The sequence below is a fragment of the Typha latifolia genome, chromosome 7 (genome assembly GCF_019914945.1).
Source record: "Typha latifolia isolate L0001 chromosome 7, TyphaL0001v2, whole genome shotgun sequence".
Lineage (NCBI taxonomy): Eukaryota > Viridiplantae > Streptophyta > Magnoliopsida > Poales > Typhaceae > Typha > Typha latifolia.
The window spans coordinates 13,243-232,671 of NC_133092.1; the positions used below are offsets into that span (position 1 = coordinate 13,243).

General features: G+C 39.3%; 34 protein-coding genes and 2 long non-coding RNA genes across 93 annotated transcripts; 11 read left to right on the top strand and 25 right to left on the bottom strand.

The window, feature by feature from the left end:
- Positions 1-783: 783 nt before the first annotated feature.
- On the bottom strand, positions 784-2,673 carry LOC140792606 (protein DUF642 L-GALACTONO-1,4-LACTONE-RESPONSIVE GENE 2-like). The gene is made up of 3 exons (XM_073143695.1): positions 2,428-2,673; positions 1,595-2,092; positions 784-1,481 (listed from the first exon to the last, which is right to left on the bottom strand). Exons 1-3 carry the CDS (start codon positions 2,501-2,503, stop codon positions 946-948), a joined length of 1,110 nt encoding a protein of 369 aa, XP_072999796.1. The 5' UTR covers positions 2,504-2,673; the 3' UTR covers positions 784-945.
- A 1,359-nt stretch (positions 2,674-4,032) lies between these two features.
- LOC140791792 (uncharacterized) lies at positions 4,033-7,012 on the top strand. The gene is made up of 4 exons (XM_073142445.1): positions 4,033-4,220; positions 4,333-4,415; positions 4,521-4,611; positions 6,725-7,012. The coding sequence occupies exons 1-4, from the start codon at positions 4,192-4,194 to the stop codon at positions 6,753-6,755; spliced, it is 234 nt and encodes a 77-aa protein (XP_072998546.1). The 5' UTR covers positions 4,033-4,191; the 3' UTR covers positions 6,756-7,012.
- A 1,998-nt stretch (positions 7,013-9,010) lies between these two features.
- Positions 9,011-9,364, bottom strand: LOC140792092 (uncharacterized). The gene has a single exon (XM_073142922.1). The coding sequence runs from the start codon at positions 9,362-9,364 to the stop codon at positions 9,011-9,013; it is 354 nt and encodes a 117-aa protein (XP_072999023.1).
- Positions 9,365-10,440: 1,076 nt separating this feature from the next.
- Positions 10,441-15,670, bottom strand: LOC140791794 (boron transporter 4-like). Of its 2 annotated transcripts, none has more exons than XM_073142453.1 (14): positions 15,442-15,670; positions 14,567-14,672; positions 14,391-14,473; positions 14,084-14,276; positions 13,850-13,988; positions 13,586-13,751; positions 13,336-13,502; positions 12,620-12,793; positions 12,426-12,521; positions 12,224-12,337; positions 11,712-12,034; positions 11,291-11,567; positions 11,032-11,169; positions 10,441-10,830 (listed from the first exon to the last, which is right to left on the bottom strand). In XM_073142453.1, the coding sequence occupies exons 2-14, from the start codon at positions 14,668-14,670 to the stop codon at positions 10,798-10,800; spliced, it is 2,007 nt and encodes a 668-aa protein (XP_072998554.1). In that variant the 5' UTR covers positions 14,671-14,672; positions 15,442-15,670; the 3' UTR covers positions 10,441-10,797. The 2 variants fall into 2 exon arrangements, with proteins under 2 accessions (XP_072998554.1, XP_072998553.1); XM_073142452.1 differs by having other exon boundaries at positions 15,342-15,670.
- A 5,881-nt stretch (positions 15,671-21,551) lies between these two features.
- On the bottom strand, positions 21,552-28,489 carry LOC140791793 (probable 1-deoxy-D-xylulose-5-phosphate synthase, chloroplastic). 5 transcript variants are annotated; one of them, XM_073142448.1, is made up of 12 exons: positions 28,203-28,489; positions 28,059-28,103; positions 27,114-27,308; positions 26,273-26,392; positions 26,013-26,177; positions 25,761-25,911; positions 24,782-25,050; positions 23,762-24,041; positions 23,370-23,650; positions 22,809-23,087; positions 22,419-22,703; positions 21,552-22,075 (listed from the first exon to the last, which is right to left on the bottom strand). In XM_073142448.1, exons 3-12 carry the CDS (start codon positions 27,279-27,281, stop codon positions 21,926-21,928), a joined length of 2,148 nt encoding a protein of 715 aa, XP_072998549.1. In that variant the 5' UTR covers positions 27,282-27,308; positions 28,059-28,103; positions 28,203-28,489; the 3' UTR covers positions 21,552-21,925. The 5 variants fall into 5 exon arrangements, with proteins under 5 accessions (XP_072998549.1, XP_072998547.1, XP_072998552.1 ...); XM_073142446.1 differs by lacking the exon at positions 28,203-28,489 and having other exon boundaries at positions 28,059-28,198; XM_073142451.1 differs by lacking the exon at positions 28,203-28,489 and having other exon boundaries at positions 26,273-26,433; positions 28,059-28,129.
- A 659-nt stretch (positions 28,490-29,148) lies between these two features.
- LOC140791964 (26S proteasome regulatory subunit 8 homolog A) lies at positions 29,149-33,190 on the bottom strand. Its single transcript, XM_073142700.1, has 9 exons — positions 32,983-33,190; positions 32,064-32,161; positions 31,125-31,349; positions 30,990-31,052; positions 30,723-30,886; positions 30,283-30,439; positions 30,013-30,111; positions 29,817-29,927; positions 29,149-29,431 (listed from the first exon to the last, which is right to left on the bottom strand). Exons 1-9 carry the CDS (start codon positions 33,188-33,190, stop codon positions 29,291-29,293), a joined length of 1,266 nt encoding a protein of 421 aa, XP_072998801.1. The 3' UTR covers positions 29,149-29,290.
- A 68-nt stretch (positions 33,191-33,258) lies between these two features.
- Positions 33,259-37,523, top strand: LOC140791965 (uncharacterized). Its single transcript, XM_073142701.1, has 7 exons — positions 33,259-34,091; positions 34,982-35,117; positions 35,458-35,539; positions 35,747-35,922; positions 36,193-36,330; positions 36,468-36,607; positions 37,083-37,523. The coding sequence occupies exons 1-7, from the start codon at positions 33,974-33,976 to the stop codon at positions 37,325-37,327; spliced, it is 1,035 nt and encodes a 344-aa protein (XP_072998802.1). The 5' UTR covers positions 33,259-33,973; the 3' UTR covers positions 37,328-37,523.
- Positions 37,524-38,919: 1,396 nt separating this feature from the next.
- On the bottom strand, positions 38,920-41,555 carry LOC140793087 (3-ketoacyl-CoA synthase 11-like). 4 transcript variants are annotated; one of them, XM_073144455.1, is made up of 2 exons: positions 41,369-41,555; positions 38,920-40,654 (listed from the first exon to the last, which is right to left on the bottom strand). In XM_073144455.1, exon 2 carries the CDS (start codon positions 40,593-40,595, stop codon positions 39,063-39,065), a length of 1,533 nt encoding a protein of 510 aa, XP_073000556.1. In that variant the 5' UTR covers positions 40,596-40,654; positions 41,369-41,555; the 3' UTR covers positions 38,920-39,062. The 4 variants fall into 4 exon arrangements, with proteins under 4 accessions (XP_073000556.1, XP_073000555.1, XP_073000557.1 ...); XM_073144454.1 differs by having other exon boundaries at positions 41,365-41,555; XM_073144456.1 differs by having other exon boundaries at positions 38,920-40,611; positions 41,369-41,542.
- Positions 41,556-43,703: 2,148 nt separating this feature from the next.
- LOC140792093 (UDP-glycosyltransferase 1-like) lies at positions 43,704-45,359 on the bottom strand. Its single transcript, XM_073142923.1, has 2 exons — positions 44,781-45,359; positions 43,704-44,680 (listed from the first exon to the last, which is right to left on the bottom strand). The coding sequence occupies exons 1-2, from the start codon at positions 45,304-45,306 to the stop codon at positions 43,704-43,706; spliced, it is 1,503 nt and encodes a 500-aa protein (XP_072999024.1). The 5' UTR covers positions 45,307-45,359.
- Positions 45,360-46,276: 917 nt separating this feature from the next.
- Positions 46,277-48,018, bottom strand: LOC140792638 (UDP-glycosyltransferase 73C6-like). The gene has a single exon (XM_073143745.1). It carries the CDS (start codon positions 47,851-47,853, stop codon positions 46,411-46,413), a length of 1,443 nt encoding a protein of 480 aa, XP_072999846.1. The 5' UTR covers positions 47,854-48,018; the 3' UTR covers positions 46,277-46,410.
- A 498-nt stretch (positions 48,019-48,516) lies between these two features.
- On the bottom strand, positions 48,517-51,500 carry LOC140792639 (uncharacterized). Its single transcript, XM_073143746.1, has 8 exons — positions 51,089-51,500; positions 50,848-50,985; positions 50,683-50,751; positions 50,511-50,582; positions 50,110-50,192; positions 49,874-50,005; positions 49,488-49,701; positions 48,517-48,865 (listed from the first exon to the last, which is right to left on the bottom strand). Exons 1-8 carry the CDS (start codon positions 51,491-51,493, stop codon positions 48,821-48,823), a joined length of 1,158 nt encoding a protein of 385 aa, XP_072999847.1. The 5' UTR covers positions 51,494-51,500; the 3' UTR covers positions 48,517-48,820.
- Positions 51,501-55,959: 4,459 nt separating this feature from the next.
- Positions 55,960-57,332, bottom strand: LOC140792291 (caffeoylshikimate esterase). The gene has a single exon (XM_073143184.1). It carries the CDS (start codon positions 57,126-57,128, stop codon positions 56,136-56,138), a length of 993 nt encoding a protein of 330 aa, XP_072999285.1. The 5' UTR covers positions 57,129-57,332; the 3' UTR covers positions 55,960-56,135.
- A 2,627-nt stretch (positions 57,333-59,959) lies between these two features.
- Positions 59,960-61,112, bottom strand: LOC140792292 (uncharacterized). Its single transcript, XR_012109737.1, has 2 exons — positions 60,836-61,112; positions 59,960-60,730 (listed from the first exon to the last, which is right to left on the bottom strand). It is a non-coding gene; the product is annotated as an uncharacterized lncRNA (long non-coding RNA).
- Positions 61,113-65,087: 3,975 nt separating this feature from the next.
- Positions 65,088-67,908, bottom strand: LOC140792059 (V-type proton ATPase subunit c''2). Its single transcript, XM_073142869.1, has 4 exons — positions 67,564-67,908; positions 67,401-67,478; positions 65,650-65,820; positions 65,088-65,551 (listed from the first exon to the last, which is right to left on the bottom strand). The coding sequence occupies exons 1-4, from the start codon at positions 67,671-67,673 to the stop codon at positions 65,380-65,382; spliced, it is 531 nt and encodes a 176-aa protein (XP_072998970.1). The 5' UTR covers positions 67,674-67,908; the 3' UTR covers positions 65,088-65,379.
- Positions 67,909-68,092: 184 nt separating this feature from the next.
- Positions 68,093-70,536, bottom strand: LOC140792058 (putative pentatricopeptide repeat-containing protein At3g15930). 2 transcript variants are annotated; one of them, XM_073142867.1, is made up of 2 exons: positions 69,668-70,536; positions 68,093-69,577 (listed from the first exon to the last, which is right to left on the bottom strand). In XM_073142867.1, exons 1-2 carry the CDS (start codon positions 70,388-70,390, stop codon positions 68,282-68,284), a joined length of 2,019 nt encoding a protein of 672 aa, XP_072998968.1. In that variant the 5' UTR covers positions 70,391-70,536; the 3' UTR covers positions 68,093-68,281. The 2 variants fall into 2 exon arrangements, with proteins under 2 accessions (XP_072998968.1, XP_072998967.1); XM_073142866.1 differs by having other exon boundaries at positions 68,093-70,536.
- On the bottom strand, positions 70,519-74,364 carry LOC140792057 (uncharacterized). The gene is made up of 7 exons (XM_073142865.1): positions 74,112-74,364; positions 73,345-73,460; positions 73,129-73,247; positions 72,878-73,040; positions 72,577-72,794; positions 72,116-72,491; positions 70,519-72,024 (listed from the first exon to the last, which is right to left on the bottom strand). Exons 1-7 carry the CDS (start codon positions 74,271-74,273, stop codon positions 70,704-70,706), a joined length of 2,475 nt encoding a protein of 824 aa, XP_072998966.1. The 5' UTR covers positions 74,274-74,364; the 3' UTR covers positions 70,519-70,703.
- Positions 74,365-74,944: 580 nt separating this feature from the next.
- LOC140792055 (protein argonaute PNH1-like) lies at positions 74,945-84,535 on the bottom strand. 4 transcript variants are annotated; one of them, XM_073142861.1, is made up of 23 exons: positions 84,396-84,535; positions 81,907-82,334; positions 81,612-81,820; positions 81,388-81,534; positions 81,160-81,293; positions 80,947-81,056; positions 80,600-80,706; positions 80,347-80,485; positions 80,129-80,245; positions 79,042-79,149; positions 78,846-78,917; positions 78,611-78,733; positions 78,291-78,450; positions 78,043-78,164; positions 77,796-77,933; positions 77,560-77,702; positions 77,044-77,106; positions 76,828-76,891; positions 76,619-76,754; positions 76,352-76,425; positions 75,638-75,732; positions 75,529-75,560; positions 74,945-75,282 (listed from the first exon to the last, which is right to left on the bottom strand). In XM_073142861.1, exons 2-23 carry the CDS (start codon positions 82,285-82,287, stop codon positions 75,113-75,115), a joined length of 2,844 nt encoding a protein of 947 aa, XP_072998962.1. In that variant the 5' UTR covers positions 82,288-82,334; positions 84,396-84,535; the 3' UTR covers positions 74,945-75,112. The 4 variants fall into 4 exon arrangements, with proteins under 4 accessions (XP_072998962.1, XP_072998964.1, XP_072998965.1 ...); XM_073142863.1 differs by lacking the exon at positions 84,396-84,535 and adding an exon at positions 83,858-83,959; XM_073142864.1 differs by lacking the exon at positions 84,396-84,535 and adding an exon at positions 82,411-82,481.
- Positions 84,536-89,372: 4,837 nt separating this feature from the next.
- Positions 89,373-91,662, top strand: LOC140792918 (myb family transcription factor EFM-like). 4 transcript variants are annotated; one of them, XM_073144154.1, is made up of 4 exons: positions 89,373-90,070; positions 90,182-90,691; positions 90,834-90,913; positions 91,050-91,662. In XM_073144154.1, exons 1-4 carry the CDS (start codon positions 89,881-89,883, stop codon positions 91,428-91,430), a joined length of 1,161 nt encoding a protein of 386 aa, XP_073000255.1. In that variant the 5' UTR covers positions 89,373-89,880; the 3' UTR covers positions 91,431-91,662. The 4 variants fall into 4 exon arrangements, with proteins under 4 accessions (XP_073000255.1, XP_073000256.1, XP_073000253.1 ...); XM_073144155.1 differs by having other exon boundaries at positions 90,837-90,913; XM_073144152.1 differs by having other exon boundaries at positions 90,834-91,662.
- A 2,076-nt stretch (positions 91,663-93,738) lies between these two features.
- On the top strand, positions 93,739-96,720 carry LOC140792958 (ras-related protein RABA5a-like). 4 transcript variants are annotated; one of them, XM_073144221.1, is made up of 4 exons: positions 93,936-94,250; positions 94,475-94,554; positions 95,286-95,682; positions 96,245-96,720. In XM_073144221.1, exons 3-4 carry the CDS (start codon positions 95,343-95,345, stop codon positions 96,577-96,579), a joined length of 675 nt encoding a protein of 224 aa, XP_073000322.1. In that variant the 5' UTR covers positions 93,936-94,250; positions 94,475-94,554; positions 95,286-95,342; the 3' UTR covers positions 96,580-96,720. The 4 variants fall into 4 exon arrangements, with proteins under 4 accessions (XP_073000325.1, XP_073000322.1, XP_073000321.1 ...); XM_073144222.1 differs by having other exon boundaries at positions 94,022-94,305; XM_073144224.1 differs by lacking the exon at positions 94,475-94,554 and having other exon boundaries at positions 93,739-94,250.
- Positions 96,721-98,300: 1,580 nt separating this feature from the next.
- Positions 98,301-101,790, bottom strand: LOC140793097 (probable protein phosphatase 2C 57). The gene is made up of 4 exons (XM_073144467.1): positions 101,262-101,790; positions 100,052-100,258; positions 99,547-99,758; positions 98,301-99,100 (listed from the first exon to the last, which is right to left on the bottom strand). The coding sequence occupies exons 1-4, from the start codon at positions 101,427-101,429 to the stop codon at positions 98,533-98,535; spliced, it is 1,155 nt and encodes a 384-aa protein (XP_073000568.1). The 5' UTR covers positions 101,430-101,790; the 3' UTR covers positions 98,301-98,532.
- A 2,609-nt stretch (positions 101,791-104,399) lies between these two features.
- LOC140792986 (transcriptional corepressor LEUNIG-like) lies at positions 104,400-114,411 on the top strand. 7 transcript variants are annotated; one of them, XM_073144274.1, is made up of 18 exons: positions 104,400-104,707; positions 105,339-105,436; positions 105,553-105,662; positions 106,789-107,130; positions 107,234-107,322; positions 107,882-107,969; positions 108,063-108,141; positions 108,480-108,529; positions 109,362-109,673; positions 110,011-110,181; positions 111,260-111,505; positions 111,660-111,777; positions 111,902-112,011; positions 112,377-112,526; positions 112,789-112,944; positions 113,117-113,233; positions 113,492-113,698; positions 113,947-114,411. In XM_073144274.1, exons 1-18 carry the CDS (start codon positions 104,676-104,678, stop codon positions 114,088-114,090), a joined length of 2,619 nt encoding a protein of 872 aa, XP_073000375.1. In that variant the 5' UTR covers positions 104,400-104,675; the 3' UTR covers positions 114,091-114,411. The 7 variants fall into 7 exon arrangements, with proteins under 7 accessions (XP_073000375.1, XP_073000377.1, XP_073000373.1 ...); XM_073144276.1 differs by having other exon boundaries at positions 110,110-110,181; XM_073144272.1 differs by having other exon boundaries at positions 104,401-104,707; positions 109,999-110,181.
- Positions 114,412-114,836: 425 nt separating this feature from the next.
- LOC140792755 (uncharacterized) lies at positions 114,837-123,521 on the top strand. 20 transcript variants are annotated; one of them, XM_073143930.1, is made up of 13 exons: positions 114,837-115,001; positions 115,564-115,785; positions 115,933-116,044; positions 117,126-117,242; positions 117,374-117,487; positions 118,254-118,430; positions 118,873-118,952; positions 120,204-120,243; positions 120,330-120,437; positions 120,849-120,929; positions 121,914-122,036; positions 122,613-122,671; positions 122,822-123,521. In XM_073143930.1, exons 2-12 carry the CDS (start codon positions 115,733-115,735, stop codon positions 122,658-122,660), a joined length of 1,053 nt encoding a protein of 350 aa, XP_073000031.1. In that variant the 5' UTR covers positions 114,837-115,001; positions 115,564-115,732; the 3' UTR covers positions 122,661-122,671; positions 122,822-123,521. The 20 variants fall into 20 exon arrangements, with proteins under 20 accessions (XP_073000031.1, XP_073000034.1, XP_073000035.1 ...); XM_073143933.1 differs by having other exon boundaries at positions 114,860-115,001; positions 122,912-123,521; XM_073143934.1 differs by having other exon boundaries at positions 114,860-115,001; positions 122,921-123,521.
- Positions 123,522-125,635: 2,114 nt separating this feature from the next.
- On the bottom strand, positions 125,636-127,159 carry LOC140791720 (gibberellin 3-beta-dioxygenase 1-like). Its single transcript, XM_073142355.1, has 2 exons — positions 126,561-127,159; positions 125,636-126,424 (listed from the first exon to the last, which is right to left on the bottom strand). The coding sequence occupies exons 1-2, from the start codon at positions 127,040-127,042 to the stop codon at positions 125,809-125,811; spliced, it is 1,098 nt and encodes a 365-aa protein (XP_072998456.1). The 5' UTR covers positions 127,043-127,159; the 3' UTR covers positions 125,636-125,808.
- A 4,318-nt stretch (positions 127,160-131,477) lies between these two features.
- On the bottom strand, positions 131,478-142,317 carry LOC140792310 (ABC transporter G family member 31). Of its 3 annotated transcripts, XM_073143227.1 has the most exons (24): positions 141,742-142,317; positions 141,218-141,338; positions 140,890-140,978; positions 140,718-140,802; positions 140,112-140,271; positions 139,963-140,039; positions 139,831-139,884; positions 139,230-139,320; positions 138,792-139,093; positions 138,413-138,694; positions 137,668-137,984; positions 137,418-137,578; positions 137,220-137,323; positions 136,184-136,340; positions 135,974-136,090; positions 135,509-135,603; positions 135,093-135,425; positions 134,706-134,996; positions 133,936-134,019; positions 133,722-133,855; positions 133,411-133,638; positions 132,654-132,825; positions 132,321-132,575; positions 131,478-131,932 (listed from the first exon to the last, which is right to left on the bottom strand). In XM_073143227.1, the coding sequence occupies exons 1-24, from the start codon at positions 142,020-142,022 to the stop codon at positions 131,660-131,662; spliced, it is 4,263 nt and encodes a 1,420-aa protein (XP_072999328.1). In that variant the 5' UTR covers positions 142,023-142,317; the 3' UTR covers positions 131,478-131,659. The 3 variants fall into 3 exon arrangements, with proteins under 3 accessions (XP_072999328.1, XP_072999329.1, XP_072999330.1); XM_073143228.1 differs by lacking the exon at positions 141,742-142,317 and having other exon boundaries at positions 140,890-140,991; XM_073143229.1 differs by lacking the exon at positions 141,742-142,317 and having other exon boundaries at positions 140,890-141,013.
- A 3,167-nt stretch (positions 142,318-145,484) lies between these two features.
- LOC140792161 (aromatic aminotransferase ISS1) lies at positions 145,485-151,836 on the bottom strand. Of its 3 annotated transcripts, none has more exons than XM_073143001.1 (10): positions 151,685-151,836; positions 151,482-151,576; positions 151,262-151,309; positions 150,838-150,966; positions 150,540-150,599; positions 149,353-149,509; positions 148,505-148,617; positions 148,359-148,417; positions 147,455-147,563; positions 145,485-146,176 (listed from the first exon to the last, which is right to left on the bottom strand). In XM_073143001.1, exons 1-10 carry the CDS (start codon positions 151,746-151,748, stop codon positions 145,724-145,726), a joined length of 1,287 nt encoding a protein of 428 aa, XP_072999102.1. In that variant the 5' UTR covers positions 151,749-151,836; the 3' UTR covers positions 145,485-145,723. The 3 variants fall into 3 exon arrangements, with proteins under 3 accessions (XP_072999102.1, XP_072999103.1, XP_072999104.1); XM_073143002.1 differs by having other exon boundaries at positions 151,642-151,796; XM_073143003.1 differs by having other exon boundaries at positions 151,482-151,569; positions 151,642-151,771.
- An 886-nt stretch (positions 151,837-152,722) lies between these two features.
- On the bottom strand, positions 152,723-156,692 carry LOC140792384 (protein FAR1-RELATED SEQUENCE 6-like). 8 transcript variants are annotated; one of them, XR_012109746.1, is made up of 7 exons: positions 156,535-156,675; positions 154,048-156,207; positions 153,829-153,939; positions 153,627-153,743; positions 153,442-153,513; positions 153,314-153,367; positions 152,723-153,203 (listed from the first exon to the last, which is right to left on the bottom strand). XR_012109746.1 is itself a non-coding variant. In XM_073143358.1 (6 exons), the coding sequence occupies exons 2-5, from the start codon at positions 156,202-156,204 to the stop codon at positions 153,475-153,477; spliced, it is 2,424 nt and encodes an 807-aa protein (XP_072999459.1). In that variant the 5' UTR covers positions 156,205-156,207; positions 156,535-156,692; the 3' UTR covers positions 152,723-153,203; positions 153,442-153,474. The 8 variants fall into 8 exon arrangements, 6 of the variants coding, with proteins under 6 accessions (XP_072999459.1, XP_072999455.1, XP_072999456.1 ...); XR_012109747.1 differs by having other exon boundaries at positions 153,058-153,197; XM_073143358.1 differs by lacking the exon at positions 153,314-153,367 and having other exon boundaries at positions 156,535-156,692.
- Positions 156,693-157,345: 653 nt separating this feature from the next.
- LOC140792995 (uncharacterized) lies at positions 157,346-158,477 on the bottom strand. Its single transcript, XR_012109857.1, has 2 exons — positions 158,207-158,477; positions 157,346-157,692 (listed from the first exon to the last, which is right to left on the bottom strand). It is a non-coding gene; the product is annotated as an uncharacterized lncRNA (long non-coding RNA).
- A 1,914-nt stretch (positions 158,478-160,391) lies between these two features.
- On the bottom strand, positions 160,392-163,131 carry LOC140792221 (auxin-responsive protein IAA1-like). The gene is made up of 5 exons (XM_073143076.1): positions 162,729-163,131; positions 162,461-162,642; positions 162,257-162,371; positions 160,976-161,037; positions 160,392-160,873 (listed from the first exon to the last, which is right to left on the bottom strand). The coding sequence occupies exons 1-5, from the start codon at positions 163,037-163,039 to the stop codon at positions 160,851-160,853; spliced, it is 693 nt and encodes a 230-aa protein (XP_072999177.1). The 5' UTR covers positions 163,040-163,131; the 3' UTR covers positions 160,392-160,850.
- A 2,132-nt stretch (positions 163,132-165,263) lies between these two features.
- LOC140792094 (subtilisin-like protease) lies at positions 165,264-167,564 on the top strand. The gene has a single exon (XM_073142924.1). The coding sequence runs from the start codon at positions 165,264-165,266 to the stop codon at positions 167,562-167,564; it is 2,301 nt and encodes a 766-aa protein (XP_072999025.1).
- Positions 167,565-168,793: 1,229 nt separating this feature from the next.
- On the bottom strand, positions 168,794-171,100 carry LOC140792095 (subtilisin-like protease 4). Its single transcript, XM_073142925.1, has one exon. It carries the CDS (start codon positions 171,098-171,100, stop codon positions 168,794-168,796), a length of 2,307 nt encoding a protein of 768 aa, XP_072999026.1.
- Positions 171,101-173,777: 2,677 nt separating this feature from the next.
- On the bottom strand, positions 173,778-176,084 carry LOC140792098 (subtilisin-like protease 4). Its single transcript, XM_073142929.1, has one exon. The coding sequence runs from the start codon at positions 176,082-176,084 to the stop codon at positions 173,778-173,780; it is 2,307 nt and encodes a 768-aa protein (XP_072999030.1).
- Positions 176,085-178,951: 2,867 nt separating this feature from the next.
- Positions 178,952-181,234, top strand: LOC140792099 (subtilisin-like protease 4). The gene has a single exon (XM_073142930.1). It carries the CDS (start codon positions 178,952-178,954, stop codon positions 181,232-181,234), a length of 2,283 nt encoding a protein of 760 aa, XP_072999031.1.
- A 7,795-nt stretch (positions 181,235-189,029) lies between these two features.
- On the bottom strand, positions 189,030-191,493 carry LOC140791818 (subtilisin-like protease 4). Its single transcript, XM_073142480.1, has one exon. The coding sequence runs from the start codon at positions 191,459-191,461 to the stop codon at positions 189,140-189,142; it is 2,322 nt and encodes a 773-aa protein (XP_072998581.1). The 5' UTR covers positions 191,462-191,493; the 3' UTR covers positions 189,030-189,139.
- A 2,602-nt stretch (positions 191,494-194,095) lies between these two features.
- LOC140792376 (E3 ubiquitin-protein ligase At1g12760-like) lies at positions 194,096-198,761 on the top strand. 2 transcript variants are annotated; one of them, XM_073143342.1, is made up of 6 exons: positions 194,096-194,236; positions 194,770-194,873; positions 195,246-196,160; positions 197,553-197,678; positions 197,751-198,045; positions 198,340-198,761. In XM_073143342.1, exons 3-6 carry the CDS (start codon positions 195,514-195,516, stop codon positions 198,559-198,561), a joined length of 1,290 nt encoding a protein of 429 aa, XP_072999443.1. In that variant the 5' UTR covers positions 194,096-194,236; positions 194,770-194,873; positions 195,246-195,513; the 3' UTR covers positions 198,562-198,761. The 2 variants fall into 2 exon arrangements, with proteins under 2 accessions (XP_072999443.1, XP_072999444.1); XM_073143343.1 differs by having other exon boundaries at positions 194,222-194,255.
- Positions 198,762-200,074: 1,313 nt separating this feature from the next.
- LOC140792104 (non-specific lipid transfer protein GPI-anchored 14-like) lies at positions 200,075-201,633 on the top strand. The gene is made up of 3 exons (XM_073142940.1): positions 200,075-200,411; positions 200,493-200,698; positions 201,550-201,633. The coding sequence occupies exons 1-3, from the start codon at positions 200,075-200,077 to the stop codon at positions 201,631-201,633; spliced, it is 627 nt and encodes a 208-aa protein (XP_072999041.1).
- Positions 201,293-208,643, top strand: LOC140792956 (uncharacterized). 3 transcript variants are annotated; one of them, XM_073144217.1, is made up of 6 exons: positions 201,293-201,473; positions 201,550-201,756; positions 203,089-205,329; positions 206,279-206,399; positions 207,248-207,307; positions 207,385-208,643. In XM_073144217.1, exons 2-6 carry the CDS (start codon positions 201,695-201,697, stop codon positions 208,429-208,431), a joined length of 3,531 nt encoding a protein of 1,176 aa, XP_073000318.1. In that variant the 5' UTR covers positions 201,293-201,473; positions 201,550-201,694; the 3' UTR covers positions 208,432-208,643. The 3 variants fall into 3 exon arrangements, with proteins under 3 accessions (XP_073000318.1, XP_073000320.1, XP_073000319.1); XM_073144219.1 differs by having other exon boundaries at positions 201,603-201,756; XM_073144218.1 differs by having other exon boundaries at positions 201,378-201,473; positions 201,594-201,756.
- The last annotated feature ends 10,786 nt before the right edge of the window (positions 208,644-219,429 follow it).

The following is a 219,429-nucleotide window of genomic DNA, read 5'->3' on the forward strand; positions in this document are numbered from 1 at the left end:
TTGTCAGATTAATACCCGAGGATAGAATTTCGTATTCCAGAGTTCATTTTTTTCTGTCACAAATCTTGATCGTCAAACACGGGGACGGGGGTAAATAAACCTCTATATAAGATTATAAGGTGATCCTTGCAGAAAAATTAAGCCGCTGGGTTGTCCTCATTTTTTGAGATTTTAGAGAAAATCTGGAATTATTATCCTATATTTTTACTCCTAAAATTATACTAACATTTATTTGTGCAAAAAAAAAAGAATATTGGTATAATTATTATATTAGATGTGATATAAAGTTAAAAATAAATTATAAATGAAAAGTGAAAATTGAGTCAAAGGTTATTGATCTGATTTATAAATTTAAACCAAGTGTTCTTATTTATTATAAGTATCTACTGCATATTTATAGATATGTATTGCCTATTTATAATTGAGTAAGAAAATGGGAGGGATTTTTTTTTAAGGGTGTGGAATGAAATAGGTTGATGGTAGGAGAGTGAGAGATAATTTTTAAAATAACTTTAGTTAAATGTAGAGTAATTGTGATTGAAGTTATTTCTGTAATAATTTGGGTAGTATTTATAATTTAGATTAAAGATAATTCGATGTCTCTTTTCTAATAGAAAATAAAAAATAATCTTAAAACAAATGTGATTAAGTCATTAACATAATTTAGCCCACAACTTACACCACAATACTTTGACCTGGTCCGTGAATTATTAAGGTGGTTGTAAACTTTCCGGCCAATCAACAGAAAAGGGAAAAGGAAAAGATGGCCTAGCTAGAAGCCTAGAAGACTCAATTGATCAACGTTTATTGGGAAAGAATTAGTGGTCGATGTGAAAACAATATATCTAGATACGATGTAAACAAATCATCAAATTGATGGAGCAACGAATACCCACCTCCTCAGCCCTCAGTGAGCTCTCTCTCTCTCTCTCTCTCTCTCTCTCTCTACATTCGCTTCTGGTGGCGAACGCTCACCAACTCGACATCGTCAATCACAGGGCCACACAGCGAGCTGAGGTCATCGCTCCGGGTATTATAAAATGAGCTCCAGAACACCACTCTCGTGCGGGGCCCCGTAGACCGAAACCGGAGCACCGCTCGCTTAAACCCACCAGTTCCTTTAGATTCATAGGCAACCTTGATGGACTCCTTGGCGGCGTAGGCCTCGACCATGAGTGACCCCATGCATGCATTGTTGGCGTCACCAACGGTGAAGGTAAGTACGTAGGAGCGGTGCGGGACGGTGCGGATGACTTGGGAGATTGCGCTTTCCTTTCCGGCAAGGAGCTCTACGGCGCGGCTGCCTTGTGGGACGGAGAAGTGGGTAGAGTCGAGGTACTTCACGGCCTTGAGTGATTCGACCATCCAACCCGGGATGGGGCAGTGGTCATCTATCATTGTGGAAGGGATGAGGACTCCCCAGCTCGTGTTCGGGAGGATGTAGGGCCCCTCCTCGAAGTCTCCATTCTTCAACAAGTTCTCTGGATTTTTCTTTTATAAATTAGTTACACTATATAAAGATTGTAAATTAATTTTTGTGTTTTTGTTTTTTGAAAAAAAAAAAAGGAAAAAAAAAGGGGAGTAATTAACGCACTGTTGGTCCTCTTAGGTGTGTACAGGGCCTTCATGGCGACTGAGTCGATGAGAGGACCACAAGCCGGGTCCTCAGCGACGTTGGGGTTATGGATCACGACCTCGACCTCATCGGATTTAGCGATCCAAGCCCAAGCGTAGGAGTCCCATCCATTGCTGCTGTACATAGTCTGCATGGGGAAGACGCCCGACTGAGACGAGGCCGACACGTTCAGCTTCTCCTCCTGGGCGCACGTGCGGGCGGCGCTAAAGGTAAGGGAATAGCGTATCCCGCGTGTCACCTTCACGCGCTGCTTGATCGAGGCGTCGTTGCCCAATCGGACGGCGTAGGATCCCTCGGGGACGACGAGGAGCATGTCGCCCTGCTTGTGCCCCGACTCCACGTACTCCACGTACCCGGAGATTTGCCAAGATGGGATGGCGCTGCGGCCCATCACCTGTGTTCCCTTCAGCTCAAAGGACGGCGGCCTCTGCTCGAAATTTCCGTTTGGTAACAACCCTGCCAATGCAAATTAACAAATGTAAAAAATAATTAGCTAAATAATATGATAGATATAGATGTATAAAATGAATAGAATCAGTTCTTGAATTTATAATATATATATATATGTGGCACTTCATCTAGGAGATGCTTTTTCTTAATTATTCTGTCATACATAAGACTGTTGTCCGAATACTGAGAGTGGACTCCTATTGGCATTGCAGTTAACAGTTTGGTTTAGATCACCGGAAAGCCCCATGACCGAGGATATGAGAAAATAAGGATGCGTAGCATAGGAACGTAACGAAGATCTAGTCAGATGATTAGTTGAAAGATAAGCCGTGGGATCTTACCATCCACGAAGGCGACGGCCACCTGAGAGGCTGTACTTAATAGCAAGAACAATCCGAAAATGGCTAGATTTCTCATAGTGATAGTGATGGATGGTGAGAGGGATAAGAGACGGAAGTGAAGAGATGATGTGATAGACTGTGGGTTCACGCCAGAAGAAGTGGGGTTATATTGATGACGCTTTACAAAAGTGCCATGAATTTGCACTTATCTTTGAAACTGCCATCGGATTTAAAATGCAGCGTCTTGTCGATGTGCCAATTATCTTGGCGTATTCTTAAACAGAAGGTTACTTATTGTCTACTCGCCCACTTGTCCACTTCACACGGCAGGCGTAAAGACACTGGTAACTTGAATGTGGGTCCCAACAGCTTCGTCCACGTTCCCCTCTTCTTCTTCTTCTTTAAAAAAAAAAAAAAAATTAAACCTTCAATCGAAATATGAGGAGATGGAGGCTTTCTCAGAGGCGATGGATGGGTCATCTAATTCTCATATTTATAATCCAAATTTCAGTCCGGTCATGATACAGAAAATACTTGCAGGATCATGATCATGTGCTCTTCGCAGGGTTGTCATGTGCTGATTAATCAATCAGGGAAACGCATGTGGGCCGGGTTGAGCACATGTGACTGTTATAAACAACTTATGACAGTGAATCAAATCAAATCAAATCAAATGGCATTAATCAATATTTGATTATTATCTAGGCAAGGAGGTATGTCTTCTATCCATGGACAGACATGGTAAACAAGCTGCAGTACATATGTATAAGATCGATGACACTAATATATTAGCAAATTTGTGAAAACTTTAGGCATATTTTATGTCATATGCATGCCTGCCGCATACGATGCGAAGAGACCAGTGTTATTTGAATATAGTGCATGTGGTTTAATACTAAGAGTTAAAATTAAATTAAATTAAATTAAATTAAATTAAAGCAAGCAGATAGGTTAAGACTGACTCTACTGTTTTAGTGAGGAGCGAGGAGACAATTTTGGCGCCATTAATATTTTATTAAGTAATAGTTGGATACTTAGTCGAGCAGACCTAATCCCACATGACATGCCTCGACTAGCCAAATTTCTGAGCACTTTCCCATGTGGGTCTGATATTAATTTGTAGTACCGAGGCCGAGATTAGTGACCTTCCTGCATGCCCCCTTCTTCCTCCCACTTGGTAGACACCACACGACACGACACACCTCAATTAAGGAGATGATGAGTTGACCTATCGTCAACTCGCGCGGTGGGAGGGAGCTTAAACCTTAAGGAGATGATGAGCAGACTACCAATTTATTCCCAATTATTTGCTGCGTCGCTGTGCAATATCTGGCATATGGAGGAGAAGACACCAAATTTGCAACTTGGTGGATCACACACCTTGGAATCTTGTAATCCTAACAGGAAACTATTCATGTACTAATCTTCAATTTCACATTATTTATTTCAACGAGAAGATAAATAAATAATCAGAGACGTGGCATAAAAAAGGACTCACATAAATATTTATTCATTGTCAGTATCAAACCGAGGTATTGGACAAGAAACTATCTACAATCTTTCTAGTTTAACACGTTAGATTAGCATCAAGTAAGACGCAAGCGGGCTCAGACGAGAGATGTATGCGGGTCGGACCCGATAATCTCACTGGGAAAGCAAAACTCTAGTCTCTGGTCCACGAAACCAGCGGGTGTCTTCCAAGCCCACGGGTTTCCTCTCGGCGTCTCAAACTTCTCCACCAGAGATCAGATCGCTAGGGTTTCCATGGCTTCTTCATCCGATTTCACCACTGGGTAATTTTACCTCTCAATCCATCTCATCTGTTGCTAGTAGGAACTAGATTTGGTTTCTATGTACTTATAAGATCTAGATCGCTTCTTGTTCTTATCTGGATGTTCGACGAAGAAATGCCGCCGTGAGGAAGCAACGCAACGGGCCTCCTTTTAAGTTCTTGGTGCCTCTTGTCTACGCTCCCATTCTTCCCCTAAGTACGTTATTTCTTGCTTAATTCGGCTATCGGTGTTTTTGTAATTACGCTAGGGTTATCGATTGCTGATGCTTTTTTCCTTAAAAAAAAAAAAACATATTGACAGTTCGAATAGCGTTGAGGCGTAATCCTGTTATGAGGGACCGGTTGTTCTTCGGGGTGCTAGCAGGAGCTTTTGCTCATGGAACGTACTTGATGTATCCTTTACCTGTCTTAGGTTTTGTATGTACTCATATATCTAACGTAGTTTCCCTCATTAAATTATTCGTGGTTGATAATTTACTCTAATCTGCTACAATCTTTTCTGGAACTCACTCACGGCTGCTGTCTTTGTTCTATGCCGACTCATGTTTCTGATCCTCTTATTTGATCAAACTTATATAAACTGCAATTATCAGTATAGATTAAATTAAGGAAATAGTGGATCCTCAGACTTTGCAGCAGGCATCTGAGTCCTTTAGCACTTAATGTTGAATGAAAACGAGGGCAATTTGTTGTTAATTACTCACATGGGCCAAATATGAGATCAAGGCATCAAACTTAATGTCATTTGAAGAAAGTGTCTTACTTTTCAGATGATCTTTACCTGAGCAACACGATCTATTAATTGTTTTTTTCATTAATTTTGGGGATGCAGTCTGATGAAAGGATTATGTTATATTAAAATTAGGGGCTAAGGCTATATCCTTCAGTATGTGACTAAATATGATCCTCTTTGATATCAAGTTCTGGAAATCTGGACAGAGGGAGAGGGCTCCCTTGTAGATGTGGCTTTGTTATTGAAGGATAAAGGATACAATTGATCACATTTTATTGACACTAGGTTTACATGAAAGTATGGGCAGATCATCATCATGAAATGTGAACATTTAGAGTCGCCTATGTACTTCTCGTAAACCTTTAAGCTATAGGGCTAAGGTTGTTGGCATAATACTCACCTTAACTTTTGTGAGGCAATTTACCTGATTTTCCATTCCACCTATATGTTATATTGTTGGCGCAGCTACCGATTTACGAATCCCTTAAAGTCAGGAAGCCTAGAAGAATATGGTAAAATCTTGATGGTAGAAGTATTATTTTCCCGAATTCTGTTGAACTTAGAGACATTAGAGGCATATTTGGGGGAAACAAAGACTTTATTATTATTATCATTGCTTTTTCTTTGATCCCAAATATGTAGAAGCACTGGTAATAAGATTTAGTGCTTTCCTCAGACAAATAGCTTCCAAATCTGAGGAGCTGATGACAACCAGTGAGGATGTCTATCCGCTTTAGGGGGCGGCGGAAAGGCTTCAACCACAAATCCCGAATACCTCCCTGTTGGTGTGAAGGCTAACTAGAAGTTACTTATATCTAGAGAGGATTTTTCAACAGTATATATAAAGATGCTACAAAGAAAAGTTAAGGGTACCATAGCGGTAAATGATCTGAAATTAGCTGGTTCTTTAGGTGGCATTTGGAATGAGGTCAGGGTTAGTCTCTGAATTTGGTTAGGGTCCCATAGGCATATTCAGTAACTAGACCCTACTATTTAATTAGCCAAGTTCAAGAGGTGAAAGAGGAGAGCGAAAAATATAAATGAATCTAAATATGCATTCTCCTCAAATTATAATTTTACCCCTGAAATGACTTGCAATAATGTTTTACAAATTTAATATTAATAATTTTTTGAGTTGATGATCCCTCCAGGAGGACAGTAGGGATCTTGGTTATATTTTATATTTTATTTATTTGGTGTTTAGGGTATTTTTTGCTTATTATCATTGTAGGAACTATATAAACACCTATTTGTTTCCAATTTGGGTTTAATGAAATAGTTTGGTGTGAAACCATAGTTTAAAGGTGGAGGTGTGAAATCTTATTCATATTTCTCTTGCATCTTCAATCCCCCACCTCCTAAAACCCTATAAATCCTAAGAAATAAGTTTAGTTAGTCTCGTTCAACCAGTAAACTCAATTAAAACAGAGCCTTAGACTATGCAATTGAAATTTTACGCACTAGCTTGTGTGAATTGTTTGTTTTCACTGTTTCTATTTAAGTTGTATAACATCTTGTTATGGGATATACTTAAGTTACCACTGACGAATTTATAATCTTTCAATTGTATTGCTCTCTATTGGTCATGAGCTTCTTCACTTAACTAATTTATTTCCCATATTCATGAAATGTTGATTTCCACTTTATTTTAGTTTGTAGCCCATGCCTTATGATTTTGGCATGGCGTTTTCATATATCTAATTTGTGGAGCTATGTCAGGAACAATTTAATGGATAAATCCTATGACTTGCTTATCCTTGATATTCTTCTAGATCTGATTTATATGATATCGAGAGCAAGTGAATTGCATGGGTGATTCAAATGCCCCTTATTCAAGTTGTATTGATCGCAGATTTTGATCTGACTTGGAATTGCGTCAATATGAACTCAGAACAGTTCCCCATAAGAGCTTCAGTTAGTGTATGTCCATTCCAGTCTTACTTGCTTTCTTCTTGAAATGTTCAGTTGCTTTTATTTGATTTAAATAATTGATGATATACACAAAACTTCTGCCATCTATATCAGTGCTGCAGCAACAATATGATTGCTATCCTTAAAAATATTATTGCATCTACATCTTGTTGTCAGTTTTCTCCTTTGGATTCCTAAGTAGAACAAGTATTTGCTGCCGAATTTATATGAGATTGAGCATGCTCAATCTCTTCCTGTTTTTTTGTGATCTATATTTTCATAAAGTCAGTCGCAACATCAAGGTTCCCGACTCCATACTTTATTAAATGAGAGCTTAGCTTGAGAAAGTTTGTCACTCTCTTGTTAGTTCTGTGCCTGCCTATCAATTAGAGAATTTTTGTTCCATTATCACAAAACTTCATACAGATGTGGCATTATGATGATACTTGCTTTGTTGATAAAGTACGAACTGTTTAATTGATTTCCTCACTAATCAGAAACTTAATTTAGCGAGATTAGCTAGAGTTGGAGGGCTTGTGATTATGATGATGATGATCATTATTATTGTTTGCTGTGGATTATTATGGATTGAAGCTGATATTTTGTGAGAATATGTTGAGCCATATATGGTAATGTAATGAAAGCTAACATGTTTGGATGTGGTTTAAGCATATTCTAAAACCAGTTAAGTTAGATCCAAATAATAGTTTATTTCAAACTAGTTTAGGACAATTAAGTTAAACCCGATTTTCTCTTTTCTCTCTTGTTCCATCCAATATGTTTTATTTATTTAATTACTATTTTGTCTTTGAAAAGACATCACTTTAATTAACTTTTAATTTAATCCTTCACTCTCTCTCGTCTACTCATCCATTATAAAGGATATTTTAATTATTTAATACAATATCATTTAAATTTATCAATTTTTATGTCATATTAAAGTGATTTAGAATTAAACATCATTTTTCTAAATTGGTTTAAGCTTCTCTATTCAAGATTAAGAAACGAGCATAACTAACCAGGTTTAGGAGTTTAGGAGTTATATTACATCCTAGCTCTGTTCATTTGTGGAATAAGCAAAACGTATAGCCTCTTTATAATAGTATAGTAATAAAATAATCAGTTATTTTAATACAAGTTTATTAATATTTTTTCTCTTGTTTTATACCACAGAATTAATAAGAATTTGTTTTTAATATACTTGCCCTCAAGAGGTCAACACTCTAAGTCACTCATGATATTGGATTCTATGTATTCTCTCAAAAGTTATGATATTCTCATTTTCTCACTATCTTTTTCTCCCCTCAAAAGTTATGATATTATACTCCTCTTTATCTCCTTTTTCATTTTTTTGTTCGCATTGCAGGGTTAAAAACAATCTATAATATCTAAATAAGTTCGCATTACATTTAAATACGTGGGAATTATGTCAGTAGTTCGCATAGATATGTATGTAATTATGTCAGCACAAATATATAGAAAAAATTATCTGCAGGGCAAGAAGATATATTCGCATTGAATTGTAAAAATTCCACACTCTATATGTAAGTCAGTGTTGCATTTATATATGCACAGAAATACGTCCGCCATGTAAGGAAGTATGTTTGCATTACACGACAAAAGATCTGCACTGTATGCTAAAATGGTTGCACTTTTTTCATAAAAAAAAATAAAAGGTAATTAAAATATTATTTGTGTATTGCCGTATTGATACTTCTTTCTGTCCATTAAGGGGGTATTTTTGGTCTTTAAGAATAAAAATCTCATCCATTTTTCCATGCAATTTTGCTATTCTCTTTCACTTTAATTTTAACTTTTATATTACATACAATATTAGTTTATAATTAAACATCATAATAGTTTATACTGTTAACTATGCTAGTTGTGAGCGAGATAGCAGACCGAGTCTTTGACAGCTTAACTATGCTAGTTGTGAGCGTTGAATTTGCTAGCGTCGTCCGACCTTAATTAGACGGAGGGGCATTAGAAACAATATTACTCCTTTCTTTTTAAGTCCGAAAATTTGGTAACATTTACAGCATATTATTCGTTGCGTACTCCAAGAATTCGTAAGAATATAATACAGAAGGGGCTGAGAGAAGGATGAATATAGATTTAAGAAGAGACGATTTAAATTTGCAACCCTTTTAGAGTCCCGATCTTCGAGGGTGGTCGGAGGCGAGGCGGGAGGCGATGGCGGAATGATACATGGCATCGTGGAAGGTCTCCGTCTCCATCATTCTCATGCGCAGCTCACGAGCCTTCTCCTCGGTTAACGCCGAGAACCGCCGCGCACGGTGCGTCACCTCGTCGTGCTCCTCCTCCGTCTTTCCCGATCCACCACCGATGTAGTGCGGATCCGACGGCCAGCCGAAGATTGGAGCCCACCACTTACCTCCTCCGCCTCCCCTGTGGGTCCGCACGTGCCCTTCGGATCCCGAGGCCGCCGACGCGCGGACCACGGTCGGGGGATGGAAGGAGAAGACAACGGCAGATGCCATTTTAGGGGGGCAGAAGTCGGCAAGATTCTTTTTCCGTATTTCTTAGTAGTTGTCTGAAGAGAGGGAGGAAGGGAAGGAGCCCTTTTTGTAAAGGAAGACAGACGAGAGGGTGAAGGGAAGGCCGCTTATGTGGCGGTGATCCAGCGGTCAGCTCGGAGGACTTTTCGCTTTTACGCCCACGCCCCCTGCTTTCCTACCAACGTCGTTTATTCTTCATCGCCTCGTGCGCTTTTCTTTCAAAGAACGGTCAAGGATCCCGCGTAATCGTAATGGAGAGGCAGCTACTTCGTTATTTGGGATTTAATGAGTTTATTTCCTGTTAAAATTTTGGACGGCAATTACAGAGGGATATTTTGGTGGTCGAGAGATGAGCGACGTTGGCTGTTCATTTGTTTGTTTCTGACGCCTTCCATCCCCGTGGTAATTTTTTCTCGTTGGCTTCGATACGTTCCTGGAATATTTGGCATGCGGATTTGAATATGCTGCGCAGGAAAAGGATGAGAATAGTGGAATGTCTCAAGGCCACTATAGATTAGAGGCAAATTGCGAGTTTCGACTAGTCTATGAACTCGGATAAGATCTACGTAGATCCGGATCTTTTCATACTACGGAAAAAAAATGTCAATCCATCTTGGAAAATCTCTTAGATTGGGCGGTTTAACTAAGCGCCTGTACCTAGAATTCTTTAATTAGCTCGATGTCTTACTTGAACACGAGTATGACTTGCAAATCTTCACAGCCAGACTAGCTAGCATAAACCGAATGGTTGATGAGAAATGGGGAGAAGAAGTTGGTGAAATTTTATATTAAAGTCAATTATATATTAAATATTCATGACTTATTAGTGCTTGATCAAATAAGTAATCATTGAAATTAATGATATCATAGTGATAAATGCATCTCTTTTTTTTGTTTTAGAATAGAAATTCAAATAAAAGGAATTGAGTAGTTTTAGGAAAGTGAGAAAGTGATTTTGCTCGGCACAAAAGAAAAGAGAAAAGAAAAAAGGATGGGATACTATATGCTGCTTCATCCTCAGGGCAAGTAATAAGCCAAGTAAAATACTAGACGAGTACTGGTCGATTAAAATTCAATAGTTAAAAATCATCCTTATTGTAAGGCATAATAATGGCAGTAAGCATTATGGTACAAAGCTTTATACAATTTTCTTGCTTCCTTTATTATCTTCTTATACGTTGTGATTACAAGAATCCCCTTGCACATCAAAATTCTTGTTATTCCGCCGTTCTAGCAAGTTGCAATTTGTAGCTAGTATGTGATAGCAAACTGAGTAGCGGCATGGGGTTACCCTGCTTCTCTTTTGGCTTTGCTCAGATACTCTATTTTGGTTGCTTTTATTCGGAAAGAGCTTCCACCACTGTCATTTCGGAATCCCATAATCTTTCCTTGATCAGTCTAGTTGTTGTGTTGATTCACTCACCCTGTGGATTTATCTCAGGATAAACCTGCAAAACAAATTTGAAGGGTATGTGAGCAAACAAAAATGCGTAACCAGTTAAATGAATCTAGCAGAATATTATATGTTCATCATTCTGAGAGAATGTGAAAGATGGTTATATGACTAGTTCATCAGCAATAGGAACCAATATATATATATATATATATAATTTTCAAATGCGTGGTGGAAATCATCTTAGGGTTAGTACCTGAAGCGTCCTGTCTTCATTGAAGCTTTTAGTTCTGAGTTTAAGTTCTCCTCTACTGGTTGTGAGCTCATCCAGTATCTCAGCATCACACACCGCGTCTCTGATGCCATCACTGCCTGAATGAGATGCGTCTCCTTCCTGTGATAAGTAAAACACACTGGTAGGATAAAAATGTATTGGCTAGAAACCTGTCTACAGAAACGTGAGGATGTGACAGTAATCCAGAGAACTAAGTACTTCAAGCATTCAGATTTCATACCGTAAATGAGAGGCTCCGAGCATGAGGCACTCCTGCAATTTCTTCATACTCAGCAGCATCCAATTCCCAAAGGTAATATGGATGGAAGAATTTTGGAAGAAAATGCTGTCTGATGGCAATCAGAAAGAAAAATGGCAGGGGAAAAAGAATTCCGGCTATGGGTATCCATGTCACTCCAAAACACAGTAGGAAATATACAATTTGAAAAAGTGTAAAGGCAGCAATTTGCTTGAAGGGAACTGATTCCACAAAGGATGCATGGTCACCTTCAAGAACCCTGCATTTCATTACATGTTAATAAGATAGGACTATTAAGGAAAAATCTTAAGGATGAACATAAGTGATCCTGAAAATATCAAGTTAAGATACATTGCAGACATGGAAGAAACTTAGACTTGAAAATTTGCAGTAAGAGATTTACTTGTAGCGTCGGTGAGGGGTGATGAACAAAAGTAATATCCTTTCCCAGAACTGGTTCCCAGGAAGACTGTCAATGGCCATGTAGGCAAAGTAGCCCCAGAGGACCGAAGTCGGTATTTTCTTGATGATGGGCATAGCTCCAATGCAGGCACCTACTAGGAGGGACTGCAATAAATTGCTTAATCTCTGCTCATTTACCCGAACAGGCAAATGAGCATCTATGTGTTTCTCAGGATCAAATGCTCCTTTTCCCTCCCCTGCACCATTCTCATTACTCATGACAGCATCCTTCAAGTTCTTCAGTTCTTTATCGACTGAAATAGCCTGCATAAGGTATCATGTTAAAATTTTGATCTATGGATCAAGCAAAATTCCACTTTACTACAATAACTTCTTGCATTTTGAGGAGACAGATAACCTGAAGTGAAGCCATTGATTACATTTAACTTGGATAAAGAATGAAGAGTAATGAAGATGACTAAGAGAAAAAAAAAAGATATTCTGAGCACTTACATGTCCTTTGTCCATTTCTATGAAAACTTCTTGCATTTTTCCATAAATTTCTGAGTTGCTAGCCTGTTTTTTAATACTGTCCTTGGCAGTTTGAACCATCTTCTTTCGGAGTAGCTAAAACGTACAAGAGAAACTGAAAACTAAGCATATTTCTGTGGATCAATATAATAGTCAAAAAAATCTTTCAGATTGTTCAACAAACCTGTCGCTTGAGAACAGCTAGACTCTTCGTGTGCATAGGAGACTGTGGAAGAACACCATTTGAAGGGGGTATCCCAATCAAGCCACAAATCAAGACCTGAATATTTTGTTTATATTAGAAAAGGAAAGAATAGATCTTTATAGATCCCGATGTGCAATGGGTGATAAAAATTGATATAAAACAAAAGGCCATACCATGAAGCCAAGGACAAAAATATCATGATGATAGGCAGAGGGATTTTTCAGATTAAATTCCTTTTGCTGTGCCATTTGTGAAGCAACACTGTGGTCAAAAAAGTAAAGCCCTGCAACCATCACTGCAGGCACAAAAGCAGCCAATATGTATACAGGAGGAACAGACAGCAAGTCCTGCAGGTTTAGTTTGCAAAGTATTCAGTATAGAGAAGCTGTAGGCTTGACAGATTAGTAAGTATGGAGACCTTTTGATGGGTTTAAGGAATTCCTTCAACTTACTAGGAGTACGCCTACGTACATTTGATCTCATTCAGTCCTTTGTTTCAGATGCATTGATGACAAACAATCTAATTAGATATTCAGATTACACATCATGTTGTGGGGGTGAATTGAGAATCAATCCTCCTATTTGTACTCTAATAGACAACGTATTATGGCATTTATGTTATGCCTCTAAGTTTTAGCTCCAATTATTCTGGTATTTGCAGCTAAGTTTATCTTTAGAACAACAATAGCAAACAACTTAATACTAAGCAGACCTACTCTTAAGATATGACTCGAATCTACAGTAAGCATGCAGATTGACCTATGTATGCTTCACTCATCTTTTAATTAATTTGCAGCAGAATTTGTGGATTACAGAAACATTTTTGGCATTCTAAATGGGGAATCAAGAAGCCTGAGAAGCAGAAATATTCTGCCACAAGCTCATTTACCTTAGCGACAGTCCAATGGTAAATCGACTTGGACTCCCAGGGAAGCGGGCTAAAAAGCCTCCTGGGAACTCCAGAAGGGACTTTACTTGGAACTGCATATGAGAACGCTGTCCATAGCAGGACCATCAGAGGAACCCCATAATCAGCAATGAAACTTCTAAGCCACCCTGCAGTCATCAATTAGACGACGAATGATCAATTATACAGGCTTTCTGATACGAAGTTTGATACATGAGGATATTTCACGAACCTGTGCCGTATCGCCATGCCCTTGCCCTCCTGCTCTTCAGGGCGGAGTACAGCAGGCCAACAGCAAATATGATTCCCAGTAGCCCATTTGTATACAGCCACTGGAACTGGTAGCGCGGAAGACTTTGGTCCTCACCTTTAGGCACATCAAATTCACTCACTATTCCCTACAGATAAGAGCAATTTTACAATGGAGAAGTATGCTCTTTTATATATTTGGCTATCAGGTGCTACTAAATCAAGAAAACTGAGAGAATATATATACCTTAATAGCTTCTTGAATGAACAGAACTGTGATCAACATCCCAAATAGTTCTCCTGCAACCCTCGTGAATCTACTAATAACAGCAGAAGCATTGAATATTGCAAGGATAAATAGCATACAAGCAGTCCAGATGCAGACCCTATCAGCAGTAAAGAAAAACCAAACTGTTAGAAAGGAAAATGCGAAAAAAGTCAGCAAAGAAAAGAAAGTTGCTCATTGCTTGCTATTAATCACCATCCAGCCCAAGCTAAGAATAGTCGCCCTCCCAGATCAGCCTGCCCTTTGGCGAAATTGTACAAGTACGTGTACATGATAACAGTAGGCTCCGCAACTCCTACTATCAGCATGGGTTGCCCTCCAAGTATTGAATGCATGATGCCACAGATAGCAGTAGAGGCTAATGTTTCAACTGTGCTCAGTGCTCCATCTGAATCACCGCGACAAGTTATTAGCACTAGAGCATAAGAATAAAGAAGATGATGAAACCAAGCAGCTTTGGTTAACCCTGAGATATCTTATCAGGATTAGAAAGAGCACCCACCAGTATCTTTACTCAATTGCTCTCCGAAGGCAATGACAGGAAGTGCTGAGGCAAAAAAGATATACATAGTGGGCGCAAATATTCTGAAATCCACAAATGAGAGATGTTAGCAACATAGAAGAAGAAAACTATGATCCGTTTGGCATAGTTCGTGAGAGGAGTATGAATGATCGAACCTGAAGCCAGAATGAAACCCACCAACCCAGTCTTGCCTGTAGCAGAGTGCTCTTCCTTTGACATCCTTGACAATCCCCCGGAATGGGGTTCTCAAAAGATCCATATCTGAACGAAATATTCCAAGAAAAATGAGATACGAGGAATTTACTATAAATAAAAAGCCATAGAATTCAACATTAAAAGGTACAAGAGAAACCGAGCCTACTCATATTAAACAGCAAACAAACGATTGTCTTACATGATGACCAACTGAGAAAAAGAAAAGTTTGCCAAACATGCGAAATAGAAAGTAGAAAGAGTTACGCAGGGCCCGAAGAAAATAAGAACATGCATGCAAAGAGAGAGCTGTAACATCTACAACTAAAAAAGAAAAAGAAAAAGAAAATTTGACTAAGAACACGCTCAGAGGAAGAATCCTAGCATTCAGAGCAACTAGGAAAATAGAATGATCTAAGTAATCGAACTTGTGAGACAATATTATAGCACAGAATAATCCAAGAGGAAAGAAGATAGTCAGATTCAGGACATCAAGGAGTTCTCCATGCTTGTCCTACCAAAGAGAAAACAGATGCAGGACATGAAGAACCAAAAGACCGCTGTCAATTCTCAAATCACTATAAATCACATGCCGTAACAAAGAAGGAATAATCTCAAGGAATCTCCAATCTAATCTCCAATCTATATCTTTCTTTTTATAGCCTTCAAATCTAAACCTCATAGTTGGAGACAACGAAAACCAGACACCAGAAAAGGAAACGAAAACTACATTTATACCGTTCTCGAACACCATGAAAATATCGATCACAATAAGGAAAATCAAATAGTAATCGGAAGCAAATAAGCAACCGATGGTGGAAACGAGGAATCCACATACGAACTCAACCAGTCAATGGTGCTCCGCTCCACCCGTGGGAGCTCAAGCGAATGACCAGACGAAACCCTAGGCAGACGATGGAGAAGGAGGATGAGTGTTTGTATTCGGCCAGACCGTAGAGAGGCCGGAGTAGATTACGAAAAAAAAAAACACTAGAGGGAGAAGGAAGAGGAAGAGGAAGAGGAAGAGGAAGAGGAAGAGGCTCGTCTTTCTCCTGAGCCTCTCTCTTCCTCAGCCTTCCTATCGCTTTTTAGACCCCGCGATATGCGGTGGGCCCACCTACGTGCTCTGGCCCTATGCAAGGTGAAGGTTCGCGGAATAGGCTGGTGGTTCCCAGCTCGGGTGTGTTGGCGCTGGCGTGGGCTTCGGTGTACGCAGGTATCTCGCCAAAGTAGGGGGCCGCGTGTGGCTCTGTAGCACATCGACTCCCGTGTGGTCATATCCCCCAAGCGCACCGATCGATGGATCATCACCGTCCATCCGCGCATGAATCGTACGGACCCACGATATTACATCTTATATATATATATAGTTAGATCAACCGCCGTACATTCCGGGATCAGTCTCCCTTTTGCTGTATACAGGAGAGTCTTAGAAGGCGGTCAACCTTAGTTAGGGCAACAGTCGAAATATATAGTCTGGTGTTATATGTTTTCCTTCCTCTATATATATATATATATATATATATATGAGTTGGCAATGTGGAATAAAAGTACATCCCCCTGTTTGTGTTCGATGGGCAATGTAAATATCTTGCAATTAATGAAGGTTTTTATTGCGATCTTTCTCTGGACTGAGAATAGTTTGTTGACATCTTGTAGCTGGTGGAGTGATATTTTTTTTAAAATGTTTGATTAATTTAGGTGGTCTTTAGGTGTAGTGTCCTGATGATTTAGGCCTACAGCATCTTTAAGTTTCTAATGAAACAACGTCTGTAACCATATTTCCAAGAGGGATGGATCTGAAGACCAGCTGGCAAAGTTGTACTTTTGAGAAAAAGTAACCAACTACTCAACTGTGAAGCATGGAGCCAAAACTGAGGCTTCCGGTGCTGCACCCAAGTCGGGAGGGATCGGCTGAAATGCATGAAACACAAAACAGCCTCAAGAATAAAAAAACAGGCACCCTACTGATGTGATACGTACGTATAGCATGGTATTTCTTTCGTAAGTGGAAGTGAGACAAATCATATAGCCTAAGTTTTCTGGTGATTGATTGATGGATGCAAAATTAATGTCCCATCTTGATGTATAATTAGTAAAAGTCTTTGACTTCCTTCCAACAGGAGGCAAGGAAATACCTGCACGAGTTTCTAAGAGTCGTATGGAAAGGATGCATAGAGTTGCTCACTTGCTCACGCGGAGTTCCCCTTGTTTCCAAGGTAAGTCTTATCTAGAAAAGTGTCAGTAATGTTGTAAAGGCTGGAGTTCTTTTTTCATGTGAGTTGATCAGAGAAAAGCTCAGCCACGAAGTAAACTTAAAAGAGAACCACTAGCGAACTTCAGCCAAGAAAAATTTAAAAAAAAAGCTGAGTATTTGACCAAACTATCCCTCTTTGAAATTTTTCTAAAGTTACAAAATACAAATGCCAAGAGGTTAAGCTTTTCTATAAATTGAAACGTTGACCTAGATAGCGGTTTACCCATTTTAACTTAAACAGTTAAATCACCTAACTCAATTTTTGACCAATAATTTATGTTGGACGTATAATATTTTATTATAAAGATTAAAGAAATGAACGCAAAATTTTTGAAACTTATTTAGACCTTAAATGAGAAAAATATATTTAGAAATTTAATATATATATATGTATAGCGTTGCTACTTAATTTGTCTTCGATTATCTATTTTAGTTATAATATATATATTATCGTGAAGATATAAAAAATATTTATGCTTGCCAGACATTCTCCTCGGCTAACTACGCTTAGAATTATTAAAAAAAATATATATAGCTCCTCTAAATTTTACTTTAATTTTTTTAAACTTTTTTTTAATAACATGTTGAATTATTTTAGCATTTTTTTACGTAAGACAATGCATTTTATGTAAGGCTACTGATTTATTTTAGTAATAAGTTTGAGGTGAATTATATTTGGGTTAAACATATGGCTAGATTGGTCAACAACTCAAAAAAGGGAACAACTTGGGAGCTAGTGGGTGGCCAGAATCTTCCAATAGGTTTAAGTCTATGGTGAGGTACTGAGTCGGACGCAGTAGTGATGTTCCATGGTGTTTGCGTCGTGGAAGAGAGATTATTCCAAGGGGCATTAATTTCCTCAGTAGCGTGTTCCACAAAGCTTCAAACGTCGATCAAACGGTTTGTTTCTCGTAACTGGAAATGTGTGTGTGGGAGAGAGAGAGAGAGAGAGAGAGAGAGATAAGCAAGCATGACTTGCGGCTCTGAGCTGCGGAACAAACGTGTGATGCAGTTGTTTGTGTGTTTGGATGGATGTTGGTGGATGTGTGAAGGAGAGTAGAAGAAAGATAAATGGAACGAGAAACCATGAAATTGACGTGGCTAGTCATTAGATCTGCTCCAATCTTTGGTAACAAGGATACGTACGTCGTTTTCGACGACTTTGGACTTCCGAATCTCGATCACTAGGAATTCTGACTACTATTATTTAAGTCATCACTCAGTAACATTTTTTTTTTAAAGAATGAGCTGTTAGCACTGCTAAAAAATTAAATCTGTTTGCTTAAGCCACACCGTTAAATCTGTGCTTAATTTAAGTCATTTAAAGCACAACCAATTTCTTGCCTTCTATATCATCCATATACCAGTAACTATGATAACTTTAAGTTTATCAGCATCGCCCTCAATATGGGACCAATCATACTCTAATCAATGAATATAAAATTTAAAGGATACAACGAAGACCTAGATTTAGAAGAATATCACAGCATCAATGACCATTTAGTATATTAATCGAGGTCCCAGACCACGTCAAATGTTTAAGCCCCAGCATTAATTGCATGGCTGCAGCCCACATAGCCCTCCAAGCCCTATGAGGAGATCTTTTGAGGATCCTTCAAACAAAGGGTTTAGAGTACCATATTTCTGACTCATAATGACAACGCACAATCTTCGGCTTAGTAATAGTATCCCAATTAACCATGTGGAGACCGTTCTTGCCATTTTCTTTAGCCCAAAAGAAACTCTATGCAATCTTAGTAATTTGGTAAGAGTAGAGTTAGGCACCCAAGTTGAACCAGGTCAGAAATTAGGGATAGAGATCATAGTGGAATTGATGAGAACTTGTTGACCGACAAAAGAGAGAGAATATCTCTTCCACCCAACTAGCTTGCTAGCCACTCCCTCACAAGATCCTTATAATTTGCCACACTAATGAGCTTAGGAGAAATCCCTAACCTAATGCACAAGGCATTACTCATAGAGATACGTGTGGAGCGAGGCGTATGATTTGCAAAATAGACACTGAATTTGCTTTTATTCACCTTCTAGTTGGTCAAAGAGCAATACCTACACAGAGCCCAATTCATAGCACTAAGCAACTCGAAGGATGCATCAATGATAAGATAATTAAGACATTATCATCATAAAGAAGGTGAGAAAGAGTCTAGTTACCAAAGGGAAACCAGCCAAACGACCAGCAACAGATTGATTGTTCAACAGGGAGGAAAAAAAATTTTAGCCCAAAAAGATGAAAAGATACGACAAAAGAGGGTCACCTTGGCGAATCCCACACGTAGGGGTAATCCAACCGAAATAACTATCATTTAAATGAATGGAAAAAAAAAACTAGAGGACTCGAACACACCTTAATCCAATCACACTAGATTTTGGAGAACCTCATGGCTTGAAGGGTGTGTAGAATAGCTCTCCAACTCAGCTTATCATAGGCTTTCTCTATTTCATCTCTTACTGTTTGCTTGCATAAGTTATTTTCCATAAAAAATAATAATTTTATCTTGTTGGCATCTCTTGGTTTTCTTCTAAGATAGTTAGTAAAATGATTTGGCAAGCAATCATATAAATTTTGATCAAGCTACCCTTATTCGAAACATTATTTACCGACATAGATCGCCCTTCAAACTTATTATCAAAAGCGGTATATTTTACTATAGCTTTAGATGCATTTTAATTATATAAAAGTAAAATATAAGTTAAGCATTTTTATATAAAAATAAAATTTTAATAAATAAATATTTTTAATAATAAGTTTGAGAAATATATTCTATTTTGGTGAAAAAAAGAAAACTTGGGAACTTAGCTAGTTTGAATAATCACTCAGCAATCATAGGTTGTCAACTCCTCAACAAGTTTAAGAAAGATGAAATGTTGTTGCTGTTGGAAAATAAGGTACTGGAGCATTCAACAAGGAACAAGTGACAATATATTTCTAAATATTATAATCACCAACATTTATTATTTGAGGGTTTCTTCCGTGCAATCGAATTAATTCTTTATCAATCAATTTGATGAAGATTTAACGGTTAAGATCTTTAAGGGTATAATAGGAATGAAAGATATTATCGGTTTAGCAGGTAAATTTTTTTAGATATATAATCTTGCACATTATTTTTTAACAATTATATTATCTTAATATTTTATTAAGTAAAAGACATATATATCATTAACTGAGAGTAATGTATATATATTAAAATAAGGGTATTGATGTCTTTTATAATTAACTTGATGAAATTTTAATTACATTTTATCTTTTTAATTATTTTTTATTATTTACATATATCTCCCATTAGTTTAAGATTGATTTAAATTAAATTTTAATAGATAGAGATAGAGAATTATATTTAAATTAAAGTTTATCTCCAAACAATCAAATTTAAATTATTTAATATTAAATGATATCTCCTATAATTAAGATATAATTATATTTAAGAGAGAAATCTTAACGGAAAAAACGTGTAGAGCGCTTCTTCCATACTTATCAATCACTTTGATGAAGATCTAATGGTTAAGATCTTCAAGGGTATAACAAGAAAATTGGAAAGTTAGGCACACGTAATTAATTTTCTTAACTGATATACTCTTTTTCTTACGTAATGTGGTTTTGGAACCGGTACCGGGTATGAAAACTGGCTATTATAGCCGTTGGATTAAGATTATAATTTTTAAAGATGCATTGAAGTATTTGCCTTATTGTTTAGTGTGTTGATATCTTGTAGCTGCTGGTTGTTTGATTCATTTTGGTTGACCTTGTTTGCTGTTCAGCAGTATTTGTTTTCTGCTCTGCTCTGCTCTTCTCTGTCCTTCCAATTTAGGTCTACAGCATCTTTTACGTTTCTAAGGAAAATAAAAAAAGTATCCTGCGAGAATGAGATATCCGGAAGCGCAAAGTTGACTTTTGACCAACTACTCAGCCACTTAGGTGGAAAAGCGTCCCAGCTGACGCTTCCGAGGAAGTCGGGAGGGATCGACTGCAATGCATGAAACACAAAACAGCCTCAAGAAAATCTGGATAGCGTCTAGCACGCACCTAAGTTTTGGAATTTTAGCTGGTGATGGAAGGAAGCAAAATGCGTTTAAAATGTCCCATCTTTGACTTTCTTCCAATCGACCAGAAAAATAAAGCTCAGCCATGACGCGTTAAAGTTAAAGAGTAGGTTAATTGAATAGCATTAGACAGATAAGCTCTGGGCTACGGAATAAACGTGTGATGTGGTCGTGTTTGGATGTGTGAAGGAGACTAGACCAGATACATGGAACGACAGAGAAACCATGAAGGGGACGTGGGTAGTACTCGTCATCACATCTGCTCCGATCTTTGCTAACAAGGATACGTACGTTGTTTTCTGACGACTTCGGAACTCGAAATATATTATGAATCTCGATTCGGACCTAACACTGGGAATATTATACTGACTTACCATTAATTAAGTCAAACCACTAAGTTGATATCTTTATTTTTATTAATCTCCTACTGTTTGGCTCCATCAGTTATTTTCTTTAATATATATATATATATATATATATATATATATATATATATATAACTTGTTGCTATCTCTTGGTTTTCTTTTAAATTTCTTAGTAAAATGATTTGGCAATCATACATTGCCAACTACTCGCAACAAGTTTAAGAAAGATGAAATGGTGTTGCTGTTGGAAAAGGTTCTGAAGCATTCAACAATGAACATGTGACCATATATTTTTAAATATTATAATCATCACCATTTACTGCTATTTTTAATTACAAAATTTCTTCCGCTCACCTCTGCACATACAAATACACATACATCTACACGGGAGTGGTGTCATAAAACACGAGAACAAAAGAATTACTTTCTCGCATAATTTCTCCCACTCAGGCAATCAGTAGGAGAAGACCATTTCCAGATTGTCTGATAAAATCTTCAGCAGCTTAGGAAATCCTGATTAAATTTGCAGCACAAATGAATAAGCATGCAATTGCATGGCTTCTGCTCCTCTATCTGTTCCCATTGGTCCATCGGTAAAAATGTTACTCTTGCAGCATGAAAGTTATTACTTCACAATCTTACTTCATCAACAGAAGTGCATCACGAGTTCGTCCAAGCAGGCTCAACGCTGTGGCTGCAATATGATGACCAGTCAGGCCGGCTATGTCAAGCTGCTGTCTTGGGGACGCGTGCTCGATGTATCTGTCAGGTAATACGATGGGCCGCCACTGGAAGTTCAACAACAATGCCATTAAATTTCGTGTTTTTGTTTATCAAGAATAGAAAATACATCAAGATCTGGACTATTAAAAGCACAGAGATCTACTTATAACATAGGCAAAGGGCACAAAAGGATTCTCTTAGATGTATACATACATACATATATAAATGCAATGCAACCAATAATTTCTTGGTAAACAGATGGTGTACCTAAACATACATGAAAATCTTAGGTTCACAGAAGGCAGGAGAATACACTGGCTATGATGTGCCAAATCATATGCTAAGTAGACAAATGTACCTACTCTCTTTCCTAAATGGATGATTGACAAAGGTGAGAGAAATAGTTACCTTGACTGTTCCATCAAGTAAACCGTCGAGTGAGATGAACTGTGAGACATGGGAACCAAAGCCTCCAATGGTTCCTTCCTCAACAGTAATAAGAAACTCATGTTCTCGGCATAGTTCTCGGACAAGCTCAATGTCAAATGGCTTGCAGAACCTTGCATTAGCAACAGTTGCTTGAATACCAAGGGAGGCAAGAAGAGATTGAGCCTTCAAGCAATTTTGAACCATCACGCCGTACCCCAGTAAAGCTACATCTTTTCCCTCAACAAGAATTTCCCCCTTCCCGATCTGACAAGTAAGAAGAGTGGGAATTTGGAACAAACATGTAGGAATATTAACGAAAACCAAAGTTGTGAAGGATAAGAATAAGAAACAAGCAAATAGGAAGCTTACCTGAAGGGGAGTCCCACAATTTAAAGAACCATTTATCCCCACAATGGTACCCCTTGGATAACGGAAGCAAACAGGTCTGTCATCAATACATGCAGCAGTGGCCACCATATCAATGAGTTCATCCTCATCTGATGGTGCCATCACAATCATGTTTGGTAAACATGACATGAACGTTATATCAAAAGCCCCACACTGGGTTGGGCCATCAGATCCCACCAGCCCTGCGCTTGAGATTGCAAATCGCACTGGTAGCCTTTGCAAATCAACATCTTGGATGATCTGCCAAAAAAGAAAAAAGAAAAAAAAAAAGCTTGCGATCAAATGTCATGTAAAATTTGCAGGGCCTTCTGCTGACATCTCTCTCCAAAAGGCAAAGATCTTAAACTAAGCTTGTAATAAGCCTATGACTACTGATTTATGAAGCAAGTACCTGAATGATAAAAGCCATACCAAGATAAGAAAGATAGATAGATAGATTGATAGATAATCAGCAAGATTCCAAGTGAAAGCAACTTTCTGTTGTTATTACTGAATACTGATAAAGAAAGATGGACAAAATACCTGATCATATGCTCTCTGAAGATATGTAGATGGAATTATGCAGAATGGCTTTAAATCCCCACAGGACAAACCAGCGGAAAAAGTAACAGCATGTTGTTCTGCCATACCCACATCAAAAAATCTGTCTGGAAATCTGGACTGAAACAGCCGAAGTGATGGATCCACTCCCATGCCTGCATGGACCACCACAATTTTCTTGTCTCTCTCTGCTTCTGCTACTAAAGCTTCAACTAGGCAGTCATTGTATGTCCTAGAGAGGCTTCTGCCCATGATTTTGGGATCTGGTATTAGCAAACTCGATGAGTATAAAGCATAACTTCCATGACTATGTGACTAACCCCTCATTGTGCAATTCTGCAAAATATTATTTCAAGTATAACAATAATCCATACCACAGTTTTTGGGACTTGTCTCAGCTTTAGAATTATCTTCTGATTCCTTTTCATCCTTTGTTATTACGTGAATCAATACTGGCCCGGTAGAATCCATTGTTGCAACTTCATGAAGTACACAAATTAGATCATCGATGTTGTGTCCATCAACCGGCCCAATGTAATACAATCCAAGTTCTTCAAAGAGGGTTGATCCAAGAGGACCTACCATACCACGGGCATATTCGTCAACTTTGGCTGCAATTTCATGCATTCCCTTACCAATCCTCTTGGTAACACCCTGACAAAACAATTTATCAGCACAATCAAATGAAAAATAAATAGTAAATCAAGCCTCATATACAAGTTGTAGAGCAGTATACTTGATGAAATCCAAATAGATGCATATGATCATAAAATGCCAGTAATTACAAAGCTACTCGCTTTTAAAATATTAAGGAGCCATGTATTTGCCGGATCAGTGATGGATTCCTGGTCTCATGACAGAAAATGAACAGTTCAACCCACAGAATGTACAAGCTAATATAGGAAATTGACCAGACCATATGTTGTTGAGGAAATAGAGTATCTATCAAAAAGAAGAAGAAAAAAAGCTGCTGACAAATTTGCAGGCCACAATTTTGACAGGAAAGTTGGATCCATATGTACACTGAGGCTTTCTTTATCATTCAAAAGTACATTACTGTCATAAAAGGTTACAGAATTGCAAAAGCTTTCTAGTCCATTGAGATTGAGATGCTGATGAAATCATTCTGTTAGCTGATGGCAAGGTAACAAATAAATGCTGCTATTTTCCTTCCCATCTAAGAGGAAAAGTAGCCGATAAATTTGCAGTCTCTCTGAACCTGTGAAATGATTTACTGAATTGAAAGTAGAGACCGTTCTTAAAATCATAAGATAGACATCTACAGAGTTCAGTTAGTCTGGTGTGCTGGTGAACTAAGTTTGCTTGCTGATGGGCAAGTAAGCAAAACAAAGGATGTCATTCTCTTCACACATAAAGGGAAAACTAGTTGATACCTTTGCGGCTTCTCGGAATTTCCGGAATGATTTACTCGACTGAAGCTTGCTTAAAGTACTAGAGAGGGCATTGATAGTCATTTTTTGTCCTTCATCAGGTTTAGGAAGTAATGAGTGCCGGCTGTCATTTAAAATTACTACCATATTCGAATCTAGATAGCCAGCATTTCCCATTGCCTCATAAACCTGACCAGCCATTGTTGTCCAATTACTTATAACTGTCACAACACGGCTCTTCTGTCCATTTATATCCCTTGCAACTGCCATGCCTGGGGAACAGAGTAATTTAATTTTGTGTAACTTGCATTTTCAGAAGGAAGAACAACAGATACTTGGAAAGGAAAAATTCATCAAAATAAAGTATAACGAAGCCAGACACATATTAGTGACATGACATCAAACAAATACATATAGCTTGTTACCTTGTTGTTCTTTTGTTAGAAGATGAGCATAGAATCCTGACAAACTATTGCGGTTCAACAGCTTTTATGTAAAACTACCACTACTTTTAAGGAGTCAATCATAGAATCCTGACAAGAGAAAATTACAAAAAAAGAGCAAATCATACAAGTTATTCTTACACATGAAAGGTGGATCTAATTTCTTAATGCTAAGGCTTATAGATTAAAATACTGATCCAACCACAAGTTATGGTAGTAGACAGAGGAAGTCCCCAGTGAAATGGATAAATAGTAGCTTAAAGCCTTAAATTTCATGTATAACCTTTCTAACATCTAGATATTGTCAACTAAAAGTTTAATGCTGCGTGCCTCAAATTGTCAAAATATACAATGAACGGTCAGAAGCAAGCAATGGTAAGAGTAAGAATAAACCAAGGGCATAGATTTTAGAATCCACAGTCAATGACAGTATCGTGATTTGATAACACAACCAACTTGTATATTAATTTAATGTACTCCAAGACATAAATCATTATCAAGTTCAGATTTAAACAACAAGCAATGACTCAAGATAGTACCAAGCCCCGCAGAAACGCTATTGCATCCATGCCCAGCACCAAATGCATCATACTCGCTCTCAATTCGAGATGTAAAACCTGAAAGGCCATCTTTCTGCTTAAGTGTATGAAAGAGAGGACGTCTTCCTGTGAGAATCTTATGTGCATATGTCTGTTAAAGAAACAAATAAGCTTAAGATCAAAGTCCCAACAAGACTAAATTTACAATATAATAACATGTCATTAGTAGGAAGACAAAGAAGTTGCTTATACCTGATCACCAACATCCCACAATATCTTATCCACTGGGGCATTAAAAACATGATGTATAGCAATTGTCAGCTCCACAACTGAAAGACTGGCTTTGAACTGTCTACGTGTCTTTGACATGATGAAAGAAATCTCTGCTCGAACTTCATTAGCTAACTGCTTTAGTTCCTGCAATTTGTCACATGGTAATTATCACCTTATTCTGAATCATAAAAATGTTCAGGACAAAATCTGAGTGATATCAATTGCCTTGCACCAAGGACCTTATGAGAGAGATCTTTCAAATGATCTGGAGTATCAATCATGTCCAGTATGGGTGTTGGTGCTTTCTCCCAGAAAAAATCGCCAACAACTGGTAACGCTCTCACTTTCTTAAACAACCCCTAGAACAAAAGTAGTCCAGCTAAGATTGATGAAACTGCAGCTGTAAAAGAGGAGGATGCAATATAAAAAGCACAAATGTCTTATTTTAATCATTCAAGGAAAAGGAACCATCGGACATCTTCCATAACTGGAAAAAAGCGAAAGAATAGAATCAAGCTTGACCACAAAAATTGCATACTAGTAACATTCAGAATTACCACAGTGCCATAGATCAAACTTCAAAAGTTTGCCTCAAAATTTTCCTTCTTCAACTGATTATTTCTAGATCTAAGGTCTCCCATATTGCCTATTCCTAAGTAACATAAGCTTCAAGGCACAATCAGTAAAGTATTTGTTCTCCTTCTCTAACTTACATATAGATTAAGGGTGACAGGTAAGGATTAAAGAGTTCTTCACTAAAGTATAAAACTAATAGCCCGACAGTTTAGGAATGATAGAGGTTGCTCAGTTAAGACAATTCTAGCTTGTTTTTCTTTATGGTTTTATATAATGTAGATATTTATTTTTTTATATTGTCGCTTTTCTTTCATCATGGACTGCATCTTCTTGCTTCTCTGTGAGATTTGCATTATATACACCAATCCTTTATATATATCTGTGCATAAACTAAAATTTTCGGCTATAGAACATATTTAAAAAACACAAGCCAACTCTTGCTTTGGGGATCAAAAACTTAGTAGTGCACCTTTGCATTAATAAGTAAGAAACAGATATCCTTACCTTTGAAGGCGAAATAGGTGAGGAACATGGGTATAAAACCAGTTTCAAGGAATCCTTTTTCAAGTAATGAGGAACCTCAGAGAAGCCAAATCTGAAGCAATGGAACCTCGATTCCTCAGGAAAAAGGCCCCTGCTACCAAGTGGACAGTGAGCAGACGCAGCTGCCATCACGAAGGCCGAGAAAAACCCAACAGCCTATGCCCTCTCAATGCATAAAAAACCACAGTTAGGAAATGAAAAAGAGAGCCTTTGCAAATACTTGACATTATAATTTCTCAAAAATAGTACCTCAAGACCACAAGAACCACAGTCTTGAGAACCACAGACATATCGCACAAGAACAAAGGATACAGATAATTATTAGGATATGACAATTCAAAATGTCACATTAGTTAACTATCCTACAAGTGTGGTAGCTAAATATATATGGAACAAATGGAACTCTAAAATGAAGGAGAACTTAAAGAACTCGATAATTCGGTCGGCATATTGAACATTAAACAACACAATGGAAACAAAGAGCCTTCTCCAATACGAAAAGACGGGAAAGAAATCCAAAACTTGAGTAGTACCGCATCGAACAACTCCGAGTAATCGATAAGTATCATTTCTTAAACCAGAAAGAATTTAATTCGGACTGAAATATTGATGAAGTAATTCCAACAGATGGTCATTCTGCAAAATTTGATTTTGCCGACAATTGGCTACCAAGGGGAACTCCCAAAAATATATCAACGAATTACCTAAAATCACAAAATCGGACTAAAAACCCCAAAAGTATACCACAAAAATCTCGAAACAATAATAAACCACAGGATTGGGACACCAAGGAACGCGAACAGGAGATTAACCAGTTAAATCGCAGAGAAGACGGTTGCAGATCGGGCCAAATTTAGTCTAACAAACTGAAGAAAAAAAAATGTTTGCATATAAATTTTTCCTTACCGAGCTAATCACGGGATCAAGGAGCGAAATCGGAGGAGAAGCACGCTGAATGAGAGAGAGAACGTGAAAGAGAGATGAGAAGCGCAAGAGTACACGTGGCTACAATATGTTGGATACTTCAATTTTCTGTACGAATCGTCTTACCTCTCAAACAAGAGAGATCACGAGATGAACGGCCCCGATCCTTCCATTGCACGAGACAGTAAGCAGGTCGAAGCCGCCTGCCTCTGCCTGGATTCCATGGGCGGCTTTGTCTCCCTCCACATCTACTGATCTACCAGACTACCACTATGGAATGGAGTAAGCATACGGATAGGAATCCTAAGCCTTGCTGGCCTCTGTTAGTTCTCTTTCTTTCTTTCTTTCTTTCTTCAATTGATCAGAATCCTACCCTGACCTTGAAGGATGCAGTTGTAATAACCGATCCATCAATGTGATCATCTTCATGGATGAGGCCTGGACCAAATCAATTGCCGACTTGTAATATTGTCGGATAGCTAGATCCGTTGTTTTTCGTGAATAACTATACAAATTTTCCCCGTCCCGGATCAAGGTTTTTTAGCTGTTAGATTTTGCCTTCTTGTGTGCAGGGTTTGACCATCTGAGAATGACGCTAATAGACCATTTTTACGGTGGTTCTGTTCTTTTAATATGCTCTAGATGCTCCGTAAATTTCGGTCATTGTCGGTCATAGTTCCATTGCCAGTTCCATTGCCAGCCTTGGGTTAAACCAATATACATTGTCGGTCATTACCTTCCTCACTTTCCGTATTAAATTTTCGATCATTCATCCTATGTGAAGTTCATCAACCGGCTTTTCACATATATTATAAATATTAAAAAAAATATAGAAAAAGAACTAATATACAATTCTATTATATCGTTGAACTTGAGAACTGTTAAAACAAATAAGGCTTGCATCATGGAAGGAGTTTAATCAGCCTGCTGATCAGTAAGTATGTTGAATACAGTGCAAATGGTTAACAAGGTTAACGTGGAAGGCATTAAAATCATCAGCAGTCTTGGCCAATCTTAATTCGAGCCACTGTAGTGCTAAAAAACCGAAGCATTGTTTAAATACTCGAGTTAATTGAATAAAACACCACACAACATTGGTCGATTGGATATTAGTAATTTGTCCCATGAGCTAATAACAGCTTGTGCTGCTGGAGAAATAGTCGCCCTTCCAAAGAACATCCAAAATGAATGCAAAAGGGTAAACAAGAATATTTTTACTTCCACAGCTTCCGAAGGGACATATTTTTCTCTGTCTCTTTCTTCATTACCTTTCCCACTGCCATCTCGAAATCCTCTTGGGTTACATGCACTCTTCTCTCCCTAAGCGCAAACATCCCTGCTTCTGTGCACACCGCCTGCAAACAAATTCCATGAGAATCAATACAGTAAGCAAACCTCAGATCAACTGATATACAACTATGTAATGAAATGATCGGCTGGCGTTGGGTTTTCAACCTGTCATAGATTAATGACAAAGTACAACAGGTAGACACTTAAAGCTGGTTCTTCCACATTAGCACTGACAAACAAGTTCACCCTGAATTGATGAGATGGTAATATGCCCTTAAAAGTTTTTTATGCATAAAATACTAAGATGAAGGGTATCATGCAGCACTTACTAAGTTTAAGTAAAGAGGCTGGTTTCAGACTATAATGTACTTGACATTTAAGAATAGTTATATTGGCAACAGCCAAGTAGGGATACATGATGAGGAACAATTTATACACACAAAAACAAACCTTGAGTTCTGCTCCAGATGCTCCATTCATCTTCTCTGCTATCTTTTTAAGATCAATCCCCCGCATCAAATTCATCTTCCTAGAGTGTATCTTTAAGATATCGAAACGAGACTGAAAAAAATGCAGAGGTTAAGTACATCATGTAATGCAAAATTAACAAAATCTCAACACTCGGCAGTTGAATGGAGCATGCAACCTCTTCATTGGGGTTAGGGAACTCAATTTTTCTATCAATCCGACCAGGCCTGAGGAGTGCTTGATCCAAGATATCTATTCGATTTGTAGCCATCAAAACCTGTAAAAAAGTAATCCCAAATTTAGGATATTTATATTGAAAGAGGATTAGCTGAACCCGAAATAGTCAGGAGTAAAGGTTTGGTCATCGTGTTTATATTGCTTTTTAGCATGTCCTCTTAGGAGTAAAGACAAGAACTCAATGTATCAAGAAAAGCAACAAACTACTTACTTTAATCTTATTTGATGCCTCAAACCCATCAAGCTGATTGAGAAGCTCAAGCATTGTCCGTTGCACTTCACTATCACCATTACCAGTGCCTGATTCCATCCTAGCAGATCCAATGCTGTCGATCTCATCCATGAAGATAATTGATGGGGCATGTTCCCTGGAACAACATTAGACCAATAACAATAACAGTCAGACTAAGATGATGCAATAAAATATGTCACATCAGGGCCTCAAGTCTCTGACACATCCTCCAGTAGCTAGAGCATAAATGTATATACAGGAGGCGAAAAGAGGAAATACTTAGATCTGCATAACCTTGACGCACAAAGGAACAAGCTATCGAGAATACATGCAACTTTCTACAAGATCATTATGCTTTTCTGCACTAACAGACCAACTAACTAATGATTGGAAATGTTTGAATTAAAGTTCAAGCATACCTAGCCATTACAAAAAGTTCACGAACCATTCTGGAGCCCTCTCCAATGTACTTCTGAACCAACTCAGAACCAGAAACTCTAATAAACGTGCAATCAGTGTGATGAGCTACTGCTCTGGCCAGCAGAGTTTTCCCTGTACCAGGAGGCCCATAAAGCAAGACTCCCTGTAGGTAACAAATCCAAGTTAATAAATTTCCACTGTTTGTCATCATTTAAAAATAATATCAAACAAGCATGTAGGGAGAAATGAGATGACTCTCCCTATACCTTTGGTTGAGCAATTCCAAGGCTTTCAAATAATTCAGGATGTTTGATTGGAAGCTCAATAACCTGCAAAAGATACAGGGGATAAGCTAATATATTATGTCATTGTAGCTAAGATGGATTTGCTGCTTTGCAAACCTCTTTTATCTCTTTAATTTGCTGATCAAGGCCACCAATCATGTCGTAAGTAGAATCAGGAACCTTTTCAACCTTCATAAGATTAACTAAAGGATCAACTTTGCTGGGCAAAATCAAGTGAAGAACATAACTATCATTCCGAAGAGCAACTCTTGTTGATGGCGTAAGCTTAGTCATGTCAATGTTCTTGTCAATATCAACAACATATTTTCCTTCTGGATGGACCTGAAAGGAAATAAAAGGCATAAAACTTTGCATGGTTGTCTGCCAGCAACCAAAGATAAAAGTGCAAGCATACATTTCACAAGAAGGTTTTTCAAAGGAAGATCATGCAGATAATAAAATTGTATGTTGGAAAATTTGCAAATTAATGCCATTACAGCACTCAAATCGCATGTAATAGATCACATGATGCAAAAATTATAATTATCTTCTACTTCCTGTATAAGATCAGAAGTTACTGATTTCACTATCTTTGCAACACAGTATGTAGATATAAGCCTGTATAAGGGTCGTGATGATAGGGTTATGTCATTCAAAGAGCAATGCTGCTAAATGTTGTTAATGCTGCCAGACCAGATATATGTCCTAAATATTGTTTGCCATCTACACGTTCTCACAATATTAACCAAATATAACTTTCCTTTTCCTGGAAACCATCAATTTAAATGATCTCAGCTAACACCTCTGAAAAAGACAATTGGACATCCTAAAAGTGACTTTAGCCCAAAAATCTATTTGTATGGCATGTTCTCCAGAAAATTTTATAAATGTGACCATAAAATAAAATGATATTCATAGTTGAGATCATCTGAATAACTATAAAGAGAAGATGATGGAATAATATCAAGAACAAAATACAAATGCCTCAACTACAGGTAAACAACTAAAACGCAAAAAGATTATGAGGAATAAAATTAGATGACAAACATGATTTACCTTGACTAAGACCTTTGACTTCCCCATAACCTTCACCACCTCACCAACATATGATCCAGGTTCTTGAAGTAGCTGAAGCTCCTCCCGAAGCATCCTTACTATGGTTTCATAACCAAAGAATAGAATATTAAAAGAACCTCTTGCAAAAAGAGGCATACCAAGTAACTATCAGACAAATGAAAACAAGTTTTGAATAATTCCACCGTTCCATCATATATAAATTAAAAGGCAATTGGCAGCTTAACAGTCAATTTGTTCCTCTTGAAGAATTGTGCTAAAAGTTTAGTTGTTTTTCTTGTACATACAATTGCCAATAGAAATAGAATGACCCACAACTTAACAAAATCAAGAACACCATATGAGAGTTAATGGTGACCAGATACATATTTTCAATGCAAGAAGAAACGATGGCTATGAAGGACACTTCAAAGAAGATGAACATATGCATATGAGAACTACTTTATCCTCTCAATTCATATAAGCCACCTGCTGTAGAACACAACGCGAGACAGAGGGAGAAACCCCAGACGGCCAGCAAGAAAACAAGGATAAGGAACCAGATTTCACATTTCTTTTCCTCAACATAAACAACCAAAGCATCACCATAGCACAGTAATTACATCAGATCAATCTTATATGCCCAATTATTAGAACATCTACTTCCATTATTTTCCCATCACGTCACCAATCTCATATCACGACAGGATTCGTGTAAGCGTTGGAATAAGGAATACAGTTTTTTCATTTCTGCTCCTCTATAGAAAGTAGAAACCAACCACAATTCCAGACCGCATCCTTCCCATATCTAATAAATCAAATCAAGGAACTCCACAATCACAACCAAGATTGATTCTTATCTAGAAACTGAGATCATCGTGGGAGCTAGAGTTAGGGTTATGAGAGATTTGTGGGAGCTGACCTCGGGAGTTGAGATCGTTGCGTTGGGCCTCGAGTCGGTTAAGGTTGTGGGTCTTCTGTCGAAGCTGGAGTTGGAGGTCATGGATGTGCTGCAGATAGTACTGTCTCAACCCCTCGCCTCCCACTCCCCTCGCCCTTACCGGTGACCATACTTCGCCCTCCGCCGCCGCCGGCGGCTGGTTTGCTTGTTCTACCGCCACTGAAGCCATCGCGATCTAACACGGCCGGAAGAATTCGCCCTCTCTCTCTCTGCCTTTTAACGCAAGCAACTGTGTTACCATTTACCACCGCCCTGGGCCGCGGGGTGGGGGGGGGGGGTTCACGGATCGGGTAAATAATAGGATCCGATATCAAGAATCCGATAACTACAGCTCCAGCCTCCAAGTCCAAGGCCTGTTCCATATTTTATTTGGGCCATTTTCCCAAGGCCCAAGAACCCCCCTCAACCATCGAGCCTCGATCAGACGGCCAAAACCCCCCAAACTCTCACAATGCGCATCTCACACACAAGAAACCTCTACTAGAAACTAGCATGCGAAGGAGTAACACAAACAATATAATCTCACGTTTGTTTCCAAATGTCGTCACTCGTTGGTTTCTAACAACTGGTCCTTTTCCGCCGCTTCTCTTCCACCTCCTCCCTCTCCATTGGTCACTTCTTCCATCCTTACTTCTTCTTCGTCTCTCATTTCGCATTTACCCCGATTTTCTTGTGTAATTATTATTTCTCTCTCGACAACGTATCATACTAAACTTCCCAATATTCAATTCTGAGCCTTTTTAAGCGCTTCCTCTTCTTTGATTCCGTTACAGGCCCCTGTCTCCACCTTTTTCCTCGAGTAGGAGTTCTGTGCTTCTTGTTCTCCGTCTAGGATTAGGGTTTTGACATTTTTCTTCGTCCTGATTTTTTGCGATAGGGTTAGGCTTTTGGCATTTCTGCTGTTGTGCTCGATAGTTTGTCTAACTGATTTCTTCGATTGTGGTGGGATCCTATGGAGAAGAAGAAGGCGGCAGTTCCGCTTGTGTGCCATGGACACTCACGGCCGGTGGTCGATTTGTTCTACAGCCCTGTAACACCTGATGGATTCTTCCTCATGAGTGCGAGCAAGGGTGAGACTTTAAAGTTTATTCCTGAAATTAGGGTTAGATAAGCACAGCCTTTTTTCGTTAGAATAAAGGAATGGATAAATTTTGAATTCTTTGTTGATATAAATACTTCTTTATTTTAAATCTTGTGCGCTTGGCTGGATATTCCATGAGAGAAAATGGGTTTTGCTAACATCTGTTTCTCTAAAGTTGTTTCTTTGTTGATGGTTCATCTCATTTGGAACATCTGCATCAATATATTTAGGAAGACATTGCATTTAGTACCTGTCGAAGTGATTCTTCTTTGTGGATGGCTCTTAGTTATTTGTTTCTTATCTAGAGTGACTTATAGGGAGCAGATGAAATGAGAATAGTGCATTGATTTCACATGAACTGGTAGAATTCTTTGTTAAGAAAGATTTCATTTTCCTCTTTCATGATTATCTGATTAATTAAGCTAGTTCATTTGAAACTGGACCACTTGATATTGTTAGAACTTTAGAAGTATTGGGTAAAAGAAGGACATTAGAAATATTCAATATTGACCAATTAAATTCACCATTATGAGCTTTTTTTTTAAATTAGTGTCACTCACCTTCTTTATATCAAAACAAAATCATTGAGTAGGGATAGGATCCTAATATTTTGCCTGTTTACCTATACGTCTGAATGATTAGTTTTTTTTATGGCTAAAATTGAAGGTGTCCAGGCAATCTTTGTAGCACAGATTGTCATTTTGGCCAGGATTGCAACTACAAGAGCTTCTTGACCCTCTTCTTGTCCCTTAAGTCATTTAGCTGCTCTTTTCTGAGGGATCCAGAATTCAATCGTCTCTCCTTTGTGCATTCAGAGCATAAAGTATCATCTTAGATTGCTTACCTATTGACTTGTTGTTATGTTTACCAATTATTCAGATGCCAACCCCATGCTTAGAAATGGTGAGACAGGGGACTGGATTGGAACTTTTGGAGGGCATAAGGGTGCAGTTTGGAGTTGCTGCTTGGACACCAATGCCTTACGTGCTGCCACTGGATCAGCTGATTTCACTGCGTACGTTATCTACTTATCTTGCTTTCTATAGAAGCCCTACTAGTATTGCCTGAACTGATAAACCATATGTGTTATTTTAACCCTATCTCGTATTCTATATTATTTCTGGAAATCAACAGTCTGCATGCAGCTGTACCCTTTGCTTTCTCACCTTGTTGTTTAAGGTTCTATGATACCTGATATTTTATACGAACGAGAACATGGAGAATGCTTGTTTTATAATAATTATTGTCAAGGTTTTCTTTCTTGAAGAACAAAGAAAGTTGGTACCTTTGGTGTTTTCAATTATGTGATGTTGGAATCAGTGATAACATTGTGGCTGCACTTCAATCATTTGCAGTAAAATATGGGATGCATTAACTGGTGACGTGCTGCACTCTTTTGAACATAAGCACATCGTCCGTGCATGTGCCTTTTCTGAGGTAATGAGTTTCTTACTTTCTTTAAGTTTTAACATATTCATCATTAAGATTTGTCAGTTATTCAATGGCAATATCCCCTATTATAGCCTTCTCTTGCTTCATCTTTTGGCAAATCTGAGTGTGTAAGATTGTACTACCAATTGCCAATGATTGCATATTGGGTCATCTCATGTCTCAGCGCTCTGGTAAAATTTTCAATTTCTGCAGAACACACACCTATTGCTAACTGGAGGAATTGAGAAAATTTTACGTATATATGATCTGAACTGCCCAGATGCATCTCCAAGGGAAATTGATAAGTCACCTGGTTCTGTCAGAACTGCTGCTTGGCTTCACAGTGATCAAACAATATTGAGTTCTTGCACAGAAATTGGGGGTGTTAGGTGTGCATCTACTTACCCTGTCAGCTTCCTCAGATTCTGCTGACTCTTTACTATTTTCCATATCAATTAGGTTCTGATATTCTAACATTGTACTTAGTAATGTGCATTGGTTAGATATTTATAAATATGACAAGAGAATAATGTTCCTCGATATTTCCTTGATATGAAAGTTACAAGCATCAGAAGAATATGTCATGTGAAAGTTGATATTTTCTTGTTAAGTTGTTAGTTTGTTATTAGTATGAGATGTGTTAATATATTACTCTGCAGGTTGTGGGATGTGAGAAGTGGAAAAATTGTTCAGACTCTTGAAACCAGCTCACCTGTCACAAGTGCAGAAGTTAGTCAAGATGGTCGGTACATCACTACTGCTGATGGCACTTCTGTCAAATTTTGGGATGCAAATCAGTAAGCTTTCTGTTTCCTTTTCTTGACATATTTTATTGGAAACGTGATTTTCTCAATAGCCATCCACAATAACAAGCCATTAGTCTGAACTATCGGGTGTCTTCTTAATGTAACCATGCCTTAAAATTGTTATGCAGTTTTGGACTCATAAAAAGCTATAACATGCCATGCACAGTTGAATCAGCTTCACTTGAACCAAAGTTGGGCGACAGATTCATTGCCGGAGGAGAAGACATGTGGGTTCATGTCTTTGATTTCCATACAGGCGAAGAAATCAGTGAGTTTTGGTTTCTCATTTTGGACTGCTCTTGCATGTTGATTGCTGTGAATGCTGATCCAGAGTGTTTTCAATGTACTAAAAAAAGGGATATTACATTCCACCCTCTATTAGATGTATAATATGGTTTTCTACTGTTGGTCACTAGGTTATTAGCTGGTGATAACTCACAAATCTATAGGATCACGAACTTCTAATTTTTATGTCAAACAGTTTTATCATATCGTTCATAAATTTGTGCTCTCTAGTTTTACTATAGTGTCTTCTTTATTCCTTCGCCTCCTTATGTTTCTTCTTTCTAAGAACTAAACTGTAAAATTTCCAAATACAGCACTAACATATACGGTTCATAAGAAGAGATGTCATTTTCATGTTAAAAAATTTCACATGAGGTAGCAAATAGGTTTATTCCTTGCGCTTTTTAAAAAAGAAGAAGTAAATGTTATGAGGATGATCATGTTTACCCTGGATGCAGCATGTAACAAAGGTCATCATGGGCCTATCCATTGTGTCCGCTTCTCCCCTGGTGGTGAATCATATGCCTCGGGATCGGAGGATGGCACCATCAGAATATGGCAGATGGGACCAACCACAACGGACGTGAATGAGTCTGTCAATGCAGATAATGGACCTGTAGGAAAACTGAAGGTTGGGGTGAATGAGGTGTCCCGCAAGATTGAAGGGTTCCACATCTCTGAGGATGGACAGAGTGAGGAATAGAATGTTGCATCAGCTGATACTTGTTGCTGTTCTTAATTGTTGTAGTCAATTGTCGTTTTGAGTTTGTTTATACTTTGCCTTGCATGTGATTGTAACTATCTGGTTATCCTCATCCTTATTCCAGCTTTTATTTTGGAATTAAACCAGCCATGGATACGAATTTTTTGAGAAGAGTTCCTTTTTGTGGCTATAAAAATGTTTGGGAAATCTTTCAAAGCGCACCTTGGAAATAACGGGACGGTGCTGTATAAGAATTACATTGTCGCCCATGCAGGTACTTATGCGACTGTTATAATCGAATTCTTCTATACTGACACTCAAGGTAATCGATTGAAGAGGCACATGGAGTTTTGATCAACCCTCTGGTGATTGATCTCATACATTTTGTCGACTAGTAATGTTGGTTGGAAACTGCGCTTAATCTTACAGATAGATTTATTTTATGTAGGGTACCTACCAAGAGCATCTCCAAGGGAGGGAGGCTCCAAATATAGCATCTCCGAGGGAGGGAGGCTCCAAATATAGGCATTGGTTATCTCCAATCCGGGCTCTATATTTATTATTAATTAATATATATATATTATATATTTTAAATTATTTAATAAGATCTCTTAATATTATTATTTTTTAATAAAAAATATGGTTAGAAAACTTTTTTTAAAAATTTAAAATTATTATTTTTTTATTAAATGTAAAAGACTGGTACCACTGCTCTCTGTGACTAGTGGGATATTTAACTTGCAGGAGTACCGCTTTTTCTATTTAGATTATGTAAAAGCTTTCATATGTTGGGGGCCCTGCTAGCGTCCTTTGACATGGCGAGTGCTTATTCATCCACGGAAGTTCGGGCGGATAATCCCTTATATTATACGAAGTAAACATCGAAATAAGTACTACGTGTCATTACTAAAAATATTAAAATTACATTACACAAAATAAACAATAAAAATAATATTTAATAATAAAAATAAGAAGTATTTAATAGTCTAGTAAGTATCTCCGTAGTTACTGATTTCATAGTCACCTCATCCTTAATTGTACCAACCTTCTCTATGTTATCTTTGGGTAAGCCTCCCATTTGAAAATAACTATTCCCTCTTCTAATAATTTCATATCTTTTTCTTTGAAAGAAAAATATATTCATCAGATCTTCAATCTTATTTAAATCAACATACAAAAAAAATATTGATTATATAATTTAAAATTTTAAAATAACTTAATATTAGACTCGTTTTAAAAGTTTCAACGAGATCTTTCCAAATTAATATTTTTGTTAAAAATTAATTAATAATACTAATTATATACTTATTTTAATTAACTAGATTATTTAATAAAAAATATAAATAAAATTAAAATTTTTAGATTAAATTTTTAGATTTAAAAAGTAGAATATTTATTTAGAGTCGAGCTCTAAATTCTTAAGATAAGACTCCAAATATGGAGTCCACTGTAGTTGACTTCATATTTGAAGTCCATTCAAATTTTGACTGCTCATATATATCGTGGAAATAAAAGAACCAGGGGCGAAAGCTCTGCCCAAGTCTTTTTGGTCGTTCGTAAATGGAAACGATAGTTATAAATATCATCTTAAATGACTAACTAACAACCCCTTATTAGGGCATTGAGCTTCTTTTATTGCGTTACCGTAGAAATGCAGGACAACTAGGATTAATCTGGATAACTGCAATGACGCAACCAGCACAAGGGCGTGCGTCTTAAATAAACAAGACTGGAATCAAATTTTGGACACCTCCGGAACTGCAACTGGGAAGTTGTTAATCTCATCCATCCAGGGGTTCCTCTCCTCTGCAGGATCCACCGCCTTCAGAGCTCTCCAGACGGCACTATTACACTTGAACCCAGACCCAAATGCTATCTGCCAAACCCTATCCTTCTTCCTAATCCTTCCTTTCCCCTCGGTGTATGCCAGTTCGTACCAGAGAGAGCTGCTTGAAGTGTTACCAAATCTGTAGAGCGTCATCCTCGACGGTTCCATTTGCCAGTCAGAAAGCTGCAAGTTCTTCTCCAGTTCATCTAGGACGGCCCTCCCCCCAGCATGGATGCAGAAATGCTCGAAGGCCAACTTGAAGTCAGGGATGTAAGGCTTAATCTTCATCTTAAAGAACTTCTTTGCGACCACCGTTGTCAAGAAGAGTAGCTGCTCAGAGATGGGCAGCACAAGAGGGCCCAGTGTAGTAATGTTGGTCTTCAAGGCATCAGCAGCCACCACCATCAGATCCTTGGAAAGGGAAACGCCGATCTTCTTGGTATCATCCTCCTCCTGCATCACACAATTGTAGGACTTGTCGTCGGCGCCTTTGTGGGTCCGAACCGTATGGACCAACTCATACTTGGAACGTCGGCGATCTGATCTCTTGTTGGATAGGAGGATCGCGGCCCCACCCATCCGAAACAAGCAGTTCGTGATAAGCATCGACTTGTTGTTGCCAAAGTACCAGTTCAAGGTCATGTTCTCCATGCTGACAACCAAGGCATAGGAATTGGCGTGGACTTGGAGAAGATCCTTCGCGAGGTCTATCGAGATTAGCCCCGCGCTGCAACCCATGCCACCAAGATTATAGCTAAGGATGTTTCCCCTGAGCTTGTAATGGTTCACGACCATGGCCGAAAGAGACGGAGTCGGATTGAACAAGCTACAGTTCACAATCAAGATCCCGATGTCCTTTGGTTTCACGTTCGTCTTCGCAAAAAGCTCATCAATGGCTCCGAAGATGACGGTCCTAGCTTCCTTCCTTGCTTCGTTTATCGATGGAAGTGGTGGAATACTAAGAAAAGCCTCAGGGAAGTAAGTGGAGTCGCCAAGGCCGGATCTTTCGACGATCTTACGCTGGAATTCGACGCTCTCTGCTGTAAACAAGCCCGTCGAAATGGAGCGCTCCACAGAGAATTTTTTAGTGCACTTACGGGCCTCGTCTGGCTTGTAGCAGGAGAAGTTGACGAGGTAGACCGGCCTCGGCCTGGTAAGGAAGTAGATGGTCGAGAGGAAGACGAGGAGGGAGGAGCAGAGGACGATGGAGATGAGGTCGAAGCGGAGATGGTCCGCGAGGTCATGGAGGTCTTCAAGGGATAAGGTGGACAGCTGGGTGGCTATGACGACAATGACGGGGAAGAGGAAGAGGTACATTCCATGGGTGATGAGGTAGTGGTACCCAAGCTTGACGTACTTAAGTTTCACAGATTGCTGGAAGTCAGGGAGTCTCCTCGAGGAAGAGCTGGCAAGTGGGGCATTTATGCTTTGTTCCGCCATGTTAGCTCTCCCAGATCTTCACCACCAAAGGAATCGAAAAAAAATATTTAAAAATCACCCTACAAATAAGTAAGATTACAACACCTTAATCACTCTATCTCACCTGTATAATGTGATAAATAACACAAAGATGGACCAACTGAGGAGAACAAGGAAACAAATAGTAATAATAATCATATTGTTCTACAAGAACCCAGCAGAGGAGAAGGAAAATTGCAGCTCACCACGATGCAGTATCAGAAAATTAACGGTCTCAAAGTAAAATCTGTACTCTATCTCACTTGTTGTATGGTGAAGTCGCTTTTGCCTTTGGAATTTTTGTTTCTATTTTACACAGACTGGGATCAAGGATTCCGGAATAACTAGAATTTTGGATCATTTAAATAGAAAATCTGGGTCCTTCTCACGTTCTTTTTCTTCACATGAGGAGGGTTTTGTATAATAATGAGGTAAAAAAACATGTGTTGTGCTGGAAAGTTTATATAAAAAAGAGATTGAATAAAGATTGTCGAACATTATCCAACTCACTCAGCTTCAAACTGGAAAAAAGTGTAATGATCAAAGTAAAATATTTCCTCTATCTCACTTGTATATTGCGATAAAGAGCACTCATATGGATCATATTGTTCTACAAAAATCCAGCAATACAGAGAAGTGCAAACAACCATATGGTTTATTTGTACTTTTGAGAAGGAAAGGTGCCGGGGATACAAACTACCATAGCGACATGGATTTCTTCCTATATTCGAAAAGGAGGGGTGATACAGACCTACCTCCAACCGGAATAGATTGGCAAAGAAAACCTCGATGTATTGCCGCTCCTCTCACCCTTCTCTCTTGTAGATGAATACAAGCGTGAAGGAAAGAGAGGTACTATATAATAAGAAAAACTCTCTCTCTCTCTCCCCCCTCTTTCAGGAGAGGGAGTGAAAGTGTGCAACACGATGCTGCATGGAGGTCGGCTTGTGCTTCCCCACCTGTCGTAATTTACAGGATGATTTTTTGTACCATCTGAGATAGAGCATCTTATCACGTAAGATTTTATATGATACCGAGGTAGCGAATATATGGTCATTTGTCTCCTGGTTTGGTGGGTACCTAGTGAGTGACTACACATGAGTAGGACCGCCAAAAAAGCCTGTGAGCTCGTGAGACTCACTGGTCTGACTTGTTTCAAATTTGACTCAGAACTCGGTCCAAGCTCTAAGTGAGTCAAATTAAATTGATATATTAGGCTCGAATGTATTATCGAGCTGAGCCGAGTTGAAGCTAGCTTGCTCGACCTCGGCTCTATTAGGCTCAGACATTGTAGCTATATATATTAGCATATAAATTCTCGTGACTCTCGTGACCCCATCCTCTCCTTCAATTCTTCTCTATATCGGTGACACTCAGTCACCGTCTCCATCCACCTCTATAACTCTGCTCTCTTCGTCCTCCCACTCCTCTAGATCTGCCAAGCCTTATCGGCGAGATGTTCATCATCGTCCTCACCCCCAACAGTCGGTTTCTTGGTGAGATCTCCCTTTCCCTCCTTGCTTCCTTTTAGGATTAATGCTCGAAATGATGAATTAGAGCCCGAGTGAGCCATACGGATGAGTTGCCGACGAGTGAGTCTCTTAACCTTCTTTCGACCTCATCTCTGCCCTAGTTCATCGACATCACCTTTGTCGCCACATGGGGCGTCGCTAACACCACTGCCGAGGCCCTCTCCCTCTAGCTTTTTGCTCAATTCTTCCAATGAGGTGAAACGAAGATGGGGACGATGCCGAGGCCCTCCTTCAATTTGCTTTCCGGCAAGCTCCCTCGCCACTGGCCTACTCAAATCTAGGGGTACGTGGCGACATCTGCCTTATCGGGAACATAGGATTCGGAAGTTGTTCCAACAAAGGAGTTTCTCTCCTACGATGGGATATTGCATTGTACTCATGGTGGTGGGACTTGAGGAAAACCAACAACAACAAAATTAGTTGACCTAAGCTTGGCTTTTCCAGCTCAAGCTGAGCGGAACTTTTTCATCTTTTGAGCTGAGCCAAGCAAAAATCATAGCTTGTTTACATCCCTAAACATGAGTGATATCAAGCACTTGAAATATAAATTTCTCTTTGGTAAGTGTGTGACTCGACTAAATGTGAACAGGCTTATGCTCCCCTAGGTCCGTTTGAAATTAATTTTGATTCTTAATAAATTGTTGAGGCTCAGCTACGAATAGCGGGTGGGAGAATAAGGAGAGAAGATAAATAGAGTAAGAAGTCGAGATAAGAGAAGGATGTAGAGATAATGATTGAATATAAATGATGATAGGATTTAAGAATCAGTTGGGGAATGACAAAATTCAAACGTAAGTGGTGAAGATGTTTAAGGCAAAGCTAGGGAAAAAAGTGAGCCATCGTGTTATATATATATATATATATATAATTTTTAGTTTTTTTGAGCTAAGCGAGCCAACTCATGGTGAGATTCGATTCAGCTATATTTGAGCCGAACTATAACCGAGGTGATTATTTAATTCGATAACCCTCCGAGAACGAGAGGCAGCAAGTGTAAAATGCCAAATTTGAATCTATTCGGCTTAATGGTGAACCAAGGCCTGAAACTGTAGGATTTTGGACTACTCACATGACCGCTCACGTGAGTCCTGTCTCTAGCTCCGGATACAAAAGACGACGGAATAAAGGTATCGTGACCGGCTACTAAGAAAAACAGAACAAAAGTCAAAAATCCATGATCCCTCCCTATCTACCCATCTATCCATCTCTAGGTAGCCGTTGATACTATTTTGTTCTATTTCAAGCTTCATTAAAGAAGAAAAGTATAAAATGCCCAGTAAATTCTTCTCTAAGTATCGTGCCCAAAATCCTGTTGGGCTACGTCTATTGGCCTTAAGCCACAACGTTGTAACACTCGGATGGCCCGTGGCCTATGGATTAGTACTTTCTTTCGATCCGAATTCCATCCAATAGATATATATAGACACAAACTCTTCTGGGTTCAATCATTATTTTATATTATCTTCGAAGATTGCTAAGATTTATTTAGCCCGCACAAATCCAATCCATCATGCCGTATGAGAAACTAACCCCCTTTCTTTTTTCTCTCAATTTTCTTTCACTTGCATTTATTGCTCTTCTTATCGTTCACAGAAAAGGAATTAATCATATGCGTCAGGTTGACATGAGATGATCCACCTTCTCTCATAGCCTCTCTAGCCATCTCTCCTAACGCCTCTGCTCTTTTTCTCCTCTCCTCCCCTTCCTTTCCTTCATCCATCAAATTCCTCACAGCCTTCTCCACGTCATCCCTTCCTACAAACTTTAGTACCTCCGGGTTCACGTACATGGTCGGCTCCGTCACCCCGATTGGCACTCCAATCTCAAGAACATCCACAACCATCCTCTCGTTAAGGAACTGGTCAGCAAAATGAGGCCACGTCACCATGGGCACGCCTGCGGTGACTCCTTCCAACGTCGAGTTCCACCCACAGTGTGTCACAAATCCTCCGATCGCCGGGTGTGATAAAATCATCACCTGCGGGGCCCATCCCTTAATTATACAACCTTTTGAACCCACCCTTTCCTCGAATCCATCTGCGAGCCACTCGTCAACAGCATCAGATCTCTCCCTGTCCTTGATCACCCATACAAAGGGGCGGTTTGAGGCTTCCAATCCTAACCCCAATTCCACAATTTGCGAAGGCAGGACGTGCGTTAGACTCCCGAAACTGACGTAAATAACTGATCTGGGCATCATCATATCGAGCCAAGCCATGCATCTGTTTGCATCAATGGATGTATCTTTGTTTCCTCTCACTGCCATCCCACTAACATCTTTGTTGTAGAGAGAAAGTGGCCCAACAGTCCACACCTTCTTGTTCATGGCCTTTTGGTAGCTCTGGATGTATGAATGTTCCAAATCCTCGAAGCTGTTCACGACTATACCGTCTGCGACGAGCTCGGCTTGACGCACCTCTTCGTCCAACTTCTCCCACCCAGGTGCCGAAAAGAACCCTGGCGCTTGAGCTTTGCTCACCTCGATTATTTGCGTTAAGCCCGGCACTACGATAAGCTCGTTTTCATCCGTTATCCCTGTCATATAAATATAGGATAAGATTTCTCCCGTTACAGAGCTAGCCTGTAACTAATAAGAAATGTTCATACTACACATATATAGGGAAGCCAGACGTACCATCATAGGCTTTGTAATGTGATATATTATGATTGCACAAGAGGGAGAAGCAGCAAATACTAAAGAAGGTAAGCCGTGGAACGTTGAGATTGCTTGCAACCTTCTTAGTCCAAGGATGGCAAAGGTCTGATATGATGCAATTCGGATAGGGCTCATGTTTTCGGAGATAAATCTCCATTGGTTTTTGAAGAAGGGAAGTTGCTTCGAAGAAATTGAGCATGAGATCCATCGATGGAACGACGTCGAGGTTTTCGCATCCGTCTGGTAGGCCGACTTCGGCACAAGGGAAAGGGAGCTCCACAAAACGAATCGGTAGGCCGGAAACATTAGCTTGGTCGATGGTGGTTTTGAAACGGGACGCATTGAAAGGCGTGGTGATGACGGTGACCCGCACGCCACGCTCGGCGAGAAGCAATGCAAGGTCGATCATGGGGATCATGTGGCCTTGGGCCATCAGAGGTACTAGAACAAAGTGAGGCTTAATACGATCACTAGAACTATTCATGACTACTACTTGCCTCGTCATCTTCAGATGGCAATGGATTGATGGTAGTATGTACTGTTGTTTGCGAAGATGATATTAATGTTTTACTTCTTTCTGAATTTGCGTGGTTAGCTCGTTATTATAGCTGATTCAGAGTGTGCAATATGGCGGTCGTTTCCATGTACTTTGTCCTCCAGTTTCCTTCGGTTTATTCGATCAGACGAGGTACTTTGTTGCGTTCTGTAGTGTTATCAACAAGAAGTGGGCATTGGAGCTGCACAGTAAGTCCGGCCTTCTGCGATTTCTCAGACAAGAAAGGTACATGTCCTATCTTGACTATTTCTTCTTCACGTAGTTTTAATTTTTTTTTTTTAAATTCCAGCTGGAGTTTGATGATCATTGCTCTTAAGTCTTAACGTAAGAGTGAAAGGGAAAGGGAAGCAGACTGGAATAAGCATATCAACTATTTGTGTCTGTAGTTATTGACTAAGTCATACGCCCCGCTGTTAAATCGTAAGGCAGCCGTACTGACTGTCCTATTTTGTTGTTGTTGTTGTTGTTTCAAGTTTTATTCTTGGATTCATAGTTATGCTAAATTGGGTGTTTGTTGCTTATATTTACTGGACTTTGTCATTAGCCTGTCTATATTTTCTTACAGGCTTGCTTCTTTATTGAGTGTTTAATCTTTTAAGACTGATATCGTTATAACTATAGTGACTAAACAGGATTACAATGTCTGCTTTATTTTTTATTTCTTTTTATTGTGTTTGTTCTTGATGCAGCAAAATAAAAAGCTAGCTCTCAAGGCTCTTTCTTATTCCTCCTCATCAAATTATATATATAATATGCATATATAGTGCTTCGAGAGCCACGTGCGTGTTCTTCAACTATTGAGTTACAGTGAAGACTTATTTTTGGAGTCGTTACTCTATATATCGACTAAGTGAATATTCCGAAGAAATTATTCGGAAGTCAAAAGAATAATTTGTCGAATCAGTGGTTTTCAATCGTATAAAGAAAAGGTACTATTTGATGAAGAATATTATTCAGAAAAAAAGGAAACCAAAAATATAGGTTTCAAATGGTGATTCCCAGACTAACAATGATAGGTTTCAAATGAAATCAAACTAAATAAACACTCTCTGTTTATGAGAAATACTGTAGCAAGTGTTTCATGTTCATATAAGAAGATCCTCCTTCATCCATCGCCCTCCTTGCTTTCTCTCCCAAATCCTTAGCCCTCTTCCTCCTCTCTTCCCCTTCCTCTCCTCCGTCCATCAAATTCCACACTGCCTTCTCTATATCATCCCTCTTAACAACCACATCACTATCCTCTGCTAGATACGAACTCGGAACCTTCAACCCTGCCGATACTCCAATCCTCAGCACTTGCACTACCAACTTCTCGTTAAGGAATTGATCAGCAACACGAGGCCACGTCACCATCGGCACTCCTGCGGCGGCCACAGCCTCCAACGTAGAATTCCAACCGCAATGCGTCAAGAATCCTCCGACAGCCGGATGCGATAAGATCACCATTTGCGGCGCCCAGCCTCTAATGATGATTCCTCTTGAGCTTGTTCTCTCTTCAAACTCACATAACCATTTCTCTACCTCTGGGATCGACCTCTCTACCCCTTTGACCACCCAAATGAAGGGTTTATTAGATGCTTCAAGGCCGGATCCTATCTCGATGAGCTGCGAAGGTCCCACAAGCGCATAGCTACCAAAGCTAATGTAGATTACTGACATTTCCTCCTTTGAGTCGAGCCATGTTAGGATTTTACGGTTATCAATAGATGAATTGTTGCCTCGTGTGACTTTGTTGTCTACGTCTTTGTTGTAAAGACATAATGGCCCGATCGTCCAAACCTTCTTCCCCAACATCTTTTCATACTGCTGGATGTACGATGGCTCTAACTCGTCGAAGCTATTGATCACCAGTCCCTCTGCTGTCGCCTCTGCCTTCAGTGCTGACTCGAGAAGGTCTTCCGATGCGAGCCCGCCGAAGAAACCAGGTGCTTGCACTTTGTTCACCTCAATTGCCTCTCCTGGGAAGTCGGGAACGAGGAAAGTCTCGTACTCGTCGATGATTCGATCGAAAATCTTGTGACGATATATGAGGTGTGCACATAAAGGAAAGAAGCACGACGTAGTGTGGAATATGACACGTGGTATACGGAGCTCACGAGCGGCGTCTGTGGTCTCTGGAGGATTGCAGAAATCGGTGATGATACACGCCGGCGGAGAGTGTTGCGCTCGAAGATAAAGCTCGAGGGGTTCGCGGAGCATGCCGATGGCTAACATCATAGACTTGAAGAAGTCTATGGAAGGGAGAAGGTCAAAGTTTTCGCAACCTTCGGGTAACCCAGCTTTTGCGCAAGGGAGCTGGAATTCGACGAAATGGATTGGGAGACCGGATTCCTTTATGCGGTCGATGGTGGTCTTGATTCTCCCCGCGTTGACAGCGGTGGTGATGTAGCTGACGCGCGCCCCGCGCTCGGCCAGGAGATGAGCCATATCGAGCATAGGGATCATGTGGCCTTGAGCCAGTAGAGGAACCAAGACAAAGTGAGGTTTTGATTCCATTGCTAGCTGAGCTACTTCGATCGAAGAAGAAGCGTTGCAGTTTTAATAATGACAATCAAAAAGTGGATATATGCGCTGGTCAAAGGTGGATGGCTGTAGACTTTTCCTTGAAATTGTTTAATAAATCACGTGAGTGGATTGATTATTTTAATGCTCATTTCCATTTCATGACGCAGCTTTCTACATCATCTATATTGTCTTTCTAATGTTCTATTCTAAGGAGATCTCTTAGCGGATCTCGGACTAATCCAGTCCTGACATTTTTTTTGTAATAAAGAATATGTAGGAATTAATTCACGCTCATCACTTGCTACAATTTTCCATAAATTAAGATGACTGTATGCTCAGTAGCCTCTCAACTCAAATAATATATATATATATATATATTTTCATGTCCAATTTTAAAATCAGGATAGTTGAGGGTAGGGGGGCTCGGCTCGTACTTTCGAGCCTCATAATGTTGCTCAGGCTCGGCTCAGCTCAATTCAAGTCGAGTTCGAGCTGAGCCTAATCGAGCCCGAGCCGAGCTCGGGCTTGATTAGAGGATGAGACGGTGGCGACGTGGGCGGTGAAGCCACTTCCCCTCCGTCGAAGTTGGCCTTCCTGAGGGATGCGAAAACATCGACGCACTTCCATAAGATGGGCTGCAGACGAACTGATCACTTTGTAAACATAATTCCCTTTTGATATTCAAGCAGAATTCAATGTATAATAGAAAATAAAATAAACAACGTCAACTGATATGTTATTTTACATTTTGATTACAAGAAATGGCACAAGAATATCGTTTCTAATTGTGCACATACTCAAACAGATGATAGACTAGTTTGCGAGAGGCACCTGTATAGCTCTTGAGGTATAAAACAGTGATTCTGATCAGAATGATGGTGAAACTGCCATCTTTTTTACTCAATGGTAGCCTTGAGGCTACAATAAGAAGTGATATCTTTGATCCAGAAATTTTAGACTACTCTAATTTGAAGTCGTCAAGCCATATGAGCACTTCATTTCTCTGTTGAACCAAGAGAACAAATGGAATAACAATTCCAACAATGAAAAGATTAGAAACAGATTGACAATTGACTAGCTAAAAATATAAGTAACTGTAACATTTAGTGAAAATGGCAATTTCTAATTTTTGGTTGTAGCAACGAATGAAAAGGGAATTGAAACATGGAACTTTATCAGGGATGGGAATGAGCTTTAACAATCTGAAATAGAAGATACACTACAAAGTTTTCTGGCAATGACAGATACAAAAGCAAATGACTGGAGTAGAAGAGTAATTGGAGAATTACACTAAGAATGTAGTCTGATTTAATCTTCCTTAAAAGATGCATGCATCAAAGTGCTTTCTTCAGAAAAGAAAAGCATCATAAACTTGCCAGACCACTTTGACTATTAATAATACACATCAGGCACGTAGATAGATATATGAAAAACAAAAGACATAGACATCTAAACTTAGTATATTTTATGGCAGATGCTAAAACAAGAAGGTAGCAGAGAGCTAATTGCTGTACTAGAATAAAATGCAATCTTGATTCATATCTATTTAATAAGAAAAAAGATTTGTATCACTACGCTGAACCTGCTACACATTTTATCTCGACACTAGAGAGGGTGAATCATACCATTATAAAGCTCCATGTCCGTCCAGGATCATTGTAACGTGCAAGAAAACATCCTTGCTGAGGCTTGAGACCATCTTTAAGTAGCTTAGAACGCAGTTCTTTCTCTTTATTGCAAACAAGCTCCTCTGTGGGCCTTCCACTAAACTTTGTTACAGCAGCAATGCCGCCTCCAATTTCTCTTAAGTTAACTGCTTCCACAGTAGGGGCAGGTAAGCTGTTTAAACAAAGATGGTTATATGATAATGCAAACATATCAAAAAGAACAGCTTCCAGAAATTATCCTTATCAATGTTCTTCTTTTCTGACAACAACTTCATTCTCGACCAAAAAGGATTTTCTTAATGCCTTAAAGTGAGTGACATAGCTTTGCAATGTTTAGCACTTACCTGCCCAGTTCTTTGTCCATTGGCAGAACAATCTGGATTGAAACTTCTGAAAACTTTTCATCAGAAGCCTGGGTAAAGACAGGGGTGGTCATAGGGATCTTCTCTGTTGAAGAATTCTTGCCAAATATATACCTATGATATACTAATACTTCAATGTTTGTACTGACTGTTAACGGAGAAAAGATGACAAAACATAATACCTGTTTTGACAAAACTTAATAAGGAGAATCACTCACCCAGCAACATCATTGAAGCCAGAAGAGCCTGACAGTTTATCTCCTCTTGTTTCAGCAACCACAAAAGATGCATACTTCCTCACCTGGAGGAACAAAATCTCACTGAAAATACTGAAGAAATATGACAAAAGATGCACCTTTAACGAAACATCCCAAATAGCGAATAAGCAGTTAATTAAATATGTATTAAAGAACAAGGAGTGAATTACATTACTCCCTTTTAGTATTTTAAAAGTAGTTTGGTATTGCTTAGACGTATCTACTCAAAGAAACTCCTAAATAAGTGAAATCAGCGGACACATCAGTAGACTGGAAATATCAACTACCGAAGTAATAAAGTTCACACCACATGAGGTAGTGCGATCTATGAATCGTTTACAGTTTAGAGCTGAAAGCCGTACCTCATAAGTTGCAGTTCTTTTCAATATCTGGTACTTTGGTGTTTCCAAGTCTGGAGTCTTATAAATTCTCAACTATAACCAATTGAAAAGCATTGAATAAGGCTGGGAGAATTATGTATCGCACCATGTAAAAGGATCCGTATAGCAAATATAAACCACCAATAAGCGATACCTGCTTTACAAAATCCCACAGACCTTCCATCGAAAAGTAATCATTCTGCTCTATCGAATCCCAAACATCCTACGAAGATAGAGAATCCAAGAAACTGAAAACTTAGCTAAGTAAAATAGCCGCTGAGTGCAATAAATTCTGCTGTCAGAATATGAGAAAGCTAACCAGATGACTGCAGAACTTGTGAGTTTGGGGGTTGACACCCATGATTGAGAGGCCTGTGAAGACCAACTCCGGTTTCCATGGTAGAAGAACAAATTTCATCGCCATGGTCCACCTTGTCGTGATCTCATAAGGTCCTGTCTAAACCAATTCAATGAGTTAAATAAGTTTCAAATGCAAGATTAAATACCAACGCAACGAAGAGAAATATTGACTAAAGAAAGAAATCCAAAACACCTCACACCTGCGTCACGCGATGCAATTGGAAGTGTGGCTTAAAGAGCACCTTGAGGAGCCCAATATTGAAGAGGTAGCCATCAATGGTGTCGTGCTTGGTTATCGGATCCCGAAACCGGACCTGGTCATCGTACATGGAGCGGTCTATCCCTTGCTCGTCAAAGAGATGGGGGAGGTCGTCGTACAAGAAGTCGATGAGCCCATCGGCGTCGATGCCTGGTTGTGTAGGTGGGCTCTGCCTCTTCTCCACTAGGCTACACCTGCTGGGTAGACGCCTGTTTCGTTTACCGGGAGGTGACGAGATGAGGAATACGGTGGGTTTGGGAATGGCTCCCCTTGGTCGAGAAACGGCAGAGGAGATGATGGGGCTGGGAGTTGGACGGCCGAGTTGGTGGGAGAAAGCTGTGGCCATTTTGTTTTGGTTCTCTTCACGCACGGCATATTATCTAGTTATTTATTTTATCCAAAGAACAAGGGATGATCAATGGGCCGGGCCACTTCCTCTAGCCCGGTTATGCTTTTTTGTGATCACATAATGCAACATATTACTCAAGATGTAGTTTTAACTTCCATTTTGGCTCTATGATAACTTGTCTAACTATTGTGAGATGTTATTATTTGTATTAGAGTGAAATTACTGTTGATTTAGGATTGAGGTATAAGTGATTATTGTCTGTCTCCTTCCCCAATATATAGACTATAATTCGAACCACGTAAATTCTCTTGCATTTAGTTTGCTTGTGGTCCATACAAATTATTCGTGTTAAAAACTCCATCTACTGATCCTCCATTTAGACCCATTTCTCTGTATAAAAATCACAACGATTTTCTCATAATTAAGAAAAAGAAAACTCCTCTTTTGATCAATGGTACGTTCCGTCGGTTACCGTGTTGTGCGTTTTGTTTGTAGCAGCTTGCAAGATGGGTACCGTACTATATGAGCAGGATGAGTCCGGACGTGTGCTCCTACTCTGACATGATTATTAAGGCCCTGTCGCATGAGCCAGTGTGTCTTTTTATTGCAATGTGAAAAGGCTAAAGGTGCTCAAATAGAGGTCGTGGACCGATCTGCCGTTAGATTTCGACTATTTCTCTTAGTATTATTATTATTATTCTTCATTCAACATGTTGACCAAATCCACTAGAGTTTGGTACATTTGCTTTCAGTAACTCCAATAGAATTACTCTTCATTCCTTGAAAATTGAAATGCTTCCCTTTTTTCCTTTTTTTTTGCTTCACTCGTTGTTGACTTTTGTCGTCCGTTGAATGATGTCCGATGAGGTCGACCTCTATACTGCTCACCGCTGCTTTCGATAGGAAACGAACACGTGGCATGCCTCTAGAGATGTTAATTTATCTAGAGAACAATATTTTTTTTATATTTTATATTCTAATATATTTTACCATCTAAACTTTAAAAAATTAAATATACATTAGTCATTTATATTTATTAACTTTAATATATTTTTTTAAAATATTATGTTAAATAATAATAATAATTTGAAAATATCACAATAATTTTGATAGAAAGTCTGATATTTTAAAAAATATAGTAGAAATTATGATATTTTAAAAGTTTTCAATAGCAAAGAGGAGTTTATGTATTTTTATCTATTAAATATCTTTATTGTTAATTTTAATAAATAAAATTTCTTATTTTTGTGGCATGTTAGTTGGGTCTTTTTATATTTGTTTTTCAATTTATATATAATATTCTATCTTTTAATAAAATTATAATTTACACTTTATATTTTTACTATTTATAAATCGAGCACTATAATTTAGCGCATATGTATAGAAAATACTATGTTGTTAGATCTCTTACAAATTTAACTAAATATCTAAGTTAAGTTAACTATCTTAAAAGATTATAAAAATACTTTCAACCAAAACACACTAAGGACATTTTTTAGTTATTTTAGAGATAAGATATTTCTAGTTAACGAAATATTTTTATAGTGTTAGATTAAATCTAACTCATGATATTTTTTGCATATATTCACTGAACGTAGGGCTCGACATGTAAATAATAAAATTATACAATAAACTACAATTTTGATTAAAAAAAAGAGTATTATATATAAATTTTCTTTTTCTTTTATATATTAGTGTTCGTTATCTTCATCTTAGTTAGTAAACTTATGACTAATATTAAGTCCGCCAATTTTTTGTTATAATATGTCTAATTCACGTCAGAATTTGAATACAAAACGAGTGGAGTTGAAAAATCAGTCTAGAACAGTAAGTTTAAATAAGTAATTGATTGGATTAATAACTTATATGAAAATTTAAAAATATGCTAAGTGTTTGTCATTTGGGTTGCAATGCTTAATTCATGTGCGTTGGCCATAGGTGCTAAACAGCAAACTTATTGAGGGCATCTTTTTCAAAACAGCAAGCAGAAGCGACACCATGTCGATTGAAACAAATAATATATAATAAATTAGATATATTATTTTTCGAACTAGAACAGCCATTACAGAGTTTCTAATTGCGATATTAATTTAGTTTTTTTAATAATAGTATTGAAACACTTGCATTCACTAGTACAACCATTTTTACAATCAGCATAACGAATAAATTAAGACATTTACTCCGTTTTCGCTTTCCTTTGTGGAATATTAATATAATATTCCCAACGATATATTTTTTGATTTGAACGAGCTGAAAACTCAACTAAGGTTTACATCACGGGCCTTTTCATAGCTCATTCTATCATAATACAAAATAGTCTCTACCTCCGAAGAGATCAAATCTGCCTTACTCCAAACTCTCCATAAAGCTGATTGCCTACCTAATTTGGCAAGTCAATTGACTGGCCTATTTCCTTCTCCATACGTGTGAAGAAACTTGATCCTTTTGAAGGATGACAACATTCTGATGCAGTTATGAATTGCCCCCCTTAGGTGCCATACTCACCATTAGAAATTTTGACTACTAATAGTGCGTCGGTTTCTACCATCACTTGCTCCCATTTCCCATTAACTTCTCTCAAACCTGCCTGGAGCACCTAGACTTCACAGTAGCCGGCTGAAACTGCTATGGTTGGTTCCGGTGCCGCATGCAGAAGGGTAGCATTCTCAGCTCGAATGATAAACCTAGCTCACTGATACTCTCATGTCTTCTAAGATCCATCGACATTGATTTTCACCCAACCCTCTGGAGGGTGCTCCCACCGAACACTAATAAGGACATTCTTCGATCTCACCAAAATTTCGTTATCCTTAAGATATTCCTGTGCTAGCATAGTAGCCTTGATAGGCACTGCCCGCGCCGTTGAGCTCTTTCCTTGAAAAATTCTTTGGTTGCATTCCTTCCATATACCTCAAATTGTTGTCACCATAATTGACTTAACCCTTATGTCCAACTTCTGATCCGGCTTGCACCTCTTATCCAACCAGTCTGGTTCCACCGATAGACTTTGCCCATTATCAACCTTAACCAAGTCCGCACAGCAAACCCGCACTTCCAATGCGAACAGACAAGTATAGAATAGGTTTGTGGTCGATTCTAGAAAGGGCCCACACATTGTACATAGGTCATTAGACCCATAGTTTAGCCCATAGAGGTAGGCTCTCATTGGGACCCGGTTCCACACGAGCTTTCACACGAAAGCCTGAGCGAGGTGCCATGGCCAGTTTCCAAAGCTTGGCCCACGCCTGGCTCTCATTCCTTCACAAGAACTTGTAGATGGTTTTTGTTGCCGCCTCCCAATTGGCAGCTGAGGCCCACACCCACATATCTTCAACTTGAGCACCCCCTACTTCCAACGTGGCCACGTCGAAGGCAATGCCTCTATTGAAGGCAGAATGCAACTTATCCATGTCCCACGTCTCACTCATCATAAGAGTATCGACTCGGGGGCGGCTCAAAAAACAATTCACATTCACCAGACAAGGTTGTCGTCCAGACAGGACTGACGACGCCCAAGCCTCCTCTAACACTGTTGTGCCGTGATTGTTGTCGATGCTCTTTGGGAACCCTTCCTTTAGCTCGGCCACTGTCTGACACAAAGCCCTCCAAATCCACGACGACTTAGGTGCAGTTTTGACTTCCTACAGGTTGAGAGCACCGTATTAGCTCCTGAGAATACTGATCCACGGTGTCGCTCGGCTGCGCAAAACACTGACGACGTGAATTCCAAGGAGAGACCTCTTGGCCACCGCAGATCCATCACCCCCTTCCGCCTTTATTCCCAACGATAATGAAGACAGTCCTAATTATTTAGGACAGTTCACATAATAGCTCGGTAGAGTTTACTCTCCTTTCTTGAAATGTTCTCCTCTTCGCTTTTGACTTTTTACGGTGTGCTTCTGATTTCGATGGCGCAAACGATGCGCGGCATGTCCCGCTAACTTTCTCTCCCCTCCCCTTCGTCGTTCTTCGCAAATAGAACGCCACCTGTTTACATGTACCAATCGCGATCGGCTGCGGAGTAGGTGGGCAGTAGATTCATTCTCTCATACACTACAAGACATAAATGCGGTTCCGCAGGATCGGATCAGCGAAGCCATTTCGTTCTCGCCACGCCCGTCTGATGTCACCGATTGATAGTATGGTTGTAGGTAATTTCTTAATGCCGGTGATTTCAATTTGTCATGGGAAACTTTGTTAATTGCCTTTATTTTTATTTTTACTTTTATTTTTTGTTTGTTTCTCCGATAGGGTTGGTGGAAGCCATTTATCTAAACATATTTAAGAGAATATATATATATATATATATATATATATATATATATAATAAGTCTGAGTGGGGACTCTTTGGATTAAAAAATCCAACAAACTGCAAGGCCAGTGGAGCCGTGTCGACTTCATTCTCGCGACATGGCCAGCTCACCAACTCCACCAAGATCCAAACTAAATAAGCTCTCAGCATCTAAATAAGAAAATAATTATTATTAATATAATTATTTTTCATACCAATTACAGAACCACCACCAAGCTCTGAAAACATATCTCACCATCAAACATTAACGTATACAGATTAACATTGTCTTTCTTTTTAATTGATCGATTGATAAAGTAATCGAACCGGCAGTGAGCGAACTCCGGTTCAGCAGACCGCCTTCGCGTCGTTAGCCCGAACGTGGCGCACCCGCTGGTCGATCCAATCGCGCATATCGGCTAGCACTCGTTTACAGTTCTCCTCGGGTTCCCCTTGGATTAGCGAGTGGTACATTCCCTCGTATAGGATTAGGCTCTTATCCTTGCTCGCCGCCTTCTCGTACAGCATCTTGGACCCCTCGGGCGCCGTTACCCCGTCCTCCGTCCCGTGGACGGTGAGGAACGGAGCCGTTACCTTCGGGAAGTTCTCCTGCAGGTAACCGCACAACCGCGCAAGCTCCCGCATCGTGCCGACACGTGGAGGCCCTGTGTACCTCCTCGGGTTCGAGGCGATCACGCGGAGGCGATCCGGGTCTTTGATCGCCTTCCCAACCATCTTGTTATCAGGCATCGCCTGCCACGTGTCGGCCAGCCCGAATAGGAGGCCGAAGAGGAACAGCCGGAGGCGGGAGGGCTTCATGTCTTCGGGGATCACGAAGAGGGGCGCGGAAAAGATCAGGCCCGTCCACGCGTCCGGCGGAGAGCGGAGGTACATGAGGAGCGTGGCGGCGCCGCCCATGGATTCGCCGAATAGGAAGGCGGGGAGATCGGAATAGGACTTATCGGATCGGACGGATAGGAAGAAGGATAAGGATGCACCGGCGACGGCCTCCATATTGCCGAGGTAGCATCGGAGGCCGTCGGACCGGCCGTGGCCAAGGAGATCGGCGCAGTAGACGGCGTAGCCCCATGTGGCGTAGTTGATGGCGATCTTCTGGAAGAGCCAGCCCGTGTCGGAGCCGTAGCCGTGGCTCATGAAGACGACGCCCTTAACGGCCGTTTCCTGACCAGTTGTGGCATCGATGGGGTGGAAGGATTGGGTGAAGAGGCGACCGTGTGGGGTGGAGAAGTAGGATTGACGATTTTTGACGCCCTGGGAGGCGTAGTACTCGTCCTCCTCGGGGAAATCGCCCCAGAAGAATCGCGGGGCTTCGGATCCCATCACCTCCGATACGACTACACTAGTAACTCCTCCCCGCACGCACGCTTTCCTCCTTGCTCGTCGAGTCTCCTCAAAGTTAGAATTAGAATTCCAACCTGAGGGAATGGTTCATGGAAGCCGGGTTATATATAATACAAGTGCCGATAAATAGCGGTTTTCACCAACTCCGGTTTCCCGGAACCCTTTCTTTTTTCACCAACTATTTGTGTACTTTTATCAATTGATTATCTCCACTTTGTTAATTTTAATTATATATTATATATATTTTTTTTTTAACTTTTTTGTAGGGAGGCAGTTGGTGAGGAGTAGGTCGATCGAAATGGACCAATAGTGGTCGGGCCCACGAAGAAAGAAGCTAGACCGAGAGGGAAGGAATGACTTCTTTTTCTTCCGCAAATGGCAATTGTTAGTTTGTTGGATACGAGAGCTCTTTCATCTAATTTTAACTATTAGGATCAGTATTATTTGGTACTTTTTTTTTCAAGTAAAGTAAATTGAACGACACGCCAATTAAAATAAAATAAAAAAAGCAAAGCAAATCTAGCATTTTGATTGAAGCGATAAGATGTCCCGTCCCTAGCCCTCTGCTAGGTTTGCTCATTTCCCTCTCTTGTAGATGATCGTTTTTGGTCGCCGTCACTGATGGCCTTTCTCCTCGGCCACTCGGATTTTTTTTTTTCCCTTTTTTCTTCCTCTCTTTCCCTCTTCTCTCTTCCTCGATCGTTCTCCCTTTTCTCTCCTCCTTCCCTCCTTTGCTCACCCTATCACTCCACTGCTCTCGGCCGCCAGCCTTGAGCTTATTGCCGTGGCATGACACCGGGTAGTGAGGGTGTGTTCGAATATGGTTTGGCTTTGAGTTGTGAGATTGTGTTAATGATTTTTGTTGTCTTTGTAACTCTAAGACGAGTTGTCTTTTGTCTGTTAAAAAAATCTGATCAGCTCGCGAGACTTATGAACTCAACTAGACTAGAGCTCTAAACTAGCCAAACTAAGCTTAGTTTTTTAGCTCGAAATACTAGTCCACCTAAGCCAAGCTAGACACAACTTGCTTGAACTTGCCTCAAATTAGATCTCTCTCTCTCTCTATCTATCTATCTATCTATCTATCTATCTATCTATATATATAATTTATTTAAATATTTATGACAATATGTTATAGCAAATTGGTAATGCACCTAAATTTTACATATAAAAGATTAATTTTTTTTAACTGGTTGGATGACTAGAAATTATCTTTATATATACCCAACCCTTATAAATTTATATTATTATAGCTAAAAGGTAAAATATATGATAATAAAAAAATAAAAATTGAGCCAGCTCAATATTTAAACGAAGAAGAGGAGATAGAATAAAATCATGTAACAAGCCCTACTCTTAGTTGAAAAATAGACTAACCAACATTTAATCCCATGTTATCTTCTTGTAACAAACAAGTACTCAAACAGATAAGAATTACAAAAGGGATAGGGTATCGACTCTAGAAGAAACATCTCTCTTATATAACCGAAGAAGCCAGCTAGCTCTTCGACACGGAGGCAGAGGCTACAATGGAGTGGGACGTCGAATAAAATGACTGAAAAGACCTAAGGACTACCATTAGGAAGGGGATCGATAGGGATGGAGGCTGCGCAATTGAGAGGAAGTGGGATTCCGATGGCACCACCACCCACTCACCTAGAAAACCCCTAAACCCAACGAGAAGGGAGAGGAGAAAAAAAGAGGAGAGAAAGAATACTTTAGAGGAGAAAGCCTCTCCCCTCTTTTAGCATCGGCTAGAGGAGGGGAGAGTAGGGAGGATTAGTGAGAAAGCTCCTCGTATGAGGGGGCGAAAATAGCGGCTAAATCCTGTCACAGTGCTAGAGCTAGCGCCAAAGATAATTAAGCTATGTAGCTATGATCTTACCTAACTAAGAAAGCTCAATGTCGACCAAAATTGGCGACCTAATATTAATAGTAAAAAGAAAATTACTTTCTTGTTAGGTTAAAAGAGAAAGAATTCATTTGGACAAACCTTTGTCACTCACTAGCACTAAAAATCTATCAATATGTTGTTAACTTCCAACTAGGGGGACATATTTTTTGGATCACGCATTAAAGCATTAAAGAGAGAAGACGAAAGATGACCGATATTTTAAATATGTAAAATTACATGTGCTGTGCTTATAGAGAAGTCAGTTATGATATTTGATTGGACATCTATAGCTATATAGACAACTAGAATTTGGATGTACTCGAGAAGGATCCTTCACCGAGGACCTTTTGAAGTTTTTGATCTTCAATACTAACGGATCATTATGTTTAATTTTAATTTTTGACCGAGTTTTTTTAAAAAAAACTAGAATGGTTAGTTTATAAAATTTATCCTGAAAAAAAAATCCAAAATTTAGGAATGACAGCCAAGTGCTTATTGGATCTTTAAGTACGGGGGTATTATATGTCTATATATATGTGTGTGTGTGTGTGTGTGTAACACCTTTATCGTAAATGAAAGGCTAAATCAAACTTAGCTAAGCTGAATTTGATTTGCCCATGCATTTGTGGAACTTGAGTTCACACAAGAAAGTGCGATGGCAACCTCAAGAATGGCATGGGGAAGCTTTGCAAATAATAATATTATTATTAAATTTTATTTAAATATATCATCTTGCATCACTCGCACTCTTGGATGAGCTAGCAATGGCACAGAAGATGTCCACTAACAGTGTCCATCTAGCTCATTGCTCACAAACACTTCATCATATTCACAAAGTTACTCATTTGATAAATGAGTAATCAAGATCTGAACCCAAAATATATATGAGCTAAACATAAGTAAGACAACGTGTTCATATTCGAGTCAATATAGCCGAAATATTTAATGTAATATAAATATTATCCGTACATTACCCGGTAGATAATGCTAAGTGTTTCCCATTTGGGAAGCAATACTTAATTGATGCGTCTTGGTTTCTGGTGCTAATTTACAAAATAATTAGGAGCATCTTTTTGAAAGCACCAAGCGCATGCGAACTTACATGTCGATTTGAAACAGACAAATATATAATAGATTAGATACATTAATTTTCGTCCTAAAACAGCTGTTAATTTATTTTCTTAATAATATATAGTACTGAAAGACTGCCAAATTATATAAAAAAGGACCGCATAGCTTTATTCTAATTGTGAGCCACTTGCATAGTTGCACCGCATTCTTCTTGAATCGAGCTGTAATAGGGGTGTAAATGAGCCGAGCCTGAGCGAGCCGGCTCTAGCTCAGGCTCGACTCGAAATTAATTTTCGAGCTTTAGAATTGGGCTTAGGCTTAGGTTAGCTCAACTCGAGCTGAATCCGAGCCAGGCTAGACGAAGCTTAAGCCTAAAATGAGCTTATCATCAAGCTTCATTCAAGCCGAGCCAGATCGAGCATGACTAAGCCAAATCGAGCCCAAACTGAGCTAAAGAAGAAAAAGGAGGAGGAGGAGGTTGATGGCCGCTGCCGAAGGAGGAGGAGGAGGCGAGGAGAGTAGAGTCTTGGCTATTGATTCAATCGTCGTGTGCGATGGATGATTTCTTGAGCTTTTGCTCTGCTTGCAAGAAGAATCTTGGGCGGGGGAAAGATATCTACATGTACAGGTTTGTTGCTACGATTATGTCAGCTGACAAAATTAATTCCATATGATTTTGCTGCTTGAATTATTAATTTCCCTTTTCCAGGGGGATACTCACCATATGAAGTTTGAGACCCAAAGGAGACCACCTTGTCCCCGAGCTTCTAGTTGACTGGGGTGGCCACGTTGTACTTGGCAGTCTTTTGGAGAGAGTCAACGACCCTGAGTACCTCGTCCATGTTCCTCTTGGTGGTGGCTGGGTAAAGGATGCTTAACTTGATCCTCTTGTCTGGGCCAACCACGTGGAGGGCTTGAGATGAGAGCTACACACCGGAGTAGAAGAAGAAGGGGGAGGAGGAGGACGAGGCGGCACTGGCGGTGGACGAGGCAGTACTCTTCTATATCGAGCCTATTAAGCCGAGTTAGGCTCAGCTCGATATTAATTTCGAATCGGTTTTAGCGGCTCGGGCTCAGCTCAGCTCTGACCAAGCCGAGCTCGAGCCAAGCTCGAATCTCTCCTCAAGCTTGACAGCTCTAGCTGTCTATATATTATAGAGCTGTCAATATATTGACAGACAAACCACCTCATACCACTTATTCTTTTTCTTTTCCTCTGTGAAATATTCATGTTATATTTTTCAACCATAAAACAAAGATGTAGTCCTAATTATTTAGGTCAATAGAGCTTCTCTCCTCCGTATAAATATATAATATCCTTCTGGGACCGACAAAGAATTAAAGGACCTAAAAATCTCAGTTCTCACCTAGCATCTGTCACTTTATACGCCAGTGTCATATGTTTACAACTTTTGTCTTTATTATTACATTTTCTTATCCATCTAACTTTTGTTGGCAACTTGGTCTACAAAGATTAGAGAGAAATAAGATCTTTTTCTTGGTAGATGATCGACGGCCACTCACTCTCCTTTTTGATATGGCATCACATATCAACAAATATGACATCAATATTATGATAAATAATTTAATAAAAAATTATTTTAATTTTTCACTCCTAACCGAATGATTGAAACTACTAAATGATATTAAATAAAATTAATCAAAAATACTGGTTATATGAACCAGAAGTACATGCTACTTTTCTAATAAATAGGTAAAAGTTGACATTTTTCTAAATTGTATGGATAAATTAGTTTTATTTTATTTTTTTCTTAACCATCTATTTTTTTATAAAAATTAAAATAATAATAAATTGGTAGAAGTTGATGCTCCTATTATTAAGAAAACAGTTATAAAAATAAACAGTAAAAAAATACTTACAATTTTAGTTTATTAATAAATAAAAATTATTTTTAATAACTAATTAGTTAGTATTGCTCCCATTACACCACTCTTTTCTCACGGCAATCTTTTTTTTTTACCCTTATTTAATTTGTACCTTGAAATAACGAAAATATGATCAAGTAATTTATCAGCGAAGAGGTTCAATTAGCACTATTAGCATCGTTAATATTCTACAATTAATATATGCATTGGATTCGAAGAGTATAACATTTTATATTGTTTATATAGTAATTAGCTTTGGATTAATATTTATTCGTAGAAGAAATTAAGACAGATTGTGTTTATGATTAACATAAATTTTTTTATCAATAAAAAATGAATTTGATATTGTTATGAGAAACTTGTCTATTTCAAGTCTGAATATAGGAAAAGGAATAGTGTTCATAGATCCATCTATATTTTCATCAAATATTCTAATGAAAGAAGAGAGCTACCCACTAATCATAGTTGACTAATATTTATAGATCTCTTGTGACTTCGCTTTAAGGAGTATTTTATTCTAAACATTGATAAAATGTCAGGGAAGTTGAAATCACCTTTTTAATGTGGCATGAGCCAGAATATAAATATTTGTTTTTAAATATCTTATTAGAGTAGTAGGTGAGTTATTAATATATCATCGAGCTCAATCGGCCAATTATTATTATTATGGTAAGAAAGTTTGCATAGATAAGCAATTGTCAAACTCGGACAATAGCTATCGAGATGGTTTTGATCCCAAAAATAGTAGAAAACGAAAGAGAATTAATATTAGAAAAAGTGAGCTAATTTTTATTGAACAGTAATTTAAGAAATAATAATTATATTTGATGCGATATAAATTTGATTAATATATAATAATAAATTTATATTATAAATTTGTGACATTTTAAATCAGACAAAAATATCTTTGATTTGACGTAAAATAGTAGTAGTAATTATGTGTCACTTAATCTAAAGACAAGAGGAGAGGAAATGATAAATTAGTATACCGAAGAAGCTAAATTGTTATTTAATTAATATATCAAAATAAAAAAGATTTATTCTATAAGAAATCAAATTTTATTTCATAAGTGAACGTGGGTTTTATAATATGAGCATGCCCTACTCAATTGGAACATGATATGTGCTTAGGATTCTTAGTTGTTCTATATCTTAGCTTTAGTTTGCTTATTTAACAAGTCGTCCAATCTTGTACACTAAATCGCATTCAATTTAACCATGAAGCAGATGGATGCTGATGAGCTAATCAGATACTGCTCAAATGTTTAAAAGGGTTCATTTTAAATGAGTGTATTTAGGTTCAAATATTAATAACATTAATTTAATTAAAATATTATCAAATTTTTACTTTTCTAAAAGACATTATGAAGCAGATGGGCAACTACTTATATGGAAAGATCTTATCTTTCCTCATAGAGGAAAATCCATGTATATTTACCTTGGACTCTGGGAGTATCCCTACAAACCTATAAATGCCAAAGTCTTAACTTTGTTTAAAAAAAGTGGTCTTCTAACAGTTGGTGGTTGGGTAGAAAAGGGCATATAAACGTGAACAAAGTAGTCTACAACATGGATTGCAGAAGTTTCCTGCAGTGTTTGTCTGCCAGACGATCTGCTCCCCTGAGAAATTAGAGTTTGAATCATCCAAAAGAAGTATACATATATATTCTACTTCACACTATTTGGTTGGTTATCAGTCACATCAAATAAGTTGTCTTTTGGCACAGCTATGGAGGTGGTGCTCGACTAACTGAGCAAGAACTTTGAAACCTTGCATTTTGATGAAGCTCCACGTGATCTCTGGAAAAATCAAGGACTACAATAGGGGCACAGCCTATGTGTGGAGTTAGTATCAATGTAGGATTTGTTCAGATGAGGGTTGCCATCTTATATTAACTAAGTTAACTTGATAAAAGTTACCTCGAAATTTTGTCCTCCCTAACATATGCAATACTAGAAAGAAGCAGAGGTTTTCCGTTGCACTTCAAGCCACAAAAGGGATGTCTCAAATGAGTAGTGCATTGCTTTGTGTAATCAGAATCTACAGAGAAGCATTCAATCACAGTAATTTGATTTAAGAAGATGAAGTTTGGCTCCATTGGATGCATGCAATCTTTAAGTGCAGGCTGTCTGCTGCTACTAATACGTTTTGTTGCTCTTTGAATCAGAATCAAGTAGATAAAGGAATATGTTCAAAGAAAGGCAAGTTTTTGTGTTGAAGTGCTTGAAGCTCCTCAGAACCAGCTGTCTTTGGATCTAAAAATCTTGTCATCCTCTAGAAATAACCCTTGTTTGAGGCGCGGCCCATCCGTCACGAGTGAAGAACTTGCTCTGGTGCCACCCTACTTTGAATCGACTGATATTGTTGCAGAGCGATTCTTAGATTATCTGGTCACCACTTCTGAAGGCAGAGTCCTAGAATCTCAGCGTCCAAAATCGACAAGTTGATGCACCTAGACCCATGAGGAATTGTTGGATGAGCTGCATCTCCTACTGACGCCACATTACCCCCAGAAAGCTGTGGCACAGGATCACTGTCATATATGACATTGACGAAGGGTTCCTTTGTTTCTTTTATCAGCAGAGATAATTCATGTTTCCAAACTCTTTCGGCCTCTTCTTTCATCTTATCTATAGGATGATGCCAGGGGGAAGAGCTTTATGCAAAATTGAGTGGATATCAGTTCAATGAACACATCTGTAGTTAAAATGGTCATCTCTTACTAGAGTCCATCTTGTCTTTTTGTCACTATCGATTGCTTGGTGCGGCAAAACAGAGAGCTATAAAGTTGTGCAGCTAATTGGAAGACAGGAGAGTATCTGAGTATTAAAGTATTCACATATCAATTCAAATGAGAGCGGGAAAGTTGCATCTGACAGTATCTATGTTCAACTAATATGAATGAAATTAGATTCCGGGCCGGCTGCCTTCTAGTCTACTTATTTCCTCCTGCCTCTCTTTACCACACAAAGATGCAATAGTAGCGGTTTTGTGCAAGAAGACAATCCAAAGCGCCAACCAACGACAAAAACCAGGTAAAAGACAATTAGAAAGGAATCAATGCCCAACTTCTACACGATCCGAGTGATGCCACTAATTAAACAGTGACAATATTTATTATTTGAAGCAAGAATACTTTTACAAGCAACAGCAGATGTCCTTATACCAAGGCATAGTCTGTATCCAGAGTAGTAGAGGAGACAAAAAAAAATAATTCTCCAAATGTAACTTCATGAGGTAACTACTAAAATTTTACAAAGGCAGATAGATCATAGACAATGCAGACTTTGTTTCAGACAAGAGAAACAAAGCTGGACAAACTTTCATACTTACTTCCGCAAAAATGAGAAACTGGGTTTTGTTCAGATGACAACAACTTATGCTGCCTTTGCTGGCCATGTTGCTTGAGCTGACATTATTATACCAACGATCACACCAAATAACCCAAGAGCACTGCCAAAGATCTCGATCACCAGGATCTTCACAAAGAGGGAGGAGTTCTGAGCATCAGATAAGGCACAGCTGCTTCCGATTATTCCAACACAAAGCCTGTTCACGGACAGCACAGTAAACTAAGTCAAGTAATCTAAATTCATTACTACAGGACTTGTTCATAACACTTATTTATGAATGAGCAGAAAGCATACCCACAGACGAGATTAGCAAACCCCACAATGATCCCAGAGGCGAAAATTGCATATCCAGCCCTTAGAGATTCTGGGTGGTATATAAGAGATGCTGGGACACTTTCCAACTTTGTTTGCAGAATGATTGCAACAATAACACCATAAATAGCAACAGCCTCGCAGAAGATGACACTGCAAAGTTCAATTAGAATAATTTCATCAAAGGGAACAGACATAAAGGCATATTCATGTCGCAATATATAGTGACGAATGGAGAAATTGGCTGCATCTTGTGCTTTATGCCCCTAGATTTTAGAAATAATTTTTGGATAGCCACGGGGCCATGGAGACTCATCAATATACATAGCAACAGACCACATCCAACTAAAACTTAAACTAGTCTAGTGTCATTCAAAAGTAATTTAGGTCGGGAAGTACTCTTAAGTCATTGTTCTTATGAAGGTATAACAAAGGAAGCGTATAAAGGATTAGCAAAATCCACCAAACTTCAAATCACAGATTTATAATCTCCATCATGGCTTGAAGTACAAGCAGTGCCAACTTCGCCGCAGAAACCCTGAAAGTATACTAAAGTTAAACTAAGCTAGATAGTTATCCTTATCCAACTCACTGAGGGAGACAAAATTTGATGAATTATCCAATGAAGAGAACTCCTCTTGTAATTAAGAATTAGTAGTTTTATTGGATTATGTGCAACAAGATACAGCTTCTTGATCGATGCTAGTGAATGTGGCTCTACCAAACCAAACTATGTGATTTGTTCATCAATTCACAATCCACAATGAAGCAAGCCAACAAATGTGCTCCATTAAGCTAATAAAATATGTGGCAAGTCTCCAGTATGTCTTCACACACAGATGACAAGAAAATAAATAAGGAATGCAGCTTGACAATTAGTAAACTACATGATAGCAGCCATCACACCAAATCTCTCCCTCCTAAAGCTAGCTGTGGTGGCCATTATGACCTGAGCTACAGTATCTTTTCTTGTGTCAAAATTGATTGAAATCAACAAAATCAGCAATAAAGTAAAAGTATGCTAGAAGAGAGAAAAACAGGTGAAAATGTACTTAGATACCAAAAAGGAGTGGAAAAGGGCTTGCCGACCCTCATAAATTTCTCAAGCAACTTTAAAAGGATAAACTTAAGGGATCTCAAGCACTTTAATTTTGCATCTTACTTTAGATTTTTTTTGGTGCACTTAGAATCATAATTTGAAGCTTTGTCCGAGAGATCACGGTTATGTCTGAAATTTTATTCAAGACTAAGGCCGAAACTCATTGCTCAAGGCTGAAACCAACAAGACTGTTGGTTTTGAGTTTGGTTTCAGATTATTATAAGCCAAAACCAATCTGTTTTGCTCTATAAACCAGGAACCAACCAAAACCAACACCTCAATTCCAAAGCATACCTAGAAGCACTGAAGTCAACCGAAACTTCACGCCACCATTTAGCAAATTGAATGTCAACATCATTAAAAAAATATGGTTTTTCTCGTATAGCCTCATATTTGTCGAATACGATGATAAAAGGTGTGTCACTAATCAAGAAAAGCTTCAAATTTCATAATATGAAACTTTAATAACAAATAATACGCAAATAACATTTTGAAATCTATACATGTTTGAGCTATCAATCGAATGCACATTTCCAGTGGCCGTGCATGTACATTAAAATGTCAAAATTATTTAAAAGAACAAAAATAACTACCAGTTGCATAGCATAGGATCTGGAAAACGAATCATTTATACCTGATGAGGTTCTTGGAAGTAATTCTCGGAGCTTTGATCGCGGCACCAATCAAGCTACTCCCTGTTATATAAATCCCCCTGAGAAATTTCAGATAAAAAGGTCAAAGATCCAAAACGGACAGAAAGGAAGCGAGAGGGAAGGAGAAAAGAGTTAAAAAATTACCATGCGGCTCCAAGCACGGAAACGCCGATCGAGATCGCGATCCCCACGGAGGCATAGGTATAGGGCGAGATCTGCGTCAAAGCATGCGACCAAGAGCTCGACCCAGGCATCTTCAGGAGGAGGAAGGCGGTGAGATTTGGGGTTTCTTCGAATGATGCGGATGGACAAAAGGTAGGGTTTGGGCGAAGGAGAAGATAGGAGGGCAGACCTCTCGAGGACAAGATTGGAGAAGAAAGCTGCGAATTAGAGTCGCACGGGGTACCAGATATGCTCTCGACGATGTGAATAGGACTTTCTTATTTTTACCTAAAATAAATTATACAAATAGTTAGATATTCATCAGACGGTTGTTATCTGCCAATCAAAGTCTCTTATTTAGGAGGATTGGTGGTTTGCATATTTGCCGATAGGTCCCTGAAAACTCCATTATTCCTAAAAACTAATTTTCATTAACAGTAACCATCTGCAGAGAATCAACCTTTTGTTTATGTTCATGCCTTGTGCATAAGATATTTGATGACAAGGATAGTAGACAATATCTCAAAAATTGTTATTCGATATTAATATGGACTACCAATAATCCTTACAAGAACACAATCCATTTCTGAAGTGATGGAATCGCGTTCGATCCCTCACAACAATTTCTCTCCTGTATATTTTAGAGATCAGCTTTATTGCTTTGTGACAATCCTGGCATATTCTCAAGTTCTTTACTATTCTAATTGTGACATTTGACTCTGACCTGATGAGCCACTGCCAGCTTCTCACTATGCCAATAGATAGCATTCTCCTTCTCATCCTCTATCATCTCAAGGAAGACCTCTGATGTATCAGGCACATACCCAGCAGTCCTTAGCTCCATTGCCATCTCTTCTAGCTTGGAGTAAATCTTATCTCTTTGTGGGTGAGATTCATCTCCAGCTACAAATTCATGAACCTCTCCATTCATTTCTATGAGACTGCAACCAGGTTCTTTCTTGATTCCCTTCTCCATTATAATTCTTCGCAATCTGCGCACATCTACCCATCTATTACACTTTGCATACGTATTGGACAAGAGGACATAAGCTGCACTATTCTCAGGGTCCAACTCAAGAAGTTTCTTGGAAGCCAATTCAGCCATTTCCACATTCTTATATGCCCTGCAAGCTCCGAGAAGAGTTCCCCATATGGTAGCATTTGGTCTCATGGGCATGTTGGTTATGGTCTCTAATGCTTCTTTCAGATGCCCTGCTCGGCTAAGTAGATCAATCATACAGCCATAATGTGTAATTGTGGGCTTGATTCCATGCATCGTAATCATGCTCAAGAAGAACCGTCTTCCCTCGTCGACCAAGCTAGCATGAGTGCAAGCTGTAAGAACACCAATGAAGGTTACCTCATCTGGTGTTTCAGAAGCTCTAAGCATTTTATAGAACAAATTGAGAGCCTCTTTGCCATGTCCATTCACTGCAAGGCCAGTGATTATGGCAGTCCAAGTAAACTTGTCTTTCCGGTGCATCTTGTGAAAGATCTCAAGCGCACTTTTGACTCTACCACACTTCGAGTACATATCTATAAGAGCATTCCCCACGAATATGTCCATATTAATCTTGTTACGATCCATATAAACCCTCACCCATTCTCCCATCTCAAGAGCTCCTAACTGTGCACATGCTGTAAGCACACTGACCATGGTAAACTCGTCCGGCCTGGCCTCTGCAACTTGCATCTCGCGAAACATCTCCAAAGCCTCCTTAAAATGGTTCAACCGCACGTACCCATCAATCATAGCAGTCCATGAAACTGCATCTCTTTCCGGCATCTGATTGAATAGCACTCTAGCTCGATCGACCCGCCCTATTTTTGCAAACCCAACAACCACCGGTGTCCAAGATATTATATTTCTTACTTCCATCTTGTGGAGCAAACTCCATGCAGCATCCACATCACCACATTCAGCATACATATTGATCAGCGCATTCTCTAGTTTTGGATCTGGTAACATTCCGCTGTCCTCAATGAGCTTATGTACCTGCATTCCAAAGTCCAAGTCTTTTAGCTCCTTACAAGCCGATAGCACTGAAAGATAACTGGCCACAGTTGGCACCACACTGTCCCTAACCATATCCCTGAAAAGTTTACATGAAACCACAAATTTCTTGCTCCTGTTATGACCGGAAATCATAGCATTCCACATGACCGCATCTCTCCTTGAACTCCTCTCGAACAGCTCGTGTGCAGTATCAACTTCACCGCTAACAGCATACATATGGATCAACGCATTTCTCACATGGGGATTATGGCTGAGACCAAACTTAAGCGCATGGGCGTGGAGTTCGTCGCCCCATGCAATCGCAGCGTCTCGCGTGAATGCCTTGAGCAAAAAAGGCAAGGTGTAGTTGTTGGGTCCGAAGCCTTTCGCCAACATATCAATGTACACGAGAACCGCTGCTTCGGGGGAGTTACGATTGGAATAGCCCCTAATGAAGGAGTTCCAAAGAGAGAGGTCTGGGTTCAGCATTTCGTCGAACAGGAGGCGTGCGTAGTGCATGTCGCAGGATTCATGGGCGCAGCACAAGGAGAGAAGTCGGCGTTGAGTATTGGATGAGTTGGCGAGTCCTCTGCGGATTAGTTGGGAATGGATTTGCTTGAATTCTCTCATGGAATTGCAATAGGAAAGCAGAGAGGTTAATGGCGATGGGTATTGGATTTGGGCTGAGGGGAGGGGGTCTTGGGAAGGAAGCGGATGAGAAGAAGCCATCATGCTCGCCATTAACTGGATTTTGAGGCTGGAGATGGTGAGGTGTAGAGTTTGAGGGTTGTTGGAAGGGATCGGAGGTAGCATAAACTCGCATCAACTCCGGCATTGGACATCGTAAAACTGAAGACAGCAAGAAGTTAAACTTAAAGTCTGCAGCTGTAGACCTTTCGGCGCCGAATAAGTCTTCTTCCCACCATTAATCTCACTGGTCATTATTATTAGCTTGCTAAGATAATAATAGACTTGACTTCTTACTAAGATACAAAGAGTCATACATATACCAAGTTGATCCAGCCTCAAGTTGGACACAAAGTAATTGTTGTACAAGTATCTAGGTAAAACAAATGACAACCACTCCAATGCAATGCCTATTTATTGAGAAAGGATGGACGATTGATTATTTCTTCACTGCTTTCTTGATTGCTTTGCCGCAGGTCTTGACGAAATTGCTATTGGCTGTGGACACAGAATACTCATAGACATATTCATCATCATCATCATCATCTCCAATCACCTTTGGCTTTCTTCCCATGCATTCAACACCCCTTCTCATTCCAGTGATCATAGAAGGTGATGAAGGGAGGGATCGAAACCCTCTAGCACTCTCCGACCTCAGAATTGCCGGTTTCTTTTCTTCTCTATACTTGAGCTCAAAGCTCTTCCTGCCGCCTTCAGCACCTTGACCTTTCATGGCAGTACTACCACTTCCGACGCTGATAGCGTCATTGCACTTAGTCTCATTCATAGAATTTGCTCTACAGCGTATCTTTCTAACTTGCTGAGTTTGCTGCGTGTCTGACTTCACATGAAATCTCTCTCTTTCTTGCAATGGTTTGAGCTGCAGGAGTTTGATTCCTTTCTGTGGATTGGTAGAATTCACTGTACATGCTGCTGCTGCTGCGGCGGCGGCGGCGGCTTCATCAGTGTTGCTCTCCAGGATTTTGTGATCATTGGAAGGCCCTTCCGTCGAGTTCTCCATGAGCACCTGAAGCCACTTCTCTACGTTCCCTTTTCCTACCTGGTTCATGTATTCTTCATCATCTCTTTGATGGCTTTGTGGAAGCAAATAATTCTTCTGCGGCATTCTAGTGCTGCCACAGTATGCTGAATTTTTATCCTTGGCATCTCCAAACTTTCCATGTGCAATATTCCGTTCACTGTCTTCCGATAGGGTTTGAGGCAACGAGTTTGTTACCTTCTTTGTTTCTCTAACTGCTAATTGCTCGAGTTTCCCTCTGACTGATATGTCACTGGTCTGTTCTTCAGCTTCTTCCTCTTGGCTTTGAAGAATTGACTTCCCCTTTCCTATCACAGTGTTAATCCTATTGTTATGCGTCTCGTTGCTCTGAGTATCTCCTGATGTGAAAGTTTTCTCCAACTTCTCTTGACCTTCATCACCAAGAGATGTGCCTGCCTCAGATGCCTTCTGCTCTTCTTCTAGAAATACTCTCAACTCTTTCTTGATAGAGTTTGGTGTCCTTACAGACAGATATTTCCTGCTTTCATCACACATTTCCTTGAGCAGAGTGTCATCGACACGCGACCTTTTTCGTCCCCCAAAAGGCATAATTTGTTTCTCAATGTCATCTCTTTGTCTATATTTCCGGCGGAGTTCGTTCTCTGAAGAATCACAGATTGCTCTCTGAGTCTCTAATCTTGCCATAAGAGTACTAGTTGCAGCCTGGTTCAGCCTAACCTGCTCCTTGTACACAACACTCCTGCATGGTGAAAGTGAACAAATAAAAGGTGTTATAATTTTGATGCAGAATTTTATGCATAGGCTTTGATATATAGAGAGGAGATTATTACTGGTGCATGGCATCTCGGATCATCTTCTCCAGTAAAGTCTTGTAAGAAGACTGTGCCTCTGCTAAGCGCCGACATTTCTCCACTCTCCGCTTTCGTTTGATTAGAAGAGCCTCCAAGTCTTGAATGGCTAGTCGTTCAGTCTCGTTCTTTTGCTGTAGTTCAGACAGTTCATTCTCCAATTCATTCATCTCCGCTTGCTTCTTTTTAGCCTCTTCTCTCTGCCTGAGTGAATCTCTGGCCATCGCGATGGATAGATAAGGGTTACAATTAGTATCATCACCAGGGTCAGTATTTTCTTTCGACATGTTTGGCCTACTATAGTTCTGAACTGCCATGCTAAGACTATCACCCTTGTCACCAGAGAATTTCCTTGCAGCTATGACATAATAAACAAAGGGCACTTAGAATTTTGTAAGAAAAATTGAGCGTAGAGACACACAAAGAAGCATTGTTTTGCTCACCAATCACAGGATAGTTAGGCCTAAGAGATCTGTTTATATCAAGAGGTTTCAGCACTGATGCATCAGAGCTTCCTGCCGTAACAATGGCAGCCGGAGCAAGTCCTACTTGCTTCTTCATCTTAAAAAAATGTTGGGGAAAAGCGTGAGCCTCGACGGCCTGCAGAGTGCTTAGCTCCTCGTACGCTCCATCGGCAAATAAGAATGAAAATGCTCTATGCCTGTCAACATTATTAAAATGGTAAGCTGCTGTGTTTTCTAAAGTTTAGCGTCTCAGTGGCATAATGAGCTGAAACCAACCCACCTGAAGTCTGAGTTTCTAGATGCAAATACGGACAGGAACTGATTCACAGAGATGCCTAACTGAAGATCCCACCATGGAATGAGGAACTCCAATTTGTTCTTCTTCCTTTTGCAAACTTGAAACTGCAGTATCCTCAGATTGCTAGGGACTGTTCTTCCTCCTCCTAAGGTTCATCACAAGATTTTAATAGGCAGATTAATATTGATTCTTATAATGCTCAAGGAGTTCAGTATGGTAGATAAGAGATTTACTTGCACAAGGAAACCAGTGATCAATATCCCATGCGAGAGGAGAAGCTGAATCAGCATGCAGGTAAAGAACGTTGCCATATATGTCTACTCGAAAAAGCGCAGGATCAAATCCAGCATTCCTGGAAAATACGAAGTTAAATGAAACAACTATTTGATCTTGACCAGGACAATTGTCTACATTCTGAAGAAGTTAAGATTTGGACCAAAGGAGCTTACCCAAGATGGTCCAGTTGCTTCCACAAGAGGTTGACATAACCTCGGGGGTTAACAGAAGGAATTGCCTCTGGATCGATGACTGGGAACACCTGGTTCAAGTCCTTTATTCTCAGAGCCTGTAGGATGGAATATCAATATCATCTTATTTCCAATTTAGAACTTCAGATTTAAATTTAAGGTTAATTATAAACTCCAGTACCATATAATTGTATTACACTAGGTTGGATGCTCAAATCTCTTTCTCGGACAACATTGCACAAAACTTATAGCAAAAAGGACAGATGTTGACCATGAGAATGAGTGAAAAAAATCAAGAGGAACTATTCTTTTCTTGATTCTTTATTCTTTTTTTTTGACAAAAAGGACAAGATGAACTCTTCTTGGTGCTTCGAAAGTTCTCTATAATTTCCACTCTCTTATACCATCATCAAACCTAACCTACATCACCAATGTGGGCTCTAAATAAGTTGGGCCTTCTTCCTAGTTCTTATTCTAGATAAGATCACCTAATTTGCAATTGACTGAGATAAGACAAAAGCTGGAGATAAATCGTGCTAACTTCATAACCATATATTCAAAGTTTCAAACAGAAAAGGAGCATGAACTGAAAAGAGGTAAAAGACTTTAGCTGAATAGCTCGAGATTTCTCAAAACCTGAAAGTGTTTACTACTATGAACCAGAACATCTATGCCAACCAAACCCAAATGACAGAAGAAATTGCTTCCGAAAAGAAGAGAGGAGAAGTCTAAGGAGTCAAAGTACTTACCTCTTGGGGCTGCAGCACATAAGGAACAAAGGCAAAAGGGGGACCCTGACTATAAGGACTTAGAACACTTAAGCTCTTGCAAAGCTTGGCGTAGGCTTTCGGGTAGCCGAGGTTTTCATCTACGACCATCTCTTCTTCTGTAAAGGCTAGCTTGCTAGCCATGGCCTTAAGCTTCTCCTGAGCTCTCTCTTCTACTCTCTTGGACCAAGCTTACTAGTTGCTATACATCTGTTTGGCAGAATGGAGCGTCTATATGGAATTGGTAATATGATGCAACGGTCGACTGGTTTGGAAGAGAGAGAGAGAGAGAGAGAGAGAGAGAGAGAGAGAGAGAGAGAGAGAGAGAGAGCCGTTGGGTTTTCAAATTTTGGGTGCCACGTAAGCGGCGTTAAAGAAATGAAATCCCGAATCGATTCAGCGGACAGAGGAGTCGCCACATGGCAAATGCCCATAGGCGGGGTTTGCTGTTTGAAATTTTGAATAGGATGAGTACCACTACCTTATCATGATCCTTTAAATGGTTGGATAGCCAAAAATAATTTATAGCGTTCACAAGACTTGACACGTAGCTTTAATAAAAAATATCGAGGCACTACCTATTGTCGATTATGAATCCAGTAAATAAAATGGAAAGAATACATATGCTTTCCATTCCAAACAATAAAGATGAGTAACCCCAAGCTTAAAGGACAACCAACAACGGGATAACTTAACCCACCTATTCGTATAACAAATTCCATGAATCTCCGAGCTCAAATTTCAACAGATGCATGATATAGCGTGCCTTACGAGGCAGATGGTTATTAGATACTCCTCCAACAAGAGCCCATATATGGATGAAAGGAGTTCATTTCTGATCTAACTAGTGTACATTCCTCTGAATCCCTCGGCAAGCTTTCTGGCTTGGTTTTGGGGCTCAGTTCCCAGAGAAAAAACTCTACAACTATAGATACAACAACCGTGATGTACAGCATGCCAAAATGTTCTCTAACTTCTCCCCATCAACAGTAGAACATAACCCTCTTCACCTTCTCTTTCAACGCTGGCAAAGGCTTCACGGAGGATCCATTTGTTGTGCGAGTGCTCTTGGATTTTGGGTTGTCGGATATCTCCGGTTCCATGTAGAAACGGGCCCGGAAAGCTGCTAGATGAGCGTAGTATGCAGGTGGCACTGTTAACATTTCAAGAACAGAAGCAGGTTAACATTTCAAATTTATAGTGCCAATAAATTTTTTAGTACTAATCATGGAATATCAATTATCTGTTCAAGTAGAACAATGCACCAAATCTGTTCAAGCCTCATGGTAGAACAATGCACCAAATCTACCAGGCTTTCACAGAGGACATGAGCTGGCACAAAACTATTACGAAAAGCAGCAACAGAGGAGGGAGGAGGGAGGAGGAAGTAGGAATGTACCAACAGAAACAGAGCGTGTGCACCGAGCATACCTGCAACCATGTGTCCTACTAAGAGTTTGCCAACTTTCTCGGTAAATCATATGAACAAGTTTTAGAGAAGATCTTACGTGTAGCAAAGATTATTGGTCAGTGTCTGCATTTCATCTGCAGTAAACTTATTCTCATCCCATAAAACATGGTAATGAGCTGGCCGACTAGTTCCCTGGCAAACCCAAATTCAACATTAGTAGAGTGAAGCAGTTGAATACTTGAATTAATGCAATGTGCCAGTCCAAAAACAACTTAAATCTATAAGAAACTTACCGGAATAGCCGATGTTCTATAAATAAATTGTTTTCCATTTTAACATTTTTCTTGTCCGACTTTGCTATGGTCAATATTTTGGCACCATTGCCAATAGAGTTACCATTATGCTGATATCTGATTATAAGTTTTTGTTAATTCTCTTCGGCGTTTTCTTAACCTAAAATCAACCAAGAACTCGTCCAAAGCATATGTATCTGCTACCCTTTCTCACAAGTATATCACCCACCTTTGCAGAACAAGCACCTTTGCAGAACAAGCTACAATTTATAACCGCATGGAAATAATTAGGTGTCAACCGGGAATGATTTCCCATCTAATGTCAGTCCTGATGCTAAAAGAACACCAGTTTCACCATATTTCTCATGTGGAAATTTATCAGAAGGGAGATCTTAGTTCAGGAGGTGTCTGCATTAGCATTTTCTTTATTTATTAACCTCCATATTGGGGGCCAAACTATGTAGTTCACATTTGTTCATGCAAAACACTATAAAAGATTCAAAGAAACGTGACTATACCTGGATCCCAGCATGGCTGCAAAGGTAGAAGTCGAACTCAGTAGGATGACATATCTTGGAATCGACGATGGTGCCTGCCATATGAAGGTACTCAGTAAAGTAGGTAAAGGACACCTGATTTTAGCAAGATGTAACTTTAGAAAAAAGACCAAACTCTATATGAGCAACCAAATCCTGGTGGATCCAACTACTAGAATTGAGAGAATCAGAATTCACAACTTTACCATCTATGAGAAGATTATGAAAAGAAAAGGACAACATAATCACCAGGCAGGATATTGCCACTCCTGTCCGTGCTACTTCTGTCCTTGTGATTGTTTGCAAATAGTCTGGTATGGTGTCGCTTCTGAACAACCACAAATGTCACAGGAGGCTGGTAGTTTGGTTCTAAGGACGCACAGGCCTATAAGACTGAGTTCATGAGCTCACTTGTAAGAGATGTAAGAATAAGACAAGAACAGCAGAACTACACCAACCTTACGGATTGCATCTAATTCATATAGCAGGACTTGATAGAATTGTCCTTCACTAACACCATCCCTGAATTTGAAATTGAAGCTAATGAGGAAACTAGTCTTTACAACTTTATCAATAGTCAAATTATGACCAACAGAATATCCCATGAAAGAAGAAATTTGACCTCCCTATCTAGAGAGAAACATCCATCGTACTTGCGTATGACACTTTATTACCTATAAAATATTATCCTCAATGGCTTCTGTCCAGTTGCTTTCCTGAAGGAAATCAAAAGCTCCCTGCAAGGCGAGGTAACAAAATCTCAGTACATCCAGAAGTGTGCCCATAATGGCAAAGCTTGACTCTCATTATGCTACAAGTGTTCTATCATTTATTACTACTCAAAAGTAAGACTTGAGTCATTTATTACAGAAAAGTATAATCCAACTGTCTGACACCATGCAGTACTTCAATGAATTACAGACATAATCAACCAACAAGTGAGTTAGTCCATTCACAACAGCTTTCAGAGCAACTACGTCAGTGGCTCATAACTGGTCTGGTTATTTGATGTTGGAAGATCAAATGCGTTGCAATAGTGTTATGACAATGCCACTAGACCTATAAAATTTTGATCTAATAATCATCAACCTCTAGAATCCAGTTTAACAAATCCACACTAAACATGATCTACTTTCAGTATGTGAACTACAAGTTTGTTCGTTTGTTCTGTCAAAGATATGGAAGGAAACCTGATCATGCCTCCTGTAACTGTACCCTTTTGAGGATCATGCCATGTCTTGAACAAATCCTGAATGAGTTCCTGACGATGAGGCTGGGCACATACAAGTCCAGCATATTTTGTAACCTCAGGCCAATCTTGTGAGGCAACAACCTACAAGCACAAGCCATTAAGAATTAAAATCAGAATGGTTGTCAGTAGCATCATTCATGTGAAAGTAAAGGACTGTTGGAATTTTATCATTACTGCAGCAATAGACGGACTAGAATCCTCCCCAGTTTCAGGATGAGTTACGTCAGCACCAAATATTATGGTCGGTATGTCACTGACCAAGGGAATTCTCCAACTTATAGCATCTAAAAGTACAGTATTTCTTCCACCCATCTGCATAGATTGTAAACAGATGTAATTTATTGAATGTTGGCTCTAAACTATTCCTTGCACAAGTTCTTCGATGGGGAGAACAGAAAAATAAGACAAACCGATAAATTACCTTCACATTTATCTTAAGAGAGACATTTGCCAAGTATTGTTTGCTGATCTTAAAAACATGCTTGGTCAAGCAACACTGGGAAATCAATCCCAAATCAGTCTCACATATTCTTTTAAGATCACCTGCAAACAAATTAACAGCAAGATCAGGAAATCTATCAGTGCAATTCTCCATGCATAAGAAGGTGCTAGAAAAGAATCAATACAGAGGAATGAATCCACTGATAAGTACAACAACTGAATATTTACCGTATAAAGAACCATTGTTATCTGGTAGGATGGCCAAAAGAAGCTCTAGCTCTTTTCCCCTGAGTTTATTTATTGCTGCATTGTACACGTGTTTAAGAGCCTTCTCTACTTGCTCCGGCTGGGAAGAGTAAATTGGGATTACAGGCTCCCGGTTGAATTCCTGCAGCACGTGAACACAACGTAACTAAAGAGGTTTTTAATGTTCACCTCAATGTTATAAATTTGACTGCCTAATGAAAAAGTTGTGCAAAATACAAAAGATAAGACAAGGAAAAAAAAACAGGTAGTTCATGAAGAGCACTTGAAATTAAAAAGTTTACCATGCCAGAAATTTGGCACATCTGTGCTAATTCTTGGCAAAATCCACGGACAATGCTTTCTTGAACACTTCTCGAGAAGTTAATACAGGCCCAGTAATTCACTCTACATCCATTTATGACTTTCTGCATTAAGAAAGATATTTTACTGCATAAAGCTCAGGAGTTCTATGGAGAAAATCTCAGGAGCACTTGAAATAAGTGAGACTACTTGATTGAAATCTCAACGGACAAGTACCTTATTCATCATATTCCATTGACCAACCTGAGGTAAACACTCCTTTTCTTTTCCAGTGTCATGATATTTTAGCTTCAAAAAAGTATGTCATGTAGAAAAGTATATATCAACACACTACAGTTCAGTAACTACAAAAGGAGAACAAAATACTGTAGGTCTGCTAATTAATCTATTGTAAGACAAGAACTGCACATACCCATGGTGCAGGAAGAACCCGTGCTTCAACTGAAGTAAGTTTATCACTGATGTTGATCCCAAATTCCTTTGCATAGGGATCTTGCCCGTACTCGTTCTGATGAACTGTCTGTAAATAAATAAGACAATAAGACAAGTATATTTTTCATAAGAGAAAAAAAATATACATAAGTTGATTAAATAGTAGATACTGACAGTTATTTTCTTTTTCAGAAGTGAATGCAAGCATATCTCCAACAGCTAAGCCCCCGTGTAATTGGAGTTGTTACATTAGCCCTACCAAACAGATAAGAGGACAGAATCCTCTGACTTTGACTGAGTCATTGGCAGATGCCGGTGACAAAGGGAGCCCACCAACCTAAGAGGATTACTGAAGCTAGGTCAACCCTTAGCTGGAACAACCCTATACAGATACCATATTACCAAGTCTCAAACAGGGCCAACCCTAATGTTCAACCTCCCCCGACAAATTTATTAAATAAATACAACAATGCCTCAATATATTGACCAAGGAATAAGTTCAGATTTTTTTGGATGTATATCCTTAAAAATTCTCTTATTTGTTTGTATGCCCCTCTAATCGCATGTACACCCTCAAGACATGTTATTTGCATAGATACTTTTACTTTTAAATTAAGTCTCAATAATTTAATACAAATAAAATACCCTTAAATAAGAGAAATATATGAAACTATAATGAGGACATTTTTATCTTTCTATATTTAAATTGTTCAAATTTTAACTGTTAGTTAATTTCAAAGAGTATCCATACAAAAAATAAGGGTTTTAAAGAGTATACATATAAAAAATACTTGTTTCGAGAGGTATACATATAAATATCAACTTTAGAGAGGCACACAAGCAAATAAGAAAATTTTAAGAGTATATATGCACACAAAAAGAAACCAAAAGTCCATGATGTGCCTCCCTTGTACATGTATATTTCAGACCAGTTTATAATAATATCTTGTATGCACTGTACCAGGTATCCTTTCCTCAACTCGACCAAACCACACAAAGACCTCATTCCACATGTCATAAAAATGCAGCTACATTCAAGGAAAGGAAACAAAGTAAAAATTCTTAACCTGTAAAACATCCATCTCCTGCTCTCTGGGCCTTTGGCATGTGACTTTTAGCAGGGAAGTAATCTGCTTCTCATTCAATCTCTTTGTGTATCTCTGCCCCTCAACAATTTTGCAGGCCTGCAAGATGCATATTAAATCAGACTAAAATCTACAGTCTACCATTTATATTTATACAGTGCAAGGCAGGTTAAGAGAAGACTTCAAGTTATCAAAGTCACCTCCATTGGCAGATAATTTGGTTTCTTCTGATTTCCCACTTGGAGACAAGGAAGATGAGAATGCCGAATTGTGAAGCCATACATTTCTTTGAAGTACTCAACCACAGATTTCATGTTCATTTGATCATCAACGGGGAAGCTGTCAAAATAAGAGAATTCAAGTTCTAGAAGTTAGTATTAGGAGGGCTCCTATTTTAGACAATATCTTAATTATGTTAGCATATTAGAATAAGTAAAAAGATTCTATTCACACATAAGTTCACGGGTAGGTTGCGATGTCAGCCCAGAAATTCGATATTTCCGCCTCACATTTCCTCTATGTGTGACTTCAACTTTCACACCTCGAAGAGATTTCTTAATCTGTTATGATGATTAAAAGAAAGAATAATTAATTAGCTATCACATATTACAGACAAGAAGAACGATATTTAGATTGTCAATACATGTAATAAATATTTGGTCTAATTTCTTCATTTAGACATATAGCTTGGTCAAACTTCAAAGTTTATTGATGTATTATTCAGCATTTTGTTGTGACTTTTTGAAATGATTTTCTCTACATGATCTGAGGAAGTTAGGTATTTTCTATAGTAGCTATACCTTGATCCGATCAGCATCAGACAATGGCCTCAGGATGACATCTTTCCCTAAGATTTGAGCCACAAACTCAATCACGGGGAGTGGTTCGATGAAGGCAGCGGAGGACATATCTGAGATTATGATAAAAAGAAAGGGACCTTCAGCGAAAAGGAAAGAAGAAACCATAGTTCTTTTTTTATATCAAAAGAAAAGAACAACAGAAAAGTCTCTTACCAATATTGAGAGAGAGACCCATTTGAGTTGGTCTGACGCTCTGATAGAACCCACACCATGACTGCAATCCATCACCCAGCCTCTGTGGTTTTCTGATCTCCGGAGAATAGAAGGATCTCCCAATAGAGACATATCTACAGCCAGTTCGCATAGAAGATGCATGCTTAGGGCCTCATAAAGCACAGGTAGCCAGAAAGTAAGCATCCAAGGAAGAAAAAAAAATGCCACCTTTGATTTGATAACTCTCTCAATACTATATCAAGAACCTGCAGCGTTTCTTGCGGTGCATCAGCTTGCTTCCCAGCAATAAATTGGCGTAGATGGTGAAGGTCGGCACGAGCTACAAACTTGATAGCCACTCTATACTCCTTTTGTCTTCAAGAGTACAAGATGGTAATCAACAAGACCTTCTACTTAATGACATGATCGGAGAAAGGCGTCAAAATGAGTACCTAGTAATCCCCATTCCTTCATCTTCCTCGGCGAGCTTTACAACGAACTCCTTTGAATGGAAAGGAAGGAACCCAGCTGTATATAGGTTCTTCCGTCCATCATACGCGGGAAGCCTCATACCCAACTCCGTCTCCCTGTACAATCTCACCAACTCCGCTATGATAGTCCTGTTCATACTCCGAGACCTCACTTCTGGCGTAATCGTGACCTGTGTACGTAATCCAAGAGAGAATTGAATACATTCCTCAAACGTGTTTGTTAACTTTGTTCAAATGCTACTCTGATAGAACTTACATCATACTGGTTCAAATCTTTGTCGGGCAACTCGGCGAGGAAATGATTGGCCTTCACAATGCACCTGGTGCCCACCTTGCCGAACCCAGGACGTCGATGGAAGCCAAGACCTTTACTTGAGACGGGAGGGCCGTTGTCGAGACCAGTCTCCACCTCTTGCCTAACTGGTCTCTCCACCGCCGTCCCTCTCCCTCCTTTCCGTCTCCTGCCCGCGTTCTTCTTGGCCTCCTGCAGGGAGCACTCGCTCTCGAGCTTCTGCTGGTTCATCGAGTTCTGCAGTGGCTTCTTCTTGGGTTCTTTGGTCATCTGCCGCAATGGCATTTCGGTAGCATAAGGGGAAGGATGGAAGCAAGTTGGTTCTCTCTCTACCACCGCAAGCATGGCGCCACCTCTATGCCTGCCCACCTACGCATTTATCTCCAGAACAACTGTAGAAGGCAAAGATGAGCAGGGAAGTGGAAGGGTTTAAAGAGATAGCAGAGAGCAGGGTTTATGAACCAAAACCAGCAGAGGTGTAAAGCCTGCATTCATATCCATCACAGAGGTACGGACATTGACTTCGTAGGCAGAATTAACCGACCAAGTGATGCTCGACGGTAATATTTCACAGACAAGAGGGCTTATCAGGTAAATACGCGCAAAAGATCTCGACTTTGGAGCGGAAGAACTCAGAAGAAGGGTATATTAAAATAATTTGGCCACAATGGGATCCCGACAATAAGGAAGCGTGATAATACCATGGAGGTGTCGTTATGCGCGAGCAGGAGGGGTGGGGGCCAAATCAGTGCAAGGATAGGGAAGTTCGGATAACGAGTACAAGGACACTCTTTCCTAAAAAGCCCAAGGGACAAAGCGGAGCATTCAGAGAGCGTGAGCAGAGAAGATGGACCAGTGGACTTTGGAGAATAGTATAGAAAAAAGAAGAAGAAAAAAAAAAGTAATGATAAGGGGGTGGACGAGAGGCTCGCCTATGTTGGGTTTATTCGCGGCTGGGACGCCGCCCGTGAACGAGACACGAGAAGGAAGGGTTGGCACTGCCCGATATGTGTACTGTAGCACTGGAGAAGGGACAGGGCCCCAATTAATAATGCTTCCTGACTTCCTGTTCCACTCCAGAGCTACCCACAGGTTACACCCACACATACACACACACACACAGAGACGTATGGACCGTATGGTGAGGGAGGGTGCATAATGAGTTAATGACGCTTCTGGAAAGGGTCTTCGATCACGTTGGCAAATTGGTATACGTGTGTGTCGTAACGTTGGCATAGTAAAAATGGGATTTTTTGATACAACTCGAGGGCCCAAGTGAAGTGTTGGCCCGTTACGGCTAGTATGTGGGCTAGAAGGTGATAGAGTGCAGCAAAAGAAGGGAAGGGGCTTCTAAATGGATACATAAGTAATTTTGGCGCGGCGTGCACTAATAAATATAAAGAGTTTGCTCCACTTTAACTCCGCAAAACAGCTGCCATCGCTGTCAAGCCTGAGATCGCACCAAAAAGAGTGAAAAATCGACTCGTAACGGCTGGCTCATCTCTAAAGAAAGAAAAGTCAACTGCCAAAATGCAACTGGAATACTAGCTACTAAGGTAGACGGAGAGGAAAAGAGGATAAAAGGTGAAATAAATATGAACATGACGACCCACCGGGATCTCACCGCGCACCCAAGCGTGCGTATCTGGCGTAGATCCTTATCGCGCACGCGCACCAACTGACGGTCACGTGAGCCGGTCAATAAGGATGGCGTTACGCTCGCCGTCAAGTGAGTTTTTTCAACAAATCTACGTTCTACGACGATGGGAGTGAGACCCCCGTACGCACGACTTTCAACGGTCAAGAAACTTTCGTAGGGATCCATCAATCAATCGACCGGAAGGAGAGATGGATAGATGGATCCAGGTCGAGTGTGGTGAAGAATAATAATAATAATAAGAGGAGGAGAGCTTACCGCAGCTAGATCGTGGAGCTTTGTTTGTTTGTTCCACGACGAGAGCCAACGAATGGGAGGGGCAATGCTGAGATGGTCGTGAGGATTTTGAACGCAATAGGGGTGTGGGGGGGTTCAGTGAAGAATCCGGGAAGGCACTTAAAAGAGAAAAAGCCTAATCTCTTGCTCTTGCCGTTGAGAATACCGAGAAAGTGAGGGGGGTTAAAGAGAAGCAAAAAAGAGAGAAAGTGAGAGAAAAAGGAAGGAAAGGCTTAGCCTTTAATGCTGCTTGACTACCATTTAACTCACTAAAAATCTGTACCTTTGTTTTCTAGCTCTTACTTACTGTTGAACAAAATAACTCCCAGGCCACATTTTTCTTATGACAAAATCTGATGTAATGCTTGCAAAACTAAGAGAAGGAAATAAAACGCGAACGACAATTCAGAGTCCGACGTTGCACGGACTATCCAGAACACTGAAACCTTGTACGTAGAAAAAAGCGATTAAAAGGAACAACAATTAGAAAGAAGAAGAAGAAGAAGAAGGCACTGAACACCTGATCCGATCCCTGGATAGCCCGGAGAGAAAGATAGCTCGATCGCTTCTAAACTACAACTCGTTGTCTTCTCTATTCTTATAGAAAGAGAAAGGGAGGGGGTGGTGGTGGTGGTAGTAACGGTGATAGCGATGGTGATGGCGATGGTGATGGTGGGGTTTCGAGTCCTTCCTTTCGTTGGGGGAGGGATTCCCAAGACCGGTTTTTATGATGCGACCTTGAAGCTTAGCAGTACGCCGTTGATCAGGTGCTACGAGCCTACGAGGCGTCCAATAAGAGTGACGCACACGATCGGACGGCTCGTAGAGCGTTCTAGGTTCGTCGTAACTTCGGCCGATTTGTTGGTTTTGGGCCGTGATTTCGATAAAAAGGACAATTGGCATAGAGTGATTTATCCCTCTTTACTTAACATGTATCATGTGTCAGAGGGTGGGATTTTTCTTTTTCACTTTAATACGTGCGAGACACAAGGAGGACACTATGCTCTTTCGTATGAAGTAGCACTCTTTATGTGATTTCCGAGGAAAAAAGTTTAAACATTTTTTTCTTTCCATCAAGAAGAAAATTAATATAAAGTTATCAACGCCGTGCTGCATTGCACCCTTTGATCCCTTGTATAATTGGGAGTGAGGAGCACTGTCTCCTTCAGACACTACCAACTTCCACAGATCGAGTGGGCAATGATAAGATCTTTGTGATCTGTACATATGATACGACCTATGATGTGGAGCCCTCCTTCATCTATCACTTACAATCATGACCATAATGTTGTACTTTAGGTGTTGCCAGAATTGATGCCGGGATTTGAATCTTGTGCGAATAATGACGACCTAATCAAGTAGAATAGAAGTAGTACATGTGGTTGGTCTTGGGTCTGAGGCAAAAATTTTAGATTTAAAAAACGAGGCCCTTCAATTCCCAGTGTGACATTTGAGATGATACCTCGTGCCTATCACCTTCTTTCTAATAAATATCACCACAAAAACAACTGCACCTTAATGTGCACAAGTGGCGTTAGAAATGTGAAGCAGTAGAGCCCTTCTCTCACTCATTCTGGGGACAAGAATGGGAGTTCTTCGACTGTCCGTAGGTAGCACTAGTAGTAGCCAGTAGGACCATTTCTTTCGGCATATATAAATAGGTTCCCCCCTTTTCTTTGTTTCCCTTTGATAAAAGCCGAGCAAAACTATAGGCGTACTGCTAATCTTATAAGAGCATATCTAAAAAAGAAATACTAGAGTCCTATGGCATGGGTGTCATGTCACACTCATCTCTAACAAAGCCCCCCACCAAGCAAGCATGCATGCCTTAGTCGCCTCCACGTGAAATCCTGCTTCATCTCCACTAACTGATACCAAGAGAATGCTGTCTCCCTTTGCCCACTACTTTGGGCGACCCAATTAAAGGGAGGGCAAACATCCTGGTGGCCTTGGAGTTCCATCTTTTATTCTCCCTTGGGTTCTGGGAATTGTGGAAGAATAAATTGATTAGACTACTCTGCTAATCAAATGAGCTCCCCTGTTTGGTCCATTAGACTGCTTCCGAGCATCAGAGATCAATGCATAGGGTGACTTCCACTAGAATATCCTGAATTAACATGACGGTAGATGATGTTTCTGGAGTAGTGCACCAATTCAGAATGGCCTGCCAAAGTGGTAGACCATGGTGGCATGGCATAACTATCACATTCAAGAGCATCCAAAGTGCAACAGCTTTAAGCAGATAGAGATCAGAATAGTTTTCACTGTTCATCTCTAGCTAATATACCATGATAGTTACATTGTCCTATTGATATATGAAAGTTCTTTTGGATATCTCTTCCCCTCATTGCATCTTTAAAAGGATATAGTCGAGTATGTTTACTATTCGTGGAAATAGCAATGCAGCAGGACAGGAAGATTACTGCACAAAGTTAGATCAATAAGAGGGCTAGCTGGACCATTAATCACGATCACACCAATAGATATCAAGGCCCAAATGTGATAATTTGGGCTGGGTAGTGATATGGGCCATTTAGAGGCCCATAAATGGAACATTTTGGGCAGGAGTGGCCCATTATTTGTATGATCCACTATTTCTATCACCGACTCCAAAACCCTATTAATTGTGTTACGGTCAAATGGCTCAACATCTAAGTTCTCAAAGTCAGAAGATAGAAGTTCTAAAATTGTTTGAAGAAAGAGCATTTTTTTCGTACCATAGAGTTAATTCTTTATCAATCAATTTGATGAAAATCTAACGGTTAAGATCTTTAAAGGTATAATAGAAATAAAAGATATTACCGGTTAAGTAGGTAATTTTTTTAGATATATAATCTTGCACATTATTTTTTAACAATTATATTATCTTAATATTTTATCAAGTAAAAGACATATATATCATTAACTGAGAGTAATATATATATATATATATATATATATATATATATATATATATATATATATATATATATATATATATATATATATAAGGGTATTGATTGATGTCTTTTATAATTAACTTAATAAAAATTTACTTACATTTTATCTTTTTAATTATTTTTTATTATTTACATATATCTTCTATTAGTTTAAGATTGATTTAAATTAAATTTTAATAGATAGAGATAGAAAATTATATTTAAATTGAAGTTTATCTCCAAATAATCAAATTTAAATGATTTAATATTAAATAATATCTCCTATAATTAAGGCGAAAGAAAAAAAAATATAGTGCTTCTTCCGTACCATAAAGTTAATTGCTTATCAATTAGTTTGATGAAGATCTAATGGTTAAGATGTTCAAGGATATAATAAGAAAATTGAGAAGTTAGGCATACGTAATTAAACCTTCTTAACTAATATACTCTCTCTTTTTATGTAATGTGGTTTTGGAACCGGTACCGAGTATAAAAACTAGCTATTATAGCCGTTGGATTAAGATTAGAATTTTTAAATGTGCATTGACGTATTTGCCTCGAAGAAAAAGAGCTATTTTTGAGGTTTTACTCGGGAGTTGGGCAATTTTGAGAGTCACTCTGTTTTGCCCTGCAACTACTTCATTTGGCTACTAAAGGTCCTTAAAAAGGGAAGTCTCTCAACCTTTTTAAGATGACTACTGTAAGCACTTTGCTTATCCTTAAACTTAGAAAGGTCCCCTCTTAATACTGCTTGTAAACGCTACAGCTTTGCTTGTCTTGCATGTAGTCTGCCACTAAAATCATCACTGCTTTGATAGTGATGACTGCCTGTTCCTAGTTGGAAACACCCTCTTGGCTTGTACTCCTAGTAAAGGAAAATCTAATAGATGCCTTCTAAAGTACTTCTACATTAAACTAGATTTTGCCTAATGTTTTATCTTGTTATGATGTAAAATTAGTGGATCATTTACAGCTCTATGTAGTGCTTAGGGATCTATTCAGGAAGTAAATGTCCTTGGGACTCTAACTTCAATCACCTATCTCTCCTACGTATCAAAAAGACAGTAGGAATGCAGCACCCAATTCCAGCTTCCGGATAGAAGAATAATGGCACTTGAAATTGTTCACAATTCTGTCATATGAAACATGACAGCATGATTTAAAAACTCACTTCAAAGAAGAAGAAAAAAAAGGAAGCCACTTGAGACCTCTATTCTGATGCTAAAATCATTTGAAGGATTTTTATTCAGTCGGTGTGGACTCTAAGCTCTGCTTCTACTAGAGATTCAGACGTTTTGTGCTGTAGAAAGGAGAATGCTTATCTCCTCCAGAATTATTCAAAGGCTTGCTGGCCACTGGAATCTCTATTAAGTGATAATCCTATCACTAAATTGACATTATTCGTTATCCAAAAACAAGTTCATTTACCGCTCCACTAAACAAGAAGTTAACCTGCATCTCTCTTCTGGTAGTTCTCATCAAACAGCATGACTTTTAGCTAGGAATGAACAAATTTAAAAGGGTATATACTCAAAATGAGAAACTTTACGTTACAGGTATATACAGGTATAAAAACTCAAGTGGGAATTAGAAGAGAAGAGTAAACAACTACTAAATGGAAACTTTATCAACCCCTATGGCCAGAGGGGAATATTCTTTCCTCTCGCACCAGACAAAAGGGATATTCAACAGGACGATTTGGGAGAATACAACTGAGACTTGTCACGAGGCGAATCCCTTAAAAGCTAAAGAGAGGTGTTAGAGAGAGCGAGAGAGAACGAGAGAGAGGAAGAAGGAATCCTCACAAAAGGCATGGGTTGGAGGCTTGTACCTGAAGACTGATATAGAAAGCGACCAACAATAATTATTGCACAGGGAATTTGATGCAGTCCTCTCTACCTTTTTCTCTCTCTCTCCCTCTCTCTGATCTCTAATATTAAATGTTTAGAGGAATCTTCTTAGCTTCCTGCCCACTTCCTCTAAAAGTTAGCAGCAGTAGCAGGATGGGAGATTCCCACAACTCTTCTATTCCCCCCCTCCCTTATATTCTTTTGCGCTAGGAGTGGGGATGGGGACTGGGTCTTCCTCTTTCTAAAGCACAATTTTGTGTGTTAGTTACCATTAAGATATTCCTTACTTATTAGAAGCATTAGATATCCTATCCTATCTTGCCTTCCTTGTGAATGCAAGGGTTTAGTGTGTGTGTGAAGGGTTGCAGTGTGCAACTTTTGAAAACAAAGAAAGAGCCTCCCTTTCCTTTCAAGATGGACTCTTTGTGTGGGAGGAGAGAATCTCTGCATATCTTGTTTGAATTGTGTGGTATATGCTTTTATGGCATTATGATCATTTGCTTCATTGATTAATCAAGTTAGAATCATGGTCCTCACAACATTACTACTTTGCCAGATGCAAGGCATCTTTTATAGAGTAATTTATTTCCCAACCACCTTTTCACAAAACAGAATCAAGTAATTTAGCACCCCATGAAGTAAAACAGAAAACAACACAAGGAATAAGTTTAGAAAGTTGTAATCTTATTCATTTGGTTATATATATATATATATAGTAGTACATCTACTGCATGAGTAATTAAAATTGGCTTCATGGATAAGAGTAGGGGAGCTAGCTAGCTATCAATTGATGTTGGTGCTTCAATGGCCAACACATAAAAGGACTAGGAAAGGAAGTAAATGGTGGAGAGAGAGAGAGAGAGAGAGAGAGAGAGAGAGAGAGAGAGAGAGAGAGAGAGAATCTTTTGGGTCTGGTGATTTGAATTGGTACAAGGAGTCCAAAGGTACCAAAACCCAGGGGTCCTAAGCACATGCCCTTCTGCCCACCGTGATTCCCTGCAAGCTTTTGCCTTTGATCCTTGCAAGAAGTTACCATGCCTTTACTTTATCTCCTGCTTTTCCTTTTCCTCACCTCAAATCCCACTTTATTCTCCCCCCCTCAAACTCACAATAAAATAGAAGCCGATCCACCCCTGCTTGATCCATCCTATGTTTCACTACAAACATCCACACCCCTCCTCCCTCTATATCTATTCTGCTGAAGACTAAGAATATTAGTAATAATATTGCCCTTCAAATGGCTTCACCATCTGATCTGAATTTAGAATACAAGCCCGACATCAACCAAATGATCCAAAAGCCAGTCGGAGAACATCCTGACTCGCAGAAGAGGATTAAGGAGTTCCTCGCCCGCCTCGAGGAAGAACGTCTTAAGATCGAGGCGTTCAAGCGCGAGCTGCCTCTCTGCATGCAACTCCTCAATAATGGTAAATATCTTCTTTGATTTTTTCGATCTACATATGTACGTACTCACAGGGAAATATATAATTTACATACTGTTGCTAATCAAATCCAACCTACCTGTTGCATCAATTCAGCTATGGAGACGTATGCGCAACAACTTGAAGAATATCAAAGCAGCCAAGGGCCGAAACCAGTCCTCGAAGAATTCATACCTCTTAGGCAAACAAGCATTGAGGGCTCATCCGATGCAGCTGCCTCTGAGAAAGCAAGTTGGATGGTCTCTGCGCAACTTGCTTTATGGAGCCAAACGCCAAAGGATTGCGAACCTAAGCTTGCGCTTGACTCCAAGCAAAGAAATGGCGGCGCCTTCCTCCCCTTCTCGAAAGAGAAGAACCAATGCGCAGCTTCGACTGCTTCAGGGGGTTTACCGGAGTTGGCTCTCGCTTCGTCCGAGAAAGACAGCAGGGAGAAGAGTAATATTGAGAGCGGCAGCAAAGGCGGAGAGGTAGGAGGAGGGAAAGGAGGAGGTAGTAAGAGCGAGGGGCAGGCGGCCAACCAAACGCAGAGGAAGGCGCGGAGATGCTGGTCGCCGGACTTGCACCGCCGCTTTGTTGATGCTCTTCAGATGCTGGGTGGCTCTCAAGGTATTTATTTACCTACTAGTTTTATTGTTAGTAGCTACATTTCCATGCATATACTGTTGTCTTTTTTTTTCACGAAAAATATTTAGTCTGTCTTTCTAAATTTAGTAAAATGGTTTAATTTTTATGGGGAAAAAAATTGAAGCAGTGGCCACACCAAAGCAGATAAGGGAGCTCATGAAGGTTGATGGATTGACCAATGATGAGGTGAAAAGCCATCTACAGGTACTTAGCTCTCTCTCTCTCTCTCTCTCTCTCTCTCTCTCTCGTATAACTAAAATAGCCAAAATGGTTTACAACTCCCAGATGTATACCAAGTTACCACTTTGCTCTTCTTTTCTTCTTTTTTTCTGTTGGCCAGAAATATCGGCTCCACACGAGGCGTCCAATCTCGGGACCGCAGCCGACGGCCATGGCGGCAGGCCCGCCACATCTTGTGGTGCTCGGCGGCATCTGGGTACCACCGGAGTACGCCACGTCAGCGTCCGCCGGCGCCGCTCCGGCCATCTACGGGGCTCACCCTTATGGCCCCCACCACCACTTCTACCCGGCCCTCCATCGGAACGGGTCACACAAGGGCAGGATTGGGTCGCCGGAGTCAGAGATGAGGAGCGGAGGGGAGCGGTCGGAGATCGTCGAGGAGGAGGAGGAAGAAGAGAGAGAGGAAGAGGACGAGGAGAAAGCGGAAGAGAAGGCAAAGGCGGAGATGGGTAATGGCGGTGAGGTGTCGATCAACTTGTAAGATACGGTTGTGTCCTCTTTGTGGAGGCGCTTCACGTCCTTTTGCGGAATACCGAAACCGAGAGAGATAGAGAGAGGGAGGGAGTACGTGTTCGGTTGTCTAATTCTCTCATTAGTTGATGTAACGAAACAGTTCAGATCAGCTGCAGGACCCCTGCAGGAAATTGCTACAGTCGGGCCTGACATGTAATTGTCCACAGATATAATATATTAAAAAATATTAGCAGCTAAAATTTTATTTATTTATTTATTCATTTAATTTCGCACAACTGCATTCGCCAAAGTCCGCTGTCAATTGAGTCAATCGTAGGAGCCATTTGGGTTTATGGTTTAAAAAATTTCTCTTATACATATAAACTGTAATATAAAAACAGTTTTTAGTATATGAATTTTATAAAAATAATTTATTCGATGGGCTCCATCCACTTAAATTTAAGTTGACGTCAAAATATTTTCTTTCATTTTTTAATGAGAAAACAAAATGTAAAAAACTTTTATTTATATTAATTTCTCATTTAACTATATCGATGCAGCATGGAACATGTTAGGTGATCTGAGACCCAGCATTGCATTGCATTGCCAAAATAATTCCAACGCTATACACATGCATCGATCTGAAATCCAGTATCGCCTAACAATAGGCCGAGACCAAATTTGAATTGCACCTCAATTGAGGCCCGTAGAAACTTTTGAAGTCCAACAACTAAATTGAAGGTCATGTGGCTGGTCTGGCCCATTAAATAATATACTACTAGGGTCGATCCAAGCCGAATTGATGTTATGGTAACATGCTTCTATTCATATTACTTCTGTTTTCGTAATAAACGTATGCTATACTACGTTTCTTAAAAGAAATAATAGAAGATCGAGTTGCCACTTAATAATAATTAGAAATAGAAGATAGAGTTGTGGGGACTAGTCATATCCTTAGTTGAATGGTCGAGAGAAAACAAAAATAATATCGTGCAGTAGTACCCAAGTATAATAATCGACAATTTACTCGCAGCAATTTTCTTGTTTACATGTATTTAAAAGAAAGAGTCAAATTCAGTGATAGGTCATCTCCTCCTGTTTCTTGTCCTAAATATTCAGATGGTAAACGGTTGCAATTCTGATGAGTAGAGTCCATATCTTCATTACTTGGCGCCACTGCAAATCTCTGCTAACAACGACGTTAGAATTCTATCATGCAGTGAAGACATCTAAATCTCAGCAAAATAACCTTAATTTCTCTGATATGTGAGTGTATATGTGTGTGTGTGTGTCAATGCAAACTTACCTTGCGGTAGACGGTGCCGTCATCGTCGACGTGCCACCCGGCCTCGTGGCAAAGCGCCTTGAGGACGTCGTTTTGGTCGGCATGCTTCGGAAGGCAATAGTTGCCATTTGCTCGTAAGCCGGCGAAGATCCTAGCCGCCACCATCCTCCGCTTTCGCTCGCGTTCCCGGTTGTTCGCCCTTTCCCTCTCCGTCGGCCTTCTCAACGACGTCGTCATCGCCCCTCCCCTTCCCCTCCTCCTTACAATCCATGGCCCTCTTGTCTCCTTAATGCATCCTCTCCTCTTCATCACCACCTCCATCCCCCGGCTCTCTCTTTCTCTCTGCTTTCTCTTCCTCTGGAGAATTAGCATAAGGCCTGGTAAAGAATATATATATATATATATATATATATATATATATATATATATATATATATATTTGTTAAGTACAGAGAAACACATTTGCGTGCATGGAAATCATGTAGTTTTGAAGGCTAAGACAGGAGCTTTCGGTCTACATAGGAAGAGTCATGAGAACCGAACTGTTTCTAAGGACGAGGAAATAGAGAACTCGTACGAGCCCATCTAAAAAATAAATAAATAAATAAATAAATAATAAACTGGCAGTTTGATTCTTCTCCCAAATGACAACTATACCCTCGTTTCATTTACCATGACGGCGCGGGTGGGGCCACGGAGTTCTTCTGTTACTGTAGGAGAAATTTCTGCCTATCCGACAAGTTCCCTAGTTCATCCAAGAATTTAAGTAAGAAAATCAAATGACAAGAATAAATCCTAAGCCTTCGGTGGTCACAAATTAAGATATGTGAGACAAATCCCAAATCTGAGTGATAAACGCAATTTACATTAGTTATAGAAAGTTGGACATAGTTAGAAAAAGTAACTACTATTCCGGCTATATACTTGGAAACCTAAACATGTCGTGTTTCTGGAGCGACACACTGATCAACTAAAATTTCAAGGTGTAATCCAATCCAGAGAACAAAGTATATTTTGTAAATATAATTAAGGTCACACAAGAGAGACAAAAGGAGCACGAAAGCTTTATCTATAATCTCTATCGGTCCTCGATGGAGAATAAATTGGGGCAATCCGTTTCCCACCGACGGCGGAGGTGCCACCGTTGTTGGTGGAAAAGAGGGAAGGAACAAAGTAGGTGCAACGAACGGCGAAGATCCGGACATCGTTATTTCCATCATGATCAACCGCATTCGAGAATTTTATCCTAGCGGAAAGGAATAAAGAAACTTATTCACCCCGATATCTTTTTTCTTTTTAAAATCTTATCCTCCCACCAGAGCGGTAACTGCACCACTCCCCAGAATCTTCTGCAACGCCAGCCTTGCGCTCGCTCTCTCTCTCCTCCCCCCCTCCCCCCCCCCCCCCTTCTGCTTCTCTTCTCACCGCCCCTTCTTGCTTTCCCTCAAAGGAAAGAACCCAATTCTCGCAAATAAGACGCTTCCCCTCTCTTCTCTTCTCTCCTGTGAACGCCTTCGAGCGATTCAGATCTCGACTGCTGCTCTTCTCTCCACTTCCAACTGGGTAAATATCTCGATTTTTTCGGTTCGTTCTCAGTGGAATTATTCGTTCTCTTTTGGTGAGTTTCATGTTTTCACTTTGTTAGAGCACTTCTGTTTAGATTCACTGCAAGATTTACTGATCGGGGAAAAGGATTCGGTTTTACCTAATTCCCGTTTGCTTTACGGATTGCTGTTGCTAGGTTAGATAAAGTTTGCATTTTGTTGCCGATTTGTTATGCTTGGCAGGTTTCCTGGAGGTAAGGAGGATGACTTCATGCAGACTCGTCCGATATTACTCGAGAAGTGTCTGAGAAAACCTTAAAAGTGTAGGTTTTTTTTTTGGGCCCGCTTGGTTTGTGGAGGGGTTATGTATTGTATTTTTACTTAGGGTATAATGCTGTTTCTGCAATGAGTTTTCTGGTACAACGGCTGCAAGCTTTTGAGTTTGAAAATTGATGATGATTTCTAAGTATGTTGCCCTGCAGTGCATTTGGGCATCTTGTACAACTTTAGATGCTCTACTTGTGTCTGAACTAAGTAGATTTAGGAGTGATTTTAGCGTGGAATATTTCTTGGTGGAGTTTTATCTCAAACCTTAATTCCATGAAAGCAGGGTTACTTTTGTCTGAAAAGTTGGTAAAATAGGACGCGTTGATGTTTGGGAAGGAAGGCTATGTATTTGATGGCTATCAGTTCAAAAATCAACGAATTATATTAGCCGTCGCAATGCTTCAGTTGAAAGATATAAATAATGAATACTTTGGATGCTACGGCAAAGTAAATTTTTAAGCCAATTAATCTGATGAATTTTGAAGAGTACAGGATAATTATTTCAAATTTTCAAAAGCAATTGTATGAACCATATGAAAGAGAAAGATAAAGAGATAAAGCAACTCAATTTACCATCTCATAAGAGCTTTGCCCTTTTCTTTTAGCTTCCATGTATAATCTCACATTACTTACTTCCCTGTTCCCCAAATATTTCCATTATTAATATCATCGTCTTGCATCTACTGGTTGTCACATTAATTTTGATAATACTTGTTTCCTCTGGTAGGTTGATTATGATTTTCCAGTGAGGTCCACAAGTTTGTGCCTCTCTGAGCTCTTGACAATGTCTTACGATAGAGATGAAGAGCAGAGTCAGGACTATTTGTTTAAAATTGTTCTTATCGGTGACTCTGCAGTCGGAAAATCAAATCTTCTTGCAAGATATGCACGAAATGAGTTCCACCCAAATTCCAAATCTACTATAGGAGTTGAGTTCCAAACACAGAAATTGGACATTGATGGGAAGGAAATCAAAGCTCAGATATGGGACACCGCAGGTCAAGAGCGGTTCAGAGCTGTGACATCTGCATATTATCGAGGAGCTGTTGGGGCTGTTCTTGTGTATGATATAAGCAGGCGACAGACATTTGATAGCGTTGGGCGATGGCTTAATGAACTCCAGAGTATGGGCTGAAATTTCCACAAGCTTTCTGTTTGTTTCATTAAATGTTTTACATGGCAAGTACGTCTAAATTTTGATGAACAGGTAGATGAACATAGTAATTATGTTAAGCAGGGTCTCCTAGGCAACTTATTTGCTTTTAAATGGTTGACTAATGACTATTTTGTTGTTAGTTACAGTTGTCCCAAGTGCAAATTTTATTGGACAATTCCTTTGCATGCCCTAGAAAGCTACTTATTTGCAAAAGATTTCCTAGTAATGTCAGCTCACTTGTGAACATTTAGTCCACCTCTTTTTTTTCCATTTTGTGAAATGGGTTTATCAGTTTATGTCATGACTGATGAATTTTCTTTGCTTTGCTTATCTGTCACAGAGTGTCACATAGTTGTTACTTGTTAGCATGTTCTCTCTACTAATTGTCAACCATGAAGCATCAAAAATTTGGTGACTGATTGTAATCAAATCCTCCGCCATATTTTGATTTCACCAAAATTATTTACTTATCAGGAACTTAATGTGACAGATTGTTGCTGTTCCTTGACCCATTGTTTATGCTGATACAGTTCACTCTGACATGAATGTCGTTACCATTCTGGTTGGGAATAAGATTGATCTCAAGGATGCCAGGGAGGTAAGCACTGAAGAGGGGAAGACCCTGGCGGAGACCCAAGGCCTCTTTTTCATGGAAACCTCCGCACTGGACTCATCCAATGTTGCAGCTGCCTTTCAAACTGTAGTGAGAGAGATCTACAATATATTAAGTAGGAAGGTCTTCCGATCAAAAGAGGAGAAGAGAAATGAGAAATCGTCATTAAGTAATGGGAAGACAGTAATTTTACAGGCCGGCACAGATGAGACAAATAATGGGGGCAAGAGATACTGGTGTTGTTCTTCTTAAATTTTGTAAAACTTCCCCCTCTCTTTTTTTTTTTTAAATTTTAAATTCTGGTTATTGTGAACGTATATGTTTCAATTTATTTATCACTGATGAAATAATTTGGAATTGGGGAATGTCATAGTTTACTAAGCTTTTGCCTCATGCTCAGAGTCTCTCTTCAAAATTTTACGATGCTTCTTGTGTACTCTTTGACATAGTCCTAGTATTATATATTTGTCCTCTTGGCAGTAATTAATCTACTGAGTTGTTAATCAGTAAACAACTACAAACGACTTTGTTTATATTACGCTTACATGCAGTTGAACGTAAAAGCATTTAAATGAAAGAGTTAAATTTAGAAATCTCATCTCCTCCCACCTCATGAAGCAGCCAGGTAGTAAATAGTTATTGTAAAGAGGTGTAACTTCGAAATTTGTCTTATTTGTTTCAAAATTTGCATTGCATGGCCTTTTGGTAGAATGCTGCAAAGAAAAGACACCAGAATTTGGTTAACGGGGGAACTACCGAACTAACTTTTCTTGAATATAGTAATATAACTTTTGAGTTGGAAAAGAACAAGTATGTCATGTGAATGGTGCTGCCTAATTCTATATAGCCTTGTCAAGATTCAATCGAGAATATGCAAAATATAATCGACGTCTATATTTAAACTTTCTTCTGCCAAATGTAGTTAAAATTTATTAAATTTTACATAGAAAAGGACTTGTCTCGTTTCCCATCTTTTCTGCAACCCTTAGATAAAGCCAAGAGAATATGGTGGTTGCATGGAAGTATGCGTATTGTTTTAATACTATCTGGTCTTGTCGCATAGAAGAGATTCGAGTTCGACCCAATCATTTGATGTTTTTGTTCTCTTCCATTTAACCAACTTAGTCCACAGGTACTCTTGTCCTCCTCTGCTTAACCTGGGGGCTGAGAAATATGCCCCTGAATCACAGTTACATGACCTTTGCGTGCATCGAAATGGTAGGCTGCTGTATGTATGGTAATTAATGGATGAAGTCGATCCACATGAGAGCTTTTAATTAGCTCACCAGACGCATTGGATTTTTGTGATTAGGACCCGGAAAGCCAATCATGAAATTTATGCTGTTCACGCAAGGAGGCATGAGATCCGTACTGTTCCAATCCAAAACGACTTTCCGGTTTTCCTTTTTTTTTTTTTTTTTTCTTCCCAAATGACGACTCTGCCCTCACTCCATTTACCCTGACGACGCGAGTGAGGGACAAAGGATTTTTTTTTTTTAAATCAGAAAAGTTAAATGAAACATAGATGGAGATTATAATCTCCAAATAATGATATTTGTATAGCTACGATTGGTGAGCTCATAGCTTCCATGTTATGGCTAATTTTTGGAAGTATTGCCAAAGAGTATGAGAAGTCAATCATTGCTCTAAGGATAACTATCAAGTGGCCAGAATAATCATCAGGGACAATAGTGAGACTCCTCAGGATGGATCGGGAATCCTATCCTATTATATCGTAGCGATTCGACCATCCTACACATGGAGAGGACTTGGAAGATTATGGTAGAGACTAACTCGTGTTGGAAGTAGCCGGTTAGCTAATGGGAGTTGAGAAATGACACACAAAAATAAAAAGCAAGAGAAATGCTTAGCCATAGAGAAGGCCCAGGTGAGTAAAAAGACAAGGCCCATATGGACATATACCTCATGCAAACTAACAGCGGTGCAAAATTCTTGACATTAGCATTAGCATATAGTCCTTGGAAACATTCTGCATCTGTTAGAAATTAGCATTAAATAATTTCACAGACAGCATCTGTATGCAATACAACGCATAAAATTCATTGCAGATGGAATTAGCCGCCGCATATGCTACAATTGGGCAGATCTCTCTCCAAACTACTCAACAAGGTAAAAGGAAAGATAAGAGAACTACGCCTACAAATGTAGACACTAACAAAAGGAACAAAGACACCAGAACTCAATTCAATTGGGCAAACTATCCAAGAAGCTCTGCAACTCCCTGAGGCCCTCCGCTGATATGCTCCTCTGTACTCGAGGTCTTGGAACAGTGAGGGCAGGAGGCGGCCTGGGTTGGAAGCACACCACAACCACAGCAAGGTTATCACAACTCTTCCTCTTGAGGGCTTCATCGACCAGCTCCTTGCAACAAGTTGCTGGGTCATTGTGCTCTTGGAGCTTTCGCCGTGCAAAGTCAACAGCATTTTGGCTACGGAATACATCCCAGATGCCATCGCAGCCCATGATCAGGAACTCATCCTCCTCTGTCAGCTGCATCCTCATAAACTCAGGTTCAGCACTGAGGGGCCCTAGGCCATCTCGCTCCTTCATCCCTTCAACGTGCCAATCCCCAATCGCTCGGGCAACATTAAGCTGTCCATTAAGGTAGCCGTCGTACACATAACCACCCAAGGCTTCAATTCGCTTTTTCTCCTTGCTGCAAGATGGCTTGTGATCCCGAGACATTTCTATAGCCTTTCCCCGCCGGCAAAGCACAGCCCTACAGTCACCAACATTTGCCACCACCAATAACCTGTCACATCACAAGGAGAAGAAAATTCTGTAAGACAAAAATCCAGGCCAATGAACAAATCCCAGAAAAGATCTCCTGCACCAATTAGAGAGCTTCGACCAATAGGTTCTCTCTTACTTTCAGATGAGTTAAATTTGTTCACATTCACTACAGAAATGTAGCAGTCTGCAGGGATGTTTCAAATTTTATGGAATAATGAACACAAATCAATAGCAAGATCAACTCAAAATAATAAAACTGAAATTTTGTATCCAGGATATGAACTTGTTCTTGTATTGAATGGGAAAACATAAACGAAAATGAAATGTTTAACAAACAAGACCATCTAATAACGGTGTTCTAACCCCGCTCGGTAAAAGATTTGGTCAGAGGCTGCCATTAGAAATACAGAAGAAAGCATACGACATAATTTGGTACATGAGAGATGAAGTAAGACAAGAGCTTACGTTCCAACTACGAGAGCAGCCAGTGCAGTTGTCCCAGATGCAAGAGAGCAGTTAAGGGAGCATGCCTCTGCAAAAGCAGTGTCAGTCTGCAAAAATGCAGAAGCAACGACCCTCTCAATCTCCCTAGGGAAATCCTCATCCTCAATGATAAATTTCGGTAAATTGCAACAAGCAAAGTCAGCAGCATGCTTTCCACCATGTCCATCAAAAACCTGTAAGAGAAAGAAATGTACTAAGAGTTAGCAGATGTTGAATAACAGCTGAATGAATAGACAGTAAGATCTCACAATCTGGCCCCTGTACCTTATCTTATTTACAGAATTCCAGTAAACAAGGAATATTTCCTATATAGCACCTTCAAATATGTTTAAAGTATTGATAAAAGTAAAGCAAGTCCTAGAACAATATTTACCAATAACTCAACAATCATATCCGTAGCAAATTAGAACTCCGGAAGAAGCATTCTTAACATGCCTCTACCCACAAAATTGTGTTGGAGACATACCGCATAAAAAGCATTGGGTTTTTCACAAAGGTTCTTGAGCTTGTAGTCTTGCATGAAGTTGTCAGAACAGACATAAACATCCTCCATGTTCTGCCGGAATCCAATATCAGCCCAAGCTCCAGACCTTACAATAGGAAAAAATTCGGTGTCACAACTTTCTATGTTCTTTTCAGGCTCAGGAGTTACATCAACTAGTTTTGTCTTCACCTGCGAAATTTCCAACCAGTAATAAAGTTAAAATTTCAGCAAACAATACAGAAAAATATAGCCTACATATGGATATGGCAGCTAATGATGGTAGTACCAGAAAAAAAACAGGTTACCTCCAAAAAGATATCAGAAAATATCAGGGAATAAGCCATTGATTCTACCTAATTAGGCTTTTGTTAATTTAACTTTATCTTGATGCATATTCTCTACTAAATGAGCGTGATTCTTGTTTATCCTCATCACAATTCCCAAATCAGTATAAATCTTCCCCGTCCCTCATAGGGCAGCTTACTTGACTGAAACCAATCCATACCGGTACACCATGTCCTTTTTCCACTATTTCCTCCAAAATTATTTGTTCACAACTTTCCCAAGACAACATTTACTTGATTGAAATCACTCCCTCCTTACTAATGTAAATATGTACTCCGGTTTGACTTGTCCAAAGTCCAAACTATTTCAAACAATGTTCAAATAAATAATCCTCTATTTGTTCTACGCCTAATTGTGACGTCTACAACAATTATTAAGTCATCTTCTCTGGTAAGCCACCCGAACACCAAAGCATCCTCAGCTTGGCAGAGCAATCCTCTTACATGCGTCACAAACTCCCAACTATTAACCTAAAATGCCAGCTAAAACAACTATCGTTGCTAGCTACAAACATGTAGAGGAAGAATACTGAGAAAGCTCAGAGTACAACATAGAAAGAATCTAACGCCAACATAGAATATTGAAATCTGTATCTTAGGACAATACATCAACAATACGAACAAATGACAAAGTTAAGATCTTTATTAATAAACAGCCTCTTTCTAAACGTCATCCAACTAGAATACTTGACCATAAAAAGAGATAAATAAGTCTCTATTCCCAGGAATCGTACACTAGTACTAGTACAATTACTTTAAAACCAAAATAACTCAACCCAAATGTCCATCCACAGAGATAGTGAGAAAAATCTCCGAAATCCAACAACAAAAAGAGGATATATACTCACCAAAGAGCTGTGGCGAACAAGCGTCGGCTTGCAAGGCGTAGTCACGTGGGTTCCTTCAAGGATTTTACGGTTACCTCCGGCGAGCGGATTCGGCGGCCTTCCAACCTTTGGACTCCCATTCCCATTCCCAGTACCATTCTCGCAAACTTTAAAGCTTTCCTCCTCCATTCTCTCCCCAATTCACATCCCCAAACGACCAATTCTAGAACCCCCAACTCCACAGAAACCGAATTGGGTACAAATAAGAGACCCCAATCCAGATCAAAAGCGTGGACTCTTAAAAACAAAAGCAAATGCTAACGAGAAAGAGAGCGGAGAAGAGAGAAAACGGCCAAATGAACGAAAGAAGGTTTCTTTGCTCCTCTCCAAAACCCACCACAAGAATCGCTTCAAGATCACGTAGCCTTCGGCGTGCACGCAAAGACCTCGCCGCAAGGGATTTTGTTCTCTCTCTCTCTCCTAGGGTTTGTAGAATTTCTTGCTTTCGCGCTTGTGTGAACAGTCGCTTAGAATAAAGAGGGAGGGAGACTAGACTGTTTAATTATTCATTGAATATAATTTTTTAATTAGCGGGGCAAAGGCTAGATTTTCGAGTAGTATACATCGTGTTGGAGACCTCCTTTGGGAGACACCTGTACTACTATCTACTTGAAGTCTATTGACGGACACGTGTCGACCAGCTGAGTGGCGCCTATTGCTGTGTGTCTTACAGCAGACGACGCCGCTTATTTATTGTTCCACGTGGGGTAGTTCGAGTGGAAGTCAGGCGGAGACTACGAACGTAAGGACGATTGCATAGTGGAATATATACAGGTGAGGCGTATCAGGTGAACATATTTATAACAAGGAATATAAGCTAAAATGTAGGTCACTTATTAATTCTTAAATTAATTTTTATATAAATAATAAAAATGCTTCTTTTATTAATACAATAACTAATATAAAATCATATTTTGTAAAAGAACTAATAATTATATATACATTAATACTATAAGTGGATTAAAGGAAATATACATAAAAACTCAAAAAAAAAATTTATTGAAATTTAGCCTAACTATGGCCTAACACTAATGAATATGTGTAACGTACTACTACATATGACATATCTATGGGCTAAGATATATGAAATTTAAAAATAGATGTGAAATACTCATTTTAACCTTCGTAACTAATGCAAGCGATGAGATTGAGATGTGATTTGATTGGATAAAGAGAGTGACAACTTTGGTCCTCCTTCTCTCTCTCTCTCTCTCTCTCTCAATTAAGTTCGTTAAATCTCATTTGCCCTCTCTTCATTTCGGTGTCATCTGCCGGGACCCAATGTTGTTTTCTTTAGTTATACTTGATCCAGTTGGACAACAACATTTTGTCTTTCCCAAGGAAGCAGACATTAGCTACTTGTCTGTAGTTAATTTTGTTGATAAAATCCTGCATGTAATTCTTTACACCATATCACCATTCTGCTTCATCTATTGCAAGTTCAAATGATTAGATCTAGATTTCCGTGAGGCTAATTCTATACCTCAACTCAAGTGACAGCCACTACATTCTATGAATTTGTTATAGGTTTTCAAAAAGTGTCATTATCAGACGTATATTTTTTATAGGATCCATCATCCATGCTGCCTCTCTCGAGATTATCTTTTCTCGCAGAACTGTATATGTGCGGATGTCCGTAGTTAATTAAGAGCTAAAGAGATACAGGTGAACGATGGAGCCATTCTATCTTTCAGTTTTATCTTTCTTTCCTAGGCATTCATAATAATACGGAATTGCTTGCTAAATATACTCACTCGTTTTGTTCAAACTGCACTCGTCTTATGAATTATAATAATTAGCATTTAGCCTATCCACATGAACAGCAATTGGAGTCCCAATTCAGGTCCAAGGCCCATGACATATACTGGTGAAGTAGATGCGGTCCAAATCCACTACATCTGGTCTCGAAGGCCCAAGCCCAACCAAGTAAAAAAACCTATTCTCGTTGTTTATATTATATAGTCTTGTTATTGGATTCGGATCTAGTCGGTAAGTTTTAGCACGACGAATCGCAGTCATAACGTCTCCTCATAATTAAACGGTGTCACTATCCACAATCCCACATCTTATCGAATGCAAGCAATGCTCTTGAGTCTTGAGTCTTGAATCTTGAGTAGACCCGTTAGTGTCATTCGATGTGAAGAAACCTCAATTCTGACAACCGAATTGACACTTCACAAATACCACCAAATGACAAAAATTTGGACATTCTCAGATCTCATTGGCTCGAAGTCGACCCACTTCTTCATTTAATAGCCTTTGTCCTACTCCTGGAGTCTGGAGATCGTTGCCCTGTGCTGTGCATCAACTTGGGCTAGTGCTTTCTGATTGGAATCGACGGCTCTGATTGATCCAAGCATTGTCCTCTACGCAACCGTCCGATGAATCTCCTGCGGTTGGATCTTCTACAGACAACTAAGATCTAGCTAGTGATCAGACGATCATTAACTGCACCAAAAAAGCTGCTCAAAATTCTGCCCACGAACTTAAATGCCCATGATGGTATCTACAAAATGCTATCCTGATAGGCAAAAAGTCTGTTAATTTTCAGGAATTCCAGGGGCATATTTGGGCGACAACTCCTATGAATAAGTTCTTGGCTCCTCAAACGATGCATCTCAGCGAAATTCTAATTCTCTTTCATCGTATAAAATAAATGTGCTATTAAATCCTTCGTGAATTATATACTATTTTCATGAACAATTTAATTTCAGAAAAGAAGGAGAGTGGTATCGATCAAAATTTGTCCCTAGGGTTTATTAATTACCATTTAAAAAAAAAAACTATAGTTAGTAGATTAGATATAATGGCATATTTAACAGCAGTGAAGAAAATGCACGTATCACTACGTTCTGTGATGTCGTGTATCGGACTCACATGCTACGCACGCCCACTAAAAGATGTTCCAGTCTATTGGATGTCGTCGACCTTCCCGTCGTTCCAGACTCGATACTGTGACTGGAAGAGGAACTCTACAGTCTACAGGATGTGGGGACCCATCTTCGCTTACATGTAGGGCCGGGGATTATATGGTCTTATTCGTGATTCGAGAAAAGATGTGAGTTTCTTTCTCCAATGTGGTCAAGTGGGTTTAGAATTGAGATATTAAAGTTTTGTACCACTGGAAGATATTAGGCTGTCTTTCTCCAAGAGCGAAAAGATTGTTCTTATTTCTTTTCTCTTTCCTTTTCTCTCTACTCGGTTCCCCTGTTCTTGCTCTAAAAACTGCTACTAGTTTAACGCCCAGAACGCTTCGATTCGGGAAGTAGGTATTCGAACACTTAGTTAGAGAATCTTTGTTGTATTAAGAGGAGGAGAGGAAGAGGAAGACGGAGGTCGTAAGTTTAGTTGGGTTCTGTTGGATTCGGTGGAATCATGTCACAGAACAACTGGGAAGCTGACAAAATGTGAGCTTTTGCCTTGTCTTGATCGATATATCACCTCGTTTCGTTTCTTTTGGATCGTAAAGTCTTTCTTTATTTCACTTTCTGTCTTCCTACTTTTAATTGGTTTTCTGAGTTATATTTGATGCCAAAATACTGTTTTGTTTTGTTCTCTCTAGCTGCAATTTTTTTTTTGTTGTCATCTGTGGTTCCGATTGTGAAATTGCTTTTTTGTAGTTTGGTTTATTTTCCGAATTCTATCACTCTTTTCTTCTGCTCGGTGCTTATCGATTTTATTCACTCGTCCTTTTCCTCTCTATCTTTCGTGCACCTGTCGTCGTTAAGACATCTTTTTCCCCAATGATTCGTTCGTTTGTCTCTTTGTTGTAGCGACTAGCATGACATGTTCTTGACGTAGACGATGTAACCAATGCTTATTTTTGGCTTCTTTGCCATCTATCTCTTTTGTGCAAGTATGTGGCCTTCATGTAATCATGTTAGTTAGCTGTAGTTTGCTCGCTTCTTGTTTCTTCGTTGTCCTCTTTAAGCTGGATACATTGACCTTTTTTTTTGTGACTAGGAGAGGATGTGCGTTGGATGCTTTAAGTTATTTTTTTTATTATTAAGCTGATGTCTTTCTGATAAACGTGAACAGGTTGGATGTATATATTTATGATTATTTAGTGAAGAGAAATATGCAGGCCTCTGCAAAGGCATTTCAAGCTGAAGGAAAGGTTTCTCCAGATCCTGTTGGTTAGTAGAAACAGTGTTTTATGGAAGTTTGTGTTTCTGATACAATGCAGGGCACAGAGCTCTAAAATTTATAGCTTTAGCAATTCTTTCTCGTAGTAAATTATAATGGTTTGCAGCAATTGATGTCCCTGGCGGTTTTCTTTTCGAATGGTGGTCAGTCTTTTGGGATATATTTATCGCAAGAACGAACGAGAAGCACTCTGATGTTGCTGCGTCGTATATCGAGGCAAGAATCAGCTTCTCATCCACAATCTTCTTCGTTCTTCCTTAGCACGTCCTTGCATGTGTTTGTGTAGTTACCAGAGCTTGTTTAGCATGCACAGTTGATAATTTGTGCTGCGTTTTAGCACTATCAAATATCAATCACATCTGGTGCAGCTCAAAAATAATAATCGTCTATTATTTGAGCTCTTTGGTAATTGCTAGTTGCATCTCCAGGAAGCTTTACCCAGATAGTCAGTTGAAATTGTGGAGTTCTCTGAAAAGTGGCTTCACAGAAGCTAGATGCCCACTTATTTCGCAGTTAACGGGTCATTTTACAATCCTATGCTAAGAAGATAGCATTAAGCTTTGCTCCTGGGTTTGTGTGCATTTTAGTGATATAAAACAACCATTTACTCCAAAAGCTTAAGTTGTTTAACTTTATGGAAATTCAATGGGAATAGACTGGTGAAGTCTGAGCTTAGAATCTCTTATGTAGAATGGCTGCTTCAAAAGCTTTTACATTTGGACAATAGTAAACTATTTGTTCACATTGTTAAATAACAATGGCATGTTATTCTGTACATTTGTGTAAACCCTTTCTTGTCTTCAAAATTATGGGGTCTTCAGTTTCATGAACTTAAAGTGCACTTGAACTTTTAAGGTAAGCCAAAAGTAAATTATAAGGTCATGCAGGAGTTCAAGAAATCTATTTCTTGTTAGTTCTACCTTGAAGGCTGTCTTGATGTTGAACCAGCCATGTAGGTTTTGAGGAGGGCCTCTTCCTGAATTTGTCCTGACCAGAAATTAAACATTGGTAGAAGTCCAGTGGGATGTGGAAGTGAGGTCATAAGCTGTTGTCCAGTGATTTAATGAAGCCTTAATTGCTTCTAGTTATGTTCTATAGGCAATCATATATTTCATAAGAAAAAGCATGTGTGCTTATGATTTTGCATCAGTATTTGAATTTGATCTGAACTAAAAGGCAATCATGTGGAGCTAGACATTATTGGCTAACAGTTAACTCAGGGTAACGGGGGATAATGTATTTATGAATTTTGGTTCGGATTCTATTTTGTTACTACTAGAATGCCAGATCCTTGAATTTGTGTTTCACATTCATTTGCATAATTTGCTGGTGCTTGTTTCAGACTCAATTAATTAAAGCACGTGAACAGCAACAGCAACAGCAACAACAGCAGCAACAACAACAGCAGCAACAACCTCAACTCCAGCAACAGCAACAGATTCAAATGCAACAAATTTTACAAAGGCAGTCACAGCAGAAGCAGCAGCAACAGCACCACCACCACCACCAACATCAGCAACAGCATACAGCTAGTACTAATCTAGTAAGTGGTACCCCAAATGGGTTGGATCCTGCTGATTCTCTAATGTGCCGGAACCCTGGAAATGCACTGGCAGCAAAGATGTATGAGGAGCGGCTGAAGTTGCCCTTTCAAAGAGATGCTTTGGATGAAGCATCTTTCAAGGTAATTGTCCATTCTAATGCCTATTTTCTGCATAAATTCTGGGTGTTTTGTGGTGAGAACTGTGAGATCATCATCATCTTAATACCACAATTTTCTGCTACAGAAACCCTTGGTTGAAAATGTCAGTCAATTGCTGGAGACCAGCCATGCTTCCAGGTTAAAGTCGGCTTTAACTTCAGGCCAGCCTTCAGGGTAATTATTCTTTAAGTGCCTCACAATCTGGAAACATGAATGCTGAAAAAGTATGACGTATAAAACTGTACAATATAGTTGGGGTCTGTCTGCTGCCATCATGCCATGGCCATGTATGTATAAACATATGTGCAGATTGAAAAAATTTAGGACTCGTCTTTTGCCAGGTTGGTGGACTTCAGTTCCAATGTCCTACTTGATAAAGGCCTAAGAGTTGTGTGAAAATTTTAATTTAATTTAATAAAGCACTGCTAGGAATATAGTAAAATATGAGGAAAAAGATCCATATAGCCTGCCAGATTCTACTTCTTTACATGTCCATAACGTTATCTGATATCTTCAGCTGCATTACTGCAGTTATTATGAGCTAAATTATTAATTAATCAAATAGAAAGGGAATTTTCATAGAATATATGTCCTAAATATTTATTTATTGTATAACCTCTAGTTATATGGCTCACTTATGAGCTACATGGAACCACGCATTTGTGCTTTAATTTTCCAAAGCGTAGCTAGAATTTATTCAACTGCATTACTGATCATAGCTTTCCAATGCTAGGCAAGTATTGCGTGGTTCAGCTGGTGGTTTATCAAGCACCTTGCAGCAAGTTCAGAGTAGGAATCAACAAGTTCCTGGATCAACACAGGTTAGTTTGAACATTAACAATGCTAGCAATATCCATTCTCTTTTATCAGATAAAAGAATCCCTTCTGTTATTGATCAAGAAACAAACTTGTAGCAGGACATCAAAACAGGTGTGAGTCCAGTGTTAAATCCCAGATCTGCAGATTCTGATGGAGCATTGATCGGAATCCCAGGTTTTGCCAGTACATCTTTTATGCTTTATCCTGATTGACAGCTACATCAACTGCACTATCATATCCTGTTTGCATGTGCAATTTGTATAGACACCTCTTCTATGTAAAGAACTTCTAAGATTTGTTCAGTTCCTTTAGACAAGATTTTATTGGCTAATCTTTCTTCTTTTTTCTGCCCTCGTAGCTCATCTTCTATAACTTGCTTCTGATTTAGATTTGTTTCTGCTGTAGATAAATTGCTCCTTCTCATCTTACTTTCTACACTTTTCTCTTTTGAGGAATACTGCATGCTTGACTACCCGAAATGCAATTGAGGACAGTAACTCTACTTGTGGCAGGAACAAATCAAGGTGGAAACAATTTGACTCTGAAAGGATGGCCCCTTACAGTAAGTTCTCCATTTAGTTAAAACATTTTGTATGTTGTTTTCTCTTTGTGACCTCTTACAGTTTTCATAATTTTTCTTGGGTTAGTGCCAGTCAATCTTCGCTTTTCATAGGTCATCCCTGAACTATTACCTCAAGCCAGATGATCTTAACTGTTTATTCTTATGTTTCAATGCACGATGACCATCAAACCTTTTGTGCTTTGTTTTTCAGTTGTCAACAAAGGCACTGCAGAGGGCAGAGAAAGAGCTCTCCCTTACATGGAGAAGAGAAATTGGTTAATTTTATCTTTTTTATATTGTGTTGTGTTTATTGTAACAATTTTCCAGTCATGACCATCTGGCTTTAACAATTACTGGAATTAAACAGTTTGTCGGTTCCATCTGGTCAAGCTGCTGGGAGATTTATTACCCTTCTAAACTGTCTTTTGCCTTACTCTCCATCATATAATATTAAAGCATTCTTCTTAGTTTAATGTGGATACCCATTTTTCCCTCCAAAAAGAAAACGAAAATCCAATCATGACTGTGACCCATGATGGAAATAACATTGTTTTAAGAGATTTTCTTATTGGGCTGAATATTATTAAGTCAAGAACTACCTGCTGAAGTGACAGTTAATGGCAATTATTTTGCCATTATTTTCAAATTCTTTTGGTTAGTAACTTTTCATTAAATTATTATGATTAATGACTAGTGCCACTAGTCTAAGTTGCATTTTTTTATCTCTACATGGTAATGAGTTCATTTTTAATTAGCTACACTGTTTGTCAAAGTGGTGCATGTAGTTTGTTTTTCATACAGTAATCAGATTAATTACTCTGACACTCTTCAGGGTTTAGATCAGCTTCGATCAGGAATTCTACAACAGCAGAAGTCATTTCCACAGGCCCCCCAACCTCTGCACCAACTTCAGTTTCTTAGTCCACGACAACAGCTGCTGCTTCAGGCACAACATAATCTAACATTCGCATCTCCAGGAGAGATTGATGGAAAAAGGCTTAGAATGTTTCTCAACAACAGAAATTTAGCTCTTGCAAAAGATGGTCACCCAAATCCTGTCAGTGAGATTATTCCTAATATTGGGCCTCCAATGCAAAATGTTTGTTCAGCCTCGCCACATACAGATACAGATATGTTGATTAAGGTGTGTTTCTCATGTAGGAAAGAATCTATGACATGCACTGTATGGAGATAGATGCCTTTTACAATGACTTGTTGAACTGTGCCAGTCGATTTATCTATTCATAAACCACCAGCTACCAATTAATGAATTAATCTTGCCACCATCACATAAATTTGTTCTTGATTGATCAAGATGCCATACAGTATGCCTTCAAATCTTTACCGATGCTTCTTTTGTTGACCTGTCTCAATGCCAACATCTGTATTCACGTGCTAATTGATGTTTTTCTTAAAAAAAAATTCTTGATATATTTTGTGTTTCTTATATATTGGTTTACTTATAGTAGACAATAGCTCAGTTGCAACAGCAGCAACAAAGCAGCACTCGGAAACACCAGCTCCAGCAACACATAACACCAAGTCAGCAATCACTAAATTCACATCAACATCTTATTCAGCAGGAAAAAATGGGTGCTGGTTGTGTAACAATCGATGGAAACATGTCAAACTCTTTCCGGGGAGATGATCAGGTTCCTATTCTAGCTTGATTGTATTCATTGTTTTCATTATGTTTATGCCATAATATTTGTTTTGGAAATATTCTTTGTGCTTCATGGATTTTGGTTAATTAATTATACGTTGAAAATTTAGGCAACATGGATCTCATTCTGATATTTCCTAATTTAGCGATTACCATTTTTGAGAAATCAAGTGGAGAAAAAAGCCTATTTCTTCTCGATATTTTAATCATATGCAGAATCTAATAATGTTAAGCCAGATTATGAAAACATTTCTACTTCAATTTTCTTTCAAAATAATAATCAATCATTATTATTATCCTGGACAAGGCTTGCTATTTGTTCGAACTTCGAACCACTAACAAACTAATTCAACTAGAATACCACATATCATTGCTTCACTCTTTGAGTGAATTATGACTATATGTTGCTTCCCCTTCTCTCAGTTGCTATCACCACTCAGATGTCACTCGTAATTTCCTTCACTTTTTTCGCTTCTTTGTTCATGTTATCCTGTCTCCACTTCAACCTTCAAATGGTTTTTCTTTTACTATTTCCTCCCACTTGCCATTTAAGCCTCAAAGCTGCCATACTTCTGCGTTAATTATCTTCCATGTACCCCTCTTGAGTACTCCATGGACACTCAGATGAGCTGACCTCTAACCCACCAAACCTAGGCTCATCTATACTTCAATCGCATACTTTGAACAGTTTCAACCTTCTGATGGTTTGTTAGACTCTTACATCATGCTTGGATTTGAAGTTTCTTTTAGGAATTTGAATCCGATTGTCCCCAACAACAACATAATCCATGCATTTATCAGCCTTTAAGGGGAATTCTACATTTTTGTAGTCCAATCTTTATATTACTGAACAATTATGATTACTTTTACTATCATGACCATATATTATTAGAGTACTTACCTTTTTTCTCAACATAACTTTGCGATTCTGGTAACTATCTCAGAGACTTATCCCATCCAATCCATGTTTCACAATTTTTGGGTGATAGATGACATTTTCCTTTGAAATCCTTGGCCTGGTTTCCCTTTCCATAGAATCTGACTGCAACTTTCCAGTGAACTTCCAGGCTTCAAAAATTCGAAGTGCACGCAAGCGAAAACAACCTGTTTCATCATCCGGTCCAGCAAATAGTTCAGGGACTGCAACCACTGCTGGTCCTTCTCTCAGCTCAGCACCCTCGACACCTTCCACACATACTCCAGCGGATGTGATGTCAATGCCATCAATCCAACACAATACTAGCATATCTAAGCCTTTGGTTTTGTTTGGTTCTGATGGCACCGGAACTCTAAAATCAACCTCTAACCAATTGGTAAATACTAAATATGCCAATTGAAATGTCCATGTGCTTTGGTTAATCATAACAAAGTAGTTCTGAATTCTGATATAACAATGCAAGACAATCTGCTGCATGAATCGGTATGAGCACTTTCAGCCACTGAGATGATTAAAAAATTGAGCTGCAGGTTGACATGGATCGCTTTGTGGAGGACGGTTCCCTTGATGATAACGTGGACTCATTCTTATCTCATGATGATGCAGATCCAAGAGATACTGTTGGTCACTGTATGGATGTCAGTAAAGGTGTGTCTCAATCTTATTAGTTTAGTGCATAAAGGTATACTTATGCTTTATTGTAGATAAAGAAAAGTTGAAGCTAATCCAGCTTTTCTTTATCTGGAGTGATATCTGTTATTTTTATCATCAGGATTCACATTTACTGAGATTGGATCTGCGCGTGCAAGTACAAGTAAAGTAATATGTTGCCATTTCTCATCAGATGGAAAGTTATTTGCTAGTGGTGGCCATGATAAGAAGGTAACTGAATTGTATATTAAAGAACTTTGCTAATTATGATATTGGTGGTGTAACAGATGCAAAAGATTTGACATACATCCAACTCACTTTCAAATGTATTAGACAATATCAGTCACAAACATGTCAGTCAGCTGGTCTAAAATCCACTTTTCAGTCTCTTTGCTTTCTTGCTTTCTTTTTTGCTCATATAAAGTTGTAAATTATGGAATCAATCTTTTAGGCCCGCCCTATCTTTTCTTAAGAAAAACACAATTGAATTTCACAAGATGAGAATTTGTAGAGAGAAAGAAATGGCTTTACAGTCCTGTTTTACCTTCTCTAATTGGATTTGATATGTGCATCTATCTGATGTTGTCGCAATGCAGGCAGTCTTGTGGTATACTGATACTTTAAAACCAAAATCTACGTTAGAAGAACATTCTTTGCTGATTACTGATGTTCGATTTAGCCCAGGCATACCACGTCTGGCTACATCATCTTTCGACAAAACTGTGAGGGTCTGGGATGCTGATAATGTAAGTTTTCTCTTTCCATGCTTTGCTTATCTGTTTCGGTGATATGTAGTGTTTCTCCATCTTTATACTGTTCATGTACTATGTTGGTTTTAGTTACTCTCATGATACTTTCCTTTGTGTAACCCTTCACGGCACAATTTGCATGTGCAACTAATTAGATACAAACAATAAATTAACTGATCCTTTGACTTTTCCTGTACAAGGGCTCCTACAGTAAGGACATCTCCCTTTTGATTCCCTAATAGTTTATGCTAATTTGCAGCCAGGCTATTCACTTCGCACTTTTACTGGGCATTCTGCATCTGTAATGTCCTTAGACTTTCATCCGAAAAATGAGGATCTTATCTGCTCCTGTGATGGTGACGGCGAAATACGCTATTGGAGCATCAATAATGGTAGCTGTGTTAGGGTTTTCAAGGTCTGTAAGCATTTCTTTTTTCCTTTTCTCTGGTCATCTGTTGTTGACGGTTGGCTCTCTTTCAGGAACCATACTATTTCCTAACATATACCCTACAAGCTCTTGTTCTCATGAAATCTTTCATTTGGATTTCTCTTCTAGTCATCTGATTACATTGAACTGTTTTTCTTAGGGACCAACAACCCAAATGAGATTTCAACCCCGTCTAGGCAGATATCTTGCAGCAGCAGCAGAGAATATTGTATCTATACTGGATGTTGAGACACAAGCATGTGTACAATCATTGCAGGTTAATTTTTGACTTCCCCTCTTATTTGATTGGAATTGTACCTATGCATGCATAAGTCAGAAGTTTCTACTTTCTAGGCACTTTTTATTCTTCGGATCATTATTATGGTATTGATTGACAAGTTTTAATAATGAACAACTGTTCACTAGTGATATTTAGAAATTTATTCCATAGTCCATTTATCTCGCATAGCTTTTTCATCTTCGATACTTGTATTCAGTAATAACTGGTAACCTGTATATATATCTGGAACTGCAGGGTCACACAAAGCACGTAGATTCAGTTTGTTGGGATCTCTCTGGCAAATACGTTGCTTCTGTTAGCGAAGACTCGGTGAGGGTATGGTCCCTCGGTTCAGGAAATGAAGGGGACTGCATACATGAACTAAGCTGTAATGGAAATAAGTTCCATTCATGTGTTTTCCACCCGACCTATCCATCTTTGTTAGTAATCGGCTGTTACCAGGTATGTTGTCTACGTGTAGCTTCTAATGTCACTTAAAATTTCCTTGTTTGCTATTCGTTCTGCTTCTAACCTTTCCTACTATGTCTTCTTTACTTGCTAAGATATGAAATCTGTGGACTCAAATGTATGTCATGATATGCCCATGCAAGATCTATCACAGATCCATGTGTTTGCAAGTGTTTCAACTTTAATGATATATTATCACAGTTACTTACTAGTATATATTATATCCATGGGATTTCGTGCAGTCTCTTGAGCTGTGGGACATGTCAGAGAACAAGACCATGACTCTCCCTGCACACGACGGACTGATCGCAGCCTTGGCAGTGTCAAATGTCAACGGCCTGGTGGCTTCTGCAAGTCATGATAAGTATGTCAAACTTTGGAAGTGAACCATTACTCCCATCTGCTGCTCCTCATCTTCCTGGAAACCTTATGTCAAATGTCAAATGTCAAATGATAAGCATGTCAAATGTCAACGGCCTGGTGGCTGTCAAGTGAGCCAAAGGTTGCTAGGCCTTTCCAGGCTACTCTCGTCGATTCTTTACATACTAATGATGTTGAGCGCCGTTGGCAATTGCGTTATGTTTTGCCTTTACTGCGGCTGTTTTTTGGGCCCGAGAAGTATAGTTTTGTGAGAACAGCGCGAGGGTTTTGCATTTGCTCAGATTTTGTATAGACGTTAATGAACTAATGAAGTATTATTATATGTATCCTAGCTGTATCAATTCTCTTCATCATTGAAATGGTTATATCAGACATACAGGCCTATAAAGTAATTAGTTATCATTAAATTCAACGGACAACAGGAGAAGTCGAACTCCATCTGGGACTAACCTCCAAGGGGTTGTTGCGACTCCGACACTTTGATGAATAAATAGTTCAATCTATCAAAAACGAAACAAAAAAAAAGGTTTGGCTGTTCTGGCCACGAACTGTAGGCAAACAGTGTACCTACAACCTGGAGGAGACGAATAAGATTTGAAAATTAATTATTATTTTACGAAAATATGGCTAATACTTGCAATGTAGATTTTTTAGTTGATCACTACCCCCCAATATATTGAAAGTTTACTAAAAATTAACCCCAAAAAATATTAATATTGTTTATAGTGGTTTGTAAGCATCCATGCTTTGTGAAAAGAACTGTTGATGACGTGTTCTTGAAGTCGCTAATCTAAAACGGCAACGTTGTTGCTTGTGTTGGTTGTATTGTCGCCGTTTTTCCCTTCGCCAGCGATTCCGACGTACATATGAATTGTCTTCTAGATGACTAGCTCCGCGGCCAAACGCAAGTAAGCCAGTAAGGTCTCGCTCTTCCCTCCCTCGATTCCTCTCCATCTTGGTGCGTTTTATGATTGTATGTTGTTAATTTCCTCAAATTTTCGGATCGATCTATAGATTCGTCATCATCAAGGTTCGAATGCTCTCTTATTTTCTCATCGTCTTGAATCGTGGAATCCAACCCCAAGATTTTGAACTATAGAGATTTTTTTTTTGGAAATTCATGCAATAATCAAGCTAACATGTGTTTCCATCTCTGTACGAAACAATCCCTTTCTTATATTCATCTGTTCGACAAGTTTGCGATGGTGAACTCTTATTCCTTTTTGCCTCGTGGGAATCATGGATAACTTTAAGCCCTTGTTAGCCTTAAGAATTCGATCTACCTTGACTTTTATGCTAATTCTACCTCGGAATTCTAGTTCTCAAACCTTCGTTTCTCTGTGATTGTCACCCAGCATTTATTGGATATTGCATTGAATATTCAACTTGCACGAAAGAGGCTTTGCTTTATGACATTGGCTCCTAGTTATTTGACTGATGTGTGTCTTTGGTGTTTTCACCAATTATTGATTTCCCAGGGAAGTCTTCTGGTCCTTCAAGGTCAATTATATGCCAGAACAAGTTTGTACATCAAAGAAGAAGGTTATCAGAGTTGTATCATCATCTTAGATTGTTCTGTTAGCAGAACAAGTTGATGCTACTTTTATGGTCATGATTCCACGTTTAAGAAAACAAAAGTAATCCTTTATGTTTACAAAGCAAAGTGCTTCCTCAATGGAAAAGCATCTGGATGTCAACAGGTACACCTGTTCATTTCTTTGATTGGGGTAGTTAAAAATTGCACGTATTAGTCTAGTGAAAGCAAACTGCACAAGTTTTATGCTACAAAGTCTAAGATTTGCTGACTTGCTTGAGCACATGACATCTAAAACTGGATATTATCACAGTAGGCCTCCTGTCCAGCTTTCAGTTGCAGAGCCAGTAGTTACATCTAATTCCAACTTGGCTGACGATCTGATTCTGCTGACTCTCAAAAATGGAAGTATGATGCAACTAAAGGTATTCTTTCTTGCTGACATACTGCAATTTTTGGTGCCGTTCCTTGATATAGTGTGCACTTCTGATAGCATCTCTAATGAAACTGTGTTGGATATTTTATAATAATATAATAAAACAAAACATAATTATAAAAAGGTGCTTCTCTCTATAAGGTGTAATGTCTTTTCATTTCAAATTGAAAGCTGCCTTTAATGAAAAGATGTGATGTCCTTTCGTTTGAAATGGAGGGATGCCTTTGGTGAAAGGTGCATGTGTTGGAATGTATGCTTTGTTCTAATAGTGCTTAAGTGACCCTCTATCATCTATAAAAGAAGAGTATTATTAATGAATAATAAGGAAAGAATAGTAAATGCGTTGAAATCTCTTTTTGTTCTATTTGATTTCCATTGTGGGTTGATAGACTTTTGTTCCCAAGATCCTTTGGAAGTGCATCCATTTGAGATCTTGAATGTATTGGGCTATTATAGAGATAGGATTTTCAGGAATCCATTTGCACTAAAAATGGAAAAATCACCATCTTAAAGAAAGCTTCTAGCACGTTGCCCAGTCAACCACTAATGTTTGTTTTCTATTTCTATCTTATTCTTTACCTCTTTTCAATTTCATACCAAATTTCCCCAAGTTGGGATTACAATCACATTTTTGTTCATCATTGTGCTTTCCCCTAATTAACAACCTAGTAGTATAGTACATAGGAGGATTTAGGGAGGGATGAAATTGATGAGGTACTTTAAGAATCTTAGCTTGTAAAGCCTGTCAGACTTTGGAGAGCAATCTGATATTGACATTGTCTTTCCTGTCATCAGTGCATGCATTATGCAAGTATTTTATTTCTTCAAATTTTGATTTAACTGTGAAATTATACTTGGTTTTAATTTGGTGTGCAACATTCTCGCCTATCATTAATTTTGTTGGTCCTATGTTTCTTCTCTTGGTTGACTTTGTTAATCCGACATTAAGATCGTATTTTGTAGAAATCATGCCAATGTATTATCACATTATATATTAGGGAATTACAGACAGATTTTTAAGGACTACAAAATATTGTTATCCCTTCTAATCCTTCTTTTCCGCCACACAGCCTACATCTCTTTTGAGGGAGATAAAAGAGTACAAAAATAGGGTTAAGCAGCTTGAGAATGAACATAGGCTAACGAAGAAGTCGATAAAGGAGCTACTCTCTCATATTGATGAACTGGTTAGTGATGATATCATATTATTTGATTCTTAATTTTCTATTTAGACTAGCATGATTCAAGTCATACATTTTTCTAGTTCTACTTCATTGTATTTTCTGTATTATAGTTCTGCTCCGTGTGATTGCTCCAGGATCAGTGTAAGGAGTCTTTTCATCATAAATTGCAACAGTTGCAACAGCTGTTGGATGGCAAAAACTGCAGCAGTTCTGTCCAAGATTTGATAGAAATCTTGAAGTTATTGAAGGTAGATGGACATCTTTTCTCTCATAGAACTACCTCATCTTGTTGGTGTTCTCTCTTTGGGTGCTGAATATTTTATTGGTCATTGACAGTTGTAAAAAAGTACTTTCGATTCAAAATAATGGATTGCTTTTCCAGGTGAAGAGATATGAGAAAGAGTGACATTCCCTCAAAGCTATTATACAGTTGCACTTTTCTATTTATCCTTCATCTTCTTCAGTCTTGTTAAGATAAACATTTAGCAGAACAAGTACATTTAGGAGAAAGGGCAGTGAGGTGAAAAGAGAGAAGAGATCTGTACTGTTATAGATCAGTAACATATGAATTTAAAATGTAACTTTACTTACTGGTGATCCTGCCAGTAGAAGAGGGAAGAAGAACATTTCTAAGATTCACATTATTTCAGTATGTTATTTGTTAAGGCATATTACTTGGAAAAAGATTGCAGTATCTACATAAGTGTATGACTGAGGAAACTGTGAAAATCAGTCTAGTTATCACTGTAGAGATCCTCATTGTAGTATAGTGTGTCCCAGGAACTTTTCAAAAGTTTTTTGTGAATCATATGTTCCTATTATTGTTTAAGATGTTAAAGATTTGTCCAATTATTACCTGGTTCAAAATTACCAGCTATTTATTAATTAGTTGACTTCAGTATGATTTTTCAGTTGATTATGTAAATGTGTATTCATGTTTCTCTATCTATTCCTGGATTTTGATCATCTTTAAACTTCTAAGTTTTGGAGCATGAACTGATAAATTGGTTCTAGGCTGTAGAAGTAGAAGAATCTGAATTATGGTTTGAAAGCGAACAACTGCATACTGATAAGCAATTCACGATGTTGAAGCTTGAGAAGAAAAAGTCAGTAGTCGGTGAAAGAGAGTGTTCCATCACAATTGATGATTCTGTAAATAAATCATTCAATAAGCTGGATTTTATAAAGAAGGTATGCTGTTTTCTTTTCTTTTCTTTTCTTTTATTTCTTCCTTTCTTTTTTTTTCTGGACAAAAATAGCTACGCTGTTGTACCATGAAAAGACAATACTCATCTAGGAGTCAAGTTTTTCTTTACTCTACACCACTACACTATTACTTCTATGATGACATTGTTCTTAGTTTTTTTTCAAATACTTACAAGCTAAGGTCTGAAATAGTAGTTTGATTTTCAATTTTAGCCTGGGAGCTGTGCACCATACAGAAGTTCTGGTTGTTTCAACTGCAGTTTGTTTTATTTTCATATACTATTCAAAATATATAACAGATATTATAATACACGTTTGACATATGTACATCAGATTATTTATTTATTTATTTCCAGTGCTCTTGTTGTTATTGCCTATTATATAATTTCGAGAAGTGATGTTCTACTTTCTACATGTGGTATTTTAGGAACTTGCTGCTATATTGAGGACAATTTTATCAGTACGAAGACAAATTGATGATGTTCCAACTCAACCAGAACTGATTCAGTATGTTTTCATATTGTTTTTTCTTCTCAACAGATCTGATCTTACATCCTTTGTCCAATTGTGGTTGATTTTCTATCAAAATTTAACTTGTGTTCCTTTACCCTTATATCTAATATTATAGTTATAGCATGATGTTTATTCAGATTACATGACACAATGTTCCATCACATGAATTTGGTCAGCCACTTTTTCTTTCTTTTGTTTTGGCCTGATTCCTTGTTTTATAAACAAAACTATGCAGGACCTTGAACTCCTTTGCTGAAATCCTTAGATATCTGTTTTGTACTTTTGGGAAGCAAAGTGCATCAAAGCACATTTCAGGAAGAGGAAAGGAAGCATAAGGGAACCACTTTCTATGATATAAATGAGGGTGAGCTTGGTTTGTAGTTGGAGTGGTTTAGGTGAAGGAGAAAGGAGGTCTTCTAGATAAGAAATCTTATGATCTAAGGTTTCGAGGTGGGGCCGTGGTGAAGATTGTACAAGTTCACTTTAAGTCGGTTAAAAGAAAAAAGAAAAGAAAAGCATTCCCCAGTCCCCACCAAGATATCCATTCCTCTTCTGCATTAGTCTGTCCTCCTCCTCCTTCATTACGTCTTCCTACACTCCCTCCTCCCTATCTATGTTGGGTGTTCCATGATCAAGTAAGGTGGTGAAGGGAAGTTTGAGGATAAAGGAGAGTAGAGGTAGAAAGCGTTGATTTAGAAGTCTGGAATGGAGGAGAGGATTAGCAAAGAGAGGGTAATAGAGGAGGGTCATAGAGCATGGATGAGGGGGAATTTTCTAGAGAGGGAGCTTGATTAGGTTAGTAAGCGAGTAAATTATTGAAGGTTAGACATGAACCTAAGCTTGGAGTTTTAAAAGACTACCAATAAGGGATAATTTGGTTCCTGGACAATTCTAGTCAACAATCATGGTAGACCTGCAAATTGTGATAACCTAGTGTGTTTCTTCCAACTACCGATGCATGACCTTGATTCTATGACCTCAATTCTTGAATTTCAAGATGTAATTATTTTATTCCCCTTGTCTATCATAGCTTTGCCTACAAGTATGCACATATGTATGTTCTGCAGTCTATAGCGCAACGGGAAATCGATTTAGAGCTTATAACTTCAGCCACTTGAAGATAACAACTAACTTCACATTGCTGAAATTCCCATATGTGATCATAGAAGTTTCTTTATTTGTATGAATGGACGTGTAGTAGTAATATACTAATATGATACGTACCGCCTTCTTCCTTCACTTCAGGTATGAGCGCAGGTTTTCAGAACTTTTTCTACAAATTCAGGTACCTAATATTTTTCAGTTATCTTATATGCATATCTTCTTTTGTTTATCCTATGAGTTACATGTTACCTTTGTGTTCATATATAGGAAAAGCATCGTCAAACTCATAAACTCTATGCTACGTACAACACTTTATTGGAGATAAAGGAACTGATGCTAAAAGAAACATCCCTGTTGAACTCAATTAACTCACAGGTTTGTATGTCATGGCTGCTTATATCAAGGTTAGGACTTTGAAATTACTAGCAAAGGATGGTTATTATATGTAGAATTATGTGCTGCTTGTTGAATCGTCCATTCTCAAGTTTCCCTTGATATCATGTTATTTCACATTGTTTTTCCTTGATAGAACTGTATCTATCGAGTCAGCACTATATTAAAAGGATGGTCTATTATTTGCAGGATTCTTTCCAAGCTTTATGCACAAACTAAAATTTTAAGAATACTATACTCGAAGGATATATGGAGAAAAATTGCATGAAATGTGCCTTTTCATGAACTAAATTTATGCTTTTTAGAGCGAAATTTTATGTTTCTAAATTCTTGTAGCTAGTTTGTGCAATGATCATAACTTTATCCTACTTTTTTTTGTGCTATCAAATCTAGTTTAATGATGCCATGACAAACACCATCAGCTGCTCCAAACTTGTTGATTCTATGGAGAATATTACGAAGGGAACTCAACAGGTACACATTTCTACAAAAAAAAATTCTTCTCATGTGGTAATGGTATTTGGGGCAAATAACTTGTCTTTTGAAGCATTTTATGTTGTATTCAGCTATTAGATCAATAGAGGACATGATTTCAGTAGTTCAGCTAACTCTTTAAGATTAGAATTTTATAGCACATGACTTGGGAAGGACTTGAAGATAAGAAGTATCTCATATAAGTGTATATCTGAAAGTAGACTGCCATCAGTTTGTTCTTGTAGTAGTAATTCAGGTAAAGAAAAAAAAATTAAAAAAAAAAAACAGAAAAGGAAGGCAATCCAGTACACCTTTCCATGATTGCATGCTTTCTTGAGTGCCATCTATACATGAGTTTGATCTTGTAACACGTATAACTATTCATTTTGCTGCTGTTGCACATTCATGAGTGAAGTATGACTAGTTTATTCATCAAAGTGGGACTGATAGTAATATACCAGGATGAGGAAGGTACTGTAGCTAGTTTCTTAAATTCTACCATTCATTTCCATTTTCTATTAAGGATGAGGGTGTCAATTGGTGTGACGGGAAGACATACTCCTTACAATTCAGTCATAATGTTTGTATATGTATCTGATGTTTGTATATGTGTCCATATTGATACATGTGTATTTCGTGAAGAGTTTTCATTCCATGCTTTTAGACGTAATGCACCTGTTAACTTGGATCTTTCTTGCATGATAAATAGTTTACATCACTACCAAGATAGAATCTAAAAACTGACAGGCTTCTGTATGCACTTGTCTGTTAAGCATCTCTTGCCTGTTTTTTAGATCAAATATTATTTTCCATTAAATTCATTGATATCCGTTTTTCTTTGTGACAATTCATTGACAATTTATTGATATCCGTATGCCAGTACTTCAGTGCACCCTTTCTTTTCTTCTCTTAGTATGTGTTTGACATATTGTTGAGACCCGAATTTCTAATCTGTGTTCTTACCGCTCTTTTACCATTTTGCAGAAGCTAGAGAAGGTACAGCATAGTCTCGTTGGGGAACAGAAAAATTCCATCTTTCTAAAGGAAAAGTATGCAGCAGCAACAACAGAGCAACGATTGTTTTCTTCTCTTTTGAAGGCTTTCCAAGTCAGTACCAATTCTAACAAAGACCTTTGGAAATCTTACATATCTGTTAGAGGAAAAGGAAACCTTCTCCAGTTGAACCTGTAAACTTTATTTGATTTGTCAAGCTCCTGTCTCAGTTATATCTTCGTTCACATGAAATGACTGGGCAATGGGCACATCATCCAATCACTAATAAAACAACCTGTATTTATGTTACTATATCCTACAAACCAGTGCTAGGATGTCCCTCTTTTAACATGTGCTTTGCAGTACTTGCCCTTTTAAACATATACCGTATAAGGACACTTCCCGTAAGCGATTGTTTAACCTTTTCAAAGTATCTATTATTACTTGTAATCATTCCATATGAAGCATGCTTGCCATCTCAACATGATCATGACCTCCTTGATTAGGACAAGGAAAATAAGACTTGGTTGCTAATAAACTTGGTTTGTTGATCATTATTATCCACTACTTGAAGATATGGTCTCTGTAGCAAGTTTCTTATTTCCTTTGGGCAATTGCTTTTGAAATTACTGGTTGCTTCCCTGTCAGTATGCCATGTCCTTCACAACAAATGATTCATGTGCTTTACAGGAGGAGTGCAAAAGAAATGCTAGACTTCGTAGCTTGACTTGCATATAGCTTGCTCTCAGGTGCAAATTTTCTGATTGATTTCTTGCAATTATTTTGTTCTTTCCCTTGTCATTTTCTCCATGTTTTATATTGAGGAAAGAGAATCAGTTCTATTAGATATTGCTAATCATGCCAATGACTGTTATTAATTTGTCTACTTCTGTATTCAGAAAAGGTATCAACGTTCAATAGTACCAGATTCCTATAATGGTGTCATATCTGCATCTGACCTATCCTATCCTGATGGCAATTATTTGTAGCTCTGCCAGAGTTTCATTGGCTAATTGGTGAATTGTAATTCGAGGCTGCACAACTGGCACTAGATTCACGTAATTTGTTTCTGGTTTTGTTGAGATGATGAGCATTTAATTGGTGGGCCCTTTTGGTTGGAGCTTTTGGCTTGGCTTGCCTAACACGTCCACTGGACATCTGCAGACAAGTATACAAAGTCCCAGACTGGGCATTTGAAAAGTTGCTCTTAGGAATGAACTGTTTTACCAAGAGTATACTCATTCCCTTCCTGGAGAATCTTAGTTACTGTACCAGACTGACTGCATTACAGCAATGAATTAATCATGCACTTGTACACAGGAGTCATCTCGCAAGGATGCTATCAAGATCTGATTTGTGCTTCAGAGGTGGAGACTCATATCATTGGAGAAAAATGCAAAAGTGAGTTTAACAGGCTGCAGCTGTCTCTGTTCGTGTCGCCTTTATTGATTTTTGTAGCCATGAGAGGATGGTTTATAGGGACTCTGATTAAGCTATATACCTATACCTCAACTGTTGCTTGATTTACTAATATGTTCCTCATTCCAATGAGGGAGCAGATATAATAAAATTTTGCCATACGGGAGTTTCTCGGAATAAGAGGAGATTAGTTGGTGGACAAGTATACCCATTCAGAAGATTCATTATTCGACTACAAACATAATTGCACAGAAAATATTCGTAGTTGGTAAGTCTATTTCCTGTGAAAGTTGCTTACATGTGTTAGTTGAGTTGTGACACTTCTAGTTGATAAAGTGTCAATTTTTAAGCATAATACAGTGTCTTTCTTTATTGGAACTTATAAAATTTCCTACTTCTTTACGGGCTTATCTTGATGGCAGCTGCTTATGTCCCACCATCATCTCCTAACCTTTCTAAGTAATAGCTACGTTGAGGGGGGGGGGGGGATGTTGTGGATCTAACTCAAAAAGATTTAATTTTTAGGGTTTCTAATGAAACTAAGCCAGTGTTTTCTCTTTTATTTTATTTTTTTCCTCTAAAGAAATTTAAAAAAAAAATCTGATGGGGATTAAACGGCGGATAGCTAATCTTGCAAGTATTAATTACATTCCATAAATTGAAAATTCTTCTTCTTCTTCTCGACTTTCACTTTTGGCCTTTGATTACTCTCAATGGTCAAAAGATTGGCGACGTTTTGGATGCGACAACAGTGAGAATGAAAAGTCGATAAATTGGCAATCACATCAGTTCTTCTTTGATGCAACCCCAAGTTATCCTTCACTTTCGCTCTAGTATCAAGCGATCAGACACTCAGCAAATGTTGGAAAGGAAAAATAAAATTAAAAAACCAATAGGAAGAGAAGCAAATATATGGTGTGTACCCCCACATCTCACTTTGAACATAACCCTGTGTCGGCAAGGCAAAGGCAAATGGGAGATCACACATGGTCCTTTCTTTGATTCTCATATCATAATTCTGGGACAGAGACATGACAAAATAGGGAACCATGAGCCACACACACATACAGATCCTGAAACTAACACCCACCATCCATCTCCATTACCATTAACCGTGGGTTTTAGTTGTTTTTTTAAAAAAAAAAATTCTTCTCATAAAAGTTACAGCTGTTTTTTTAATCAAATATAATGTCTTTTTTTTTTCTGGATAAAATGAGAGCTGCTAAGTATTATTAATCCTTTTGAGAGATTGAGCTCCCAAGGTATCAAAACCAACAATATAGTTTAGATCAGAGGAATCTCGAAACGCTCAACGTCTAAAAACAAAAGGTGTCTATGCCTATCAAAACAGACAGTTCTATTACGTTCACTTTAGGCATAGATAAAGAAATAAGTATCAGAAAGAAGGAATGAAAAAAATTGACACTGATGGATTCCTCAGTATTGCTAATAACATCGATGTTTTTTTTCAACTTCAGATTAATTGACATAGTCAACGCTTTAGTCTCGAGAAGAGAGGAGCCGACGACGAGATTTTTTGGCTAACAAATTGATCAAAGTACCTTTATTTATTTAATTTTGTCATCAAAAGTTGAGTTAAATGAATATATGTTGCTAATAATGAGAGAAAAATGAAAGAAAAATTCGAAGGCAGTCACGTGATGAAGGACCATGCTTGTTAGTACATCTGCAATGCATGTACCATCTGATGTTTTATGTTGACGAGTTATTTCTTCCTACAAATATCTAAAATATAACTGTCAATTTTATTTTTTTCCTCATCCTGGTACCCCCATCAATCAAAACAAAAAAAAAAAGAAAAAAAAAGAAAAAGAAAAGAAAGACAAATAAATAAAATTTAAAGATCCATGGAAGCAAATATTCCGATACAAAAAGATTGTCTCGTTGCTAATAGGAAGCGAATCGTTATTTGGACGGGACCATCCTGAGGCGTCCCTTCTCTTGTCCAATTGCGTCCATTTTCAAATGCGAAATCCCTTCAAATCCCTCCCCCGTCCCATTTTTCTATTTGACAACAATGACCCACTTACCAATAACGACGTTTTGTTTGCATGCTCTCATCTGCATGCGTTCCCAAACCCCTATACAACCCTCACCCCATCTCCTTCATCTCCTTTGTTTTTGTTTGTCATTTTGATTTGATTGGCTCCTCAACTTTCATCTCTCTCTCTCTCTCTCTCTCTCTCTCTCTCTCTCTCTCTCTCTCTCTCTACCTAATCGCCGGGAACTGCAACTGCAACTACAACAAACAATAAACAACAAACACAAACACATAATATTAGGTGGTCCTTTATTTTTAACTTTTTTTTTTCTAATTAACCATCAATGTTGCTGCTACTTGTATCTATCTATCTATCTATCTATCTTTCTATCTATCTATCTATCTATCTATCTATCTATCTATCCATATCTCTACCTATCAACCTTATAGTCCTTTCATACAACCTTAAACACAACTGATTACAGAATTGTGCTCCTCCCATTTCTCCTCTGGCAGCTTTATCGATTGGAGCGCTTTGTCAAAGAGTTTCCTCTTGAGGGTCATGTACTCGGCCCAGGTGACGGCCCGATAAGCCGGTCGTCGGCTTGAGCCCATCAGTTTGTGGATCGGCGAGACCTTGACGTGGGCCGGTGGGCCGTAGAAGTACCCGGCCGACACCCGATGGTGCTTCCGGTTGACGACGGCGCGGTGGACCACGCTCTTCAGCCGGCCGTTGGATAGTATGTGGAGGAGATCGCCGATGTTGACGATAAAGGCATTCGGCAGGGCCGGGACGGTGACCCAACGGGTCGGGCCTGTGTGGTCCGCGGCCCGTAGGACTTGCAGCCCACTAACGCCGTTCTGGAAGAGCACGGTGAGGAGGCTGGAGTCGGTGTGGGCGGCGAGGCCCATGGCCCGGTCAGGGTCCGGACAGGCCGGGTAAGAATTGAGCTGCACCACGGTTGTTACCGGGCCGGCCCATCTAACGTCATCCTCGCTAAGGCCCAGTGATTGGAGAATCAAGTGCAACACTTTGCCGGCCAAATCTTTCATAACCTTGTTGTACTCGTCAAGTACGTCACTGCACGAGGAGAGGAAAAAAAAAAAGTTGCACAAACTATTATTAATATTATTATTTATTATTTAGCAGCCGGCACAAATAGTTATGTTAGTACGTATGCAATCATGCATGGGGGGTAGGTACACCGTACGCGTACCAGAATTGGTGGTAGTCATGAGGCCAAAGTTTGCTGGCATGGTTGAGAGGCGAGCCCGATATGGTGAAGCCCTCGGACCACATCAACTTTGAGAAGAAGGAAGAGATGGGGACGAGGCCGTAGCCCGATATGTCGTCGGAGGTCCGGGCGGCCTTCAGCTTATCCTCGACCGAGAGGGCGAAGAGGCGGCGTATTTGGGCCTCGACGCGGTCGAGGAACTCCGCTCTGATACCGTGCCCTCTCACTTGGAAGACGCCCCATTCTTCGCAGGCCCGGCCCACCAGATTAACTGGGTCCGGGCCCATCAGGTCGATCACCGGCACCGTGTCCGCCCCGGAGGCGTCCACCGTAGGATGATCCTTGAGATTGGTCCACGCGTGCGACTCCGGGACCTCACGGGCCGATCCCAACTCGAAGTTGTGGGGTTGGTGGAGGGTTGTCGGAGAGAAGGGCGGAAGGGGCTCCTCGGATATGGAAGGCATAGAGATAGATCGTCTTGACTACTCTTTTTTATCTTTCGATTTCTTTTGGATGCCTCGGAAGAGTGGATGTCTGGGTTATTTATATAGAGGATATAAGGGGTGAGGGGGAGGGTGAGGAGAGGGATTATTTTAAATAATTTTATTAGAAGGTGGGGGTTGGGTTATATATATCATATATGTGGGTGGAAGGAAGGAAGGAAAGAAGGAATGAAGAAAGACCACCAAACTGTAGCGTTTGTATATGTTTTAATGATAAGATGGATATATATATATGAATGCCGAAACGAGACAAATGTGATAAATAGGAAAGGAGAATGTCAGTTTTAAGAAACGGTCATGAGAAGTGGGGGCGTTACAAAGAAACCGTCGTGGGGGTGGAGTACAGAGAGTAGAAACGGGGAGTGGGAATAGTGGTGGTGATTTTAGCTAGCCTTGTCCATCTTTGTTTCTCGACTTTAAAAAAGAAAGGCTTTAAACTGCTCCATTGGTGGGGGGGGGGGTTGGGGGGGGGTTTAAGTAGATGAGCGAGGGGATGTTGTTTGATCTTTTGGTTGGGGCGAGGAGACACATAACGCCATGAAGTCCACTTGACCTTAAACCTTGGATTTATTTAATTTGCGACCACTTTTCTGTTTTCATTCCACTTCATGCTTATCTCTTCCTAAGCCATTAAAGTGGTGACTAGCTATCTTGAGAGGATATTCATGGACAGTAATAAATTTTCTTTCTTTCTTTCTTTCTTTTTTTATAAAGAAAAAAAAAATAAGGCAACAAGGGAATGGTGATGTAATAAATCATGGGGAGGGGTAGGGGGAGAGACATAAGAAGGCTACAGTGGTGAGAAAAGAAAAGGTTTGTCGTAATGCCTGTCGTTATTTATAATAACTTGGCATTTTGGCATGTACAATGCATGTGAGACTCGACGCTACATGGCGTGGGGGATTAGATGAAACCGGTTGCCAGACATTCAACTACATCCTCGAGTCGACTACTTTTATTTTATTTTCTCCTCCTTTTTTTTTATGTAATAAAAACACACAACTTCCTCTCATGATGCTGGACAAACCTTCAAATTTTTTATTTTTATTTTCACCGTCCTTTTACTATTTTTAATTCGATATTCCTGTCTCCTTCTCTTATTCCTTTTTTTTTCCATTGAATAAAGACATAACAGCAGGGTAGGAAGTTAATAACAAAATTAACTTAATTGAATGCAATTCATGCCAATATTTTGAATTAATTAATGGTGGGTGATCTTATAATAAGGAACGGTGTATGTAGTCGTGGAGCCAATTAGCACATTAATGGTGCACTCATTCATACACAAGAATCAAGATTTTACTATTGCAAAACTTAATAGTAATGCAGTAATTTAGCACATTAAAGTGCAGACAATGAATCTTATCCACATCTTTTTCAAACAACAGCAGATGGGATAACGAGTTATCGGAGTCCGTGCTTAACCGCACATCTGCGATCCGATACGGTCCTCCTGGGATGGATAATGTTTCCTGTATCTCCATCTTAGGCCGTGTACTAGACTCCAATCCTGGTAGGATGACAAATGAATCTATCATTGAAATGCCACAACACTGACACATAATAGAAATAGAATCCTGCAGACAAGTAGCCATTCATCCATGGTTGAAGCTGCAATGGCTTCAGACAATCAAGTTCTGCATCCAATTGTCTTAGCCACGCAAGTGGGTTAATTCTCTTTCTTCACTTGCTATTTATACTTGGATGCAGAGTCGAGCACAAAGCAAGCCGAGTAGCCAGTCCCTGGTATATTTATATTTTATATATGTATGTAAACAAAGTGACATGGGACTACAGGGGGGGGGAGGGGAAGACAGACAAGAGGACAACAAGCTTTGGAAATTAAAAGCTGTCTTTCCATGTGGAATGCACAAGAGTTGATGTTAGTCTTTGTATTTAGTTACGCACAAAATAACTCTCTCTATCGGTATTAATAAGGAAGTAGAATTGGAGGAGTGGGCATAAGAAGATGAGCTGCATTTTGACAAGAATGGGTTGAAGGGGTGGGTATTGAATAGGCAGTGATGTCCATAAGCAAAAGAGGTATTGGAATGTAGTGTTGGGGTGAAGAAGAAGACAAGGAATGGAACAGTGGGTAAAAGACAAGAGGAGGAGGAGGAGGAAAGGGAAAAAAAGAGATGGGGAAAAAAAAAAGAAAAGGAAAGGAAAAAAGGAGAACCACTCTGTCTGCAATCATCTCCAATGGAGAGGAAGAAGAGGCAATTACACCCCCCTTTGCCATGTGCCTTTGTCTTGTCCTCGAAACATATAACCATCCATATCATGAGCCATTTGGATAACTGATTCCCGCATCCCCTCTAACGCTCAAATACAAAACACCCACTGCCCCACTCTAATGGCCATGGACAAGAATCCCCTGGCCTTTTGCTTTGTCCACCTTCCTCTAACCTCTTTGGAAATTGGTGAAACTTCTCTAGCCCTGAAGACGAAGGAAGGGACCCATGGATGGAAAGGGAAGGTCGGTTTGTCATATGGCATACATTGAAGAAGACCTCGGTTAAATATTTTGTAGTATGCCTTGTCATCCTAGCCCTGGGGGGAGGGGGTTGAGTGGAGAATTTGTTTATATATATATATATATATGAGATATAGAAGCTAAAAAGGATGTTGCTATCCTAACTAAATAGCCATTCTAAATACTAACGACACCCCCCCAATCACTGAACAATAAAATTAGTGGCAGAAGGATGTATCATGTACCTCACAGTTCCACAAGTACTGCATCGCACTGTACTGCATCAATAAAACATTAGCATAGGTCCTAGGAATGAATGTAGAGCTGCAGGCAGCAACTCTACCATGCAAGCAAAGCTTGACTTGTGGCATATGATTGCAGGAAATTCGTGCAGTCAGGGATGCAGATGATACGCCTCCGCTGCTTGTGCTTCCATCTCGACAGTCACGTCCACATCATATTCCACGTGTTTCCGATAAATTTCCTGATATCTTAAGGTGAGGCATGTGGCCAAGTGGAAAACGTTTCCAGATAACTATGGCCTATGCGAAACAGCTAACGGATAGTACAAAGTTTTGACAAACTATTTGAGGTTTGGAAGGTTGCGAGCTCTCTTAATTGTTGCATGTTTTGGTGGGTGTTTATAGGACTCTCGTAGGAGATAAGCATTCAGCTTGGCAGGTCGTAGAGAGTGTTCCCTCTGGCACATTGTTCTGTTAAATTGCGCAGCCGAAATTCAAGAGTTACCATGTTTGCGTTTGCCTTGCCTTGCCTTCCTTCCTAAGAAGAAATGAGCTGGGCCCAATAAAGAACAGTATCGACCTTGTGAAGAGTGTACTCTAAACTCTTCATCTCTTTCAAAAAGAAAGGAGAAAATTTCAGTCCAATTGTAAGAGAGAGAATTGTAAAAGCGTATGCCGACAAATGAAAAATGATATAAGTTACCTATAAAAGAGAAGAGAACAGAACATCAAAAGAAAAGGATCAAAAAGCAGCTTAAAGTTGCTGCTCCTGAAATGTTCTTTTTTGAGAAGCATAATGATTTGAATTCAGATGGTTAATAGGAAAGTTTCATTGGATCAAAATGAGTCACCCCATTAAGCTCCATTAAATCAAGAAAAGTAACTATTCCGATATTAAATCTTCCTTAGCATTTTCTGTCAAAATGGACAAAAAGAAACAGTAATATTGTAAGCAAAGCTGGTTGCTGACAATTTTCAATTTGCTTTGGATACCCTACGTGGTGGTCATGAGATGCAGCTCATAACTAAGATTCCTGCATGATAAGGTTAAAAGAGAAAAGATATCTATCTAAATAACACCAGCAAACGTTCCTGTGAATTATAGTTCCACTCTTGATCATACTCTGAAGTCATCACCTGACTTCGCAAAAAGATAAATACAACAGTCCGAGTCATCAAACTACATTCAAGGGTGCATTTTAGTGGCGCTCTAGTTTATAATATACAGAACACGCCATCATCAAAACATTAATATCACAAGGGATTGACTGCCCAATGAAGCCAAAGGTATCTCAAGAATGGTACTTCCAAAACTCTTCCTGGCATCAGAAAAAAACAAAGAGCATCCCAATTACTACAGCAGCAAAACAAGACCATCTTCTTGACTTCTGCACCTATTTCTTATCATATCTAAAGTTGATCTACGAGCTCAGTCAGGTAATACACTTTTAAGGTTGGAAATGATTATTCCATCAGCTTTTCTCATTCAGTTTCTTAAAAGTTGAACTCTTTCCGAGTGAAGTTGTAGCTGCTTGCTACACAAAATGAACATCCATTTCAGAAATTTCATCCGCAAACAGACCAGAAGACATGCATGTTTTAGTTACAAACTTCACCTGTGTCTTGTCGTCCTCGTCGTCGTCCTCGAGACCAACAGTAATATCGGTAGAAACTCCCATTAATAAAATGAGGCAAAAGATAGTTAATTAATATATTCTTCAGAAAAATGTCAAAGTGCAGCTGAAAAGTTTCTTTACTGATACAAATGCTTCTATACAATTCCTCTTTTTTTCCGACATGCCATTATTTGTGGAGGATTATTATCCATGATGATCCAAACTATGTGCTGACTCTACAAATTCATCTTCGTTGGAAGTTAAGGTACTTGATGGCTAGGGCAAACACAACGGCGAAGATAACGCAGAAACCAACAACAACGATTGCAACAACACCTAAGAATTCATGCCTGAAGCCAAAGTGGTCCTCGAGGAACACTTTAATGCTTGTTGAGTGAACACCATCCGAGAGCATCATCTGCTTGTCACTGTCACCAAATTGGGATGTCAGAAGCCCATATAAAGTCCAAGATATTGGATCAGCCCAGTAATACCATCTCCACCATCCAGGTATCCTCTGCATTAGGCAAAAGTTAAATAAATCATTCCCTCTGAAGGAATTCTAATAAAGGAACAGCGCAAATAATAAATTTTGAATTCAATAGCAAAGGCATGTCTAAAACTGATTACATTGTTGGGATCCTTTAGGACTTGAAGGAAAACTAGTCAGGATGTTAACCAGTGGGCATTATACACACAAAAAAGGAATAACTTCAGCCACAGAAAAACAACTGCATTTGATTTTTTTCCCGCAGTCGACATTAAAGATATGATGATGACTAGCAGGCAAAAGAAAGGCAGGTTGAACAGAATGAACATTCATAGCGAAAAAAGAACTAAACAGAGAAATTGGAATGTGGTAAACAGAGAAGGGAAAGAAAATCAGATGCAGATTCCTTTCTTACCATTCGTGTGATCATGAATCCACTAAAAAGGTTCCATAGAGTGTAGAATGGTGCAGCAATTATTGGTGCAACATTGTGATTCGGAGTAATTGCGACTGTCATCATGCCGAAAAAGGTGAAGTAGAGCAGAGTGAAATACATAAAGAATATATACCATAAAAACTTGGTCATTGTCCATTCAAATGAACCCAAACTGTAGAACAATGTCCCATAGATAAGTGTTTGTACGAGTACATACGGGAACTCAATAGAAACCTGCACACAGGATGCAAATAATTATATGAATTAAAGCAATATTATGTTGCAAACATAAGTTTTTGAAACATGCCACACCTGGGCAAAAGCGAATGAAAGTGCCGAGTACATTCCAGCTGCTCTCTCTCTGTAAGAGACAAATCTTTCAATGGAAACTACAGGTTGAACAGCAGTAGCATTAGTGATGCCAATGAACAGGACTGCCGCATACATGGATCCCATGGCATTGAGAATGTCTTGTTGGGTCTCCCTGTCAATTTTAGAAAAAGAGAAAAAGTATACTGCATAACTGTGTCCAAATGTCAAATGAGATGAATCAAATTCTAAAAAGACCAGAATCCAGATTTCATTATTTCTTAAGGACAAAAGTCCATAGAGTTTTAACCTATTATTATCTTTTGCCAATATAAGCAACCCACTTTTTCCAATTGCAACCACAAGTAAAATATATGCAAGATAAATCATCTGGCGTCATAGACCTAAGGATAGCTAATGCAGTGCTTCCACAGGAACCAAGTATTTTTGACAGGGTAATCATTCCACTCGTAGCCTTTCTATAAACCTTATCTTGGAATATTTAATGTAGATGCGTCATAACTAAAGTTTGCTATGATATTCCAAGGGTAACCTAAAAAAGGTCATGGACTGAGCCCCCAACAGCCTAGAAATTATGAAAAAGTAAAAAAAAAGTTTGTATGCCATTATCTTGACACACAACTAAATCAATCCAACAAGTATGACAGTTTCAGGTAAATCAACCAAATCATCCACTTGATCAAAATATTTGGATCTGAGGAAGATATGATTTCATGCGAGAACTATAAGAGAAGTATACCTTCTAGAACCAAATTGCCAACAGATCGTTCCAAACATCAAAGAAATAACAACTGTATAAAAGAAACGAACTGCTGTATATTGAGGATTCCTCCAGTATGACAGATTCTGCTTCCAAAGGCAAGCAAGGTATTGGGAAAAACTTGGTTGTGCATACTTGGTCGGAAAAGTAAGCTCTTTGGACTCGCTGGTTGGTCTGCTTAAATTTTCAACCATATCCTTATTCTGCCTGAAAAACATGAACCAAGTTGAACTAAAGTAAAAGGGAAGTTGAGAACATGCAAGATAATTTAAAAAATAAATTATCCATACCGGAATAACTTAGACTGCCGATAATAATCAGCAAAGTCAACACCTAAACGACTTTCCATTACAGGACTAGTCACCTCAAGCATCCATGCAGCAGGATTGTACCCATCCTTGATCTTAGGCACTCCAGGAATTGCCTACAAGTCAAAGTTTATCAAATTATACAATTGCCATTTCCAGACAACTTGTGACAAGTAGCAGGTGTCGAAGGGCTTACCTCAAAGAACTCAACTAGCTTGTGAGACTTGGGGCCTAAAGGACCAGCATATATAAGTTCTCCACCACGCTTCATGAACAAAAGCTGGCAGATAATTGAATCAGATGAAAGAGAAAGAGTCTGATATGTTATACAATTTAATACACCGTATAATGAAATGTTAACTAGAAAATGACAAAAATAACATGGTTTGTAACAACAAGAAGTCAAGTATACAGACTGAAGACTGTGATACCAAAATGTCCATTCAATTAGAGAACCCCACATTCCTTAAATCAGATTGGAAAGTAAATAAACTTCAGCAGAATTACTATGCATGTAGTGGAGCTTATCCTTTTAAGAAAAAATTACAGCACTGTTAACCAGAATATAAGAGAAAATCAAGTAAATTAAATTATTCATAAAATATTTGTTAACTCACAAACTACTCTAAAAGCTCAAGTTATTAGAAAATGGTGGGTTTTATATTTTAACACTCTCCTCATTTTTGGGATGAGATAATTTGATGGGCCCAAAAAATAAATTAATTAATTGGATAGAGTTTTATATTTTCTAACAAAAATGGATATGATAGTATTTAAACCCATGATCTCTAGCTTTGACACCATGTTAATTTATCAACTACTCTAAAAACTTAAGCTATTAGAAAATAGTGGGTTTTATATTCTAACAACATTACTGAGAAATAACTTCATCATTTATAGTAGCTTTTTCTATTAAACATACTTCTCACAATTGTTGAAATAGTAGAAGTAAATAAGGAGAAGTACCTCATCAAAGGACTCAAAAATGTCAATACTTGGCTGATGAATTGTGCAAACAATTGTCCGTCCAGTGTTAACTATATTTCTCACAGTTCTCATAACAATTGCCGCAGCCCTTGCATCCAATCCTGATGTAGGTTCATCCATGAAAACAATAGAAGGATTTGCTACAAGTTCTACGGCTATCGTCAACCTTTTACGTTGTTCTGTAGACAGACCATTCACCCCTGGTAGGCCAACAAGTGCACCACTTAACATATTAAGCTCAACAAGTTCCATCACCTCCTCTACAAAAATCTGCAAACAGAGAAGTTCCACAAAACATCAAAAAGGAGAAGAACAATGAGGATCGTGAACATGAAATAGCACTTCAAAATTTCAGTTAATATTTACCCTCCTTGTCTCCAAGTCAACATGAGAAGGCAACCGGAGCCATGCTGAGTACAATAGTGATTCAATAACAGTCATACATGGCGAATGGACATCATTTTGCTCACAGTAACCAGATATCCTAGCAAATGTTTCTTGGCTTTTAGGATAGCCAGAAATATTTATTGATCCTTCTATTAGTCCTCCAGTCTTTCGACCAGCTAAAACATCCATGAGGGTGGTTTTACCAGCACCGCTAACACCAACCAGTGCAGTGAGTATTCCAGGTCTAAATGCTCCAGTTACATTAACCAACAACTGCAGCCGATCCTCTACTATCCCTTGCTTTTTAATTTCCTGCTAGCAAAACTGGATAAGAATGAATAAATATATAATTTTCTTATATAACAATTAAAGGAAATGTTGACACTTAGACCTACCACAGGTACATCCACATAGTAATTAATGTTGCTAAAGCACATTGATAGAGGTTGAAAGGGTAAAACCATGCCCTTCTGTTCCCCATCATTTGTTTCTGAAGAGAAGAATGAAAGTTACTATCCAGACAAAATATAGAGAAGGCACCAAAGCCTAATCTAGCAATTTAAGTTCAAAAACTACTACAGACAAAGTAAACCAAGTAATTACTTACAATAAATAGTTCACAAAGTAACATATCTAAGAGTAGGATAGAGACATTATATTCACACAGAAGAGCAAATAATATAACAATTGATGATAAAATATGCTTCTACCAGTACAAGAAAAGAACATCAAACTAATTCGTTTCATATATATATATTGGAAACAACGCATGTTCAAGCTTCAAAGGGATCAAAGATTTGAAATTTCAGTGAAATGCATAATATTTCACTTGTTATGGTGCTTAAGATAGCATCTCAGACCTAATGCCTCTGAACGAAGATAGGACCGTAGCTCAGTGACAATTTTCTCTCCTTTCTTCTTTTGTTCCCTCTGCCGGATTTCATCTTTGGATACAACAGCTTGTTGCTTCCCAAGAGCTGTATAAAATTTATGAAGTTAAAATAACAAGAAAATTAACCTCAATAAAGTTCACATCAGTCTGACAAACACTAGAAAAGATAAAAACTTACGGTTAAGATATGTCAAAAACAAGGTAAATAGGATATTGAATATGATGGTGTACCCAAACAAGGCACAAATACCAATCCAAAACCAATAGCTCTCTGTAAATAAACCGAAATCCTTCAATACTGCTTCACCTAATGAACCACTGTCCTGTGCAACTCTCTGCAATAATCATAAGTAATATTACTTGTAATTATAAGTAACACATATAACTTCTACAACATTTTTCACATTCTACAGGACACTAGCATATAACAAAATTAACATACAATACTATTTGTCAACAAGATAATCATTGGAGTCTATGTATAGACATAGAAATAAGTGCGGTTATAGGCATTCTTGAGAAAACTCAAGTGTGTACCATGTTACTGTGCCTTTTATCAGGTGCAATGCATGCACTCGCAAAGAAAACATCTCTAGAGAAATGAGCAAGAAAGATATGAGTTTTGTCGTACCTCAAATATCCTTCCACAAACACACTGTTTTAATCATTAACAATTTGTATTGCAGCAGATATTACAACTAAAATAGGATTTCAATCGAGTATGGTAATTCTTGAACTAATAATACATACAAATACCAAAAAACTCCGCATACTGTCTCTAAATAGCATGTCTCAGACAAGGAGGAACTCACAGTTATCCTGAAAAAGAAGCAATACAACAAGTGACTTATTTTCTATAAGGTGCATTTAGGGTCTTAATTTTGTATACTCTTATAGTTTGATAAAGTAATACAACTTCATAAATTAATCTGTTTCTCCTATAAGTGATTCTAGAGATGTGGGTTCTTATTACAAATCATAGCAGATACTCCCCAAGCAACTTCAGAATCTAGTTTGAGTCAGATGATTGGTTAACAAATAAAATAAGATTGTTCTACCAAAGTAATATTGGGATAGAGAAAAGACAATTAATGTGAAACTCACATGTTTCAACTTTCAAGCGTAAAGGTATCAAAGACGAGAAACTATAAACAGATACCATTGGGAGATTAAGTGTGAACTGTAAACACCAATTGCTTGTAGATGCACATTACCTTGTCCCAAGAATGACCAAGGAATTCATTAATTGAAATAGCATTTTGGGCATACATCAAAGGCGAGATCCAATAGCCCCAAATCCACCAGTGTGGGATGCTCTCTGTCATAAATAAAAGAAAGAACCATTAGAAGAAACCAGAAGTACATAAACAACATAGAAATTACTGAAGGACTGTATTTAAAGAAGGTTCAACCTCTGGAAATGATAAATCCTCCAAGAATCATGACAACCAACATGGCAAAGGATCCAAAAGTGTTGGAAACTATCATATTTCGACCCAAGGATGCTATCACACGGAAAAGAGCCAAAGACATTTGATGCAAAAAGAAAAGCAACAGAAATTGTGCAAGGAATCTGCAGATTAATACATCAAGATGACAATTTCAATGTCAAGCTTCTTTGAACTTGTAATATGGCAACCGGAAATATAGCTAAATTGTTACCTAGTAAATTGTGGATCATAGCCAACCCCATAATACGTAACTAGCACCCACATCCCTGATTCTATAAGTGAAGTTGGAACACTTAAGATCCAAGAAGGAAGTGTGTAAGTCCAGGGCGGATAGAAGTGCAAGTCCCTGTGCTTGTAAAGCACAGGAAGCTTTGTAATTAGTAATGCAACTTCGGTGAAGCCATTGAACAGAATCATTATTATTGCAAAATATAGTGCGCCAAGATAGATAATTCCATCATCTATTGTATCCCGGTGCATTGTTGATCGAAAAAACACTGTCATTGTGATAAGAGCAACTAGCAAAAGCTGCAAAAAGAGACAACAGGAGTCACATTAGAATACACCTAAATGGTTAAATTGACATTATCAAGACTATCTCAGACCAGATGTCCATATCAAAAAACTGTAACTCTATTCCACATGCCATATTAATGATCCTGATAGAATTGTAATATGCAATCTGGCTGAAGCATTTCAATACAAAATTTAGATTTTATTAAAGTTTGGAGAAAATCACAAAAGCACCTATTAGACCACAAGCATTGGTCCTGCAAAAAATGCCAGACATAAGCAGCAGAAATCAAATGAAAGGAACAAAAGTTTATTCCTTTAGGTCACATAGCTTCCCCTGTAAGGCTAGCACTTGGCACGATTCACTTAGCCTATTAAAGGTAATTTAAGACTATATAATGCAAACGTCAACTTCAATTGTTAAGCATCTTAATCATTGGTACCTGAATGAACTTAAAGACATAGACAAAGGAATTCCGCTTCATCAACAAAAGCTGCCAGGTGAAATTGGCCTTGAGAAGGTCGAACCTCTTTACACCATAGTTAGAAGTTGAAAGAGATGCAGGATGGTTATGATCTCTATTATATGGAACAGCCAATTCCTCAGACAATCTCTTGCCAACAAAGAACGATTTGAAAGCATCTGCAAATTTTGATACAGGTATATACTGATATGGATAGTCATAAAGATACCAGTACTGCCGCTGATCTTTCCTAGATGTAACCTGAATGCATGGAGGGCATAGTGAGAAAATAAAGAAAGAAACACTAAAACACATATAATTGTGCAAATGCCTAAAGACCAGAAGTTGGAATATTTACTTCTTGCAAAAAATCAGCCACATTCTTTCTTTCAGGACACTTGAATCCCATGGCAGCAAAAAAGTCAAGAGCAGCATCACGGGGTCCCTGATAAACAATCTGACCTTCAGAGATGAGAATGACGTCATCAAATAATTCATAAGTTTCAGGATCTGGTTGCAGCAAAGATATGATTGTGGTCCCATCAAGTGCATGTGTAGAATGTTTTAGATACTTGACAATTTGATAAGTGGTTGAACTGTCAAGGCCATTTGAAATCTCATCCATATATAACACCCTAGCAGGTCCAACTAATAATTCACCTGAAAGAGCAGCAGTTCCTTTTACATTATTTATGAAACCAAAAGAATGGTCCTTGACCAGATTCATGGTTTTGAGTCAACAGAGTGAACAAGGAAAGGAAGTATGGAAAAGCATACATATGTAACAGCTATTCACCTGTCGCAAGGCGCTTTTTCTGTCCCCCTGATATCCCTTTAATCATCTCATCTCCAACAAGGGTGTCCGCACAAACGTCCAGCCCTAAAATCTTGGCTAGGTGAAATTTAGCACTTTAGAAAACTTAAAGACAACAAGATATATTTACTTATTTAGAACATAGAATAGATTAATTAAGTGGACAATCCTCTAAATCATGTTAAAAAGTTCCATTCAGATGTTTCTTAAACTACCATTCCACTAGGCATACAACATAAATTTTATTCAGCTTTCCAGGACAGAGGTTTTTCAGCATTTGCAAGACATATTAGAATCACCTCCAGCAATGCCAGAGCCATGTATAGAAAAGGGAGGCAAGGGCACCCCTTTGGCTACAAAATTGATATACTTCTTCAATAGAAACCTTTTTTTTGATATATAGCATCGCCAAATTAAGCCACAATGGTTTTTATAAGCAATAAAGTTCCGTCCTCTCCATGATATTCAAGACTGAGGTTTGGCAAAATAAGAGAAATAGAGAACACTATACTATGAGTTACTAATAGCTGACTGAAATATGATTGCAGAAACAAAGTACTATACAAATAATATGATCACCTACCTTCATTATATACTCTGCTACAAGGTTTGTCTGCTTACCCTCCAGAGACAATGCCTAAAGATAGGAGTACGTTAGTTTAGAAGACTATATGAAATCCATCACATATTATGGCTGCAAAATAAAATAATTTACCTTCATAAATATATCAAGGTCCTCGTCAGGTTTTATTCCTGCAGTTTTTTCTCTTCTAGAGAGTTCCATAAGCATGTCTGTGCATTGTTTCATGCCTCAGCAACAATTTTTGACCAAAAATAACCAAATATGATGCTTTAACAACTTACCATATTTTATTCCAACACCCTGACAACGTCCCGCAAATTCTAAAGATTCTCTAACTGTCATCTCGGCAGCATGCCAATCTTGCTGACTGACATAAGCAGATGTTCTTTGAGGAACAAATTCATTTAGATTGTGTCCATTATAAGTAATGCTCCCGGACATCTGCATCGAGTTGAGAATTTGTAAGCCATAATACAAAGATTGAAAATTGCAAAAAGAAAAAGGTATACTAATAAACAAGAAAAAATATGAAAGACATATCTGGCACTGTATCAGGCAACTGACTAATATCTTTTAAACAAGAATTAGCAAAATTCCCTCAATCAAAGAGGACCTTGTAGGGTTTTGAGTGATAGGACCTCTTGTAAAATATATACATTTCATCACACCAGATAGCAGACTACCAGTAGATGTTTTTATGACTATACCAGCAAGAGTAAAGTTTCTTTCTGGTTATGGATCAAGTAATCTCTTTTCCTATCTTTGTTTACACAACTAAAAAAGGTTGAGTCTGGCTGGCTCAGCCAAATGCCAGATAGTAGAATAACTAATTCTAGTACAGTTGCCATCATTCCAAGTGAGAAGATGAGCAAGTAAATTAGGCATACCTGCAGATCAGAGCCAAGCCTTCCAGCAAGGGCCAACAGCAAAGTTGTCTTTCCAGAACTTGGAGGACCCAAAAGCAGTGTCATTCTGTAGAAAGAGAAAAAAAAATATAACACCCAATGTGAAGGAAATGGCGATGACATAGAGAAAATTGGAGTGGTATTGCAGTTATACCTAGAAGGCCTGATGATCCCACTAACATTATCCAATATGGAAAATTTCACTCTTCTGCCTGAAAATATTCTCGAGTGCCGCAGAAAGGCCTAGCCAAGACAACTGAATATACATTAGAGAATACCTGAAAAAGGATGAACTAATGAATGGCATTAAGTTACATTAGCTAATTCAGATGTCGGCATGAAATAATCTTTAGATAAAAACCATGACCAATATGCAAAACTAGTCTGTCATGACAGAAGATTTCGGTGCAGCACTCAAGATGAAAGATCCATATTGTAACTTCATTTTACATAGATTATTGAATTTAGAAAATTACAAATACCTCAGCCATGTTGCATATGTAGTTGGGAATCGTTGGTAATGCCCTGCTTCCAACATGAACATAAGCGTCTACTTTTAGATCCTGAAATCTCACTTCAATCTTGGGAAATTCAAGCCGCACCCTATGTAGATATAGGAGACAAAGGATTAGGACAACTCGGGCAAATTACAAAATATTAGAACACAAATCAAAAACCAAGCTGCAGAAGATCAGTGTGAATTGCCATTACGGGGAAGACATAAAAGGACATATCTACTCTAGCTTAGAGAAAAAAATTTCTCGACTTTTTATAGCATAAAAGAAGATGTTGAAGACGAGGCAAAATCAGATATAAGTTCCTCTAGCTTTCATATTGAAAAACGACAGTTGTCAGGAGTATCAACTACGTCGACCAGAAAGGCGATACTTCTCTACCCTCTAATCTTAAGACAAGTACGATATGAATAAACATCAGAAAACACGAAAAAGAAAAACATCTTTAACATCAATAAGAACGGAACAGGAAATCAAGAGAAGAAACTCACGCGTCGAATCTTTGACGGATCCGGCGAAAGAAGTGCTCGGCATCGCCGGAATCGCCGAGCAACCGGTCGATGAGCGCAGTGCAATCCCGAGAGCTAAGAGTCGCGACATCAACCTCAGAGAAGAAACCGGGTTCATCGCCGCTCCGAAGAATGCCACGGCGGACGCGGGCGAAGGTCGGGAGGCGCTCAAGGGCGGCCCACCGGAGCGCCTCCTCCTCGTCGCCGCCGCATTCCCGGAAAGAACTCGACCTCGAGAATGCCGCCTCGGTTGGCGTCCACATTCTAATCTCCCAACCCTAACCCTACTTCCAACTTCCAAGCGGGATTGGGATTTGGAAGAGATTGGGCTCTTAAAAGAGTATGGTCCTTGGAGATGGATCCACCGACTTGAAAGACAGTATGGAGTTGTTGGGACGAGCATTTAATGCCTCTGCTCTCCCTACTTCTTCTCTCTCTTCTTCTTCTTCTTCTTCTTGGTTTCTTCTCTCTCATCGCTTCTCTCTCTCTCTCTCTCTCGAAATTAGAGAGAGAAAGAGAAGCTTCGAGCGGGGAAGTGAGAAGGTTTAGAGACTTTTTAGACCGTTGAGAGGACGGGGTTTAAAGCGTCTCCTTTTTAGTAGTTGGGACGACGTAGAGGAGAAACGGTTCTCCACGGGACCTCGTTTCTCCTTGAGAAGGGTAAGGAGAGATCTCGACCGTCCGTTTGATATGAGAGGTCTGATTTGTTTGCAGACATCTTCCCGTGTGATGAGATGCATCCTGCCGAATTTAGTGAGATTAGTAACCGATAAATTTGCTTCGCATTTAGATTCAGTTAAAGGGACTTAAATTTACCTCAAAATAATGATGTTTAGTGACTATATAATTTCTATATTCTAGGGTAAATTTGATTTGAATTGATCTAAAACAGAACTATTAACCGACTCTCTTAAACATTGATTTGAATTGAATTTGTGGGTGTGGGTGTGGGTGTCTGTGTAAAATGTTGGCTGAGAATAATATCATGGCAAAGTGAAGCTCTGTAATTTTGAAGTAAAAAAATTTCATAGAGCTTATATCAGTTTGGATTGAAATTAATTTTTGTCAGCAGTTGGCTTGTTTAATGTCGAACCTAACAACATATATATTATCTGATAATGAATATATGTCGAACCTAGTCTATAATAAGTTGGTCATATTCGTGATATCAAAACTAGCAAAAAGGAAAAGGAAAACAGAAACAAGGTCCTCTGACATTATTGAAGAACTGCAATAAATTTAAGAGTCCCCACCTATAAATTTGGTGATAGGGAGCAAAGATGATAACATGATATGTTCACATGGAAAAAGTTAGGATCCAATTTAAGCACCTATTTGATAGCTGGAGGACGACAATGACAATGCTATCCCACAAAGATGTGTTGGTATGTGACAAGAATTTGGTGGTGAAGCAGGAAAAAAGAACACTATATATGTTTTACCATTTACTTGAGATTAGCTCCCTGCCCAACTACTGTTTGCTCTGGTAGTAACACCATCTCTGAATCTAGTTAAGCTTCAGCTACTTAAAACGGATGGAAAGTTGGGTCTGCTGCACTTAATAGTCATCAACACTGTGCTTTTCATGTGAAAGACATAAATATTGCTCTGCCAGCCAATAACAAAGTAATTTCAAGGTTCATCTCTAATGTTTCTCCTCACCTTAGACTATAGATAGAGCTACGGAAAAGAACTGAGCTGTTCCTTTCCTGGGACCATGACCTTAGACCTTTCTCACCCTCTTAGTAACTGAAAGCATTCTCTCATAGCAAGGGTGTTAATATTCGGACAGTTCATTCTTACTTGCCTTAGGAGGAACAATAAATGCTGTTCCAATTCATCGCACTCGCAGACCAAATTGGTGTGGATATCAGCTTGTCTCATGCATCATTCACAAGTTACAGTGGCCAATTCCAGTAGTCCATCTCAGAACACAACATGTGAATCCCCACTGATGATTTATTGATATTTAGCCATTTTCCTTCTTCTTTTTTATGATCAAGTTTCCTTTGACAAGGCACCATAATTTTTATGAAAATGCTTGGTTAAATCTTTACCAACCTTTGACATTTTAGAGAACCAAAGGTTGAAACTTGAAAGATGTTATACTTACTGCAGAAGAGGATTGGAGCACTTTATTCATCTTTTGTATTTGGTGTCAGGTGGCGATGATTTACTTTCATGAAATACCCCTCAAGGAATTGGTATTATATTGCGATTTTTTTTTCTCATTGAATATTATAAGGTGATGTTAGACTGGTACCTCTCTCTCTCTCTCTCTCTCTCTCTCTCTCTCTCTCTCTCTCTCTCTCTCTCTCTCTATACTCGATGCAGCAGTTCCTATATACTACAGCTCAGCACACTATTCTGGTTGAGACAGGTGAAGTTGTTGACCTCGTCTCAATCGAGTCATCCCTAGTAAATTTTCTTGTTCTACATAGAGTCTGACTGTTATCTATGGCAGCTTTGCTGCAAGGTGACTCCAAAGGAAAATTATGACAAGGTTGAGAGGATAATAAGTTAGTTATATATCATCTACAATTCAGAACCTTTTTACTTGATCTCTTAACACCAGCACAGGAAAAGAAGCCTATATGGCTATATTGTAATTCAACTCCAATTTTTGTTTCTTTCTGTGGCTAAAATCCAACTTGCAGCACTGTATGTAGGCCTTTGTGCAGTGTTCCTGGTCTTCAACTCTGACAAGAGGTTTTCCTTGGAAAACTTGGTAGGAAGAACCATCCATTTACAGGACTGAGTTTAAGATAGTTACATATACTTTCGGTTATATCCATTTATTCTTTCAACTTGTCATATTAGTTGGTCTTGTTATGTAAACAGCGTAGGACTTTTATTGAATGCAAGCAGCTGTCACTGTTACTGGATATCAGCGCACTCAGTTAATTGAAACAGTGCATCGTCATTAAGCGGCCATATTAAGGTCTGGCATCAAATTTGTAGTAGTACATTGTGAATCGCTATCTCCAATTAATAAAGTATAGGAGCCCCACAAGCATGGTGATAGGAGGTAGATAGCTCAAGTTAATGAGCCTAGTGATAAAGGTAAAGACCTTGCAAGGAAGCTGAGTAAGCTCCCATGTAGTCTACCTAACAGGGGAGCTCACCTTAATGAGTACAGCATTTATCTGGGGTGGGATAAGCTGCCGCATTTAATCGAATACCTTTTCTCCACCACCTTTTTGTGCTAGCATTTATGTTCCTTCTCGAAGTTCAAATGCATAATAAATCCCTGTTTTTTTTATTGGGTCATGTATAGAGTTGCTCTAGTAGAGTGAATAAATTGGATGTTTGTTTGCAAGCAGCTGTAACCCCAACCACATGCACCATTGGCATCAATCCTTGTGTGAGTTTGCAGTGTGATCTCACATGGCACATATTGCAGAAATCAACTTCTTTTTTACGTAAATCGCCATCTACATTTTAACCTCCGACTAAGAATTGGAAATCGCCTCCTAACCTCCACGAAATGAGGGCAGCAATTGAATTGCTGTCCAAGAAAATAGGAACTTTTGAGAGGATCAAAGCATGAAGACTTGTTATTTGATGTCTGCAGTGGCATAGATTCCTTTACTCTTTTTTTAAAGTGACAAATGATGGCTAAATACTTCAACTGCTCAATTGAAGCAAATGCATAGTAACCGTCAAGGATCCTTTAGATTGGATAAAACAATATTCGTTTATCAGTAAGAAAGAAACATTCTATATATAAAAATCGCCTCTCATTTATTAAGAAGTGGAAGAAAAAAAAAAAGAACTGGAAGCTACAACATCATAATCAAGGTTGAATGATGAAGCATCCGCATAACAGAATATTATGTGATGTGACCAGTACAAATTTTCTTGCTTTCCAGCAGAAGAAGGCAAACGTACTGCTGCCTTAAGAACTTATTTTCCAATTCCATTCAAGAATCTACCATGTATTCATTGTTAAATTTAGCAATTATTATTGTACCATCCCATCTCTCACCAGCTCCTCAATCCCCCTTCTTAGTCGCCCCCCGGCTACCTCACAGTCTGCTTCTTCCAACCCTCCGAAAGAGATGCGAATGTATCCAGGCCCTCCACTGGCACTCCCAGGAATTACAACCACACCATGTCTTCTTACGAGCCATCTGACAACCTCAAAATCATCCGAATATTTATCCGGTAGCTTCGCCCAGAGGTAAATAGCCCCCTCCCCACCCTTAATAGCTCCTTCACCAAGAGGAGCCAGGGCCTTGACAAGCAACTCTCTGTTCTTCACAAGGTTCTGAACCCTTTCTCTAATCCATTCTGGTCCAACCTCTAACGAATAAAGAGCCAAGCGCTGCCCAATAATGGAGGCACAGATAGGAATGTTATCTTGGACTTTGAGAAGCTGAGCACCAAGACCCTCAACTTCAGTTGGATATGCAATCTGCAATAGTTAGCTTGTGTAAGATTATTTAGTTAAAGACATTATGTGTTGGTGAATAATCTATCTCTAACAACAAGATCGAATTCTGTTTGTCCAAGCAAGCTACTCATAATACAGATCCACCATTACAAGGCTCAAAGGCACAAATTTATGTCAAATGCAGCACTATGCAAAAGCATTACTGATAAAAATTCAGAAATTCTGTCACCCGGTGTAAAAGATATGGATTGAGTCAAGTCATATTACACTAGTAAGTCAACCAAATAGTTGACAACATCACAAAAACAGGAGTTGGAAGCTCAATTTCAGCCATGGTTGAACTAGTTTATTGGTCAAGACATTTTAAATTTCAAAGGTAACCTTTTAGGGGTCGAGGAGTTAGGGCCTTAGGGGTTGACAAATTTTGACCTGATCCAATAACTCGATACGAACTCGAAGGCGTTCAACGAGTTTGGATTTAATATAATCGAGCACAGGTCATAAACGGGTTAAATTGCCTAACTCAATTGTTAAACAGGGTCATATCTATATTTATTATATCAACATATTTAACCCATTTATGACTTAAACTTGTCAATCCATTTATAACTTGACCTGACTAACTTGATTATGACTCGAATAACATGTTTATAACACAAAAAAAAATATTTATACTGCAAATAAATGTTTATAATCCAAATAAACTCGTTTATAACTTAAATAACTTACATAAATTCAGATAATATTGTTATCTAACAGCCCATTTATGATCGTTTAATAAACTGGTCATGTTTGTACTTAATAATTTTGACATGTTTAATGAATAGGTAATATTTGTGTTTACATTACCATGACCTAACGCAACCCGAACCCGGCTAACCTAACCTGATTGCAACCCTTACGGACATTAAAAGATAATTGAAGGGTAGTAAGGATGAGTAGCACCTCCTATCAGACAAACCCAACAAAACATAAAGAACTAATAGTACACTATAGATTTTATGTGAAACTGCAAGCTAGTGATTATGTTTGAATTATCATGGATGTATGTCTAACATTCCATCTCAGAGTTGTGCATCCTAACTTCTTAGAGCACAAATGCTTGTAGGTATCAAAGTCTCTGCCTGTCAGTGAAGGTTCAGCCAAACGAGTTTAATCCATAATTATTTAGAATAATGTTTGAGATCATTCGTCGTAAGAACTGTGCTGCATATATAACACATTGGCTTCTGAAATTTTGATAATTTAAAATTTCAAGTTTTCCCACAAGGGAGAAAAGATAGTAGGCCGTTAACTTACATATCCCACACGCCATCCCATCATTCCATAGGCTTTCGAGAAGGAAAACAGATTTATAATATGGTTGTCTTCTATGCAAAAATGTTTCAACCCGTCATACATAAAGTACCTGGAAACAAAGAGAAGAAAGAACTAACTAAATCAAGAAAAAAGAAATATTTTATGTGCAGAGCAAACTGTGGCATATCTAGAGAGGAAGAATATAGAAGTTTTTTTACGATATACAAACAAATGCATTTAATAAGCAAAAAAGCCAACCACTTGGTTTCTTTGACCAATTCACTAAAAAGTGGTAAAATATGTGAATCCATCAACAGATTGAATAAGAAACAAGTAAATCAGCAAAAAGGGTAGCATCAGGAGAAATTAAGCTACAACTGCAAGTAAACCAATAAACGGATTGTTTAACATGTTTGCCAGCAATCAAATAGTACAAAAATTTAGGGCGGTAACCTGATCTAAGACAAAGTGGCATCAGAGGGCGAGGAGGACCAAAATGAGTGGAAGTATAATAGTAGTGATAAAGGTACTATAGCCCTGAAAATTCAATCAAGCTAATAAAGAATAGTATCAAGACAACAAGACTTTACTAGTTGATGGAAGTGAAGGTTACTGGTGCCCAGATAACAAAAATTCACTTGACCATTATGTTGGTAGCTATACAAAACCATCTAAATAAAAGCTTTATGTATACAACAATTCATACTCACTAGTCAAGCACTCACTCCTATAATTCAAGAATTACAAGGCAATGAAAGCTACTAAACAGTTCTCATCATAACCTGTAACTATGAAGTATATATCAAGTAGGATTAGTATGTACAATACAGAACATTACTGATCAGAAGTTGTGCTTAAAATGTTCCGGACCTTCAAAACCAAAACCATCATAGTATATACTTACTCATATGTATTGTCTACAACAAGCCATGCACCAGCACTTCTACAGAGATCTGAAATTTTCTGGAAACAAGGAAATATGATGAGGAAAATTTTGTCGTGTAATGAATAGTAATATGTGTGCATATATACAAATAGGGGAAGAGAGACCTGAAGAATAGGTTTTGGAATATAGGCCCCAGATGGATTTCCTGGATTTACAACAGTAACAAGTTTGGGGACTGGATTGTTGCCTCCCTCTGATAATGTCTTCTTCAACCATTCTGACATTTTAAAAACATGAACATAATTCTTAATCTCATGAGCAAAAAAATTGTTAAACCATACATATGTACGAAAATACTGTACAAACAGGAAGGTTTCCTATTTAATCTTCCAATATTGTTGGATCTTTTGACAGTCGCAGCTTCTCAGATATAGAGAAACAAGTGAATTGATAAAATTTAAAACAAGTTAGGAATTGTTGAATGTCAGAAACAGAGCCTCAGACTCGAGCTCTTGAAATTGACTCCAATTAGATCAATGGCGAGACCCATTAGTGTGTCTGCCGCCAGTAATACTATTTGAATTTGATCATTTTACTTGTGGCCATGACAGGTCCTACCGAACTCCTTCCTGATCCTTAGATAACTTCAGGATTATTTTAATGTGGGCCACATTCTAACCATTTGCCCAGGACCTCGAATTATATTGAGATGGCTTAATATTAATCTCGAGCAATATTCACATAATAAAATGGACACCTATCCACCATTTAAACTAAACATATACACATTCATGCTTGTTAAGAATGATGAGATTTCTGTTCCCATTTACAACAGCTATCATAGTAGGTGGAGTAAGGAAGAAATCAAGTGATTTGATCATCACTTAACGGAAATATAAACAACAAAACCTCAAGCATACTGGTTCCAGATTCAGAAAGAACCTATATAAATGCTCTGGTGTTCATCTCTGCAGAATGGCAGAAAGATACTATGACAAAAGGAAGAACTCACCCACTTCTGGCTGAAGTGTCGTCGGATTGCTAGGACCAACCAATATGTTAGTGATTCCTGTCATCTGGAATGACATGTATGCATTGAAGTAATATGGTGCAAACATAACAACTGAATCCCCAGGATCACAAAGGGTGAGGACAAGATTTACAAATGCCTGTGAAGCAAGGTTCATGATATCAGCAGTTAGAAGTGATAAGCAAGGTTTGACACAGTAGACAAAGAAAGCAAGGAAGATGTGTCAGTGTTATAGTTACAACTTACAAAAGAGGACCAATATAATATACTTAATTAACTCTAATGAGGTATAGTATAGATCACTAAAAATGAAAGAAGAAAATGATGCTCAATTGATAATAGCACTTCCAGGTAATAAGATTAAATTTTAACAAGAATAGGAATGATGTAAGGTTTCTAAAATGGTAGAATAATGGACTAAACTGCCATGGTAATGTGAACAAAAAGTCAAAGATTGCATAAATAAAAGGTATCTTAAAAATGGTAACTAGTAACTTATTTAGCTTAATAGAAATACTTCACACAGAACAACATTAATAGAAAGTTTAGACGTCAATATGTAAGTAGCCAAAAAATCAAATTTCATACAAGAACAATTAACCTACCTTCAAATTTAACTTTTTGTAAACGATTTTAAGAACCCATCTGAACTGCCTTCACTGTGGAGACATTGAGTTGAGGCGGTTTCCATGGAAACAGAAATTAAATAAATTCATCGTTTCCTTTCATTAATACAAGGTTAGTTAATGTTCTCCACATTATCATACATGTTTAGCCTCCTCTTGTAATTGAAATTGTTTTTAACTTGGAGTTTCTTTTGGAAAAGTAAATATTACCATCATTTCAGCCCAATTTATATAGTTAAAGTATCAGTGCAAATTAACAACCATACAATTAATCAGCTGAACAAGTCTGTCCAACCCAAAGAAAAACGACACCAAGCAAAACAAAATTAAGTTTCATAAATAAAGGAGGGTATAACAGAGTGCAATATTTGAATACGGAAAAAGAGGAACTTCAACCTCAAGTATCAAAGGAACCATCACAACCTAGTCTGAGTAGAAGCATATAAAGTCGACACAAATAACAAGGCTACTTTTACATAGTCAGTAAATTACTGATTTAGATGTTACTTTTTCTAATAAGAATGATGACAAAATGATGTTTACCTGGTTTGCCCCAGCTGTTACCATAACTGATGACTTGGTTAACTTATTTTCTCGTTGTAACTGCAATGGATAGCAATGTGTAAGAAATAGAAGCCAAATATTCAAACTTTGCTTAACATTATAAGATCATAAATCGTATGCATGAAAATTGAATATTATAACCAAAGTTTGAATTAATACAGACATAAATGAATCCTTGACAGACTCGTCAGTCGCAGCAGACAAGTATACTATATAGATAAGCGAGCTATGGCATATGATACTCAAATCACTAAGTTTGAAAATTAAAGAAGAATACCTTCTCAACTAAAGCTTGCCTGAGTTCTGGAAGACCCTCATCAGCACCGTAACGGCTGGTCGAAGGTTCCCATACACTTTCTTTCACCTTGTCCAGAGCTGTTTCAGGAGGTTGCCAATAAACTACTCCCTACATCAAAATGTAGTAAAGTATGAGGTTGTACTCGAGATTGATTACAATCAATCCAGGCACGAAAAGGTATCGTCAATTGAGGTTTCTCAATATATTTCTCCTCGTATATTCCCGACCATTACAAATGAGAAAAGGAAGGAGCAAAGAAAACAAATGTTTCAGAGGAGAAGAGGAAGAAAACGAAAACTCGAAGCTGGACTTTCGTGCCACTGCGTGCTATTATAGTTACAAGCCTCACTCGGGACCAATCGAATTCTTTCATCTCTCAGCATGGGACAGCAGTAATGCATACCTGTGCTAGAGACATGACATCTTTTGCTCCACGGATCAATTCTTGTATCTGAAAACAAAAAGGGTGTATCTTTATAAAATCCATCAACAAAATTTATCAATTAGCAATTAAATAGAAGAAACAAAACTAACCCAGAAAGCCCAAATTTCTTTTCACTTCAGGAGGCAAAAGAAGAGAAATCAACCAACACTAGGCCAAAAAAGAAGAAGCGAAGATTCACCTGGACCATGACGGGGTTCTCGGTCTCCAGAACTCTCTTCGCGAGCTTGGCGTAGGTGCCCATCCCGCTTCCTCTCACGAAAGTCCACCTACCACCTAATGGATTTAACAGATATAGCTACAGATCAAAAGGAAAACCCAAAAAAGATTAAAGAAAGAACCTTGGAGCGCCCTAATTTCGTGGAAGGCCAACAGCACACACACCTAGATGACAGAGCAGAGAAAGATGAGATCGCCCGATCACCCACCAAACCCCAGCCAACCGCATGAAAGTCCAACAACTCCTCAAAGGCCCCACTACTTGCTCTACATTTCTAGTCTTACACTCTTACTTGGTATACTCAGAAGTAGTCAAATTGGACTCATCTCGTGGATTATACAAACAAGTGGTGTGCAGATAACAATATCATATATAGAGAGTTTCTTAACATTTAATACGGTCGTAAAGTAAGTCCCTCATTTACTTTGGAAAAATAACCAAAAGAAATAAAATAATCTAAGAAACGAAACGGAGCAGGTAAGATGGATCGTCTGCACTCCAGGAATTAAGATATTCGTATAATATTCGGTTACGTGGCAGACGTTGATCGCTGATGATCCGAGTGCTTCGACTGCAGGAAGTTCCTACCTATGGTTGGCACTTGGCAGGCAATCTTCGCGATTGACGCCAGATCCACGCCCGATGTGCGAGCGGCTAATCATTTGTAGCGCCAAATGCAGGATATTACTCCATCCGGATTTCCTCATTTACCAAAGATGTGAACTTGTCGGATCAAAGGAAACTTCTTCCAAACGACCATTACGGTTGGTTCGCTCGCCGATGCAGAGACGCCACAAACGTGACGAACGTGAGTGGGAAAAGAGAAAATATCCTATTTTCTTATTTACTAAAGAAAAATTTTATATAAGAGAGAGAGAGAGAGAGAGAATAAAAAAACGATTAAATGCATTAGAAACTTAGGATAATGCTTGGTCGGTTTAGCTCAACATTACTAACTTTGGGCTCGACTTGATCAACAACCGAACTCTTAAGATATGACTAGCATCAAATTCACATATAAAATGTCCTTATACCACTTCAGTTATACAATTTATGTAACAACCAAACTCTTTATTTCCTCCATCATCTTCACTGCTTTGACCGGCCAGCAAAATAAACATCAATTCTCACAGCACTGTGAGCAATATTGATTCTAAATCGAATCATAATAAGAGCAAAGAATAGTAAGTCAACTCTAAAAGGAGCCTGCAACACTATTTTCATTTCGCGGGGAATTCAAAGAAAAGCACACAAGAAAAATAAAATGATAACCTAACAACTATCATCAGTCTATAGAATGGCAAAGAAAAGATTTGATCTCCAAAAATAACAACTGAATGCATGAGAAAGCATTGCCGACGCCATATGGATGCTCCCAAAAATTAAAAAAAAAAACTCTTTCCACGAGGCTTATTGGCTGTACATTTTCTTCTTTTTACAAAATGATATCATGTAACCACCTCAGAGAGAGATGGCATATTGGCAATACCACATACATATATTTGGTGCCAAGATTCTGGGTGAGTTGTTGATACAGTATTGCTTTTCCTAACATCTGTAGGGCCATCTGAGTGGTCTTCAATCTATAGTTCTGATCCTTCTCCACTTGCAATATCTGGCCATAGAGCTAACGACTGAGGTCAATTGTCTAGGAGGAATGGCTAACCTACTGCCCATCTGCAGCTAATAAGAAAAGAAAATTGTTGCAGCAATTGAAGGATTGGAAAAAACAATTCAAGCCATGACAAATTAACAACAGCAACCAAAACCACAACTGTTAAAACCAGAGATACCCAATCCATGCTATGGAATGTATGACACTTCCATTGTAGTAGTCTCATCAAGATCTTGACAAAAACATATGAAAAAAAATCAGGATAAATTCATCTCAGAATGGTCAGAACAAGGACCATTGTCGTACCTATGGTTGCTTTTCTTAAGTTGATGGCCCACTTTATCCAGCCCATGGCCCTGCGGGACCCTCTGGCGCTTGCTGCATATCAATTAAATTGATCACATCATCTTACAAGAAGAGGTCAATCAGTGAGATATATATTATTCCAATTAAACTTGTATCACAGGATAAGAAGAAATCAGAATACAAACTTGAAACATTTGTTGAAAGTTCCATCGAATCCCAGGTTGATTCTCAAGCACATGATGCTGGTTCAATGGCATTCCAAAATGGCTACCGATTGACAAGTTAGTGGGATTGCCTGGTTCCTGTAAGAAATAAGGATTTTAAGCAACAAACAGGTAGAAGTCTCAACTGCTTCTGCAGCAGAGATATTATGCGGTAAATACAAACCATCAGGTTGATGCTTTCTTGTGCCCAAATATGATGGTCAAACTGTGGTGTACTCGGGGCCGTACGAATCATATCATTTTGTGTACTAACAGCTGATTTCCTCTGAGAAATCTGTCAATCATTCATCAATTAGATGTAAGCATGGTTAAGAAAAAAAGAGAAATTAGCAACAGAACTACAACACCAAACTAATGTATAGAAACAGAAGACAAATAATACCTTTCTCTTGCTGGTTTTAACTATTTTTTCTGCTAACGATTCTTTCCTTTTTTTTAAATGTTGACCTTTATGTGTCTCTTGTACCTGATCATGAATATCTTCATCTTCGTCTCCTAAATTTCTCTTGTTGCTCATGGTATAAGTCTTCAGTTGTATACCATTGGTTGTGCAATCACTTGCAATAAGTTCACCCATTGCCTCATTTAAGACTTTTAATGCAACTACGTAGTTGTCATCAGATACTGCTCCTACCTCAGCAAATTTAAGACAATTCTTGTATATACTACCATAACGTTCCAAAGGGCCATAAGATACTTTATCGATAGGAGGAGGGAAAATGTGGATTTGCTTGTAGTCCTTTTGCCAGCGTTCCAAAATGTAATGGGCTGGAATTTCATACACCTCTAGAAAGTTAAGCACTGACAGTGCATGTCTACATAAAATCCCTCTAATCTGAAATGAACAACAAATACACTGCACCTCAAGATCATTTGAATTGTATCTAACTTCATATTTCTTGTTATCCATTACATTGCCATCTTTCAATTGTATGGGTTCTTTAACTTCGAGCAGAGAGGTTGGTCCATCTACACTAACTAGCAAAGGGATGCAGTACAATATAGCCTTTACTTCTTCTTGAAATTTCTTAAAAATGTCAACCGTGTAAATCTTTCGTAGTTGATCTTCCATGTAAAATTTTGATATCAATTGAGGTGGACTCTTGTGGAATGAATCAAGATCTGCTTGGATTTCCTTTTCATATTTGCATTGCAAAGCTGTCTCATACTTACAGAGGAACTGTTTCACAGATGTCTTAGGAAAAATATACCCTTCAAAATAGGAACTCATACTCTCCTTATGTTGAGTAGTAGACAGACCTGCCCAAAATGTGTCTTTGACAAAAACTGGAACCCACTTATGTCGATCTTCATATAGAGATTTAAGCCAATCATTTTCTTCAAGCTCGTACTTCTCAATCATGTTTTTCCAAGTATTTTCAAATTCGTCGACATGTAAAGAGTCGTAAACCGCTCTCTTCATCATTCCTTTTATTGCTTTATATTCAGTATGTCCTCCCAAAAACTCTTGTATTCTTTTCATTATATGCCAGAGGCAAAGGCGGTGATGAGCTCCTGGGAAAACATCTGCCACTGCCTCCTGCATAGCCTTACAGTGGTCAGTGATAATGGCATTTGGAGGACTTTCTGACATGCATGAGAGCCATGTCTTGAATAACCACCTGTATGTTGCAGCCTTCCTATTCCAAAGCAATCCACAGCCTAGCAACACTAAATGGCCATGATGGTTCACTCCAACAAATGATGCTAAAGGCGTCTCATAGTTACCAGTCAGGTAGGTTGTATCTAATGCAATCACATCATTGAAGTACTGATATTCTGACTTACACCTGCCATCAGCCCAGAACACACTCTTGACACGGCCTTCTGCATCCAAATCCATCAGATGGAAGAAGTTAGTATTTCTGCTTTGCATGCGAATCAGAAACTGCTGAAGAGATTCGCTATCTTCATTTCCAAGAAAAGATGATCGCATTCCAGTAGAATTCTCATTCTCATGTACACTGGATGCAACATCTCTCTGTCCCTTCACACGAATAACAGTTTGTCTCTTCATTCCGTCAAATACATCCTTATGGGAGCGAAAATACTTTGACATTGCAGGATTGACCGGGTGGTTGTGTTCAAGAACAACTTCTGTCAAATGGAACAAGCCATCAGCATATCTCTTCTGCACCTTGATCTTTGCCTGACAGTCTGTTCTAGCAGAAAGTCGCAAACGATAGGAGCTGCAGCGCTCTGAGTTCTTGTATACTCTCTTGCCCTCCTTACAACACGTGAATGTGACCTTGTTGCATTCACCATCTTCAAGACTGTACCAAGACCTCCTAATCTTCGTACCAAATCCTATTCGGCGAGCATACTGATTGTAGAAGTCATAAACTTCTTCAAAGGTTTTGAAGACCATACCCGCATGGGGGACCCCTTCATCCACGACTATTGTCTTGTGATCCCCGCTCAGGTCAGCCTCTGTCTCGAGCTCATCAGTTACCTTCACAACATTTGCATCTTCCAGAGACATCACATCAACATCCTTTTTAGGTGGAGCTTCTATATCAGATTGAGCTTCCTCTGCCATCTCCTAATTGGAAAAGAACTATTGCAATAAATTCTACTAACTGACCTGAAAACTCTACAAAACCTAACTGCATAATATGATCAAGAAGACACTTTGACACAAACCAACCCGCAACTAGACATGCAACAATCCGGGGAGACTGGAAAAGATTACAACTTTTGGGATATTGCAAAAAAGGGGAAGTGCATCCATCAACGATATTACTAATTAAAGCATCAATAGTACAATAATGAAGCATTCGAAGAACAATTAGACGGCTGGGGCTCAGGATTCCACCCAAACCCTAGAAACAAAACGATCCAAAAGACTTGGTGAGTGATCGGGGAATACCTCAGTCAATGGGCTCTTTACTCCGATTCCTACTTCATCAGTCGTTTCCCGCTCCGATCGAGAGATCAGAAGTACAAAGATGGGGGTTCTCCCGAGAAGAAGAAGCAAGGATAGAAGATTAGAAGGGCAATAAGCGAGGAACGAGACAAAACGACCTCCTCGACTCCCGATGTGTCGAGGACTAAACCGGATCGGACCGGATTAGAATGGGCCGACGTAGGATAGGTTGGGCTGGTTTGGGCTGGGATTAAAGCCCATCATGCGTGATTACTGATTATACTCGATCATGATGAAGACTTGAGCTCAATTTTTTCATATACTAAGCCATGAGGATTGAGGGGCAGCTCTCGATATATATATATATATATATATATATATATATATATATATATATATATATATGAAACTTTTGAGCTCTTATAGGCAAAAGAATATACAGAGTAATATGATAACTTTATTCTGATCCTGTCCTATTAATTCTTCACAAATTTATCCTTCTTTTGTGTTTTGTTCTGTTATGTGTTTTAAAAATTTCTGCTACTATTTTTAAAGCAGCATGAAGAGGTGAACAATACGTTCTGCTTTCCAACTGAGTGAGTGTGTTCCTGGCTTCCTTTTGCTATTGTGTGTAGAGCTGTATGGATTTTCTCTTCCTAATAGATATTTGAAGTAAAGAGATAAAAAGCCAAGCCTGGAACATTATATTGATGGATGTGCAGCAGAAGGCTTTGTCATTAGAACTTAATTTCAAATAGAATTCAATCAAACAGTCATCACTACACTTCAATGTACAACAGGATAATAGCAACTATTGTGTTAATTTTGTGATTCTTATTACGAGCTTGTTAGCAGTTCATATCAATGGAAGAACCAATTCAGCACTGCTGCTGAATCAAAAACTTATAACAGATTACAACTCCAGAAACTCAGAGCAGAGTTCACAACTATCGTCGTACTTAACACAACACAAGGGAATGACGACAATCTACTGCAAATTCACAACTACATTTTATTGCAGAGAACTACTTCTTATCCAATATAATCAGATTCGCAGTGTTCTGATCTCCCTCTCCACATGCTTACATGCAGCAGCAGAGACAGTCGAGGCAGCACTCGCAGGTCTCAAAGCAGCAGAAGCAGCAGCACATTGCAAATAAGCTGCAAAAAAAAAAAAAAATCACAGTAGAAGAAGAATGCATGTCAACAGGAGGAAATTAAGGAATCAAAATATGCAGCTCTGAGAAAAAAGAAAAAGACCTTCTGAAGAACTCTAAATTTGAGTTTCTTTTTCTATTTTTCAGATTGCGGTTGTAGTTATGGCAGAATGTTGTATGTAATCTCAATTAAAGAAATGATCATGAAGAAGGTTTATCTTCGTGATTAATTGAGTGAAATTCTTGAACCAAGTCCTTCCCTTTATTAATTTCCCCTCGCCCACTAGAAGGATTACTCTCCGGATTTATCATGTAAAAATGTCTTAAAAGAATGCCAACATATTTTAGAACTATGGATGAATAACTCTCTACAAAAAAAAAAAGACGTTAAGAAAACCTGTGAGCTCTATGATCGAGATGACTGAGTAAAACATCCACAGATTGGGGGGATTATAAGTATAATCTTTGAACTAAAATTTCAATAAATAAACATAAAAAGAAAGGGATTATATTATGACCAAGCGTAGAGGCAGCCCTTCTCCTCGTGCCGCCTCTGGACGTGCTCGAAGTAAGACAGGTCCTGAGCGCTCGGTGCGTTGTACATCGTTCCACTGCTCCCTTTGCCTCTTCCAACGCAAAGAATCCCCTCGAGAGAAAGAAATAGATGAACTCTGGGATCCGGATGTGAGGTGTTCTTCCTGTTGGATATAAAAAGTTTTTTGTAAGGGAAAGGCCGAGAGGGCAGGTGTCGATTGCGCAACCATGGGGGACTGGCTGCACGAGTTTCCTGCAACCATGGGTGCAGACGGTCAGATCAGATGTGGTAGTAATCTTCAAAGGCCAACTTCTACGGCCAGGTGTCGACTGCGTCTAAGTCTAAACTTTGACAACGCAACGGCTTGGAGCAGGTCTTGGCGGCGTTTGATTCGAAGTAATTGTTCGGCGACGCATATGGCTTGAAGCCTAGACTAGATAGCTAAAAGCTCGATGAGGCCTAAAGTGCCTCTGTATCTAGGGAGGGTTGGCCCTTTGTCCAGCCCATATCTAGCCTTCGGGCTCATGAATGATCAAAAAAAAAAAAAACTGCGTCTAAGTCTAAATGAGATTTTCTTTTCTTTTTTCCCCCTTTTTCTATCTACTTAGTCATTCTTAAGTAATTTTTATTAGAATATACTTAAGAGTCATTAAAATTTAAAACCGTATGAATTCGATTGGACAACTCTATCATCGTGTGAAAAGAGCATCCCACCAGCTATGTTTTTATGTTGATATGTGAATCATGCCACGTGGATTAGCACGGGAAATAAAAACAACGGTTATACGTGTATGAGGAAGAGGGGTATCTGAGGACTTGAATGATAACGTGTGGACTGGAATGGGTAGGAGAGAACCCCACCCAGATGGAACCTGAACTATATAATTCCAGTTTAAATTATAAGCTTTAATTTGGTGCATAAAATGAGGATGCAAGCGTCATTCTTCGTTTGACCACCAAATTATTTTTGAAAAAATTTACTGTTCTATCATATTTTTATTTGGCTATAGGTAATATAAGATTGCTTGGTTTTAGTTTTTCCAAGGAGTCTCAAAAAATCTAATTAGGCTCCACTTCCAGGTACGTGCGGACTAAAATATTTACTCGGTTCTCACTTTCCTGGCATACGGGTGATTTAATCTAGAAGTCCTTAATTTTGTCTCTGCAAAGACTGCAGCTGCTAAATGACCAGACCAATGGGCACGTCCGCAATAAATTCTCAAGGCGTAAAAAGTATCCACCCAAGTCGTCGTCTGTCTTCTTCTAGAGATGCAGAAACTCTAGAACAGATTGACTTCCGTGCGTAGAAATTGGTGACGTTAAGAAAAAGAAATTGTAATCTAATTTATCTTTTTATCTTTTTGCTCTCCTTAATTTCAAATAAGTCACACGAGAACTATAGGTCGATCGAATCAGTTACTAGTCAAGTGTAAACCAATTTAATTAGGAACCCAACAATATAAAAACAATTTATTTTTAGGGACTTTTCTGAATCGTAATGCTTATCCAAAAGATTACTTTGGGGAGACGGAAGCAGGCCAACCATTCGTCCTTCATCCGTGTCTAGAAGGCGTCAGTCAGTATGTGTGGGCGAGCGGCCCCTAGAAATAATGGTACTGTGTGAGTTTGACAAGGAATACTTTATGGCGACAGGATGGTGAAGAATAGTACAAAGGTAGCATAACAATGAAGCAGTGATTTGTTAGGTGTCACCTCACAAAAGAAAAATGTCAAGATCAATGTCTCTGTTCCACCTTGCTCGGTGTGACGAATAGATTCCTCTTTGCCGGCTGGGGTGGGTCAAACTCGGGTTACATGCAGGACCCATTAATAAGACTTTAAAAGTGGAAATTTCATCACATCCCAACGCCCAAGTAGGTTAAAAAGTATAACATTATGAGTTTTAGAAAAAGTAATTATATTACATTTTAATGTTTATTATCATTGATACTTGCATTTTGTTTTTGTTTAAACCAAAAAAAAAAAAAAAAAGCTAGCTAATTAGTAAGCCTAGTTAGCAGAATTTTCACCTTGTTTTTTTGCACAAAAAATTATGTCATAAGAATATTAATCCTCTTTTGGTTAATGCGTTAATTTTCCTTATTTAGGAATTAACTTTCTTATTTATAAATAGCATTGTTTAAACCAAACATTATAGAACTCCAGAGTTGAAGACGACAGAAGACATAAATTTGCTAATCACACCATCACATTACAATTCGTTTGGAAGAGAATAACTAAAAACTCAGACAAGAACAACCAGTGAACAAGATCTGACATCAAATTTAGGAGCCAGAAGCCTCGACACCAACACGAACACTGAGGCAACCCGAGATCTGGCCACCAAGGACAGACACATATTGCTACACTTCTATATCTGTTCCACCTTATTGATCATGATAAGAACTGTACGATATATTTTTCATCACATAAAGTAAAATTTATATATAAAAACAACTGAATTATGATAATTTTCCTTTCCCTGATCTTAAAACTTAAAAGCACCACTTCAAACTTAGATGCCTGTACACAATTCTGTGCTACATGGAGAACAAGGGCAGCGGGTCTCTTCCTCTATGCTTTCATTCTTGGATGGGTAGTACGCATGCATCGCATCCAGATCGCCCTCATCTGCGAGCTTCTCTTGGTGCTGAAGTCACCAAAACAAAACGAAAGAATTAAATGATTTTGAACTGGCATTCCAACACAATTTAATTACACCTAATCTATACACATCGAGTTCTTTTGTTACCTAAGTTAACAGCCTCTGAACTTTTCATCAGACGAAGTCGCTTGCAGGACTCTACGAACATTCTGCATATGAGAAAAATGCAAGTCAGATCTAGTTCAACACCGTGGATAGTGACTACACAGACAGTTGAAGACAAGAGTAGAACAAATAGTATCGTGAGCAGTTATTCTGCAAATACATGTGCTTACAGCTGAAATATGAATCGCTAGCAGACAAAGGATTGAAAATATATGGCCAAAGATCAAATATTGTGGAGCAATACAGAGAAATCCTCAGCTCAGCTGCCTGATTTACCAAAAAGATTTATAGAAGGCATAAATACAAAAACATTGGGACCTTGTTCACCGAATAATTTGTACGATTGAGAAATCCTATTTCACAACCCCAAGAGTTTAGAAAGTAGCATACAAAAATAAATGGCCTGAGAAAACTTACAATCCAGCAATACTATGTTTTATAACATACTGTGCGGGCGTATCTCTTGCTATATGTGCAAAGTTTGGGCAAATCAGCCAGTAACTCTAAAAGCATATATAAATGCATTTATCCTGCCTGATTACTCTCTCATGGGTGAAATTGAGACTTGCTATATTTGTTTAAACCGAAAGAGGCAAAAATAAAAACTGAATTCCTATTTTGATGTTCTCAACTGCTTGGATCCCATCTATAGAGTTATTCGCGTTCATTTCTGATGGGAAGGTTAAAAGAAAAGAGTCACAGGTACTAGGTCTAGAATTATCTTGTTTGCAGTCTGCAAAGAGTTAGGAGGCTATTCTATACTTCAAACCTCTCTGCTCCTTATCCTCTCTAAATAGTGGATCAAAAACAAAAGAAATTAAAGGGGTGGAGGCCTTTCACATCCAAAAAGGCAAAAGCTCACACAAGCAATTGGTTCGTGGTTCTTGGGGAACACAATTCTAACATACCAATAATGCATATACTATTTTCATAATTTTATAATTCAGACAAAGCAATTGCATAATCACCCACAGATCCTAAAAATTATCAGGAAGAAAGAAAGGCCATGCAAAAGAAACACATATCATGATGCAATTCACAAAATAACATAGCCGATATGGGCCAAAACTGTGAAACATATAATATATTACATGCCAATTTTTGAAGATAATACTAAGCAGTGATGCGAGTAACATGCCTAACAATGATTGCTACAGAGATATATAAAGATCACATCAGTAATCCTGGAACTAAGAAGCATAATTTCATAGGTAGAAGGCACAATTTAATACGATCAGACATCGAGGAGACTAAAACACTTACTTCCACGGCACATCCCCGACGAGCATCCAATCTCCATCCTTATCCTCATAAGTCGGCACATACTCCGTCCCGTTCACTGGATCCACCAATTTCCTCTCCTCATTCGGGTAATTACCTGAATCCACAATTCATCAAACACATCAACAACCATTCGATTCATCAATCAAGCACCCAAAACCATAAGCACGGAATTAGAAAGCATACGAATCGTAAAGCACGAGAACATCTCTTGCAACGCAACCAACAGCTGCTCGTATCCACGGTATGCCTCCAAATCCACCTTCCTAAGGTACGGCGCGCCGTCCACCTGGACTTTAACGAAGGTGCAGCTCTTCAGCGCGTTCTTCCGGTATGACCTCACCGGCGGCCACCCGACCACCCTCGCCCTAATAATTAAACACGATTTCAATATCAGCTAAGCGAAATTAAACCCTCCCCAAACCCTCAAATTTCGCCACGGGGAAAAACTCACTTAGGAGCAGGGGGTTTCTCGGCGACGGAGGCGTTGCAATCCGGCGACTCATCGGACCTATCACCAGAAGAATCCCCACGTGCCTCGATAAGAGAACTCTTAATTCCCAGATTCACGGTCTCTGAGAAACCACGCTTCCCGCCAGGGAGCCCTAGGGTCAGCGCCGTCTCCTCGTAGTCGAGGCCGGAGACCTCCGACTCCGTCGAGCTCCTCTCCGTCTCGATGGACATCTCTGTCTCCCTCTCTTCTTCAATATCTCTCGCGTTAGGTCTAGGGTTTGGGTTTGGGTTTGGGTTTGGGGGGAAAGACATGGCTTTTACTCTTTTTTCCTTCGACGAGCTCGCTTTCTTCCTTGTCGCTTTCGTTGCCTTATAAGATGCGGTCCAGCAGTCGTCGGACCTTCCCACGCAACCCCACCACCCACTTGTCGACACGTGTTTATAGAAATCATGGTTGCCGTTCACCGTTCGTGTCTATTATTCTAGCGCGGGACCCATGTGTCGGTCTTCTCTGTCCCCTTTCACCTAAATCTATTAGTGATTTCCTTCCGTCCGATCGACGATAGGCGGTGTGAGATGGTCACGGAAGCGAAGTGAGGAGACAAAAGTGGGAAAGCGGTTAATAGAGGTGGACATGTGAAAATGTTGGGCTGTCGGCGAACTGTCTGCTGCTCAGCTTTTAATCGACAGTTGTCAGTTCCTTCGGTCCCGGGCACACGGTTTACGTGCCGCAGCCGGTGGTCTTTAACCCGGATTTGAGGGTCTTCTCTGTAATTACCCAAATACCCGGTATAAATCCCAGCTTTGGTGTAAGATTATCCGCAACTCTTTTAAACTTACCAGCATCTGCCCATTTTTATGATCAAACTGGATAAACATGATATATATATATATATATATATATCCTTTATTTTGTACGCAGATAGATTCTCTTCTTCTTTGATGATTTAAAAGAGAGCCCCCACAATGTTGCACTGCCCACCGATGACATCTACAAATGCTGCCAGAAATCACGCTTGTCGTTACGAAAGAAATCTTGCGTTTTGTATAATAAACACAGCTATAATTCATGGGGATTAAGTTTATACTTATCCTAAACATTCTAAAGTAGTTTTTATATAGAATAATATATATACAAGTCTCCTAACTCTGTGCAGAGAGGATGAGCAGCAGAGAGGTTTGAAGTATATATATATATATATTATTCTAAAGTAGTTTTTATATAGAATATATACATTAATGCAGATTAAAAATATCACCTTCTACCAGGGATTAAGAGTACTTCTTCTGAAGAAGAAGAACAGCGAGGACATTATTGTAAACGTAATAATGAAAAGAAGATTAGGGGACAAGAATGGGAAACAACGGTAGGCCAACGCTAGAAAATAAAAGTCATTGCACGATTAAAAAGAAAGGTTTGCCGAAAGCGAAAGCTAAGCATCAAGGCAAGGGGTATCATGTCAAAATATATTTCTAGATACACAAGTTGCCACTATGTCGGGCAAAAGACAGGAAATGTAACGTTTAATATACTTTAACTGCGATCGACTAAACAAGTAGGAAGAAAAAAAAACCAATGAAAATGTTACATTACTTAGTCAAAGAGTTCTTTCCTAATGACTTTTATAAAGTATCATTAGTATCCTGCTCTAAGGAAGGGAGAGAGATTCCATCTTCTATAGGATATGGTTGTGATCATGACCACGTCTCAACTTAGCGAAATTAATGCATGGAAATATCCAGCGTGATCTATTTGCAGTCTTACATGCAGTACTTTGTCTTTTTATATTAATTTACGATCGAGTATTCAATATATCAACAGAGATCTGTAATACATTAGACTTAGACACTGTAATATTTATTGATGGACCAACTTACTTTTCTTCACTTGCCAATAAGAAAGATAGGAATAAGCTATTCTTCCTTATAATATCACCGACAGAGAACTATATATTAGACTACTCGTCAACGTTTTCTTTTTAGCCATATATTATACAAGTCTTACAGAGGACCAGCCTAGCAATGGGCCTGTAACGGCCCAATTCGCACTAGAGAAAAGAACTTTGCCACAGTGAAATTGGGTCGTCACAGGCTCACAGGCCTCTAGATGACAACATTGGACAAATCCTACAATTTGATTGGGAGATTATATTTATTTATAATATCGATAACAAAGGTCTCATCTCCAATAATTTAGGGGATCATAATAAGCCCATATTGCAAACTGAGATCGTGATTTGTTTAATACTAGCCCTGTTAATAAATTACATCACTCGCCACTCACATTGTTTCTCTTTCCCTTTCGATTCCTTCTACGAGAAAAAAAAATAAAAAAATCACTTTGGATCTTCTACGATAGAGCAATTATCATATGCTCGATCGATCCCTCTTGTTATCGATCAAATAATTGTACTTATTTGCCTTTAATTATTGGACCATGTGAACTTTCGTGAGGAGATCTAAGGGAAGCCTAGCTAGCTCTATATATTTTCCTCTCTGATCCGATGAATCATCAATAACTCTATTCTCTCCATCAATGGAGAAACATGAACCAATTCCCTTGTGGTTTGTACTATTAGTCTTCTTCTATCTCATTCTTCCACTTAGTCATAGCCAGCTTCTTCCTATAAATACTAATGATCATTCCCAAGGAGGTGACATTGGTCAAATACACAACTACATTGTTCGCGTAAAGAAGCCGAAATCTCTAACTGCCTCGGATCTAAGGAGATGGCACGAATCGTTCTTGCCGAACACAACCTTAGACTCCGGCGACCCGCGGCTTATCTACTCCTACCGCGACGTGATCAGCGGGTTCGCCGCAAGGCTGACGTCCGAGGAGCTGATAGCCATGCAAGCGAAAGCTGGAGTTCTAGACGTCCAACCGGAGCAAGTGCACCAACTTCAAACGACGTACACTCCGGAATATTTAGGATTAAGCCAGCGGAACGGTGGCACGTGGTGGAATACTGGCCTCGGCCAAGGGATCATAATTGGCGTGATCGACACCGGGATAACTCCGACGCATCCGTCGTTTAAAGACGACGGAATGCCGCCGTCGCCGGTGAGATGGAAGGGCAGGTGCAGAAGAACTAGTGGCGTTACATGCAATAACAAGATCATCGGCGCCGCTGCATTCAACGGCACGACGGTGTCCACCGCGATCGACACCGATGGTCACGGGACACACGTAGCCGGCACGGCCGCGGGTAATTTCGTGAACGGCGCCAACGTTCTCGGAACCGCCACAAGCACTGCTGCCGGCATGGCGCCTAGAGCTCATCTTGCTATCTATAAAGTATGTCATGAGGATGGCTGCTCGGACGCCGACATTTTAGCTGCCATAGACCAGGGGATAGCCGACGGCGTCGACGTGCTCTCGATATCCATAGGCTCCAACACGACTTACAAGTTCTACTGGGATCCCGTCGCCCAAGGCTCTCTATCGGCGTTATCCTATGGCATCATGACCGTCACCTCCGCCGGCAACCAAGGGCCCAACTTCGAGACACTCTCCCACGACGCGCCCTGGGTCATGGCGGTCGGGGCGAGCGCCACCGACAGGCGAATCAGTGCCATCGTCAAGCTGGGCGACGGCACGGAGTTACCCGGGGAATCCGCCTTCCAGCCGAGCGCCTTTGACTCGTCGACGATGTTGCCGCTCGCATTCCCGGGGGAATTTGGGGATTACAACGCGACGTTCTGCGTGGATGGTTCGTTGGATTACATCGATGTTAGAGGGAAGATTGTTATATGCAGCACCGGTTTGACCCACAACATCGAGAAGGGCAAAGTGGTGTACAGCGCCGGAGGAGCGGCGATGATACTTGTGAACTTGCCACAACAAGGGTATACAACTTCTCCCGATGCACATGTCCTTCCAGTTGCTAACTTAGGCTTTAGAGATGGATATGAGGTGCAGACGTACTACTACTCATTGATGAATTCCACAACCTCGACCGCCACTGCCACAATTATATTCGGCGGCACGACGTTCGGGAACCGACCGTCTCCGGCGGTCGGGGCATTCTCTTCTAGGGGACCCGCGACGAAGAACGGCGGCATCATAAAGCCGGACGTGCTAGCACCGGGCGTCAACATCCTCGCGGCGTGGCCTTACGACGTCGGGCCTAATCCGTCGGCATTGGCCACGTCGACGTTCAACTTCCTCAGTGGCACGTCGATGGCGGCGCCGCACGTATCTGGTATTGTGGCATTGATCATGAACAGGCACCCGAGCTGGCCGCCGGCCATCATCCAATCCGCAATTATAACATCTGCTGATGATCTAAACCTCGACGGTGGGCCCATCGCCGACCAGCAGACGAATAAAAACGCAAGCATCTTTGCAACTGGCTCGGGTCAGGTGAATCCAACAGCAGCATTGGATCCAGGACTAGTCTATGACATCAAACCCAATGACTATATTGGCTACGTATGTGGTCTTGGATACACCGATGACGAACTCGAACTCCTATACGGCCGGCCGATAAATTGTCTCACAACTAATACTATACATGCTTGGATGCTGAACTATCCATCGATCCAGGTGTCACTGCCACGCAGTGGGGGTACAGTGAGAATAAAGCGGACGGCGACGAACGTCGGCGATCCGAGGTCGTTTTACCGCGCTCGAATCACCGAGCCGGAGGGGGTGAGGGTGGATTTATCAACGTACAACCTGCAATTTTCACGGCTACTAGAGGAGAAAAGTTTCGACGTGATCCTACGTATTAGCCCTATAGGTCCGGGACTGCGGAAATTCTCGGATGGCAAGATTGAATGGGTTTCTTACAACCGTGTCGTCAAGAGCACCATTGCTGTTACGTTTATATGAACTCACGCACACATGCAATGTACGACTACAAAAGTTGGAAGGAAGATGTGATCGATCAGTGAGATGTTATTTATGTTACTTTGTCCAATATATAAATTTTCCTCGTGACCTTAACAGAGTATCATGATCCATATTCTATAGAACATGGTTTTGATCACGAGTGAAGTCTTGCTTGCTATTTTTTTTAACATTACTATTTACACTGACCATCTAGAACATATTTCCTATGAAAATATTAATCCTTACCAAAATTATAATTTTTCTACTTAGGAAATGTTTATTTTCCTAACAATTCTTCCTAGAGATCTCTAATTTGGATGATTCTATATCTATGGTTAGCTTTATCTTTTTTTTTCTATATTTGTCTAGTTTTTGTTATTTTTGGCAAAATAATAATTTTGACTTTTTAGGTGATTTTATATTAGTGAATGATTGTAATAGGAGATTATTGAAGATTAAATAAAATTACTAGAATTTATTTTTCTATTGTTCTTGGTATTTCTTTTAAATCATTAAGAATATGGTGAGGTATTTTCATTGGAAGATCAACAAAATTAAGGAAAATATTCTTGCTCTCGCTTGTCGTCGTTTAATCCTTTATGTGCTCCCTGCATTACAACTACTCACCATCATAAAAAAAAATTACGAAAAGGGAGGGGAGGAAATAACTGAAACAGAGAAGATAGAACAAGTGGATCGAGTAATCATAAGATGGCTGATCTTTTCTTCTTTTCATTCCATGCCGAGGAGTATTATGGACCTGATCTTTTGCCCCTTTATTGTTGTTCGCGACCAGTTGTGGCCCAAAAGTACAAATATACCTGAACAAAGAACTAGACCACACAAAAAATAGAATAATGATATATCCTAAAAGTCTACTGACAATTTTGACGTATCTATTGGTAGTGATAATCATAGGATGAGGATAAAAATTATTAAATAAAATAATGTCATGCATATCAATTTATTTATAGATTTTTTATAAAGTGTTTGCATGATACAGTATTACTTAAAAGGGTATTTTTGTTAGATTTGCACAGGGCATTCTCTAGTGACATGATAGGCTCTAAATGTCATAAACCACAACGGAAATCAACAAAGTAATTTATTTATACCTCTTATACTCGATCTTAAATACCAGCAACAACAAATAACTCAATTTTGCAAACAATATATTTATAAATATATATAATAAGTATGCAAGGTCCTGCGCATGCACGTACGTGAGTTCAAGAAAACTTAACAGCGATGGGACTCTTCACAACTCGATTGTTAGAAACCCACTCGATCTTCCCATCCGAGTACTTGCGCTTCCCCGGGCCTGTGGGACTCACACTTAGGGTCACGTTGAAACTTTTCTCCTGTAGGATCCTAGAAAACTGCAGCTTGTAAGTTGAGAGATCCACTCTCACCCCTTCCGGCTCGGTGATCCGAACCTGGTAAGCCGACGTCCGATCGCCGACGTTGGTCACAGTCCGTTTCACCGTTACCTTTCCACCCTTTCGCGGCAGCGTGACTTGGATCGATGGATAATTCAGTGAGGAAGCTCCGATACGTGAGACGCCGAAGCAACTTATCCGGCGTTTGTATAACAATCGGAGCTCGTAGTCACTGTACCCGATTCCGCAAAGGTAACCGACGTAGTCATTCGGATCGGTGTTATAGACGAGTCCTGGGTCTAATGCGGCTCTCGGATTCACTTGACCCGAACCGGTGGCGAAGATGCTTGCCGTTTTATTATTGCCCCCGTCGACGATGGGGTTGCTGTCCATGTCAACATCTTGAGCGGAAGTGATGATGGCGGATTGGATCATGGCTGGCGTCCAGCTTGGATACTTCCTTTTTAGCAGCGCCGCGATGCCGGACACGTGCGGTGTTGCCATCGACGTGCCACTCTCGAAATTGAACGTCGACGTGGCCAATTCAGACGGATTAGGCCCGACGTCGTAGGGCCACGCCGCGAGGATGTTCACACCCGGTGCGAGCACGTCCGGCTTTAGGATGCCTCCGTTCATCGCCGCGGGCCCCCTAGAAGAGAACGATGCAACTGCCGGTGACGGTCGGTTCCCGAACGTCGTGCCGTTGAACATTATTGACGCGGTGGCATTTCCGCCGGTGGAGTTGCTCTGCGACAGATAGTAAGTCCGAGCTTTTCTCCCATCCATAAAGCTTAAGCGAGCCACCGGAAGGACATGCGCGTCGGAGAATGTGGTGTCGCCTTGGTCCGGTATGTTGGCTAGAATCATCGCCGCTCCTCCGGCCGCAAACACCACTTCGCCCTTCTCGACGTCCGCGATATTGCCAGCGTAGCAGATGACGATTTTACCCATGACATCTATGTAATCCAATGATCCATTCATGCAGAATGTTGCGTTTTCGTCCCAGAACTCCCCCGGGAAGACGAGCGGCAACATCCTCGATGAGTCGAAGGAGTTTGGCTGGAAGGCGGACTCTCCGACCAACTCCGTTCCGTCGCCGAGTTTGACAATGGCGGTAATTCGCCTATCCGTGGAGCTCGCTCCGATCAGCAGGACCCACGGGGCGTCGTGAGACAAGGTATTCTCATTCGGTCCGTAGTTGCCAGCAGCGGCGACCGGAGTGATGCCGTGTGACAGTGCGGCTAATGAACCTTGAGCCACGCCGTCCTTGTAGAACTTGTTCTTCCTTTTACCGCCGATGGACATGGAGAGCACGTCGACGCCGTCGGCGATGGCTTGGTCTATGGCCGCTAAGGTGTTGCTGTTTGGGCAGCCGTTCTCAAAACACACTTTGTAAATAGCAAGATGTGCTCTGGGTGCCATACCGGCCGCCCTGCCATTGGCGGTGCCGAGAACGTTCGCGTGGTCTACAAAGTTCCCCGCGGCCGTGCCGGCTACATGGGTTCCGTGCCCATTAGTGTCAAGCACGGAGGACACCGTCGTGCCGTTGAACGCCACAGCGCCGATGATCTTGTTGTTACAAGCGACGCCGCTAGTATTAGTGCAGCTGCCCCTCCATGTGACAGGGGGAGGTGGCATCCCGTCGTCGTTGAACGACGGGTGCGTCGGTAAAATCCCGGTATCAAGCACGCCGATGACGACGCCTTCCCCTTGATCGGTGTCCCACCATGCGCCGTCGTTCCAGTTGCTGAGTCCTAATAGCTCATGAGTGTACGTCGTTAGAAGTGGGTGCACCTGGTCTTGTTGGACGTCTAGAACTCCTTCCTTGGCTTGCAGCTCTATCACCTCCTCGGTCGTCAATTGTGCAGCGAACCCGCTTAACACGTCGCGGTAGGAGTAGACAAGCCGCGGCTCGCCGGAGTCTAGGGTTGTGTTGGGCAAGAATGACTCGTGCCACTCCCTTAGATCTGAGCCGGTTAGCAACTCCGAGTTCTCCGGTTGCTCCACGTAAACAATATACGTGTGGATGTGGTTAGTATCGCCTATGGGCTCATTGGTTATAGGAAGAAGCTGACTTTGGCTCAGTGGGACGAGAAGGAGACTAGCGTAGAAGAATGGGAGTAGAACCCAGAAGGGAATTGGCTTTTGTTTCTCCATCTAAGTGTGGATGTCGTTGGTAGTAAGTGTTTGCTCCAAGGGAGGAAATATAAGTACGCTAGCTCTTCCTCAATCATGAGAATAGACACAGCAGGAGGAAGCTGCGTATGGATTAATAATAAGAGAAAACACAGTTACTTTACAGATGAGCAATACAAGTGGTCAATCATACACCGCATCCAATGAAGCTAATTTGCTGTACAAGTTTGTATCTTTCTCATTAAATAGATAGAATCAAAAATATATTGCACAATAAAATTTGATACCGGAAGAAAGCATGTTGAAAAAAAATCGATTTGACATATAAAGGTAGTCCTTAAAAATTAAATTGTTGATTAGCTAGTTATTGGACCCACTATATATGCCACATGTGCAATATTCATTATACATGCATGGAACCAAGACATTAGGGATCGATCGAAGAGAACATTCATAGGAGATTAGGATATGGTGTTGTTATATTGCAAAAGTTGGAACTATTTATCGTCATAAAAAGTTCTTAGGCATAGTTACTTTAAAAAAAATTAATTCTAAAATAGAAATTCATTTTTATTATTCTTAAACTAATTTTTTTTTCTATAAATAATTATTTTTATATTTATTTGTATTTTAGAATAAGAGTGTAATAATTATACTTGATGTGATATAAAGTGAGTAAAAAATAGAAAAAATTATTTTATTTGTTATAAAATTATTATGAATACTCTTCGATTTGATATAAAATATTAATAGAATAGATATCAATAATAAATTAGTAATTATATTAGTGTGTGATATAAAAAATTGTATTTTAAGATAAGAAAAAATTATTGCTAAAATGAACAAGGACTAAAGAAAAAAGAAGATAGAAAGCAATTAAGACCATTGATATCGATCGCCTCGCCAACAAGAAAAGTAAATATAACTTTCTCTACTTTATAAAAATTCTTAATTAAAAAAAGATAGGTGAGAAAGCATCAAAATGTTGCACATAAAAAAGTAAAATTGCACAATATTAATACATAAAATTAAATTAGACCGTTACTTTTTAGATACGTTTTTGAGGTGCTAAAAAACATTAGTAAACATAATATATACTGGTATTCATATAAGTCAATATATTTGCTACAAATTCTATCTGCATTTACTATATATATATAGTAATTTATACTTACTATATATAATAAGTTCTGATTTAAGTTTTACATAAATATTTGAGTATCAATTGATATCAAATGAAAAATATCATATTAGTAAGTATAAGAGCTTGTATATATATATATATGTTATGATAATGACTATAACATATTTATCTAGATATAATAGAGATAGGAGGAAAAAAAACTTTAGTATTTTTTTTTCTAAGAAAATGTACTATTTCTCTTTTGGAAAAGTACAAACTAGTAGCAAATGTAAATCATGTCTGTGTTTCTACACCTAAAAGTAAACTAAGAACACTTTAGTCCGAATAAGAATAAATCTGTTTCTTCTGTGAGGGAAAATAAAAATTAAGCAAACTGATGAAAATCCAAACCTTATTAGTATATATTTCGTGCAAATTGCTGAAAATTATTTCATGTTTTCTCGTTTTCTTATCTAGGATCATTCACTTACATATTTCACACGTAATAATTTACATATTTGTGATCTGTGAACTAATTATTTCTAATTATATTGAGTTCAAAGTTTGGCAAATTGAACAAATCATGCTCGATTTTGCCGCATATGCATATTCTGATCCCCAAATTGATTTGGAGTGGTACTTTATCGATCTCCCATCTGGATAAAGGTAGTCCTCAACAATCGAATTGTTGATAAGATACTGGACCCACCCTCACACGTACATGTGCAATATTCATAATACCACAAAAAGAATAAGCAAACTATAAAAACATTTAATTATTAGTTATGTGATTTATAATTCTGCTTTCTTACATTTTGGGATCATTAAATGATACTGATGGCTTCATCTTTTGAAGTTATATCCAAAAATTAAATTCAAAACGTTATAACTTTTGAAATTATATCAAAATAATAAAAATTTACTCACTACAAAATAGTTTTTATAAACTATTAATATAAAATGAGAAAAATATATTGTCATGATATATCGATTAATTTATTGTTGCACTTAAAATAGATACGCAAAAAGGTAAGTAATAAATAGAACGATAGAGGAACATGAGAGAGACAGAGAGGACTTACATGTACGAATTGAAGTTAATTGGTTTGCTATCGTTTTCTTAAAACAAAATAGGAAAATAGTATAGAATGAGAGTGAGGGGTTAAATTAGATTATATTAGATCGTCACTATTTCGGTGGGTAAGCTTCACGTTTTGTTTTACTTTTTCTAAAACCAATCACGAAAAGGTAGATTAGACGAATTCTTATACTTTTAGTAAGGGTGGGGCTACGTTAAGTTAGTGTGAAATTTATGAAGGGCCCCAACACATTAAAAATAAGCCTACCGGCCGAAGAACGACAGTTAAAAATAGCACTTCTCCAGTGACAACTTACATGATCTGCTCCAACTGTCATAAACGATAATGAAAGCCCACACATTAATTTATTTATATCTCTCTTACCCTTGCTGTTAAATACCAAATCATCTTGGTAGACAATATATATATGTATATGTGTGTGTGTATAAGTATAGATAATAAGTATGCAAGGCGAGAGCTACGCTTGCACGCGAGGTCAATAGAACTTAACAGCAATGGGACTCTTCACTACTCGATTGTTAGAAACCCACTCGATCTTCCCATCCGAGTACTTGCGCTTCCCCGGACCTATGGGACTCACACTTAGGGTCACGTTGAAACTTTTCTCCTGGAGGATCCTAGAAAACTGCAGCTTGTAAGTTGAGAGATCCACCCTCACCCCTTCCGGCTCGGTGATTCGAACCTGGTAGGCCGACGTCCGATCGCCGACGTTCGTGACAGTCCTTTTCACCGTTACCCTTCCACCCTTTCGCGGCAGCGTGACTTGGATCGATGGATAATTCAGTGAGGAAGCTCCGATACGTGGGACGCCGAAGCAACTTATCCGGCGTTTGTATAACAATCGGAGCTCGTAGTCACTGTACCCGAGTCCGCAAAGGTAGCCGACGTAATCATTCGGATCGGTGTTATAGACGAGTCCTGGGTCTAATGCAGCTCTCGGATTCACTTGACCCGACCCAGTGGCGAAGATGCTTCCGGTTTTATTATTTCCCTCGTCGACGATGGGGTTGCCGTCCATGTCTACGTCTTGAGTGGATGTAATGATGGCGGATCGGATCATGGCCGGCGTCCAGATCGGGTGCTTCTTCCTCACCAGCGCCGCTATCCCGGCAACGTGAGGCGTCGCCATTGACGTGCCGCTATCGAAGTTGAATGTTGACGTGGCCAACCCAGACGGATTAGGCCCCACGTCGTAAGGCCACGCCGCAAGGATGTTCACTCCGGGTGCGAGAACGTCCGGCTTAAGGATGCCCCCGTTCATCGGCGCGGGGCCCCTAGAAGAGAACGATGCGACTGCCGGAGACGGCCGGTTCCCGAACGTCGTGCCGTTGAAGATTATTGCCGCGGTGGCATTTCCTCCGGTGGAGTTGTTTTGCGACAGATAGTAAGTCCGAGCCTTTCTCCCATCCATAAAGCTTAAGCGAACCACCGGAAGAACGTGCGCATCGGAGAATGTAGTGTAGCCTTGAGGCATTATGTTGGCTAGAATCATCGCCGCTCCTCCAGCGGCGTACACCACCTTGCCCTTCTCGACATCCTTGATCAATCCGGCGTAGCACATAACAATCTTTCCTCTAACATCTATATAATCCAATGAACCATTCAAGCAGAATGTTGCATTGACGTCCCAGAATTCCCCCGGGAAGGCAATTGGCATCATCATCGATGAGTTGAAGGAGCTTGGCTGGAAGGCAGATTCTCCCGCCAACTCCGTTCCATCGCCGAGTTTGAGAATGGAGGTTATCCGCCTATCGGTAGAGCTCGCGCCGACCGTCAGGACCCACGGCGCATCGTGAGCTAAGGTGTTTTCCTCCGGACCATCATTGCCGGCAGCGGCGACCGCTGTGATGCCGTGTGACAATGCTGCCAGAGAACCTTGCGCGATACCGTCATAATAGTATTTGTACGTCGCGTTGCCGCCGATGGACATGGAGAGCACGTCGACGCGGTCAGCGATGGCTCGGTCTATGGCTGCTAAGGTGTTGCTGGTTGCGCAGCCTTCCTCAAAACATACTTTATAAATAGCAAGATGTGCCCTTGGTGCCATACCGGCCGCCGTACCATTTGCGGTGCCGAGAACGTTCGCGTGGTCGACAAAGTTCCCCGCAGCCGTTCCGGCTACATGGGTTCCGTGTCCATCGGTGTCTAGCGCGGAGGACACCGTCGTGCCGTTGAATGCCGCGGCGCCGATGATCTTGTTATTACAAGCGACGCCGCTAGTACTAGTGCAGCTGCCCCTCCATGTGACCGGGGGAGGTGGCATCCCGTCGTCGTTGAACGACGGGTGCGTCGGTAAAATCCCGGTATCGAGCACGCCGATGACGACGCCTTCGCCTTGATTGGTGCCCCACCATGCGCCGTTGTTCCAGTTGCTGAGTCCTAATAGCTCATGAGTGTACGTCGTTAGAAGTGGGTGAACCTGGTCTTGTTGGACGTCTAGAACTCCGTCCTTGGCTTGCACCTCTATCACCTCCTCGGTTGTCAATTTTGCGGCGAAGCCGCTTAACACGTCACGGTAGGAGTAGATAAGCCGCGGCTCGCCGGAGTCTAAGGTTGTGTTCGGCAAGAATGACTCGTGCCACTCCCTTAAATCTGAGCCGGTTAGCAACTCCGAGTTCTCCGGTTGCTCCACATAAACTATATACGTGTGGATGTGGTTAGTATCGCCTATGGGCTCATTGGTTATAGGAAGAAGCTGGCTTTGGCTCAGTGGGACGAGAAGAAGACTAGCGTAGAAGAATGGGAGTAAAACCCAGAAGGGAATTGGCTTTTGTTTCTCCATCTAAGTGTGGATGTTGGTTCTAGTTAGCGTTTCCTCCATGAGGGGTAATATAAAGGACGAAAGCTCCTCCTCTATCATCATAAAAGAATAGAGACAGAGGAGGAAGCTTCGTATGGATTAATAATTAATCAGAGAGAAGACGCAGTAAACAGAAAAAAAAACAAGCCAATAACAAGTGATCAATCATATAAGCATCCAAGGAAGTTTGTTGTACAAGTTTGTATCTTTCTCATGAAAGGGATAGAAACAAAGATTGAACAAGGAAAAAAAGGTAGAAAAATAATTGATTTGACATAAAACTTGGAACTCAATTTAATTCAAACAGTTAAAGTCACTCAGATGAAGACTCAACGCTATATATATATATATATATATATATATATATATATATATATCTTTGTTATAGTGGTCTAATTATAACGGGTTAAATTATCAAATTAGTTAAACAAATATCATGCCCGATTTTGCCGTATATGCTTATAAATTATGATCCCCTAATTGATTGGAGTTGAACATTATCGATCTCCGATCTTGACAGTCCTCTACAATCAAATTGTTGATAAGATAAACTAATGGACCCGGCCCTATCCCACATGTGCAATATTCATAATACATTCGTAATGCATATTGATTGGAAGAAGGAGAACTGTTCACCACCATAAAGTGAGAGGAGGAACCAATTAACTGAGACGGCGGAGATCGATCGTGTCGACAAAGCGCAAGCTAACCGCGAGTGCCGTCGTAACAGTCGAAGCGCATATATCTCGTAACGCCCCATTCTTATCGGTCCATCTCTTTGGGAGATCCAGAATTATAATTAATTGCAATCGGTGCTGCAAGATAGTTTTTTTAGTAACAGTAAAAGTTTTTTTTTTCTTTTTTGAAAAAAGAACCCTTAATATATAAAACACGGCCATCCAATATAATGATAATTTCCAACCCGTCAAAATTCGGATAAGCTATCAGATTGAATATTATCCGACATTCCGACGAAGTTTCATCCCTATCACCGAACCACAATTAGTTACTGAATAAAACCATGTATATATCCAAGACGCCGCGATGTTTTGCCATTGCCGGAGGGAAAGAAGAATGGTACTGCTTGTGATCGAAGAATTCCACCATTAAAGACTATAGACCATCTCTCTTATCCTTGGACGGCGTCGCAGGTCGATCGCCATCATCACTGCGCTGATCACAAAGAAGAAGCACCGGAGCTGGACGCTGGCCATGATCCAATCCGCAATCTACCACATCTGCTCAGGTTGTAGACGAAGAAGGCTAGCCCCATGGTCGCCGAGCACACCAATAACATACCTAGGATCATCTTTGCTACGGGCTCGGCAGAAGTGAATCTCGGACTAGGTCTCCTGCAATGGATTTTTTTCTTTTAATTATATTTAACATCCGCATCGACGTATTTTACTATTATTACATTTGTACGTCCACCTGACAGGACACAGGTGGGATCATTAATTATCTTATTCTTGGTGTGGGCCACCTTACTAATTTATTGGTAATAAATTTGAACTCGATTCGATCACTTGATAACTATACTCTTGTATACCGGGGATTAATTATATTTATTAAAATTAATTAAAATAAAAAGGGATATTTATACCGAAAATTTATTTAGTTTCTAGAGTGAGCGTCATTTTCTGTTTTTTTGCACTAAGTTTCTTTCTTAATTTTTTTCTAACTTTGTTATTTCTATCATTTAGTGTCTTATTAAATATTGAAAGTATACTATAAGAGAAACAGAAATTATCTCTTACTCATTTTTATTTTTTTCATCTTCTACTTCATATGCTATACTAATTCTTCTAATTATTTTTATTCTTCTTCGTCATATTTTTTTTTCTATTACTTTATTTTAATCTCTTAATTTTTTTAATATAAATCTTTTCAATTGCCCATTAAAATATAACAATATAACATATGAAAAGATAATATATATATATATATATATATATATATATAATATCTTTGTTATCTTTATTTTTTGATATATTAAAATTTTTACTAAATTATCTAAGATTTTGTTTTTCAATGAATCTTCAAATTCAATCTATAAATTGATCAAATATAATTAAAAAAAATTAAATTAAATATGATAATAAGAAAATAAAGTGACAGATTAAACTATAAGAAGGTGAATAAAATTTAGATCTAAACACGAGGGTAAATATAACAACTCGGCTCGATGCTGCCATTTTACTTGCTATTCTTCCTGCGAAAGGAATATTGGAACAGGAAACTCACCTCTGATGCTATGAATAATTGCCAACTCACGGTACGCTTCCTCAATTAATTGGAACAACATTTTCCATAATAAAATAACGTGTCCGGCTAATTATTATATTAAGCAGAGACTACTATATAAAGTTTCTGAAAACGATCATTGCGATAAACTGTAATAAAAGAACGCTATGGACTATTAAGAGATATAATCGACATATTAATTTATTTTCGTTATTCTTGTGAATTAATAAACCGTATACAACTTCTGCCATTTTACTTCCAATTATTCTTACCAAAGGAATGTTTCAAGAGGAAACTCGCTTTGGATGCTGCATTAATGGATTGCCCAATTGCCATTTGCTTCCTCAACTATTAGTGCTCCTAAAGTTTCCGTGTGGACACAACATTTTCCACAAGATATATAATAGTATGTCCGGTTAATTATTATTAAGTAGACCCACACTACTAACATCATCTTGATTACTATCTCTTCTCATTCTGGAGTATCTATAATTCTATATATTTGTTCTCTTGGAACAAGTAAATAACCATTTACCAAAGCCTCGAAACACCCACCTTTTTGTGTAATGCAAATGGATTATGTAAATAAGCAAATTTTTTTCTGGATGATTCTACTTCTGTTCTTCTACTGTCCCATTCTCCCATTTAGCCAAAGCCAGCTTCTTCCCATAACTGATGAGCCCATAGGCAATACTATTGCTGATCAAATGCATACTACCTACATCGTGCACGTAGAGCAGCCCGAGAGCCCGGAGTTCCTAGCAGCCGGGGATTTGAGGAGATGGCACGAATCCTTCTTGCCCAATACCACCTTAGACTCCGGCGAGACGCGGCTGATCTACTCGTACCACGAAGTGATCAGCGGCTTCGCGGCAGATCTCACGGCTGAGGAGGCGATAGAAATGCAATCCAAGGACGGGGTCCTAGACGTGCGACCTGACGAATTCAGCCAACTTGAAACGACGTACACTCCTGACCTGTTAGGGTTACAAGATTCTAACGGCGCTTGGTGGGACGGTACCTATCAGGGCGAAGGCATCGTCATCGGCGTGCTCGATACCGGGATTTTACCGACGCATCCTTCGTTTAACGATTACGGAATGCCGCCTCCGCCGGTCACGTGGAAGGGCAGCTGCAGTAATACGAGTGGCGTAGCCTGCAATAACAAGATCATCGGTGCAAAGGCGTTCAACAGCAGGACGGTGCCCACTGCGATTGACACCGGCGGGCATGGAACGCATGTAGCCGCAATCGCCGCTGGGAATTTTGTCCGCCACGCGAACGTTCTTGGAACAGGAAATGGCACCGCCTCTGGTATGGCGCCTAGAGCTCATCTAGCTATTTATAAAGTTTGCTTCAAGGGATGTCGTGATAGCGATACCTTAAAGGCCATAGACGAAGCCATCGCCGATGGCGTCGACGTGCTCTCCATGTCCATCGGCCTTAATGCGACGCGCAAGTACTATAAGGATCCCGTCCACCATGGTTCTCTAACGGCGTTGTCTCATAACATCGTGGCCGTCAGCACCGCCGGAAACAAGGGACCTAACGAGAACACTCTGTCCCACGATGCGCCGTGGGTCCTGACGGTTGGGGCGAGCTCCACCGATAGGCGAATAGGTGCCATCGTAAAGCTCGGAAATGGCAGGGAGTTGGCCGGAGAATCAGCCTTCCAGCCGAACTCCTTCAACTCCTCGATGATGCTTCCGCTCGTCTTCCCCGGAGACATCGGCGGTAGGAACGCAACGTACTGCTATAATGGTTCGTTATCTTTCACAGATGTTAGAGGGAAGATTGTTCTATGCTACAACGGTGGCACAACGGACATTGAGAAGGGCGAGGTGGTGTTCGCTGCCGGAGGAGCGGCGATGGTAATAGCCAACGGATGGAGAAGAGGTTCTACGACGAATTCGGACGCACATATCATTACGGCGGCTCGATTGAGTCTCATGGACGGAAGAGAAGTGGAGAGATACTACTATTCTTTGAAGAACTCTACAAGCAATAATGCCACAGCCACAATTATATTTAACGGCACGACGTTCGGGCACCGACCTTCTCCGGCAGTTGCATCATTCTCTTCTAGGGGCCCCGCGCCGATGAACGGGGGTATCCTAAAGCCGGACGTCCTCGCGCCGGGACTGAACATCCTCTCTGCATGGCACCGCGAGGTCGGGCCTAATTCGACCGGACTGGCCACCTCGACGTTCAACTATAAGAGCGGCACGTCGATGGCGGCACCACACGCCTCTGGTGTCGTGGCGCTGATAATGAAGAAATACCCGGGCTGGACGCCGGCGATGATCCAGTCCGCAATCATCACATCCGCTCAAGATCGAGACATGGATGATAGACCCATCGTGGACCAGCGGTATAGTGTCGCAGCCAGCATCTTTGCTACGGGCTCGGGGCAAATTAATCCGAAAGCTGCATTAGATCCGGGACTCGTCTACGACATCAACCCGAGTGACTACGTTGGTTACCTCTGTAGTCTCGGGTACAACAACACTGAGCTCAAAATACTATACAAACGGACGATCAACTGCTCCGCCGTCAATCATATCGAAGCATCGTCGCTTAACTATCCGTCGATCCAGGTGACCCTGCCGCGTAGCGGCGGAAGCGTGACGGTGAAGAGGACGGCCAAGAACGTTGGAGTCAAAGACGTGGGGGAATACAGGGCTAAGATTACCAAGCCGAAGGGGGTCACTGTCAAGCTCTCGACTTATGACCTGAAATTTTCCAGGCGACTCCAAGAGAAAAGTTTCAACGTGACTCTTACTATCAGTCCTTCTGGACCTGGAATGATCCCACACTCTCACGGCAAGATCGAATGGGTTTCTGGCAATCGTACCGTGAAGAACACCATTGCTGTTAGGTTTTCTTGAATCGCGGGGTGTTTAAAAAGATAATTGAATCGAGGTAGAAAGCGTCTGTTGGAGGACATAGTTATCGTTCTACTAAAGTGAAGCCCAAATATCGCTCTACTAAAGTCACGTCCAAACTTGACAGTGACAACACAAGGAATATTCGTAAGACTAACAATAGAGTGGTGATTAAGATAGTGTTCTTGTGTTCTTTTGGGTACTGGGTAGAGGAATTGAAAGACATAGTGTTGGTTGAATTACAAGAATGAATAATCCTCTTAATATGTCTCCGAAGATTTGCCCTTTATTTATTATGAGTATGATCCTAAGAGATTATGTCAAATACAACAGATGGGATCTGTTTAAACAAATATAAGTCTATCACATGGTGTTCGTTAGCTAACTTATTCTTATCTAGAGAATATTTCTCGGTATATGCTGCTCTCTCATGTTTAACTGTGTGACACTTTTGATGATTTGTTGCTCATTAACATATAGGTGGTTTGCGGAGATCGTGTTAGCTATTTTGGTTACACGTTGACCGAGTCTTAATGGCTTATGGGATCCTCAGTTGGTGTTATTCATGAATAGTACAGTTTGATTGCTCCCAAATTATTTTCTTCAACTGTTGGAATTTGACTCAAATTCAGATTTCAGTATTTTACGGGCTTAATGTGTCAATGCGTTCGAACGACCCTCTTCTGTGTACGAACGCCCATTTGGTTTTACTGCTTTGATATGGGCACGTTCGAACGCGCCCCCGAGAGCGTTCGAACGAGACGCGAAAAAACTCAATGTGAACAAACCCTATAAATAAAAATGTTAGGTTTTAGGGCTGAATGCGGGCATTTTACAAGAGAGAAAAACATGTATGGGAGAGGCACCATTATTTAGAGTGAGATTAGAGTTGTAAACTCTTTGTATTTGAAAATTTACATAGTGGATTAAAGATTGCTCCACTCGTGGACGTAGGCACATCGCCAACCCACGTAAACAGTGTCTTCCCCTCTTTTCTCTTTATGGTTTGCATTGATTTGGTGTTTATATTTACGATTACCTTGGTCATTTGAAGTTCTCTACAACTAGCATCTTATATTTAGAGTTCTCATATTGATATAGATATTAGCTTTGCTAATATTTAGTTTGCCCCAAATTATTGCTATTCCATTTGGATTTATTTGAGGGTGAAGGGTTTTGCTTCCGTTTCCCTCGTCAATTTGAGTATTTGCACAATAAAGTGGTATCAGAGCTTTAAGGTCTCAAACCTAGGGCTTTGAATTTGGGGATAGCATTGATTTGCAAATATGTCAGAATCATCCAAATCGGAGAAACTTATTTTAAATACAAAATTTGAAGTAGAAAATTTTTATGGCATCAGTAATTTTGAAATATGACAATGTGAAGTGATGGACGTCTTGTTCCAATGAGAATTGGACATCACCTTAGAGGAGAAGCCCGAAGATATATCTGAGAGGGATTGAGAGAAAATGAACCGGCGACTTTGCCTAGCAAAGAATCAAAAGTACTTTATAATGAAAGAGAACTCGGCGAAAAGCTTGTGGAAGAAATTAGAGGACAAGTTTATAACTAAGAGCATTGAGAATAGACTCTATTTGAAAAAGTTTTTTCGATTTCAGTATAAGGTTGGAACGCCTATGGCCGAGCATTTGAATGCCTTCAACAAGTTACTTACGGATTTGCAAAATTTGGATGTGGAAATTTTGGATGAAAACAAAGCCTTGGTGTTATCGAATTCGTTGCCCGATATATATGATCATTTGACTACTACCTTACTGTATGGAAAAAAATCTATTTGTTATGAAAATATTACAAATGTATTGATCAATAATGAATATCGCAAGATGGATAAGCAGGTTCATACGGACTCTCCATCTGAAGCATTGACAATGGGTGATAGATTGAAAACTGAAAAGTTTAGCAAGCGGGGTAGATCATCCATAGAGACATTTCTGCTAGAGATGAATATTCATATTGTCGCAACAAAGGGCATTGGAAAAAGGATTGTCCGATTTTAAATGGTAAGGATCAGTAGAAAGGAAAGGCAAATGTGGCCGATCTTGAAGATGAGTTTGATGATTTGGATTTGGATATTGCACTTAGCAGTTCATCTGTAGCATGTTATACAGATGAGTGGATTTTGGATTCGGATTGCACTTATCATATATGTCCTCATCGAGATTGATTTTGCACTTTTAAAGAACTGAGAAATGGAATGGTTTTTATGGGTAATGATAATACCTGTAAAATTGAAGGAATTGGCACACTTCGTTTGCAGTTGCATGATGGATCAGTGAGAGAGTTGACGGGGGTACGATATGCCACTCATTTGAAGAAGAATCTCATCTTATTAAGCACATTGGAATCCAAAGGCTTCACAATCACAATGAAATATAGAATTTTGAAAATTGCATTGAAAATCCGAGTTGTGATGAAAAGCCTTTGGAAAGTGAATTTGTATTTTTTGCAGGGCAAGACTGTGATAGGCAGACATGGTCATGGATCACAAAGCCCAAAATTGAAGAATAATGTCTCCAAGAGAATTTTAACTTTTGAGGAGTCTACTATTTTGAATGAGAAGAATTTACAGAATGGCATAAGTAAACTTTTGAGGAGTCCAACATTGCTTGGACTTAACCAAGTATTTGCATGTTTGACTACTTGGCATTGGCATGGTGCACTCACTCGCTTTGCATTAGTGGAGATAGTTGTTTGGCATCTTTGAAGTCTCATCATATTTGTTTGCATTTGGGTTTTGAAGTGGTGCACTAACTTTACAATGGTAAAGAACATTTGGAGTTTATTTTGGAATTATTTGTAGAAATTGTTTGGATTTGACATCTTTTAACGCATATTTGTAGGCGGTGCAATTTTGGGATTTGCAGTCACTTTACAGTGGTGGAGAGTGATTTGGTAAAGTTGTGAATTTTTTGCCAAGGTGGAGAATTGTTGGAATTGACTCAAATTCCATTTCAGCAAAATTCAGCATGTATCAGCATTTCTGTGCCGCGTGTTCGAACGGGCCCTGTAGGCGTTCGAACGCGGGCTCCAGACAGAGAGCAGTCTGTGATGCAAGCGTTCGAACGGCCTAGCCATGTTCGAACGCGAGCCAACTCGATAGCAACTATTTCTGCAGGCGTTCGAACGGGGCTTTGGCGTTCGAATGCCAGTTTGCATTTGCACTGGGTGCGTTCGAACACGCCCCGCGGGCATTTGAACACCCCTTTGGTTCTGCTGCTTTGATAATGGGCGCATTCGAATGCGCCCCCGAGGGTGTTCGAACGCGACGCAAAAATCTCTAATGTGAACTGACCCTATAAATAGAAATGTTGGGTTTTATCATTTTGTGTGGGCATTTTGTAAGTAAGAAAAGCTTGTAGGTGAAAGCCACCATTATTTCCACTATTGTTTAGAGAGAGATTAGAGTTGTAAGCTCTTTTTATTTGAAGATTTGCATAGTGGATTGAAGATTGCTTCGCTTGTAGATGTAGGCACATCGCTGAACCACGTAAATCGTGTGTCCCCCTCTTTTCTCTTTATGATTTGCATTGATTTGTTGTTCATATTTGTGATTAACTTGGGTATTTGAAGTTCTTTACAACTAGCATCTTGTATTTGGAGTTTCCACATTGATATTGATATTAGCTTTGCTAATATTTAGTTTGCCCTAAATTATTGTTATTCTATTTGAATTTGTTTGAGGATGAAGGATTTTGCTTCCGCTTCCTTCACCCATATGAGTATTTTGCACAACACATAATGCATATTGATTTGATTGATCGAACAGAATCCTACGACATGCGGTTGTTATATTGGAAGAAGGAGAACTGTTCACCACCATAAAGTGAGAGGAGGAAGCTATTAACTGAGACTAGCAGAGATCGAGCGTGTCGACGAAGCCCAAGCTAACCGCGAGTGGCGTCGTAACAGTCGAAGCGCATACGTACCGTGAGATAGCCCAACACCGGGAGAAAGCATATAGCCCCATTCTTATCGATTCATCTCCTTGGGAGATCCAGAATTATATTTAATTGATGCTGCAAGATAGTTTTTAGTAACAGTAAAAGTGAAAAATAAAATTAGCACCCTTTTAGTATATAAAACACGGCCATATGAAATATCATATTGGATATTATCCGACATTCCGAACCCAGTCTCATCCCCATCACCTAACCACAACTAGATACGTTCTGAAAAAAAAAACCATGCATGCATCCAAGACGCCGTGATGTTTTGCCGGTGCCGGAGGGAAAGAAGAAAGGTGAAGAAAGACCTACTGCTTGTGAGTTGTGATCGAAGAACTCCACCACTAAAGACTCTCTCTTATCCTTGGATGCCGCATGCCGATCGCCATCATCACTGCGCTGATCACAAAGAATAAGCACCGGAGCTGGACGCCGGCCATGATCCAATCTGCAATCGGCCACATCTGCTCAGGTTGTAGACGAAGAAGGCTAGCCTCGTCGCCGAGCACACGAACAACATACCTAGGATCATCTTTGCTACGGGCTCGGGATAGACATGATAACCGGGCGGGCCGGGCCGGGTTCGGGCCGGGCTTTTCGAGCCAAGTGGGCTTAAGTCTTTGTTCACGACCCGACCCATTAATCACTCGGGTCGGGCCGGGTTCGGGCCGGGCTAGAATAGTCTAGCCCGTTACCGCCCGTTGGCCCGTGAGAGATCGGGCCGGGCCAGCCCAACCCACCAATCACTCGGCCTAACTCATATTTTCAGCTATTTTTAGAATTTTTTTAACTATTAGTTTTTTTAAAAAATATTTATATTCCTCTATTTTAAAAAAATTTAAAAAAAATTAAAATTTTTTAAAAGTCTGCTTAAAATAATGCAAAATGGTATAATACTAAAATATTTTTTTACTGTAGCAATGGTAAATTACTGTAGCAAAACGGGCAAAGCACTGTAGCAGACGGGCGGGCTTAGTTGCGGGCTAAACGGGTGGGCTTTCGGGCCGGGTCGGGCGGGCAAAGGACTGGCCCGTGACGCCCATGGGTAGTTCGGGCTCGGGCCGGGCCGGGCCTAAACCGGGTCCGGGCCGGGCCTAAACCGGGTCCGGGCCGGGTCGAACCGGGCATGGGCGGACTGGGCCATTCGATCATGTCTAGCTCGGGAGAACTGAATCCTAGGACTAGGTTGTTATTATTTTGACATCCGCATCGACGTATTTCACTATTATTAATACTGTACGTCCTTGTGACAGGTCAACGGTGGGATCATTAATTATATTATTCTTGGGTGGTCCACCCTTACTATGTTTATTTGCGATAAATTTCAACTCGATTTGACTACTTGATAACTATATACAGGGGATTAATTATAATTGTTGAAAATGAATTAAAAAAAAAAGAACATATACACCGACAAAATCTAACTAGCCAATTCTAGCTCCAAACTTAAATTCTAAAGATGGAATTAATCGGTAAACTATGGGTTCATGATGATATATGTATGGGAAAATTATATTTTACCTCCTTAGTTAGACTTATGTTCACATCTTTTTTTATATAATTTTATTGTCTCACTTTACTTCTTTATAATTATATTCAAATTTAAATTGTTAATTTTTATCATATCTGGATAATTTATAAATTGAATTAAAAAATATTTATTACATATAAAGTTATTGATAATTGAATAATCTTTAAACTCATCTAAAATAATATTTATTGGATTTCAGATAACAAATATATGATAAAAAAATATATATTTTTGTTATTTGGTTTATTTTTTATGCATTAAAAAGTTTATCATATTATCTATAATTTTATTTTCAATAAATTTTTTTAGAATTAACTTATAAATTAATTAAATGTAATTAAAAAACTAATTAGTTTAATATAAATATAACAATAATAAAGTGACACAAAAAGAAGATGAACAAAATTTAGATCTAACTGGGAGGGCAAATATAACAACTCGGTTCGATGAGAAAGGAATATTGGAACAGGAAAGTCACCTCTGTTGCTACGAATAATTGCCGACTCACTATTTGCTTCCTCAACTTATTGGAACAACATTTTCCATGAAATAATAACATGTCCGGCTAATTATTATATATTAAGCAGAGACTACTATGTAACCTTTCTGAAAACGGTCATTGCGATAAACTGTAATAAAAGAACGCCATAGACTATTAAGATATATGATCGACATATTAATTTATTTTCGTTATTCTTTTGAATTAATAAACCGTGTACAACTTCTGTCATTTATATTTTCTATTATTCTCGCCAAAGGAATGTTGCAAGAGGAAACTCGCTTTGGATGCTGCATTAATGGATTGCCCAATTGCCATTTGCTTCCTCGACTATTGGTGCTCCTAAAGTTTCCGTGTGGGCACAACATTTTCCACAAGATAATAGTGTGTCCGGTTAATTATTATTAAGTAGGTAGGCCCACACTACTAACAACATCTTGATCACAATCTCTTCTCATTCTGGAGAACCTATAATTCTATATATTTCTTCTCTTGGAACAAGCTAGTAAATAACAAATTACCAAAGCCCAAAACACTCGCCTTTTTGGGCAGTGCAAATGGATCGCGCACATAAGATAATCTTCTTCTGGATTATTCTACTTCCTTTCTTCTACTATCCCATTCTCCCACTTAGCCAAAGCCAGCTTCTTCCTGTAACTGATGAACCCATAGGCAATACTATTGCTGATCAAATGCATACTACCTACATCATGCACGTGAGCAGCCCGAGAGCCTGGAGTTCCTCTCTGCCTGGGATTTAAGGAGATGGCACGAATCCTTCTTGCCCAATACCACCTTAGACTCCGGCGAGACGCGGCTGATCTACTCGTACCGCGAAGTGATCAGCGGCTTCGCGGCAGATCTCACGGCTGAGGAGGCGATGGAAATGCAATCCAAGGACGGGGTTCTAGACGTGCGACCTGACGAATTCAACCAACTTGAAACGACGTAAACTCCTGAACTGTTAGGGTTACAAGATTCTAACGGCGCTTGGTGGGTCGATACCTATCAAGGCGAAGACATCGTCATCGGCGTGCTCGATACAGGGATTTTACCGACGCATCCGTCGTTTAACGATTACGGAATGCCGCCTCCGCCGGTCACGTGGAAGGGCAGCTGCAGTAATACGAGTGGCGTAGCCTGCAATATCAAGATCATCGGTGCAAAGGCGTTCAACAGCAGGACGGTGCCCACTGCGATTGACACCGGCGGTCATGGAACGCATGTAGCCGCCATCGCCGCCGGGAATTTTGTCCGCCACGCGAACGTTCTTGGAACAGGAAATGGCACCGCCTCTGGTATGGCGCCTAGAGCTCATCTAGCTATTTATAAAGTTTGCTTCAAGGGCTGTCGCGATAGTCTATATGTTATGTTATGCAGAGGATGGCTATATTTAGTGAAAAAAAACGCATATACACAGATAAATCTAAATCTAACCAGCCAATTCTAGCACCAAATTTCAATTTAAGATGGAATTAATCGGTAGACGACGAGCTCAAAGGATGCAGTTGTCGTGAGTATTAAACTTGAGCATACACTACCAATTAACCTTAGCGATAACGATCATGGCGATAAACTGTAATAAAAGAACGCCATAGAATATATATTAAGATAATTATTAAGATGAAGTTAGTTAGGCTATTACAGCTATGTTAAGATCAAGTTAGTTAGGCTATTATACTGCCTTGTTGGGCAGTTAGTTTGTTAGCTGGCTATTTATAAAAGCCTAGATTAGTCTGTAAAAAGAGAGAGAATGAATACGGAATTTTTAGTTTTTCTCTCAATCTCTTCTTAATTCAATAATAATCAACAACCATCATTATTTATTATTATTATTATTGATTTTCCCGTAAACTGACAAGGCAAAGGAGGAACTTTGCACAGCAGTACGCACACAGAAAATTAATGCGGATTCAAGAAAACCTAACAGCGATGGTGCTCTTCACGATAAGACTGCCAGAAACCCATTCGATCTTGCCATGAGAGTGTGGGATCATTCCAGGTCCAGAAGGTCTGATAGTAAGAGTCACGTTGAAACTTTTCTCTTGGAGTCGCCTAGAAAATTTCAGGTCATAAGTCGAGAGGTTGACAGTCACCCCCTTCGGCTCGGTAATCTTAGCCTTGTAATCCACCATCATGGCTCCGACGTTCTTGGCCGTCCTCTTCACCGTCACGCTTCCGCCGCTACGCGGCAGGGTCACCTGGATCGACGGATAGTTAAGCGACGAAGCTTCGATATGATTGACCGCGGAGCAGTTGATCGTCCGTTTGTATAATATTTTGAGCTCAGTGTTATTGTACCCGAGACCACAGAGGTAACCAACGTAGTCACTCGGGTTAATGTCGTAGACGAGTCCCGGATCTAATGCAGCTTTCGGATTAATTTGCCCCGAGCCCGTAGCAAAGATGCTGGCTGCGGTACTATACCGCTGGTCCACGATGGGTTTATCATCCATGTCTCGATCTTGAGCGGATGTGATGATTGCGGACTGGATCATCGCCGGCGTCCAGCCCGGGTGTTTCTTCATTATCAGCGCCACGACACCAGAGGCGTGTGGTGTCGCCATCGACGTGCCGCTCTCATAGTTGAACGTTGAGGTGGCCAGTCCAGTCGGATTAGGCCCGACCTCGCGGTGCCATGCAGAGAGGATGTTCAGTCCCGGCGCGAGGACGTCCGGCTTTAGGATCCCCCCGTTCATCGGCGCAGGGCCCCTAGAAGAGAATGACGTGACTGCAGGGGACCGTCGGTGCCCGAACGTCGTGCCGTTGAACATAATTGTGGCTGTGGCATTATTGCTTGTGGACTTCTTCAAAGAATAGTAGTAGTTCTCCACTTCTCTTCCGTCTCTAAAACTCAATCGAGCCACCGGAAGGATATGTGCGACCGAATACGTGGTTAAACCTCTTGTCCATCCGTTGGCTATTATCATCGCCGCTCCGCCGGCAGCGAACACCACCTCGCCCTTCTCGATGTCCGTTGACCCACCACTGTAGCAAAGGACAATCTTCCCTCTAACGTCAATGAAAGCCAATGAACCATTATAGCAGTATGTTGCGTTCGTACCGCCGGTGTCTCCGGGGAAGACGAGCGGAAGCATCATCGAGGAGTTGAAGGAGCTCGGCTGGAAGGCTGATTCTCCGGCCAACTCTTTGCCATTTCCGAGCTTTACGATGGCACCTATTCGCCTATCGGTGGAGCTCGCCCCAACCGTCAGGACCCACGGCGCATCGTGGGACAGCGTGTTCTCGTTAGGCCCGCCGTTACCGGCAGTGCTGACGGCCATGATACCATGAGACAACGCCGTTAGAGAACCATGGTGGACGCCATCCTTATAGTATTTGCGAGTCGCATTAAAGCCGAAGGACATGGAGAGCACGTTGACGCCATCGGCGATGGCTTCGTCTATGGCCTTTAAAGTATCGCTATAGCTACAGCCCTTGAAGCAGACTTTATAAATAGCTAGATGAGCTCTAGGCGCCATACCAGAGGCGGTGCCATTTCCGGTTCCGAGAACGTTCGCATGGTAGACGGTATTCCCGGCTGCGATGCCGGCCACATGCGTTCCGTGCCCGCCAGTGTCGATCGCGGTCGACTTCGTTCTTCCGTTGAACGCCTTTGCACCGACGATCTTGTTATTGCAAGTTACATCACTCGTATTAGTACAGATCCCCTTCCACGTGACCGGCGGAGGGGGCATTCCGTCATCTCCAAATGACGGGTGCGTCGGTGTGATCCCACTATCGAGCACGCCGATGACGATGCCTTCGCCTTGATCGGTACCGTCCCACCAAGCCCCGCCGTAAGAATCTCTTAACCCTAACAGGTCAGGAGTGTACGTCGTTTCAAGTTGGTAGGATTCGTCGGGTCGCACGCCTAGAACCCCGTCCTTGGATTTCATTTCTATGGCCTCCTCAGCCGTGAGATCTGCCGCGAAGCCGCTGATCACTTCGCGGTACGAGTAGATCAACCGCGTCTCGCCGGAGTCTAAGGTGGTATTTGGCAAGAAGGATTCGTGCCATCTCCTTAAATCCCCGGCTGTTAGGAACTCCGAATTGTCGGGCTGCTCTACGTAAACAATGTAGGTAGTATGCATTTGATCAGCAATAGTATTGCCTATGGGCTCATCAGTTATGGGAAGAAGCTGGCTTTGGCTAAGTGGGAGAATGGGATAGTAGAATAACGGAAGTAGAATCATCCAGAAGAAGATTACCGTATGTGCGTGATCCATTTTCATTACATGAAAAAGGTCGGTGTTTGGGGGCTTTGGTAGTTGGTTATTTACTTGTTCCAAGAACAAATATATAGATGTTCCAGAAGGAGAAAGGATCGATTGTGATAAGGATGGTTAGTAGTACTTAGTGGTGTCTACTTGATAATAATTAGCCGGACACACTATTATCGTATGGAAAACGTTGTGCCCATGCACTCGGAAACTTTATGAACGCCAAGAGTTGAGCAAGTAGTCAATTGGGAAATCCATTAATGCAGCATCCAAAGCGAGTCCTATGCTCGATGTCATGCCGATTAATTCGATCTTGAATTGAAATCTGATTGCAGAATCGGTTTATTGAACAATTAATTGAGTCATCGTTCACCAATCATTGATCACGCACTATTTCACTAAAATTTAGCTAAACATCTAAAGTAGACTTTTTTTTAAAGTAACTATTTGATTTCTGTTTTTTTAACTTTCTAGCAACTAAACACTCTCAGTTAGTTATGTTAGTTTGATCTGATTATTTTCCAGGCTAAATTAATTTGATTTGATTAGTTTCCGATAAATAAAATCATCTCCTATAGTTCTAATGTAATTTTTAATGATTTAACTAGAAATATATAGGTAGAAAAACAATTGATTTAACATAAAACTTTAAATTCATTTTACTTCAAACACTTGAAGCCGCTCAGAAGAAGACTTAGCTCAACACAGTCTAATATAATATTATCCCTCTTTTTGTTATCTTGTTTTTATGGTGATCTAATTATAATGGGTTAAATTTTGCAAAGTAAACATATCATGCTCGATTTTGCAGTAACTATTATTGTCTCTAATTGATTGGAGTTGTATTTTTTGATACCCGGTCTAAAATTGGGAAAGCCAAATTAAAGTGTATATAATTATAGGCCTTCTCATCTCTCATCAATAGTTTACCGGCTTAACAGGAAAAGAACAAAATGTAATGAGATGGTCCATCACTTGCCATGTCATTCTCAAACAAGGCGAAGAAACACTACTAATTAATTTAATTAACAAAAAAAAAATCATGACGTGCCTTAAAAGCTAAACTATGAGAACTTCTCGAGATTTGTTGAACAGTTCCTCTTTTATTAGATAGTTAATTAGATAAGCTCGACGTGCTATCGCGTAGATTTCATACAATCGGACTACTTTGCTGCCGCTAATTGGCTGCCAACTTAGTTAAAATATTTTCGAAACCCTTTAACCCCTGCCAAGTATGCGACCCCACGAGATTCCTGCAATTGTGCTTGCAGACGATCTGTTCCGGAGATACGTGCAAGTGCTAGTATTCATGCTCCAGAGTCCAGATGTTATTGACGTCAAACCAATTCATCAAAAGAAGCAAATCTACTCAGAAAGGTCAAATGGACATGAGTCTAGTACCTCTTCTAGCCTCATTGCTGCTCCTTGTGGTGATATTCTTCATTGCCACCGCCGTCGCCGGAGAAGCAAGCAGAAGGATAATATCGGACAAGGAGGCAGGAGAATGCCATCCGCAGTTGCCGGCATACGTATCGGAGTCCTGCGAAGAGGTTGGTAGGGTGTTTGACGCCTTCAGAGTGTGCTGCGAATTCTTCCGCCACATCCGGCCGCATTGCCGCCGGCGGTACGAGCTCGCCGTGGCTCACTTGTTGGAGTGGCTCGACGAGTGTGCTCCTACCTAGGCTTTATATAATTATATCTTATATTCCATTTTCATTTTCTCGATAATTAGGTCTAAATAGTTTGATGTTAGGTTGCATTTTCTCAATGTAACTAACCTTGGGTACGTTAGGTTAATGGTGATATATTTTTTTCCCATTAGTTACCACAAGAGCTAGCAATGAAGGCTGAGAGGAGAGGCCGTCGATCCCAAGCCTAATTGTCAGCCCATTTAAGCATATTGGACTATGGTTTACTTGGACTTGGGATCCATCAGTAGCCCATTAGTATGGAATAAAATAGAGGAGACCCTTCTATGATTTATCTCTTTTGACTTTTTTTTTATTTTTATAAAAAGAACTTGTCTTCCAATTTCCAGCAAGAAATGAAAAGGATGTTTAGTAGAAAAGATTGCGTGTAATATCTCCTCATTAATGCACTTCCACTGTTTTGAGCTAATTTGCTTATTTTTATAAGAGAAATGTATAATTTACACCTTATTTTTAAATGAAATGTTAAAAATGCACCATTAAATTATTCATGATTGCTTATTTATTTATTTATTTTTATAAGGAAAACGGATTAATGTTGATACTTAGTATATTCCTAAACATTAAATCTAAAATAAATGGATAGATAAAATCCATCTAGGAAAAGCCCTGCACTACCCACCCCTCAGGCCCTCCTAGTAAGCAAGCCAATCCGAAAAGAGTCCACAATCCGAGTGAGTGCCAGGGTGTTGTGTAAGAGGAGTTGGTTGATGGTAGTTTATTTCTGTTGGAATAACAACTCGATCGTTTTTGCTTTTCATGCCACACGACTAAATTTCTATATTTCCAAACCGTTCAATTATCTGGGATTTCCACCGATTAGACGGTCAGGATCTTTGTTTGTTATACTCCGTACGGACATCGGCCAAATAGGAACGGCTGTAATAAATGAAGTGGAATACCAATTTTGCCCTTATTTTCGTCTAATAATGAGCTCCTCTCCGAGGCAGCCCACCGAAGCAACGGAGATACCGAAAGCTGAGGACAGAATAGAATCGAACGCTAAGAAAGAGAGTTCGAAGAGAGATAAAATCAACGGAGAATTCGGAAAGACTCCTACGCGATTCGAATTGGTGAGGTAGGGTTTGCGAGATTCGGTTCGTTCTCTCCTTCGCTTTCTCTTTCCTCTTTTTTTTTTCTCGCGAGAAACCTTCTCTTGGCTTAGGGTTTCCTCGCCCATGCAATCGATTCCAGCTGCTCGTGGGATGAATTGATCTCGGGGTGATTTGGGATTTCGGTTTATTGTGGTTTTCTTTCTGGTGGATTCTTTGTTTTGTCATTTGGAGCGGAGATTCTATAATTCCTTCTTCTTCTTCTTCTTCTTCTTCTTCTTCTGGCTGCGTGATCCAGCAGCGACTTCTCAGATTCGTTAAAATAGAAAACTAGGGCTGTGTGTGGGATTTTGTTCAAGTTTCTTTTCGTCGGTGGAGTTTCAGGAGATTCTTTCTTATTGTTTTCAAGAAATTTGGTGGAAATTGTGTTTCGGTATAATAATGCTTCTGATGTAGCGTCTTTGATAGGCGGATATGAATTTCGCAACGTCCATAATGGCATTGGTTTTCTATGTTCTATCAAAATTAACGGGGAATCTTTTTTGGTCTGTGTTTGCAGATTATTGCTCTACAAGTGGAAATTTTGCAAGATGAAGTGGTATTGGGTAATTGATGTCGCAGTAGACTCCCCATATATTGCATTTGGCACCTAAATACTTTTAGGTATGTTGGTGCAATGTTCCTCTTTACATTGTCTTCCATATCATGGGAGTTTGGACGAGGACAATGGGAGAGGATAAAATCTTCGGTGTTTTATATGCTCTTGATGAAGTTATTTTTCTTTCTGAAGTAATAAAACCATGAAGAGGAAGCAACTAGCTAGGCTTGTTAGATTTCTTCAGTGCTATAGGGATGATTTCTCAGTAAAATCTATATCATCTTCATTCTGCCTTGGTTTAACATTGTCATCTATGTAATAGTTCTATAATGCGGTAATTAGGATTCAACCATCATTTGAATTTGTTTTGGGCTTCGATATTTGTATAGTATTTGAATACTAATTAACAATTGAATGATATATGTCTTGCTCTGCAGGTGAATTGAAAATATTATTAGAAGAAAATATAAAGAATCTTTCTTTTTTTATTTGCTTATGAAGTTGTCTTAAGAGATACTTGCAAACCTCAAAACATCTCAGTTTCCTTAAGGTGAAGTTAGAGAGACTTATTTGTTGTGTTATGCACACCAAGTTATATCATATGCGAGATAATCACTCGTTGGTTGAGAGGATAACTGCTGAAGCGTAGGGAAGTGGCATCTTGCTACTTCTCTATGCTACCTTTTGTTTTATTTTGAGTTGTGGATGTTGATGGCTGTTCCCTTTACCGAAACACAAAGTGAAGGTCAAACTGACAGACACCCTCTGCTGATGGATCACTCATTAAATGTTAATGGCCATGAACATGTAATTGATATCCCAAGGGTCAATGCCACATCTCCCGCAACCTCTCAGCGAGACAATCATGATGACTCAACAAGCACACCAGTCCCACTGTCACAAGCAACTTCAGCATCACCTGGAGCATCTAGCTCTATAAATGCTTCTTTCACAAGGAGAAGTGACAATCATGGTCGCCGTCAAAGAAGCCCTTTGAATTCTGGTTTATGGATTTCTGTTGAGCTTATTGTAAATGTGAGCCAGATTATAGCAGCTATTATTGTTCTCTCCCTGTCAAAGAATGAGCATGCACGAGCACCGTTGTTTGAGTGGATCATTGGTTATACAGTAGGCTGTATTGCTACTCTCCCTCATCTTTATTGGCGTTACATTCACCGCAACAGCCGGAGTTCTGAGCAAGAACCAGCACACCCACGCCGAAGTTCATCTCAGAGCAATCTTCCTGAATCTAATGCCTATACAACTATTTCTGTGACCCAAGCCACAGAAGGAAGTCCGAACAATGCTGCAATCTCACAATTAGGAACAAATGCAGTAACTGCAAATCCAAGGTACCTCACACTAATTTATGCTCATAGGACAATAGCCAAATTGATATTTTGTTGTTCTTTTTTCTTGCGCTCTGCAGTTTGTGTTTCTTACATGGCCTAAAAAGAAAAACTAATGTGAACCGAGCTATCTGTATCTTATTTTTTGAATAGCCATCAGTATGATAGTATTTTCATCTTTGAAATAAAATTTTGGGTTGATTGTTCACCTTCATCAGCATAAATTGTCATATCTAATATTGTAAGCATATCTAGTATAGTAAGTTGACCTTAAACTATTATATGGCCTCTTAATGTAGCTCATTTTTTTTAGAAAATAAAATAAATGAGTGTTCATTTATTGCTAGCAACGTGTTTTCCCTGTAGGTGTCCACCTTGGGTTTCTCTAACCACAAGCGTTGGATTTATTTGACATATATTTAGGTTCTGAAGTTCTCAATCTGAGATGTTGAAATTTTGATTGTTTAGCTAAGATGGAAGACTGAAGCTTGAGCCAAATCAAGTACTCGACAGCATCCTTAACTTTGTTGAACCCATTGTACAGCCGGGTACTTGATTTTCTATTTTTACCATAGTATTCTTTGGGCTAGTCTTAGACTGTTACAAGATACATAAGCTTCGGAAGTTTCTCGCCCCATTGCTTCAAGCCAACTCCAAACTCTCCAAACTTTTCAAGGCATCCATTTCTTGGTTCATTTTGTGAAATATGTAAAAATTACTTTGGAACTTGGGGAAAAAAAGAAATCCAAAGGGCTTGGGACATCTACTGGTTTTGGATGAGTTTGCTAGACCTTTGCTACATATGGTTCTAACTGGTGAGGCAGAAGGATATTCCCTGATGAAAGCTTTGTTATGTGAACCATTGGGTATAATCCTGGAACCTAGTAAGGAGGTATAGAAGTAAATTACAAAGAGATTCTGCAGCAGATATGACATAGCACAATGACTTGAAGTTGGGTAGAATTCTCTGGAGTGTGTATTATACTATTATGTACTTTTTATGTTGTTAGGGATGTTGCTTGAGAAAAAGGTGGAGGATGTAAGTGGTCAGCATTAATTTACTTAGGTTGTATGGGCGACGTAGCTCTTTATTGGGGGATGATATGGCTTGACATGAGAAATTTCTTTTGTCACAGCTGTTGACTGGGAAGTCCTTTTTCATTTAGAAAGCATGCACAGATAATATATTCTAGCTCAATTAGATTCTTGGTGTTTGCATAGATTATGTTATGGTCTTGACTATTCTTCTGTAGCAAATTCATCAAATAGACTCCAAATTCTCAGTAAGACATCCACGTTATTCACTTTCAGTTTCAACCACTAAGCTAAGAAGTTTTACAATTAAGATTTGTATATTATTTTTAAGTAACTGAAAACCTCAATTCTGACGTGCAGGATAAATGCAATAGTTGACCATTTTAAGATGGCATTGGATTGCTTCTTTGCCGTGTGGTTTGTTGTTGGAAACGTGTGGATTTTTGGTGGGCATTCTTCTGCTTCTGATGCTCCCAACTTGTATAGGTTGGCACTATATCTTCTTTTAAGATTATTTTTACCTTAGCCCATAGCTTACACTTTCTTTTCTCTTTCCAGGTTATGTATAGCCTTCCTTACGTTCAGCTGTATTGGGTATGCTATGCCTTTCATTCTTTGTGCAATGATATGCTGCTGCTTGCCCTGCATAATATCCATTATGGGCTTTAGAGAGGATATGAACTATAATAGAGGTGCTTCCTCAGAATCAATCAATGCATTACCGACATATAAGTTCAAATCAAAGAGGAATCCTAGTGGGGAACAAAGTGATGTTAACTTAGAAGACCTAGGTGATGGTGGGATCTTGGCTGCTGGAACTGACAAGGAGCGAATCATTTCTGCTGAAGATGCTGTGAGTTTTTCTGTTCATTTCTTTTTGGATTTATGCTTCTGTAGAAGTTAACAGAACCAGCCATCTTTTACACCTCTCTGGTTTTCTGAACCTTTTATACATTAGTTACTATATTAACTCTTTTCAACATCTATGATTCCATAGCTGTTACAGCAGAAGTATATGGCATGCTTATTTTCAGTTATTTTCTTCTACTATCCATTGAAATAAGCTGTTTATGTCACCAAACCAACTTACAACTCTTCTATTTCTGTTACTCACCGGAATTTACTATTCCTCCTCTGGCCACTGCAGGTTTGTTGTATCTGTCTGGCTAAGTACATGGATAATGATGAGCTTCGTGAGCTTCCATGCACTCACTATTTCCACGTGGAGTGTGTAGATAAATGGCTCAAGATAAATGCACTGTGCCCTCTTTGCAAGTCTGAGGTAGGCACTCTTCCCGGCATCAACACTGGGCGTCGTCACAATGACAGGAGGGTTGGGGATGGTTTGGAATCACAAGCAACTCAATAGGTTCCCGACTTAATACTGTGCAAGTAGATGGCTACATATACAAGTGTATTATTCTACCGTTTGTGATGAATATATCCTGATGCTCCTCGCATCCTTTTTGATCGGTTGCTTCAAGGTGGTTTGTTGCTTTGTTGTATCTATATACTTCCGGGGCGATATTTTCATATGCCATATGAGAGTCCGATCTTCACTTTGATTTACCTAGTTTGCTGGATAATCGCATACCAAAAATCTCCTCTGTTAGATATATGGATCAATCTCCATTCATGCATTCAGGTTGCTTTCGGGCAAAATTCCTTGTGGATGAATTTTCTTTCACATGACAGTACCACAATGCAGGTGAATTTTGCATGTTACACTCCATGCAGCAATTGAAACCGCAGAAGGAAACTTACTTAGACCAATCTGTACGTTGGATCTTCTAAAATGATGAAAGTTGGTGAAATTTTGATTCGTGGTCCTTCAATATCAAGTCAGTCCTTTGCCTGTTGCTGTTTAATCGCTGGCAATGTTGAGAAAGTGTACGTTCTGCGTGAAATATGGGTATTATCCGTGGGTTTGATTTACCGCTGACAAACTAGAGGATTATTAATGTTTGCAGTATTACAGATAATGGTTGTACTTGCATCTTTTCAGAGATTAAATGCCAATAAAAAAAAAAAGCTGTTTGGTGAGCGAGAATCTTTTTCATGCTGTACGCATACTGTTATTGGTAAGCTTAACTACATGGTTAACAGAAACATACAAATATAGAAATTAGCTAATTATGCAACTCGGATAGTGGGTCTTAATTCTATAAATTCATTGAGCTGGAAAAGTGCAGAAAAATATAGTCGACCACTGGATCATGTTTAAATTTTGTTCCTATGATTTATTTGAGAGAAATATTTCTTATAGTTGGTTAAGCTTCAGAATATGATTGATTGTAATGCATGTCATTCTTTACTTGCAACTTGATGGCGTATGCATGCAGCCGGACCTCCATCTAATTGAGTATCTTAATCTTCTCAACAAAAAGGAAAAAAAAAAAAGTGTTATCTTAATACATAAGCATGCCCTAGGATTACCGTCTGCGACTAATTAAATCGCAATTCGCATGCAGTGGCATGACACGCCTTGGTAAGAGAGGAATAGCAATGAATGCACAGTTGGCCTTGGAAACCCCACATTCACATTTCCCAAAGCAGCAACTACTGGCTTCTCCGGATGCATAAAGAACACCACACTCACAAGTGTAAGCCATGCTCGGCTTCAAAGCAACAACAGAGTCGTCGTCGAGTTAATTAAGCCTCATCTAGTCTCACAGCCATCTCAATATATATCAATCACATTAGTATGTGATTGATGAAATCAAAGACAAATTATTAGCCCTAGCTAGGCTATTTATTAACTATATAAGACTACAATACTTCAACTAACCATCAGTTTCTCTTTATATACCAGCTGGGAGCAGAGAAGATTGTTCAAGAAACAGCACTAGGTAACTAACTAATAGTGGTTTTATTAATTATAGATGGCCAAATCCTCCATCCTCTTCCTAGTGCTGGCTCTCGTTTCAGCCTCGTTGGCTTTCACGAGCACTGCAACAATGGGGGACGACGACTTGAAGGATTGCGCCGACCAAATGCAGAATCTGGCGTCGTGCATCCCCTACGTGAGCGGCAGCGCCGAGAAGCCGACACCGGAGTGCTGCACCGACACCGAGAAGGTCCGTTCCGCCATGCCCAAATGCTTGTGCGTGCTCATCAAGGAGAGCACCGACCCTTCTCTTTCCCTCCACATTAATACTACGTTAGCCCTCCAAATGCCAGCTAAATGCAATAGCGACGCCAAAGTCTCCGACTGCCCAAGTAATACATCATATATCGAGTTCCTAAGTATTTTAATTCTTTACATATTGTATATATTGAATTGGTTTTATATATTTGAAGGCATTTTGAAGTTGCCTCCGAACTCACCGGATGCAAAGATCTTTAGTGAGGGTGGGCCGTCGACTACTGCGGCAAGTTCTTCCTCGACGGTGCCGGCGTCGTCCTCGTCCGGCCATGTCTCTTCTGAGTCAACTACAAGTAGTGGGTGCAAGAGGTCCCAGGGGTTTGCGGGCATTGGCGTGGTTGGTTTGATAGTTTCCATTGGGGTACTAGCTCTTTGTTAGTTTGAAGATGTAACGTACGTAACGCTATTAGTTGAAATTAAGCATGGAGCCGATCCAACGTTGGCATATTACTCTTCATGCATGCTGCTGGTCGGAGAAAGGAAATTAAAGATTCCTTACTCTAATAAACTTCTATATATGTAATAAAAATTTCTTCTCTCTCTGTTCGTCTAATAACATGACAATATTATGGTTTGTATGTTCGAAGAGTAAATATATTCGAATCTTTCATGGACGCTCTATAGAGTCACTTCTCCATATAGTTGGACTTTAACAAAAGATCTCTAAGTATTATAAAAGATAATACCTCTTTGAATAATTTACGAGCGGTGCATTTCCTTATGTAATATATGATAAAAACGCAGTTACTATGTTATTATGTAAATTATAATTATGCGGTGTTGAACCTATTACATATAAGAAGTGTACACTAATATATAGATGAAGATAATGTATAAGAAACGAAGACAGATAACCTTTTCTGCAAGTAACATAAGGCTCGACCCATTTTTGCTAATATGATTATAAAGTGGCATTATCTTGCAAATTATTCTCGATGGATTCTAATGGCGGAGGGGATTAGAATCATTAGATGGGTGTACGAGGCGTTTGGGCTCGATCCGGTGAAATTAAATAAATCCTAACCCTTGTCGAATTATATTAAACCTACCCGAACCCAAATTACCGGCTTCTTATATTAGCCTCATTGGAAGGGCATCGAGCAGCCGCCAATCCATCCATAGTTCTTCCCTGGAAGGTACTCTCTTTAATCCTCTCTTCGTTCCATTGTCGTGCTTTCATCTTTATATTCTGCTCTAGTGTTGCGGTTGCAGTTGCAGTTTGTTCTCGAGCTTGAAGTGGGTGTTTTCTTGGCAAGATTTGTTAGGAAATGGGAAGTTATGATTGAGGTGCGATAGATTGCGAGTGCCCAGGTTAGTGGGAGAAGCTGTTAGGGTTTCCGATGGATGAGTTTGGGTGATGGAATTCGGGCCTAGGACTTTATTACAGCTAAAAGATGGAGATTCTCATTTCGTGCTTTGGTGAGTTGATCATTAGTTCTTGCAATTTGGAATCCAAAGCATCCAAAGTTTTCTTTTTTAGGATTGCCAATTTTGAAAATTTATCAGGGATTTGGTATTTCTTTTATATCGTTTATGTGTTGGGTATTCTGCACAGGTCATGGCGTTAATTATTGGATATAGTGTATTGGGTCTCAGTGACCTTTCGTAGTTTCATGAGATGGGAATACTAGAATGGTGTATTTGTTATCAATGAATTATTACATGTATGCTCTTGACTTTTTAGCTATTTGTCATGCGGTTTTAGTTATTCATATGAGAAAGGCAGGCCTAGTTGGAATTATGAGTTTCTAATGAATAATCACATCTTGTATATATTGTTTACATTTTTAAGAAATAGATTCTTCATAGTTTAACATAAATTGGATGATCACATTGTTTCAATATATGTGATCAGGCCATGACATAGAATAGTTGTAGGCAAAATATTTGCAACTTTTGCTGTTTAAGTCTCGGAGCCCTATGATGATGTTTTATAGCATGATTTGATCATTTTGTACTGAAATTCACAAATTTATTCTCTTCTTGGGTCCAGATAAATCTACTATATTGGATATAATTCAACTAGGTATAGGATACTTTATCTGTGATACTTTTTTAGAGTGTTTTCTTAAATAATGGTGGATGCAGCTTTATCAGCGATATGCCAATATAGCTTGTCCAGGTAGTTTTTATTTTATTTTATTTTATTCGCATCATGGTGGTCACCACTTTTATTTGTTTGTCTCTTATCACCAGTCATTCCTGTCTTAGGTCAGATGGACAATCTTCATTTTTATGCTTGGGCAGGGAATGCAAAGCACCTTGCCCATGACATTGAAGGCATAAGTATGACTTTCTTCATAATTGATGTTTTTCTTCCACATGTTAAAAATTTCCTATAAATGTTTAAGAAAATAAGATGCAGTTCACATTTTCTTTTAGTTTTATCTTGAAAAAAAATATGGCTTCAATACTAAAATAGTAGCGGATTGCTGTTAACTTCTGTTTGCCCATTGCTTGCATTATTTACAAAATATATACATATGTGGATATATCATATTATCATTATGCCTTATGTTTATTTTGGTACTTAGTAGCTTTTACCTTTCTGATGTATACTTGGGCTTGTTAGGAGCAACTGACCACTTTTTGATTGTCGTACCAATAGTCCAGTCCTGTGTTTGAACATTACATACTGATTATTTTGCATATTCTTTTCTGCAAGTAATGGTGTTAATGTACCTCATACCATTTCATTATTGATAGATGCTAGTGTATGAATCCGGTTTAACAACAGCATTTTTTTATCAGTTTGCAGGAATTCGGGTACTACTGTAGAGTTCTCTATGTTGACTGTTTTGTGATCTCTGGAGTTACAGTAAACCAACAGAAATCTGGCCCAATGGAGCCATCAAATGAGTGCCCAATCAATTTGTCTACTAGTCTTGGGTTGCAGCAGTTGCCTTCATCATCAAATAATCAAGCTACTCAAATTCAATTACAGCCGATGAATCATACTTCCTTGCCTGTTACTTGGGGTTCACAACAGTTGCAATTAGCAGACAAATCCATTGCTCAAAGTAGTTTTGAGTCTTCTATCCCTGCCAATGTCAGATCATACGACTTATTATCCATGAATAGGCAACCACTTCAGATGGGAGCAGTTCATGCTAGACCTCCCTTTCCTGGGTTTTTTGGCTTACATCAGTTAGCATCGTTGAACAGAAGGCCATTGGGGACAGAACTACTGCTCAACATCCAGACGTCTGTGCCGATGTATCTTGGGGCACAACCCTCACTGTCAACAAGTAAACGACCAACATATGTAGAAGCATCACCCAAATTTCAGTCTCCTAAAGCTGGGTTAGTGCCATTGTCAAACAACCGAACTTTACAAATGGGGCCATCGACAAAAGTTGGGTTAATGCCATTGTCAAATAAACGGACTTTACAAATGGAGCCATCGCCAAAGATCCCTGAATCTTTTGAATCTGTGAGGTCAAAATTGAGAGAATCATTGGCTGCTTCATTGGCAACAGTTTCTGACCAGCAGAGCAAGCTGCAAGAATCAGAAAAGAGTTCCCTTAGTAAAGTTGCGGGCGCAAAGGCACAGGTTGAAGTGGCTCCCCGACTGGATGAGTCGAGATCCATATCTGCAAATGCTTGCAGAACCTCTACAGAAACTTTGTCCTCCAATGAACCTGTTTTAAAGTGCAATGTAGACCACAACTTGACCAGTAATATGGGCTCAGCTGAAAGTACAAGAAATGGTGCAAAATCAAGTGAGCAGGAATTTCAAGCTAAACTTGTTTCATCAGAAGGTGAAGTGCCTAGTAATAGTATAGTTGCTAAGGATGAACTCTTGCAGGGTCATGGACTTTGCTGGGCTTCTGATCTTGATTCTGAGTGTGCTGAAGCTGTGAGAGAACATGACCCAAAGAGACTTAAGACTGCACATGAAGGTGGAGATATTAAAGACCCAAAAGAGGGTGCTAAAAGTTTGGCATTCAAAATTGAAGAACACCTTTTCAGACTTTTTGGAGGAGTCAATAAGAAGTACAAGGAGAAGGCTAGGTCTCTCTTGTTCAATTTAAAAGATCGTAGTAACCCAGAGTTAAGGGAACGAGTGTTATCTGGTGACATTGCACCACAACGGCTCTGTACAATGACTGCTGAGGATCTTGCTTCAAAGGAACTTTCACAGTGGCGATTAGCTAAAGCAGAAGAGCTCGCACAGATGGTTGTACTGCCAGATTCAGATGTTGATATTAGACGCTTGGTAAGGAAAACACATAAAGGAGAATTTCAGGTTGAAGTAGAATACTCTGATGATGTCTCAGTGGAGGTTGAACTTGGTGCGAGTATTCTTTCTCAAGTTCCATCAAAATCTAATGGAGCAGTTCGAGTAAAGTCTAAATCCAATGATAGAACCAGCCCTGGATTATCTAAACCAGGTGTATCCAAGGCATCTGAAGGCATGCTTCATGTTGGGAAGGCTGATTCAGGTGACTGCGTCCAGCCAAGCAATTTCGGAGCACTTGGCAATGAGAAAGCAGACCTAATGCAGGAACTTATGGAAGATGAATTGAAAGATACTGTCTCTCTTTCTCCAATAGTTTCTCTGGATGAGTTCATGGAGGCCCTTGATTCAGAACCACCTTTTGAAAATTTAACAGTGGACAACTCAGTACAAGTTGCAGATTCTGGTGAGAAAAATGTAGATAGCTTGGAGTCTGAGGTAATATCTGCATCTGAATTTTCTGGACCTGAACCAATTCCTGCATCAGATGGCTCCAAGTCCAAGATAGACTTCTCTCATGATGTCTTGGACTCTAAATTGCGTCTTAGAGATACAGCTCCGAAAGATCCAATAACCATTGTGGGCCCTGATAAAATGGACACTAAGAAAGCAAAGACTAATAGTGACTCGATTTCTGATTCTGCTAATGTACAATCTCTTCCTGAAACAGTTTTGGCATGTGATAGCATATGGGAAGGCGTAATTCAATTGAATGTATCTTCCTTGGTGACAGTTGTTGGTTTCTTCAGAAGGTTTCTTCTTTCATACATATTTCTTACTGTCTCTTCCATTATCTCATATACGTTAATTTCAACTAGCTAGTTTCGTTTTGTCATGTGTACCCATTTTGGAGTCTGCTAACTTCTTACAAATATTTGTAAAATTTATAGAGAATGTTGTTTCAGGACATCGATATGCAACATCACAACCACCACCATTATAGCAGAAGTTTGCAAAAGGAAAGAAGAGAAAAGAATAAATAAAAACAACATACAAGACTGAAAAAGAAGAGAATCTAACAAATAAATTGTTCTCCCTTTGGCTTTACACATTTGTTGTCTAGGCAATTGATCCAAGTATCCAACCAATTAGTTCTATTCTATGATGGAGTAATATTTGTTAGATATAGACGTATGGAGTTTCATAAACTTCAAATTATTGAAGCATGCTTCAGCTTCCCAATGTAGTAGAAGATGAGCCCATAAAGTTATATAAAGAGTTCACATATTTCAGGTTGGTCGGGCACAACTAAGTTGGAGGCAAGTAGATATGATGCTTTCAAGATGTTGTGTAAGAATTAAAACAAAATCTCGACGTAATTCAAATTTGGAAAATGCTAATTCTCCTAGGATATCTTGTCATGGGCATTCTCAGTATTTCTTTTGTTAGGAGCACTGCTAGGTTAAGCTTTTGTGAGGGTGTCCAAACTTTTTATGGGGATATGCTAAAGTACTGCACCAATTTACATTGTTATCACATTATGTTATTATTAGCAGTGCAAGGTTATAATCAATTATAAGATGGCATGATTATATATTCAATATCATCATTGCTAGTTACTTGATTGAGTAAATTTGTCTAATGAAATTTTATAGAAAACAGATGTAAGCGCACTGGGATATTGGGTTGTTTTGATATTGCACTGTGTCGTCTAGTCAGAGCTCTTTTTTGTCCTAATATTCCTTTTCTTTTCCTTTCCAGTGGTGAAAAATTATCTACAAGAGAATGGCCTAGCCTTCTTGAGATAAAGGGTAGAGTAAGAATTGATGCTTTTGAAAAATTCCTCCACGAACTCCCTCTGTCTCGGAGCCGTGCAATTATGGTAATTTTTATTTTCCTTGTTAATTCAGCTCTTTTTGATGCACAACATACTATGTTAGCACCTATTTGACTTCTCTTGCAATATCTAAATGACTATTCAGACATGCGAAGTTAGAAAGAGGAAAGAGCTTGGACATCTATTTACATTTGATTTTCTTCTTATGACTTTGTGTTGTTATGTTCTCTTCTGACATAAATGAGAAGTCACGTGAATAAGCACTATCGCTGATAAGCATCATTACCATGAAAGTCCAGCATATGAGTAAGCCCTGTGATTTTATTCTAATTTTAATTGTCACAAGATTTTATTTGACTATCAGATGTTGTACAGCTTAATATCCCTGCTCTTCACATATCAATTCTTCCCAGTATGAGCTACATCAAAAAATGCCAGATGTTAAATACTTTCTGAATTTTATGTTCGTAGATGATGTGAGGGGTGTGAAATTGTGCAAAGTGAGCAGACATCATTGTGGCGAAGTAAAGGGGGAAAGAGTCTTGGTATTAGTTATGGATCCAACTGCATTCTTCTGCCTGGTTGCATGTTTATCTTGTTACATCTTTTCATTACTATCTAGTTATACATATATTTACTTGTGTATATAAATTTCTTCCTTCCACTTCTGTATGCTCTGGAAGGCTGTCGTCCAGTTTGCTTTAGGCTTTGAAATTTCTGAGACACCTACAAAGCCAGATGCAGGAATCTTCTCATATGGAATGATCAACATTCTTATCACTTAACAGTAATTAATCATATGAGAAAGATATGATTGGATAAGGAAATTTTTGCATGACCATGGTTTATTAATTTTCTCGTATTGTTAAGTTACTGATCATTATGTTCTGCAGATTGTACAATTCTGCTGGAAGGAAGGCTCCCCGGAGAGTGGCCGTCTGCATCTATCTGAGGTTGTTACTCCTGCTGCGATGTAACTCTATTTTTTGGCGTCCATCTTCTAAATCTTTTTGTTCTTCCCATGATGCAGACTGTCGAATCATACATTGCTGATGATAGAGTAGGATTTGCTGAACCTGCCCCAGGAGTGGAGCTGTACTTCTGTCCGCCTCACTCAAAGACTTGTGAAATGCTTCATCGGTTCCTCCCCAAGGAGCACTCTGAGGCTCTTCACTCATCCATGGATGGCCTTATTGGCATGGTTGTTTGGAGAAGGTCTCATGTAACCATGTCACCTAGGATGTCCTCACACCACAAGCATAGTAGCACCAAGAAACAATTCAGTGCAAGAAAACAGCATAGTATCGTTAGTAACTCTTCCTCCAGGTCATCCTACCCTGTACGGGCAGCACCCATCTATCCTAATTTACCTTCTAAGCAGGATGCAAATGATGATGATGATGTCCCCCCGGGTTTTGGCCCTGCAAATGCCAGGGATGAAGATGATCTTCCTGAATTTGATTTTTTTAACAGCTTGAAAGGGCCAACACCCACTTCTCAGGTCTCTGTGAGCCATTCTCGGGTGGCGCCTTCGGCTCACCCGATGGACCAAATGAGAGAACTGATACATAAATATGGACAGGGTGGAAATGTGAAAAGGTCAACAATTGATGCCCGTCCATGGAATGATGAAGATGATATTCCAGAATGGCATCCTGACCAACATAACCAGAAACGAGCCCAATCTGTGCCCCCGGTGCAGCCACTGCATACTTATCCAGCAGTAAAGCCCTTCCAAGTAAACCAGCATTTAATATCAATGCCGAATGCAGGGTTGCCATTGCAACCTCCTGCATCTGCTTTTCCGGCAGTGCCTATGCCTTTCCAGCCACCTCTTCCACCTCCATCGGGTGTAATGGCTGGCTCTTTAAGTGCATATCCAGGTGGTCAACCAAACCCCTGGTGGTCGGCCTCCGGTGGGCAGGTTGATGTTGGTTTGCCTATGGCTGGCTCAATGCAGCCTACTCATTTTAGTGCACAGCCCAATAATGTTCAACTCTATGGTGTCCCAAATCCAGGACCCATTCAGAACGGTATGGGATGGAGACCGGATCCTTCTAGGAGTAGGGGTGTTTAGATTTCTATGATGTAGCTAACGAAGTAACAGGCATCCATCAAGGGGGATGGATGTTCATTTTTGTCTTATTAATTTTGTCCGTGTATGACCTCTATTCATTTGCAAGGCTGTAAAAGCTTGATAAATTAAGGCACTGTATGCTTCGCAAACTTTAGTGGCTCGCTAGAGAGTAAATAAAAGTGTTGCATGACGACTTACTCCTTCCATTTAAATTGATGGAAATCATGTAACATCGAAGATAAAACTATGAAGTACTTATAATTGCACAAGTTGATTACAACTTCGAGTTTCTCATTTTTCTGCTAGCTTCATACGGTTAAAATTCCCGGTTCCGGCGTCATGCATGTCGTCTAATTAATATCCCCATCTTTCGTCTGTTGTATAATGCTACTTTTGTGCCGCAGATCAAAGTATTTCTTAGAAAGTACCCAAGCAATGTTAGTATGGCTTGTGGGTTTTGTCTTCTTTTGACTAGTGTATACTCTGACCCCATTCCAGATGTTTCTCGACATCAAATTCTTGAAGTACGAAGAGCATCCTTAACCAGTAAACAGATAGGAGGCGTATACAATTAGTGCGATGGACTACTGCCTACTGGTATGTTTTGTGTTCCATTATATATAGCCGCTCCGTCTGCAGTCTAAGTTGTGGACTTGATGGTTGGGCATATGCCTACCATCTGTTCGAAAGAATGCTTCATTACTGCTGAAACAGATGCATGTGTCTTGCGTCGTTTCAGAGCACAGCCGTGGAGTTGTTGAGGAAACCTCGAAGCCTTCCCGTTGACCATGTCTGATTGATGCTTCTTCTAGTTATCATCTAAGGGGAAGGCTATCTGAAAATTTTCTAGAACTTATTAGCTATACATGAGAAAAACTGTCCTGCTGCTCAGCTTGCAGTACCGTGGAGTGTCGCTTCTAGGTTCATACGAGTAGAATGAAATTTCTTTTAATTGTCTAAAATAATTATATCTTTTACACAATGCTATAAAATGGCACCATAACACAATGCACAACTGTCATTCGAGTCAAATTTAAGCAGACCCTTTATTTACACATGCCACACTGTCATTTTTTTTTTGGGGGGGGGTGATGAAAAAGCCACACTGGTCATAGAAGCAAAACCATAGATATCGATACAGACTGAAATAAATTAGGAGGCCAGGCAAACGGACAAAGGAAAATAAGCACTTGATGATCTAAAGCAGCTTAATTTCCTATATATAAATGAGTTGGAAGGTATTCTCGTTTCTTTTAACCTCCCATTCTAACTGATCCCACCATGATTTATTGCACTTGAACTCCCGCAGCTTCTCAGTGACCAGAGTAAGCTTGTTCAGCTCGGGGCATTGATACACCACAATAGTCTTCAGCGTGGGAAAGGACAGTATCCACCCATCACTTAGGCTCTTCAGCTTTGGTAGAGATTCTACTTTCAAGAACTCAAGATTGGGGAAAGCAGTGACAGCCATCGCACTTTTGAATGCTTAGCTCCTTTACAGCAGCAGGCAGCAGCCATCGGAAAGCCATTGGAGAACAGCAGATGATCCAACGGTTAAAGTGAGCCTGGTCAACTTCTTCAAGCTTTCCAACTCTGTGAAGCGGGCCCCAAGCGTTGTCTCCGTGTTCCAGTGACAGAAACGATAGTACGATTCCAAGATCAGGAGTTGGCGTAGGGCAGGCAGCTACGGCGCCCTGCGGAATGGCTTTGAGATCTCTTGTCCAGTTTAATCCTAAATACTTGAGTTTTACCAATGATTTCAGCTCTTCAGGCAAGCAGGTGATTTTCGTGCTCTGTAGTTCAAGGAGCTGTAGACCAACGAGATTGCCTGTCCCTGGCGGAAGTCCTTAAAAAGATTCAGGACTCCAAGGCACGGCATGGATTGGAAGAAGCTATTTGGGACCTTCGTCGGAGTAGGAGTATTCGTTAGCATCAGGGTCACTAGGTTTGGACATCCGGAAGATTCTGGGAGTGTTGATACCTCAGTGATATCCTTTCAGCCCCTCTCTATTTTTCAAGATTGTTGCTATAACGAACTGACCATTTATTAGGCATCTTCCCACATTCACGTGCTACCCACAAGGCCATCGCACCGACCGTCGGATGAAGTATTCCGACGAAGCTCTGATCGGGAAACGGAGCAGTCTCTAACAAGGATGCAGCACATAGAGTACCAAGAATATACGATTCTTTGTTCCGATCATCTTTCCGATCCTCAAAGTCGTTTATCATCCAATAACTCGTTTTAACACAACGTTCACAAATTTTGTTATTTCTCCACAAGGTAAGATATATAATACGCATGCCTTGAGTGCATCGTTCGGTAGCTGGTCGTAGCTTTGTTTGAGAGGAACTAGAAAAAACATCTTCTTCCATACCCGGAAAGTCAGATGGGCTGGTTATTCGTGATGTTGTTAATGGCGTGCTTCCATTCTCCAAGAAAAAGTCAGATGGCTCGTCAGTATGATCTTGCACTTGGATTAGCTCTTGGGCACAGGAATACCGGCAATCTCCAAATCCAAGCGATCCCACAAGTTATCCAATAGTAGTATGAACACTTATATTGGCTCAGAGCACGGAGTATGGTGGCCATGGCATTCATTTCGCCTTTTGGATCTCCTCCACATTCAAATGTCTCGATGCCTCAACAAAGATGACCACTTCTACATCATCAGTCTTTTCGATGAAGAACTGGTTATTGAATCTTTTTAGGAGCGTCGTCTTCCCAACGCCACCCATGACCCATCCCATATATTCCGACGTTTGACCCGTGATCAGCTTTTACAAATTCCTCGAGCTTCTCGTACACCGAATCCATCCCTACGGTTGATGGAATAGAGGCAGTTCAATGAATCTCGGCGGACCTGCTTCAAATGCTGCCGTTTTCTTTATGTCCGTCGCCCGATCAAGAAGCTTCTTAGATCTCTTGGCTCTTGCTGATGCTGTAGCTGGACCAGACATCGAGAGAGAATTCCCCCAAGCACTTAGATCCTTTTCTCAAACTCGGCGACTGTTGATTTCTCTTCAGCTTCAAGGGCATCTACAGACTCTAGCCACCAGACCAACTTTGGGCTCAAGCTTCACATCCTGCAACTTCACGGTATCGCAATTTCTTCTTCTTCTTTTATTTTTTTTTTATGGGAAGTGGGAAGGCGACTTGTGCTAAGAAGCAACATGAATAAAAAAACTATAAAAGATTACTTAATTGGAGGCATATACCAGAGCTTGTGGTATAGCCTCTTTAATTAGAGAAGAAGAAATGTCCAGCTAATTCTTACAATGAGCAACTAGTTGAATAAATCAGTGATGATTGCTGGTTAGCTTCTGGATGACTTTTATTAATCATGATTTTAAAATGGGAAAAACAATGAACTTATAAGCCCCAATGCAATCGGTAGGGAAAGAGTATGCATCTTTAACGCTTGATTAAATTATAGGCCTCGGGAATCTCATAAGAATAGATAGCAGATGATGAAGGGGAATTATAAATAGTAAGGTTGAGACTGAAATAGAAGCACGAGGACTTAACTTATGTTTATGTCAGCATGATATGGGACTGCTAAGAATAAATAGAAATCGAATCAGCACCGCAATCATAAGGATTTAAAACCACATATGGAATTAAGGACTTCGTGATAGGAATCTGGAATACTATTTTGATATCTTTGCTTTGTACGAATTGATCCAGACTATATATTATTGAAATTGAGCTGGCAGCTTAGATTTGTGATCAAACTTAAATTAAAATTATTTTAAATTAAATTAATTTTCAGTCTAATCAAAATTGAATTGAATCGAAACTTAAAATAAGGTTTAAATCAACTATAAAAATATGAACTAATAGAAATCTCTATACAAATAAAAAAGATATGATAAGATAAAAACTCAAAATTAAACTCTACAATATTAGAATACTTAAAAAAAATTTGGAACATAACCGAAACATAGTGTAGTACATAAAATATTATATACTATATATATTTATTTTGAGCCTTATCAAGTCTACTTAATTGAGTTAGTTTATAATCAAGCTTGGCCTAATATTATTTTGAACCTATTTTAAAGGTTAACCCCGGCTAACTTATTTTCAAGCTAATTTTGAGGTAGCCTAATTATAGAAGGGCTTTGCTCATGTAACATGAGTTGAGAGTAGTCTCATCAATTCTCTGTAAAAAAAATTTCAAACTCATTCATTGTGCCCAAAAAGGATTTGCCTTCTCCTACTGCTTTTACAGAGATTCCGTCCATTGTTGACCAATTCTTTTCACATGCTCTCCTTCTGAGTTGTCCTCCATGTACTTACTATCTCTAGCTTCTGGAATCATGTTCTTCCACTGCTCAGCAGTCAAGGTCTTGTCAGCTATATCGGTGGGTGGACCAAACAGTACATTAAGAAATTTCCATCGTTCTGGTCTCAAAAATCTAATGGATTAGACATGGTAGTAGGCATCATTCTTCTGTTTAAGCAAAAGTATAAGTATGTGATTCCTTTTAAAGTTAAGATTGCAATACATGATGAAAGGATATGTGGCTTGAAAGTGCTATTAATTCCTTCACTTGACAATGGGCACTGCATTTATTGTGCATGGCAAGTTGCAGGTAGTAATTAATTGTGGTAGGAAAATTTCTCTTTACACAGTTAGTTAATGCATGTGGCCTTCCAAGGAGCTACTCCTCCATTTGGACGTTAATATATATATATATATACACTGAGAGAAACGAGAAGATATACATGAATGAACACTATGATTTAGTATTCTTTCCAATTCCTCGTCTTCGGTCATACATACTGCACACCTTTAACATATTCTGTGACACACCACATGCTTCGTGATTGTATTGCGGAATATACTCAACTCCTTAAATGAATTAGGTAGCCGAAATGTAACGAAGTTAAGCAAGTGATGCTCTTGTAACAAAGCAATTCTCCAACCAAGTTAACAACGCTAGCTTTTAATATACTTTGTTCACACCACCAACTATATATATATAGCATGGTCGAATGATATATTGGATGCCATCAAATGCATGCATGCATCATGATCTTCCGGAAGATCGCATGCGTTAATCACCACGTGTTGCTGGTCGTGTTGTCTGTTGTTGCTTTATAAAAGTTTCAACCAAAACGGCGAACCTTGTGATATAATTTTTATACACTCTATTGATCCCTTGATACTATGTTCCTTTCCTATATATCAACATACTTCTCCTCGGCTCCACTCACTGCTTCTAATCATGCATGGACTTTTCTTTTCTTTTCTTTTCCTCTCTCCCCCCCCCCCCCACTTAGCTGCTCAACAGTGGCTAGAAAATTAAGTCGACAAATGATTGCGAGCTTCTTCCTCTGGTTAGTAGACAAGACAGCTCAGCATGGCCAATCTAATGTATCGTGTATTCATTATTGTGTACTCGATGTCTCGTATAAAATTGTGCAAGAAAGACGAAATTAAGACAGTAATTCGCGAATAAGAGAAATGCAGGGTTTAAACTGCAACTTCAAGAAATAGATAGAGAGAAGAATGGTTGTCTGGTGTAGGTTTCGGATTCGAGAAGAAAAAGGCTGCTGACTTAGAAGTCGGCAGCGAAACGTGGGGGAAAGCAGAGTTGTTAGGGGGCGAAGGGGCGGGGGGGTGAGAGGATAAGGTCGAACACGTGGAGTGCCGGCGGAAAGAGCCAGAGGCTGTTTCCTGGTGGGCCCCCACGCACGCTTCTCTCTTTTGTCGCTTCTCTTGTGCGGGTGAAACATAAGAGCCCACCTTTGACTACCCTCGGTCCAATCACACTAAATTACCGAACTGCCCTAATATCACATTTCCATTTCCATTTTCATTCTTCTTCTTCTTTTTGCCTTTTAATATATCAAAAACTCTGTTTATAATAAATAATTATTATAGAAATGAGTTGAGTTAATTATAGAATATAGAACCTTAATATATTTAGTAAAATGTGAGATGTTTCTGATAGGATTCTCTCTTTTTTTGTTCTTTTTTTTTTTTTATGTGAGAAAAATCACAAAGTATAAAGAAGCTATTAATCCTTCTAGAAGCATGATTCTATGACGCATTGATTAGCTTCTCGATGCGGGCCGCCAATCTCGACACAGGTGTGTAACACTATAATGATATTTCAATCATTATTTATATAAAACGGCAAATGGCAAATGGCAAATGGCAAATGGCAAATGGCAAATGGCAAATGGGTCATTTAGCATAAACGAAGTCTGGTTTAATTGAGGAAAATATTGCCTCCAGGTGGACCACCAATGGGCCTATTTAACAACTGGGCTCCTCCTCCTCACTCTCCATTCCTTCCAATACTTCCACCTCCTCACAATTTGCAGCAGCTGTTAAGAGTTCCTCATGGCTTTGGTGGTGGCTTCTTCTTCCTCCTCTTCCTCTTCCTCTTCCTCGAACTACTACTACTCCGAGCGCTGCCGATCTCGGCGGCGGTCTTCGCAAAAGTCCGGCCTTCGCCGCCGGTGTTATATGATGGTTAAGCAGCAGAAGACGAGGTTTTATATCTTGGGCCGTTGCGTTTCCATGCTACTGTGTTGGAATGCACATGATCTCTCCGATTGATGACATGATACATGCAACTACGTGCATGGATGAGGCTTGATTGAGAGCTACCAACGTAAAAGCTGAAGGCTTCTGGATACATCGGGCATATATGATGGATGGAGAGAGGATTCGATGACAATTGGCCTTGCATCAAGATGGAGTCATTACTCGATTGAGATTAAAGTGCTGCTAATTAAGATGGGCTCGGCAAATGGATTAGTGGGCAATTAAGGATAAACTCACCCGACTCTTCGGATGTAAAGGGAGCGCTCGATAAGTGTTGCACAATGTAAAAATGAATAACCATTTTGAACGAATGGTTAATAAAGCTGAACGCAATGTAATTCTCTGATGAAAATAAGTGTGAATGATATGAAGCAAGTAACATCAACATTGTTGTTAACGAATTTATAATCAGTGCAACGTTGATGTATGTGCTGATAATTGAAGAGTTAACCCGTGATTAAGAAAGGGACACAATTAAGTACGTACATGTATCCAAAAAAATAGTACATGATAATAAATAAAGGCGTTCCCACTCATCCGTCGACTGGACCATCCGTACGTGAGCTGGTTACAGATACAATTTCCAAACTATTATTCTGCCATTTTCCTTGTTTCCAAACTCCCTTAGGATTTAACTCGGCATTCGGATCCAATTTTTTTTTATGAACAGAGGTTAAATCCTTGTTTGTTTCTAATCTGAAGGGAAGAGCCAGGTGCTTAATTTTTAGTGTCAGAATTAAAGTAAACTTGGGAGTAGTTAATTTGTTTTGTCGTGTGGTGCGGTTGGTCCAACTAAACGTCTCCATTTCGTTTTTGGAGAGATAGATAGATGGCTCTTCTCATCTTCTTCTGGCTGCCGTGCATAACCTTCTTAATTGCATGCACACGTGTACTTATGACATTAGAAGTTGGCTTCTAGATGAAAAGCATTAGTTGGTATTATACATTTGAAAGTCCATAGTAAAGATTACTATGGGTTGAATTAATCCTGGCCTCCTCCCATCTGGTTCACTCCTCTCTCTCTCTCTCTCTCTCTCTCTCTCTCTGTGTCACAGTCTTAATTTGTTTAGATGTGATTAGTAATATTAGGTGCAAATTAAGACCACGCTTCACTATAGATCTGTGTAGACTCCCCAAATCTTCCATTACTGGCTATGATGTCAAACAGAGTATAATATTACAATTCTTGTATATAAAGCAATGCATGAAGCAGCTCTCTTTAACTAACTCTAATGGCAAATGAAAAAGAAAAAGGAAAAAAGAAGTCATATTAGACATATATAACCGGCTCTTTCTGCAACCATGCAGATACCAACATTTCACCTAAATAGCATAGTTTGAAGGATCGGACTAGATATTTTAAAAAAATTCATAATATATTTATAATTATAACTAATTCTAAAATCTAATTTTTTTTAAAAGAAATATGATTAAGTTTTTACCTTTTAGGTCAAGTGTAATATGATATTAGAGCCTAGCTTTCTAGAGGTTTATAATTCGAACACTTCTTCCATACTGTAGAGGTAATTGTTTATCAATCTGTTTGATGAAGATCTAACGGTTAAGATCCTCACTTATTTATTTTTAGAATATATTATCTTACACATTATTTTTTAACAATTTTATTATCTTAATAATTTATCAAATAAAAGACATATATCTTAACTGAAAGTAATATATATATATATATATATATATATATATATTAGAATAAGTGTATTGATGTCTTTTTATAATTAACTTGATGAAACTTTAATCAAATTTTATCTCTTCAATTATTTTTTTAATTATTTATATATATCTCTTATTAGTTTAAGATTGATTTAAACTAAAATTTAATAATAGATAGAGATAGAGAATCATATTTAACTTGAAGTATATTCCTAAAGAATCAAATTTAAATTGTTTAGTATTCAATGATATCTTTTATAAATATGGCATAATCATATCTTTCACAACCATATCTAAGAGAGAGAGAGAAATTTTAACTAAAGAAAAGAACATGTAACTCGAAAGTTAGTCACACGTAATCTAATCTTCTTGACCAATATGTCATTTCTTTTTATATAATATAATTTTGGAACCGATAGCAGAAAATTGGTATCTAGTATGAAAATTGGCTACTATAGCCATTAGATTAATATTATAAAATTTAGTTGGGTATTGAAATATTTGCCTTATAATTCAAATCTCTTTTAGATTCATTTAATTTGTATTTCTATTATCTAATTTTGGACCAAATCCTCGTCGGCCCAACTCAGATACAGGAGTTGGGCCTCGTAGCAATTAGATATATAAGGTGAAAATTCCAAGCCCAACAAAACTTGATAACTAATCAACTCGACTCAAAAATTGGCTTGCCATGTTGCAAACCAGTAACGTGGTCACTATCGTGGTATAGTAAAGTCCATCATAGTGCAAGATATATGATTGACAAAGTTAATCCACCAAAGAAGATGAACTTTTAGTCACTATTAATAAGAAAATTTACATTCCTAATGGCATCGTAAAGAATAAATGTAATTTTGATTACCAAAAATTCGTTGTGAACCGCTGGTACCGTCTCAAGTTCGACACAATCCTAATCACAGCCACGTACTTGATTCATGATCCAGTTCATATGAAACAGTCAACACTCTTTCTTCCCTCCTTTTCCCGTTCATTTTCACAAATCAAGTAGAAACGGTCAACATTTGAGCTAATTGCTCATTTTCTAAATAATGTCAACGCTAAAGACTTCATATTATAATCTGTACACTATTTTATGATGATTTTAATTTTTAGATGTCCAAATTGTTCAAATTACTAAAATACTCTCATTACTAATTTTTTCTCCTCTCTCTCTGCCCTCCTCTAAAAAAGGTATAAATAATTTAGATATTTATAAATTATTTTATATATTATAATAAAATATTTCTTCGATACTGTATTTCTTTATTGTTCCAGTTTAAATTTATTTTTTATTCAGTGGGTGACGGGGGGAGGGCAGAAAAAATAAATAGTTCTACGAAAGAGCTAATTCCAAATTTAGTATTATTCCAAGAGATGTGGGGTTGTACATGTAACAACCCAACCTTAAAAAAAAATTCTTTGCATGGGCATGAGGGAACACGAGGGGGAGGGGGTGCGTGCCCCAACGCCGCCGCAGCAACCGCCAAGACCCCCCACCGCCTTCCTTCTCTCTCTTTAAATCTCTCTCTCTATCTCTCTCTCGGTCACTCTCTCACTCTACTCTCTCTCTTTACTCTCTCTTGCACTCCTTCATCTCCTCATTGTCGACGTCGGCCCGCTGCCACCTTCCTGAAGCTGCCGTCGCCGGTGAGAAGCTCTTCTCCTCCCTTCTTCCTCTTCTTCTTCTACTTTCTTTCTTTTTCTTCTTCCTCCTCAGCTTCTACTCCTTTTTTTTCTTGCTACAGTGCTGGGCCGAGCCCAGCACTAATGGCAGTGTTTTTAATTAATTATTTATTTATTTTATTAATGTTATTTATTTAGGCTTTTCCTTCTTAATTAATGTAAATAGATTATTTAGACATTAATTATTTTAATAATAATATATATTCTTTAATATGATTAGTATTAATTATAATTTGTATAATCAATGATTAATTAGGTATAAATATAAGTAATACTCATATTTATTTATATATCTATTAGATTAATATATAGATTTATAAATTATAATTATCAAATTTATATACTAATATTTTTATGAGATACATTTTAAATAATTATAATAATTTATTATACATTATTATTTTGTGTTGGATTATGTGAGCATGGATATGTTAGCAGGTAGTATTTGATGATGTCATGATTGTATGTGCACAGGAGAGTATCTATGCGTGACGGCCCCGCCTGTCCTATCGCGTGCGCCGCGCGTATCCTGTGAGCGCGTGGGCGTGCACGTGCCCGTACCGGGCGGGGGCGTTATAGTACTGCTATAGATACGAAAATGGCTAAAAATGAACTGTTTTCGTAACCAGTTGATGGCAACTACCAAGTACTCCTAACAATGTGATTTTATAATAAGCACTGCTACAGCTATAGGTGAATCATGTTTAATAATTATTCTTGACATATAAATGAACCCAAATTTTACATATAATATCCTATCTTTTAATAAAATTATAGTTACGTCTTAAATTTTTATTATTTATAAATTAATCTCCATGATTTAGTGAATATATATAGAAAATATCATGTCGTTAGATTATTTAACAAAATCTCTAAATTAAATTAATTATACTAAAAAAGTTATGAAAGTATTCTAGTTATTTTAAAAATAAAATATCTTAATTTAACGAAATATTCTAACAGTGTTAGTTTAAATCTAACTAGAGTATTTTTTTAAATTTATAAATAGTAAAAATACAATGTATAAACTAGAATGTTAACTTACATATAAGAAAATTATTATTTTCTTTAGGAAAAG

Bases quoted from the DNA above. Each gene is read 5' to 3' on its own strand.
- LOC140793087 (XM_073144455.1), bottom strand. From the start codon at position 40,595: ATGGCGGAACAAAGCATAAATGCCCCACTTGCCAGCTCTTCCTCGAGG.
- LOC140791964 (XM_073142700.1), bottom strand. From the start codon at position 33,190: ATGGCTTCAGTGGCGGTAGAACAAGCAAACCAGCCGCCGGCGGCGGCG. The intron at 32,162-32,982 runs GTCAGCTCCCAC...ATGAAACCATAG, and splicing joins CAACGATCTCAACTCCCGAG to TAAGGATGCTTCGGGAGGAG. The intron at 29,928-30,012 runs GTTGCATGCTCC...CATTTTTTTCAG, and splicing joins TCCCTAACCCCAATGAAGAG to TCTCGTTTCGATATCTTAAA.
- LOC140791818 (XM_073142480.1), bottom strand. From the start codon at position 191,461: ATGAAAATGGATCACGCACATACGGTAATCTTCTTCTGGATGATTCTA.
- LOC140792092 (XM_073142922.1), bottom strand. From the start codon at position 9,364: ATGGCATCTGCCGTTGTCTTCTCCTTCCATCCCCCGACCGTGGTCCGC.
- LOC140792094 (XM_073142924.1), top strand. From the start codon at position 165,264: ATGGAGAAACATGAACCAATTCCCTTGTGGTTTGTACTATTAGTCTTC.
- LOC140792310 (XM_073143227.1), bottom strand. From the start codon at position 142,022: ATGTGGACGCCAACCGAGGCGGCATTCTCGAGGTCGAGTTCTTTCCGG. The intron at 139,885-139,962 runs GTAAATTATTTT...TCCTATCTTTAG, and splicing joins ACCTTGATATATTTATGAAG to GCATTGTCTCTGGAGGGTAA. The intron at 132,826-133,410 runs GTATACTTCTCT...TAAAATTGACAG, and splicing joins TGGCAATTTGGTTCTAGAAG to GGAGACCCAACAAGACATTC.
- LOC140792956 (XM_073144217.1), top strand. From the start codon at position 201,695: ATGGAATTCGGGCCTAGGACTTTATTACAGCTAAAAGATGGAGATTCT. The intron at 201,757-203,088 runs GTGAGTTGATCA...TTTTTTTATCAG, and splicing joins GATTCTCATTTCGTGCTTTG to TTTGCAGGAATTCGGGTACT. The intron at 206,400-207,247 runs GTAATTTTTATT...TATGTTCTGCAG, and splicing joins CTCGGAGCCGTGCAATTATG to ATTGTACAATTCTGCTGGAA.
- LOC140792055 (XM_073142861.1), bottom strand. From the start codon at position 82,287: ATGCTTGCGGTGGTAGAGAGAGAACCAACTTGCTTCCATCCTTCCCCT. The intron at 78,918-79,041 runs GTATGTGCAGTT...ACTTTTTTGAAG, and splicing joins GGGTTCTTCCTGCACCATGG to CTAAAATATCATGACACTGG. The intron at 78,734-78,845 runs GTACTTGTCCGT...TTCTTAATGCAG, and splicing joins AATGGAATATGATGAATAAG to AAAGTCATAAATGGATGTAG.
- LOC140792918 (XM_073144152.1), top strand. From the start codon at position 89,881: ATGGCTTCACCATCTGATCTGAATTTAGAATACAAGCCCGACATCAAC. The intron at 90,071-90,181 runs GTAAATATCTTC...GCATCAATTCAG, and splicing joins CATGCAACTCCTCAATAATG to CTATGGAGACGTATGCGCAA. The intron at 90,692-90,833 runs GTATTTATTTAC...AAAAAATTGAAG, and splicing joins GATGCTGGGTGGCTCTCAAG to CAGTGGCCACACCAAAGCAG.
- LOC140792104 (XM_073142940.1), top strand. From the start codon at position 200,075: ATGGCCAAATCCTCCATCCTCTTCCTAGTGCTGGCTCTCGTTTCAGCC. The intron at 200,412-200,492 runs GTAATACATCAT...ATATATTTGAAG, and splicing joins CAAAGTCTCCGACTGCCCAA to GCATTTTGAAGTTGCCTCCG. The intron at 200,699-201,549 runs GTACTAGCTCTT...TTGCGGTTGCAG, and splicing joins GTTTGATAGTTTCCATTGGG to TTGCAGTTTGTTCTCGAGCT.
- LOC140793097 (XM_073144467.1), bottom strand. From the start codon at position 101,429: ATGGAGGAGGAAAGCTTTAAAGTTTGCGAGAATGGTACTGGGAATGGG. The intron at 99,759-100,051 runs GTATGTCTCCAA...TTTCTCTTACAG, and splicing joins AACCCAATGCTTTTTATGCG to GTTTTTGATGGACATGGTGG. The intron at 99,101-99,546 runs GTAAGCTCTTGT...GTGATGTGACAG, and splicing joins GCTGCTCTCGTAGTTGGAAC to GTTATTGGTGGTGGCAAATG.
- LOC140792093 (XM_073142923.1), bottom strand. From the start codon at position 45,306: ATGACGAGGCAAGTAGTAGTCATGAATAGTTCTAGTGATCGTATTAAG. The intron at 44,681-44,780 runs GTACGTCTGGCT...TTTATATGACAG, and splicing joins ACATTACAAAGCCTATGATG to GGATAACGGATGAAAACGAG.
- LOC140792376 (XM_073143342.1), top strand. From the start codon at position 195,514: ATGTTGATGGCTGTTCCCTTTACCGAAACACAAAGTGAAGGTCAAACT. The intron at 196,161-197,552 runs GTACCTCACACT...TCTGACGTGCAG, and splicing joins GCAGTAACTGCAAATCCAAG to GATAAATGCAATAGTTGACC. The intron at 197,679-197,750 runs GTTGGCACTATA...TTCTCTTTCCAG, and splicing joins GATGCTCCCAACTTGTATAG to GTTATGTATAGCCTTCCTTA.
- LOC140792384 (XM_073143358.1), bottom strand. From the start codon at position 156,204: ATGGCAGAGGAAGCTCAATCTGATATAGAAGCTCCACCTAAAAAGGAT. The intron at 153,940-154,047 runs GTATTATTTGTC...AATGATTGACAG, and splicing joins TTAAAACCAGCAAGAGAAAG to ATTTCTCAGAGGAAATCAGC. The intron at 153,744-153,828 runs GTTTGTATTTAC...TATTTCTTACAG, and splicing joins AAGAAAGCATCAACCTGATG to GAACCAGGCAATCCCACTAA.
- LOC140792057 (XM_073142865.1), bottom strand. From the start codon at position 74,273: ATGGCTAGCAAGCTAGCCTTTACAGAAGAAGAGATGGTCGTAGATGAA. The intron at 73,461-74,111 runs GTAAGTACTTTG...TCCATCCTACAG, and splicing joins ATGTGCTGCAGCCCCAAGAG to GCTCTGAGAATAAAGGACTT. The intron at 73,041-73,128 runs GTAAATCTCTTA...GATGAACCTTAG, and splicing joins TCACTGGTTTCCTTGTGCAA to GAGGAGGAAGAACAGTCCCT.
- LOC140792638 (XM_073143745.1), bottom strand. From the start codon at position 47,853: ATGGAATCAAAACCTCACTTTGTCTTGGTTCCTCTACTGGCTCAAGGC.
- LOC140792058 (XM_073142866.1), bottom strand. From the start codon at position 70,390: ATGCTACCTCCGATCCCTTCCAACAACCCTCAAACTCTACACCTCACC.
- LOC140792606 (XM_073143695.1), bottom strand. From the start codon at position 2,503: ATGAGAAATCTAGCCATTTTCGGATTGTTCTTGCTATTAAGTACAGCC. The intron at 2,093-2,427 runs GTAAGATCCCAC...TTGCATTGGCAG, and splicing joins GGCCGTCGCCTTCGTGGATG to GGTTGTTACCAAACGGAAAT. The intron at 1,482-1,594 runs GTGCGTTAATTA...AGAAAAATCCAG, and splicing joins CACACCTAAGAGGACCAACA to AGAACTTGTTGAAGAATGGA.
- LOC140792958 (XM_073144224.1), top strand. From the start codon at position 95,343: ATGTCTTACGATAGAGATGAAGAGCAGAGTCAGGACTATTTGTTTAAA. The intron at 95,683-96,244 runs GTATGGGCTGAA...ATGCTGATACAG, and splicing joins ATGGCTTAATGAACTCCAGA to TTCACTCTGACATGAATGTC.
- LOC140792291 (XM_073143184.1), bottom strand. From the start codon at position 57,128: ATGGGATCCGAAGCCCCGCGATTCTTCTGGGGCGATTTCCCCGAGGAG.
- LOC140791965 (XM_073142701.1), top strand. From the start codon at position 33,974: ATGGAGAAGAAGAAGGCGGCAGTTCCGCTTGTGTGCCATGGACACTCA. The intron at 34,092-34,981 runs GTGAGACTTTAA...CCAATTATTCAG, and splicing joins CCTCATGAGTGCGAGCAAGG to ATGCCAACCCCATGCTTAGA. The intron at 36,608-37,082 runs GTGAGTTTTGGT...CCCTGGATGCAG, and splicing joins CCATACAGGCGAAGAAATCA to CATGTAACAAAGGTCATCAT.
- LOC140792099 (XM_073142930.1), top strand. From the start codon at position 178,952: ATGATTCTACTTCTGTTCTTCTACTGTCCCATTCTCCCATTTAGCCAA.
- LOC140792098 (XM_073142929.1), bottom strand. From the start codon at position 176,084: ATGGAGAAACAAAAGCCAATTCCCTTCTGGGTTTTACTCCCATTCTTC.
- LOC140792639 (XM_073143746.1), bottom strand. From the start codon at position 51,493: ATGGCCACAGCTTTCTCCCACCAACTCGGCCGTCCAACTCCCAGCCCC. The intron at 50,986-51,088 runs GTGTGAGGTGTT...GAATTGGTTTAG, and splicing joins AATTGCATCGCGTGACGCAG to ACAGGACCTTATGAGATCAC. The intron at 50,193-50,510 runs GTACGGCTTTCA...TTGTTCCTCCAG, and splicing joins AAAGAACTGCAACTTATGAG to GTGAGGAAGTATGCATCTTT.
- LOC140792755 (XM_073143921.1), top strand. From the start codon at position 115,733: ATGTTTACAAAGCAAAGTGCTTCCTCAATGGAAAAGCATCTGGATGTC. The intron at 117,488-118,253 runs GTAGATGGACAT...AATTGGTTCTAG, and splicing joins AAATCTTGAAGTTATTGAAG to GCTGTAGAAGTAGAAGAATC. The intron at 120,244-120,329 runs GTACCTAATATT...GTTCATATATAG, and splicing joins AACTTTTTCTACAAATTCAG to GAAAAGCATCGTCAAACTCA.
- LOC140792095 (XM_073142925.1), bottom strand. From the start codon at position 171,100: ATGGAGAAACAAAAGCCAATTCCCTTCTGGGTTCTACTCCCATTCTTC.
- LOC140791792 (XM_073142445.1), top strand. From the start codon at position 4,192: ATGGCTTCTTCATCCGATTTCACCACTGG. The intron at 4,221-4,332 runs GTAATTTTACCT...TGTTCGACGAAG, and splicing joins TCATCCGATTTCACCACTGG to AAATGCCGCCGTGAGGAAGC. The intron at 4,612-6,724 runs GTATCCTTTACC...ATATTCTTCTAG, and splicing joins GCTCATGGAACGTACTTGAT to ATCTGATTTATATGATATCG.
- LOC140792161 (XM_073143001.1), bottom strand. From the start codon at position 151,748: ATGCGGTTGGCTGGGGTTTGGTGGGTGATCGGGCGATCTCATCTTTCT. The intron at 150,967-151,261 runs GTATGCATTACT...ATTTTGATGTAG, and splicing joins ATGTCATGTCTCTAGCACAG to GGAGTAGTTTATTGGCAACC. The intron at 147,564-148,358 runs GTAAGTATATAC...CTTTGTTTCCAG, and splicing joins GTTGTAGACAATACATATGA to GTACTTTATGTATGACGGGT.
- LOC140792986 (XM_073144272.1), top strand. From the start codon at position 104,676: ATGTCACAGAACAACTGGGAAGCTGACAAAAT. The intron at 104,708-105,338 runs GTGAGCTTTTGC...AAACGTGAACAG, and splicing joins AACTGGGAAGCTGACAAAAT to GTTGGATGTATATATTTATG. The intron at 112,945-113,116 runs GTCTGTAAGCAT...TGTTTTTCTTAG, and splicing joins GCTGTGTTAGGGTTTTCAAG to GGACCAACAACCCAAATGAG.
- LOC140791794 (XM_073142452.1), bottom strand. The intron at 12,338-12,425 runs GTTTGTTGAACA...TGTACGTTTTAG, and splicing joins TAGCTGTTCTCAAGCGACAG to CTACTCCGAAAGAAGATGGT. The intron at 10,831-11,031 runs GTACTAACCCTA...TTTGTTTTGCAG, and splicing joins ATGAAGACAGGACGCTTCAG to GTTTATCCTGAGATAAATCC.
- LOC140792221 (XM_073143076.1), bottom strand. From the start codon at position 163,039: ATGTCTTTCCCCCCAAACCCAAACCCAAACCCAAACCCTAGACCTAAC. The intron at 162,643-162,728 runs GTGAGTTTTTCC...TTTAATTATTAG, and splicing joins GAGAAACCCCCTGCTCCTAA to GGCGAGGGTGGTCGGGTGGC. The intron at 162,372-162,460 runs GTATGCTTTCTA...TTGTGGATTCAG, and splicing joins GTTCTCGTGCTTTACGATTC to GTAATTACCCGAATGAGGAG.
- LOC140791720 (XM_073142355.1), bottom strand. From the start codon at position 127,042: ATGCCTTCCATATCCGAGGAGCCCCTTCCGCCCTTCTCTCCGACAACC. The intron at 126,425-126,560 runs GTACGCGTACGG...CTCCTCGTGCAG, and splicing joins CATGACTACCACCAATTCTG to TGACGTACTTGACGAGTACA.
- LOC140791793 (XM_073142448.1), bottom strand. From the start codon at position 27,281: ATGGCAGCTGCGTCTGCTCACTGTCCACTTGGTAGCAGGGGCCTTTTT. The intron at 25,912-26,012 runs GTATAAGCAACT...TTTCTTTAACAG, and splicing joins TGTGGGATGTTGGTGATCAG to ACATATGCACATAAGATTCT. The intron at 23,088-23,369 runs GTATTTTGTCCA...CTTTTTTGGCAG, and splicing joins TTCAGAGAGCATATGATCAG to ATCATCCAAGATGTTGATTT.
- LOC140792059 (XM_073142869.1), bottom strand. From the start codon at position 67,673: ATGCCTGGGTCGAGCTCTTGGTCGCATGCTTTGACGCAGATCTCGCCC. The intron at 67,479-67,563 runs GTAATTTTTTAA...GAAATTTCTCAG, and splicing joins TCCGTGCTTGGAGCCGCATG to GGGGATTTATATAACAGGGA. The intron at 65,552-65,649 runs GTATGCTTTCTG...GTCCGTGAACAG, and splicing joins TTTGCTAATCTCGTCTGTGG to GCTTTGTGTTGGAATAATCG.